This window comes from Apus apus, chromosome 4 (assembly GCF_020740795.1).
Source record: "Apus apus isolate bApuApu2 chromosome 4, bApuApu2.pri.cur, whole genome shotgun sequence".
Lineage (NCBI taxonomy): Eukaryota > Metazoa > Chordata > Aves > Apodiformes > Apodidae > Apus > Apus apus.
Window position 1 is genome coordinate 46,508,238 of NC_067285.1, and position 224,392 is coordinate 46,732,629.

At 38.0% G+C, this 224,392-nt stretch overlaps 4 protein-coding genes across 9 annotated transcripts; 3 read left to right on the forward strand and 1 right to left on the reverse strand.

Annotated features, from left to right (window-relative positions):
* The first annotated feature begins 7,603 nt into the window (after positions 1-7,603).
* Positions 7,604-30,390, forward strand: METTL14 (methyltransferase 14, N6-adenosine-methyltransferase subunit). 2 transcript variants are annotated; one of them, XM_051619432.1, is made up of 11 exons: positions 7,604-7,759; positions 8,299-8,387; positions 9,091-9,178; positions 16,403-16,483; positions 16,887-16,974; positions 19,289-19,379; positions 20,924-21,065; positions 23,400-23,492; positions 24,889-25,005; positions 27,635-27,845; positions 28,864-30,390. In XM_051619432.1, exons 1-11 carry the CDS (start codon positions 7,739-7,741, stop codon positions 29,175-29,177), a joined length of 1,335 nt encoding a protein of 444 aa, XP_051475392.1. In that variant the 5' UTR covers positions 7,604-7,738; the 3' UTR covers positions 29,178-30,390. The 2 variants fall into 2 exon arrangements, with proteins under 2 accessions (XP_051475392.1, XP_051475391.1); XM_051619431.1 differs by lacking the exon at positions 7,604-7,759 and adding an exon at positions 7,967-8,074.
* Positions 30,391-32,643: 2,253 nt separating this feature from the next.
* On the reverse strand, positions 32,644-152,458 carry SEC24D (SEC24 homolog D, COPII coat complex component). 5 transcript variants are annotated; one of them, XM_051619424.1, is made up of 26 exons: positions 152,076-152,458; positions 150,126-150,175; positions 98,177-98,361; positions 86,289-86,464; positions 81,527-81,720; positions 79,450-79,573; positions 77,236-77,384; positions 74,977-75,237; positions 74,062-74,183; positions 69,920-70,031; positions 68,489-68,616; positions 53,066-53,204; positions 51,246-51,361; positions 47,431-47,555; positions 43,487-43,678; positions 42,779-42,872; positions 40,255-40,371; positions 39,700-39,870; positions 38,884-38,980; positions 38,139-38,284; positions 37,369-37,507; positions 36,844-36,962; positions 35,999-36,178; positions 35,283-35,474; positions 34,690-34,779; positions 32,644-34,339 (listed from the first exon to the last, which is right to left on the reverse strand). In XM_051619424.1, exons 5-26 carry the CDS (start codon positions 81,675-81,677, stop codon positions 34,199-34,201), a joined length of 3,105 nt encoding a protein of 1,034 aa, XP_051475384.1. In that variant the 5' UTR covers positions 81,678-81,720; positions 86,289-86,464; positions 98,177-98,361; positions 150,126-150,175; positions 152,076-152,458; the 3' UTR covers positions 32,644-34,198. The 5 variants fall into 5 exon arrangements, with proteins under 5 accessions (XP_051475384.1, XP_051475387.1, XP_051475386.1 ...); XM_051619427.1 differs by lacking the exon at positions 98,177-98,361; XM_051619426.1 differs by lacking the exon at positions 98,177-98,361 and having other exon boundaries at positions 86,289-86,526.
* On the forward strand, positions 98,398-183,828 carry SYNPO2 (synaptopodin 2). The gene is made up of 5 exons (XM_051619435.1): positions 98,398-98,526; positions 156,083-156,234; positions 160,538-161,313; positions 164,670-166,852; positions 182,995-183,828. Exons 1-5 carry the CDS (start codon positions 98,398-98,400, stop codon positions 183,553-183,555), a joined length of 3,801 nt encoding a protein of 1,266 aa, XP_051475395.1. The 3' UTR covers positions 183,556-183,828.
* Positions 183,829-206,980: 23,152 nt separating this feature from the next.
* MYOZ2 (myozenin 2) lies at positions 206,981-224,028 on the forward strand. The gene is made up of 6 exons (XM_051619433.1): positions 206,981-207,142; positions 207,697-207,800; positions 213,091-213,260; positions 216,229-216,358; positions 218,036-218,219; positions 223,600-224,028. The coding sequence occupies exons 2-6, from the start codon at positions 207,725-207,727 to the stop codon at positions 223,829-223,831; spliced, it is 792 nt and encodes a 263-aa protein (XP_051475393.1). The 5' UTR covers positions 206,981-207,142; positions 207,697-207,724; the 3' UTR covers positions 223,832-224,028.
* Positions 224,029-224,392: the final 364 nt, after the last annotated feature.

A 224,392-nucleotide genomic window follows, 5' to 3' on the forward strand; every position in this document is an offset into this window, starting at 1 on the left:
ATACACATTTTCTCAAAGAAGAATCAAATGTATTTCTCTTGTCACTTACTATTATTTACATTTGGTCTTTGTCCATTTCCAAATGCTGGACTAATTGACCATGTAAAGAATTTCATATATTTCCAAAAGTCTGGTTTACATCTGCTATTTTAAATTGGCTCAGAGATAGATTTCTTAAAAGATTTCACCCTTGTATAGAACTTAAGAAGTTTATTGTAGATTAACTTTAAAAAAAAAAAGAGCAGGATTTTGACACTTCTTATTTTCAGTCACAATTCTCTATCCAGATTACAAAGAGAGATACTCATATGCCCCTTCTTCTAGGTGTTGCATACTCTCAACTCCCCACTGAAATAGGTGTTAGGTCAACATGAATATCTTGAATTTGCCAGATAATACAAGTAAAATTTCAAATACTATTGTTTGTTTGGGTGTTTTTGAGAAAGAAATACCGAAATCTGCAATCTCGTGATTAGTAATAACTTTGGATAAGAATATCATTATTGTTTCAAAGCAACACATATTCTTATACTTAATTAAGGGAAAGCTAAAAACCCCATCTTATACTTATTTGCCTTAAGGAGGCAGGGATTTGGAACTTGGAGGAACTCAATGCTGTTTTACCAAGAAGAGATTTAAGAAATGTTAATTTTCATAAGAGTAGTGAAAGATCTTTTGGAAGTTATCAGCACATCTTCATAACATAGTCTTTATATGTTTTCTTTGGGGTTTGTATTGGAAACACTGGGACTAATTTTTAAATATGGTTTGTTTTACTTGCAATTTCATTTAGTTAAAAAGTTTAGCTGTTAAGACCGAGTATAGTGTTTAGTGTTTATAAACCATGTCTTGTTGGCTGTATTATTTAATAATTCCATCAAAATCAGTGAGTCTTCTCATGTGAGTGAATAGATTTTTTGCATTACGGACACAAGCATTTGTTTGCCTATATTGTTGCAATTTAAGAAAATATAAATCTCAGTAGTTCCTAGCTTGCTTTTACAAATATATACAGAGCTGAAGCAACCATTTCACATTGATAAAGCAATGCACAAGATGTGCCTCCTTTCAACATTTTACTTGAAATTTTAATAAAATGCAGCTACATAGGTTTTAAACAAGGTGAGGATTCCATCTAGAATTGAGAGGAAGTTCTGTACAAGATGGGACCAGAGTTGACTTTGCACTGTTGGGCTGTGACTTGTAGTTAGAACAACACCGGCATTGTGCAGACCTGTGGCAGACATTGGCACTTAGATCGCCGTCATCACCACAGAATGTAGAAAATGTCTGTCAGGAGCTGTGGGAAGGGAAGGAAGAAGGGCAAAGGATAAAGAAAGGGGGCAAAGAAGGCGAGTAACTATTGGCAAAACAAACTGCTTTCTTTTAACCTTCATTGATGGCTTATCATCCCTTATTCATTCTTGACTTCTGACCCATTCTTAGATCTTCTGATCCCTCTTGTCCCATCATTATAATTTCCCCATTTCTATTTTTTAAATAATCTAATGGTGATGTGGAATTACACATTCCAGTTTTCTATTTTCATATTTAGTCAACTTGTCTGGGAGAATTATTTATCAACTAACAAGCAAAAATGAAAATTAAACCCATTGTATTATGAAAAGTCACAGATTTTTTCTATGAATATAGCTATTAAAATAACATTATATATATATATATATAGTGGCTTGTCATGTTTTTATATTGATGTGCTTAGCACACAATTTATTTTTTTAAATAAACATTACGTTACAGTACACACTACTTATTATATTTCAGACTTCTAAAATATAGTTATTTTACCCAATACATTCTAATGGTGTGTAAATCCTGCTAGACCAAGTGCCTAGGTTACATTAACTAACAGTACTGTTATATTTATTAATCATAAAATCTCAAAACCTCTCATTTTAAAAAATTATTATTATTATCCTCTTTTGGAAACAGGTGTCAAAAGTTTTGCTATTGGTTTCAGCAGAACCTGCATTTGGCCCTTAGAATGCAAAATAATAACTTCTGCTCAGAGCTGTAAGAGATGGACTTGCACTAAATCCACCTTATTTTCTGTATACATAGGCTTTTCTTCCTGAAGCTCCTTTCTGAATTTCCTGGAATAAGTAAAAAGTAGCACAATAACTTCTTTATCTAGGATTTAACTACAAGCTATCTTCCAGAATAACATTGTTCATGTTTCTTTACTGCCTTCTGCCAGTACTTCTGGTACTTCTGAAGCTGTGGTTGCACATTTGCTGCAAAATAACCCAAACTGAGTTAAAAGATCAGCCAGATCTTTTCCCTGATCTGGTTTGTTCCATAGCCACACAGAAAACACAGTGAACAGGCATGAGTAGAAATAAGGGGCAGATCTGGAAGCTGTTTATCTTAGTATGCTATAAACTCTAACAAGAAAGCATTAAGATGTAGATATTGAAAAAGTCAGTATTCATAGAAGCCACAGTTAATTGGTAACACTGTCATTGCTCTGGAAAACATGTAAGTAAATGGGAGACTCAGAAAAGAAGATAAACATTCTATTGAGGGATACATTTCTAAATATGCTGTGCAAATAACATGCTGATGCATGATACTCCATCTAATTATCTATGGAGGTATCCAGGAAAACATTAAATAATATTGAAAACAAATTTAAAATTAAAAAGTACTGAGTATATGAAGTAATACATAAAGATGAGTTTTCTGGAATGCAAAGACTTTATACATATGAGGTTTTCAGTATCTAAAGCTACCATATATTGTAATACTCTGTATAGTATCATTATCTAGTCACCTTTATTGCTATTTAGTACAAACAAAACAGTCTGAGACAAAGTAAGGTACTATAATCACATAAAATATGCACAAGTACTGTTTATAAACATAAAAACATATGGGATTTTTTTGCAAGCATGATAAGACACAATTTCTGACTGGAAAATAAAACTGGCAGTATAATTTCAAGATCTTAAGTGAGAAACAATGGGAAAGCAGGAAAGGGATACATATTTTCTAATCTTGGTGCTTATGTAGTTAAGGCTGGAAGCCAATGAACACTGAGGTGTATGGAAGTATGTTTCTTTGTTATTCAAAACATAACATATTCACACTTCCTTAACACTTTGATTTATAATAATAAAGCCAGCAGATGTCATGTCATCAAGATGAAGGGAGTGGGTCAAATTCAGCTCAGTGATAGAACAGATAATATAATTGAAGTTCATATAGTCACTAGAGACTTGCTCCTGCCTGCCTAAGGGAACAGTGTTAGAATGAGAGAAGGGGCCAATTTGGGGGCAGTGTTAAAATGAGGAGGAGTAAATGCAGGGCTAGAGGCAATACAACGTAAAGCTGTACTCCATCCCCTCTTCACATTCTATTTTTTGAGGCATGTGCAAAGATGTTTCAGTTAAAAAGCCAATTGTATTATAACACTTCCTCTGAACATGGTGGGAAACCAGAAATGCTTGATCTGCAAGTGAATTAGGACTTGAGGTTTCAGGGGTCTGTTTTGACTATTTTTTTTACTAATTTAGAAGGAGGATTGTCAATTAATTGCCATGACTGACTGAATCTGGCAAAAGAAATAATGTGTTAATCTCTGTTAAAATATGGATGTCACTGTTGGCAAGCTATGTGAGTGACTATATCATGCAAGGACGCATCCCTGAAATCACATATGCCTGACATCTAAATGTTGGTTGTGAGAGATACCAAAACAAGTCATGATAGGTCCAGAAAAAAACCCCAATATACAGAGTAGTGAAAATGAGTTAGGGTCATACTGTGCCACCTTTGTTAACATTTAATACTACTGTATTGTCTGTTCTGTGTGAATAGCCCCAGTGACTTCAGGGGAACTGTGAATAGCACTTAAGCTCTTGTGAGCTGGGATGGTGCAGTATGACCATCTGTGTCTTTGTGAGAATTAAAATGCCCAGATTGTCTGAGAACCGTGGGGCAAATTCTCAGTTCCAAGTTCCACTGTGTTTTGTTTACTTTAGAGTATATGGATAAGTGTCTAGTAAGTTTCTGCAATGGGTAAAAGAAAAAACGTAGAATGGCTTGTTCTTTCTCCCAGCCAAATAAAAAGGCTAAATCTTACCTTTTGCTGTAGAAATGAACACAACAAATCTATAGACTAGACTAGACTATTTCTGTCAGAAGGGACCTACAATGATCAACTGGTCCAACTCTCTGACCACTAGGGGGCTGACCAGAAGTTCAAACACGTTGTTAAGTCCAAATTATTAAGACAAAAATTGTCCAAATGCCTCTTAAACACTGCCAGGCTTGGGGCACTGTCCACCTCTCCAGGAATCCTGTTAGACCACCCTCTTAGTAAAGAAATGCTTCCTAATGTCCAGTCTAGATGGCTGTAAATAGGATGTCCTGAATTAAGACTGTATTCTATGTTTTTGATAGTTTGTGACATTTCTGGAACAAAACATGTTAATGAGAGGAACTTTTAAAACTGGCAATAATTTTCACTCCCAGCAATTTAACAAATTCAATGCAAGTTCTTAAAATGCTCTCATGACCCATGCACGTGTTTCAGCAAAACAAAGTTTGGTTAAAAAAGCATCTCTAGTTCTAATCCATTACTGCAGCTCTTCTGGCAATGTTGCTTGAAGAAGCCAGAACAGTGTTTTGCTTGAAACATTTGAGAAACTAAATGAGTTTACTCCATAAAGGGGAATAAGAACTATTTTTATACTTTTTTAAACACTTGTGTCCAAGTTGCTTGTTCTTGCTAACAAAGTAGAATGAAATACAATGCTATGCAAAAGCAAATAACTGATCTTTTTCAAAATTCCTTTCAATAGGAACCCCCAGGTTAGTAAGGAGGCTCTGATCAGTTGGCAAGAGGCAGCAGGTCTCATGCTGTGAGCAACATGCACATCAGGTCTTCATGTGCATTACAAAAGACATGAACAATGCTGGGCAATGAAATTTTACCTAGATTAAGTGTGAAATCATAGCACCTGTCTGTCAAATTATCCAGTGTGTGATGGTGTGTTTATGAAGGCTTTTTAAGGACAAGCAGCACTATCCTAATAAAAAAAACTCTGCTGCTACTATCTTACTTCTAGGAGATTGTTAAATTTGAACTGCTACTGTGAGTTTGCAAAGATTGGCTGTAATGTTTATGTAATGTGCTCATGAAGTCAGATTTGCCATCTTACAGGGACACATCCTAAGGCAGAGGTGGAAAAGCGTGCACTGCCACAACTACAGGGTGTTGTGGATACTGTCACCTATTCAAAGCAGACCCCACAGTTGAGATTACCAACTTTTAAAGATATTTTTAGAGGCAGATCAAGGTAGTTCACTGAAGCATGGAGAAGAAGGACATGAAATAGAGAGCGTGATGTTAGTCCATGCTGTTTTCTATTAAACTGTTTTGAGGTAAGAGATAAAGTTCTCTTGTTTAATCTATTTGGTCCATTTGGTGCTTTTAATTTACAAAATTTTTAAGCATCTAATTGGGCCTAATTTGAAGTTTATGATGTGAAAAGGTGATAAATTAAGCAGCTTGGGCAGTCATTTCTACTGACACAAAATACGTGAGCAGTTTTTTTGCTAAGTGGAGTAGACTAGGCTTGAATATATGTCATTATAACACAAGTCCCAAATGGATGTGTAATTCTACCATTATTTTTGTTTCATAAATATTTTAGAATGCTATAGAGAGTTAAACAAAGGAGCAGAGAATGCCTGCATATTCCATTGGGTGACAACTATTTGAGGTTTGAAGTACATACAAGTATGCTGGGGGACAGGATTTAAATTAAGAATTATCACAGCAATAGAAATAATTAAAAAGATTGAATGCAGGTCAATAAAGGGAAGTGAAAAGTAGTGTACTCAGGAATAATCAGTCAAATAAAAACAGGATTAGAAAACAATTGGCTTCCTAAATCTAAAGGAGAAAATCTGGATAATGGATCAGAGTTGAATGCTGTTCAACCAAGTCATTAGATGAAAAAAAGAAAAAGGGAAACTGTACTAAGATCCCTGAACAGGGCAGTAGCCTACATGCCGTTTGTATTTCACACAACTTTGCAAAGGCTCCATCTGCAGCTGAAAGCCTTGTTTGGGGAACAGCCATTCACAAAGGAGTCTGCTGGACTACATGCCTTTTCAGCACTGCATGTTGGTAGGTTTGCCATCACAGCAGTGATGACATCAGGTTATGAGGTTGGATTAGAGGATTCCATTCTTTTTTTATTATTCCATTGTAAAGTTCGAGGCCACAGAAAATCATGATGTAATTAAAACACTAATACCAGTGATCAAACCCAAACTTGTAGATTGAATTATGGTACACTATATGTGCTTGTGTAGCTCTTGACTCCAGATCGGCAGAATTTGGCCTGATACTTAACAGAAAACACCTGACCACAGTCTGCACACAGGGCTCGGAGAGCCAAAACCACAGCATACACAGGGCAGGAGAAGGACAAGGAGCATTCTGCAAAAGTACAACGTTTTTATTTGGAAACAGCATATGTATATAGTGTAACATCTTTCATAGTCTCTAGTGTTTGTGAAGATTAGCTCGCCCTAGCAACCAGTTCTAAAAACAGACTGACACAAACTTCATCATATCACATCCAGGAGGAAGTGGTTCTGTTACTGTGCAGGGACTTCTGCTGTATTCGTTACAACCAACAGCATCAAAGAAGTGTGCATAGTTTGAGATAACATTTCTTTTTCCATAACATTTTCCTAGATAGGTCAGTATAATAATGTATTCCCTAAGGAGATAAAACACCTCGTATTATTTTATGGCTTTAAGATTTAAAAGCTTCAGCATTTTTCTAGGATGTTCCATCACTGAGTGTGTGAATAGTTGCACATAGCTTCTTTCTACATTAGTCTGCACTGCTCTAATTTCCTGCACAAATCTTTCTGTTTTAAGTTTGACCAGCATAATGGCTCTGACACATATACCATTTATACCACATTTTTTTTTTAAAAGAGAATAACAGCTTTTGTCACGAGTGTATGATGGTATCTGCACTAAGATACCAGCAGAACATGTAACAGAGAGGAGCTGAACATTCCTTTTCAGCTCTTGCTGTCCTTTGGGTCTGGCAATTACAGGAAAAATTGTTCTGTTCCAGGAGAACAAACATTAGCATGAATTATACAACTGCTGAGATAATTTGTAACATTTTTATTCTTTTGTTAGGTTTCCTTTTTTGAGATGCTAGGAAATGAGGTTTATTGCACAACTTTTGAATCCAGGCTGAAGGCCTTTATTTCAGTCTTCATTGTTGTAGTAGTATGAATAGCTCTCAGAATGGAAATCAGCGTGCAAGATAAATTACATGTGTTCAGAGACAGGCAATAAAATAGAAAAGGGGGGAAAGAAAGGAGGAAGCAGGCAAGAGACCAGAAATCAGATTAAAATGCATTAAAGATTTTGCATAACTCCTTCAAACTGGAACTTTTTAAAGAATCAGAAAGATGTAGGCAAAACATAAAGGTTAAGGTAGTGACACCGGAGATCCAAACTTGGGTATAAAGGATGTACTCAGGGGGGAGATGTGCAGTAGCATTCTGGCCTCAAGAGCACACGACAAAGAGAAGCTGTTGAAGGTGAAATGAAGATATGGGCCCCCAAACTGCAACAAATGGCAGTAAGCTGGCACAGCTGTGCTATACCCTGGAGAACAAAGCCTGCTGAAGAGCTCGCTATAGGTTGTGCGCAGCTGCTTGCCTGGAGCGAGTGATGAGGCTTGTACTGCAGTGGGTGAGTGAAAATGGATTTAGCATCGGCACCTTAAACACGCTTAGATCCCGGGCAGGCAGGCAGGCAAGGAAGGAGGCTGCCCGGTGACTCCTGGGGAGCCTAGGAGCCGGATTTCCATCACTGGTACGTGCCCTGCAGAGCCGCTTGCTGCCGAGGCCCGCACGCCATGGCCGGCGCGTCACGCGGCCGCCGCCCCGGCGGAGGGGACGGAAGTGACGGCGCGGCGGGCGCGCGGCGGGCGGCGGGGCGATGAACAGCCGCCTGCAGGAGATCCGGGAGCGGCAGAAGCTCCGCCGGCAGCTCCTGGCCCAGCAGGTAGCGGCGGTGCCCTGGGGAGCCGCTCGGGTGGCCTCCGGGGAGGGGGGGGGTCGCTGCCGGGGGCCTGCAGGCGAGCCTGGCTGGTGAGGGGGCTGTCGGGTCTGGAGGGCGGCCCTTTGTCTTGCTGAGTGTTCCTGTTTGGGTTTCTTTTGCTTGATGGTTCGGGTTTTTTTTTAATTCGGTAGTAACTGCGGCTTGAATTTATCTTGCCCTTTGTTCAGTTGGGAGCTGAAAACGCAGACAGTATCGGAGCCGTGCTGAACAGTAAAGATGACCAGCGGGAGATCGCTGAAGCCAGAGAAACGTGTCGGTTAGTGTGCGGTTTCTGTTAGAAATTAAGGGGTTTTAATGGTAATGGGTGAGGTTGTGCTCAAGAGAGCAAAATTAAATCTTACCAGTTACTTAAAAACATGCAACTCAGTGAAAATAAAATGCTTTAATTACTCAAATGTGACCTTTGAATAAGGTGAGTATAGAGCTGAGTCATTCACTTTTAATAGTAATTTGGAAGACAGGGCAAACTTTTGTTTCTCGTGTTAAGAAGCTACTGTGGAGCAAAACTGAGGTGTGAATTTGAAATATGCCTTCTGCATTGTCCTATAACCATTATGCTTTCTCTCAGGAGCAGTTACAGGGCAATTTGGTTTGAAAGTTCTTATGGAACAATAAACATCTCTAGGACAGAGTATCTAGTGTGTATTAATTCTCATATGTAACAGTATGTTTCTTGTGTGAGCACGCTTAATTTTGTAGATGCATGGTTAAAATAGGATGCATCTTCTGGAACAGAAAAATGAAGAAGCGAGATACCTGTTTTCAGGACTTCCGTCCTTAAGAAGTTGTGCTAGTCTCAAATACCCAGAGAGAGGAACAACTTCGCATAGATGAAGTTTCAGAATAATTTCAAATTTGTAACAGTAACATATAGTAAAGACAGATTATTGGAGATTTCTGAAATGCTTGGTCTGGAGAGAGAAACTGTTTATATGATAATTCTTTTTGCATGTTTGTAGGGCTGCTTATGATACTTCTGCACCAAATGCAAAACGCAAATACCCAGATGAGGGAGAGGCTGATGAGGAAGAGATTGAAGAATATAAGGTAATAGCAAAAGGAAAAAGTTGCGTTTTCTGTGGTGTTCATGTGTCTCTCAGGGATATATAAAATGTGTGTGCATATAAATAAAAATGCCATACTTTAAATATGTCCCTCAGTGTCAGGTCCCTCGATGTTTTCCACTGCAGAGATCTAAGAGGGGGAGGATAGATGCAAAGTGGCTGTCTTCAGATGTGACTTAGGTGCATTGAGCTGTACATGTGCCAGACCCAGTGGTTGGAGGTTCAATTTAGTTTAGAGGATTCTGGGAGGAAGGAGGCTTAGGTGATAGTGCCCACAGGCAAAGGCAGTGTGCTGTGGCTGGCTGTCCTACATGGGAAGATGTGGTAAATTCTCTGTGCTCTTGGGTACCCAAAGAACATAAATCTTGACTAGAATTTCTTTCTGTGATAAGAAAAGCACGCATCTAGCAATTGGATGAGATACAGGGAGACTGAGGGTGTCTGCCAGCCTGCCTGTTAAATGCAAAGTAATGCAGTTCTGGATGAATGGAACAAGTAAGAAATTCAAAGGGAATGGAAGTAAGAGGCTTGGTTTCGGTTGTGCTGTAAGTATACAAAATATCGAGGAGAAGTTCAGTTCAAAAATCAAACAAAAACACTTCCATGGTCACTGAAGTATGAGTGGTTGCCAGACCGTTGTGCCTTTCATTTTTCAAATGCTCATCTAAGAACCAGCAGTCCTTGCTAACAGGTTATTTTTTGATGATGAATTACTAAAGTCTTTGTAAGTGGACAGACATGCTAAGTGTAGTTTGTGTATCTCGTCTAGCAAATCAGTTAAGTTACTATTTGAAAGAAGGGATTTACTGAGTATGTGCACTGACTGTGCACATTGTGATTGGGAGTTTTATGCTTGCATTAGTGGTTGGCCCGTATCAGTTTATTTTACTGCTTCACCAAGTATGTGGTTAAACAACTGATTTTTTTTTTCTTCTGTGGAATATATGGATAAGTCACTTCAATTGGCAGAAGACTTACCCTGAAATGGGCTGTAGTAACCACTTGCAAGTGGCCAGACGTGTGCTGTATTTTAGAAAATGTTAATATGTGGCTCAGATTAGTAGATTTAAGAAACCTGAAGCCCCCAAGCAGAATATCTATAGTGGAGTCATCAGCTGTTTTCTGCAGGCATTGTTAATTCCCTGTTGGCAAGGAGATAAGAACTTAGTAAAATCCTGTTATGTAACTTCTTCATTAGTACTTTGAGCCTGTTCAAATTTAGTTTTGTAATATGAACTGGTGGAAAATTCTAGATCCTTATGGTATCAAGCCCTATTGGATTGTGTTTGATAGACAAAAGTAGTAACAGACTTAACTATTAGTGTTGCAGACAAATATTGCAAGTTTGTTGGCTTTGTTAGGAAAATTAAGTTTAAGTATTTCCAACCTAAAGTGACTCGTATGTCTCTCAAGCCTTGACTTGCAGTGTTGGGTTCTGCATGATGGTAGCAGTTAATCCTTTCAAAGTGTTTTAGAATTTTTGTGCCCTGACTTCAGATTTGGTGGCAATGAATATGTCCTCAAACCTCTACTGCTCTAGCTGGAGCCTGAGCATCCAGCTGCAATTGCTGGTGAAAGTGGGTTGCTGTGAAGATAAGACATTATTGTTACTGTGATGCGGCCTGATGGTGCAGGGTCTGCAGGGTAGAGTGTGCATATGTGGGCATGAAGCCTTGAAACAAATGTAGGTGGGTGCTTTACAGGATTTCTGTCAGTTTGTAGTGTTCCAAATGGAAAGTGAATTGAGTAGATGACACCTAAAAACCTTACACTGATGTTTTGAGAGAAGGCTGAACAGTGACATTAACTTCTCTGTATGAGGGAAGAGAGAGAGCAGTTTTTCTGAGATTAAAGATGAAATATGTTAATCTCAGCCACTCAGCAACATCTGATACAGAAAAAGGCCTTTTTATGTGTGTTTGATTTTTTTTCTTAGAGTAAATGTAAATTTATAGTGATGGTTCATAATAAGTGTCAGGCAGATCTAGAAATAAAAGGCGGCAAGGCAGCTCGTTAAGCTTACTGCTGGCAGCTTGACTTCTGTCTTGGAGCCTGACCCTGCATTGCAAACCATAGGAACGGGGACATGGGAAGAAAACACATTTTTAGCAAAAAACAAATATGGGTATTTTAAGGTCAGAAAGTTGAATTGTGGTTCTAAAGAAATTCTGCAATAATCTTTGTTTTGTGGTACTGTAGCAGTTGTACCAGGGTTAGTTGAGCTACCTTGGAAGTTACAGACAATGGGACAAAACTGCTGCAACTCCCAGGCTTTTCTTAGCCTTCTGAGTGCTGTGATTGTTGCTCCACCTCTCCCCTTCCCCAGGTGAATTTATGCAATTGTTTGCACCTGTATGAGCATCTGGTATCAAAAGTGTTTTGTGGCAAAGAGTTTGCAGAGTTTTAACTTTGTACCAAGTAAAAAGAAACACCTGTGGTTCCTATTTGCTGTCTGCCAGCCTAATTTGATCTGGGCTGGTTTTACTTTGTTTCTGCAAGCAGTGGCCTGTGAGCTTGGAATGCTTCTGTGCCATACTGTTCTGGAGGCTGAAAACATCTTACTACTTTGAACCATGATAATTACTTGGTGTATCTCTTAGTCATTTGAAAAAACTTTATGCTTGAATATTGTGGGCAGTTTTTGTTTCCCTTACTCAGCAACAATATGCTAGATTTGAAAAACAAGGATCATTACCATAACCTAATATATCGTATTAGTAATTACATTCTGTCTCTGCTTTGACTGTGTTCTTGTCCCTTTGAAGGCTGGTGGTGTGGGCTTTATTTTCTGTGGGCACAACTTTTTTTTAAAATCACTTATGAAGGCATGAAGATAACTGAGATGATTCAGAAGTAGGTGCCTAATGTGTGCTTATCATCAAAAGGCTAAGATTTAGAGGAAGAGGGGAAATGGGTGTAAGCTTATGATGGCATAAGCAGTTTGTCAAGAAATTCAAGTTTTCAGCTTTTTTTTGCTTGGATAACAGTTGCTGCTGCTTGTTTGGTGTTCATTCTTTGTGAACACTGTTGCTGTTTCTGATAGTAGTGTTTCTCTTTTTGGTCTGGTTAAAAAAACCAAAACCATTGTCTTTGTACGTCCTTCACCTGAGTAATGGGGAGTGGGAGTCTGTGACCTGTTAAACACCAGGTATTTCAGAACTTGGTTCAAAGCTCAGATTTGGAAAGAAAACAGAACTTATTTTAAAATTTCAACAGCTAAATGCATCAAAATAGGGAGAACACTTAATTTCTGCTTCTGCATTCAGACAGCTTATGTAGCATAGGGTAAATGTAGCAGTAGTAGAAGCCCCTTTTCCACATATTTTGACTTAAAATGAGTGTTGGGGGAGAAGCTGAATTCTTTTCTGTGAGAAATCTAGTTCTTCATCTTCTATTTCAGTGTGTTTAAAATGCCTTTTTAAAAAATATTTCAGCCTTGCAGCTGCTTTTCTCCTCACATGAAGCACTATATTAACTGATCAAGATTTCTGTTGTAATCAATAACATATGAAAGAGCATATGTATCCTAGTAAAATACAGTAGATCACAGGATTGTCATGTGTCATGGTTTGAGCGCAACACAACAACAAAGGAGCCCCATGGCTGCTCACTCAACACTCACTCTGGGATGAGGAGGACAAAGCTCATGGGTTGAGACAAAGGACAGGAGAGTTCTTGACCAGTTAAGGTCCTGGGCAAAACAGACTCAACTTGGGGGAAAAAAATTAATTCAGTTTCACACTAATCAAACACAGGACACAGACAATGCAAACAGCAGGACTTGCCTGTGTTACCTCACCCCTCCCTTCTTCCTGGGCCCAAATTACTTTGTTCCCGATTTCTCTCCTTCCTTCCCCTCAGTGGCACAGGGGGACAGGGGATGGGGTTTAGGGTTTAGAGTTAGTTCACAGACTGGTGGTTCTTGCCATGCCATCCTCAGGAAGAAGGATTCTTTACAGTCCTTCCCTGCTTCTCCACAGGGTCCCTCCCATGGGGAGACTTCTCCACAAACCTCTCCTTCATGAGTCCTTCCCACAAGGTCTGGAACATTATGGTTGAAAAAGACCTGTAAGATCACCAAGTCTGACCATTCACCCAGGGGAAAGAAAAAAAGCCAAACCACCAACAAAACAAACCACAACCACACACCCCACAAAACCAAAAACACACAACCCACAAAAAATGCACTGTGTCCCCAAGAGCATGCACTGAAGTGCCACATCTACATCTTTCTTGAATACCTCCAGGGATGGTGACACTACCACCCTGGGTAGCTTGTTCAGTGCCTGACAACTCTTGTGGTAAATAAATTTTTCTTAATATCTAGTCTAAACCTTTCCTGCTGCAACTTCAGGCCTTTTTCCGCTAGTCTTGTCATTAGTCACTCAGGAGAAGAGGCCAGCTCACTAGAGCCTCCTTTCAGATAACTATAGAGAGCAATGAGGTTCTCCCCTCAGCCTCTTCTTCTCCAAACTAAACAATCCCAGTTCCCTTAGCCACTCCTTGTATGACTTTTTCTCTGGACCCTTCACCAGCTTGGTTGCTCTTCTCTGGACATGCTCCAGCAACTTTATTGGAGAACTGCAAAGCAAAAGCTAGATGAGCCAAATACCTTCAAACCTTAGGAAAGATTCTTATTCAAATGTGAATCTGAAGGTATGGCTTCTTTTTCTCTGTGCTTGCAGTGTTTTGTGTGTGGGTCTCTGAGCTGCAACTGCAAAAGTCACAGAATCACACAATTGTCATGATTAAGATCACTAAGTTCAACTGTCCATCCAGGAAAAAGAAATAAAAACCACAACCACACCCCACAAAACCAACAACAGACAACCTTGAAAACCCACCATGCCCACTAGAGCACGCCTTGAAGTGCCACATCTACGTGCTTCTTGAATACCTCCAGGGATGGTGACTCCACCAGCTACTTGGGCAGCCTGTTCCAGTGCCTGACTACTCTTGGTAAATAAATTCTTCCTAGTCTAAACCTCCCCTGGCAGAACTTCAGGCCGTTTCCTCTAGTCTTATTGTTATTTACTTGGGAGAACAGGCTAGAGCCCACCTCAGGTAGTTGTAGAGAGTGATGAGGTCTCCCCTCAGCCTTGTGTTCTCCAAACTAAATCCCAGTTCTCTTATCCTCTCATCATGGGACTTATTCTCTACTCTCAACATGCTCCAGTACCTCAATGTCTTTCTTGTAGTGAGGGGCCCAGAACTGAGCACAGTACTCAACATACAGCCTCACCAGTGTCCAGTACAGCGGAGCAGTTACTTCTCTGGTCACTATTCCTGGTTCAGGCCAGGATGCTATTGACCTTGGCCACCTGGCAACACTGCTGGCTCATGTTCATCTGGCTGTCAACTGGCACCCCCAGGTCCTTTTCTGTTGGGTGGCTTTCCAGCCACTCTGCCCCAGGCCTGTAGCATTGCCTGAGGTGGTTGTGACCAAAATGCAGGACCCAACACTTGGCCTTGTTGAACCTTGGCCCATTGATCCAGCCTGTCCAGGTCCTTCTTCAGAGCCTTCCTACCCTCAAGCAGATCAGCACTCCCACCCGACTTGGTGTCATTCATGAACTGACTGAGGAAGTACTCGATCTCCTAATTTAGAACATTAATAAAGATATTCAACATGACTGTTCCCAAAACAGCCCAGGGGGACACCACTGGTGACTGGCTGCCAGTTGGGTCCAGCTCCATTCACTACAACTCTCTGGGCTTGGCAATCCAGCCAGTTTTTTACCCAGAGTGCACTTGTCTGTGCTATGTGCTGCCAACTTCTCCAGGAGTATGCTGTGGGGGACAGTGTCAAAGGGTTAACTGAAGTTCAGGTAGATGACATCCACTGCCTTTCCCTCATTCACTAGATGGGTCAACTAGTCATCAAAGAAGATCAGGTTGGTCAAGCAGGGCTTGCCTTTCCTGAACCTGGGTTCTGATCTGGGTCTGACCTGCCTATCCTGCACTTGATATGTGAGTGCACTCAAGATTAACCTCTCAATGATTTTCCGTGGTATAGAGGTCAGGCTGACAGGCCTGTAGTTCCCTGCATCCTCTTTTGGGTCCTTCTTGTAGATGAGCATCACATTAGCCAGCCTCCAGTCATCTGGGACCTCCCCTGTTAACCAAAACTGTTGATAAATGATGGAAGGAGGCTTGGCAAGCTTCTCTGCCAGCTCCCTCAGTACTCTTGGGTGGATCTCATCTGGCTCCATAGACTTGTGAGTGTCTAGATGCTGTAGCAAATCCTTAGCAGTTTCCTCCTGGATTATGGGGGAGGTTGTTCTGCTCTCCATCCTTATCTTCTAGCTCAGGAGGCTGAACACCCTGGGGGTAGCTGATCTGACCATTTAAGACAGAGGTGAAGAAGAGATTAAGTATCTCAGCCTTTTCCTCATCCTTAGTTGCAATGTTCCCCCCCGGCATCCAGTAAGGGATGGAGATTGTCCCGGGCTCTCTTATGTCAGTGGCCAGCCTGAGCTCCAGCTGGGCTTTTGCCTTTCTAATTTTCTCTCTGTATGACCTCATAAAAGATCTCTGTACTCATCTTGAGTTGCCTGCCCTTTCTTCCAAGGGTGGTAAACTCTCTGATGAGCAAACAGTTTGTGACACTCATTGGGGAAGATAATTGCAGTATATTTCCTGTTTTCTGTAAATTTTGAGGCTACAAAATGAGAATTTTAGACTTAAGGACAGTCCAAATGAAATAATGGTTGGTACCATGTGTTCTTTCTGTAAAGTGTGGACTTTAACAGGCTTATATAGAGGAGATGGTTTCAGGTGCTAAGCTCGGAACATACGAGGTGACTGAGTGGATATAAAAGTTCAAAAGTTCTGCTACAGAAGAACATCAAGAAAATATGTAATTGGCTTTAGTCCAAGAAGTGAAATTTTTTGGGAACAAAAATAAACATTTCTGCACCTTGTACAGCACTGCCTACACTGTCAGCCTTTAGAAATGAAGGGATTCTTCTTTCATTCTTCTTTCAGAGGCCTTTCCCAGTAACACTCTCCTGGTTTATGAGAGAGGCACATCTTTTGGGGAACAGGTAATCTTTTTCTCTTCCAAAACTGGAGTTGGAACCATTTAGGATCTGCTGTTTGAGGAGACTTCTGTTTGTAGACAGCACACTTCTTTCCTTAAGAAGAAGAATCATAATGAGGAAACAGCATGATCTTGCATTATTTTAACATCTGCTTTATTTCCAAGGATGAACTAGAGCTGCAGCAAGATGAAGAGAACCTGCCCTATGAAGAAGAGATTTACAAGGATTCCAGTACCTTCCTTAAGGTGAGGTGCTTTTGCAATTAGAAGGCTGGCCAAAGCTGGCATAGTTGTGTTAAACACTTTCTGCAATGGATGGTATTTGAAATAGATCTTTAAAGGCTGAAGTAAATGACAAGCATTCACATCTACAGAAAAGTTGCTTTTGAAAGATATGACAAACTAGTGTTTGTATTGACTTGTCTAAAGATCTGAGTCAGCTTGCAATGATCTGTAGTAATGGTGGCCTTGATTTGGAACTAAACCCACAGTGATAGTCTTGACTAGAATAGCTCACAAGGGCACGTTGAAAAAAAAAAACCCAAACCCCGCTATTACTTTCTTATTTATGAGACTAACACATGTAATATGTGTGTGTGTGTCCAGTTATCTCCCCATTGCTCTCACTGAACTCCCTTTTGTTCTCCAGGGTACTCAAAGCCTAAATCCACACAATGACTACTGCCAGCACTTTGTGGACACAGGACACAGACCCCAGAACTTCATCAGAGATGTTGGTATGTCATAGACTAGGAAATGTAGCTGCGCTGTACTTGATAGTTTAGTCTCTCTGTGTGCATGCGTATAAATATATAAATTTAAAATAATTATTTTATTTTTAATCAGTTAGGAGGTGATTATTACCAAGCCTCTTCTTACTCTTGGCTTTATTCCAAGTATTTAACCAGGAAGATTTTTAAAAAACTAATCTCTCTTGGTTCCAGAAAGTAGATGAGTCTGTTGAGCAAATCTTGAAACCTTTGAAAGCTTGAATAACTGACTCATGAGTTCAGCTGTTTCCTGGACCATATTGCCCCCAAGAATGCATGTAGCATGTTAAGTATGGAAAATACTGAAGTCAGTAAGCGTTGTGGATAATATTTACCAGCTAAATTATGTAGCTGCTGACAACTTATTAGAAGGCTCAACATATTATTGAGTTTATAGGTTGTTGTTCTTTAAGTTTGTGTTCATTCAGCCACCACTGAACTTACTACTGACATGTTACTTTGTTAGACCTGAATTTTATCTTTCTAAAACTAACGTGTGGTTTGGTCCTGATTGCCAGAATAGGTGCCTGGTAGTTACTTGTTTTTTTAAAAAACCAGGACACCACCCTCTGCAGTTTTCTGCAACAGATCTGTATTTAATGGAGTTAAAGATTGTTAGAGAAAGTGTGTTGTATTTATAGATGCCAGCCTAGAGAGGTTTTGTTAGCCTATTAGGGCAGTTAGTTTGTTTCTTTGTATTTTGTGAATGCTTCTGTGAAACACATCTGGAAAAGCACACTCTTTTGACTCAGGTCTGTGTCTTTATCTGAAAAGCATCTGGGCTTCACAGTTATGCACTTGAAATAGTTACACACAGTTCGTTGAAATGAGTCCTAAGAAGTAGCACCCCATGTTACTTCCTCTGACTTGTTTGCTGCTCAGAGAATTGGAAGGGACCAGATAAGTTGGTTAATGAGTGTTAATATGGAACTGCAGGTGTCAGCAGCAGCAGGTGGTCTAGAACCTTTGTGAGGCATGAGGTATGTCAAGTTGCATATTGGTTAGCATACATTTTCTACATGACATCAAAAGACTGCTTAGGTGCTACTTAGTAATTGGACATGACCCTACAAAAAGTTGGAGGGAAGCTGGTGTTCCAAAACACCTAGTTACATCTTTTTGATGTTGCTGTTGAAAGACAGGGAGAGAGACCCGTGAGGTTTGTTTTGGCTTGTTTGGTTTTTTTGTTGGTTATTTAAAAAAACAACTGGAGTCACGTTGATTGAAAATTCTCTTGTATCTGTTGCATGGCTGCTGATAACTGGCTGCTGTTTCTGCTGGTCAGGAGTATTTGACTTGCACTGGCTGGAAACAAGACAGCAGTGCAAACCAGAGCACTGATGTTTTTAAGATGTTACGTATTTTAGGATAATAATAATTGTCAGATATTTTATGTACATGTAATAAGAGCCAATAAGGTTAGATACCAAGAACTTTGCTTTTACTTTGTTTTAAAATTATGAGCATTTAAAGTTGTAAATTTAAATCAGTGTGAAGCTTTGTAAGTAACTCCTATAAAGTTGAACTGGTACTTTGGAGGCAGAAACGGTACCTTTCTGATTTGTGCTAAGCCTACTGCTTGCAGTAATAAACCCACACTGTCTCTACTTACTTTTTTGGTGGGGGAATGTAATATACTGAAAAAATTTGCTTACTTGTTTTCTTTTTTAAAAATTTTGCTGCAGAAAAACTAATTAGGGTTCTCACTTTTGCATTCTGTACATATGGAAGGTTTGAAAATTTAAGATCATAAAGCTAAGTACAGGAACCCAACAAATAAATACACATTTGTTCAAATCTTCATGACTTACAAGGTGTCAATATAAGGGTTGCCTAAAAAAACCAGCCACATTCCAGTTGCTGCTTTAGAAATAGTTTTCAAAGAGTATTGTGTAAATGATTGTTACTTAGATCTTAATAGAAACTTATGGATGGGAGGCATAACAAAATAACTTTCTCTCATACTTCTGGATCTTTTAATTTAAATGAAAGGTTGTTTCCTTCTTAAAAGGAGTTACGAACTCCTGATGGCTGTAGTGCTCTAGAGAAGGTAAGAGCATAGCCACTGCATTCAGTAAGAACCATCATTAACTGGGTGAAGGCAGGAGGCTTTTGTGAAGTACTAAACAAAAAACTGCTTTGAAGGATTTGGTTTGTTCAAACAAAAATTCAAATGATGCTAAGTATTAATATTTGGACCTATTCAGTATACTGGACAATGCTTAACTGATACAGATTTACTCTCTAAGTGGTTGTTAACTTCATGTTTTCTTCTTCTTAGGCTTAGCAGATAGGTTTGAAGAATATCCAAAACTTAGAGAGCTCATCAGATTGAAGGATGAGCTGATATCTAAATCTAACACTCCTCCCATGTAAGTGTTCTCGTGGAAAATGCCTTTCTTCTTCAGACCTGTTTGAAGTTAGCTGTCTGCTTTGCAAATCTCTATCTTTAGCACCTGCTCAGAATTTGCATTTTCTATTTCTGTTTGTATACACAGAGTAATAAACTGAAGCTTCAGAAGATAAATTCAGGGGTTTTTTGTTAGTTTAATCAAGATGTTTAATATAGTATAGAAACCAGATTTTCTTTCCAGTGTGTGATTATAGTATCTTAAGCTTTGGTTTTCATGACAGAACTGTCAACTGATTGAGCTGCAGGCTTTAATTTGGGAACTAAAGGAACATCATATGATGGCAAATCTCATTATACCGTGCAGTTTACAATAACAAGAAAAGCTTTAAAAATTGGCCTCTTAATATAACCTTAGTTATTCTTGTAGCAGCTTTTTTGTATAACGTTCAGCTGTTATCTTAGTATCCATGTTAATTTGTAGTTTAAGAACAAAAAAAAAAAGTTTAGGCTAGCTGGCAGTGATTTGTCCTGTCAACTTTGAATTACCTCTGAGTTTTTGCTGAACATTAGACACAGTATAAGCATGCAGCATGTTATTCCCAGGAATTTGAATGTGATTGTGAACCTAATGCCTTTAATGTACTGTAGTCCTAATCTCTACGAAGTAAAATAGCATTTTTTTTCATGATAGTCACATAAACAAACCTCTGAAATAGTTTTCTGAACAACAGAGATACAAACTGCAAAGCTCATCTTGCTATTTGAATGTTAGATATGTTTCCACATTCTTAGCCTTGAAGCACGAAAGGGGAAAAATAGTAATCAAATGTTGCTTTCTGGTATATTATATTATTATTATATTATGGAATAATAATCTTTTCCAGACACTTTCTTAGGAAGGGGGAAGTGATGTTCTGCTAAGCAGCTTTTGTAAGGTTAGAGGTATGAAGGGGAGGGGAGTGTGATTTTTTTTTTTTTGACAGTGATGCAGCAGTGTCTGCCAGGCAGATGTGAAGGCCAAATCAGTATTTGAGGGAATTATGCTTTTGTTATAGGGATAGAGAAATACATTTCTGTTATATGAAAACTAGCCACATTTCCAGTATTCAGTATCTTCTGAACGTAACATATAATAAATGACAGTTCTTAAAAAATGCCACTTTCCCAAAATGAAGCAAAATAGAAGTCTGTTAGGCAGGCAGTGACTGTTTGCTTCTTAAATGTGGATGTTTTCTCCTGTATAGTCCATGGATGTAGAAGTTCAGTGATTCTGTACTAGATATTGTTGTACAGTCTGTGTGGGCATCTGTTTTCCTGCTTGCTGAATTAGAATCCTAACAACTGTATAGAGAGATTACTTTTAAAAATATCTAATGCAACAGCATCCAGCCTAGGTTAAGTGGGAACACATTATGCATCTTCTCTGGATTTAGTGCATTTGAGCTGTATGAACTCCACAGGAGACCCTGCTCTTAACTGGCTACACACAAATGCTGTGGGGGGTTTAGTTTTCAAACCACTGTTGTAAGTAGTGCAAGCATCTGTCATCTTTTGTTTAAACAGGTATTTACAAGCAGACTTGGAAGCTTTTGATATTAGGGAACTGAAGTCCAAATTTGATGTGATTCTCCTGGAACCCCCACTGGAAGAATACTACCGAGAGACTGGCATTACTGCCAATGAAAAATGCTGGACCTGGGATGATGTAAGTACTTTTCTTGCTGTGCAAAGGATTTCATACATGTATTTAAGAAAATAGTTTAAGGGTTTAGTTTTATATAAAAATGTTTTATATTGTATGAATGCCTAGACTATTTATGTTAAAAGACTTTTTGGCTTTGGAGGAGTTTAATTAATTAAATATACCTTTTTTTCTCCATCAGCCTGGTTGAAAACTTAAATGTGGGTTTTCTCCCATGAGTTTTCTGTTTGGTTTTCGCTGTTGAACTTCAGAATATCCATTGTAAAGGTTTCCTTGTCTCTTGAAATTCCGAAAGATATTTTAAGGTATACTTTTTAATACCCTGTTTAAGAGTAGATAAGTATGCTTCACTGTCAAGCCTCATTTCTCCAAATTACTGGTTCATGAGGAAATTTTAACAAACTAATTGTAATCCCGAGAAGCCTACCAAAATAGACCTTACTTGTGGTGTTTTTTTAATTTATGCATTCCCTTACTGTTTTGTCACATCAGAGGTGTTTCTTTGGAGCCATGTTGATTTCAGACCTCTTTTTGGAAACAAGGAGAAATCTTAATGTGCATGATGTTATCTTTTGAGATCGCTGTTGGTGCTCCTGTTCTGTTCTCTTGTAAACCTTTAGAGGATTGAGTTAGAGAAAAGATTTTAAAGTTCTTTCTGTAGTAATGCATGTAGATGCTTGTAAAGAAGGAAACACTCAAGATGTATTGATAAGCAACTCCATTTTGTGTCCTTCCCTGTTCAATAAAGTCGGTTCTGGTAAAGCAAGGTGAGGGCTGGAGGCTATGAAGTGCTGGATGTCATAAAGCATAACAACTTGAAGACAAAGCCTGCTGCCAGGTTGCCCTGTCCTTAAGGTTGACCTGGAGAATTCCTTCAGTTGGGCATTCAATAAAGAACTTGTAATGCTAATGTTAAATAACGATAAATTGGCTCTACCCTATGTATCTATACTGTACTCATTAAAAAAGTCAAACAAACTCACAAAAAAGAACACAAACAAAAAAAGCCACTAAATGTCTCCACCCTTACAGCAAAACAGACAATCTGTAGTAGAAAGGAACAGCTGATGAAAAAATAAAAAATGTTTGCATAACCATGTCAGGAATTTTTAGTTCAGACATTTGGATGGGAGTATGCAACTAATAAATACCTACTATTTAGAGACCCTATTTAAAAGGTATGCAGGACTGTGTCTGCCTTAGCACTGTGTCTGCATTAGCAGCCTATTTGTCATCAGTGAATTGGTAGATTGAAGCAGTTGTTGCTGTGATTTTCATATTGGTGTTTTATGCAGTTTGAGGGGAGGGGATGATGGTGTTACTTTAAAACTGGATTTAGTTTGTCCTTGGGCTGAAACCTGCACATGCATCACTTGTGAATCAAACTAAAGGATCATGAGAACAAAATAAAATTCAAGGTGATTTGTACCTTTAAGGTACAAATTTGAAAATGCGGGCATCCATGCCAGTGGTAAGAGACTTGGTAACTATGTGTTAAGGAATAGATAGCTTCTGTGTCAGCCATTCTGTTAAATCAGGCAAAAAGGGTGCCAGGCAGTGTTACCCAGCAAAAAAAAATCACAGTCTGTCCTAACACTAAAATCGGAAGTGTTGGAGGCAGGAGTAATCATCCTGTGAGTTGGGAGTTACATCCTCTTAGGATGGTTTCTACTACGTTTTCTTCACAATGAATGAAGCTTGATTTGATGTGTTAGCAAGTTACACAAGAATCCTTTCAACTTGTTATGAGTAACAGATGCTTTGCATCTGAAGTTATTTCATCCTGAATGTCACTTGTTTGTCATTGTTGAACCACTGTCCTGATAAATTCTTGCTGTTGTTTTTTTTCCTAAAAGAGAAAATGGGAGTGAATGTCTTTCCTACATAGTAATAGGAAATAAGCTGTTTTTTAGCAGTGTCTCTTCACAAGCATCATATAAGTAGCTCCAGGGCTGAAATGCAGCACTATTGCTCTCTTACTAAATCTTTTTGCTACCAATGGAATGATAAAATGAAGCAGAATTTTGGGGGTGAAGGGGGGAAATCATGTGGGTTGTATTATTTTCTGTACAGATAATTATTCTTTTTAACAGAAATTCCAAGTGGTCATCAACTATGTTGAAAACTTGAACTTTGGTACTGATAACTTTTACAATATACTTTCTGGAAAACAGTTTTAAGAGGATGGCTGTGAATGCTATACAGACTAACATCTTTAATAAAAGTGCTTCATGATGGTTTCTGTGATAATACTTCATGACTTATTTATTATTCTTCCTGGTATAACTGGTGATTTATATTTAACTTGAACACTTTTATCAATGTTATAATTACTAGATTATGAAATTGGAAATTGAAGAAATTGCTGCCCCAAGGTCATTTGTGTTTCTGTGGTGTGGTTCAGGAGAGGGTCTGGATCTTGGCCGAGTGGTAAGATGATATTTTAATTCAGTTTATCTGCGACAGGCTTAAGAGTTTATTTTTATCATTGGCTTTTTCTGTATTCTCAACTGTAACTGCTGAGAGATGTTTTGTTACTGTGGTAGAGGAGATTTTAAGTTCATTAAAAAAAAAAAACTAATTGCATCTGACATTAACTGTTTAGATACTGTTATTTTCCCAGTGAGTCGCTGTGACTATGTGAGGAAGCATAATTCTGTAGGCTCTAGAAAGCTGTACTGCTGTCTTGGTTTTGGTGTATGCATGTTGCCATAGGAGTAGGTTGCCATGTTGAGTGCATTTACAACGTGGTTTTTTTTTTAACTGAGGTCTTAATAGTTTTCTACTACAAATATTCATGCTAGTGTAAAGGTGCTGATGTATATCTCACAGAAAGTGAGATACAGTTGTGTACATAGCACTGCTTATTCTCAGAAAACTCTGAAAATACTCATCATGAGCTCTATAAACTTGTATTTCCCTATCAGATCTTGGAGTTTTAGAGTAATCTTTCTGTATGCCAGAGTAATGCTGCTTGTGCTTTGGGAAGGTGAAATTAGAATTTCCAGTTGACTTGCTGTGCTGAAATATCCTTTGCTTAGTTTGAGCTGTGCTTTCTATTAAAACAATGTGGTGTTTGCTAAAAGACAATGTGTGGTTACTAATTTGTTTGCTTTATCTGCTTTTTGTTCTGAGGTTTGTTAAAGTAGTTATTTTGGATAGATAGATTGATTTTGGTCATGGACATATTAGTAGAAGCTGGGCAGTTCTTGAACACAGCAATAATCTAATGAGCTTGAGTCCTTGAGTCCCAGTTTACTCCCTTTCCAAGACAATGCTTACAGGAGTTAAAGATTAATAAATCATGTCAGATTTTGGGGGGGGTTTGTTTGTTTGTGTTTTTTTTTCTTTTTAGATATAGGGAAAAAACACAAAATGGTAGCAAAGATTTTTGACTATTTTTCTTCATGTTTATAGAATTTTACATGGATGTGAAAAATGCCAGAGTGCAGGTATTAGTGGAGACAGGGCGAAGGCAGCTGATCACTATGTTGCTTGGGCTGATTTTGATGAAATTCAAGTGTCAGTAGGTAAACATGAGTGCAGAGCTCCTGGGGAGAATCTGTGCTGGAGTTAGATATTAAAAAATTAAAAAGTGAGCTGTAGACAAGTCAATGTACACATGAGTTGCTTTTTTTGTTTGCGAGGAGGGGGCTTCACAAAACATAGTACAGTCATGCCAGTAAACTCAGTGTTTCATTCAACTGTGATAAATTTGTCTTCTAGCTGTGCTTTAGGAAGCATCAAGCACCTATATGAGCGTTCAGTTTAGGTTACTCCAGTTTTTGGTGTAGTATGACCTGTTTTATTTGTCTGTAATACTTAGTGTCTGCGCAAATGGGGTTACAGAAGATGTGAGGACATTTGTTGGATTAAAACGAATAAGAACAATCCTGGAAAGACCAAGACTCTAGACCCTAAGGCTGTGTTCCAAAGAACCAAGGTAAAGGTTTGGCTTAATTTCTCCTCTGTTCCCATCCTGTCTCTTCATGCTAGTGAAACACATGGTGCTCCACGGCAGTAGGTGACACACTTTCAGGAAAGCAGACATGAGGACATCACAGTTCCGTTCTAGAGAGTATGCTGTTTGGAAATAAATGTATTCACAGGATGAATGATGGAGTTCTGTCCCCTTCTTGATTTTAGTCAGTGTGAGGTAAAGTTTCACTTTTATTTAACACCACTTGGTAACTTTCTGCTATATTCCTCTAAATATGATACTCATTTGAGCCTTGTTGGAATGCAGGTAGCTGAGGAGGGTTCATAGATTGATGGAACAAGAATGAAATCCTAAGAGGAAGGTGGAAAATGAATAGAAAATGTTGATGTATCCCCCAGTGTTTTTAACTTCTGGATTGTTTTGGTAAATAAGCAGTTAGTCTATTAGCAATACATTCTGTGTGGAATGCAAGCTGCTTTCCAGATTAGAGCAGAAAACTTGCTGGTGGAGGAACACCTGTTGAATGGAAGTACAATTAGCAGTAAAATTTTACTAAATTTTATGTCAGAAGTAGTCTTTAAAACTGTAAATTATAAATGGATGTAGTCATAAAAGAAAAACTGGAAGACTGGATAATGGTTCAAAAAACACACATGCAGCCATGTGCCCAGAGCTTGAAGCAGGCAGAAGGCTGTTAGGGACTGTGGCTCAGTCAGCATCTCCTGGCCTTCTGAGGATGACTGTAATGTGCAAGTGACAGAACTGCTCAGCTTGGTTTAAATGAAACAGTGTCTTAGAGGTGTGTTACAGAGGACGTGTGTTGAAGAACATGCAGAGAAAAAAAGTATTCTGATTTAAGAGACTGAAATGTAACTTATTCAATATCTTAGACAAATGTAGATAGGATTAATAATTGCTTTGGGTATGTGTAGGTGAAACTGGCAGTTTTACTGAACACAGTGAGTTGGATGACAGTAATTTCAAGTGTCAGTAACCTGACATCCATTAATCATTTGTTAGCATGAAACATCCTCAACTGTGTATCAGATTTACCATTTTTTAGGAGTATAAATTTTCCTTTAATGTATCTGGAATTTTTCTTTCACTTGCATTTACATTAATCTGAAGTTTGTTTGAAAGTGTGTTGTAGTGTTGTAAATATTTATAACTATAAATAGTGTATGTTTATTGCATATAGTAAGGCAAATATGTGCAGCTCACTTGTGAGGGAGAAGTTAAAACTAACACAGGAGGATTTCGGGCAGACTTTGTTTAACAGAGGAGAATAGTGTCTGACATTAGAGAATTTCTTTGTTTATTGAGCAAGGGTTGGGGTTGAGGTCACCATTTATACTAAACATTGAAAATGAAGCTAGTTATTCTGACAAAATAAATAGTCTGTTGTGCAAGATTTGTTTACCCGTGATTATAGCAGCAAATGCTATCCTGTTATGGTTAGCTTAAGCATCTCTATAGATGGACGCTTCATGCTGTGCCACTTGCTGTAGAACTTAAGGTACAAATGAATGACATTCCACGTGTTAGAAGAAGAAATATTTGGGATAGTTCCCCTAACAACTAGATTTACAAGGCTTTGCTTGATGGGTAATTTGCTTAGAAGAATTCTGCCACTTAAATTTAAGGTTCAAAAGCCATGTAGCTTGAGTGCAGTTGACCAGCTGCATAGATTTGACAGGCCACCTATTCTGCTCTTCAAATTCAGTCACAAACTCTTAAAAATCTTGCCAAAAATCTGGAAATCATTACATAGTTTTGTCTGCAATTTTTTTAGAGCCATCTGGTGGCACTTAGTGAATCAGTGTTCTATGATACTGGGGAAAATCACTCATCTGAGTTCAGTATTCCCAGAAACAGAGCTTCAAATTTAATATGTAGAACTCTCTTTTCATCCTGTGCTAATTATGGTGATTCCTCATTCATAGATTCTGCATACTAGTTACTTACTTAGTGATCAATAATCTCTTAGAGGAAAGGAAAACAATGCATATTTCTGTTAAAGAACATTTTTAATGCTGTTGGAGTTGACTGAGAGTGCATTGACAGATGGTGTTTTTACTTTTTTGATGCAGTTACAGGTTCTAAGAAATGAATCTGAGGGTTAAGGCTACTTTTGTAACAAGTGCAATATGAAAAAGTACATTTCATTTTCACCGTTTTATGACTAAGAACTTTGAAAATTATTCATATGGATAAAGATAGGATCAGAATGCTGATACAAGAATTAATTGGAATAGTAACCATTCCCTTACTCTTGCCATCTACTCTCTTCCCTTGTGGTGATTCCTCAGCCTTTCCAACTTGAAGCTTTAACTTTTTTATGTAACTGAAGAAGTTCAAGTATCTTATCTCATCCTCTGAGTTTTACCACTTGGTAGTGTAGTTCATCAAGCCAGAAAGCTTAAACTACTCTGTGCTTTGTTTTCAAAAGGCTCTTTTTGTAGCTGCAGCTTGTTCTCGTCTAGTTGGTGCTTCAGAGTTTTCTCTGTATAAGAGTAGGATCTACTCTGCCCCGAATTTCCTTTTCTCTCCATTGTGCTCAGAGCAGGGATGTCTGTGCCACAGCAGGATGTGCAGCATCTGACAGCTCCTCTGCTGTGTTGTGTGTGCACAGGAGCACTGCCTCATGGGCATTAAGGGGACTGTGCGTCGCAGCACAGATGGTGACTTCATCCATGCTAACGTTGACATTGACCTCATCATCACAGAAGAACCTGAAATTGGCAACATAGAAAAACCTGTAGAGATTTTTCACATCATTGAGCATTTCTGCCTCGGACGACGACGTCTTCATCTTTTTGGAAGGGACAGTACGATTCGACCAGGTAACTGTCATGTTTATGTCTGGTGTTAAACTAAAATTTAACTTTTTAACCTTCTTAAATCATCTGACGCCACAAGATGGGTTATGATGAAAGCTGAGACGGTAATTAATCCTAATGCATAATTCTCAAGGAGATACATTTTTGGGTTGTGAAAATCTGTTGGTCACAAACCAGTGTCATTTGGAAAGTCTGTGACAACTACCAGTTCTATCAATTTTTTCAGAAGAAAGTTTTTTGTTAACCAATATTTTTGCTTGTTCACATGTTTATGCTTCTTAGAAGTTTGACTTCTTTCTCTAAACTGATTTTAAATCCCTGTGAACTTAGTGCCTGGTGAAGTGCTTTTTGTTTCAATGATCAGGCCTTTCAGTTTATCATTTATAAGTGATGAAGTGCAGGAGAATACAGACTAGAAGAAAAAAGTCTATTTTGACACCTTTTGAGGCTTTTCTATCAGTTGTCAATGACAATGTTTGTGCATAAACAGGTTAATTTACTCTTTAAGCTCTATTTTTGTATCATGGGCTGTTACTTTATTGTGTTTTCAAATGTGTGCTTCCAGCATGCTGTGCTCTTGGCTGCACTGTCAGAATTGGTTTCTGGAGACAAAATTACCTAATTCAAGTTTAAATGCCTTTTAAAAAGAGGAGGAGGATGACATTCTTTTTAAATGAGATTAATTTACTGATCTGATTTAGTTTGGTTCCAGAGGGGCTGGAAAACATTGTTGTGGTGTAAGAACAAGTAGGAATGACAGGGAAGGAGTCCTGTGAAACCACAGGGTGAATGTAATTAAAAAAATAAAGGAAAATGAAGCCCTTAGAAATATCAGACTAAAATCGTATCTTTTCAACAACTCTGCCTTTCCTAAAAGTGACCTTTTCCTTCTGTTCAGTATTCGTGATGTGTAAATCATTGTCCCCATCACTTGAGTGTTTATTTCCTGGGAAAAAGGCAATACTGGCCTTGAAGCATGCAGGTTGTTCTTACTTCTGCTGACTCTGGTTTTGTTCCCCAGGTTGGCTGACTGTAGGACCCACCCTCACAAACAGCAATTTCAATGCAGAAACATATTCTTCGTACTTCACAGCTCCAAACTCCCATCTGACCGGCTGTACTGAGGAGATTGAGAGACTTCGGCCCAAGTCACCACCGCCCAAGTCCAAGTCTGACCGGGGAGGTGGTGCTCCAAGGGGAGGAGGAAGAGGAGGGACTTCAGCAGGCCGAGGAGAAAGAGGCAGAGAGAGGAACAGAACTAACTTCCGGGGCGAGAGGGGTGGCTTCAGAGGGGGGCGTGGGGGTACTCATAGAGGAGGCTTCCCCACTCGCTGATGACTGTTGTTAGGTACTTGATTCTTCCCTCAGTCCTGTGCCTCATCTCTGAATCTTTCTCTTAGTCTCATTTTTGCTGAAGTGAATTACACTGGGGACTCAAGCTAGATGACTTTTAAAATGTGTTTTGGTGCAGTTACAGCTGTTCTGCCTTCCCATGATGGGCTGGCACATGCCTCACCTGGCAGGCAGGGTCCTGCCCCAGCAGCACCAGAACTTGGCCTCCCAACAGCTTCTAAACCAGGGAGCACCATCTCTTCAGGCCTCGGACAGGACTGAAGATACTTCTCTTCCCTTATGAACTTTGCAAGGTGTGGACTTTGTTAACTGTCATTTTCTCCAAAAGCTGGATTCCTCTTCCTTCTCTGGAGGCTCAGGTTTGGATTGACTTGGATGAATGTGGTGAAGTGGGCATGAAATGCAGTTCTGAATTGCATGGCTGTAGCAGACTTACTCATGGAAGAGAAAGGCTGTGTCTGTATGGACACCTGTTTTAACTTCTCTGAGACCAAGGAGCAAATGGAATAAATAGAATTCTATTTTTTCTTACTTGGTTTAAATTTTCCTAATTATTCCTGGAAATAGGGAACAAGTTTATTTTTCATGTGTGGAGTATATATATGCAGTCATTTTTCATGTCTGCAGTGGGGAGAGTAGTAGTTCTGTGCAGTTGTGTGTTGTGCTTCATGGAAAGCAGAAGTTGTATGTTTATATGCAGTCCAGAACTCTGCATAGGTCAGGATTGCTTCTCAAGTAGTTCATAAAGGCCTTGTTCTTTGGCAGGGAAAGCTACTTTTGTTGCAGAGCTGGTGCACTGTAAGAAGTTGAAAGACCTCATTGGAGGTTCTGCTGGAAAGGTGAGGTGTTTCTTGAAAGCTGTCACCTGGGTAGTGAGGGTGCAATGATCAAAAGCAGAATTTTGCTTTGTCTGTGGAAGTTACATGCATTGGAAATGGATGGTTGGTGACCAGCTCCAGAGCACCGCGTGACAAGAAAGGTGTTCACTTTGGTTATGTCCAAGATCTGTTTTTAGCAAACCATGCCTCTGAACTTCTTGGTCAATACTTGACAGGCTCACCAAACCGGTCTGTTGGCGTATCACAGTCTTAGTGTTGGAAAATTGGCTTTTAAGTCTCTTAATGTTTCTCTTTTGAAGTCTAGCTTTTAAATAACTGTCCTGTAAAGTAATGGATTATTAAACTTGTTTATCAAAGCTAATGTTTAAATATTTTTCTTAATATTTTGTGGGTTTGTTCTCCTTGAGGTTTTGGAATCAGTGTTTTATTGTGTTTTCCTCCCTACTGTTGTGTAAGAGCAGGCAGTAACTGTTCTTTTGGTGGATGAAACCTGAGCACAGCTCATGGCCATGGTAATGATTGCTGAGGGGCAGCGGGAGTGAAAAGGCAATTCCCTCATGGTTTACATTTGTCTCTTTCTGTGGTACATTCACACCTCTGAAGGGTGACTGGATTTGGGGCAGGGGGTGATTTAAGGGCTGTACTCACCTGACTGTGGTGAAACTGGCAGCATCTGAGGGAAGACTGGAACAGCATCTGATGAAGTTACCTGCCACAGGTAATCTTATTTTGAATCATATTCTTTCTTAATCAGAAAGTAAATAGGGGAGACTCTTCACCTTAGGAAGGTTACTTCTATCCCAGTGACAAATCGTTTTCTTTTTTTCTCAAATAGCAGAAAATGTTAATTCCCATTTTTCCGTTTAAATTTTATGTCCATAGCTGATAGTTCAGTGCATGGGCTACTCTGGACATAACAGAAGACTCAAAAGTAACCGTTTGAGAGGTTGCACCTCTATCAGTTTGCAGAAGTTGGGGTGCTGCTCAAGACTTCAGTGACTTGGGAAATTACTTGCACAAGGTCTTGTGAAAATAGTCTATCAAATAAATCCCTTTTTTTCCCCTCAGGTGAAAAGCACCATCCCTGAAAGTATTTTAAGAGTCATATAGACATACTACCTAGGGATATGATGTAGTTAAGGACTTGTGCTAGGTAAACAGTTGGACTCAATGATCTGAATGTCTTTTCCAACCAGAATGATTCTGTGATTCTGTGAAATAGCTGAAGTAGTGTAAGGAAAAGAGAACACTCCTCAAGAATGTAAGATTAGATCTATCTGTATGGACCAATTTCACCAGGGAAGTGTCATTTACATGTTGCCGAGCAACTGACCTTTTTTTTTTTTTTTTAATTGAGGCTGAATGACAAGGAAAATAAGAACATTCTACATGGCTCTATGAAGAAAGGTCCCTGCAGGCCACCAGCTGAAGGGGCTATTTCAGCAAGGATGGAGCTGACTGTACAGGTAAGGCCTCAGCAGAGGGGGGGGCGTGTGCCCTATGGCCTCATGTCACACTGGTGGTTGTGGAGATGACACTTAGAACATACTGTACTGAGGCACTAATCCTCAGCCTCCCTGATTACAAAGTAAAAACATCTGGTCAGTTTTTAATCACTTGATTTGGACCATACCTCAATTTTGCTCTGACAATGGAAGTTAAATAGCATTAAGTCCGTGGATTAATTTTAGAATACTCAGCTGGTTTAAAATCCTTGGCAGGGGAGAGGAATATCCAGAATGCACTCTGGAAAAGAGTAAATGAGCACTTCAAGCTTATTACATGGAAAACAGCTTCAAGTTTTGTTTCTTGAACATGGCTTTTTAAGGATACATTGAGTAACTGAAAGTGATAGATAATGAGTCCTGCTGTTTCTATATATAGTAGAAAAATTATTTCTCCTTCCAAAAGTGGTAAACGCGGTGGCAGCTTTACTGTTGTACTAGAAATCAACCAGTGTAATGGTATGATGGTCAATTCAGTAAGATGGAGGAAAGCTTAGTAATCCATTTCATAATAGGGTCCTTCTCATGGGTGAAAAAGCATGCAGTAGGTAAGTTCTGTGGTAAAATGAAGTAATTTTGAGGACAATGATTGCAGCAGTTAAAAAAGGAAAAAAAAGGCCTAATGACTAAATCTATGTTGAGTATTAGGCCTGCTGTTCATGATGGAGACAAGAATTGCACTTATGTCTTTGTGGTAACTCATGATTGCTGTGCAAACTGGTGTATCAATCTGTGTCTTTATCTTCAGTGCTAGTTTAGCCATTTCTGATGCCTTAATGTAGGTAAAATTAACTGTACATGAGCAGCTGGAGCGCCAATGAATTAGCTATGAGAATCCAAATAGCTTTGTCTTGCTACAGCTGTGTTCTGAATAGCACCTCCTGGCTCACTCTAGGCTTGGGCAGTGCACAGGTAAGTGGCGCTTTGCTCCAGAATTCCAGGTGTAAACCAGGGCGGACTGAACGGACCAAGTAGAGAATGCACCTCTGTCGTGACCTGGGGTACTCGTTTAGGTGCTACAGTTTGCAAGGTGTGGGACAGCTCTGTAGACACTGATAGCATAAAAAACTTTGACAACTTAGTATATGAAAGAATAAACAAACACACGTTATGATTACATTTAATAATTGCTTATTTCTTTACACATAGTTGCTGGTGTCATTTTACAAAGTAAACTGATTAGGAATGGCAACAAATTCTTTTTACAGGGTAACATCTTCAGCTAAAAAGTGCTTGTCGTGGCAGCTGAATTGAGTCTGAGGATCTTTTTGTAATAGAGCCACTTATTTAGCCACTTTATTTTAAGAGCTCTCAGTCAATGCCAAAGGATAGAACTGTTTTGGTAAGCTGTGAAATTAAAAAATATGCATCCAGATTGCTTATTTTGATTATTAAAATTTAATTAAAAACACTAAGTAGCGATACTAACATTATTAAAGGCACTTTTACTTTTTTATGAGGCCCAACTCTTATATTTACTTTTGAGGGTTTTTGGTCTCTTTGAAACACTGATTTCTGAAACAATAACTTTTCAGGTTTGCCAAAGTTCGAATGTGCAGAGGCATCGTTCCTACAGATACCCACTGATGTAATCTGAGGTAAACAGCTCTTCAAAGACTCTGGCTTTCTAAATTCTAATTAAACATTCATATTTATTAGCAGAGGCTTATTTTTTCAAAGCAGTGACTGTTGAATAAATCAGCCATGTGAGAGGAGTCACTGTCACATTTTATAGCACTACAAGTAATCTTTGGTTGGTATGTCAGCTGGCACACAGCTGACCTGCCACTGAAATTTTGGGGGATAGATGTTTTATCTAAGTTGTATTGAGAATATTCCAGTTAGCAAATGTACTAAATAAGACCTAATGTTCAATTCTGAAAATGTAATTAAATTGTAAGCTAAATTAATTCCTGCCTTTAAGACTATTGTAGCATAATCGCGTGGCATTATCAGCCAAATTTAGCAAAATGATTGGTTGATTACTCTTCTTCCTGTGGTCCATTCTTCTTGAACTTCTAATTAAGTCCAGTTATAAAAATGAGGCATTTGTGTGTCCTGGATAAGCCTGCATGTGGAAGGTTACCCAGAGCTCTGTTTCTGTAGAGAGTAATGCTTGTCCCTTCCAGGAAAAAAGGGATTATTTTTTTAGAGATTAGCTTTACGTCAAGGACTTGGAAGTACTCAGATTGAACAACATGATTTCTGCATTACTGATTCAGCTGGATGTCCTCACTTAGAAAAAGCAATGGTCTGAATTTTTTTCTTCTTCTGTATAGCATCTTTCCTGGCTGTTGTACAGCTTGTGAGTAGCAAAAGGAATAATTATTAGAGTTTTCCAAATTATTTTTAATAAATGCATACCATATGCTTTAAGCATTGACAGTTTGGAATGTGGCAGTTCAACTCAGAGAAAGGGTCAGCACTCTCCCAGAAGATTCAATACCTGAACGCAGAACATCCTATTCTAAAGCTTTGTAAGGAAACTAAATACTCTGAGAGAGGCTGTGAGAAATGAAACTGTACAAGGAGAGCACAGAAGAGGTTCCCTAAAGCACAGAAGAATGCCCAGGCAGGGTGGAGCTATGGGCCAGCCTTCAGGCACAATGACCATCCCTCTTGCAAAATCAAAACAATAGACAAATTACACTGCGTTTTCTTAACTGAGCAGCTGGCAGATCTCTTTGTGAACACAGCATAAGAAATCCACATAGGAAGCTCCTCCATAAATATTCTTGTCTTCTACTAGGAACTGTCGGAAAAGCATCTCTGGCTGCTCCCGTTGTTTCACAATCATCAACTGAAAAGATGAAATGTATTTTTAGGATACAGTCATATCAAATTGGCAGTATGGGTTTCCTTTATCTGTTGCTGTAGTACTGTCTTACTGTATTTCTGAACATGGGAGGGAGAACTGCTATGAATTGAGGTTTGCAGAATACAATGGTAACCTTTAGACTCGACTACTTCTGAAATCTGTCTTGATTAAGCATTTAGCACATTTGAGATGCTTGTGGCTACATTGCATGCTGGAACTCACTGATATGCAGGAGAATTCCCAATACATAGAAGTCTTTACAGCTACTGGTAAATTATGCCAAAGCCAGCTGTGTTGTTTGGAACACATCTGAGAAACAAGTTGAGACTTACCTTCATAGTGTAGGGCTTTTGGCTCTGGATATGCTCCAGTATTGACTTGAGTTTCTTAGAAAATGGATTGTCCAGGTCAGGCAGTGATGTCTGTTAGGATGAAAGCAGGGCAGGTTGCTATCAGCCAGTCACAGCTCTTACCAGCAGCTTGTGTTGTAGCAGTTCACAGTTATGATTCCAGTTACTGGGAAATGCCATCCACTGTGCAAAAATGTCTCTGTCTCATCTTAAAGACTCATCTATCTATGCCACTTTTCAGTTTAAAATAATCACTTTATGAAGATCACTATCAGGAAAATCTTTTAACTATTGCAAAGTGTTTTGTTCCAATTTTAGCAATAGACATTCAATATGACTTTAATACCTGCCACAGTGAAATGAAGCTGCAGAAGGTTTAAAAATGTTATGCTTCTTGCCCATGAGTGTTCAGAGTGTAAGTAGCATATTAAAATTTTATGTATTATCACCTTCTGCTGGTCACCTCTTTCTGCTTTTAGCCGAGCAAAGAAAATCCGCCTCATTTGTGTCTCTGATCAGCACTCTGGTCTTTTTAAATCAAATTCTGGAAAAAGAACTAGTGTCCATCTACTCACGGCCTCCGTGCTGATGTGTGCAAAGGATGGCACGTTGAAGAGCCCCTGGATGAGCTCGGGGGGCGCGCTGACCCCCAGCCACAGGAACATGCTCAGCCCATTGGCCAGCAGGAAGGCCCCTCCTTCCAACAGCCGTTCCTCAGAGCAGCGGACAGCAGCTGGGACACCTTCACTCTTCAAGTCCAGGCTGTGCTGTGGGGCAAAAATACACAAGAATTGTAGACTTAATGCCTTCAAGGTGATTAAGCTCTAATTAGATACTGAAAAGAAAGGTTGAGTACATCTTAGTGGTTCCTTTCCAAGTTTGAGTAATTAGAAATCAGTCCTCTCCTTTTTAAGTTAGCGCACTGTGTGCAAAGGAAGACTTGACATAAGGAGGGAGATAATTGCATACCACTGTTGATTCTTAGTAAAACCGGTATCTCTTCATTTGCCCAGGCAAAAACCTTGCTAAAAGCACAGTGAGTCTCCTACGGAATGCTGATGTCAGTGACTGATAACATTATGTCCCCCTTTTCCAATAAACTAGGAGTTCTACCCTCCCTCCTCAATTTAGTTCCATTAGGAACTGCATCACAATTAAAAAATGTCCTCCAGCGTGGTAGTATGCACATGCCCAGCAGACAGCAGCTTTCAGCGTCTGCACAGTTATAGCATCACAGGAAGCTGAAAACAGTTTCACTGAAAATGAGAAGATGCACACACAACAGACTCACAATTGGCAGAAGCTGGGGATAGAACAGCAGCTGCGTGTCAGCAACGCCCATGGCCATGACCAGCTGCCGCTGGTAGGTGCGCTCGTCCGTTGGGATCTCTGGTCTGCCAGCCAGCACGCAGCTCTTCAGCAGGGAGTTCATGTACACTGGCAGCACCTTCATAGCGTCTGGAAGGATGAGCTGGGAGGCAGGGAAAGCTCATTATTTAATGTATCCACTGTGCTGGGGAATGAGAGCTGGACTGCCAAATGTTTAGATGAACCACTGTTTGTTTGCTTGGATTAAAGAGGGGAAAAAAAACCAACAACAAAGAACCTAGAAAAAAAACATTGCTGTTTCAAGTCAGATGTGACAACTCTGAATGGTTAATACATTTAATAAGTATCCAACAGAAATTATTTGCCCTGTAGGACTGTAGTTCTCTTCTTGGATGCTGTCATCTCTCTGTACCCCATGCTCACTTCTAGGTACTAAATCAAAAGGGAGTCACAGAGGAAATGTCTTGGTTTTTTCTCTGAACAATTTAGAAGGCAAATGAAGGTCCACTTTAAGTGTCTCTGGTGTTGTTTCTAACATACAACATTTAATAGCCCAGACTTTGATTATGGACATCATTGCATGGTATGTGAAAGCCTTTAGTCGTTAAGTTGAATTGCCAGACTATAAGGCTGGATAATTTAAAAGGAAACAACTGCTGCTTTTACTGGAGCACTGAATTTCAAGTCACATAATTAGGATGTGCTAATAATTCTAATCTATAGGTTACATTAAAGAAGAAAGACTTAGAAAAATGCAGTTTAAAGAAGATCAAAACAACTAATCTAAACTAGTGGGCTGGGTTTTACCTGGCTGACGGCTGAGGGGCTGGCACAGTTCTTCCTGTAACATGCCAGCATGTGAGCTGTCTGATTCACCAGGATCTCTCTGACCGTCTTCAGAGGTTGGCTTAGAATGGCTTTAAAAGCTACAAACACAGAAGAATAAAAGAGTGTGTTAAAGATGGGGACATCCACTAACTTTGAGGTCTAGGGCTGCTACATTTACAGACAGCACCTTGGAGGATGTTTCTTCATCTTGGCCCAAAAAAACCTCCACCAGCCCTCCAGCACAATGGCAAGATGGCCATTTCCAGTACTGTGCTGATACAGTTTTGTGCCTTATATGTTTCTAGCTACCTTCATAAGCATTATTTTTATGGAATTATCTCTAAAATATATAAAATATTTGTCTTAGCAATTTTATAACATTTCAAGAGTTGCTCAGCCTTTGAGCAGCAAGTTCCAAAAGATGATTTCCCACCACGTAATCACTTCTCCCTTTCTCCTTCCCCTTCCTCCATCCTACAGTAAGAAAGGAAACAAAAACTTTACCTGACTTGGCAAAGAAGTTGATAAGTGCATCAGTTTCACAAGTCTTGTAGACATCAGGTAACTGGGAGCTACAATTCAAACCAATATTGTGTATGCGAAGTCTTCTTTGCCCACTTACTGATGTGTACAGGACAGCACACTGCAGAGGAGCAAAGCACTCTTAAACAAAAAGCTTCCATCATGCAAGAGCCACCTACTTAGTGCATAAAACGCATATAGTAACTTCTGAAGACAGCCTAGCCTTGCAGTGCTGCTGTCATCTACAGGACCTACATACCTGTATTTTTACAGAAGTGTATTAGACATTATAAAAGCTACTAAACTTAAAATCGTAAAATACAATGATTGATAGAAATTATTCCTTTCATTTGCTATACACACTGATGGTTTCGTTTGAAAATGAGACCACCAGCTGTCCACTGGTAAAGAGCACTTTGTGTGATATCTGAACAGTTCAAATAAATGTATCTGAGAAGATTCCGTACAGGACAGAAGCTTGCTGAGTAGTCTGCCCATCACATTATTTTTTGGCAAAACCAAAACAGAAAAAATTCCTCATCTTGAAAAGTTGAGTGGTTCTTTTTACATGAGTAAGTTGCTTATGAAGTGAAACACCAGGTGCTGCTAACCCCTGTATCCTGCATCTACCATTGGCTTACGGACTAGAAAAAGGGTGTAGAACCATCCTACACACAACTTTTTGCCTGTTACGCCTGCAGAAGTTCTTGCTCATGATTTTGTGGCATTACACGTAATTTAAGGTTTTTTACCTGAATTAAGGCTCCACTGTCTTCATTCAGTTTGTCATCATGTTTGAACTCTACGGTCACTGCCTTGTCACAGTCAACTGCTGCCATCTCTACATCTGTGGTGTTGTTCATGTAAATAGCACCAAAAAAGTCTGTAGCTCTGAAGCCTATGGCAGAAGAAAACAAAACAAACTTAGCCTTTTATTTTAAAATTGCAAATAAGATTGACTTGGTTTTCTGACTTTCTTTTTATGGTCAGTCAGTTTTGCTGACTGAAACAGGAACCATTTTCCCTCAGGGATGTGCAGCCTCAGGGGTTCCACCAACTGTCCTTGCCAATAGCATTTTTTGACAGTTGGATGACAGGGAAAAGCTGATGAGCCATGAAGCTACGCTGTGACTGAGACCAGCTGTTGACACGGCCACTTTGTGTGTTTGTTTCTCAAATCTTTGCATTTTAGGTGACAATAAATGCTAGCAAAGTCGTGGCATTCAAAGAATGAAAATGAAGGAACATCTAAGTGTCCAGCAGCAAGGCTTTTTTATACAACTTACTTGCAATCCAAGACGCATAGTGACCAGAAGCCTGTCTCGTATTTGAACATTAATTCTTGTGGAGGCATAGAAGGAAGGACATATCCATGCATTATCAGTCTATCCAGTTACTTTTCCAGAGGTACATCATGCTGTACAGCACTGTATTATTTAAAATTATATATTTTCACATGCGTTCATGTTTATGTTCATTCCCAACGGGTACCATTACCTGTACTTGTCCGCACTCTCATGATTGCATCAAATCCAGTCTTCTTTCCAATGTCCTTCCTGAGGTCACTTAAGAACCGCGGGCTGTCAGCATCGAGCTAGAAACGCAAAGCAAAAGCAACCGTTGCCGTTCACCACGGGGCGGCAGCACCGCAGCAACAACCCGACCCTCTCCGCCCCTGGTAATTCCCCCGACAGCAAATCTGTTCACATTTAACATTCTATTTCCCTGTAAAAAGAGATACAACACATTGATTGCTGTATTGTTAACAGCAACATATAGATGGAAGTGTCCACCAATTCATCAGTAGGCCTGGAGATCCAGAATTTCTATTCCATCCAATTATCTCCAGTAACATCCCTCCTCACACTCTACCTCGGGGCCTAGAGAGGAGTTTGTGGCACAGCCTGAAGAATTCCTGAGTAACCCTGCTGACTCTGCTTAACAGGCTTTTCCGGACACAGAGGAAGTCCCCCACTGTCCAGAGAGCATCTCACGAAATCTTAAGCCTTTTTTGGGGGAGTTTATCATAAGTATTCGTATATACAGGAGTAAGACTTCCCTGTTCAGACCCCAGCATATTTAAGTGGATCTAATCTTTAAGATACCAACCAGGTTGCTACTGTTTCAAGATAAATATTTCAGCAATCTGATCTGTCATTTTCAAGTTTGAACTAATTTTCTCCCCTGGAGTTCATAAGTCAGTTTTCTCGAGTCACTCTACTTTTACATTAAACATCAAAGCACACATGGAAATGAAAACCAACAAATGCCCAAGTGTTACTATCTGAAAGGCAGGAACCTTGCATCGCTTACCTGGAAATTGTTGTACTTGTACAACGTTCCTCCAGTGTACATTGTGACAAGACCCATGGAAGCTACATCCACATACTGATTTGGGAAGAGGAACAAATTCACACAGCAGCCATTAGCCACACAATCCCTGGCTAAGGCCTCATAAAAATTCACCTGGGGCTGGAAGAGTGTCTGCACAGAATTAAAAAATACAAGTGTCAAAACGTTAGACATGTTAGATACCATTGTTAGCCAATCAAAAAGGAAATGTCCACTTGAAGGAAAAAAGAGGAAGTGAAACTTTAAGTGAGGCATGGATCCAATAAAAAACATGTTGCCCCTGCCCATGAACATGTATGCAGGGAACCAAATCTGTACATTCTTAGAGAACGAAATCAGTGAACAGGCAGGTGGCAAAGGCTGCTGTACCTAAATAACCAAGGCATGTGAGAATGGGAATATTATATAATTAAATGGCACATCTTTGTAAAAGAAAATAAATGGTAAAAAGATCAAGAGTCTATTAGAGAAATTCAGCATAATAGCAGTCCCTTGTTAACTCGGGGTAGAAGATACCTTTTCTTTATCTGTATTGAGTAGTTTTTTGTCATCCCTGTTTCTCAGCTTCCCTGGTGCTTCACCAGTTGGCAATGAAGAATGGAAGATAAACAGTTTTCCAGCACATTCTGCAGCCTGTTTCAAAGACACCATATTTATTAAATACAGCATATTTATTAATGTTAAGATAAATTAGCTTAATTTTCATTCATTGTGGTTATCTTGGAGAACAGCGTAAACTTTCTGCAAGTTCCCCAGAGGTAAATAATTCATTTAGAGACTCAAAATTTGATGGAAGTAAGTCCTGAAACCACCTGGGAATTTTATGAGTAAATAACTTAGTCTAGCACACAGATGTGTTGGCTGATGCATTGCTATAGTCATTTCTACATAGGAATTTAAAATCTTGATGAGCAAAACTAAGAGAACTTCTCTTGAAGACTTTCCATTTGGATACAGGCATTAGGCAACAAGCAACATGTATCAAAAAACTCTAACACTAATTGGATAAAATTAAGAGGAAATGTAATTTAACAAAAAAAACACTCTTTCAGTTGAGGCACACTAGTGTTCACTCTATTTTTACAGATGAGCAATGTACTAGATTCCATATTCAAATCTACACCAAAATGCAGGAGTATCAAAACTTGTGATGAGCATTTCCTCCTGTCCTCCTAAGAAATGAAGTGAATGCCAGTTTTATTCAAGTTTGCTATTCTTGTTTAGAACTCTGATGAGAATATGGTATTTACTGAGATGACAAACTACAGTAGCAGTACCACAAGCTTTTCATCCAAATTTAGAAAATCCAGTTCATTGCTTACTCTTACTACTGAGACAGCTAAGAGGATGAGCAGAAGAGAACACTTATTTCAGTTGGAAGGGCTGACCAAAAGTTAAAGGGAAATGAAAACTGATGAGCAGTTCTGAGGTCTTCAAGTATTCAAGCATTTGGGTGAAGGGAAGGAAACAGGGATTTGTCCTTTTCCTGCTCCAGACTTAACCACACATCCAGGTTAAAACTGCAGTACCTGTGACTACAGATGCAAATCGGCTTTGGTACTCTTTCTCCTCCATATCTTAAGGTGTTTGCAAGGTAGAGATATTCCACATTTCAAAACAAGCTACAGCATTCTTCAGGGAAAAATAGAAATCTCTTTGCTATGGCAGAAATGCAACTGAAAACAGTATCTAACTTATATTACAGCTGAAATTTCATCCCTAGTATTTCAAGCATAGTTATCTTTAATTGCAAATGCAAATTTCTTTAATTCCATTTCAGAAGCATTTCTGCTGAGGAAAGACCAAATACCTGTTTGCCATGATACACATCAGGAATTGCTGATGTTGCTTTTGACAAGTTATCTAAAATGTATACATACTATATCTAAAAGGGTATGAAAAATAATCTCCAATAGGAACACAATACATTTTATTCTTTTTAGACAAAAATTGTTTTCTTGAGCGGAGGTATATATATATTAATAACTCACAGTGAAAATCCTTACAAATTACACATTTTAAATACTGCTAAATAAAAAGCTTAATTAAAAGCTGCTTCCTTCCAAAGCCAACATCAAAGGAATTTTACAACTACAGCCCCTAAGTTTGCTTTGTAGAAATATTAAGGACCAGCATTCTGATGGAAACAACTGTATTTTGGCACACATATCCCCGGCAGTATGCATAAATAGCAAGAAAAAAGGAATTCATTAAATATTTAAGAAACACATTTGAGAAATGTGTATTTTTGGTCTAAAATTTTATCTACTCCAAGTTCATGCTTCACTTATACGCAGCTTGCAGATAAATCAACTACTGGCTGTTTTCTGCCCCTACAAATCTCGTGGTGAACCACGGTGGCATTCTTTTAACTGGCAACATTCCATGGAAATGTCAGCACCTCAGAGGATGTCCTGGACATGCAGAAAGCAACTAGGGATGCATCTTGACCTGTGGATTCATTTTCAGCTGATTTCAAGCTATGATAGCTTGTCAGTTAAGGGGAAACCCTCCAAGCTCCTACCTAACTCAGTCATAAATAGTAATAAATACCTCATTTTGAACAAGAAGTCAGCAGAAGCAGAACAGGCAGGGCAAATTCATAGCTTATACTGACTCTTTTCCTGCCCTTCAAACATGCAAGGACTGGATATCTGTACCCAGAGGATCTATTTGTTCTGTTGCAGCAACTAAACACTTCCTGTTTCTCTCAAATGCTGAACAAGAAACCGGCTCCTGCTCCTCATCTTCTCTTTACCATCCATTCTATGTAAAACAGACTCCAGGGGCCAGTTTCCCACAATAAGCTACATCTGGAAACAGATGTACACTTGCAGTGTTCTCCTTTTGACTGCAGCAGTTCAAAGGTACCGTTAGAACAACAGAATGTTGGTGCTGGAAACCATCAGAGACTTTTTTTCTCTAATTCCCTATTGTGATTTAGAGGAGGACCTGGGACTGGCTTTTAGCAAATGGAAATTCAACAGCTTATCAAGTCTTATTAAAGAGCTCGTTCCCTTACAGCAAGGAACATTCTAACCTTTAGCGCTTCCATGCCAGCCTGGATAACAGGAGCGAAGATGGTCTCACTCTCATTAGTGTCAGCAAACATCTCTGGAATCTGGTCCAACAAGCTATGAAAGACAAAGTATCAGTGTCTCAGCTGGTTAGTGTATTTGGGATAAACCCCAAACATACCTTGTAACATACCAAGTCTTCACACATTTGAACACATGAATCTGGATTGCTCAATTTCTTAGGGTTCCAGCCAGAATGAAACAAAATATGACTTTTAAAATTCTATGAGGTCCATTACTTTAAAGCTGGCAACATAAAGGAACATACAATAAAGAAAAAATACCCAAAACCTTAAGGAGTTCTAGTGTGCTGCGAGGACTTAACAGTCCTTAGATCATATCCAGGTGTGCATTATATACATCGTAAGAGGAAAAACATGCAACATGGCACACAGCTGCAATACCCCTCCCATTTCTGAAGACACACAGCTGAAGATACATGGCTTACACCTGGCCTAAATATGCTTTCTAACTCAGCACTGGGGGGTTGTTGATAACACATTTTCTTTGCCTCAGAGGTGGAAATACATGACTTGGAGCATCTGCTGGCCTCTAAAGTACTTCAATAAATACAAGTACCCCCCAACACCCAGGAACACAACTGACTAAAAGGCATAATGCATATCATAAACATTCAGCTCCTATTCACATATGGAATAATTATACTTTACTTGATAACAACAGATTGTGATTCCTGGAAGTTAACAAGGAAACCATCCAGCAGAGGAACAAAAACTTCGCCAACATCTGAGACCACCATCATCTGAGGCTGAGCTAAGCTGCTTTTTACATTAAAGAAGTGGAGGACCTTGTTGTAAGTGACAAAACCAACTCGAATTGCTGAGGATTCTTCTTCTTCTTCTCTGTAAGAAAACCAAAAACAACTGGGTGTAATTCTGAAACTCTGCCCTTGCAATAAAAGCATCCATCTGCAATGCAAGGCAGCTTTTAGATCTGCCCTGGGAGCAACAAAGCAAACAACAACCAAGCAGATGTAACGGCCTCAAGCTTTGCCTTAGGTCAAATTAAAACACCCTGATAAAATCAACTGCTGTACTATTTAAGTTTTTAAAAAATACTTATTTACATCTACCCTATCAACTGTACATCCCATCCAAGAAGTCCAAAGCCTCTAAAATAAAAGAATAAACCATTTTATCCTCAAAACATTACCTCTGTTTTTGTGGAGGCAGCAGCCCACTCTGCCACTAGGAGCAGCATTACCATTAGTACTAGTTAGACCCTTTCCAGGTTTGCAGTCCAAGGTTTAGTGAGCTCTTCCCTAAAAGGCAATCCTATTCAAAAATTTGGTCTTAATTACTAATAAAATAGCACCTTCTTCTAACATAGGTCTGTTCCTCTTGTAAATGACAACCAAGCCTTTAGCACAAAAAATGCCAGATGGGAAGCCTGTGGTACTTGTAATTACTACAGGTCAGCCCATATGTTCTGTACAGCAACATTAAATAATTTAAGCAGCCTATTTAACTTCTGGTGAGATGTCACAAAACCGGCGAACCTCTGGTCAGATGTCCACTGCAACCAACAGATTGCATTTTCATGACTTCACAAATACTTGCAGAATCAAAAGTCTAACTCAAGTGGATAAACAACAAAAATACACTTTCACTGCAATTCTTGGGGTTTTTTTACAGCAAATAGAAAAACTGTAAACCTTCTGGGAATCAAATCTGTCTTCAGAGAAAAAAACAAACTGTCTTCAGCAGTTTCACAAACTTCATCTAAAATCTTGAGCTTGGAAGAGAAGTAATTTTTCTCATCTACAGTCTTTAACTCTCACGTCAGTCTAAAATGTTAACCTACCATTCATGTTTTATGGGAACACAGCTGGATGAGAAAGGCTACTCTGATCCAATACAAATCAAATCAATATTCTATGTTGAACCCACTCTATAAAGAAGGATTTTAAACAATTCCTCTAGGATATGGTAACTCAAACAGATGCGTCATTTCTGTATGTAAATTTCTGATCACTCCCAGCACTCATGCACTATTTTCTTAGCAAGATGATTAACAGGGAGCATTCAGGTGCTTAATAAGGACAAGGTATTATTAATTTTCAGCACATACAGCACTTTTCTACTTCGAAGAGAAGTAGCCCCATCAGCCTAGTAGTCCCAAAGTTGTTACACAGCAGGTATTTGGGACAATTTTTTCACATACTAATCTTACCTGTACTGCAGCCAAGAAGGCCAATGGTATTTTGGAGTGCATTAAGAGAAGTGTCTCTAGCAGATGAAGGGAGGTTCTCCTGCCCCTCTACTCGGCCCTGGTGAGACCTCACTTGGAATATTGTGTCTAGTTCTGGGCTCCCCAATTCAAGAGGGACAGAGATCTACTTGAGGGAGTCCAACAGAGGGCTACGAGGATGATTAAGGGACTGAAACACCTGCCTTATGAGGAGAGGCTGAGAGACCTGGGGCTTTTCAGTCTAGAGAGAAGACTAAGGGGGGACCTAATTAATGTCTAGAAATACATGAGGACTGGGCATCAAGAAGGCAGGGACAACCTCTTTTCACTTGTGCTCTGTGATAGGATGAGGGGAAATGGATTCAAACTCAAGCACAGGAACAGGCTCCCCAGAGAGGTGGTAGAGTCTCCTCTGAAGACTTCTAAGACCTGTCTGGATGCCTTTCTGAGTGATCTGACCTAGTTTTTTTGGTCCTGCTCTGGCAAGGGGCCTGGACTTGATGATATTCTTCAGAGGTCCCTTCCAACCCTAATATTCTGTGATCCCATTTCTGCTATCACAGTTTTAATGATTAGCTGCAAATATAGTGACCTGTTGCTTATGTAGCTCACACACTACTTAGTTCTTTTTAAAGTCTCATAATGAGCTGTCTGGATCATCTGTAGAGAAATGCATGCAAATGTTGGGGTTTTTAATCATGCATCTAAAAATCCTATTTGCATGACCAGTCAGCCTCATTTTCTAAGCTCATAAGCATAATTTTCTTAACTTCTTTCTCTGTATTTCTCTTAATTCCTTTCTCTGTACAAAACCAGGCATTGCTGGTTTGGAACACCTAAGTTTGAAAATGTCTGCTCTAAAATTTCCAGCAAGCAAATAATACATATTCTGCTATGCTGCAAGTCTATAAAAACACAAAGTTCTTAGTAAGTCTTGAGCCACCTACCTCCATCCTTTCTTTGCTAAGAAAGGCCTTTGTACTACTGGCCTTCTTGTGACACAGATGGCTTTCCTAACACAAAAACCTAGGAGCACAGGGTGAATTCCCAGCACAGGGCTTTCACCTCATGTGGAACAGCAAAATATTTTTGCAGGTGTATTTGCCTAGCAACAGAAAATGAACATGTAGTGACCTTTGTGTCTCAGCACCAAAATAAAAGTTTCACTACAATTTTTAATGGAATGTCTTATGGTTATTTTTTAAATTAATATTATAGTTTAAAGACAACAGACAAGTCTGAACAGTCTGAACAGCCTGCTCTTTCTTTACTTCTTTTACAGCTTTTTTCAGTGGAAATGAAAACTTTGGCCTGGCAAACAATTTACTTAGCATATCTCTGCAGAGTTCTGATAAGGAGAAGAATTCATCTCTATTTTGTTATGTAGATACACTTCATTTTGTTTTTTCTCAATTTTTGCTATCCCAGCCTAGGTGTTTCTAATTGTCAACTACTTTTAATTACTACACTCATGCCTTTTAGTATCTTCAGAATCATGCCAAATCCTGAGGGAAAGCTCTGAACTATGTTCAGGATAACACTGAACACTTGTGCCTCCAGTGTAATCTTCAATGACAAAGTTCTTGAGAGATGGCCTTAAATGGGAATCTGACAAACTAACCATCCAGCCTTGGACTGGCATTTCCTTCATGCACAGAGATCCCAGAAGGACACATGATAAAAGATTTTAAACATATCCCAGATAATCTCAAGGATCTTGTCTCCCACCCTTTCTCACTTTGCTCTCTCTTCTTAAGTCTGTTCTTACTCTGCAGGTACTGTTATTTTGGATACATTTGCTTCCTGTATGTTCTGCAATGTTCTCCTGTCTACTTAATTTCTCAGACTTTCACTGCTCTCATTTAACTATGTGTTTAATGCTTACAAAGCAAATGTGTTATATTTCCTAAAATATTTGTTGCCTACAATATTAGTTGCCTACAATATTAGTTTTCCTCTCAGATACATACCAGGACAGAAAAGTCTCACAGCAAATTAGCAATAAAGCTAAGGATACAAGTCACCAACACTACGGCTTTAAAGAGACGTGCTGTTCTTGAGTATTCTGCTTTTGGTATTTTCCTGTTTAATTTAAATGAGGAGTCAAAACTAGAAGCTGGAACTTAGCTGATAATACTACTAGAGTTCACTACAAGAAAGGAAAAGAATGCAAGCTGCATTTGCAATTAGGATGACAGACTCTTTTCCCTTCATATAGGAAGCCCAGACATCAAAGTTTGAGAACTACCAGCAGTGTTAAAATTAACATTGGGTCACTATCACTGCAAAAATACCTGTACTGTACATTATCACATTTTCTGTAGCTTGTTCTTACCTCTCAACATGCAAAGCTGGATGGAAACTGCAGTGCAGTAAGTTAAGCAATGCACATATGTTTTCTTACCTTGGAAGTTTATCTAGTAGAGTCTTCAGTTCATCACATATGAGTTTAACAAGGCCACTCTTTATGTTTCTGTACGATACATCAATCATGAAGATATATGCCGGTGCCTTTGGAGGCTTGTTGTTCTACAGAAAAAATGACCATTCACAGGAAAAATTAGACCATGTCTTGTTATGTCAAAAAAATGTACAGGTGGTACCATGAGGCAATCTAAATACAGTGTTCAGTTGTTTGAAAATGCTATGGATCAAACATAGTAACTATTGCAGAAAGCTGACACCTACTGGGTAAAGCCCACCCCTGGAATAGGATGAAACACGAACATTTTCTGCTGGAATTCGAGTGTTTAAACAAACTTGCCTTTTGGCTTTTATTCTTTACCCATCCTGGTTTTGCATTCCCTGTCTCAAAATGCAATAACATTTTGTTAATGTGAATGCTTAAATTCAGTTTTTGTTAGCAATCGTTACATGATTTCTAACCAATCTGGAAACAGAAAACACAACTTAGGTACTGAAGCATAATTCAAATCTCAGTTCTTAGCAGTAATAAGTCGTAATCATCTGCATCCTGTCCATTTTGCTGTCTCATGCTCCAGTGCATTCTGGACAACTCAACTCTACTTTTAGGAATAAGCTGACTTTCTGCAAGATCATCAAAGCATGAGAGTGAAATGCTCAATGTATGTAACTGCTGCATACACAGCAGTGACTTGGGTTGGTATGGATTCCTTTGGGAATTCCTCTTATTTGTAATGTAAGCGGCAGACAAACCATGACATACACTACTGACACAAGTTTCTGTAAGTAGGAAAAAGAGGAAGATTTTTTTTTTCCAAATAAGCAATGTAATGCTTAGAGATGTAGCCAGGAAGATCAAATAAAGTGAATGTAGCAACACTAAATACCATACTACCTGAGATCAGTTTTCCTAATTCCCATTAAGAGAAGTAGTGGTCATTACTTGGTGACAGTTCAGGACAGCTTTTCCATTATACTGTTTCACTCACTGCCTTCACATACTGAGTTGTGACCACTTAATGAAATTATACTTGTTAAACGAAACCTCAGAAAACTCCACTCAGAAAAAAAATAATCTAAACCTTGAATTATGATTTATCCATAATCCCTGGCACACTTTAAACTGAACATTATATCCTTGATCTCACTTAATTTGATTCATGTATATCAGGATTAATTCCTATGAACTCAAGTCAGGCAGTATTTTTAAAAGCTGTTCTGTTTACTGTACTTAGATTCTAGCTTTAAAACCATATCAAACACTACTTTTAAACTTTTGTATCACATCACCATTTATTAAGAATCCCTGCATAATTTCTGACAAATACATGGTAGAAATGAGGACTTGTGCTCTTGCTACATCTGCTTAGTGTGAGCACAATAATGCAAAACAGCTGTTATTTGTTAACATTTTTGTAGCTGTTCATCCTTGTCATTTGATAAGCACAAAAGGAAATGATTTTTCAGTTCTAGTCTTACACTGGATTTACAAAAGAATTAAACCTTTAGTAACTTGGAGCAAAATGAAGAATGAATTATAAAATAATGTTAACATCTGTAAAATTTAACAACTCAGCATTTCCAGCATGAGTGTTTATTTTTATAGAGATTTATGATTTTTTTTTTAATATTCTAGTATATCTATGGACAGGTCTTTCCAACCAGACAGATCATACTGGATGAATTACCAAGAAAGCTCCCTGATTTAAGCTATAGGGCAAAAGCCACTGCACTGAAAACGATGCATTGTAACAACTGCATCACACAGAGTTACAAGGAAAAGAACTGTGAAAATGGCACAGAGCCATGCAGTACACACAACTTTTCAAAAATGTAGCTGTCAAAAATCAGCAAGGCTTAACCAGAGTCAATAGAGCTACACTGGATGTACATTTAGGATCCCACACAGTATCTCTGTAATGCTTCACTACAATTCTCCTCTGTTCTAGGGTTAACCCACATTTCACTAAAATATATACAGGTTGTTTCAGGGATTTCACTCAATTTTGGAGTAGTACCCTAATGAGAAAGCAGAATTAAACCTGTTTATTTTCTTCATACCAGCAATAATTTAATGGCACGAGGAAGTTACTGGTATCTACTTCAAGACTTTGTAGGATCCAGTTGTCTTTCCTAACCTTACCATGACCTCTGTTCCACTGACAGGAAGACAATTCTGCCTGATTTCAGCGAGAACAAAAAAACAAGTCCATAATTTCAACAGATGAAGTCACACTTGCAGTTTTGTAAAATGAGCCAGGAGTTTGAAAAGTTTAAGTAATTTATGCTTTCAGAAGTATCAAACACAGTTCTCTAATAAAATCAAAGCCAAACATTTACAGTGACTTGAGTGGGCTTTTGAGTTCTTCATTGAGTTAGTACTAGGAGAGAAAACCCATTCTGTTTTAACTTACTTGTCAGAATACTAAAACTACTCTTGCCAGCAAAAGATTACAGTTCCCTCACTATGGTTTTCAATATTGGGAAGGCCATTTAGGCACATGTCTATGTTCCAAATCAGAAGTGTTCTGGTTTGGTGGGATTTTTGGTAGCGGGGGAAGGGCCCCAGGAGCGGCTCCTGTAAGAAGCTGAGAAGCTTCCCCTGCTCCAAACCCAGCCAAGGAGCCATTAGAGGGACAATAGATGCGCCTCTGCCATTAATATAGGAAAGAACTGAAATGAGACCTGAGCAGAACGAGCACTAATAAAAAAAGAAGAGCTGTGCTGGAGCAGGAGACCAGTGCTGGTGGTTGGTGAGGAAGAAGGGGAAGAAGGTGCCCAAGCAGAAGCTTCCCTCCAACCCATGGCGAGATGACAGTCTGTCCCCCTGCACTCATGGAGGAATGTGGTAGAACATTCCCTGAAGGCATCAGGAGGGCTGAGCTTGGCCACTGGACTTGGATTTTGTGGCCACAGGATTTGCTGCCAGTGGACTCTGATTGCGCAGCCTTGGAAGACCCTGGCGCCAGGGGATTTTGTTCCCGAAGCAGCCCGTGACTTTCTGGGAATCCTGCACTGGAGCAGCTCTGGACCTCATGGGAAGGAGAGGTTTGTGGATGACTCTCTCCCATGGGAGGGACCCCATGGGGAAGCAGGGAAGGACTGTAAGGAATCCTTTCTGAGAAGGGAGGAGCAGCAGGAACCACCAGCCTGTGAACTGACTCTAAACCCCCTCCCTTGTCTCCCTGTGCTGCTGGGGGGAAGAAGAGAAACCGAGAACAAAGTCATTTGAGCCCGGGAAGAAGGGAGGGGTGGGGTAACATATGCAAGCCCTGCTCTTTGTGTTGTTTGTGTCCTGTGTGTTTGATTAGTGTGAAATTAAATTATTATTAATTTAATAATTTAAATAATTAATTTATAAATCTTAATTTTAATTTAAGGGGGGGTGGGGGGGGTGGGAGTTGAGTGAGTGGCCACGTGGCTGGTTCTATTTGTGTTGGGACCAAACCATGACAAGAAGACATGCATCTAAAATGCAACACGGCATCAGAACCTCAGCTATACCCTCTGAACAGTGCAACATGCTCGCTAGGACCAAGCACATGCCCCAGAGTTAGACTGGTGATCTATGACTTTCCTGTGCTATTTTTTTGTTCTTACTTGCTAGTTTCATACTCTGCAGCACAAAATCAGAAACATTATTTTGTAAGCTTGAATTTTTCACACCTATCTGCATTTCCTAAAATGTTCCTGGTCTCTAATATTCAGCTTACATTTACTCTACTGCAGGTACTTAAAGAATTTTGTTTGTTTTGACATAAAATTGTAATTGGTTTGCATACTGGAAATACTCACTCGGCAATAATCCAAAGTAGCAACATATTCGTAAGATCCCAGGGACAGCTCAGGCCTTTCATAGTGGTCTACCCGTCGGCCTATGTGGTCCAGATGTTGAAAGAAGAATGGAGGGACTAAAAGACAACACAAGAGCAGGAAAAAATGTTTGTATTTTGCAGAAGAGGGAACAACCCAACAACTTATTTCAACAGATGCAATGTACTAATGTAGGCTCTTCTGTTACTGGTCAAGGCAAGCATTCAAACACTTATCCAAGTTGCAATGTTTTTTTCTTCCTCCATTGGCTTAAAAAAAACCTAACCAACCAAAAAATCACAAAAGTGTAGTAATGCAGCTTCTTTTGTATTTAGAGGAAAGATCATATTACCCTATAATGTCCATTTTCTCCCACCTGTACACTGTTAGGCTTGAGTAGGTGAAACTGACCCAGGTAATTTCCACAAGCAGGAGCCTGTTACTCTCAGAATACAGAATTAAGAGTGACTACTTTTTTAGTGCATACTCACATCTTAATTCAAATCACTAGGGCCAAAGCTCTGCAGGGGGATAGCAGTAAAAATAGCACTTTTCTTAGAGCCTGTAGTTCTTCACCGAGAAATATCAGGTCACTGGAAATGGTTCTACAAGGTTCACAACCCTGGCACAGCAAAGTGCACTGGGTCCAGTATACTTGGAACCTTCTGCAGCTACAGAAAAAAATTTAGAAGCATTAAGAGATCAAGTGGGTTTGCCACCAATAATTTATACACAGCTAGTGTAAGGGTTAGAGTCACATTGGGGAAGAGTCACCTCTGGAACCGACCTTCTCTTTCCTCAATCACTATTTTTTAGACTGCTTATTTTTCCCATTTCTGCCTCTAAAAAGTGTGTGTGTGGGGAATATCTACCTAGTTTGTTGGCCATCACTAGTTCTCATTAAAATCTGTTTGGTTTTTTTAAGTGCTTTTTGATTTGGATAAAAGACCCTGTAGTAATACAAAGCATGATTCAAAAGGATACTGCAACTTAAATGTTTTTTAATGTTCACAAAGCATTTACATTTTTCTTCATGAGAGTTTAAATTGCTAACAAACTATGAAATTTGTTATCTGCTATGCTTGCACAAACATTTGAGCGTCAGGCAGAAAAGAAGCTGGAACGAGTCTGTCAAGGTTCACGTTTCAGAGTTGAAAAGATTACTGTATTAGGGAAAGCACTATAGCGCTGTGATCCAGCTGAGGAAATCCAATTTGCTACAAATGTCTAGAAAGGCTAGTTCTGGCAAAGACTTGGGATTTAGCCAAGAGCACAAGAGCAGTTATGAGTCACATGCAGCACACTTGAACAAATATGGCATGGTATCTTCTGTGAAAACCAACACTTGTCACAGTAAGATTAATAGGTTATTTAACCATCGCATCCGCAGTCATGGACAGGACCAGGCTAACATGGTTCTAAACATTTTCATCTGGCTGGACATTTAGACTTTTGGAAGAAATTAACTTTCCACACAAAAGTTGCTTTCAGTTAGCAATACAAGCAACTTTGTATAATTTATTAACATTATAGTTTTAAATTTAAGTCTTTATTGTATCAGACTGGACTTCATAAGTCAGCATTATTTTTCATATATTTATTTTTTTAAACTGTATTGAACAAATGCTTCTACATATTTCTCTTGGGTAGTATTTTTTCATTTGTGAAGTAGACCTAGTAGCTGCATCTCACTAAACAATTTTCTCGTGAGTCAGCAAATCAAGAAAATAATTTTAGGAATATGGTTTCTTTTTAGTTGTATGGAATTTGTATGAATCACAGATCAGAGAAATATCACTTACCATCATTTATACAACTGCAAAATCCACACTGGTATCTTCTTCCCCCTTCAATGAACTGCATGAAGGGACACATATAAGCTTTGCACCGGTTGCATCGGATTGGTCCAGTCTCACCATGGTTTACAACATAAAGAGGGGTCTAGGTGAAGAGATACATGAAGTTATAAAAAGCAATGCAAACTTGAAACCACAGAAAGTGAGCTAGAAGGCTGCTGCTCAGCCTTCCATCTTCTTAGAGATCACCTGATCGAGAGATCACTTGCTGTTCAGCATTCACCCCAGATCTGCAGGACTGTTGGCTCAACCCCATAGATTCCCTGAGGGGCTGAAGTTAGAAGTTCACGGGCCGTATTATGACATCTATCAGAAAGAGAGTGAAGAGCCACACCAAAAGTCTACTGATTCTGAAAAGCCCTGGAAGTTCAGGGCTCCAGGCTGGCTTTTTCCAGTAAAAGGTTTTTATAGCTGACTAGGAACAATCTGCTGCAGTCAAGCATTTTGCCTTCTCTGTTAGACTGAGCTTTTCCTGCTGCTCATCTAGTGCTAACGGTCCCTCAAACTGATATTTGCTAAGAAAGCTTCTAATATTTTATCCTAAATGCTGCCCTCCCCAATGCTGCCATGATACATGCTATACTCATGTTTAAATGTCTTTAGAGTCACCAGCTAGAGTAGGAGATTTAGGAGAAATACTAATATTTATTGAAGGAAAGTACATACAGCAAACAAATACAGTATCTCAAGCACTTCTCAGTGTAATTACACTGACCATGCTTGCTCACAGCCCCTGCCAAAAACCACAGCTAATGGAAGACATTTTCCAGATTACTCTTCCAGTAATAACTGTGCAGCAGTTGAAAGATTTCTGTGATTATACTTCATGTTTAAAAAGTCATACTTGAAACCACTATAAAAATGGAAGTTTGCTCAATTATTTTTGAAACTCTAGGGAACATAAACATGTTTTGTATTTTATTTTTTTTTCTTACTCCCTTCAATCCCAACTAAAAAACTCTGAACATAAGAAATCCACAGTTTGGACACATAACAGCTCTCTGTAACAGGAAAAATGCTGATGGCTTTTGAATGCTAAAACATTAACACTACCATACCCACTTAAAAATAAATAAATAACTCTGTCGCTTTTTACAGAATGGACATATTTCATCTATTATACACTTTATCTTTTATTGCAGCATAAGAGTCTTTGAATACTTAGAAAGTCATTCACATAATTCTAACATTTACTACGGATATATTTTATTGTTTGTTTATATTTTACAGAGAATAATTTATTCATTTATTTCTCCAAAGGGTTTAGTGGTTTTTTGCCAAGGATTTTATACATAAAAGTAGATGTTTTCCTCCTGCTCCATGGAGTATTTTTATACTTTGTGCTCTTTCTTCTACTAAAATTGAGTTAAAATTAACCAATAATGTCAGCTTGCAAGCTGTCAGGGTCATTTCTCAGACATGAAAGCCTTGGCTATAAAACCTGCTAATCAGCCACAATGACTTAATTAGTTATAAAACCTCTAAGTTTTGTTCATTACTTGGCAATTTTCTATTATCATTCTGCTGTATTAGTTTAATGAGGCCTGGATCTGGTTTGTGGTCAATATTATTATAGTTTCTGACCTGACAGGGGAAAAAAACAAGACTAAACGAACTTCTGATTCTTTTATACATGTTATTTGAGTAATTTTAAAACTTGTTTTGATACATTTAATGCTATCCAAGAGCAAAGAAAAATTAACCCCAAATGATCATATTTTGAAATACCAAAATTAAGACCTTCATATAAAAAGCATGAGCAAGAACAATTATAAGTAAATGCCACAAAGTTCAGAGCCTAGGTGTCTATACTCTTACACAAAATTAATAAATCACCTTTTTAAACACAGCAAAAATGTTAAAAATCAGGTTTTTTTCTTGGGTTTTTTCTTAACTGTAGTGGAAAATTTACTTTTCTCCTCCCCTTAAGCTTCTTGGAAAAGAAAATAAATTGCTTGTTACAAAGTCCTTTTTAAAGTACAGGGTTAGAGCCTCAGTATCCCAAGGGTTATGACTGCAAACATATACCTGCACGTTTAACTGTATGGATTAAATGGTCATTTTGAAGTTACTGAGACTACAGGCAGTGCATGAGGTTAAAACGTGCTCAAGTCTTACAATAGTATTGAAAGGCAATGTTTTGTAAATGTATAGTTTGGATTCTGTTTTGTCTTGCCCAGAGAAATAAAAGATGAAACATCAATAAAATTATACTGCAGAAGTTAGCTCTTTTTTCTTTCTAATAAGCTTGCAGAAAAAAGAATCAATCAAGCAAAATCAACCAAAAATGCACACAACAGAACTAAGGACTTTGTCTAACAAACAAAAATGTTCAAAAAAGCCCTATGTGTACCTCTACTGATTCATTTATTTAGTAGTTTTTGAAATTAAATGGAATTTACATTTTAGTATTTTCTTGAAACAATTTAAAACATTACATTAATAATGAACACATCTAATGAAAAAGCTATTTGTATGATAATTTCAGAATAAGAACTCAGACTGAAAGCATCAAAAAAACACTTCTTAAAGTGAACAGCAGTTTTGAAAGAAACTTTTCCTCATAAAAGCTGGAACATTCCAAGGCATTATACCATAAGACTAGACATTTTACCCATCAAGAAAAAGTGATTTCTATTTGGGTGTATAATCTGCAATTCCAACTGTCAAAATAACTCCTCTCAAGGTAAAGTAACTTTTTTTTAAAAAAAAAAAAAAAAAGGTAGATGTCCATGGGAATGTACAGAGATAAATAATACTTTACATGCATTAAAATGCACAAAGTAATAAGGTTAAACTAATGAATATATACAAAAGAAAAACAGTAATAAAGACATGCTATTAAATGGGAAAGTCTTATCTGATGTGCTCCACTCTCTGTAGATGTCACTGTACACCAGAAAATAAAGCAAGTAAGTTTATGGTCCCATGAAAGTCAGTGGCAAACTCTCACAGAAGCAGAGGAATAAGGTAACATTTTAAATTTTTTGTGTGTGTGTTTTTTAACAAATACCATACACCTTTTTATTTTGCCTTTCCAGCTATAAAGTATCAGCATTTTCTTTCTTTCTTTTCTCTCTTTAACTCTGTACCAAGTGAATCAAGTTGGATATCTACCATAACTATATGGACATTTGCTAGACTTGTTACAGCCTTATTCCTCTCTTCCCCCTCATATCTTCACAAACCTTTGTCCAACTTGTGTATCTAGACCAACTTATCTAGTACAGAGACTAACCTGACAAAAGGGAACACTTCAGTATTGATTGTTGGCATTCCAGTACTATCAAAAAAGGAATATATCTGAAAACCAACAACTAAACTAATATTTGGTAGCCTAAATCTGAACAGGACACATAAAAGGGATTCCTTTTCTGTTAAGCTGAAAGAGTAGAGAGGTAGAAAGATCGATTGTGCTGGGAGACAAAACATTTTAAATTTTAGGTTACAGCAAAGAAGAACTGAGCAGAAGAGATGGGAAATGCTCTAAGAGACCTGCATAAACCTTCCCTTCTCCTGAACCTCAGGGTCCCGCTGGAGTGCAAGTCCTGCAAGCTGATCTGATAAATAGTAATTTATCCCACTATTAGTCCAAACATAGCTCGGAAAGCAAAAGTTTTATTTTGGAAGTATTTCAGCAAGAACATCTCTCAGGAGTTAGAACAGTATCACAAAGCAATAGATAGACATTAGTGGCACACTTCCAAGATTAAATACATTCATAAAAAATTCCACAGAGACTGTAACCTGTGCTTTAAAGACTGAGAAAGCTGAATTACTGTTGCTTGCTATAAAAATGAAGTCCTGACCCACTCCTGAGGGTTTCCTGTGATGCCTGCAAAGTATCACTGTATTCATATTGCAGGATTAGGGCCACAGCTGGAAATTATAAGTGTAGGAGTAAGAACTGTGAGGAAGCTCAAGATCTTCACAGCACATCTCTAGAAAGGCGTTCTAAAGAGAAAAATCATATGAGAGAAAGTGTCTCTGAAGAACAAGAGGCATATGCCAACACTGAGGAAAACTAACCATTTATCAAACAACAAAATATATGCATCATCTGTTTTCACTGCCAGCTGGCATGCAGACCAAGAAAACACTTTGTAACTGTGCTGTAACACAAATCTCCATGATACAACACCACACCTTGTCTTTGCCTTTTCCTACCTACCACAGCCAAGACAGATTCCTATCCACTCCTTCACAGAGTCCCTGTCAGCACAGTCGCAAGTCTACCTTAGGAGCTGCATTTTTGCCCTTAGTTTGACTCCACCATCATTTAGGTGCATTTAACACCCCAGCACTAAGACAACAGGAATGCTATCAGATTGGAAAGAGGCCCACACAGCTTTCCAAGTCTGGCTATGTCCATGAGGAGCAAAAAAACTCCTTCCATGAGTGCAGTTTTCATTTAGATCTTTGTCTACCACACCCTTACTCATACCCACAAGACAAGCTTGGCACCCATTCTTCTATATACTTTTGAAGAACATTATGGCTGGAAGACAGTGTCACTCTACACAATGTAACACTGTATACTAGATAGGACAGTTGCCTTTTCAACTGCTAATGATCTCAGGGTGAAATGAACCTGAAAGCATGCCCCATGAAAACCCCAGATATAGGTGATCTAGGATTTCAGGAAATGTTTAGATGAGGGCTATTTGTTTCAAAAGGAAGCGTATTTGACAGGTTTGAATAGGTATGTCAGTCCTGATGACTTCTAGTATGACAGTTCACTTAAAGTTATACTCCATGATTGGCAGTACAACTGCAGATGAAATATACTTCTGATGTACAGTGAACACTAAACACTGTATTTGCATGGCTGATTAACAGAAAAAATGTCACAAAACTGCCAACTATTCAACCCAGATACTTCATTAAACAGACAAGCTGTGCAGTTTGCCAGGGCAAGAAATTCAGAAGGCAGTGTTTCTAGAGTTATTTCCACTAACTTTGATGCAAATGTAATTATTAAAATATTCATGCAAGAATTTGAAGATATACTATACAATGTAATGTTTTAATGAACTGAGGAAAAGGCTGTTGGCCAAGTGTGGTACCATTGTCCCAAGTATATCTTACATTTAATTAATCAAGGAGAATTTTGAAATGTAACACTGATGTTTTTGGAAAAAAAAATAGGTCATGAACCAAACTGTCTCTGTTTCCTAAGACTGTTGAAGGGATTTTTATTTTGTTTTGGTTTTATTATACCATCATAGATTGCTTTTGTAAAAGATTAACCCGTCTACAAATAATCCCTTGGCTTTGAGTTAAGTGACTTGCATTAAAACATCATGAAAGCATTTTCCATTGTGAGGTTCCTACTGTCTTTTATTAAAAGTTATTCCCTCTAAAGATAGAGATAATTTTGCCTAGTTTTGGTTTTTAGATGTTGAATACTATCAGCGTCCTCAGCTGATCACTCAAGACAATCAGGACTATCTCCCATGCAGGGTTCACAGCAGGTTCAAGTACTGTCTGTAGCAGAATGCTTTTTTCATTTATTTCCTTGATTGTCTGCATAACTGCAGCACAGCTAAAGCATCAATCATATGATGGCATCTCTTGGCTTTATCCCAATTTTTACAGACCACATAAAAACCCAAGAAGAATGTTCAATCATGCTTGCTTAAAAACCCTCCTAACCCAGGCTGAACACTGACATGCACACATGCAGTGTAAAAAATACCGTGGCATGGTAGCTGAATTTCATGATGACACTGCACATGGGACATGGCCCAGTGTTTACTAAAATAAACAGAAAACTAGTTACTGATTGAACTAGATCATACCTCAGTCTATCCTTATTCAGTGTTCCCTTTTTAAGGGGAGTATTGCAACTAACTGAATAGAGCTGGCAGCATGAAGAATGTAAATACAGGCTATTCTGTTCACCACAACAAGAAGGATCTTTAAAAGGTTGGCTTCTTTAGAACTTCCGTATCATACAGGTTACAGAAGGGGGAAAAAAAAAAAAAAAAGACAAAAAAGGGGAAAAGTTTACTATCCATGCTTATGAGAACTACCACAAGTTCTCTGGCTCATGATCCCAGCTCAGGGATACTAAGCGTTAACAAGTCAGTGCTCTCCAGCACTTCTCAGCTTTGAAGTGCTGTTACTTGGATGTAGGGACATGCTGTATCTCAAGTGAAGGTTAGAAGCCAGGATTAACTGATGATTTAAGCAGGAGCATGAAATTGGATAATCAAGAAACTCTGCTGAACAACAGACTTTCAAAATCTTAGCACTTTAAACAACTGGATCTCAAGCAAGACCTGCTTCAGTCCAGTCTATGCTCATCCTAGCAAGAGTGTGACGTGGTGGTGCAGAGGTACACACACAGGAGAACGAGGGAAGGTGCAAGAGACAGAAAACTACCCTAGGCCAGTGCTGTTACGTCAGGCCCCCTTCCTGTTAGCACCCCTTCACAATAAAATTAGACATTTGTTTTTCAGTGATTTATTCTCTGGCTTTAAATTAATTCAGCGCAGAACAAAAAATATATTTAGCAATACATTTTACAGAATAAACAGACACATCATTCAGTCATAATTTTTTTTTGCAGATGGCTGCAGATGACCTAAAGGATCTTCAAAATAGCAGACAGAATTTGGGCTCCAAATCTTATTAGTACTGACTTCTTAACAGGCCCAGTTTTACATGTGCTGTATGGTCTTATCTATGTTAGTTTACCCTCACATAAATTTCACAAGATTGCTAAATAAATGAGAAATTTAACACCACAGTTTAAAATACAGACACAGCCTCCAATACAAGATAATGGGCAAACTGGCATATCAATTCTGTCTTAAAAGGTCCAAGATGATTTGATGGAAACACAGTTGTGACCATTTCTAACATGCTCTAGAATACCCTTAAGATAGATATATTGAGCAACACTCCAAATGGTTCTCATGGAACACACAGCTCTAGGTTTTGGGAAAAATATTGAAGTTTGAAAATAAATCTGAATGTAGCTCTGAAGCAACACTTCCTAGAAGAAATTCTGCATCAGAAGAACATTATCAGTGTTATTAATGCCTTTGTCACAAGAACAAAGGCAAAACTTAACTTCTGATTTCAGGACCATTCTGGACTGCTGGGGCTACCATCAACTTCAGAGACCAAGTATGTGTGGGGGGTTTCTTTTTATACATAGCCACACATATTTTAGGTGGATAGACAGATGTGTGTACATGCACAAACATATATATATATATATATATTTTACAGAATATGAGAAAAAAGCAATTACTAACTTAAGATAATGCAAGAAAGTACAACGAATGAAGGGCTTCTTCACTTCTCAAAAACCCAGAGTTGTTTCTCTTTTGTTAGAAGGTGTTACTGTGACTTTTTTAACCGACTACTACTCATGTTTCCATTCCTGAGGATTTTCTACAAGAGGAACTCTCTTGCTCCTAGTTTTGCACAGTCAAACATACCAAAGAAAGAAACTTTCAATAGGAAAAAAAAAAAAAAGCAGCATAGACAAGTTTAAGAGTGCTGCAACTGAAGGTGGATACAATAGTTCTGCTTACCTGCAGGCTGCCTTGAACAATGCTAATGGCAAACATGCCTCTATGGTTAATTAATTTATTTCAATTGAAATTAGAAGGAACTGGGAGTACTTAGTGTCATGTTGCATTTAGAAGTAAAACCATGCTGACTACTCCTGATAACCTCCTTCTCTTCCCTGTGCTTAGAGATGACCCCAGTTTCACTACTACGATAGCTGGGATGCTTCAAGCAGACTCCAGAACCTGCAAACATTAGTAAAGGTTCATATGCAACTGCTCTCCTCTCTTTTATTGACACTGAGCTATAGCTGAACTTGACAAGTAAGGGGGTGTGCAGAACCAAGTTATGAGCAAAGCATACTGCTGTTCTATTGCTACTCTAGTCTAGGGCTGAGGGAGTCATCTATACCTCTATTTACCAAGCATGGGTTACCTATTTCTCTTAAAAACCGTATGAAAAAACACTCTCCTCCATCTGTCACCTGTCCTACTAAAAAAGGAGCTTTCCTGCCCTCAGAATGAATGGAGGGACATTCTGTAAAAGAAAGCTTCATCTTTCCAAATTTTTATATGACAGCATTAGAGGCTGCTCTGACTAGGCACTGGACATAACCTGGTGCAACATTTGTTTGATACCAAACCAAACCAAACAAAACCACCCAACATCAGCTTCCTATTCAACATTTACATTTTTTTTCTATGTAATTGCATGCACACTTTACACAGTTGCATCCAAAATATAAAATTGCACTAACACGTACAGATATGTAAACCACATATTAACTCAAAATGTACAAGTTCAGTTTAAAGGCAAAACACAAAACGTTCTTCCTGAACTTACTAAATACCAGCATGTTCTGATGCTGCAAAGTTTCCAAGGTAACTGAGTAACATGTCTGATTGCTTAAACGTAGAGCCTACACCGTTTTATAATGTTTAATTAACTGTTGTTACTATGATCAACTTTGGCCAGTGTATAAGATGGAACAAACACCATTTCAGGAGACCAGCATGGAGAATGACACGTTCTACCACATGTAGGATGACAGATGCAAATCAATCTGCTATTTTGAGTTAGACATATCTAGTGATAGCCAAAGTAATTTCTTACTTAGGTGTCATTTTTGTTGGCAAAACAAGATATCAATATTGTTGGCGAGCTAATTAAGTGGATATGACTGTTACTTTTTATTTCCTTTCTATGGTTAGTGTTGCTTAGTCAAGTTTTTCTTCTGCCATTACCACTACAAAGAACAGGTAGTCTCCAAATTATCAGAAACTAATTACAACATCTTTAGAAAGGCATTTTCCCAGTCTAAATTTCAAATTTGAAACAAATTAATCAGGAACTCTAATTACAAGATGAATAAAGTTTATATAAATGTCAAATTTAAAGTTATTGTCCTCCTCTTTCAGAATTACCTCATTACCATAATAAGAATGGTGCATGGAACAACATACTATAGAAATATTTTATAAATTACACTTTAAGAGTATTTTAAAATGCACCCTCAAAACAGAAAGGCAAAAAAATTAATTGAATCAGGGAATTTACTTGAATTAGGAAAAGCTTTGCTGCCAAAGCCTTTGCTAAATTTGGCTCTGAAAGTTCACTGTAGTTACAGAGCATAGTTATAGCCTAATAGGCGAACAAAAAACTCTCTACTAGATGATGAAGTCTTGGGAAGCAATCCAGTTCCAAATGCTTTACTACCAAATGCAGAGTACCAAAGGGCATACTCCATAAAGAAAGCCTCATTTAATACAGGATATATGCAACTCTAAATTAGGCATTGCGAAACCTAGCTTACAGGCACTGGCCTCCAGAGTGATAAAAAAATTTTTGGGTGAGGCACCCAGAGATGCGTGAGAGTTCTGTGCTCTCCATACCATGAATGGGAGAGTCAGGCACCCTGGAGGAGCTATGCAAATCCCCCAGACATTAACCTAGTGCTAACTAGTTGTGAAAACTAATTAGCATTGGCAGAGCAACAAATACTGTCAGATACCTATCCTGCATAACCCCGGCAGACTCAGAACTATGAGGCCAAATTTTCCCAAATGAAGGCATCAACAAGGATGTATCCTTTGGAACTTGTTTTATTTTAGTATCTGGAAAATGGAAGAAATACTAGTGCTTAGTCTCATGCCTAACAGCGTGGTATACAGCAATGAGTTCAGGATATAACTTTATGCTACCTGGACAGTCTCTATATGAATTGATCATTCCAAGTAGCTTGACAACGGATTGGTTGTCAAATTCCAAGGCAGCCCTGAGAACAAGGATGAATGTCTGCTATCATGACCCTATCCTGAAACTATGGCCTAGTTTTAATCTACATTGTAGTACTCGTGCATGTGCACTCTTTCTGGTCCACTGACATCCATTTGTGGAAGTTTACATGGAAGCAACGAACTCTTCTGTACAAACTGGCAAATAGCTTCATGGTCAGCCCCCATTTCCTGGATTATGAAAAAGCATTTCAACATTGTCAGACAGACTAACTGTCCTGTTTTGTTGTGGAGTGCTCACTTGAAGGGAGGAAGCTTTTGTTACCTTGTCTGGAGGGAAGTACAGCATTGCCAACAGACATGAAGCAATTTTGAGTAATCAGGCTATAAAGGGTCATATGAAGCCTACACAAAGGAAAAACGTCACTAAACATTCAAAATTCATTTTCAGTAGCTATCAATATGAAAACGAATCTCACAAACATATGGGGATTATTACAAAGTTACAAGCCAACATTGAGAAGGGTGAGACATTTAAAAAAAACCAAAAACCAGCAGAGCAAAACTGCCACCAATCTCTTTCAAAACCTTTTCTTCAGAAAGTTTTCTTAAAACTACAATCTCTTGATTGTTTAAAAAAGCTTACTGGTACTGTGGATGATTTTACTGCCTAATGATGTGATTCCCATGTAAAAACACAGTGTGAAATTACTGAACTGTACATAAAAGCAATTGCTGATATAAGCTTCAGTGCCCAAAAGGAAAGAAGGCAGCAATAAAAAAAAACAATAAACTTTACAAGGAACTTCTGGGTGACCCCAGAGCTATGGGCCAGCAAGTGCTACTTCCACAGAAAGCACATTGGTAGATACTACAATGAAGAACATAAAAAGACACACAGATATATAGGATATACAAAGGAAAAGTTGATGCGGGTCTTGAGGACGGATGTCTTGAGGAGAGAAATATACTGAATTTTGTCAAAAGTCAGTCACCATGCAAATAAACATGACCTCATTAATATAATGTAGTCCTTTGAAAAAAGTCTTTTGATATAATCCCTCATAAAAAGCTCTTAAATTAGCTAAGCTCTCATGCAATATGGGGGAAGGGCCTCCTGTGAATAAGTAACTCAATAGAAGACAGAAATCAGGGAGTAAAATAAAAATTATGGATTTTTCCAGTAGATATGTTATCCATGAGCACCTCAAGGCTCTATTTTACAGTCTTTTGACTGCTTTTAACAAAACAATGAATATTTCTTTTAAAAAATTCAAATAAATAGCAAAGAACATGGTAGAGAAAGACAGCACAAAACCACTAAGGAGCACAGAAGAAGGTACTTTAGATAATGAAATTAAAACTACAGATAATTATTTGGGATTGTTTATATTTGCTCTTACAAAATGAAATACTCTTAACTACCTTTTATTAGCAAGTAGTATTAAATGTTGAGATCACATGGTTTATTCAGACTCTGGAAACATTCATACATCTCCAAAACAAATGCATGTAGGGCTTGGTCTATGGTGATAACTGTGAGAGCTAGTTTATTTTTATAGACTGTTGCTAAAGCACTGGTGAACTAAAAATAAATTCTGTCAAACAATGATACTGTATTCTTAATCTATAACAAACACTTGCCATAGATCATCCAAATCAGGAGAGTGAAAATGAACTGTTATTTTTGAGCAATAAATAAGGACTCTGTAAAGATAAGATTCAGAAATGTCTAGAGTTGTTAAGACACTGGGCAAGTAAGGCACAATTGTTTTAGCAGCCTTTGTTTCAAATTATATATAGCATACATGTAACATTCACTAGTTCATAATTTTCTGTATTGGCTGTACGTTTTTTTTGTAGTCCTCTTTGAGAGAATGTGTGCCCTCCCTGGATTTTGGCTCTCTAACCTTCAACTTGAGGGCTTTTCTGAATAAATCCATTTCACATGCTCTGCTCTTCTCAAGTGCACTATTGATTCTTCAGAATAAAATCTGACAGGAGAAACAAATGAAAAATATCTAATTGGCAGAACAAAATGCTGCTAACATGCAGAAGCTACAGTAAACTCCAAACAATTTCGCATAGGTTCTCCTTGTCAGGGTGAAATGGGAACAGAACAGATCTGACAGCAAAGTGATGCCTATCATGTCCAGTACACGTCTCTACCAACTCCAGTACCCCAATTAACTTTTCCTGCTCCCTCCTGTCCAGTTGCTTTAGATGAAGAATCATTCAGACCCCACTTCCCACTGCCTGCACAGCCAAGAATAAATCAACACTTAGCTCTGCATAAACTCGCAAAAGATACCAATCAGAGTTCACAATCCTCCAACTGGTACCAACAAGTAACACCATTTACAAGTCATCTATCAAAACAGTGAATGTGTTCAATTAAGAAAGAAAATCAGGTCTGTACAATCGTGCTCTGCCTCTTGAACACGTATCTATCAGTGTCTGCAGACTTAGCTGTTTCATTACTTTCTTACTACATTTTTGCTGCAGTTCAGATTACACAATGCCAAACAGAGCATGGATAGGGGAAAATACAATCTGCAGTACTCGATATCATTAAGGTCACCTCAACAGAACATAACGCTTCATCAATGTAAAAACAATCTTCTCAGTAAATCACAAGTCCACACTCAGGACTGGTTTTCAGAAAGGAAGAACAAGCTATCTGAAGACTGCACTGAATCCTTACATTATTTGGAAATGAAAGCAAGGTAAGGGTTTTCCTGTTTCTGTCTTAGTACTGTAATGACATAGAGAAAAAAACCACACAAAACCAGACAGACATGAATTCTGTGGCAACAGACCACTGAAAACGCAAATATATTTTATATGCTATTTTAAATTCATGCTCAACTATGAAAGTAAGATCAAATAAAATACCAATTAAGAATTGTATTTATGGAACACTCGTAAGTTGGTTAGTCACCTGAATTACCCTGATAGCACACTGTTTTTTTTAATAGGGCTTTACTAACATAGAAAGGCATGGTCTAGGTAATATGCATCATAATGGATTATGTATACTGTATAGATCTGCTGAGGTCCTTACTGTTCAAGTGAGATAGGTCAGTTTCTCAGCTGTTCCTAACCATATTACCAGCTGCACAAACCATTTGTGGCCATTTCACACCCATAGTCTACTAAAACTTTGTAGCCATTGCTTTTTTTTTGCTCCTCCTTTAAAAAGAACTGAAATTGGTTGCTAATACTGAGTATATTAGAAACTGCAGAAACTGAGACATATCTGCAGCAGAAGCTGCAACAAAGATGAATTAGAAGGCTAAAAGAAAAAAAAATACAAACATTTGAAACTGCTACTATGTACAACATTCTGTTTATCAAGAGATAAGACAAATTCCCACTTTGTACTGAACCTTCTAACATGATGAGCATCACCTGTAGGCACTGTTAAAAGGCACTGTCCTTACAAAAGGCTAGATATTCTGAAATGAAGAACATTCTGTGCCTCGCAGTAACTAGTTCCAGGCAGAATGCACCATACTAGGAAATTCAGAAACGCAAATAAGCCATTGAATGTATTCTACCTCTATAAAAAGAGCCCAGTTCTTTCAAATTAAGTGGCTTTTCAGAATTAAAGTGGTTATAAATTCCATATAGCAGACCATTTTTATTAGAAGATATTAAGAGCAAGATACTATTTTGGCAGCAGCACTGAAGACAAAGGGCACTGGCAAGCCTTGGAAAAGCTGCCTCAGCTAAGACTACCCATCGCTTCCTCCTGAAATACCATTTCTTTAGTTCTTACAACTTTACCTAGCTATCATTCTTCAGACTAAAATTTTCCATGCTGGAGTTTTGCCAGTTTCAAGAGACATTTTCTGAGATTTTTTTTGCCTCTTCCAAGAATGGAGCTAGAGAAAAATACACTACACTTCACAGATTAATGAATTTCACTGACACTTCCAACAGCTTGAGAGCACTCACACTTCAGAACAGGTCTGTCACTAAGCACATCTTTTTGCCAGCTCTGGGATAAACCCTCCTGACCTTGGCCAAGAACAAGCGTATGCAGAAAATATTTAGATTTTAGCAACTCATTGATCACCCTATCCAAACACTATGCAGGAGACAGGGAAGCCATGCATGGGGAACACAAATGACTAGAGGCAAACTGAACGACATACAAATGAACAGCCAACATGCAAGCAGAACCAGTGTCACCTGAGCACAAAAACTGAGATAAAGGGTAGTAAAGAGGAAAGGCTGGCTGGTAAAGTGAAGGGGTGGAGAAGCAAGAGCAGGAGTTTCACCTAGGAGAAAATGAAGGAAGGCAATAAGCCAAATCTACACATTCTCCTCAAGAACTGGAATGAAACCCAAAATTGCTGTCTAGCAGACAAATAGTGAGACTTAGTATCTGCAGAACCATAAGTAAAACATCCTATTTCCCTGTGGAACACAGAGAAGATAACTCAAAACTATCCTGCTAAAATAACACTCTTTATCCAAACTACAGAGTTCTGTTGGATTGGAAGTTATCCATCCTGATAAAGAACATCTGTTTTTTTCCAACATATTTTTCAAAGCCCCCCTAAGGTTTTACAGTAAGTTAGAGAAAAAAAATCAAAGACTGCAAAACCAAGCACTGAAAGTCTTGGCAATTTTAATTAGGCTTTTTTGTGTATGCATTTTTTGAGTTTTTTTAAGACAAAATCACATATTACAACTTTCATGAAATCCCTGTTTTTTTCTCAGCTGCTGCACTTGAAAACTAGCTTTATCCCTGTTGCTGATACAATCCTTTGGGGGTGCCAGGAAACCTGGGTAACTGTCTTAGGCTGACAGGATACTGTCAGCCTGCAGAAATACTGTGCAGTTGAACTAGGGCTATGTCTGGAATATGAAGGGCTATTAGAAATAGGAATGTGAGAAAAGGAATTGATTAGGCTAGTTCTTCCATACAAGTACGAAAAAAGAAAGGTCTTCTTTCTATGACTCGGCTCTTCCAAGTAGAAAATACCATTATCTTCTCAGTCTGTTGTGAGATTAAATTATTTTGTAAAGAACTAAATGAAAAAATGCCAGGTTTTGAATGTAACTGCATGTGTTTTAAAACTACCTGTACACAGTTAATTCCAGGCTGTCCAAGGAGGTGGTTTAGCCATGATCCCTGGAGACATCTAGAAAGACAGATGTGGCGCCAGAGGACAGGGTTTAGTGGTGGATGTGACAGTTAGGGTAGTGGTTGGACTTGATGATCTTGAAGGTCTTTTCCAACCAGAATGATACTGTGATACAGTTTGTGGTCACCCACTTTTAATGTCTTTGCCTATACGTGCTGAGTTCCAGCAGAGCAAACAAGTGACAAAACTAGCATTAACTAGAAGCAGTTGGGAAAATACCAGGCACCTAGTGGTACAGATCACAGAGCCATCATTCATAGACCTTTTCAAAATGCATTTTTATCCCTTTAAGTTGCATCATGGCACAAGCACATTTCATAGTCTTCTACATCTCTCAGTCCTCACAGTCAGAGCTAACACCCCCTCAACCCCAATCCAATCAGAGAAGAACAAGTTTGAAATATTTAGGGGACAAAACCTTGTGCGATTAACATGCAGTTAGTCCTTACCTCATTTGGTGGAACAACAGCAAAAGGCTGGATGACAGCTGCCAGCGGAATACGAGCCTGTTTGGCCATCTCTGAAGATGATGGGAAGCAGTAGGTAGTACATCGGATATAACGAGGGCTGGCGTGACCTAGAACAACCAAGATAGGAGGCAGAATGAAAAGCTGTTACAAAGAACCCACCTGTCCCAAACAGAAACCAGAAAAGTCAAAATAACAACATGAAGCATCAAGTGCATATGCTAGGTTACATACATGATTTTTTTTTCCTCCCATGTAAACTTCTGCCCATCTCTCCACTTTATATGTCAGCCCATTGCCCCTCCCTGTGCATGAGTATTTTCTTGCTCTATGAGTTTAAAAGCAGAGACTTTAACATACCAGTAAAAACTCCATAGCTACTTGCAATAAGAAGCTCAACAGAGATTAGTTTTAAACATATTGTATCTAAAATCTTAAAATAATAGGGATGAAACACCATATATATATGTTGCAGACTGATACCTACTGTGAAGACTGCTGTAACGAGCCAGCCCGGATTCAGAAAACAGTATACTTTTGTTAACATAATCACACCCATTAATCCTGCAAAATATAGTATGCTAAAATCACCACACCACTTTTTGTAGCATATTTTGCTGAGTTCTCTCAATGAGAAACTGTGCTGTGCACTGCAGACAAGAGCACTGAAAGGCTATGGGAGCTCAGAGATCATCTTCTTTATGCTCCTTTATTAACCATCAAACTGCAGCTCTGCTCAGATTCTTGAAAGGAATTTCTTTGTTCGTCAGAACTGCATTACCCCATTCTCAGATAAACCAAAAAAATCTTGATGTGTCTGCGTGTTTTACACAGTTTATCCAAGCACTGATAAATTAATGCTGGACTAAACTATACCATCAGTTTAATCTATATTAAAATATCAAGTCTGCTGTCAAGAGCAGCACATGGAATACCACATTGAGGCTCTAGGTAGAGGCAGATACACTGGCCAATGGAAAAAGTAAGTCAACTAGACAGCCTGTACATTGCCCCTATTGCTTGAATAGAATTTTCCAGAATTTGTATCTTAAAACGTAACAGTACTTCTACTAGTGTTCATCTTTAAAAATTTCAGAAGAATCCAAAAAGGTTGTAACCTGAAATTTAAAACCTTGAAAAAAATTAAGTTAAAAAGAAAAGTGTCAGCTATTCCTATTTTAAAGGTCAGGAAGAGTAGAGGTGGTGTTAACTCAAGGTATAAGAATTCAACTCCCACTTCCCCTCCCTTTCCCCTCTTTTTTTTCTTTAAACGGAGTTTCCCATTTCATGTCCAATTTAGAGTAAGGAGCAACATTTTCAGATAAGAAACTTGAGAATTTAGTCTTTTTTTTTTTTTCAATTATATTTTATTTCTCTTAGAAAGACTCCCAAATCAGTAACAAGGACAGTTACCTTGGTCTTGGATTACGCAGTCTGTGGTGACCAGAGGAGGAACTTGTCCTCTTGTGTTCGTGGCATAGATCTGCCCTCCCCTAGAAGCCTTATCGCTTTCAATTACTTGAATCTGATGAACAAGAAGCAAGAACAGTCTGAAGAAGGTAAGCCATGCATTCAGTTACATTCACAAAAGGTTATACTGACTTCTACACAAAGTAACACTATTCACATTGTCTTATGCTATAAACCCATCACAATACAGGCTTCTTGACAATCACTAGAAAGCTACGGTGACAGCTGACCGGTATAACTCATTTACAACTCCAGCTGCCTGTTGGAACTCAGAGGTAACACTGCACATGAGAGTGGGTAAGACCTATGTACAGTGAACAAGTGAGTTGTTTGAAGTACATTGAGTGCTACGAGGACAGACCTCTTCAAGAGAGGCTGGCCAGCAAACTGAGGAGAGGGATGATTAAGTCCTTGTGAATCTGGCCTTCTGTTCTCCCAGATCAAACTCAAGTGCAAGCTTGCACCACCTTACTCAGATGTCACGTACACCAGGTTATCTTTTGTTTGACCATAGTTGTGCCAGCTACTGTTCTTCATAAATTAACATATAGGTAACTGATCAGATTATAACAGTGGAAGGGGTTAGCCCTCATTCCTCCTACTAGGGTTCATGCACAGAGTGGTTAAGAAATAAAAAATAATCTACATAGTAGACTACCTGCCTAGCTGAGCTATATTTCAGCACTGCCATTTAGAAAGCAGCAATTTAAAATCCTGAGAAAAGCCTTGTTGGCCATTAGTAGTATTTCAACACTGGAGCTCAGGGTTTTCATTCGCTAGGTCAGACTACCATGTTGTGAGCTTCCTCCTAGAAAAAAAAAGTAAAGGACAGCAAACATAGAAGTTTTTATTAAAATGAGGCAGCTCTGATCATGTACAGATTTATTCTGGTTGAAGCCTAGTTTATAGCAATTTACAATGTAATGTCATGAAATGCTCATAAAGCTGGCTTTATTGAACGAAGTCCTTTCCCATACACTTCCTCCCCTGCCACTTCTGCACGTTTTACCCGTTTAAATTTGATATTTTTCGGGATACAACTGAAGTTATATAAAGCTGTATTTTGTTCCACACCATAAAGCAGGTCACTGAGATGATACCATTATTCCTCCTCTTCCCTCAAGGAAGCTATCTGTTCAGCAATCTTGTTTAGGGTGCAGCCAAAAGGCAGTGAGAGGCAAGAGGAATGTTACAGGGAATTTCTAAAACTGACTCTGGTATCCCATGGAATTGTATCTTTACAGTATCCGTGAATTTTTAATAATAGCTAGGGAGGCTCAGAAGCCTCTGTTGGAAAGCAGACAGAGAGGAAAAACAAAATTATCATTGTCCAAGTGATATTTCCTAACACACTGGAAATAATCTAGGGCCTGTAACTTTTTTTTTTAATAAAGGTTTTTTTATTGCAACTTAAACATACCTTCCCAGAGAGCTTGTTATATCTTCTGCTTGATAACTTTTCCCTGCCTCCTTGGCTTGTGTACTTAATGCTAACTCTTGTATTAGAAGTAAAAAGATTTCCCTCTAAAAAGGCCCACTGCCTGAAGAAAGCAAACCACTTTCAGACTTAGCTCTGAGAAGGATCCATGTACCATGGCATTCTGCACTTAACTGACCTAAATACATCATTGTTCTTGGAATTAATTGTTGGCAAAACCCAATGCTAGTTTTCAGAGATGTTGTCAGAGCACATATCAACCTCTAACATACATAAGAAAAATATAAATCAACAATGGCCACAGATAAGAAGTGAACTTATCTGGCAACACTACTGTAATTATATAAGGTAAATATAACATACTTATACTTGGTCATACTTATTCCTCATTCTGAATTAGCTTTTTGCCCTTCACAGACATTGACCCAGAACATGTTTCTTTTAAACATGTCATTTTGATCCTCTCTGTGCTGCTTAAACAATCCTTTTAACCTATTTTAACATTGCTGTCATAGTCAAAGCTGTTTATTCTACATGTGTAATTGAAACAGTCCATGCTTTCATGCCAGACCTCCTTCTCCCTTCTTGCTGTTTTTTTTTTTCAGTTAGACAAGACCGTTTTATCCTTGTTATGTAAAAAGCACCTATGCTGAAACACTAGGAATGACTGACCTATTAAGGACATTTGTTAATTCCAGACATTCACTTTAGCTTTTTTACACAATGGTTTTCAATTACATTTAACTTGAAAACTGCCTTTAAAGGAAGCAATTGTAGTTATTACGTGTCCTGGTTTTAGCCAGGATTAAGCCAATTTTTCTTTTCACTGATTTTTTTTTCCTTCAGTAAGCTTTCTTGTAACTAGCAACTGTGTGTTCTGCTAGGCTGATAAGACAGTGGAATGTTTTTCTAACTACTGAGGCTTCAAGGTTACACCTTCACTCCGCCGGCTCAGACACTATGGGGAGATCTCTGACCCCCCCGTGGGAGGCTGAGTTAGACAGACAGCAAAATTGGCCAAAGATATTCCATTCCATATATCTACGTAAGCTCAGAGGAAGGACAGAGATCTTAGAAGACAGCTTCCTCCTTCTTCTCGCCGCTCTCTTCCGTCCATGGCCGGCGTCCGGGGAGGACTCTGCTCATCCATCACCGCCGACCCTTAGGCTCGAGCTCTCCTGACCCTCATAATTCTCCACTTTCTCCAGCAGCGGCTCCGGGATTTCTCGGGACTCTTCCCAGTTCAGGGGAGTGCTGTGGGAGTTGCTGGGGGTGGGGGGAGGTGAGAGGCTTTTGCCCATATCTGAATATATCTGTATATAATTGTATATATTTTCTTGTGTGATTCATTAGTGTTTTAATTAAAGCTGTGTAGTTTAGTTTTCAATCCAGCCAAGTCTCTCCTTTTCTCTCTCTCCTTCCCTGACTGGGTGGGGGGGGGAGGGGATCGAGAGCATTGTTGTCGGACCTGAGTCAAACGGTGACATTACGTTAACCTCTTACTGATGATCAACAGGAGTTCTTAAAAAATTCTAGGGATTTTTACATAAATAAAAAAAATTATGTTTTCTAGAGGTCCAAAATAATATCCAAATTCAAGGAAGCACAATTCTTCCCTTTACAGCCATACTGACTGAGCAGAGAAGTGGAAGATTCCTTCACCCATACTAGCTTATAGTGTGGTGATTAATACATTTTCTAAGTCAAAACTGCAGGACACAGCCTAATTCAAGAACCCAAATTCTCCAGGGATCTTCTGCCCTCTCCAGATGATTACCAGAACTAATACATGTGTCGTATCAGAAGATGTTTTCCCCATGAGTGCAGCAAATTTTCTCCCTCTATTTCAATCAGCTCTTCTCAAGAGAGAAGTTAAATGCAGCCTGCATCTGAGTAGCTGTTCCTTTGGGTAACAATTAGACTATTTAAGAAAGGTGGACACAACCATAACCTTGTTTTCTCTTTCTCTAAGAAGTGATCTTGTCCCACCAGTGCAAGTTCAGGCATGCTTTAACAGCTGAGCCTCTTCAACCTGTATGAATCTTACACATGAACTGTATTCCAAGTTACTGAAATCTTTACATGGCTGCAGCAACTGGAGGGATGCTCAGGCAAGTAATTGTAGTTGCTTAGGAAACTCCTGAAATCAAACCATGGGGGTACATGGGACAACTTAGCATTTTCAGGATTGCAGTTCCAAAGTTCACACACTTCTATTATGCACAAATCTAGGTGTCTGTTACCAAGTTGAAGCCTTCAAACTTTTCAGAGTGACAAGGAAAGGTGAGTAGCTGCAGTGAATGCAAGTAATCCTTCAGTGCTGCTCACCGTCATACTAAGAATTGTTGAGAATTTCTATAAAAGTATTTGGAGTCATGGGCGTGTCCCATGTTAGATAAAGTTATAAAGCCTCTTCAGTACTAAAACTAATATTTTGCATTAATTTATCCAAAACTGACAGCACAGAATATAAAATTGCATCTAATTAAGAAACCGTAAAAAATGGAACGTACATTGTGAACCAAGCCATGCAAGTGCAATTTTATGTTACAAAAACCAAAATCAATCCAAAAGTAACACTGTCATTCCTTTATCTTAAATGCAGCAGAAATTTTCTTTTACACAAAATTAGTGCCACATTACTTACTGGGCTTGGAATAGAGTCAGGATCAAGCTTCTTCTGCTGTGGACCTGGGAGCTGTGCCGGACCCCCAGGAAAAGCACCAGGATAAGACAGTTGAGATCCTGCCATCTGAGGACCATAGTTTGCTGCAGAGTTACAAATGACAATTCACTTAAAGTATTTAAGTTGTAACATCAACTGTTGTGATACAAGTAATTCTTACTCAGCTAACTGCAACTTTTTCTTCCCTTCTGTTTTCAGCAAGAAAAAAAAAAAGGGTTACTGTGGCTTATGCAGTCTGTGTTTCAAAGCTAAGCGTAAGTCTTAAGCTTAAGTGACAACTTTGCCTCCAAAGTTTTCAGGTATGTATCTAGTAAGATGGTTAGTAGAGATTACCACAGCTATTCAAACCGGGCCATAAAAGTAGTGGGAATCCCTCCCCCAATATCAGTCGATGCAAACTTGTCTAATTGGGTGGCTTTTTAGCTGTCAAAATAACTGTTATACTCACCTATGTCAGGTGAAATAATTGTGTTCAGTTACAAATCTTTACTGCAATACTAAAACATTTTTGAAAGTTGCTTATGAAAGACAGTACTGTAAGACAAGGAGCAACCTATACCTTTACAGAGTATAAGAAAAACTCCTCTCTGTATTATGTTGTGCCTTTACCCATTACTAACTAGATTATTCTGCTCCTGATCCAAATTAATCTCCTTTTTCTTCTTATAGCCTCAACAGAATGCTAACATTTTGAGCAAAAGCACAGCTTGACTTGAATGTACAGACTGACAATTTAAATGTTTCCATTCTGCAAAAAAAGGATTAGATTTCCATTTTTCCAAGTCAGCAGAACATCATCCATGAATGGTTTCAGTGCCACCAGTAATTCTCCATGCATGCTGTATTTTCAATTACAGAAGAAACATCTTTCCTTACCTTGCTGAGGATGATATCCAGGCCCTGGAGGTTGTCCTGAAAGCTGTTGCAAGCTAGGATTTGGGGGAACAGGTCCAGTGATTCCATCTTGTCTGGGCACAGGGGGCAATGATGGTTGAGCACAAAGGCCATTAACATTATTTGCTGGTGGAGCAACCTGTGATCCAGGTGGTAAAGTCATTTGCTGCTGCGCTGGTTGCGGACCCTGAAAAGACGTTGGATGCCCAGTAGACATGCGAGAGCTCGGAGTAGTTCCAGGACCTGAGCAAGAAACTATGTCAGCTGAGTAAAAAATGATGCTCTGCTGACCTGTGTGGAAGGTGGTCTATCTTTGCACAATAAATTTAGAACATATAGGCAATAATGTATCCCATACTAACAATGCTGCATTATGAGGATTCTGAATGCCTGATAACATAACAAATCTGACCTCTTAGTTTAAGTCTGAACTGATTCAGACATTCAATTTTATTTCTTTTGGCTCTGTTTTCAATAAAATCCTGCAGCTGGGGTGAATGGGAAAGAAAGAGGAAAGCCAGCCTTGGATAGCTCTTGATTAGAATACAAATAAATCACCATTTGCTTTTGAATAACATTTAATTTTGTAATATTAAGCAACATTCTTTTTGGTTAATAACCAATTTCTCTTATGCGTCTTGTTTTTGTTAGTCTGCTATTGGCATTTCACCATGACAGGTTCAACTGAAGATAAAACTACTCAATTTTTCTGGCTTACAACCATCTTCTGGTTTTGATGCTGAAAGACGAAATGTGGGAATTATTCTGTACATTGGTGAGGAATAGTTTGTTCTTCGTAAGATCCAGATTCCAATTGGAGTTAAGAGGACTCTGGAAATGGCAGGTTTTTTGAGACTTAAAATATGTGAATATTTATTACTTTACAAAACCTACATTTTTAGTCAGATTTTTCCCCAAAAACCTACAGTAAAATAATCTTCAAGAAAGCTAGAAAAATAACAAAAATTATGTTCTATCAGAGAAAAAAAAAAAGTCACATGTAAAACACAAGCTCGGGTTCACAGCTGGTACAAACAGCTTTTTCAAGCTGTGAATTTCAGCACCCTGACAAGTTACACCAACAGAGTGACAGCTAAGGAAAAATCAGACAAAACCCCACAGAGGTAGAGCTGTAAAGAATCTGTGTCTTCAGTGGTCTGAAGGGTAACGCAACCTTCCAGTGTGTAACAATAAGCCAGAACATTTTATTTTACATAATGATTGCTGGAGGTAATATGATGAAGGCAGGAAGCAAAAATAGTTTTGCTCTAAATAATACAAGTTACTGTACAGGAAGTGCTCTCGAGATGCTGGGCCACAATTTATTCTGTATAAAAAGGTCTAAGTCAATTGTGCACATGGAGTTCAGTACCTCAAGGTTGAATTTGAGTTTAAATTAATTTTTCTAGGGAGAAGAAGGTATAAGTTTTCACGAGCAATTGTACAAGCAGAGTGTCAGGCTCACAGTAGTTATGCAATTTTCATTCAAGTCAAATCAGCAACTTGCAAAGCCAGGGTAGGAACAGTAATACAGTATCAATGCAGCCAGAACTGAAAAGTTCACCTTTACACGTATCTTAAAAAGATACCAACCACCAAAATGATCCTCATTTAAAAAAATACATTCTCTTACAGACACCACGCTCAGCAAACCAAGATGCTAACTAAATTCCACTCCTTTTAAATTAAATTCTAAATTTCACCAGGAAACACACAGTAAAAGCAGATATAACCAAACACAAAATTAGTGGTGGGAAGTAATTTACAGTATAGAATCACATGATCACACCTTTACCTCACTGCATAGGTTTGAGAAGTTTTAACATCAAAATTAAAGCACATAAATTCAGACTAAAAACTGAACTACAAGATTTAGACAAAAAAAGAGTAACACTGTTTCAAAACATATAGGAACTCAAAGAAGCTGAGAAAAATTAAACCCTACCTGCACTATTACTGCTTATGCCTTGGCTGTAACTGACAGGATCACCAAGTAATTTGAGAAATGACTGATAACTGACTTCTACAGAAGGCTCCGCAGACATCAATTCAGAATAAACCCAAGAATATTGGTTTAAGGAATAGGATGAGATTAACAAAAAAATAATAATTTAAGAACTTGAGCAAATGGTAGTGGTCAAAGACTTCATTTTCTGTTTATATAGAAGTTCAGTAAGTTTCTAATTATAATAGTTTAAATAGCTTTAACTGAGAAGAAGACAATCAGGTTAAACTGATTACCATAGCTAGTTATCTGCATGCTGTTCAGCTGGTTAGCAAGTTGTGCAGTAGCTGAAGTGGATGCAGTATTTGGGTAGGCTGGTTGTGACTGCTGATTGTAGGAAGGATAAGAAGATCCCGCATTGCTTGGAGGTGGAGGGCCTTGAAACCTAAAGAGAAAAATTAGTGCAGTTATGCAAAAAATACATCAAACAATAATAATTCTAGAAGGTATTATACTTTCTCAAGTATGGTGCCGCAACAATTAATTAGGACAGACAAACGCTTAAGAGAGTTTGTTCCTGTTTCGCTCAGAAAACGTATACTTGTATTAAAGTAGTCATGAAGCACAGAGAGAACACATACTTGCTTAAAAAAAAACCCAAACAGTACATGCTTGTTTGCATATTTGCTAGAAACAAAGAAGAGCGAGTATGACAAAGTGAGAGTGAGAATAACTGTATCAAAGCTTTAAGATTAAGAAAAACAAACTTCTGAACATATCACATCACTCCATTCCCTTTCCATGCTAATAAAGAAGGATTCCTTACTGGGGATGAGTGAAGAAGATTAGGAGAAAAATCTGTGAAGACAGGAAAATCAAATGAGAAAATTTTAAGGTGTGCCCTGTAGTAGAGGAAAAAAGAAGATGCAGGTAGGGAAAAACTCATTCAGAATTATCAGATACGGAAAAACACTAATGCAAGAAAAACAACTAAAGAAAACAAGAGGCAATGTACATGTGGCTTATAAAGATATTTTCTACCAGATTCTCTCACTCTGGAACCAGAAGATCTCAGGCTACTTCCCAAACAAGGTCTACATGGATTCTTCTATGACTGCTTCTAAAACTGAGGATGGGTCTAGCTATATCAACAGAAGTAGAATCCACTTTCCTTGAAATGTTGATTTGGAAATTTCCTAGCTAGAACAGCAGCTGTCAGCAACTTGGGAATAAAACAAGATCAGGCAAAACCAGCAGATGTGCAGATGTCATGACAACGACTGGAAGCTGGGTTGGGAATTTTGCTTGGTTGCTCGTGTCAACTTGACTCTGTTGACCTTGTTTTTACACCATCAGGACAACAACCACTTCTCCGTATGCATTAGTACGTTGCCTTCTGTAATTGATCACCAGTGTCTGGGGCCTCCTTTACACAGTGGTAATTCACAGACAGCAAACATGCTTCCCTGTTTTGATGGCTAAGAAAACACATACATGGCTTCATCTGAACACAAATAACTATATAACTAAAGAGCACTGAAGCATATTAAGACTTCAACAAACTAAAACAATAATGTTGTTAAAAGGTGTCAAGTTCACTACAACTAAAATAGCTATAGGTACACAAACTAACTGCACCGCTCCTTGGAGGTGAGCAAAACAATTAACATTTGACTGAATTAAATAACAGAGCTAAGCATGTTTACCCACTTATAACTACCGGAAACAGAACCACTGTGTCATAAAGCTTGGCTATTCCCTCATATGATCATTTTTCCAATATTTCTTTTTACAGCTTCTACCTGTTCCTATTTTTTTCCTTCCCAACTCCAGTCTCCTTCACTTCTTCCTGTGAGCTCTGGAGGCAGAACACCACCACTTCAAAAACTCTTCACTGTCAATCTCAGACCTAAGCAAAAGATTAAGTCATTCATCTGAGAGGGTATAATAAAACTGCATCATAAAATGTCTTTAAATTACCCTATGGAGCCTTAGCTGTGATCCCACAACAATGAAGCAAAGACATCCAAACAAGCTAGAGGGGGAAACTACAATAGAGAGATATGCACCAGCTTCTAGTCAAAACTTGCTGGCAATGATTAATTTCTAAATAAGAACTTTGTGATACCTCACAAAAAAGGAGAATTAAGACATCAGAAAATGCACAACAACAAAGCAACTTCTATATCAAACAGCACTTATAACACATTACTTCTTCTTTGAAGCAATGGGTCTAAGATAAAGAAGAAAGAATATTAAAAAAAACCAATCAACACATGATAATGACCTGACTTTCTGTAAAATGGTACTTATTGAGATCCCAGATCCCACTCTATGATCTGCCCTGTGCTATCACAGGAAAGCAAAATTGAAGATCCAGTGGAGAACTGAAATAAGTCAGAACTACTGAAGATAAAAGGGATGCCATACTTCAATGTCAGAGAAGCAGCTGAAGAGAGGTCATAGAGGTCAAATAGCTTAGATCTCATGCATTAATGCTTGAAAGTCACCTATGTGGCTGTTGAACTGGTGCGCTGGGCCCATTTTGGAAGTTGGTCTGGCTGAACTGATGTGTACGCAGTGGCGGAGGCCCAACAAGAGCAGATCCAAAAGGCACATTTGATTTTGACACACCTGCAAAAGAAGTACTTTTATGTAAGAACTCTGTGAGAAAAAAATACAAGATTACCATGAGACACAAGTGCAGATCCCTGCTCCAGCAATAAGAATATAGGCTCTAAGTGGCCCTGCTTGAGTAGGGGGTTGGACCAGATGACGTTCTGAGGTCCTTTCCCAGTCATCCTGTGATTCCGTAAGAAAGGACAGATTTCCATTTAGCTAGAGAAGTAGATATGAAAGAGAACAGATTGTAAAAAGGAAGCAAATAGTAGTTGGTAACCTTCCAGCAAAAGAACCCAAGAAGGACAGTAGGAAAGAAGAAAGAATGAAGAGATCCTGCAATTCCATTTCAGATACTGGTAACTCCCTCTCACAGAGTTATCTTTATAGGTAGAAGCAAGAGGTCCCTTTGATTTCAAACACTACAGTCAGAAAGGGAACAAACAAAACAACCAAAGGCTTCATATGTAGAACCTGTAAACCTGCAGTAAAAGTGATTCTTCATTCAGATGTAGAACAGTGAATCTGGGAAGTGACTATAATTTATGTAAACAGCAGTGCCAAAAAACCACCTCTTCAACCTGTATTTCTTAAATTACCTTTAACTTAGTCTAATGTAAAAAAAATTGCTTGGTACCAAAACTGGTACTCTCCCCAAGTATTCTAACAAGCCAATTAGCAGAAGTAGGTCTATCTTTTGACTATATTCAGCACTGGATTAAGGTAACACAACTGCTGTCTTTAGTAAGAAGTCTTAGAGAAACTAGGTAAAACTTACTTCTTTTTTTCTGTTTTCATGATAAATCAAGGACAAAGCAGAACATTTAAAAAGACCTCAACATACTTGGATATTTACTTCTGTCATTATCCTACTCCACCATCTCAAAGACTCACTTTAATGTAACTTATCATAATCTAAATGTTATTTAAAAATTTAACAAATGCCTTTAAAAAAGATACTTCAGGGAATACTTCAGACACCTTTACAGTTTTAACTAATTTCCCTCTACGACATCAGGCACAATATTGAGATGGTCCCTCTTCCTACCACCCTATCTTGGCTATGTATAGCAAACTTACAGAGGGAAGAGGAAACCTTACTCTTCGGGTATTTTCCACAAACCAAATTTACTGGTCTAGCATACCCATTTTGCCTCTTCTGAAATTAGACCAGCATGACTTATATACAGCCAAACAGGCTTAAACTCCATGCTCTCAAATTATTTTTTTTTAAACTTCAGCTATTATATACTTATAACACACTTCTTCAAAGATCAACATACCAGTAAGTTAAAATTAACGAAAAGCACAGGAGAGACAGTCATGTTTATCTGCTGGATGTCAATTACATTATCTGTAGCAGGATTATGCTGGTAAAAATTGAGTAAATATCCCCTTTGCTTATAATTTTCTTGTACCCAACGTGTTGTTCCTCATAGAAAATAACTGTTTCCTGAGTGGTGAGAAAGCAGATGGGCTCTACTTGCCATGTATTACCTAAACAATTACCCAGTACACAAGCTTGAGTATAACACCAACTCACTCTCAAAGGCAAGTTTGTGCTCAATAATTCAGTAGGACACGTGAAGAATACACCTACTGTATTTGTAAAGGATACAACCTATTTCTGAGGGCTTGCTTGCCAGTAACAAGTTAGAGTTGAGAAACATTGCTCTATTCCCAAAAATCATACCTTCTTTATTTGTCTGTGTTAAATACTAGCCTTAATACAGCATTAAACACAGATGCTTACTGATTCCTGGACATTGGAACATCAGATACTCACCACCATGGATCCTACATGAACATCTGAGCATCAACAGTAACACACACAAAACTGGTGAAGGATCCTGTTACAGTAGCAGTGTAAAATTGAGCATTTTGTGCTGACACAAGTAAGAAAAAGAGATGCAAAATGCCTTTATAAGAAAGTACACTCTGAAAACACATTTTAAGCTAATTTCATACCTGGTTGAGGTGCCGAGTATGAGGAGTTAGGGTCCCCATAATGCCCATAATGAAGCGATGAATTAGGTGCTCCAAAACCTGCAGAAAAGCCTCCTATTCCTGGCTGGGATTGGGAATATGGAGGAGCTGCAACATAGCCTTGTTGGCTCATGATGGCAATATTCTCATTCCAAGTGAGAATCCTCTTTAAGAATCTGCAGAAGAGAAAGTGACACCTGCTACAACTCTTCACTCTGTGCATTTTAAAAGGCAAAAAAATAAATAAATCTGAGGGGAAAAAGGAAACCTTCTTGTCCTTGCTATTACCAGGCATCTCTTCCTTAAGCTTTCACATCTTGATTCTGTTGCTGTTAAATAAAGGAGAAAAACAAACAAACAACTAAAATCCCAAAAATGTTATTAAATATAAACTAGAAAAAGTTTGCTAATTATGATAGGATTTGCAAGACATTTAATTTCTTACCTGCAGACAGATTTTCTTAAGCAAGATAAAAGAAACTTTCAGGAAAGAGTATCCTGACAATTTCAGTCTTTTAAGATTAGAATTAGCAAATATGAAGAATTCTGCATTACTAAACCAGACTAGTGTATTTCTTAAGACTAGTTTTCAGATACAGTGCCCCTGCCATCAAGGGATTTGAAAAGTTATTGAAGTTATACACTTTGCAGCCTTGATAGCTAACTTCTTCATTTCCATGTAAGAGAGAATTTTTCATTTTGTCTTCATATTGAATTCATATTGAAAAAAACCAGAACTACACTAAGTTTATTGATGCCCAAATTAAAACTGTTTGGAGAAATGCTGAGGATCCAAACCCTAAATAAGCACTTACTACCTTCTGCAGAGTCCTGAATGCATAGGTTGGGCAAAGAACTAAAGATAAATTATTTAAACTAGCATTTTAGATGTTAAATGTTCCTTTGAAATTGCTTTCCTAAGCACCTATACTTCCCATTCTTAGGATTGAGCTATGGAGTGATCTTTGCACATGCAAACCGGATGAAAGTAAATCAGGAATTGTGCTCAAGAAGCATGCACAAACACACCTCAGAATTACACGCAGCTTCAAGATCACAACAGACAAATTCATGCTGAACTGGCATGTGTGGTTAGTGAAAAGTTATTCCTATAAAAAAACCCATCTCTAGGCTTCTCATATTAAATGCACACTTCTGGGAGAAAAAAAAGCAAGCGTTTTAGTAATCTTCTGTATCAGACAAAAAATCACTTTCATCTGCGCACAGGACCCAGACCTCCTCATATACTGCCCGTGCAACCCTCTAAACCCAACTTCTCAATGTAGCATAAGATTTCTCAGCTGCAGTACTAAACTGTTTCAAATACATAATCTTAGGGAGTTGCCTTCCATGTCTTAGTGAAAAAGTTAAGCACAGGGAAAAAGAAAGATGTTTAAACAGAGGCTTCTTGCTGCCAGCTGAACTTTCTTCTCTCCCCCACCCACACCAGAAAAGACGTGGCAGTGTGAGCTTTTGCTTCTCCAAAGTCAGCACTAAATTACCTACACACTGGCACAGATATGCATATATATATATATTTAATATCTAGAAAAAGAAAGAGATTTTTACTTTGAGGCAGCTACAACAGCCAACACCTTTAGCTGCAACAGCATCCAGGGGAAGCCACTTCCTTCACAGCTTACTCACACACACAAGAAAAATCTTGCCACGTCAAACTTCCCATAGACAGTATAAACACACATGAGGTTGTGCTGAAGAGAGACAGGAACTCTAACCATAAGCAAAATAATATAAGGTTACCAAACACTGTTCCAGGTTTTATTTAACATTGAGCATATTTTATCCTGTTTTAAGATATGTAATTATACCAACACAGGATTCAAGTAGCTTGGAGGCAACACCTAAAATATCACCAGAAACTGATCACCTAAGGTTTTAGCAATCAGGTTCTAACAAGAGACGTACAGATTCACTCTGGAAACTGCATGAAAAAGATGAGAGGTTCTGCCAAACCCAGCTCTTTCTTTACAAGTGTCACTATGCAGATGGACAGGAAAACTTTTTTCTGTCTCAACACTAGTTTACCTTACACTCCAAACAACAGCAACACAAGCTTTCTTCTCCATTTTTTAATTTACTGCTAGTACAGAATGGTTCTCAACCTTTTTTTTTTTTTCCAGAGAACTGTTGTACCTATGTAATGCTCTATTGCACTATCTCTGTGAAGATGTAAAACTCCACTATGTGCATAAAGAAGTAGGACAATAGACACAAAAACAGAAGATAAGGTTTCCAGCTAACTGAAGGAGAACTATTAACTTCACATTTCCTTAGAGACACTGTGCTTGGTAACCTATCTAGGAAGTGCTGCTGTCCCTCCTCGAGGCATGCTGCCATCTCAATCTGGCAAATAACCATTGGGGTGCGCGCATCTACTTAAACACACACGTATATACAGAACGGGATAAAACTACACACATCGCAATTTGTAGGGCTCTTTTAAGGACACATTCGGTAATAAGCTATCAAAGCATGCTTAAATTTACTTCAATTCAGTGCAAAACCCGCACACAGTTAACACTCCTATCCCCGTTAACCAAGAATTTAAAGTCCCTGTGGCACGGCAACAGGTCTCACAGCTCGCTCAGTGCCACCACCGCGCCCCGCCAGGACACGTCCCTGTCGGGGCAGCGAGCGGCTCTCCCCGCGGCCCGCGGAGGGTGCAGCCCCCCCAGCCTCACAGCCCGGGCAGGGTGCAGCCCCCCCAGCCCCCCGGCCCGGGCAGGGTGCAGCCCCCCAGCCCCTCTTCACCACCCCTCCGGCTGCCTCTGAGCGCGACCCCGCCGAGGCCGCTCCCCCGCTGCCGGGGCCCGACCCCCGCCGCTACCCGCTGAGGAGACCTTCCCCCCACACCCCTCCCCCCGGCCGTGGCGGCTGACCCAGAGCCCAGGCTGACCGTTAAAAACCGTTAAAGCCGTTACCTGGGGGGCCGCGCGCCGCCCCCGCGCGCCGCCGCTCGGGGACACTCCCGCACCCGACTGCCACGTCTGAGCCCGCTCGCGCACCGCCTCCCCCCCCCCCACCCCCCCCGCCGCGCGCCGCCGCGCCTGCGCACTGGTGGCACGAGGCCGCGGGGCCGGCTCCGGGCCTGGCGCGGAAGCGGCTCCGTCCCAGCCCGCGGCGGCGGGAAGGGCTGCGGGATTGAGAGACAGCCGGGTCTGCGGGAGCGGAGGGGGGTCCCGAAGAGAAAGATCGACTGGGAACCGGCTGCGTGCTGCTTGTTGCTGTTAGAATCATTTTTCCTTCGAGATCAGGCGGGAAATTCCTCTTTGCACATAGAAATCTCTTTAAAATATTATCCTTTTTCTCCTATGTGCTTTAAAAACACTTTTTTTTTTTTTTTTTCCTGTGGCAATATACATTATGTAAAATAATGCCACCTGAATATACAATACTGGTACTTCACCTGTTTGCATACTCTGGTTTTAGTTACTGTTCCGAGTATATTTAGAAATACTGCCCTGGTTACAGGATAGAGTAAATGTTTTTCTAATTAATGAAGTAGAAACATAGGAATAACATGAGAAAAACGTATTGGTAAAGTGACTGTTCCTCCCAGTCAAAAAAACCGGCATTGATTGTGGTGTTAAAGTGGAAAAAAAAAAGTGGCAGATGATTAGAAAAAATAAAAAATCATCACTCAAGGACAGCTTCATAATTCATACACATCTGGAATTCAGGCTTCATGGGCTTTCTTATCCTTTGAGTGTTCTACAAGATTAATAAAGGTTTTGCAAGTAGTGAACAGTTTTACATGGTTCTAAGTCTCAGTAATGGCTACCTCAAGATTGTCAAAAGCATTAGTTACAAAATAATTCTGGAAAAAAATCCCCATGCCTTTGAAACAGGTGTCAAAATGAAGGCACACGGGGGCACCCTGCGTGAAGGATTAAAGACTCGCAAGAAGCCTCAGCATGAAACACAAACTGGGCAAAAGCCAATCTTGACCTGTCTTCATTCTTGCTCTCCAGAGCTGGATTCACCAATGAATAATAACAAGCTGATTTTCTACATGTTATCAGAGCCAATACTCTTAGGTATGTCAGTGAAAATCTAAAACCTTTCAAATCTCTCACAACTGTCTAAGCAGAATGGAAAATTTAGCCCGCAAGGTGACAAGCATTAGTTAAAATGGATGTGGTCTTGGCTGCAGAGTATCAGTGACTCTTTCATAAGCAGGATGTGAATCAATGCCTTTCGTCATTGCTCTGCTGCAGCTTCACCTGTTGTCCCCATCTCTTTTGCTGGTTATATGGACACATACAATGACAGAATCATAGAATCACAGACTGGTTTGGGTTGGAAGGGACCTTAAAGATCACCTGGTTCCAACCCCCTGCTATGGGCAGGGACACCTCCCACTAAATGAAACTGCTCCAAGCCCCATCCAACCCGGCCTTGAACACTTCCAGGGGTGGGGCTTCCACTACTTCCCTGGGCAATGTGTGCCGGAGTCTCACCACCCTCACAGTAAAGAATTTCGTCCTAACGTCTAACCTACATCTACCCTCTTCCAGTTTAAAGCCATGAATTCTTTTGAAATACCATGCCACTGAGGAAAATAACAGCTTTAAGTTTGGACATTCCCTGTTTTGCTGTGGAGACAGGCGGGTCGCTGTCCCACCAGTCCTGTTGTGTCTAGCTCCTAGCTATTAACAGTAAGCAGCTGTGGGTAATTCAGCACTGAAGAGCTGTGCACTTAACTGGGCCACTGAATACTTACTATCAGATTTCTTCTCCCTGAAATCAGCTCTAGTGAAACTGAGAGATGAGATCAGCAAAAGACAGCAAGGAGAAGCTTGTCCGTCCTTCCCGTTTCAGGTCTGCTCTGGAAATGGATGAAGACACCTGTATTTTCGAGGATGCAGCTTCACTTCCATTGTCTTCCAGCCTGGATCACTGAGACAAAAGGCAGCCAGCATGTCAGGGTTCAGATGTTTTGAAGCTGCAACAGTTTCCACCTATAACATTAAAAGTAATTTAAGGTTTTTCATTTCAGAAATGTGGAAACATCATTAAAGATTTAAGTGCATTAATGGTCTGGAAAGCAATTTCATAAAAGTGAGATTTCAGGATTGCTAAACCATTGTAACTTCATTTTAATTAAATCTTTTAAACAAACTGTGTAATAAAATCTGGGAATCAGAATGGTTTCTTCTCTGTCATCATCAATAATGAAGATCTTGCAGGTTAAATCACCCTTCTTAATGATCAGTTTATCCTGAAGTTGTACCTATGCAGTGCTAATGAAAACTAATGTGATTTCATATATTACAGACCTAATTTGGAGTCAGTACTGATGAAGGAATCAGAAGAATTTGTCTAAATCTATATGCTTTTTAAATCTGTATTTAAAATAGCAATTTTTCTGCCTCTAAAATCTTAACTGTTAAAGTTCTCACTAGAATTTTTTTCTATTTGTTCTGAAACAAAGAAATCACATAGTCATCCATCAGCTTGGGAGATTACTGCATACAGAACCAATACAGGATCTGTAGAAGGCTAATTCAAATCTTGCAGAGACCAATATTAAATTTTTATTACTTTTCAATTATTATTTTAATCATTTGGGATTTATCTGTTCCCTGAAATTACTACTGGAGGTCTACCAAGGCCCCTTACAGGCAAACCATGAAGAATTCCATTTCTCTATCTCCGAGCACATCACATTAGGACAATGTGGGATTCCAGAATTCTAACCTAACCTTTTTATGCAGAGGATGTCCTTAAAGTTCAGCCTTGGCACAAGATGCCAGGAAGAATCAGAACATCCCCAAGATTAATTTGAGTTATGGGTATATACTTCTCACAACAATAGCTACAGTACAGTTTGTGTAGCAGTTAACATTGCTTGTATTAACAACGTAACTGTGACAAGACAAGTGTCTGCCTTTCAGTGCTATTTTTATTATTTTTTTTAATCGAAATACATTCTAAGCCATTCTCCAGGGGAAGGATGTGGGCAATATTGGGTATGTTCTTTAAAGAAAAGTCTATTTCATCACAAGGAATAGTTTATAAAATTCCAAAGATCCTACATTCTAAAAGGCTTTTTTTGTTGAAACTGTTTTTCTTTTTAACTTCATTTGCATGTCCTGCAGACAAAGCAACAGGTTTGCTTTTGCACAACATCAGAAGGGTTCTAAAAGCTGTTTACAGAAAAATATTACTTTCTTTTCCTGTCTTGTTTACATATAATCACTAAAACCTTATTTAATGTTTTGTCTACTGTATAATTAAGATCTATGGCAGTTTACTGTTTAAAGCACTGTACAAGCAAAATGGAAATTAATATTTACAAAGGTGTATTTCTTTAAAATTAAATGAAAGGCTTTGGAAAACAAGAATCAATGAAATTTCTAAGGTACTATGTTTTTATTTAAAAAATAGCTAGATGAAGAAAGAGGAAAGATGTAATATTTCAGGGAACTGAAGACTACTGTAAGGAGAAATAATCAGTGCTGTGACTCAGTTATACTTCTAACATAAAAACTTAAGCACAATAGAAACATAAATAAGGGTACCACAGAAACAATCTCAATAGCAATTAGAAAATGCTGTTGGAGTACACCCTTTAAACACTGTCCTATATAAAATGAAAACACAGAGAGCAAAGGGTTTTCATAATATTGGACTGATGTAGGTGCTCTTACTCAGGGAAAATAATTCTGGGCATGCATTCATTGCTATATGTACTTTCTACCCACTGTCACCTAGTCCTGTTTCAGCTCAGGCATAGAGCCACAATAAAGGAAGAATTAATTCCTTACAATTTTATTTTTTTTCCCTCAAGATCAGACATTGATTGAGCAGGTGGCGAGTCAGAGTACCCAGAACCAAAATCAGGCCTGGCCAGTCAGAGAGGCCACTGGATTGCTGGGCACATGGGTTGTGCAAGTGATTCCCTTCCTTCTTGGTAAGTACTGACCTCCTGCTCCACAGCAATGGCAAAGCTGTTCTGCCTCTCAGGCTGCTTTCAGTGTGCCATCCACAAAGAGGGTCTGACATCTTGTGCTCATTAGAGTTTCCAAAATATATTTAGAAAAGCAGGAGTGTAAATCCAATTCCAATTCATAAACTTTTAGTCTTGTCTCTATGAATTCAATGGCAGATTCATCTAGACTGATTATTACTTGCTATTCCCTGCTGTGCACTGGGCAATTTTGTTGCACCTGCACAGTTGCTGGTAGCATTTGAACAGCTGTGTTATTCCACCCTAGAAATGGCTGTGTTTTGTTACACACACAGAGGAGAGGAAGGACTGTGAGTGTGTCACTCCTTCCCTGTCCCAACCCTTTTAAACATTACTAGGAAGTCCACAATGACAGACCCTTTTGTCTTCACGGCCCCTAACTCCCTCAAAAAGAGCACAAAAATCAGCCACCACAGAGAACATTCATTGCCTACCTTGGAGAATGCTGGTAAAGTTTACTGGCAGTTTTGCAAAGCAAAATAATATATATTTAGGGAAGAAAAATTATACTCAAGTGAAAGAGTATTTAATGCCATTATTTGCCTAGAAAAGACTCTGGGTCTTGTGAAAAGGGCAGTTGCCTTAAAGCTGAGGTCCTGATTTCCTGTTAGATTGGTCCCTATTAGCCAAAACCACTTCCATTCCTTGAAACTCAGTAAAAGAGAAATTATTGTAAAATGCTCTATGGTCCATGTGTGGTTAGTTCTATGCAAGTCACACTTAACAAAAGTGAATGTGCTTTAGACTGTGGCTGTTTGGTTTGTTTTTTTAAAAAAAGACTTTCTGGCTAGTTCAAGCCTCTGGATTTTTCAGTATGTGCTAACTGTGAGGCTTCTCTGCCTGCTCTCACTGATGGTTGCTATTTTGGTTTTCTAATGAAATCAACATTCTGGCAACTCGATCTGGAACATTTACAGGAGATAGATGCAGTGTTCTGAGAATACTGCTGTGATGTTTCAGCAGGGGAATTTCAATTACCTTTTTAAATTAATTTAGTACTAAGATGCATGGAAGTGGAAGATTGCACTATCTGTTCTTAAATAAAAGAACCCAAGACTTGATTGCCCTGCTGTAATTGCTACATAACAAATTGTACCCGAAAAACAAAGATGAGAACTTATTATAATCTGATTAATAATGTATCCTATATAAAGCTCTGTGAATAAACATGAAGCCATCAGTCTGAGAAAGGACAGCAGAAAGTTATGCCATCCTTCCCATGTTCTCTTGCTGAATGCACAGAATTTCTCAAACTTAGATATATTTCACTTTTACATTCAAAAGCATCTGAAGTAGTTTTACTTTCATTGGCTTTCATTTCATGTTATTCAATTGAGTTACTCGGTTTTCTCTTTGGAAAACATGGGATGAATTTACAGTTTGTTTGTTTTTTCCATTTGTCCATTTAGTAACACATTTGTATTTTAGCCAGGACTGATGATCATTCAATACCCTGGGAGTATAGTCCTATTGTTAGTAAGTCATATTTCTTCGATATAACTGATTACCTACTGCAACTCATATGCAATTATCTCCTTTCTCTGATCATCTGACATCACAAGCAGGGTAAGTTGGTTTCTATTCGTTAGTACTGACAAATAACTGTTCATTGCATCTGTTACGTAAGAAAAAAAGCCCTTCTAAATCACTTTGAAATTATTAAAGATGAAAAACTTATATGTTTATTCACACTCATGTTCACTATGCTTCTGCTTTATGTCATAATTAATGAACTAAGATTTTTAAAATCCATCACACTATTTGCATATGATAAATGCAACAAAGGTACACGAGATGCAGCTGGCATGCAAATAACAAAGGCTAGGAGCAAAATTCTACATCTACACTTGCTGTCACAGCACACATACTAGTTTTGCTCTGTGGAGGCACAAAAGGCACTTGTTCAAGATTTGCAGACATTGGCAGTTGTCTGGAAATCTGGCAGAACCACGGCAACACCAGCTAAGCAGCAGATTATCACCAAAAGCATAGGCCTGTACCAAAGACAGAAGCAGCTGAAATGGCTGGAAATTGGTTCCTGGCAAGAAGATGCAGAAAACAGGCAAGGATGTAGGAGCAGCAGGGTGTTTTTGGAGGGCAGACTTCCCTAATATAAACTGCTCCATTTGGAAAGGAATTAGTTACCAAAGCAGAGTCGGAATTCTTGTTCCTACAGCCAGGAATGATGGTATCAGGCATGCTTTTTAATCTATTGCAGTTATTTGGCAGAAGGGGCGGGGGGTGAGATTCCATGCAGGGAGGTCCTTTGTTGTATCATCTTTGTTGTTACTGTTTCTCTGGTAAAAATCTAAACAGAACGATCCAGCTGCAAAGATGGAGCAAGGCTGTCAGCCTTAGGTAGACCTAAAACTTGATACCAAAGAAACTTTTTCTGCACTGTCCTTTTGCTAGATGCTGCAGTTCAACCTACCAACATCAGACTCACTCGGGAAGACAATGAACAAAACACTTCACTGTGTTTGTGAAGTAAGTGTTAGAATCTGCTTTAGAAATCTTATGGCTTATTTTGTAGTACAGAGGAAAGAGGGAAAAATGGGGTACTATAGGAAGATTCAAACTATCAAACTACAAATGGAAATTTTCAGAAGTTCAAGCCAATTTCTCAAGGTTACACTGTGTAGTGGCTATTTTTCCCATTTTACAGGCCCAGACCAAAAACTCAATGTGAATTTGCAAGTGTAAAAATGGAACCCAAGATTCCCAAGACCCATGTGGTAATATAATTCAATAGTCCCTCTGCTTTTCCCATTCTTGTTTTCAGTACTGATAAATACCCTTCTATTAGCAGCATAACAAACTACACATTTTCAGCTGACTTATTTGTCTTGTTAGGGAAACACATGAAATTCTGGGAGTGTGATCTAAGTAACACACCTGTCAAATACTAATGTCTATTATTAACTGCATATGCCATCAGCTCAGGACTCACAGAGATAGATGTTAATTTATTAACAAAAAATGCATGGTTCTGACTGTTGCTAGGTATAGCATTAATAGGAACAGAGTTCTTTTTCCTCTGCATGGGCTACCTGCGTTAATAAACTTTTGATTGTGGCAAGAGTTAGTATTACTCATCCTACAAAGAACACAAGAGGGAACAAAGAGATAGGGACAAGATAAACTGGCAGAAGTTTAACTCTTTCTCAGTGTCAAAAACGTTGTTAACCTTAGCTGAGCTGGCATGGAGGTGAGGTAATTTGTTTCCAGCAGAGAACAACAGCAAGTTACTTCTCCTCTCCAACCTGCATTACCCCTTAGACTTGGCAGATTGCAGACTTACAGCCTTTCACATGACAGTGCAACCCTTCAGATTTCCACTTAGAAGAAGAATTATCTCAGTTTCTAAAGCATGATTGGATTTATTTGTTTCTGGGAAAGTGGTGTCTTACACCAGAGTCAAATTCAGTCAGATTACTTTATCTGCTTCTTCCACTACATTCCATGTGCCAGTCTTGAAGAGGAAAAAAAAAAAAAAAAGAAAAAAAAAGAAAAAAAGGCAGGACTAGTTCTAAAAGCCAAACCCATCACACCATAGCTAGCCTAATAATATACACCAGGGATTAACATTTAAAGCTTTTACCTTTACTGGTGAAGAACTGCTCAGACCTCTTAGGAATGTGGGCAGAGCTTTCCTGTCCAGCCTTAGACACAGCTAATAATTACCTATGACTTGCATTTTTTAATTTCTTTTCACTAAGAATGTGGCATTACTGTTTTTCAGTACCTTTACCACTCCATGCCTGTACTCAGTCAGCAAACCCTTAGCTGGCAGTGCACTGCAAAGCTCCTCATGCAATCAAAACATCTGGATTCTATTAATTACTCTTGTAGAACAAGAGAAATTTGTAGGGGAAAAATGAAGAGCAATCAGCTTTCATGAATGTTAGCTGGAGCCAAGCATTTGAACCTTCCATCAATATATTTAATTCACTTTGTAATTTTTTTTTTTTAAGATTATAACCCTTCCCTGCATCTCTGTTCCTTGTTGCTTCTAAAGTCAGGAGAACAAAACTCAGGAGTAGGAATTAAGCAGAAATATATTTTTCCACTTCTGTAAGGTTTGGGAATAATTATGTTTAGCTTTGCCTTCAAAATTTGCTTTTACCTTATGCAACTACTGTGTTGTACTACTACAAAACATGGAGTGGTATCAAGCAATGACTGGGGACAGTATCATAGGCTACTGTGCCTTGCATTACCCAACTTGCAGAAGCCACTTTTATATAAAATCTAATTTGCAGGGATATATTAGAAGAGAACTTTTCCACTTCATTTGGAAGAAACTGTATGTCATGTTTTCTTAAGTGGCACGGCTGTGATTTTATCATTGGTTCCATTAAAGTAGCTATATATTTACAAGTGGGTTTTTTCCATGTAATTAACAAACAAACAGTTGAATTTTTTTTTCCCCTGCTCATTTTCCCATTTGGCTAAAATTCCATCCTACAATACATTGATAGTTTATTAAATTGTTTACAGATGACACAGTTAGAACCTACTAAAAAGAAGTTAAAATAGACATTTTTAGGGACCTAGCTGATGTTGATTTTATGTGGAAAAAATCAGATATGAAAATAAATGCTTAAAAAGGAGGAAATCAGACCATCTGGGTACATACAGCAGTAAAATGCTGCCCATAAATTAGAGATCACGATATCCACTTTCCCTCTCTCTCTTCCTCATTACTAAGGAATGGGTGGAAAAGTTTGCATTTTTAAAGAATCCACAGACCTAGGATACTTCTGTAGGAAACTGTAGGTGAAATGACACCTTTTCTTTTATTGCTGAATGAAAGACACATTTCTTCTCACATGTAGAGTGTCTTCTGTATTCAGCTACAGAACTACTTGATTTAAATTCGATTTTAGATAAAGCCACTTACAGTAAAGCTGTTGAGAATCATAAATTTTTATTACAGTAAGAAAAGAAAATATGTGGACCAGTGACAGCAGATAAAAGTAAGAAGTAGTCACCAACACCACAGAGAGCTTTAAAGGAATTCAAGGCTGAAATAGCTGATTTACTTAAAACGGTCACCTGAGATTAGAGAGTACCATTTTTAAACAAACGTGTTCCAAGAGAGGTTCAGAAAACAACATCTGGGTAAATATGACTTGTCTGGGAAGAGTTAAAAAGGTTTTCATAAAAGGAAGTCTTGCCTCACAAACATAAGGCAGTCCTTTGAGGGGATCAAAAAACACTTGGATAAGGGTGATCTGATTGATCTTGGATTTACAAAAGGCTTTCAACAAATTCCTTCACCAAAGGCTTTAAAGACAACTAAGCAGCCATACCATAACATGGCTTAGAAGTATAAGGTGATACACATTGGGGAAAACCCAGTAATTCACATATAAAACATTGAGCTTTGAACTGACTATCCTCAGACAAGATTTTAAGATTTTAAAAGTTAGTTCCATGAAAATATCAATTCGGCCGTGCCTGAAAAAACAAATCAGGTGTTAGCAACATTGGGGTTAGCACCTAGAGAACAAAACAGATTATAACATCCTGTTATTCTGTAAATCCCAATTTCGTCTGCTGTCTGAAGACTGTGGGGTATTCCAAGCCCCCATCTCAAAAAGGTTGTAGAACTATAGAGGACACAGAGAGAGGCAATGAGGATAATGAAAGGTATGAGACAGCTTCGTATAAAGCTGTTACTATTCTATTCTTCTTCCCTGGGAAAAAAAAAAAAAAAAGTGAATGAGATGAATATGCAGGAGCTGTATAGAATAAGTGCCTGGAAAGTGTGGCTGGGGATTGCTCACTCACAGTTTCCTCTGATCCAAGAAGCAGGGGACACCAGATGAACCTGTAGGATTCAGAGTCAAAGACTCACAGTGTAGATAGGGATGACTTCCTACAGTAAGCTATAGATGCTAAAAGTTACGTGGGCTCAAGAGAAACCCACATGGAAAGGTTAATGGAAAAGAAATTCTTAACTGTTTATTAAGTACAGAGGAACTGCATCCAGCTGTGAAAGCTTTTTGGAGGCTGCCTAATCAAAGTAGTGTGCATTTTCCATGTTCTTCTTTTTTCATAAGGAACCCAAAGACAGCATTTTAAGGTAGATGGCATCAGTTTGGTCTAAGTGTGGCTATTCTTAGTTTATCACAGTTCATCAAGACTAATGTGCTAGATTTTTTGACTGGCGGTTCTCACAAGCAGATGAGCAGGTGGGGACCTGGAAATCTTTCCATACAGATCTCATCATAGAAGATCAGATTCAAGCCAAAGCTTTACCTGTATTTTGGGCAGAGGTAAACATTAGGTGAATTCTGCCATTTGTCATTTGTCAAGTTCATAAAGTTATTTTTTGTGACATAAAATTTTTAATCAATTGTTGCCTATAATCAGTTTTAATGACATGATGAGATAGTGGTAGTGATTAAGTGTCTGTTGTTGACATTAGCTTTAGAGTTTTCAGTGGATTTAAAAAATTATCTCAGCGTTTATGCAATTTATTTATGCTATAGAGACCATAGAGACCAAAAGGTCAAACTCAATGTATGACTCCACTTTTATCATGATGTCCAGTTTCTGACCAGCATTTAGAAATCCCAAAGGGAATGTACAACAAGATAAGACTAGCACTAAAAAGCAAGATATGCTGTGGCATAAGCATTTAGGAAAGTCATATAAGGCAAAGGAGAGTTGTTAATGCCTATGGAGTATTAGTTGTTAGATTAGGACATAGGAAACTTTGGGTCTCCCCATCATGGGAATAGTTCGGTTAGAGACTTCAAAGGTTTCTCTTACTGCAAAGCAAGGAACAATTTCTCTCTCAGAAGAAAAAAAGCAGCAATTTACTTGGAATTGTTTTCATAAAACCCCTTCGACATCCTGACTAGAAAAGATATTTTGTTCTCCTGTCAGAATCACATTTTTTGCCAGATCAAGCAGAGTCCTGTATCAGTTTAGAAGTCCCTAAAGCTTTGTCATTATATTGGGTTACTCTTAAAGATTTTGGGATTTGAGTTTAAAAAATATATCATTACATTTTTTTCAGAACTTGTTCTGGAGTAATTAGTGCTACACAATATATATACAAATTCAGCAGAAAAGCAATACTTTTTCTTTGGAGAGAAGAGATCTTACAGATGTTATGGTGTTATCTATTGTTGCCATTACTTCTGCAAGATTATTTAACTTCTAGCACGCCATGTAGATTTCACCAATTAGAAGCCAGTAGGACATTAAACACTACAGTATTCAACTTTAAGGATCTAAAAAACTAGCTCACAATGTTGTAGACAACTGTTCATTTCACTTTTAAGATAAATTTCTCTATGGTTTCACATGGTGTTTTTAGCCAGAACTATTGGCACAATTTTGCTATGTCTTTTGCAATGGCACAATCAAATTTAAAGTGCTTCACTCTGCTCTTTTGCTTTAGAGACACCAAAGAAATGATGGGGATTAACTTCAAGGAACACCAGCTAATGATACTTCAGCAGCTGTATGAAGACATTTCATCTATGTCATACAAGAAAATAAAACATTTCCTGGTGTTCTGACTGAGCAATGACTAATCAATGACTGTTCAGTTTTACAATTTTACACATTCTGTTCTATGGTCAAAGGAGGCACAAGCATCTATATCAAGTACAAATTCCCACCAAATGTATGACCATCCAAATAAAGAGGTTTTTCTTCTTGTTTTCTACAGTAAGTATATGAAGAAGTGCAGAAACAGAGATCAGATTTGATTACTCCCTTTTATCAAAATTATAAAGAAGAGCCTAACACAAGCTCAAAACATCCTAACAGTAATTAAACATATAAATTTAATGATAAATTTGTAACTTTTGAAGGGCTGATTATTATGTGAATAATTTTCCTTAAAATAGGAGTTTATTTTTGCATTTACTAGAGTGTCATTGGGCAGTTTTTTCAGCTATAAGAATCTTATTGTCATAAGAGAATCTATAAAAATATGCACCATTTGGCAAAAGGGAGGAGATTTTATCTGAAGTAGGATTCTGTCATGGGAAAGACTATTTGCTGTAGTAGCAAACCAACATTGCATAAGATAACAAGAAGCAGACAGCCACCTTGAAAGGAGTTATTTTAAATGAGGCGTCTTCACTCAGAGGATGTCTGGCAAAGCTTCTTTAAAGACTATTTCCTTTCTGAGTATGATTTCTCTGCTAGTATTTAATAATATGGCAAGCTGTGCTTGGTTTGCTTCCCCAGAGCCTTTGACTTGTAGTCAATAAGGAAAGCACTTTTCTTCTCATTAAATCCTGATATTTAAAGAGTGACACGTTCCTCTGTTTGATTAGGGAGCTTGTTTTCATCCAGTCTTTGGGTTACCTTACTGCCTTCAGAGGATCAAGTGCCTAAAAGCCTGTTTATTTTTCCAGCCATAATATTTCAGTTTAACAGAAATATTGCCTCTACCTTGACATTTTGCCTAATGGCCTTTAAAGAACATTGCTGTAGTGTAAGGAAACATGACTCCAAGGGACACTGAATTGACAGACACACCAGCTTAGGTTTAAAAGCTCAATGATTACCAGCTACTTACATGCAAACTTGAGTGTTTCCTGAAGACCTAGAACCAGCCAACTGAAAACATCTTGTACAGAAACTTTAGCAGAATTTAGGCTCTGGGAATCTGACATCAACCCCCACCAACCTGGGTCTGAAAGTAAGAAGTGTTTATTTCAGAAACTAACCTAGCTGTTAAAGATGTTTCTGCCCACCTGCTGAACACACTCCTTTAGAACCAGGTTAGTTCAAAATGCAACGTGATGTATGCCAAGCTAACTGACTTTGGGCTGAGGTGAGCAGAAATGCTATCAGTTGTTAACACTCAGCTAGGGGAATACTCATCCCCTGCTGAAGAACAGTCACCTCTTACACCACTCCTAGACCTAGAGAAGCTCAGCTATTTACAGTCTGCATTACCCCAAGTCATCAATGAGGAACAGAACTGAACTCAAGTCTTTTAAGGCACCAGCATATTAACTTCCCACTTAATCTATTTTTTTTAATGCTTATAGTAAGGTCCCCTTTAACAACACAATGCAAATCATTCACTGATAGCATCAGTAGAGATATCTGATACTTCATTCCACTGATCCTCTTCCCCTCTCTGATATGAAAGGGAACAGGCTGCATAAGAACAGGTATTATTAGGGTCCAAAAATAATTCAAGTCCTTGCTAAACAGCAGTGCATATTAAACTATACTAAGGTTTGAGAGAACCAGCAAAAGAAGCAATTCCAAGATAAGGAAGTATTAAAGCTTTTCTTATTTGGGGCTTTTTTTGCATACCTGCAGTGCTGCAGAAAGTGCATGTGGGGTAGAAATTAGTATATCAAGCCTAGTTCAATCTAAGTGTATCAAATATTCAGAGGATGTACATGCTATTTCACTTGAGATTCTGCTTTCTTCTTTGTTTGGAGTATGAATGCAAGAAAAGGGTAAATAGAGTTTAAAAGGTCTAGCACCATTTACTAAAGTAAACTTACATCCTAAATTGTCACTGGGAAATGTACACTTTTTGCTGTTGTTTTGATTTAGCTGTCAGAAGAATCACGTTTAAATACAGCCTTTTCTGCCTCATGGCTGAGTCTCTTTGTGTGCATTTCCTCAACTTTACTTACTTGACTTTGAAGGTGGGCCGAGCATAGAAATCTGACGAAAGAGTGGGCTGTGCCCTTGATCCGAGGGAGCTCTTGCACTCTTCTCAATGACTGCATTTGCTAGTGCAGTACATAGCAGCAGCAACAGTGTGGTGCTCTGGGTCTCCAGCTCTGCCTGGCAGACTAATCTCCAGCTCGCTGAACATCTGCAAGACAAATTTTTCATGTTCTCCTGTAAATGAATGCTGCCTAACTGCACAAGGAAAATGGGCACAGGGGATTATCTCTGCATTGCTATGAGTGGAGGGGCGCCTTGGGGCTTTAGACTGCAAGGTGGCAAGGAGCAAAAGCAGCCTTTGCAAATCGCCAAGGTAGGATCATGAGAGAAAGATCTTATCGGTGTTGCTGTGAACACAAGGGAAGAAAAGAGTTTGTTTAAATAGATACTGCTTCCAGTGAAATGATTAGCGTGGATCTTATTGTGATGCTTGTTTGAATTTACTAAGATGTTTTGCAGAGATTCTACAGGTGCTGATTACGTTTGTTTCAATGAAAAGGAATTACTGCTTTTTCATAGCTTGCAAGTATTGCAAACTTTCTTAAATGTTAAAGGTTTAAAATTGTGAAATGAGGTATGCCTTTCAGCTCCTGTTTTATTTGCTGAATGTTTTTGAATGTACTCAGCATATCGCAAGACTGAATCTCGTACTAGAAAATGCTGTTTCAGTCTTCTATTTATGAGACTTTTTCTACTCTAGGCATAGAATAAATACAGCTTTATCATGAGAAAATGTTCTTACTATTTTAGGAGCGTGGAAAGCATTACACTGAGTTATCTCTAGTTTTGGAAAGTTATTCAGTCTTAGAAGCAGCTTTAAGAGATGCCAAACATTCCCACTTATATTTCATGAGCAACAATGAAAATTACTGAATGCTTTATAAATTATCTTCATGTATAAAATGAGTGCAAAACAGACAGTAGAAATTCAGCATAAATAAAACATAAGAAGTGGTAAGCCCAAGTTGCAAAAACAATAGTTGAAGAGTAGTTTTGTTAAAAATAATCTCTGCTCACTCCATTGCAACAGCTTCTCCACTGGTGCAACAATGAAGATTTGTCACGGTTATTGAGGCTTATGTAACTGTATGAAGCTGTATTTTATTCTCCTAGACAAGAGGGACAAATTTTGTCCAGAGCTTTGAGATCAGCAAAACATTGCTGGCAGAAACTATACTGGGACTGATCATCATACAATGAATTCTGCCTCATTAAACTCAGGAAGAGAGATTAAAATGTATCTTATCACCTTTTAGTACATTGAGTGTGAAGGTTTTGTACATTGATATAGCATTTTACATCAGCGGTTTGGCTATTTAAATTCTCACTTTCTCAGACTGTCAATATATTTATTAATGAGGTACATTTTATTTACTGGAGCAGTTAACTTTTTCACCAATAGCAGAAACAGTATACTGAGCGTATGCATAATTTTTTCTCATTACTGTTAAGTTTTTTGTTTGCTTTTATATTTTGCAAAACTTTAACATGTCGAAATTTTTTTCCTACCGATGGGCAACTGTTGCTTTATAAGTCACTGATAATAGATGACAGTGGAATCCTGCCATCTAGTGAAAACTTGTAGCTAAAACTTCAAAAATTATAAGTAACGGTAAAAGGCAAAGGGCCTTGATTACATAAGATAAAAGTTAAAAGCACAGTAGTTTGAACACAAGATTCTGATTAAGCTTTACTTTTCCTGATAAAAACGAGCTACATATTTTTTGTTTGTTTCATAATCACATCCCAGACTGTGGCATTTAAGTCTGGATTCTGTTTTACTACTAAAATTTGGGACTTGAGAACTAGATGCATGGTAACAGTCATAACTAATAATGGGAAAATCCACCAGTAAAGTATATTTAGACTTATGAAAAAAAAGAGTATTTTTAGAAGAAAAACCAAAGAAGCACGACTTTGTTTTCTTGCAACTGAACCAAATCAAAAGGCCACATAATACAACACTACAGAACACCCTTTGTCGGCGTACATGTGTATCAGCAGACGTGTTGCAGGCATGGTGGGTTGGATGCTTTTTGAGTTCCAGATCAATCATTTCTCCATGCTTAAACGTTGGTCAGGATCAGTGAGATTTGAAAATTGACAACAGTACCTGGCTGAAAACCTGAAACTTAGTTGACAGGCAACAGCTTTCTCTGGGACTCACTCTGTCAGCAAGGTTTGTTGCCCTTCCTGGGGAGCCAGGGCTCTATCAGAGGGGCGCAAGACCTGGGTTTCCAGGTCAGAACCACCACCAGGGCGAGGCAGAGTGAGGTGGGGGGGTTGGCAGCTACCCTGTGTATGACCGTTTTGGGGGAGAGGCAGTATTTTCAGCTTTCATTCTCTTATCCATGAAAACTGAACCTAATAACTCATGGAAGAGTCAGAAATTATTCAGTTAGTGCATACTAATTTTTCTACTGGCTAAAAAACCCAAATGCTGTGTTTTCTAAACACAATAAAAATTTGTGGCTTTTTTGTTTTGGTTTTTTTTTCAGTTCGAGGTTCAGTTCAAGATTTCCAGTTCCAGGTACTGCACTGTAGGATAACTTTCCCAAAGCCAGAGACGGTCGGGGAATCTCAGTACAATAGTGACCCTAGATGGCTAAGAATTCGAGATATATAAGAGCGAAGTGACACATGATGTCCTTTCTGTTTCCATTGGGAAATACATGAAAGCAGGCTTTTTAAAATATAACGAGGGGTTTTTTTCTTGCAAATTTCTTTGCAGTTTTTAATTTGAGATATGTAAAAACTGTATGTACAAAATAATGAATTACTTTCTGGACCAGCATTTGAAAGAAATTCCTATGAGTTCTTCTACTAAGACTTAACAATACCAACTATGCCTTTAAGAAACATCTCATTTGCAACTGGTAATTTAATGGAGTTGTCCTATAGATGATTTAGACTTATAATTGAACCATGATGTAAGTCCATTAATTTATCTGGTTGCAGTAAAGGCAAATTATTCCCAGCATATTTGTTACCTACACCAATCAGCAATTTGATGAACTCATTGTTTGTATCTGTCAGAGTCTTGCTAATTTAAGTTTGGGAACTCAACTGAATAGTTCTAGTATTCAAGGACAGTAAGTTCCATGACTCAGACCTCTAAGCACTTCAAAGGAAATTCAGTCCTCTTTTTCCCATTGGTATCCTAAAAGTAAAAATCATCAGATGCCGAAAATTCTGTATGATCAGTCGTGTTGTAGGTTTTCCTGCTTGAGACATCGGGGAAACTAATGTTATTGAGACAAGGTGCCTCACTTATTATTGAATTCAGATCATCTTGGTTCTGGAAGTACTCCAGTCCATATGTAGTATATGCGGATAGATTTCTACATACAAACACTCAGCAAGAACACTATCTTCATGTTGTCCTATTTTAGACCTATGAGAGCATTCATCCTGATCTCTCCTTGATTCATCATCAGTATAACAATAGGAAGTTACATAAGGGCAAACACACAGCTATATTTTTTTAAGTGCTGACAGATTTTCTGTACTTTTTCAGGAACTTTTTTCAACTAAATTTTTAGAAAAATAAAATAATATTTTCCTTCCTTTTACTTCTATCATGCCAGTTTGCCAGTGTATAACTATAATTATAATGCCTATCCTCTAAAATGTTATTTGAAATAACTTAATGGATATTTTGAAACTCTTACCAATGTGATTTTGCACCCTGAAAATATTTGCTCTTCTATGGACATTTTCTTAAGTCCAAACATGACAAATATCACACAGTGTTCCATTGTCTTGCAAACATTAATTATAGTCCTAACGAATCCTACAAAATACTTTGATAATTCAGGGTTCAAATCCAACAGCCTCAACTAGGCTTCATGCAAAATTTACACAGTTTGTGACTATTTTGCTAGTTTCTGAAACAGGCTTTTTCTGCTGCACAAATACTAGCTTTCCCTTTGGCTCAGCAATGATGTTAAAACTGGCCTTGGTCATTTTAGACTTGTGCACTTGTCCATCAAAACACTCAGATTTCAATTCAAGTCTCAGTTTCATCATTTTGGATTCATTGGAACCTGAAACTGAAAGTGAAACTCAAAGACTTGAGAACAAGCTGAACCCACAGTGTGAAAAGTTGATGTCTGAATATGCTTGCTTTATGCTGGATGTATAGGGAGGTGGGCTCTGTTGTGGTAGTTTGACTTTCTCCCTGCATTTTTCTGAAATAATTGACACATGCAGAACAACCCCAAGTGGCTTTCATAAAGCTGACTTTTATACTGTTCTGTGTTTCAGATCATCTCCATATGACATGAAGTCATCTTGGAGTTGGTGCTTTCGTTCTGTCTGCTTCTGAAAATATACTTGTTAAGACATAGTCAAGTATTGACATATAGTCAATATCATATTATATGCAATTCTGTTTGAAATGAAGGTGCTCAGCATGCTGTGTAACAGCTCGGTGCTCAGATAACATGACCCTGCTGATATTTCCTTATTTGTATACATTTTTAACAGAATTTAAATGCAACTTTATGCACTAGCAGTAGGACAGAGCAAGCCATGTTTAAAACATGCTAGTTCAACTTTGGCAGCAAAGAAGGGGAGGTTAGAGTTAACCTACATGATTTTAAACACAACTTGCCTTACTTGGACTGTATTTAAAACAGTTTGTTTAAATTTGCTAGCTAATGCATTTCCAAACATAGTTTGTTTTTGCAGCCTGGACAAACTCTTATTCTCAAATTCATTCTTTAGGCCATCTGACACAACCAGTATTTGCTGATATACAGAAAACCCTGTAAGACATATTTACATATTCTTTCACATATAGAATTATGTGGAAAATTGTGGGTTTATTTATATTTTCTGGAGGAGATTTTTACTCTGTTATGAGCCTTGACCCAATTTAATAACCAGTAAATTTTTACACCGGTTTGGATGACACAGTTCAGCTTCTACTAAGTAAATGACAAAACTTTCATTGACAACTAGGAAGAATCTGGGCTTTAAAGGGGCCAGGTTAATTTATTTTGCAAAACAAAGGAACAAATTTAAGTAATCAAATCTAACTAAAATAGACCACTGCCAAATAACTCTGTTCCTGAAAATCTGTCATCACTAGTTAGAAAAATAGTGAGGAAAAAAATATTATACACCTTTACCAGCAAAGGTTCATATGTATTTCCAAAGGCTACAGGTCTGCATTTCCTAGTTTCAAACCTTTGCATTCCAGCTATTGTGCCAATGGAAATGTTTAGTACTGAAGTCCCATCTAGTTGTTTAAAAACTGCAGGCTGAACTACCACATGATTGTGTACAGGTTTTGGATATGCTGAACTACATACCAAGCTGGTTTTGGCATGCTTTCCACAGTATTTAGGCAAATACAAGCATGCTTCAGATACATGGTAGTATTCATTTGTGCTTGTTTCCAATAGTTGTTTTTCCAACTCCCTTGCTAGGAGATTATTCAATGGACTAGAGTGAATGACATAATTCACACTGATTTAAACTAAGCAAACTAAAAGAAGCCAAGCATTGTACTCCTACTAAATTAGATTAGCTGCTTTGTATAGACCTTTGCTTCATTTTTTAGTTTCTTAGCTGCAAACATTTAAAATACACTGCATGACATAATTATATTTCATTGTTCTGTATTTTCTGCCAGTGCATTCTTATTGTGAATTTGAATGTAATAGTAAGACTTCTGGACAAGTTCACATTAAAATATCATAACAGGAAATGTTGTTTACAAAGGCCTTTAGGATTGTGTCAGATTGTTTGAGAGGATACAGATAGAAATTTATGCATATCACAGAAGGGCTTTCTTCCAAATAGAGAACTCAGTGTTCTTCGTATTTACAGCAGAAATATTTGGAGTCGAAAACATTCTGAGGGACCATATTTCATAGGGTAAATGCTTAACACTCTATAAAATAAGACTGATTTGCAAAGATAGCTTCAACTTTAAGAGGAACAATTCCGTGCATGGAATTAACTGTGGACAAAAATGATAACATTTAGATTGCAACCAGTACTTACAAGCACTATTCATTGGCTGGAATGAAACTGGCAGTAAACCCCCCTCCCCAGATATCAGCTTGAAGGTTTTAAATTTCAGATCTAATGTGCACAAGTTACACAGTGGATTTCTTTTTCCTTTTCTGTAATTTTTCCCATCTGTCCTATTTCATTAGAATCTGTAGTCCATAGTAAGTGTGGATGTTAGGATGGGACTAATGCACATTTAGACTGAAACACTTCAGCATGCACCAAAAAAAAATCAAAGTGCTATTTTTTGGTTACCTGCCAGTACAACATGTTGAGCATGAAAGCCAAAAATCTTCAAAAAACCTCAGCACCTTGCTCTCAGTGGGGTGCTAAGAAGAGGGAAGAAGTGGCTGCTTTATTTGTTGCTTATGTGGAAGATAAATTATAACGAAAAACTAGCTCTAAGCTTCCCTGAGCCAATGGGATTATACCTGAGCTCTCCACAATGTGCTACAGTCCTGGGCATAGCACAGAATCTTTTCTTTTTTCACAGGGAAACACTGTCTACATGTCACCTTTCTGTTTCCACAAATGTATTTTGAATTCTTTAAACTTCCTTGTTTGATAACTCTTTCCTGCATCTAGGATGGGGTACGAAATGCACAGGTAACCTTTTGCTTAGTAAGTTTTATGTCACCCTGGGCCGCAGAGCTGTAGAATCATTATTTTATAAACTTGCCTTTTTCTACGTATATTTGATAAATATGGTGACACTTAGAAGGCTGGATGCTTTGTTGTTGGTGGCTTTTTAAAGTACGTTTTTATATTACAAGTAATTAGGAGATGAACTGGTGATGGGTCAAAGCTATGATGAAAGTATGTAAGCTATGGTTTCTATACTGCTGGCTTCATTTGATATGTTCTCTATAACATAAACATGCCATGTATGGCATACATTGCTGCAATAATGAATTTCAAGAAACTTCTAAAATGAAGATAATGCAAGACAATCAGAATTCCATTGTGGCACTTTACTGTAGCAGAGGGAAAAGTAAAGCAATGAGAGGGGAACATAATTTAATAAAATCAAATTTCCACTTCCTAGTACTCTGTCTAATACAAGGACTATCAGGAATTGCTTATTGTCTGTAGGCAAACGTAGTAAAGCGAAATCTTTTTAAAAAAACAACAGTTGAAATTGCTATAAAGGAAGGAGTTACATTTTTTCCCATTAACTCAATGGGAGTTTTGTCATTGACTTCACAGGACAAGGGACTGCGCCTCAGTATGTATAATATGGTGCAATTATTTAATTAGAAGCAGATATCATGAATAAAAATTCTCATTGGAAAGGGTGTAGCAGTTTTTGCTAGGAATCTACTTACTACAGTTTTCTGTGTCTACCAGAAGTCATTCCCTTCAAAGGAACAAAAAACTTTGGGGTATTCAGACAACACTTAAAAAATGTAACATTTTTCAAGTTATTTGGTAATTGTACATTTCATTTCTAAGCTGTCCTGGAAGTCTTCATCAGGACAAAACTTGAGCTGAAGACATTTAGTTTGCTTATCTAAAGAAACTGAAATGATTGCTAATAATAGGTACTAGACTGACATTACTAGAAACTAGAAGACATTTATTACAAGACTGATAATGTACCAGTGTAAGCTAAGGAGAAAATTTAGACTGTGGACATACCTCTCAGTAGCAATTGTTTACTCGTTGAAGAGACTACTTTTAACTGCCCTCTTGCTTTCTTAAATTCTGCAAATAGACAGGCTTGTATTGATTGAAATGAGCAGGTATTTCTTAAGCGAGTTAGACATCAGGGCTTTCCAAACTCACCTCATTTTTCTTGAGAGCTCAGGGAACATAGAACCACAAAACGGTTTGGGTCAGAAAGACCTTAAAGATCACCTAGTTCCAACCCTCTCACTAGACTAGGCTGTTCCAAGCCTCATCCAACCTGGCCTTGAACACTTCTAGGGATGGGGCATCCACAACTCCTTCAGGCAACCTGCGCCAGTGTTTCACCATCCTCTCCCATAGAAGCAGTTCATCTAGAAGACTTGAGGTGTAGAAACCTCCAGGTTAGGATAGGAGGAGGACAGTGAGAGGAGTGCCAAGCAACTGTGGGTGGCAACCTTTTCAGCAGGCACAGCTGCAGCTGGACAAGTCAGACAGTAACTCCTCATGCTGGCACACCCATCTTGTACATGCATCTTCAACAGTTTAACAAACTTCATTTTGGAAAGGCTTTAAGGGTCCTGCAAAAAATCCTGCTTTTCTTCCAGAATAAAAGGATCTATATGAAGAATTGTGCAACAGTGATTATAATGGTTGTTTATAACTGTACAATATCAGGTGTTTCCAAGATGTACTGCAATCAAGGGGAATCACATAATGAGTTTTATTAGTTTTACTAGACCACCACCACTGGTGCTCCTGAAGAGATCATCTCTCCATTTAACCCTCTAAATCATCCTCTTCTCTGCCATAAATTCTTGCTCTGCTTTCTCTTATTCTTTTGGTACTACTTTGATTTAAATACAAAAGTACAGCTACCTACTGAAGCATCACTTTCAGTGAATTCACTGAAAATTGTGGGCGAACAATGCCTCAGATTCAAACTGTGTTACTTGGTTAGAAAAGTGCCCATCAGCTTCCTTTGGACTAGAAGAAGTAACAGGAAACTTTCTGCTTTGAATAAGCTTTCTCATCGCAGAAATCTCTGAACTACTAGAGCTTAACAGATGTAGCTGAAATAGACTGATCAGCATTTTGTTCCACAAATTGCATTATCCTATTTTACAGAGATCACTGCAAGGACTAGCTGCCATAAGCCACTGATTTAATTACAGAGGATGCATATGGAAATAATCTGAAAGGGATAAATAGCTTTATAAATTATCACATATTCAGAATGATCTTCCCACACACTGAAGTAATACTTGCAGAACAGTTAACATAAGACTCGTTTACAACATTATTCAAATTAGAAATAGCCTATTATTAAGCACAGAATGTTTTAAGCAAATTCTAACATATAATACTATTTAATACCTAAGAGCCTTACAGAGGAGCAGCTGTTTGACATCCTTCACTGAAAAAAGCCTGGAGTTTCAGAATTGTTTGCTTTCCGAAAAACTTGATACTTAGGAAATTAGAATGGTTTCACCTAAATCTCAGTCAGTGCAATAAATATGTTATGCTGAACAATGCAAAATGAGCCATTCCCAACCTTGGAGGGGTTTGTTACCATAGTACATCATAAAAAGTGTTCTCTCATCGTATCCACACTGCCAGCCAAAGTTAGTCTTTAGAGGTGCTGTGTGTGTGTGTTCACAAGTATCTAGGGGAAGATACTAGTCACTGGAGTGAACTGGAAATCAGAACTACAACACTGTTTCCTTTCAAGCCCCCAAATCCCTTAACTAATTGAATTAGCAGTGTGCCTTTATGTCCTGATTGAATCATTACCTCTTCATGATACCGACTTCTTATTGATTATCACTAGATGGTGCTCTTATTCACAATGCCCAAAAATCATCGGTAAGTGAATGTAAAGACAGTTACACCTTGGAGAAATTTTGGCTCCTAGCTTTAATGTTTTCTTACTGAAGCTTTTAGGTATTGTTCGGCTCAGTACCTCCCAGATCAAAAAATTTCAAAGCATAGAGCTAATGTCTTCAAGATAAATACATAAAACAAGCCAGGAATCACATAGTACCAAATTAATCAAAATAATAATACCAAATTAACCATTCCAAAACATCCTTTCACTTTACTTCTTATTCCCTGTGTACAATAGAATGTAATCCCCTTAAGGAGGGGCTCCATAAATTTTTACTAGGGTTTGATATGTGGTTTCATAACACTATAATTAGGACACTATTTGATGTTTTTTAAAAACAAACAAACAAACAACTAAAAAGGAATATTTCCAAAAGCTCTCAGAAAAGGCAGTCATTAAGAAAAAAACAGAAAAAATATTTCTGCACCTATTTTACACCATTTTATGAACATTCAGTAGTAATACTATGCATGATTATTGAATACATGAAATAATAATTTTCAAAAGAGTATAAAAAAAACGTTATATCAAACCTCAGTTTCTTCCAGACCAATGTGACAACAGCCAGAGCAGACAGGGAGCATGGAGATCTAAGAAGTCAACCAGGTCTTGTATCCAATTTAAATGGCATTTTCAGCTATATTAAAATGATGTTTTTTTCTAAATTCCTTTTTATCCTGCTTTCCTTTTTTCTACCCTCACTTTTAGTCATGACTTCAGTCTGTAACATTAGCTCTTCTAGAACCAGATTATTTTACTAATCTGATGGAGAACAGACTCCAATGGAGTGCACCAAAACCAAATCCAAGAAATCTGAGTTTTGCAGCTTGAGCCCATTTTTACTCAAATAGTTTTAAATTAACAGATCAGTATGGGTGTAATCCCAACTAATTTTTTCATAACTGAATCTTTATGTGAAAGGCCCTGATTCAGCACCTATACATGCTACATTTTAAAGTAATTTTCCATATCACCAGGTTAATGTTACCAGAAGATTTATGATTTCATGGCACAATTTGTGACTACAAAAAGAATTTTACACTAAAACCTCTTGTCATTCTACAGAAGCAAAAATTTTCTAAAATCCCAGAATTACAGTTTTATTCCTGTATGTTTATAGAAACAGTGAAAAACAACCCAGTGAATCTAAACACAGTGAGAGAACTGTGAATGCCTCTTTTTCTACACTGGCAAGAGCAGTACAAAGGGTACAATAATTAAGCCTGGGGAGATAGTTATCTTTGTGGCCTGTCATTTTTTAATGTTACTAGATGCACAAACAGAGCACTGAAATACCCAGCCTGAGAACAATGGTGCCCAGCCCCGTACCAGCTTTCTGGGTCATTTACTTGCTGTTTGCTTCCAGGCCTGATTTGCATAAGAGGCCTAGAAAAATTGCTGAGGCTGGGAGTCAGCACAATTGATGCTGGATGCTAACTGACTCAAGCAAAAACTAAAGATGCACTGGCCTGTTCAAATCAGGCTTGAATTCAGGCCTTCTGGATTCCTGCGTCATCCAGCTCCAAAGACTTAAATCCTGGCATGGTTCATCAGCTGCTGGGTCCTGGGATAAAAATAGAGAGGTAGCAATGGGATCCTGTTTTGGCACAATCTTAGCTGAAACTGAAAAGTGTGGGAAGAAACCCTGCCTCTTGTTAGAAGTATTTTCACGTGTTCTAGGCAACAGCACGGCAACCCAGCCCACCTAAAATGAGAGCCAAACCAAATGTTTCCCCAGAACCTTTTACTACTCTAGAACTAAACATTTTTTTTTAAAGGCTGGAAAATATTTATTGTTCTGTGTTTACATGCAGGTGTGTTCTGTCAGGAACAAGGAACACAATTTAATTCAGTGACTGGATCAGTCATGTTGGATGTATACATGGTAACAGCCAGAGCTGTAGGAGTCACCTATAGCCTCAGTCCTATGAAGTGCCTCTTGCTTGCTTGTTACCCAACTGAAGCATTTCTTCTCATAGGTTTCCACCAGATCGTTATGAGTAAAGTAAGCCTTCAAATGAGACTTGTGCTGTCTGGCATCAACAGTTTCCATAGAGCATAATATTTTTAGTAATCCAGAGACTGGCCAAAATACTGTAGGAATAGGTTCCTTTGTGACTGCAAGTCCCCTTTATGTTGCAGGACCGTCTGTTCACTGGGAGAGGAAATGATATGCTACAAAGTCCTCTCTTCTTTGTACAGTTTCCTTGCATTACAGAAAGCAGTGATGTCCCTTAGGGATTCACATAATCTCATGTTATACCTGTATGTCACTTAGAGCACAACTTATATAATAGCCCCAATGAGTTTAGTTTCATTTAAAAGCTTCCTTGAACTTTTTTGATTTCTCTAGTTTTACACTTGTAAAGATACTCTCAGGCTAGATGATATTTTTGTGTGCTCAGGCTTCATTTTGGCTGTTTCACATGGCTCCCTTAGGTCTTGTGGACCTCTAGTTTCTCCATCATTTTAACACAATTAGTCAGTCACAATCTAACCAGCATCTTAAACACAAATCCTGCCACAACTGCACTTGACTGGTCAGAATGACCGGTATGACTGTTTTGCTTGGACTGAGCACACCTCTAAGGAGTGTTTGAGGCACAATCCTCCCAGCAGCAGACCCTAACCCCATTCTGCAGCTAATACTGCTTATTGTGAAGCACTTGTGAGTCTGTCAGATCTGCTGAGCTCGTCCTTATTCAAACAGCCCTTCCACCTCTGGATCATCCTCCTTTTTAATGCAGAAAGCTTTACTGCACTCCTGTGGCATCAGCCACAGATAAATGCTTTCGCAGAGTAAAATACCTATGCAAAGTATGTGGAATATGGGGTCGGGGACTTGGAGGAAGAGGTTGGACTTGGTCTTTTTCTTCTCACAAATTACAGTCATCAAGGCTTCTTCCTTTAGGTACAGAGGATAAGATGAATTTTACTTCAATGTGCAGATTTCTATTTTCTTCCATGCAAAAAGAAAAGAAATGGAAAGCAATCCCCTCTGTTACAGTGACATTAAAAATAGTCTTTTTGTGTGTTTTCTTTAAATTAAGTATCAGGTTTAATTTAATAAGAAAAAGGTAAGTTTCAGGGCAAAATAATAAAGAGAAAAGGAAACTGGACACTGATTCTGACACTGAATTTAATTTATGAAGGCATTGACCTGTGACACTGTTTAAAGTCTATGCAACCCTTAAAAACTGTTCTTCCCAGAGAAACTTGAGAAGATACTAGCAGTTTGCCTAACAGAACCTTTCCTTCAAAATTGTATTATCAGTCTTCTGAGGCAATCTGAGTCAGATCATCTCCTTTTAGGTGAAAAAGAGTACTGTACACTTCTACATTCTCATTCAAGTGTTTAAAATGCCACTCTTAATCTTCAGTTGATTTTTAAATTACTTTTTACATCACCAATATTCTGAAATTTGTCTGACTGCAAAGATTTCTTAAACAGACAGCTATAAACAGTGCCATGAGATAAGCTGCACTGCCCGTCCATTTCCAGTCTACACAGCAATGCCAATCATAGGGAAGCACTTGCTTGGGAAACATATAAAATTGCAGAACTGAGCCACATAAATGTCTTCTCAGTTTCTAGCTGTGACTTCACAAGTTCTTCCTAGCTTCTACTCCCTTTATTTGGTGTTTGTAATTTGGAAGAGCACCACAAATCAGGGCCGATTCTGCCATTATCTTGGGTTTCCTGACATTCCTTTGAGCAATTGCTCACGAATACCCTGCTGTCCTACTGTCAGATGTTCCTTCAGATTGTTTCTTCTTTCACAAAAAAGCTCTGAAAGCAGCACAATGCATACGAGAGGAGAAGACGTAGTCATTGCCATTTCCTCTTCTGCTTGTGTCTCAGATTTTTAAGCTAGTAGTTGACCTTGGTGGGAGTTGAAGACCTTTCCATAGATCTAAAGGGAAATACTACATGGAGGATTTTGGTTTTGTAGCTGCAAATGCCTTAATTACAGAAGTACTTACAAAAAGTGCCTCTTGGCTAAGATACAGTTGCTAGTTGCTCTCTTGTGTAGCACAGGCACTGCTCACTCTAAAAATCAAGTAATGAAAATCTGGCACAGTTTCGGATTTATATATACTGAAGTTACTTGGAGAGTCCTTATTGCCATAACAATGCAAATCAAGTTAGACCCATCATTCAATAGTTGAAAAATAAGCAGGGTATCTTGTAGCAAACCTGGAGCGACAGCAGCCACACAAAATAAAAAGGAATGCTGTTGTCCTAAAGCCAATATAACAAGGGCTGTCAAAAAACTTTCTACGACTATGTTGGGTGAAATATTCTGAATGGCAAGGAGGTATTTTATAGCCACATGTTAATCTTAAACAGGATGAGTTATTAAATTAAGTCCCTCAAATGAGTAGCTCTTTTATGTGTGCTTATATTTTCCAGATGTTTGATACAGTCAAGATTATCCTGTTCATTTGCATGTGCTTGTTTCTTTTGTTGTTATTTTTAGAAAATTCTTTAAAACTTACTATTATTCTAACATCTGAGTAAGATATGAAGATCTTTTTTAGTTTAGTCCCATAGAATTTTCCAGTTATTTTTCTTAATCCTTATTGCTATTGTTTATAGTTTTGGAAGAAGAGACAAAAGAACAGAAACCTATTATGACTTAATGTTCTAATATTTATTTCAATAATACTGTGTAGAATAAGCCATACCTCTGTGGCATAACTCTCCAGAAGCTTAGGGAGCTATGCTAGAAGAACTGTAGGGCCTTTTCAACAAAGGCCAGGGGAAATAAAAAAAGGTTACATGGGAGAATATGACTGTGATTTGGGGTATACAGTATTCTTCAGAGCTATCATACTGTTATAGCAGGTTTCACACCTTTTAAGTTTTCAAAATAAGAATGTTTGGTAGCAGCAAAATTCAGAACTTAAACTAATTAAGCAAGTAGCATTTTGTCCAGGTTTTCTTCCCACTAACTGACTTTAATGTTTGCATGGAAATTTAATGGAATTACAATGCACGGAAACTATGATGTCTTTAAAAAAAACACAAAGGTTTTACATGTGCCCTTCCATTATAAAAATATCTAAGGTACAGGACACTTTCACACTTCAGTTCTTTGTCTTCAGGAAATGGAAAGGTACTCATCCATCTACTGTGTGACTAGCTCAGTGGTAGACCACAACTGACTGATGTGCTGCATTTGTGAGCTACACATCATTTAATGGAATAAAATACAGGAATAGATATAAAATAGACATACAGATAGATATAAGATGTAGAAAATGTAGATATAAAACCATATCTATGCTAAAACTAAAAACTGTGCATCAAACTTAAATATTAGCAGTTCAAATTGTGATTTTGTTTTTCAGGGTCCTTCCTTCTTGACAAAATCAGAGGGCTGCAGAAAGTTAATGCTGTGCACTCAGTACAATGTCCCTGCTGAGTCAGCCCCTGAGTATACCAGCAAGAAAAGTGCACCTGAAGTTCTGCCCACCTGCAGTAATTTCACTTTTTTAAAAAATCCATTTGCAGGAGAGGGATGACTTAGTGTCCCAACCAAATTCTGACTTGTGCCTATGATCTGATTCCATCAGTTACCCTGTAGCCCTTCCCTCTTTCAAAGTTTTGTTAGGAAAATATTACTTTTCTTCCTAGAAGGCACACACAGAGGTGCTCTTGCTATAGGATTGCTGCATTTCATGAATGTGTGGGCTGCAGTCTTCTGTGATTACAACTGCCTCCTTGACTGGCCAACACATCTTAAAGCTGGCACAGATTTTGGCCAAAGGTCACTTAAGTATTTCAGAATCTATCTGGGCTGAGAGATACCATATTATGCTTGAGTTAGTATATAATAATTCAGTGGAAGATAATTAAATAAAATAATACAAAATGTATGCCAAAGAGCTGCTTGAAACAATACTCCAGTTTGTTATATTAAGAATTGTTAAAACTGGCAGCATTAAAAAAAAAAAACTGGCTCTTTCCCAAGCTACATACCATTTGGATTTCCTTAAAAATGCAATCTTTACAGTTTCTGAATAATGCAACCATTGTAATTCTAGGACGCTCCCCTGCTGGTTTTGATTAATTTATTTTAACAACACAGCAGAAGTCTGCTGTAGCTCCTCTGGTCATATAAATCCATGTTACAAAGAATTCTGTTGTCTCCACCTCTCTAATAAACCATCATGTCAAGGGTTCAGAGCTAAATGGATGGCAATGTAACTTAAACAATTCATCTCTGCTTTTGAGTCTAAAGTTAGTATCAGGGTTTTTTCCCCTTCAACCCTTAGCTAGTTTATAACTCCTTTCTTATTTCCCATCTAAGTACCACATCAAATGAAATATTTGAATTTGTATGCAATAACACCCATTTTACATATGTAAAATAAACAACTTTAAAAAAAATTACCTATAATCAGGTATCTTGAAACAAATTTAAAAATAGCCATGCCTATCTGGACAATTTTTTAAAATTTATTGTGAGTCTCATAACATATGCTGTTTTCCTCACAGTACCAGATACTGAAATTTGGTTCTTACCTTAGTTACAGCTTTCACTAAAATACATTCCTGGATTTGCTAGATTGCAAAGTGATCCGACCCACAAGAGGATAAAATCAAGTAATCTTATGTTTTTAATGTTTAAATATTTTTTTCATGTGGTACTGGAGAAATTGTAATTTAATAACTGCAGGGCTAATGGCAGAAGCTTAGAAGGACCAGTCTGAGAATGAAACGCACACTGAGGGCACCTAAACTCCTATTACAGCTGCTGTGAACAGAAATTGAGTAGATGTGCAAGATAGCTCCTATTAAAATAAGTGTTTTTCAGAAGTTACAGAAATTGTCACAACGATACATGACACTGATATTTTCTCAAATTCTAAGACCCTGTGAATAATCCAACGTTCAAGCAGACTGGTGAGTTTTGGGGCTTATACAGCACTTTAAGAGAAATTGCTGTGTTAGCTTACTTATACAACTACCTACTCTTGAACTGTTTTCATTCCATATAAATATTAAATACTTCTTTGTTTAAGCTCATTTATTTAAAATATTAAGTAAAATGAAATGAAACCATTTCCAAGTTGTTCCTTACAGATTTCTGGTGAACTAGTTGCTTGTTTGACATGTGGCATGTGTAATTTCAACAGTACCCCTATGTATCAGTGTATATACAGATTCTTTAGGCTAACATTAAACAATGTTCTATAGCTAGAGTGTTTTTGTAATCCAAATAGAGTAGGTAGTGGTTTTATAACTATCAATTCTTGGGTTATGGAGAATGTCTTCAAATAGAAATGGAAAGAGGTTTATCATTACAAACAGGTCTCATTCCCTTAAAAGGAAGTTGTTTCTTTTTTCTGCTGCTTCTTTGGAGAACTGGCTATAAACTGGGAATGGTTATTGTATGACTCATTTGAGAAGAATAGCTACAGTGTAAAAAGTTCAGAAAGGATTTTAATGAAACCAAACCACATTATCTTCTGTTTTGGGCACATAAAGGAGAGTTTTAAAGAGAGAAATACATATTTTTTTTCAGAATGTAGCAAATCAACATAATACTGTAGTGTTTAAAAGGGGGAAAACATCAAGATAGAATAAAACATTACCCCCAGCTTCAGTTCTATAGCTAAGACAGAAACCTCCTTTCATAAGCAAAATTTACATTTACTTGGCCTGGAAGCAAGCTCCTGCAGCCACCAGTGCAAACCACTGACTGATAAAAACAAACAACAAACATGGGAATCAGCACACACTTAACTATGCACAGATAACATGATCCTTCTACTGCACCCCATTGCAGCTACTTGGAAATTCCTGAAAACCTTGATGCTGTAAGTCAGACTGTTTGCAAAAATAAAATTATTTCCAATAAAACAACATCAATGACATAAGCAGCTATACAGGGGACATTAGAGACTGCAAATGCTACAAGTAAATATTATTGCCTATTCCCTGCATTACTTTTCCCCCCAGTGGCTTAAAGAATACAATAGTAAAGTTAGGATAGAAAAAGACACTTTCCATTTTAAACTTCTATTATTGTTCATGATTTACTGCATTTGAAACTTCTGGCATAACACAAGGACCTGAAAGAGCTAGTCTTGTACCTGTCAGCTTTTGCTCACTGTGTCATTGAAAGGGGAGGCTGATCAGAAAGCAGGAAGAAGTATCCCTGTCATCACTCTACCCTTTGTTACAACCCCTTAATTTTTATAATTTTATGTATGAAATCAGGTCTCCAATATGCCACTTAAAATTCTGCTTTTCTGTGTGCTGCAATGCTCAAGTACTCTGCCTGTCACTTACAAAAGTGAGAGAAACTGGTGTGATGTCTCACAAAGCTCACGTTTTAACAGGATCTGTGATTGTTAATTTAGGAATACGCACAGAAAAAGTGGATGCTAGCTGGTGTTTGTATTTTCAGGATACAGTGGGTGAGGGTTGCTAACTGTTTAGCAAGAGTTCCATGCAAGACATGGAGAAATGTGGGGTTTTTAAAAAAAAAAAAAGTGTAGCACTAGCTGTTTCACATATTGCTGCTCTAGAAAGAGAAGTTTATACACAGAACTATGAACTACAAGAGTCTGCTATACAATTCTCTCTTTAAATAGCTAAGCACTTAGATGTTTTTACCTAAACCCCAAGCAATATAGTCAGGATATTCTGTTTATTGTGATAATCACAGTTTGATAGTTAAAGATCTGCTGAACAGTCTGTAACAGTTTTTGTAAGAACATGGTTTGTCTGTTTAAAGTGTGTGAGATTAGAAGGGTAAGAACGTTAATTGTCGCATGTGGCTGCCAAAATCCTGCAGAAACCATCTGGAGGGAAATACAGTATACTGAAAAACATTATTTTCCCTTAAAGTTATAGGCCATCCTAAAGGAATAAAAACTTAGAAAGTTAGTAGCTTGAGATCAAGACACTTCTTATGGTGCAGTCCAAAGAATATTATGCATCAATAATTTACAATTATTCCGCTTTAAACAAAGACAGTAATTTGTCAGTCACACCAAAAAGGTGTTAATATTTTTTAAGTTTTTTATTTTCTTTGTGCACCTACGTTGTAAAGGAATTTGCTGCACACATCACTGGTAGGCAAGGCATATTATGTGTCCCCTTGAATATCAAACAACAATTAAGTGGCTCCATTTTGATGTCAAAGTGTGTGTCCAGTATTGGCCATTTATATAGATTAAAGCATTTCCAAAATGCTACTAGGATCTAATTTTTTTTATTTTTTTTTTTTTTAATTCTCACGCTTGTACCGCTATGCAACCTTTCCCTGAGTTTTCTCCCAAGATTGCTCCAATTAAGGCTGAAGTTATTAAAAAGTGACCAAGTGATTTCAAAAGGAAATTCACATTTTGAAAACAAAACAGGACAGTATTTTGGCAAGGCTGTCCATGTATCTAAATTCCTTTTCCTAGGAAGTTTACAAGAAAATGCTGAAGAGTTCAAATTGTTATGAGACTGCATTTGAATCTTCTTCTGGATACATGTGGAACATCCTGTAGTCTTCAAAGATAAATTTTAAAAGAGAAAAATGCTTCAAAGACATTGCCACAACCCTCCCATCTTGCTAATGTTTGACCAGTTGAGAATGTCCCAGCCAAACAAGGTTCATGGTTGTGCCACAAGCACTCAGGTTTTTTGCAAACCAATGAATCTTGCATAACTTCAGATGACTCTGTTTTCAGGGTATAGCTCAGGCTTTACAGAAGGGCTCACAATAAAGTAAAGGAGGACATGCACTGCCTTAGGAGGTACCTTTGGTGACAAGAGATCTACAGCAGCAGCCACAATTTACCATTGCAGTAGGCTGTGGATAGACAGAATTTTAGAATTTGGATATTTTTAATGGCTTTTTAAAAAATACATATTTTGTAGATCTCACATTTTGAAAAAAAATGTGTGGGTGAAACTGTTGTTGCTGCTACTATCGTCCCGTAGTGCAGCTCAGTATGAGCACCTGCAAGGTCAGTGCTGGGGAGGGAAGGGCAAGGGGTCCTGCTGCTGGGAATGGGAGGCCAGGTGGGACAGGAGGCTCCTGCTTGCCTTCCTAGTGCTTTGCCTGATAGCAAGGGGAGTGATACTGCAAAAGACTGCAGAAGAGAGACTGTGCTTCTTTAAAGACCTTTCCTGGACCTGGTTGCCAGGGAGCTGTAGAAAGGAGAAGCCTGGCAGCAGACAGAGAAATAATCCAGTTTAATTCAATTAGAGTGCATCAGTAGAACTAAGTGAACTTTTAAGATAAACAGACACCCTAAATCAGAAATTAGTATGATTATAGAAATCAGAGTTTTCAAAGATTTGCTGTATAGTACATGGAGTTACTGTTGCTGTCTAACATGTGCCACTGCATTGCACAGATGCAAACATACTCAAGACAGGATGATGTTCAGGGTTCACATGTGGCAGGGGCCCACCTTGGCCTCTCTGACACTGGTCATTTTTCAGGATCCTTAGCAGGCAGTAATGCAGCAATTTCCTATCGAGAGTAAGGAGCTGCTGCCTTAGTTTGCAGATGAAAGGAAAACAAAAGCAACAGCATGAGAGAATAGGACTGTAAGCAAAGCCTTCCTTCTCTCTTCTGCTGAGGACTGTTGAAACTGAACACCTGCAGAGAGGGCAATAGTTGCTCTAGAAAAACAACTCCAGATTTTTAAAACATCCTGACCAAATCACTGGCCAGGACATAAACCTAATTGAGTAGAAATATCCCAATACTAATACCTTCAGATACCTTGGAAATTTTTTCCTCTAAATTATAACTAATTAATTTAGTGAGAGAGATTTTCTTATTTAAAAGAAAGCAGCCCAAGCATTTCCTGAAACCTGTAGATTTAATTTGTTCCACAGTGGGTATAGGTATTCATCAGCAAGCAAATGCCTGATTTTAATTTATACCAGACTTTGCACCTCATACTAAAGCCAGAAGTTGGGGAAGAAACTGGGTGTAAGGGACAAAATACTGCTTGTAACTGAGATAAATGAGTTTTCTGAACAACACGGAAGTTTGTTTTCCTACTGCTTAGACTTTTCTTTGACAGCAAATTTTGTAGATAGTTATTTTGACTGAAAGATAACAGTGAAAAAAATTTGCTGATACATGAAAATAGTTATGAGAAGATGACACATTGCAAGAGACTGTTGGGTCATATATTGAGGTGAATAATACAGTGTTCTACAGAGGCAAGATAGATAATTTTTAGTGTTGAATAAAAGTACTTTGGTTTTTGGGTAGTATTTTGGAATTATTTCCTGCTTAAAAAAAAATAATGAAAATAACTCAAGTTAAAGAAGAAAACTGAAGGAAACAAGCTTCTCAAAAAGTTTTGTGCAGCAAGCAGTATACATTTTCTATCTTGGGAGAACACTCAAAAGAAAGTGTAGGGCAAGTCTATAAAAAAATGTAACCTCAAACTATTCTGGAATTTGCAGTTGAGTTCCCCTGTCCTTCAAAGGCTCAAAATGACCAGAGTTCTCAAGGGTTGTATTTTTCCCAGTGCAAAGCAAATGACTGACAGAGGTCAAACACAATTTGACTGTGAAGACCTATTCCCTAGTCCCTCCCCTGTTGCTCCTCCTTTCTACAGGTTTCCAAGTTCTCCTCTACATCATTTAGCAACCTCAAGCTTGTAGCAACACAAAATTACACAGCAAACCAGCAGAACTCCAACTTGGTGTATTTTGGATGCCTAAAAACTTCAATTTAAATAAGCAATAAAACTGATCCAAGGCTTTCCATATGTATTTCAGCATGCATGAGAACAAAATACAGGTGAGAATACTCCTGTTAATTCAAATGAATAAATGTAAACATGCTCTCAAACAGGTTCCATTCTAAAATGTGAATTCCTGTACCAGTTAACATACTGAGAACTGGGATTTAAATCAACCATTATGGAAGAAAACCTAACAGCTAATTCTCCTGGATGAGAATTTCCATGCTTACAAGCAGAAACTGAAAATGTTTGAAAGCTGTTTTTTTCCAAGTAATACCTTAGTAGTGCTGACAAATACCTAATTCTTGCCAGGAGCTGAAAACTAAATGGTAATCTAGTCCATTTTTTACAGTACACATGCAAGATATGGCCACATCCGAAAACCACTATTTTTTAGCATGCTCCATAGAATATCTAAGATTAAAATTGGAAGAGAAATGATGGCTAGTTTCAAAACTCGTTGTATGACTGTAATAATTCTGAAAGAAAAAAAAAGTGGCCTGAACAAGAGTAACAATAAGTACAGTTGTGTACTCCCAAAGAGCTAAAGATGGAGTCTAAATGAAAATATTCAGGAAATAATATTGAAGCTTCCTATCTTGACCCATTTCAGATTTGTACAATATAGGTGAGATGGCTGCAAAATTTTGCACTTAGATTTTGAGGTATTTGGATACCAGGACCAAATTCTTAGCCTGGGCCTAGGAAGTTGCCCAGGGAATTTGTGGAAGCTCTATCCCTGGAAGGTTGGATGGGGCTCTGAGCAACCTGATCTAGCGGGATGTGTCCCTGTCCATTCAGAGGGTTTGGAACTAGATGATCTTTAGGGTCCCTTCTAACAAACCATTTGATGATGATGATGACTATTGCAGCAAACTCTTTTCTAAAATGTACTTAGCTTTTGTGTTTATGTAATCAGCAGAACTGATTAATAGCAATGGGATTATGCTGAAGAGTTCCAGTAAAAGAGCTGATTCCACTGATTCTTGCAGCAGATAGAAGGAGCTGATGAGGGACAGGGACGATTAAAGAGTCCACACAGAGTAGTCCCATTCAGCATTACAGGCCAGAATCTAAACATATGATTCAGATACAGCTTTTTATTTTAAATACTCATGATCTTAGGTTTCCAACTACCACTCTTTATCTGCAGACCTGCCTTTCATCACATCTGAGATACTAAGTGGATCAGTTCTGATCACATTTTGCAGTCAGAGCCTCATCTCACCTGCAGTATGATGCTCCAGTTTCCTTTTGCATACATACATCAGTGTACGTCTGTCCTAGAATTATCCATTTCTAAATAATCTGCATCTAAAAATCTGTCTTCAAACATCCTGCATTGCTTAGGCTAAGCTACCTCCTAAACTGCTGACATGAAGATATGAAAGATAATGACAGCAGATTAAAACTTGGTTCACGAGCCCTTCAAACATACTCAGTGTGACATTCTTTTTCATTTAAGCAGCTGAGCAAGTTTACTTCAGCCAGCGGGTGGGGGGGCTCAGAAAACTATTTGGACTGCAGAACAAGAACACATCTGTACAGCTGAGATAGCTTTGAAGATATGCCAGATTTGTTTGGGGATTTTTATTTTTTTTTTAAAGCTTAAGGCCATTCTAAAAGAATCCTAGTATCACTTCTACCCCTCACACCAAAAATAACCCCAAACAAAAAGAGCACTAGAAACAGTCATGTAAGCATTTTCATGGCCTAATACATGAACTGCTTCTCTACCCAAGTCACAAAATAGTACAATATATGTATGAAAAGTTACTTAATATATTATGCATTCAAACAAACATCACCCAAACACATCTTTGAAAGTGTTGACATGAAATACTAAAGCAAAGTTGCCAGTTCCCAGCAAAAATCACCTATAGCTGTTTGCAAATAGCAATACCCAATTACGGTATGCTTCAATATTTAACTAGGCTTGGCAGGGAGAAGTAAAAACAAAAATATACTCATACCCTGGCAATCTACAGCACATTGAACTCTACAGCATGTAACCATCTTGTCCTATTTAGGAAATTTTTTTTTGCCTGGATTTCTTTGGGTTCAATAATGTAACTGAAAGCTGATCCAGAATGAGAATAAGCTTTATTCCAAGTACAGTATGAGAATTCAGTCACAGATGCTACTACACTGTTTGTTCATAAGGAGGATGGTAAAGGGTCTGTTAGATTCTTAAAGAAAGTAGTCTATTTGCAGCTACCTTTCAGACAGAATTTGCTAGTATTATTACTGCTTTACTACATTTGTAGACAAAATAGTAATGCACATAAATTTCAAGGGAGTCTACCAAATTCTCATGCAACATAAATGCTCTAAGCATGCAGTTTGGAAGGGCTGAATTGTATTCAATGCTTTGGGGAAGAAAAAAAAAGTTACAATTCCTACTGTGAAGTTAAATTTAGAAAGCAAGAGCCCTCAGATGTGCTCTCCATTGTTTTATGTGCTTGCATCAGAAACATCAAGCTACTCAGTACAAGTCAGGCCTCTATCACCCCATAACACAGGCCACTGGCTTTTATATGCCCAGAGCATCCCTGGTGGGATGCTTGTTAGCTCTCTTAGTTAAAAAAGAAAGAGAGGTCTAACTTAGTTAAGAGTTCAGGCTCACAGTTCACTGTACAACTTGCATTTGAATCTCACAAGGATGCAGTGGGTAAAGCATAGAGAATCTTTACAAAGACCTACTGGTAGCTGTGCTGTTAGTTCTCCTGTTAGGACTCCATGCCGCTATCATGACAGAACAATCCAACAATCCTCTTTCACAAGTAAGTGGACACAACAGAGCTTGGTGGAAGCATTACAAGGAGGGCTGTCATATGTTACTGCAGTCTGAGCTTTTTTTCTCAATCCTAAGACAATCTTGATACAATTTTTGGCCAAAAACCAAGGCTAGTTTTATGCCAGAACAGCCCAGTATAATGTGTCAGAACCTATTTTCATCTGCTTATTTAAGTCTTCCAGAAGAACACTTTAGCCCTTCCCACCATAAAGAGCCATGCCTACCTTGAATGGTTTGTTTATTTGTAGTCAGGATAGCTAAGCAACAAGTGGGCAACAAGCACCCATGACCTGGTAAAACTACATTGTATTAAGCAGTACATGTCCAACTTTTTTTTTCTTTTTTTTCAGAAAATGAAAACTAATGTAAAAATCACAGAATCACAGAATGGTTTGGGTTGCAAGGGATCTTAAAGATCACCTAGTTCCAACACCCTGACATGGGCAGAATCTAGATCAAAAACATTAATTTGGGGATTCTAGTGTTATCTTTGTATTGTTTCTCAAGAACTTAATACCGCTAACACCCAGCATCACTGACAGAAACAATGGTAGCTTTAACTTCTTATCCAAATCCTGCAGGCCCTTGGCATGCCTAACTCATATATGCCTCTTGTACCAAAGAGTCAGTTTTGATTAATCTTTACCTACTCTCCATTAGAATACATTGAGAGCAGTGCAAAATGGCCTATTAGCCACCCCAAGTGAGCTCTTGCCAGAGGAAGTCTGTGGTACCTGGTGAGCTGTGGCTCTTTGTAGGGGGTGTAGCACATTACAAAGCCAGGCATGGGGTTGTAGACCCACAGTATGAAGTCTTGTCAGGCCACGCAGTTCAGTGTCAGGTTGGTTCATGTGCCCCTGTATCACAGTCCTGGAAAGCACAATGGAGGGTTACAGGAGCCACTTGGGCACATTCAGTTGGGTGGACCTAGATTGATTAGCCCAGGCTTGGTGCTATTGCTGCAGTCAGCAGAGGCAAGGAGATTGCTCCAGCTGAATTCAGGAGCAGGGTGAAGTGGATATAATAGAGATGAAATCTTGCCAGTTTTTTCAAGCATGGCTTGGCTACAGAACAGTTGGGAATCATTTCAGTATAACGTATTAGATGTGCTTGAACAAGTTAAATTTCTTGTTTTCTTGGTCAATGAAATGATCTTCCTTCTCTAATGTATGATAAATTACTGTAAAATACAAATTGAGATATTCTGTTGATATGTGGGTTTTCTTTCTGGTTTTGTCTGGTTTGGTTGTTATGCCTGGTTTCTAACAAAGCGTAACTTCCAGTCCACATTCATGTCAGCAATGGCCTTATTTGAAACAGCATTTCTTCTCAAGGTGCCTCGCAGGGTGATGACCCTTAATTCCAGACATCCCAGATTTGATTAAAGCCACATGAAACAAGTTCATCTTTGTAACTCTGCGCTAGTATATTGCCTGCTTTCCTTAAACACACAAAAAACCTTTACTGAGACTACAGTAACTCATCTTTATGTTGGTAACATTTTCTTAAACTTTGTCACGGTTCAAGGTCCAAGCCAGGTAAAGAACTGTGAAGTACCCTAGCAGCTAGATCAAAAACAAGACCAAGAATGAAGTACGGAGTGCCACATTTATTCCTTTAAGAAAGAGCCCTTTTGTGAGGCACTTGTTTTATCTATATATGTATTCTATCTTGATATTTTTTAAAGTAAAACAGAAAAATCCTAACATTTATAAATAAAGTGAATCTCTCAGGAGCAATGAGTGTCCACTTTGCTCTTTCCTGGTTTACTTTATACACAAGACCATCATACAGAGGAGACAGCATGGAGCCTGTGTAAAGCTTTATCTGACTAGTGACTTGTACGTTAGGCAAGAAGGAACCTTTCATTGTTGTCTCTGTAAAAGCAGAAATCTTCCTCTGTGCTCTCCCACAACATCAAAAATATCTGCTGCCAACAAGGACAACTGTTACAATCCTGAACAAGGAGCAGAGTCCTTTTCCTTATAAATCCAAGAACAAAACCATCTTTTCCAGTAAGACGAGATCTCCTGCTCTCTTCTTCAGAAGTCAGCTGGGGTTATAAGAAGATGAACTAATATACTTCAAGTCAGTGGCTATTCTCATCCCTCCCAAAAGTAGCTGGCTAAAAGGAAGAGGAGGGGGGAAAAAAAGAAGGAAGAGAGAATGCAAAAACAAAACCACAAAGCTCTTTAGGGAATTGGACAAGTCAAAAAAAATGCAACCAAACAAACAAATAAAACCAACATACAACCACCACTAACTGTACAATCATTAAAGAGGAACTACTCCAGATGTATTACCCATTCTAAGGCAAGATCAACAACTGTGATGCAGTTTCTTACGTTCAACATAAGAAAGACTGTGGCCCTAACCACATTACCAGGGTGATAGGGAGCACCTAAACCCAAACTAAAGACCATCTTTTGTGAATTCTCTTGCCCTGTGGGTGATCACTACCTTCATTGCTGCTCTTCTCCTTTTGCTTAGAGATCAAAAGAAACATTGTTGGTTTGACCTCTGTCTTGCTCTCTCAGGCTTCACATACAGTTTATTCAAGTTGTCAAGTTTTTAATGATCATAGTTTCACAATTCCCATTTAAATTCCCAACCCCATTTCCCTCCTTCCAAAGCAGCTGTTCTGATCAAATGCAACAGGCCTTGTATTGATTCAAGTTTTTGAAATCTCACTGGAAATGACTCAATCAATTAATAATACTATCTTTACATTTCGTATACACATTAGCCTCTTTTTATGCATCTATCCTTCTTGGGGGGAAAGCCCCACCGAGCATTTAACTTTCTAACATATATAGAAATCAAACATTTATCAAGTTTAAAGTATCAGCAGATCCCCAAGTCCATCATAGAATCATCACTGTTCACTACTTTCAAGAAGAATCCATGGTGAGTATGAAACACATGGAATAATGTGCAAGTGTTCCTCCAGTATGATAATACCTAATTTATCATAGTTGTGATTTTGGGTTCCTAGTTATCAAATGAATACTGAATGCTATTTTCTTACTTGAGAGTGACACATACTGTTATGTGCTTTTCTGACATTCACAGTAGATATCCATCAGTGATTACTTGCAATAATAATCCACTTCCAAACCAGTGTAGATAAATTACAGCATGTAGAGTAAAATCCCAGGGTCTGAATATATTAAGAACAGCCCCAGAAATTATCTTAAACTCCCTTTCATTAAAGTTGTCAGACACAGAGGTCTTTAACAAAGATGATGCAGACAGAAGATTTAATTGATAAAAGACTAACCAAAACACAGATTTTCTGATTTACCTTCTATCCATAAGTGCCCATATATGTTTTCTCAAGGTTGTGAAGTGCAAATCATGCCCAAAATCAGAAGTAAATTCCTCATACAAAAAAAATCCTAAGCATAATGCAGCTACAACAGTCCAATACAGTGTATAAAATTATTTGATCCTCCAATAGTGCAAAAATATTTATCTTCATTGAATTATGAGACAGGAACCCATTATGAGCCCTGGAAAGCAATGTAATCTCACTAATTTTCCATCAGTGTAAAGAGCTTGTAACCTTGCCTGGACATTAAATTCTAGATTAAAAAAAGATATATATAAAAAACCACTTTAAAAACAGAAAAGTAATTTAATAACATTTGGGGGGGAGGGGGGGCTGCTGGGTTTTGTTTGTTTTAATTGGTGTTTCACTTTCTGTAGGAAGCAAATGTTTCTGTGGGGGTCCCCTGAAGGAATGCCAAATATCTGTAGTAGACTTTAGCACTGCATTTCCTATAGTAATCGATCTTCACAAATCATAGAATCATAGGGGTTGGAAGTGACCTCAAAAGATCATCTAGTCCAATCCCCCTGCCAGAGCAGGGTCATCTAGAGCACATCACACAGGAACACATCCAGGTGGGTTTTGAATGTCTCCAGAGAAGGAGACTCCACAACCTCCCTGGGCAGCCTGTTCCAGTGCTCTGTCACTCTCACAGTAAAAAAGTTTTTTCGAATATTCACCTTGAACCTCCTATGCTCCAATTTGATCCCATTACCCCTTGTCCTATCACTGGTCAACACTGAGAAAAGCCTAACTCCATCTCCCTGACACTCACCCCTTACATATTTGTAAACATTGATGAGGTCACCCCTCAGTCTCCTTTTCTCCAAGCTAAAGAGACCCAGCTCCCTCAGCCTTTCCTCATAAGGGAGATGTTCCACTCCCTTAATCATCCTTGTGGCTCTGCGCTGGACTCTTTCAAGCACTTCCCTGTCCTTCTTGAACTGAGGGGCCCAGAACTGGACACAATACTCCAGATGCGGCCTCACCAATGCACAATAGAGGGGGAGGAGAACCTCTCTTGACCTACTAACCACACCCTTTCTAATGCACCCAAATAAGCAAGCTTGGAGAACTTTAGCTCAGCTTCAAATAAGCCTGACATGGCATTGTTGTTTCTTCAGTTTTCATGTGGAACCAAGTGAAACAAAGCAATTTAAATTGAGTTTTGCAAGGAGATTTGCTTTAGTTCAAATTCTGTGTGAATTTGCATGCATGTAAGCCTTTTACACAGACATATATACACAAGACAAAACTTTCACAGCCATGCCTGTGACTTCGAAATAGGAAGCTTTAAAAGAGTTCATAGTTAAATTAAGGACAAGTATCATATCTACCTTCTTCTTCTAAACATTTGTAAAAAATAAAGCTAGTAGTATTAATTTATCATATTTCATTTCTTAAACATTAGCCTTACTTATGTTTATAGAACAAACATCTCAGGCTATACAACAGCGATTGTGGAATACACATACCACAATATATGTGCATGTACTGTGGAAATATAAATAAGAAACCAACAAATAGTGTTATGCTGTGCATATGTACACAAGAGACTAGTTTTCAAAAAAATTTTTGGAAATTTTGTTTTTCAAATCTTTTGGGGCTGAATCTACAACTCATAAATACCAATTGCTACCCTCTCAGCCAGCAGCAGCATATAACATGCACTAACAATAGCCACAACCCAGCAGACTGCTCAAGCACATAATTTGTCTAAATATACAAGCATTAATTAACTTAAAGGCTAGCTGCTTAGAATTAGATTCACGCTGATATAGTTAGCTGAACTACAGCATATAGAACTGTCAGCCAGTACACAACTGCATTCCTGTAAACTTAGTGATACATAAAATGGAGTCTACAAAAATAAAGATTTCTTTATATGGATTCTATTGCCACAAAACTGAACAATTTCACATGACCATACAAGACCCTACAGCTTGATGCTGGTGGCATTTGTAATACCAGTCCAAAGAGCACATCCTCTCAGCATCTAAAATACATGGCTCCTTTTTTCCCTTTTGCAAGATAATCATAACTTGCGTTCTAAAATTAATCTTCTGAAGTGATTTAATGTGTTAAACTTCTGTATATACTAGGGAAAGAACAGGGCAGAATAAAACGTACACAATAGCCTCACACAGAGCACTGTGGAAATGCTAAGTCCCAGGGACAACAACAGAGAAGGTAGGTTTCTGCAGTTAAATTGTGGAGCCAGTCAGGTACAGATGCTTTGTTACCTTTCACAGGATTTAGAAATGGGAATGTGAAAAAAATAAACTGTAAAGAATCACAATGGTTATTTCACATAGACTGCAAATCAGAACAGTACCAGGAAGGCTGTATCACCTCTCTTTAATGTTCAGAAATGGATTCATGTACTTTGCTCCGTGGCATAAACGATACAGTTCTTTAGCAGAATGTGCAACTTAATCTCAGCTTCTCTTCTATCTCACTTTCAGTTTACAGTTTCTTGAGGAAATTATAAGCTTAAATTTGCTTTCTCTTGCCCATCTGGACCCATTCCTGAAGTCTAAGTTGATCAGCTTAATGTGGCAATTTTTTGTTTTACATGTCCCACAGAACTTGCTCTTTCTGGCTTGCAACCTCAAAGCAAGCCCAGCTTTTACCAGGACTAGGAGACAGTAAAGAGCTTCTAAATGTAGGGTCTGTCTACAGCAGAAGAGCTTGGCCCCCACAGCTATTTCAGCCTAACTGTGCCAGTGGCCATCTCCAAGTTTCTCTATAGCACAGTGGCACCTTCAGTGGGGTGCTCAAACTATGTTACTGAAAGAAATTTTAGGACAATATAGTGATATCTACATTGGGGTTTCCTAGTGTGCTTGCCTCATGGAGGAAACTTGTTGGTTGTTTTTTGTTTTTGTTTTTGTTTTTTTTTTTTAATATTCTTATCCAATATAGTGATGCCAGCAACATTTTTCTGTGCAAACTTAGTCCAAGCTAGGTTATTCAACTACCTAAAGACTCTGTACCCAGAGATCTGAGAGTCATTTTCTCCTGTCTTCCAGACCACATGCATATATGATTATTTTCTTTTTTTTTGTTTCTAGAAGACGTTGGTTAAAATAATAAAAAAAGATATCATGCTGAATATGCAAATAGGTAACAAGATATCTTGGGAATTAATGTACCCACATAAAAGACAAACATGGAAAAAGAGGAAAATAGAGCTGAGTTAAGGACTTTCTAGCACCCAGATACTCTAGTGAGGAGGTAAAAATTATATACTAAAATTGTCAGAGTTAATAATGTTAGCCTTGCACAGGGAACTGTGGCTCATCAGAGAGAAAGAGAGATAAAAAAACTGAGTCTTGTTAAACTTTAAAAGAGTAATGTAGACATAAAAACATTAAAAATTATTGCCTTAACCTTCTACACGTATCACTTTCTTCAGAGTTCAGCTGGTGATTTCACATCAAAGAGAACCAGAATGAGGCCTGCTGTCTGGCAGCCTGCTGTCTGGCAGAGTCTCAGTTTCTTGTGGATTTACACAAGTGCTACATCCCAGATCTGGGCTGACATGGTCTGGTTGCCAATCATAAATTTATCTTTTACAGTAGTGATGATGGAAACCCAGAGGCCTGGAGCTTGAGCTGAAGCTCAGAAGTCCCTTGTGTCAAAGTGTCAAGCGCTGCTGAGGACAGAAATTAGGACAATCCCTTCAGAGGATCTCAAAGCACTGAAAAATTACAGCACATAGAAAATTATCAGAATGGAATCTTATAGGAAAGTTTGGAAAGAAACTGAAATGAAACTGCTGTATACAGGGTGGATTCTGTTCCCTTTGTAGCCATTGCAAGCTTTTCCTCATATTGCATGTCTGTTTATATCTGACTTATCTGGAAAGAAAAAAAAAACAAAACCTCAAAAAGCCACTAGTGAGCCAATGAGGACGTTAGTACACAATGACTTTAAAGTTTTCCAAATTGCTTTACTCCTCGACATGATTTACTGATTCACCTCCTGCTGTTTAGCTTTAGTGCATCTCTAGGAACAAGGCTTCCAAACAAACTTAATTCCACTTGTTTGTGACATATTTAGACAACAGTTTCCTAGGGATCTTCTTTCTCTTGTTTGATTTTCCATTTCACTAAACTGTCGAAGTACTGCTGAAATGTATTCAGTACACTTTTCTTACTGAAGGAATATATTTCCATTATCAGTTAGCAGAGCTATTTTGAGCTTTTTGTGGAGAATGTTATGGATAGCAAATGTTTAGTCCCACTCTCTCAGCAGAATATGAGCAATTCTGATTGGAATTAGTATCTATTTTTATGGCAAACTTCACAAGAAACAGCAATGATTCAGATCCAATTTTAAGCAGATTTGCTGGAAGCATTTTCTTTTCAGCAACAACCAGAGTAATCTGAATGTGTGTGTGGGTATCCATGCACTTATATTTTTCTGTACTTTCTTCAGAAAGGAATTCTCCCTGATAGCTTTTAGCAGTGAGAAGCAGGCAGAAAAGTCAATAAATATCGTCATCATCAGATTGTTACCTATTTGAGACTAGGGAGATCATAGTGTGTTCCCTGATAATAGAACTACATAGGACAGGTAGTGCTGCTAAGACCATCCACTTCAATTATAGAATATTGAAGTATATATTCAATATCTAGGCTGCTTATCTTAAGAACACATCACAAAATAAGGTATTTGAGGGCAAAATAGTGTGAGAAAAAAAAAAAACAACTAACTTCACCGTTAAATAAAAATAACAATCCATTCTGTTTAAAACATCCAGTGTAGGTTTAGCTAAAAGCTGGTCTCTCACTCTTTGTGGAACAAGAATGATGGGAAAAAATTATCTCTTAAACCTGTTTAATTCAGAGATCCCAGGATATAAAGAAATTCATATTTATAACATCCTTTGTGAAAAATTAAAAAAAAAAAATTACAGACCATGAGGCACATGGGATTCACGCGACTCTAAGTTGATATTTTAGGGTAATGCTCTCAGAAGACTTTTTGAACATTTCCTTGCTTGGCCTTTGTACAGTAAGTATGCTGTGAGATTTCAGGCTGACCTTTAGCTTTTGGAAATGCTGAAGTCTGTGCTTGCAGAACAAGCCTGCACATTTCAGCTAAACAGAAGAAGGAAAAGCAGCGAGGAATGTTTTGTTCTGGGGTTGACTAATTTCTTTTAAACAAAATAAATATTGCTGATGCAACAAAATATAGCCAGAAATGCCTTAAGTGGAAAGTAAGGGAAATGTTTGATCTGGCAAGGAAAATTAAAGGGATATTTTTCTTTCTGGTTGACAATGGTTGCCATTACATAGATAGTAAGTGAAAAGGTATTTCTTTTGCCCTGCCCTTTCTTGGGTTTCTGCATTTCATACAGCTTCCACAGCCAATGCCTTTTCCAGTTGTATGTCAAATCCAACTTATTATCTAGCTTATTCTAACACTCTGACATAAATTCCTGATGAGGGAATGGGGTAGGACGTCTCATTTACTAACTGGGTGCAATCTGCTGTGAAAGAACACAGAACTGTCCATAGGATCATCATGATAGCTTCCAAGCTCCTGCTGGAACTGCACTTGCAACTCATGTCCCTCAGGCTGTACTGAGAGATAGAAAGGGACAATCCCTGCCTTTTGCCCTTCTCTGATCATCTCCTTAGCCGCAGAAGAGATGGTGGGACATATGCCAATATCCTAATCAATATTAATCTAATCTAAGGAATAAACCCCAAAACTAACAGTCATTTCTATATAAATAAGCAAGCTCAATCCTTTTTTGAATTCTCCCAAGTCTACTTAAAACTTCACTAAAATTAGAATGTTAATTCATGACAACCCCGATAACTTAGGCTGAGACAATGCCAGTGGTTTTTAAACCCTCTTTTCCCAGTGGACCACTCTTAGGGACTTTCATACTGGGAAACATAACTGATATCTTGTTTGTTCACATATCTGGCTTGGGATAGCAGAGTTCCAAAAGAAATACAAGAGTTATTTGTTTATGTTAAGATATAGCCCTGCTCTTAGATGTCATCTCGTTTCTGATTTCTCCCATAAGTTTTGTTCACTCAGAACCAGATGCTTCTCATTTAGTGATTAATTTTAAGAAAACTTCTTCATATCTGTGTTTAAGGTTTCTCACTTCATCTCATTTGATTGTGAGAACAAACAAGAATGAGGTGCAGAGAGCAAATGTTGTTCCATAAGAAAACCATAATTTTGAGTTCACAACCTTCAAGTGTCAGTAGTTTCAGTTTTTATGTATCAGGTTTGAAATTGTTGCAGTCTTTGTAATGACATAATTAAGCCAACTTCATCTAAGTATGGTGCCTTACAAAAATGTATGGTGTATACATCAAATTCTTCCACTCATTGTTCTAATTTATGCTTCTAAATACATAGATTTCATTACCTTTCCCTAGTAGGAATTAAAGGAAAAGATGGAGAACAGCACCAGATGAAGCATAAATCTCTGCATTACTCATAATTAATTGCAGGGAAGAATTCAGTCTTTCATAGTCCATATGTATCTGTATATACTTGAGAGGCAGTACATGATGTTCCTGAACTTCATCCTCAAGAGTTGAATCTATAGTTTACACAAATGCAATGACTACCTACAAGTGTAATTAGCCTTTTAGAAAATCTCATGCCATTTCAGTACTAGAGAGTCTAAAGAGGAAGCCAATGCTGCTGTTGTGACACAAAGGTTCTCAGAGTAATGCTGGATGCAGTAAATGATCAAGTGAATAGACAGCAGCTCTAAATTAAATAACTGATGACCTTGTGTTACCTGTTCCAGAAAGTGTTTTGGTTTCTTCTTACATCTCACTGCATAAATACAGTAACAAGAAGAGACTTCCCAAAAGTTTTTTTGGTGTGTCATTGCTTTCAATATTTCAGTGTTGATCTCTTTTAGTGTGTAGGGCCTCTTCAACAGAGATGACTCATAATGCTGAAGTAGTCTCCAGTGCTAGTTGAACAAGCGTCTGCAGGGGATTAGGCTGACGTCAAAATCACTCCAGATTCTCTATATTAGATATGAACTTGGCTCAGGAAAGAAATGAAGCACTTGTTCATTGAATCATTCAACCACTTAATTCAGCTTACTTTAGAAGGTAATTACATTCCTAATAGCAAAAGTGATCTGAAATCAGTTTTGCCAGATGAGTCTAGATGAAAGGTATTGATAAAGGCACTGGGAGCCATATGACTCTTATTTTTCATAACCAGACCTTATTACAGTCACCGACAGGCTTGCTAATGCAAATGGAATAATCTGTTCAAGATGATTGCAGAATCATACACTCTCCTCTGTGGCTGCTGCCCTCTGTTGTAAAGTCAGTCTGGACCTTATGGAGTGTAAGCAGCTCTGTGCTAAGTTATTCTAAAAAGGAATGCAATTCTCTTCTATTATGCTGTTTTTTCAGACACAGAGGTAAAAGTTGTCCTGTTTTGGCTGTCATTTTCAAGGATTCATGTTTAGGCACTCTTTCTCTCAAAAATATGCCTAAGATGAAACAAGGCTGCGTTTAGAGTACAATTTAAGACATGTTTGTATGGGCCTTTTCAGTTACTGTGGCAACTACAGATCCAGTAAGGTCCTGTAGCCTCCTGTTTGTTTATTCCTCTTTCCCCATAAGGTTATTTAGATGGATGCTAGCAGTGATCATAGACATGTGAGGCTGCTTGCAGCTCAAGAGAGTACATACGCCACTGACTTGAGCTCAAACCACCCTCTATCTACCAACTACTCTTAGGACCTCTTGCAATCAGACTTTGTCAAAAACTCAGTCATCATAAATTAGGACTTGTAGCCAGACTAAAAACCTCACTCAAGAAGCACTGAAAAACAGCTTCCAGCCCAGAGCATAAAATAAGCCTAGAAAATTTCTGACAGAATTTTGCTTTACCCCTTCTAAAATCCTCCAGTGAAGGAGTTTCCAGGACCCTTTATTTGACAAAGTCTTTCATTATCTGCAGGAATACCGAATACATAAGCTTACATTTTCTTTGCTGTAAAGTTGATTCCTTGTTGGTTTTAGCTACAAACAAGAACAACTGTGCTCCCTTCTTTATAGCAGTTTCCTGCCAGGAAGAAGTCCTCCCTCCCACCTCTGTAGCTGGGGGGTTTTTTGCGGGTTTTTTTCCAAGAGAGAAAGACTGAATACACTAAATTCCTCCACAGCTTCCTCATAGGTCATGCTCTCTAACTCTTAGTATATTGCTGATCTACTTTGGACACTTTCCAACTTGCCCACATCTTTTTGAACTTGACAGAGTACTCACAGCACCAAATAAAGATGAATAATTACCTCCCATGTTCTCCAGATTGAGTTATCCTATTAATATGGCCCAGGATCATGTTTCCCTCTTTCCTTAAGGAAAAAAGAAGCTATCAAACAACAAGAAACCCTACCACCTACCCCCTGCTCCAGTCTTCTCCTATTTAGTTTAGAAACACATTCAATGTCCTCCAGAACCTTTGCAGCTGAACTGCTGTCAGCAAGACATTGCTTGTTTTTATAAATTCCATTTCTCTTTCCCAAGTGGAGCTACTCTAATGAATTGTATCATTTCACTTTGTCTTCCATTATCCACATCATTTTGAATGTGGCTTTTTTATAATGCCAACAATCGCACCCAGTGGGATCTCATTAGCCAATCTTATGTATATAGTCTTGCTTCACTGACTGATTACTGAAAAAAAGTCACAGAAGGGGATCCATGGCATAAGCTTATAACACTGTTTGAATGTAGAATGTTAGAGGTTTTTTTTAAAACCCATACAATTTTCTAAAGGTTCTAAGCCTGCAAAGTGCAACCAGAGAATAATTGAAAGTTTTGCAAGAGAAACCCTTCCTTGGTGTCTTTGAGCACAACATTAATAGTTTTCTAATCAAAGATGAAATCTTGTTGCAATAAAGTGTGGCATGCTTTGTGTAAGGAAATACAGAAAGGCTCAGGAGATCTGTCATTAATGATAATAGCCAATTTTTTAATCTCATGGGGATTTTTTCCTGCCTAGAGAGATTTGTGAAAATCCTTATACCCCTACATCAAACATGTGAGAAGACAGAAGCAAAAAAAATCTGGTATCACAATGGATTTAGGGGCATTTTCTCTCTTTTTTTAGTTTTTGTTTGTTTGTTTGTTTTGTTTTTTATTCTAACTAGCTCAGCTAGATCAAACTTCTGATTCCTACTGTTAGTCTAAAGAGATTGTAAAAAGCACATTAAAAATTTGAAAATGGTACAGACTGTGTAAGTAGCAATGATTTTAATGTGCAATATGAATGTTCTATACCTCTACCAGAAGTTATTTTAGGATGGCTTTTAATACAGCTACTTGAGTATTTCATATCAAAATATTCCTCTTTGGAAATGAGTTTTATACGCAGTAGTTTTGGGGAGAATGCTTATCTTTTCATGAGGAAAAGTCCCAAGCCTTGAGGTTTTTTTGTTTTGTTTTTGACTGCTTTTTGGATTTTTAAACACCCCCACACCTCCCAACCCCTGCACCCTAACTGCAGCTTTTAGTTTCATATTCATATTTCACTTCTCTAAAAAAATATTCAGATATGGAAAATTACAAAAAAGCCAACCAGAACTGTAGCTGCAGATAATATATATATATACACACTTTTGTCCTCAGAACTACTTTCCCCACGATTAAATTTTGACCTTATCTCCATTTCTTTTACTCTCTGCCTTGTTTCTGTGTTCCTTTTTGCAGCATATCAAGGTAACAACTAAAAAATTAATGGATAGCTTTAAACTCCATATGCAGAGTAGCAATCAGTACTCTGGTCTGCAATTAACAGTTACTTAGAAAATAGTAATAGTTTAGCTAATTGTGCCTGGATTAGATCTGTTACATTAAAAGTCATCATGATACCTACACAGATTTGTAATGTACTTTGTGTGTGCCTTACAGTGGCCATTTCTGACAGGGAATGACTAGAAGGTGTGATTGTATCATATGTTTTTGTCTGTGTAGTGGATTCACTGCCCTCTACTGCTTGATATGAGAGCAAAGCCATTAGAGAACAACTTTCAGTAAGCAAACTGCAATATAAACTGACTTGGAAAACCTGTAATAAGAAAATAGTAGCCTCATCTGCTTTTTAAGGAAAATTAAACTTTGTACTAGTAGTAAAGCTTTCAGTCAAAATAAAATGCAATTAGAGTTAAGGTCTCTTTACTTTAGTGAGATAATAATAATGTTTGAACTACATTATAAGCTAGCTACACTACTAAACTAGCTTGTTCAAAGAGATTTTGGGGCATTCTGGTGGTGATCAACATGATCCAAATTTTAAAAGTGCAAGTAGCTTTTGAACTGTGTTTAGTATAAAGGAAGGTTTCAGAAAAGCATAGACAGTACTGAAAAAAGTGACTTGTATATAAACATTTGATGTATTTAAGATGTTGTTTCATAATGTAATGGTACTTAGGTCACTGAGCTCACAAGTACAACAATAGCAACAAGAGAAGTAACAAGGTGAAAATGACAAGTATATTTTTACCTCAAGGTAGCAGCTGGTGACAATATCATCATGGCTATTCCAATAGCATAATTTCATATTGTAAATATGGAAATCCCAATTCAACAGCTTGCTAAGCACTTCCACTCTGTTAAAAATACACAAGTACTGTCACACTGCAGCTTAAGATGTTCCAGGGATCACAGTAACTTTCTAAGAGAAACTGATGAGGAAGAGAGGCACTAACACCAGCTGGTTACTAATCCTCAGGAAGAACTCAGCACTGAGGGTTGGTTTTGTGATTTTTTTTCATAAAAATCTATTTAATTTTAAGCAACTATCATACTCTGTATTCTATGAGAGTCCTCACTGATGCTGCTTTTTAGGCAGCCATGTCTAAATTTGTCACTCTGCATTTGGAAAACTGTCTTTACTCACTTGTATTGAACACTGCCCGTGCTCTGCTAGGTAGTCAGTCTTTCCTCCACATACTGTTTTTCCTGCTTTAGTAAAATTCACAGCCTCTCCCCTAGACATTATTCTGTGTCTTAGCTGTACACATAGTTGGTGAATGACACTTTCAGCTATTTCCATCATCACTGTCAGCTACTTCAACTGCTTTCTATTTTGATACAAGACCTTCTGAAGAGCCCAGTCGAGATCAGTTACTGTCCTCCTGTCAGTTACAGTATACCCGTGGTTCGCATCCAGATCTCTAACGTGGAAAGCTACATGCTGACACTTTAAAAAGTGGCCAAAGCCACCATGGCCATGGTCACTTACACACAACCATTATTACCATTATTATCTTGGCTGCTCTAAAGGACACAGAGGAAATTGCCCACCCTGAGGATTGTGCCACACAGACAGTAGCCAGCTATTTCTGCTGACACACTACTGAAGGGTTTCTAACACAGTTCTCACAATTAAAAATATTTACCTCCATTTAAGGAAAGCATGATGCCCTGTCCAAACATTTTGTATTTGCACAGCTGAGCATCAAAACTGAACTCTTCAGTAAAATCTCAGAACAACATAGCCTATGTGTGTAAAGCTCTGATGTACAGTTTCTCTCTAAAGGACTATGAGCAAAGAATTGTTACTGTACTAAAAAAAAAAATGCATAACAACTTTATAAAGCTAGAGATAGAAGTTAAACTCAAGTACAATACTAAGTGTCAGCTAAATTTTTATATTTATGCTTTATGATAATCCCATATAATTTTTATCATTTTTTTCTCATATCACAGAAAAGCAAGAATAGTGGGCTGAAAGACCAACAAATTCCACATTCACCTCATGTTCATTATTTGTGATGTTTACTTATTTAGTTTTAATGGCAAACACATATGATCACATACAAACACAGATTCCCAAAAGGAAGTCATAAAAGATCATATTGAAGTCAGATGCCAGGGGAAATAGGGATGGGGAAATAAATAAACCTGGATTAAAAAAAGACTCTTTTGTGTTTCTTGAAAGAAATTATCAGAAATCTTCTAGTCTGAGACAAGGATTTTGAAAGGATGTGTAATTGAGAAGTGAAAGGAAGCTGTTACAGACTGGTTGCAGCAAGACAACCAAGGATAAGACACTAAAGTAATACACTTATAAGACTGGCCTGATAAAAACTGGGCAGTTTTCCTTGATACTGGGGCTAGCTAAGTCAGAGCAATTGTGGAAAGTTTTGAGCCTTGCCTTTGGGTGACAGGATTAACACAACTCCTACTGGGGACTGTATATTGACCACCAAGCTTGGGGCTTGGTTTTTTATTTTGTGTTTGTTGTTTGTTTTTTTCAGGGGGTTTTGCATTTTGTTTTGGTTTTTTTATGCTTACTTGCCCACATTACATTGTTCCCACCCACTCTAGTATCTTAAGTATTATAATATTGAATAAAAAATAAAAGTTACAAGTATTGCTGTGGGAAACTAGACAGTTGTTTTTTCTAATCTTCCAAGTACTCTAATAGAAAAATAAGTATTTAGCATTTCCCCTCAGTCTCATTTCTTTTACCTAGTTTACTTCACTTCTTGTTTTGGACACTCAGAACAAGTACTGTGACAAATGCTTCTAAAACCATTACACAAAAGAACTCTGGGATTAGTAGTGTGTTTATAAATATTTTGAAAATTAGTGGCTTTTCAAACAAATCTTTATCCTTAACTAAATTCAGGCTTGCATAAACACATACACAATACAGCTGTTTCCTGCAACATCATGCATTTTGTGCTGCTGAGTTAACCCTCAGCTATTCAGAGGAGGCCTGATGAAATAATTGTTTGATCACAAGTTAGACTGATGGTGTTTGTTCACAGCATAATGGTGTTGCTCAATCTTGTCTCCTACAGCAGCATTTCACAAAGAAGATGCTGCTTTTCTTCAGAGTTCTAAAGGGAACAGCTTGGGCTTTCCACATCCCTCACTGTATACTCTGAAGACTTTTTTCCTTTGAACTTGCAGAATATTGTTTGACATGACTGTAGAATACTGTGCACTGAAAATACAAGCATGCTTATCTAGAGGTGCATGAAGGACAGACATTAGGATAAAGATAATATAAAAAAATTACAGTCCATTCCTAGTGGTATTCAATAAAAAATTTGAAGCTAATATCAGAGCTTGTAAAGAAAACAAAAATAAGCCATTTTGAATTATTAAATATGGATATCCTTGTATTCACCATTTTAGATGATCAATGATGACTAAAATTTCAGGTCTGAAGTCACACCTCCTTAGTTTTCAGCTCTTTCAACTTTTTTCTTCAACATACCCAGCTGATGTAAGGGAAAAAGCCCAAGTGAGGTAAGATGCTATACCTTGCTGTCAAAAACAAGATGAGAGCTTACCTCAGTTAAGACTTCCCATTCCCTGGTCCAAAAGTTAACCTTGGAGCTTACAGTACTTTATTATTCTTTGGACTAGACATCTGCATATTAATGTACTTGTATTTCCATTTTACAAATGGAAGTACTGTATGCAATAGATTTGTCATTATTGAAGTGTCAGTCAAATGAAAGATTTTATTTATTTAGCAACTACCAGTTCTGATCTCCCTTCAAACAGCAGCTAACAAAATGAAAACAAATTCAAGTGCAGAACAGTATCTTACAAGTAGAGCACGAAAATTTCAGTGGAAATCACAGAGAAAGTTAATTGAGAATACGATAAGACAACTGACTGACCCGATGTATAACATTTGAACCAATGTCATGTCAATATATAAAACTGATAGGTTTTTACTAATAAAAATGACACAGATAAAGTTCACTGCCACCTGAATGAACAGCCAACAAAACTCAGAATTTCTCTCTAAACCTCAACCAGTTACTTGTGTAGGGATTTGTTTAATCCCACAAGGAAACTGTTCAGGAACTGGGGAGAGGCTGCCTGGGATTCCTGCCTGAGACAGCTGCGAAGTGGATCAAATTAGGAACATGTCTTCATTGCAGTGAAAGCCAGTAGTACTAATGACATTAAGAAAGGAAGAGGGGACTGCCATGGGAAGATTTCTTGGTTGCTTTCTCAGTCAGGCAAGGGAAGGTACAGAGGCACTTCATAGGAGAGGGGGAAAATAAAGTTTCAGATCAGTCACTTGCCTCAACACAGACTGGGAGGGACAAGGAGATGTTTATTGTGGTGCTGCTCCAGAAATGACTATGATATTGCAAAAGGCCTTTAGTAGAACCATATTGTAGACTTATGACCAACTTCCCAAAGTTTATCATGCTTAATCTTTACAGTTCCTGCAATTACCTTAAAATTTTTATAGCTTGCATCCGGCTGCTAGATGTTGCAATATCAAATCAGCAGTTCACTGTCCTGTCAGCAGCCAAGTCCATATGCCACTATGGGGCAGTATTGCTCTGTGGATAGCTCAGGGAGCCAGTACAGCTCCCTTCAGCTGACAGATTTCTTTCTCATTTGTTTCACAGAATCACTGAATGGTTTGAGTTGGAAGGGACCTTAGAGATCATCTAGTTCCAATCCCCCTTCTTGGGCAGGGACACCTCCCACTACACCAGGTTGCTCCAAGCCTCATCCAACCTGGCCTTGAACACTTCCAGGGATGGGGCTTACACAACTTCCCTGGGCTATCTGTGCCAGTGTCTCACCACCCTCACAGTGAATAATTTCTTCATAATGTCTAACCTAAATCTCCTCTCTTCCAGTTTTAATCCCTTACCCCATCCTCTCACTAGTTCCTGTACTTACAACAGAACAAAAGCCCACCATGCCAGTAGTGTCATCCAATTGTTCTGTTCCTGCCCTATATTCAAAACCAGTATAGTCAGTATATAAAGATGATTTCACCAATACAACTGCAAAGGTACCCGTGTGCACAGCTTGCCTGGAGTGGTAGTTGCCCAGAATATTGGACTGCTTCTCGTACTTTTAATAAGAAGCCACTACGTCAGTGTATTCAAAAGCATTTTAAATGCACATTTCAATGTAAATGTTATTCCAAAGAAATAAAACAAAAGGTCAAAATATAGAGTTTTATTCCTCCTGCTATTCCTGGTTCAGTGCATTGGGTGCATGAAGGAATTTCCCTAGTTCAGACTATTTGGCAATTGCTGCCTGTGTTTCTGCTTTGCCACCAACTAGTCTGCCCTGCCTTATCTTCTGCATAACACAAGACTGCTGTCTTCCCTTCTGTTAGTGGAAAGCAGACATGACTTTCAGTTGCTGTGCTTTTTTCACCCCTAATTCTGATATTCACCTGAAGCCAAAAAGGTTATGTCACAGCTAGTATAAAAACAGAAGTAGAAATCAAATACAAGTCAAGACCAGCATCATTACAGCCCTGCCTCCAATTTAGAATTCAACACAGGAGCTGTGTCAGACTACAGCAGAAATGGATCCAGTGTCCTTAATTTACATCTCTTACCTTACCTAGTCTTTACTCCAGCTAAACCATATTTGCCCCAACTGCTGTGCCAACACTGGCAAGAGCTGCTAAAACCAGTGTTACCTGGGCTGCCTTCGAAATTTTGACCAGACCAGAGAGTCTCCCGTGCTTCATAGACAAATTATTCCCCGGAGGCCAAACAGTTCCTCTTAAAATGGCAGTAAAAATGACATTGAGAGAGTTTATTGAGAACACAGGTTTAAACAATTCTGTTCAGACCTTTTTCCTATCTATTAATAAAATAATAGGGACTAAGGGTAACAAAGTTGTGTCTGCTGAATAATTCCATATGAGGAGAAAAAAAAGCTTCAGAAGAAGGATCCTCAGCAAGCCAGCCTTTCAGACACTACTCTGTTCTCTGTCATTAAACATGACCACTATTCTTAGCTCACCTGACTACTCTGGTTTTCTGCAGCACCCACATTGGTTTAGGTGCACTTTGTACTCAGGATAACAAAGAAAAGTGTAGTTGGAAACACTCATTCTTTAACATCAAGTTTTACCTAGTTTCTCATCAAGGATATAACAGTAATTTGCTGGGCTTTACCCAATGTTGTCACCTCTTAGAATAGTAAGTTTTCTTTTGGCACCAAACTGTGCTTAGAACCCTCTCTCCCTTCTTGCACCATTACTTGTGATAAAGTGCATTCTCTGACATTTCTAACGGCTAAAGCAATTGTTCCAAGGATTTGAGAGAAATCAGATTATTAAAATCTAATACTGGCTCTCTCAGTGCCCTCTCCACGCCAGAAGATATCTAGGTCAGAGTATCTTTGCATTTTCCAGTTTTACACAGAATTTTTTTCCCCCTTACTGAGTGACGAGTATTCTCACATATTACAAAGAAGTAATGGTCTCCCCAGCACTGCCTTATATAGCTCTTTGAGTAGAATCTCTCTCTAAAAATAGAAACCTCTTTGACACTGAAGCTCCAGGCAGCATGGAAACGGTTGCATTTCAAGCCGAAGCTTTTGGAAAGCGCGCCCTGTATTTCCTTTGCATGTGCCCCACAAATGTGCAAAATGCACAACCTGTCCTGTCATGAACTTTGAGCAAATGAGATTTTGTGTTCACAGCCAGTGCTGTTGCAGCTATAGCTTCTTAGAAACGAGCAGTAAAAAAAGAGAACGCAGCACTGGCAAAAGGTGCTGGATTTACAGCTCTGCAAAACAATACTATTTCTTTTACCCCCCTCCCTGCCCTCATACACAACTGCCAGCCTTTCCCAGACTGCCTGACTGGGCTAGATACCCTGAGTTAAGCCCAATGCTTGCAGTGAGGACAGAAGGACAGATGAAAACAAGCAAACAGAAATCTCACATGTCAGTATAGCAGTTTTTCCATTCTCAGGCAGGTATCCCTCTTGGGCACACACAAAGGAAAGGACAGGTGGAACACGAATCCTCTCAGTCCACTTTTTGAAGATGCTGACAGTTAGTTCTTACTAAAGTCAGGGACAGCAAAAGCCAACTCTGCCAGAATGCCTGAATTGGAGACTGTAAGAATAGGAGGTCTAATTCTTCAGAGCACTAAGTCCAGGGGTATTAAATAGAGCTCAGCACCTCTGTGTCAGACTTGTTCAGACACGACTCTGCAAGGGCAACAGCCAGAGATGGACTATTCATGTGGGAGCCAGAAACCCAGCTCAGCTTCCACATTTACAGTCTGAGGAAATGCTGTTTTACTCAATGTTCTGACTAAAACCATCCATTTGCCATACCAAAAAAATTATTCCTTCATCACTGTAATATTCCCCTGGCAGCATGTTTACCATTCAAAGTGCTGTTATTTCCAAATTAACAAATACAACTGAGTATTAATCTTTAAATATTAATTAGGAGATGGGTATATGATGTCAGCCTACAGCTCAAAGTGGATCTTTCAACCTTCAGTCTCATGCTCTACTCACATGATAGTTCATTTTTACTCTGGTTGGTCCCACACTGCAATTCCGATATATAGCCTCACACAGTATTTTATTTAAGAGCTGAAAGGCAGCTAGTGAATGTTAATCTCTGTGTTAATTTTATGAAACACGCACAAATTGACAAAAAGGTTCAAGGATTGCCTACACAAGAAAGGACTAAGTGGGTGACAAAGTAAATCTTAGCAATAGACATGCTTATTCCTATTAATTTTATAATTATTTGGGGTTAAAGCCACTGAAGAAGGAAGACTTTTATGTGACATTTGCATCAATTCAACTATGACCATTTTAAATTGATCAAATTAGAGTAAATTCTGAATATATTGTAAGCCTTAAAAAATTAAGGCTCAGATAAGGAAATCTTCATGGCAGATTATGAGCCTTAATTGTTTGATTAAAAGCACAGGCCTAAATAAACAGTCTAAATTGCTCAGTGTTATCAGGGAGTGACAAAGCCCACAGTGGGAAAACTTTTGTCTCCTAGCTGCCTGCAGAAACATCTCTCCAGCCACCATTTTTCCCCTCATTAGGGCCTCCAGCACAAGCACAGAGACTTTTTCTGCTCTGCTGGGAGCACAAAGTAGAAGCAGAGCACTGACCTCTCCTGGTAAGGATGAATATATTTGGTGCACATCCATGCTCTGAGCCACCACTGGTGCTCTCCTGCCAGACAGAAGGAAGAGGTAAGGCTGCTGAACATCCCAATTCCCTGATGAGTCATAAAAAAGGAAGTGTCCAGGACAGCGGCCAGGCGACACTGGAAGGCCTCCATGTGAACCTATGTATTGGCATTTACAAAACATTCACCCAGTTTGGCAGAGCTTTGCTTTCTAAGCAACAAGATGTGTTGGCCTGATACTGCATTGAGTTTTAAAAGGTTGTTTCAAAACTTCACACCCTAAGCATGAGGAATGCTAAGTAAATAAGAAGACTGAAAACTGAGTTGGCGTGGTTTTTTTGTTTAAATAGGAAGTCCTGGGATATTTGTCTGAAACTCTGCTTCAGGGCTACAGTCCTTAGCCAATATAAATTTGTCCATAAACTGTAAGATATGAGGAATTGGGCCAGTAGAGAAATGTCAGATAAGAGTGAAATTTGGGTGAAACAGTGCAATAGATTAGTAAAGAACTTTCCAGGGAAGTAAGGAAGCCTGAGACTAGCCAAATTTTTCTGGGAAGTGAAAGAAATAGATACAGTTCAAGAGAGAACTTGGTGGAGTTTAATGTGAAATCCTGGTAAACAAAGCTACCAGCTTTTACAGAGGACCATTTTCTTCAGTCTAACTCTTAAGTTTTACTTAGTTGAACAGTCCAGCTAAAGATGGCCACAAGTAATGGGAGCTGGAACTCAGTCCCTGTATGGAGCTCTCAGCTGAGTGTGGGCCACTGTGTGATTCACACTTCTCCAATGACTTGGAGCTTTGTGCTTTCCTTTGAAGATTAGGCACTGGCCACTTTATTTGTGCACAACACACTAACTGCTTAATGTACATTACCTAGATGCTGCATTTACCAGATGCTTGTGTTATTTGGTTTCTTTGAATAACCTGACTTATTAGTGCTAGTGCAGTCCCAAAAGCCCCCCTACCCTGTAATTTGAGACCTGGCTCAGTTGTGCTGAGCATTGTACACACAGAAAGCTCTAATTTCTCCATTGGAAGTCAGATAAAGCTTCTAGTTGCCTCTTCATCATCATCCTGATGTTGCCTAAATTGCTGTCTCAGCAGTGGGGCAAGCTGCAAGAAATACATCACTGGGCAGACATTTCAGTATAACCTTGACATCATTGACAGTGATAGCTACAGCCCTCACTGAAACAGAAACCTGCAAGATGGCATTTGTTTCTTCTTGCTGCCTTTGCTATTCCTTTTGGGAGGATGATCCTATGCCATGCTTGTATATTTGTAAACTCATGACGTAATGTTTAAGGATTGTCATAAACAATACCATTTCAGGGAAAGGACTAAGAAGACTCAGTAACTATTTCATTTTAACTGTCACTGGAGCAGTTTTGCTCTAAGGATTAAATCTGTCGTCTCATAACCAGATTTGTAATGAGAACCCTCCCTCCTTTCCCTCTCTGCCTGTTCCCCATCCCCCACTTGAAGAGAATTTAGGCAGATTACCAATGGAGTGAAAATGAGCCAGGGGAGTCACAAAGGACAGAGTAATTGATACAGGATATGAAGCTAGGAATAAGTGGGTTTGACAAAGTGCATACTAGTAGCCGAGTGGCTTATTTGCCTGCTAGTAGGATGGATTTATGGCCTGCATGTCACTAATTAAGAAGCCAGTTGTCCCTGCACCCTGCCACCACAATAAAAAACACCCACCCCTCATGTCCCGTCCCCCCCGCAAGACGCTTGGTCTGAAAGGCAGGTCACAGGACAAACTATCAAGTAACACAAACATGCTTGGGACTAAACTGAGGAAAGCATAAGGATCTCCAGCAAACTCTTTACCTTCAAACTCACCATTCTTCCACCAAGTCAGGAAGATTTTCACATCCTAGCACCATTCTTATCACAGCTTTGGGTAACCTTCCAGCTGGTAAAATAATCTGTTTTCTTGTTCAAACAAACTGTCTTCTATTTCTTGCTACCTCTGACCCACAGCAAGGAAAATGCTAAAAGTGGTCTGAAACTCTCAATGATGCACCCTCTACTATTGCTCAGGTCTGTGACAGAGGGCAGTCAAAAGTTTTTCTAAAGGAAAACAGCAAATTATCACACTCTGCAATCAGTCATAGCTGGGACTTGCAAATCTGCCTCAAACCTCCTTCATAAACTTCTCAGAAGTTAATTACTCCTAGATGATGTAGTTTACCTTACAGATCTGAGGATACAGGAAAACTAGCTGCAGCTGAAACATACAAGCCCACCTCAGCTTTCCTGAGACAAACCTGAGGACAACCCCAAACTTAACAGGAGGTCAGAGCAGTCCAGGCAAAGAAAGGAACCATCTATTAAACATGGGACCCATTAATGATGGCTGAATATAAACTTGGCCAGTGCAAGCACTGCTCTGTTCTCCTGTACCTTCGCCTGGAATCACAGGAACAATTAGAAGCAATGAGTATCACTGAATATACCTTATTACTATGTTACAAAAGATAAGTACTTTCAGATAGCAGTCTTTGCTTTTTATCTTTCACTTAACTTGTTCATTGACTGTAATTTCAGTATAAGACCTGTGTCACTTTTTCCACTGAAAGCGCCTAGTGCATGGTCTTAGGACCATAATAATAGTCTGAGTATATAGCCGTTCCACTGCAGTATCAGTGATGAGAGTTCAGCCCAAGATTAGGCAGTGGATATGCTTACCAGAAGGACTGACTATTGTAGTTCTTCCAATGTTGCCTCAAATTGTTCAGAAGCAGATACTATAGGCATTATTATTCTCTATTCTCCCTTAAAATTATCTTCACAAAAAAATATTTGATGCTACTTATATATTAAGGTCCTCAGTGAAGATGCGTTATATTCTCAATCCCAAACCAGCACTGAGAATTCAGTTATCTCTCTGGACAAGGGGTGGTGGGAAAGAAGAAATGAAAACATAGCTACAGTGCTCATGGAGAGATCAAAGTTGGTTAGGATTTTTAAACTAAGCCAAGAAGCTTAAAGGCAGTCAGTATTCAAGCAGGGTAAGAAGGGGGACAGAAATAGAGCAGACAGTGTACAGCCATACTATTGAAAGGCAACAGCATCATTCTTCTCCTTGTCACATGGTCACCAATTCACCAGCAGCACCAGTAAAAGAAGAAAATCAGCACAGCGTTTTAGTTTTGACACATCAACTGCAAACATGCAGTAGTATACCCCAAGGGATAGTCCATAGCCAGGTTACACTCTAAATGTGTTGTACAAACTGAAAAACAGACTTTAAATGCTGCACCCAAGCTCACTATTGGGAAATGTGCTGCGTTGCCAGCATGCCAGATCAATATTTCAGAGGTCATTATCTCATCCCTTCTTCAGCTGCTAACTTCTGATTTCTGCCAGAGAAAGGCAACCACTAGCAAGATGATACACTAGTACATTAGGCAACACTTTTGGGAATCTGAGCAGGGTTTTCTTTTCACTGAGATCAGTCTGCTCTCTGGTTCCAAATGGCACAAGTGCTCCATCAATATATAAATGGTAGAGCATGTTCCTTAACCCCCCCACACAGTATGTACAAGAAATTGTACCAAACTGCATTTATCAAATACACCATGAAGACAACTGAATCTTGATACAAGTTCTTCTCACATTATGGGAAGGAGGAGACCACAGTTACCAAACTGAACCAGTGCTGAATTCTTTCTCAATTCTGGTAAATGGTGAGTCACTTCACATGTACAGAGCAATAGGGGACTGACTGGATATAGGCAGGTAACAACAGATAAACCAAAAACTAAATGGTGCCATCTACCCTCTGCAAGAAAGTCCCACGAATTTTTATATGAATGAACCATGACTAAAGGTTTGCTTTAGCTGTGAGTTGGTAAGTAAAGCCAGAACCTTTTGGGCAACTAGATCAGTGGATTTTAAGGTTAAAAAGTATCTTTCCTGTATGTAGCTTACCATCCTACATCACATAATTTGCCATAAACTCCCATGATATTATAGTATTGTTCAATTTTTCCAATTATGATTATGGTCATAATCAATGGCAGCACTCTCATGAACTCAAAGAGTAACAATTCTATGTCATCTTCTGGAAAGGCTTTTTAGATTTAATCCAACAGTTCAAGAACTACATCAAACACTAAAGAAAATTAAGTAGCAAAAATAAGTCTGAACATATTAATTAATTTATTCTTCGATGTCTCTAATACTGTATTTTCTCATTTTAAAGCCCATTTAGAAATATAATTAGCTTTACAGTCATGAAAACCATTTCTACAACAGTGGATGAATGTGTCTAGAAGCCTTCCCAGAAGCAGAAAAGAGTGTGTTGAACTGCCAAATTCCCCAAATCATCACCTTGCTTCTGGGAAGACAGGAAGTATTTCTGTGCTTACCTTGCAAGCCAAAGATACTTCATTATTCAAAGCTTCCTCTCAGGAAAAGCACTCAGGAGATGGCTTAGAAGTATCTTTGTTCAATCCAATCAATTAACAGATATTTGCACGGTCTCTCCAGTCATACGGTGCAAATTCTACATTCACTCCCCAAACAATGGGACACAGTGACTTCAAAGGTAAAAAACAGACAACCGTATTTTACTATACTTACACTATCCATATCTATAATAGCTAAAGTCAGAGCACTCCAGCTTTGGCATACAACATGCCCTAGGGACAAGGCTCATTATTGCATGCCCACTCATTAAGAGGAGCTAGGGAGGGGCTGGATCTCACACTCAGGATGAATTTGCCCTGTCTGAAGTTTTTACATTGTGGCTTTTACAGTGACTGACTCTGGGAGGAAACTAGCTCGTCTGGTGAAGAAATTCAGTATAGAGAGGATGGGAACTGGTATCACTTTACATGAACTCACCTCCAGACAGCAGAGATGGCAAATAGCTTGAGCCACATCATGCAGCAGACTCTTACTCAAATATAGGCAAGGCTAATGACAACAGACTAGAATTTGGTATACCAGCTCTAAACAGGCCATTTATAAGAGTAAAATGTATACAGCCATTACGGATTTTGAGAGTCTGTATACAGAATACTCCTACACTAAGTCATCTCACTCAAACTCCAGTCCATGACATTGTGTTATCTCAACAGCATATAACCCAGCTTGATTAAAATGTAATGCCTAAGCTTGAGCTCTGGCCTGCCAAAAATGCTGGGCCTTCAGTTTAGACCAGAACCTTGTATTTCCAGTGAATTTTTACAGACACAAAGCCTAGACTGGAGTTCTAGGCAAGAACATGTCCTAAGGATATGGTTTTGAAAGCCTCTCAAGGAACTCTTAAAATATGCTACCATTACTCAGTTAAATCTGCAAGTGGCTCAAATCCTGAAGATCTGAAAACTTTTTCCTATCTGCTCATGTCTACCTTTCTATCTAATGACAACCACTTTCTCTATATTACATGTTCAAAGAAGAAAATAAGAACAAAAAAGTCAGTCACTTTTCCTCATGAACAGGCACAAGGTCTGACAAACAACTGCAGCTTGCCCTGTTTTGTTACCCTGACATGTTGGCCAGGAAAATGAAATACTTTCTGACCTTGCATTTTCCCAGCTAGCTGAAGCACGTAATGATCTTCAATATGTGTGCCACCAACGACCTTCACAAACACTATACTGAAGAGATTAATTTTTGACAAATTTAGTTATAGTAGACATCAACAGTACACAGGTAGATGCTAACTTCAGAAAGCTTAGATTTGTCCACCAGTAAAACAAGTGCTTCAAGTTTATTATGGTTTTATGCTGGCCTTAAACATATTTAAGATAAACATGTTAGCTAGCTAAATTTATTCCACCAAGCAGCAAGCAGGTCTTTAATTGTGTACTTAAGCAGCAAAGCTAAGTTACACACTCACATTGTATACTTCCACATGCAGTACTATTTTGCTGTTTGTCAGCAAGCAGAATACAACTTTAATTGCTTAAAATTCTGGATCACTAATCACCCCTCGTGTCTTTGGAATCACCACTTCTTCTACTACCAAGACTAGGTCATATTCAAGTCAGTTGACTTCCTTGTTATTTCTGGAACATAGTCCATTGAACCTGGATTTTTAATGTAATTTTACCTTCTGTTAAAGTTAAGATATCTGCCCGTATCCAAAAAGCTTTAGATCCAGAAACATCAAATTTGTATTCAGGGTGTTAAATGTTAGAATGGTAAGTGGTTTCTTTTAGGAAAACTATTACAAAAAGAGTACATCAACACTTGTTTTAATATTGGTATGAACAAAGAAAAAAGAGGCAGTGTCTCCACACTCCTAGCCCTACTCCATATATGGACACCCATTATCTCTGCTTCTTTCCCCTTTTGATCACTCTGACACTGCAGTAAAATAGTTCTATCTAAGAAACCAGGCATCCTCTTCTATGCTTAGACTCGTGTTTCTTCCAACAGTAAGGGAATCAGTATCTCTGGAAAACTAAACCCCACCTTTTAACAGTCATTTCATTCACAGGATACTTCTATATCCAGAAACAGTTCTCAATACAAATAAACAAAACTGATCCTTGTGCTTACAAATGTGAAATAATGTACTAAGAACAAATGAGAAGTTTTAACTGTGCTTACCTCCAAGTTAGGGATTCCTGCTTCAAAGTGTAAGGATCACATGCCATAGCCTGGGGAACGAATTAAAAAAAGCCTTTAGATACCTCTGCATACTAAAAACCCACTAATTTAATCAGTTACCTGTCATACAATCCCAAAAGAGAGATACAAAAATCTTAATGTTACATGCAGGAAGTCACATATGGTGGCAGCTAGACAGGACCTGCTTATGAAATAAAAATTTACCACACAATTGCTATATAACAGGAAGGCCTAGACTGATTGCTTTTTTCTAAACAGACTGTAATTCACTGCAAGACATCTAAGGGCACAGTTTGCCACTGTAGTAAGATAACCTGTTGTTCTGTCTGAGAAGGTAACCTTAAATTGGAAATGGTTATTCAACAGGAGCATAAGAGTAGTCAAAGAACATATCCTTGTTAAGCACCCTTCATCCTTTCTTACCATGTTTAGTCATCCAGCTAAAAGAAAACACAAAGTCACTGATCATAAAGTTTGCAGTTGACATAACTAAAGTAGTAAACAATAACAAAGACAGACAACTGATCTACAGAAGTCCCATTTGCCCAGTAAGCCCTGCTATTCTGGACAATGTTTCATCACAACAAAACACAAGGCCAGTCACCAAAGACTTAACACTAAGGATTTAGAAGTGTAAATAAGGTTCAATGAAACAGGCTGCAAGCCTTGAGGGCCATACAACAGTTCAGAACAGGCCTCAGGAATCAGATAGGATATTCAACTGAATAGGCTCTTCTAGAGAAGATCACTCAAGTGAACTACTTGACCTGTATGAGCACAAGGCCTGAAATAGCAGGGAAGTACATTTCCACCATATCCAGTGGCCATATTTTCTGTTGGCTGCTGGCAAACTGAAAACAACAACAACAACAACAAAATTAAAAAAAAAATAAATCACTAAATAGCTCCGAGAATAACTCATGGTTTAGAATGCTTGCTTTGAATTGAGAACATAGCTGTGAAAACATATGTATAATTTAAAGCCACAGAAGTCTTACTTTAATAGATATAGGTTTAGGCTAAATAGGTTCTGCATTTGCTCAGAGTGCTCATTTTCTCAGATTGGTTGCTCAGTCAGGTTGAGCAATCACTGACCCTGATTGCTCAGTCAGGCTACAGCTGAAGCACATCACTTAGACACATCCCAGATACAGGTGTGTACTCCTAGCAGCACACCAGAATAAGATGTACCTCACACTTCCCAAAAGTCACTAGAAAAAGTAAGAATACAAATTACCTTAACAAGTTCTTAGTTGCACAGTTGGAGAACCAGGACTGCAGTGTCCTTAAGTCCATTTGCCTCACTTTAAACTACAACTCTTTGACCTTGTTATCAGGTTCAACATACCTCAGCTCTCTGATCTGTTTATTATAGGGCTCAGACACACAACCAAGATCAGCTGGTAAGCTGAGCCCCAGTTGCTGTCTGTGCATTCACTTGCAGCCACAACAAGTAACAGGTGCATCTACTTCAGCTTTTTAGCTTCATCAGGATTAAACTTTTTGAAGCAAGTTTCTCAGTTATTCTGCTTTACCTTATGTTATTTCATAGCATGGAACAATTTGGGGTTGTACATACTAAACTGCTTTCAGGTGAAATCAAAAGAGCAGGTGCAATACCAGCTACATGGCAAAGAGTCTCCAGAAGACAGAAGGAGAATAGAGCCAGTTGATAGTAAATATGACAGCATACACAGCACGAAGGCTGAGCACTCAGGATTAGCTTTCTCCACGCAACCCCTTCTGTACCTCATGCTTGCATGAGCACAGCCACTGTGTATCCCTCAGTTTATCATCTTTCACTGACCACAAAATTGGCTGAAACTGCCATGTGCTGTGGGCACACATAACTGCTCCAACCCCAGCAGCATCTCACAGCCAATACCAACCCCCAGTAAGTTACTACCCCACATTTTTCCCCCCACGTACCTGTGCCTTGGGAATGCAATCTCTCACCACTGCAGCACCACATTCAGACTTTAGTCTCTCTGTTTCCAACCCCAGTCCTTATGGACCCTGCTGAAGAGCCTCTGAACCACCCCCAGTCCCTCGCTGCAGCAGCTAATTGTGAATAGGTGCCAGGTGTGGGGTTGAAGAGCCTTCCACCAGCCCCCATAGCCTTTGGTCCCAGGGAGCAGTGCTACTGCTGCTGCTAGGCTGCTCACAAATTGGTCCTGATCCCTCCACGGTTTTCAGATAACAGCAAGCATCCAGGCTAAGTTTAACATCTCTGTGGATATGAGGAATTGCTCAGCACTTGACATTTAAGCAGCAAGTGGCACTCCTTGGGAAATTCTGGATACAGGAGTAATCTAGGAACAAAAAAGATATTACATACTTCAGGTAAATTCTCCAAGTAATCCAGCACTGTTCTTCACACCCTCTAGTAACAGCAATCTAAGCACCTTATATTAGCGAATATTGTAACAAATTATTCAGAATGACCTGAACTCGTTATGCACAACTATTTATATACAACACTTCAATACTATTAAAAATTCAGAAACCTAAAATACCTTATGAGCAGAGCATGCATAGCATTGACTAAGGTCAGTACTGCTGCAATGTCAATACACCTTGTACAATGATTTCCTTAAAACTGTTGGAATTTTGAGTTAATATTTCTATTGCCATTGCATTGGAAATGTTGAGACTGGAAGAAAACAGAAGCATTTTAATGACATGTAATTTGAATAATAAAAAGGAAGAGTCCTGATGGAGGGGGAGCAGAAAAAAATACAGGCAGTATGGGGGGGAAATGGGCTAAACCACTTCAGTATGCCCCAGCAGCTGCTGGTGTCTTTGACAGGTTCAGCACCCATGGTACAGCTTCAGCTTTGTTGTGTTACACCAGTATTGCAAACATTGAAAACTAAGAAAATCTTTACAAACATCTTTTTCTAGTAGTGATATCCAATTCACAAGTTTTACAGAAAAAAAATGCTTTGCCTACCTAAAGAAAACTTCAGCCCAAAGCAAACAGGAGAAACAAGTAACTGAGGAAGCCTGGGCTGCCATATAGGGCAAGAGCAATCACTGCTTTTTGGAAGAATCTCCTCTGCTTCACAATTATGCTTTGCTTTAAGTTCCCAAGAACTGGATAAAGTTTCTTACTGTCCCCTGTGTGACCAAATTGTATTTCTGCTAACCAAGGCAGCTTTTGTTTCCCAGTGGGATTGTCAAAGGCCTTGTGTCAAAATTACTTCCCTTGAAAGAAAACTGTCCAAAATTTCCATCCACTAACCACATACTTTACTCAGAAGGTCCACAAATCTTTTTGTTGAGTTTTTTTGGGATTTGTTGCTGTTGTTATTTTTACACGCCCAGAAATTTGAAAAGTTTTGGTTTACATGAGTAAATTCTTTGTTCGTTTTGGTGTTTTTTCCAAAAAGACAAATAAAATCAGAAACAATTACAGCTTGCCTGGCAAGGTAGTCCACATATTGCTCAGTAACCTGGTGATATCCTGAAGCTAAAGTAATGCAAATTATGATGACATATTTCCACCCTAGCAGCAACCTGTTATAATTTACACTGTAAACTGCCTTTGCCAGTACAACCTGGCCTTACTCATTTTCTGTCAGTGCTTTCTCCTCTCTTTTATTCTTCCATCAGAAACATCAAAAAAAAAAGGATAATTGTACGGATCTAGGAGGCACAGGTGCCTCTGTAGAGAGGCTGGGAAAAGGCTGACATACAGTCAGGACAACCATTAATTAAGTACAGCATGTGCAGTGTGATCCTGAAATGGCAAAATCACATTTAAGGTTTGATTTATGTAAATAAACATGGAAATACAATGCTGACAGGAAATTTTCTCTAATGTGCATATGAACTGAAATGCTACTAGAGTGAGCAGTAATTTCTTTCCTGTGTGACCAAAGAAGGGGTTGAGTTTTTGTATGAGGGTCCAAATATCTCACAATGGTGATCTTTCAACAATTCACAAGACATAAAAATGGACTGAGAGGCTCTCTTAAGAACTTCAAAAGGAAATTCAGTCCTTGCCTGTTTTCTTTGAATGTTACCAAGAAGTCTGTTTAAAAAATTCTGAAACTGGTTGAGCTGTCTACAATTCCTGTAGACCTATTAACATGGCACATTTGCACTATTGCTTTTTGACATAAATCACTGATGGTAAGGAATGGGTAACAGCTTCTCTCCTGAAACAGCTATAATGGTAATCTATGACAGAAATTACTCCAAATTCTCAGACTCTCAATAAAGAAATAGAAACATATTTTCTTTTCACAATCGAGGTATCCCATTATGCTAGTTCAGAGTTCACACGTTGCTATAATTGCTGTTGACATGTTTTTACAAAAGGGTCACTCTAAACACTTCCTAGCATCCACTTTAAATATTTATACATTCAGACCTAAGATGTCTTGTAAAATTTTAATAGCATACCCTCCTACTTAAAAAAAAACACAACACAACAAAACCAATTAAAAAACCTCAACCCAAATCCTAGTACACATATGAAGCAAAATATTCTAAACACTGTTTAAACTGTCATTTCTTCCCAAAGCACAAGAATGTTTATGCTCTTGCCTAAGGGGAGATAAACAGAGCAGCATACCACTCCATATTTGTAAATGTTAACTCTGAAAGGTAGAACCAGGCTTCTGTTTCTTCACTGCTCTAAAAGCCATAATATGACATACGGGTATGTATAAATTGAAGCAACAAAGATATACGGCCTCACCACAGAAAATGCACTCTCACTCTTTATTCCACATACCATCCTGACTCCAAGAAATTTTTCAAAATTACCTCCAAAAATGCATCTTAGATACCAGCCCAGTGGCCTAATAGTATATTTGGGATAATTCCATGGGTCTGTGGGACAGCTGCATCTTCAAATTTGGTGTATATCATAACTTTCCTGCAGTCACTGAGGACTGACTCTGCTGCTGTGAGTGTGGTAGAGCTACACTACTTCTTTAAAAATGTTCAAGGAAATTCTATAAGAATTAAAAAGAATAATGTATCAACCCTACAACTGAATATTGTATGAGGCCAAAGTACTCACACCAACAGGCAGAAGATTTACAGCAAAGAACCCAAGGACAGCCCTTTTATGTGTATGTGTCATTCTAAAATAGACTCCTGCAAGCATCCTGGTTAATATAACATACCATTTGCCAAATATGTACTTTAAAAATAGCAGTCAACTGTACGGCATACCTTGAGTGGTGTTAAAGCTCTCTAGGTTTTGTTATACAAAGACTATGATAAGTTACAACATGCTGCCAGTGGAAAAAGAATTGAAACAGCAAAGACAGAGCTGCATAAGATCCTTGAATGAGTACTTAACAGGGAAAGTTAAACCATAACAGGCATCTCTTAACTTCAATAAATCAGAGCACTTACTCAGATGACTAAACATGGATTTAGGATTTCCAGCAATTCAGATGTTTGTAGTTTGGCAACTAAACCTACAGCTGGGCATCTAAGGAAAAGTGTCCAGCATTACCAGAAGGCTGTATACCTGCAGATCTAAGAGTATGTAGATATGGACATTCTGCCAAGAGGAGCTGAAAGTTATAAATCTTATTTTAAAATCTTTGTGTAGATTTCAGTTCTAGCAGTCTTTCATTTTGGTAGAAACTAATGAGATTTTTTGCATTTCTGCAAAACTGATCAAGTAATTGTTGTCCCAAAATTCTATGTCTCCATGTTTTTAAAACAAATTCCAGCCTGTTGACATCTAGCTCACAAACTTGGTAAAGCAGAAGTTTTTCTATTTTTTAATAGTGGGCAGAAAAGCATTAACATCAACTGGGACAAGTTATTAATTTGTGTTACTAGAAATTGATGATCAATAATACTGATCATTTTTCTTCTATACAGATGGAAGTTGAGGACGTTTGCTGCTGTTTTCAAATGAACATTAATGGTGCAATCTGGATTTTGCTTTTGACTCATTGTAGGTTCGCAGCAAGAGCAAAGCAGCTAAGGCTGGACTGTGTGAGGGAGATGAGGTGGTGTCTATCAATGGCAAGCCTTGTGGAGACTTAACCTATGCTGAAGTTATTGTTCTGATGGAAAGCCTGACTGATGTCCTGCAGATGCTTATCAAAAGGTACAGGAATGTTCAAAATGCTTTGGGGCAGTTCTGTTCAGTGAACCACATGGAAAATACTGGTTTTGAATGCACTCATTTTGCAGACTTAAACTGTGAACTTGTGATAGTCTTATAAATGTCTGCAACTCTGCTTGTCTCTATGGCAAAAGGAGGGAAGTCAGAGTATTTGATGGAAGGAATTAATGTATATAATTTTAACAGCACCATTTAGACACAGTATAAAAAGTGCAGTCTCAAAATGTAACAATTTTATTTCTTATTAAGTATTCTTAATATGTACAAGGTGTCCACGACCATATCTGCATACTGCAGAGTCTTCAGTTCAAGTATTTCTTCCACCCCTTTGAAGTAGCGAAGTGTTGTTATTCCCCATAGATAGGGAAGTGAGGCTTACACAAAGCAAAGGCTGTATAGATGGAGAAAGTGTGTTACACAGATATGCTTGATGATGACATGGCAAATGGTCTTCTTGGGTGGCAAAACGTGTTAGTAGTCTGGAGGGGGAGAGGGTCTGGAAATAACGAATTCTATTTCTGTAGCTGTTAACACTTCACTAGATGAGGTGGGGCAAGTCACTTACAGCTCTCTGCATCTCAGCGTCTCCATTTACAACACAGTGATAGTGAATTTCAGTTTTCTTTGAAAATGTTTTTTGAGTTTCTTAGACAAGAGAACCTTCATGTAAATTTGCAAGCAAGCCAGCACTACTGCTCACTGCACATCAGTCTATTCCGATGACTGTTCTGTAATTGTCATCAAGTGTAATATTTGCCATCATGAGTTCAGAACCACCTACAGTAAGCACTTTCTCCCCAGAGTTTTTGAATTCAGACAAGATGAACTCTGAATTGCCTTAAGTGTGGATAGGAAGAGGAATAAAAGACCTGAGACTTCTACACTCCTTGTAAGAATTTTGACTCCCCCCTGAGCTACTGCAGTTCCTTGTGTCTGCTCTCCCACAGGCAGGACCAGGAAGACAGGAGGGGCCAGGATTCACCAAAACAGTTAACAGAGCAGTGCCACTGCAAAGTCTGAAAGGACTCTGATGCAAAAAAGGCACCTGTCTCATCACCAGGAATCTTTAAACAGCATGTGAAATCCCTCTGTGATTTTTGCAAACTGTGCAAAGAAACCTTCCTGAAGTGTGTAGTGGTTCAAAGTTACAGTGTGTCTTCAAAACAAGACAATCTCAAGGAGTATTAATTTTATTTGTAACAGACATTTTGAATGGCCTGTCTGGGCTGAGGAATGGATCAATGTAGTGAGATGAGGGGAACTTTGATAGCTGAAAATTACCTTCTCTTTAGTGCATAGCACTTGTTTCTGGTTCAGCAGTGTACCATTTGAATGCTCTCACGTGATACCAGCATCCGTATGTTTTTAGTTCATAACATGGACTGGAACTGCCCTTGCAAAAACTGTATTTGTGGCTAACCAGCTGCCTTCTTTGCAGCCACAGAAATAGCTTCGTATTCTTTGACTCCTGCCTGTTGCTGCTCTATAGCTGGTATTTCAGTTGGCCTGAAGGCCACAGTATGCTCTAGCTGAAAGTGACAGCACTTCCTTCCATTCACTCCATTGCCCCTGCTTGAATGTATGGTGAACAAGACATGTCCTGAGACTCAGAAGCAAAGCAGAGCACTTAGACCACATAATTCAGTGTTTCATGGAACGAGACTGTGTCTGTCAGAAATTTTAAGAAAATTGCAGTTGCTCAACACTCTGGAAGTGACTAAAATGTTCTAAAGGAATTCACTGTGAGAATATCTACATTTCTTTTCATCAGCTCATCTCTCCCAACTCCCAGCCCCTACTGTCAGTAGCTTCCAGAGCATGGGAGAATGAACTGAAACCCTTCTCTTCCCCTGCCACCTCTTCTGTGGATAGTACCCCTCTCAGAGCTTCTACCAGAATGATTGTTCAGGAAGTGTCTTATCATCCTCTGAGAGCAATGAGAAGCAAATCCTTCCTTTCCTGAGTACCCACTGGTTAGCAGCTGTCTCAAGAAAACACTGGAAATCATAAGGAAAGAATAATGCCAAATTTAAGCTGCATTCTAACGGTGATCTTTACATCCAAGCATCTTTTGCTGGCAGGGAAGAATATTTCTCCTTGTTCCCAAATTATTTGCATGAAAGATGAGATTTTCATAGGCATTAACTGTTGGCCTAATCCTGCTCTTACTAAGCTTACTTGGAGGAAAATTAGGCTTTTAAAGTAGTTTTTAAAATGCTACTTGGCCTTTGATGTCTACAGAAGGTTTTCCCATTCCCCTGTAAACCACAGCCAGTTACAGACCAGCAGTGCCCACAAAATCTTTGGTTTACAGGATCAGAGGAAAGAGATGCCCTGCAGGGCAGGCACTCTCCAGATGCCATGTGGGGGAGCATCTTACTGACCTTCCCAACAAATGCTGAACAGATGTATCCAGGAAACAAGAGTGGGGACAGAAATAGAAATGCTACCCTGCCCTTCTCACATCAGTGTTAGCAGCTCTTGGGCTACTGCTGAGCCCAGAAAGACAATTTCTAGGGGAAGCAGGGAGCGCGCTCAGTGCATACCAGAGTGAAATGCACCATGTAGGGAGTAAAACATGACTCGGAGACAAACCCTGCCGTGCTGACTCCATGAGTTCTGCTTCCTTCCTGGAATTACACCAGGGGTGTTGTTCCTGCAGTGAGCTGGAAAGACCTGAAACAAAAGTAATAATTTGACAAAACAGAATCTCAAATGACAAAAAAAGAGATCAGAACCACTATTCTGCGTCTTGACACATGGATACACACTTAGGTCTATATAGAGTAGAAGTATATCCGTAAGTATTAAGGGCCTTTTAAGGTGGAAATCTTTTTCTCTCACACATACACACACGATCATTCAGCTACCAATAAAGGTTAACATTTAGCTGGCCCAGTCCCCAGTCTCTTATTTTACAAGGAAATGTTTACAGATTTCTGCAATATATCTGTACTTATGAGCAGTACAACTGATCATTCAAATAGCACATTACGATGGAGTCCAGCAGCACTCATAAGGAGCTCCCTAAATTAAGATCTGTCTGACCTTTATGTAGCTCCATATGTGATTTAATGGATGTTATACATTATGTGCTATTTGAGGCAGATGCAGACTGCTACAAACAGTATGCTGCATGGCTAGAAAAGCAAGTGATATTGAAGTTTCTTCAGCGCACTGACAGATTTATTTCTACTGTCGATTCTTCCAGCCTTTCTGTGTAGGGGGTTCCAAAGTTCCAGAACACATTGGATCCAGTTTTGACTTCAGAAATCTCCATGATACTTTATATTAATACTTTACTGAGGGTACCTACCGCACCCCTCATTTGAAAAAGTGCTTTGTTACCTTCTATTCAACAGAAAGCCTTAATTAACATGCTGTACTTGCTGTAGAGAAGAGGTTTCTTCTCAAGTAGTAGTCAGTATGGCCCAGAGTACCAAAAGAAGCTAGAGAGTACAGCAGGACTCCTAACACCAGGAAAACAGCCTAACTGGACCAGAGGAATGAATAGTTTATGAAAGGGAGCTACACTGAGGTATAGAAGCTTCAAGAGGTCAAAATAGCATTTGCCAGTTAGAAATACATATTTTTTAATAACTAGGAAATATTGTATGGGTTCATTACAACTTTTCACTGGATCACTAGAACAGGCCCAGAATGTTTTAATTACTCCATGATATATAAGGATTATGATCCTCATGGGAATTCTTTGAATATGTATGTTAAGTATTCATTTCCCTCCCTCTGATTCTCATCCAGTACTCATCTATTCCTTAGAGAGTAAACTATTTGGGACAGGAACTATACGTGAAGATAGTGCCTAAAACAGTTGCAGTAGTAGCCACAGAGCCAAAGATTAAACACTTTTTTGGTGTCATGCAAAGTTAATTTTCTCATGCACATATGGAATATGAAGAAATACTGTCCAAGAATTCTCAGAAGCATTTTTCTGGAAACATTGTAACAGGAATGTGTCTGTGAAAGCATACTGATGCTAGGAATGATATAATTCAACACTGAAAAAGGATGGTAGTAAGATCATAGTTCTACAGCAGTAGTGGAACTTCCCTCTTAATGAAGTGTTTAGTTGAAGAATTTTGGAAGATACAAAGATGCTTCAGTTTAAGATCTGTACATTCTAGGAAAATTCTTCTACTTAAGTGGACCTGCTAGCAGGTACCACAATTAATATAGGGGAAAAAATACTGTACAGAAATAGTAACTTTTGTAACTGTACTTAAAGCAGCTTAATTTCTTGAATTACTTGTTTATGTATGTGCAGATCCTCCATCGGAATAAATGAAACTTTGAGTGCTGGAAGAGAAAATGGCAAACATGATAACAGAAAAAATGAGGACTACAGAGAGAGCACCACACTGCAAATTAACACAGCGAAAGAGATACCCCATGGAGATTTATGCATCACAGAGATATACAGTGAGACTCACCAGAGAGCAGGAGAAAGCAACATACACTTTTCTGAAACGAAACAACAGACCACACAAAGCCACAGAATTATTCCTAAAGTGCTCGTGACAGATGATGCAGCTTTCAGAGGGAAGACAGAAGAAAGAAAGCCAGGTACTATGGTTGAGCTGCAGTTGTCCCTCTCAAATGATGTGCACAAGGGCACTCATGCTCCTGCTGTGACTCTCTTAGGGGAAGAAAAATGCTCCCCATCAGGAAGAGGACCCAGTGTACAACAAGACGGGACTAGCCCTGTAATTGCACTTCCCTTGGGCATGAAAGAGGGCAACATCCAGTGGTCAAGCAAAGTCGTCCAGTTTTCTAGTGGCAAAGAAGTCAAGACAATCCAAGGTGCAGCTCCATCTCTCCCCAGGGTGGAAGTGATCCTAGACTGTTCCGACAGAGAGAAGCAAGCACCCAGGTCTCTAGCTGAAAGGGGGTGTGTTGATTCTCAAGTGGAAGGAGGGCAGTCAGAAGCACCTCCTTCCCTCCTCTCCTTTGCAATCTCATCAGAAGGCACAGAGCAGGGAGAAGACAACCAGCACTCGGAAAGGGATCACAAACCTCTCAAGCACAGGGCAAGGCACGCAAGTAAGTATGTCCCATCTAGTCATTTGCACTGCCTGAGGGTACCTTTGAAACTTTAAACATAATTTCAGAATACAGATTGCATTAGGAAAAAATGTTTATAGAGGTTTTTTTCTGCAGCTTTCTGACTTCCCCTCTGTCATTTTCTTTTAAATAATGTTTCTGTTCTTGCTTTATATATTTTTTCAGGGTAATAAAAATGCTCCTGGTGATGAGCCAAGAGTATACCCATGCCTTAACTGTGCTGAATAGCTTTGCCTAGCAGACTTCCACTTTGAAACTAACTCAAGACTTTGTCCAACTAAAAATACATCTACAAAAAGGGCTGAATTCCGCTTGTCTTGTAATGCATCTTCAGAGGCAATCTGTAGAATATTAACAAAAAAAGCAAGTTGCTTGCACATGTCTCAGGGACTCCTGTGGATTTCTCCTTTTATAGCAAAAACTTTGTGTTGTCATTTGCATCATCTAAAATCAAAGCCATGCTGCTGCTCTTAAAAGTTAATAAAAAAGGCTAGTAGAAAAGCTTGATGTTGCCTGCAGAAGAGAATTTGACAGACACTAGCATGTGTATAACTGTTACATGATCCTTTCAGTTTTGTCTGACTTCTCTAGACTGTAAAGTGAACATGCTATTTCTTCTGACTCCCATGCACAGAGGTCAGCTTCAAAATGTGTCCAGGAAAGTAAACTCACTACTGGATCCAATATTAATTAAGTGTAGATACATATTGTTTACTTGTTTATCTATTTATTTGTTTATCATTTTATTTATCTGGGACCTTTCTATCTGTTGCTTGCTCTTTCCCAACAATGTTAAGAATCCTGTCTGGGGATCTAGTAGCAGTATGTCAAAGGTGCTTGAATGTGTGCAGTGATATACTGTAACAACAAGCTATTTCATATGCAGTGTTGGAATTAGTCTGCTAACCCACTGCTAATTCCTCTGTAAGCATATTTTTAGCATGATATAACTATTTGTATCTTATTGGCAAGTGGATTAAGCAGTTACTTATGCCTAAGTGTCTGTATGCAATCCACATACTCTTGGCATATTAAATGAAGCATAAAAGAAAAGTGCACATGCTTTACATTTTGGCTGTAAAGTTAGAACCAACTGTAGGACTGTGCCTCCTTTTCTTAGAGAATTACTTGCAGTGCCTCTCTAATAAGGCAAAAGTACAAAGAATGAAATACAGATTACATTATAAACTCTGCTTCCAAGTCAGACACAGATTCTGTCCTTTTCCCATCTCAACTATGACAACCTTAATTCCTTCTAATCTAGTGGCAGGTGATTATCCTCAGGAACCACTGATTTAATCTATAAAATTGTATGCTTTTATTATTATTTTTTTTCTACAATCCTATCTACACAGTAGAACAAACAAATTGCCAAGCACAGGAGAATAATCTGTGTGCAGCAAATATCACGCATGGTTTTTGTAACATTAGAAGTTATAATGCAGCATTTAAGTCTGAAGTAGAGAGAAACATTTATTATAGAGGTTTGACCTCTTTAGTAGAAATTTCCTCTGCAAATAGTAAAGATTATATTTACCTGAGCAGGTTACATTTCTTCTGCCATCTTTTGAAAGTATTGATTAAGTAACTATTCAGATGAATTAAGAAAAAATATGCTAGCAAAATGAAATTTTTCAGGTTTTTTCTTTCCAGAGAAGAGCAGAGGTACCTGCTGAATCCCCTTCCTAGAAAAGCACTCATTGCTGATGCAAGTAGCTTATTTGAAAGTGTAGAACTTACATGCTGAAGGGTGACCATTTCTGTCTGAACAATAAAGCCCATACTTTTTGAAAATGTCTTCAGTGACTATTGTAAGCATTAGGGCTGTCAAAGGACTGAGCCAAGGATGTGATTTGGCCCTCTCAAAATAAAATATGACAAGTTGCTGATTCAAGTGCTATGCTCTTTTCTCTTCTGTAGGTCCTCATAAGAACCATTGGTCCAGTCATGCTGTCATCTAGCATAATGGCAAATCTCCAATTGTCTTTAATAGGAGAAGTATCAGACTCCATCTACTGAACTGACTAAAAGGATCACTACTAGAAAAAAAAAATCACATAGCTTTCTTCAATGAGTTTCCTTTATTTACACCAGCAAAAGACACTAAATAATATACTGTTGTATTTTTGTATATCAGAGGCACGCTTTTTCCTTTTGAAGTTAAGCTGAAATGGACTATTCATTTAGGCAGGAACAGCTTTAAATTCTAGCTTTTTTAAAGGGAGGAGCTATCAAGGCTGTCATTCATGAGATGCGGTGGTAGAACATAAGGGTGGGAAACAAACAGGAACGCCACCTGACTAGCCTTGCCCCAGGAGGCACGTGCTCCATGTCACATAAGAAGGACACAGTCCTTGTGTACAGTGTATCTATTGGCTTTACAGCTGCATCTATTCCTGTTCCACATGACTTGATGAAAACTAATACTTTATGCTTTAAGAAATATATATTATTGATATATGCTAATTAATACTCTCGAGAAGTTAGTTGAGCCTCCTCCATTAACTTCTTAAATGTGTATTCATTCTTGCTGCATTAAAAAAATAAATATTCTGGGCCTGTAATATCCCGTATAATATTGAATTAAGTTTCAGGCAAGTAACACTTGTTAAAATACTGAAACCTGCTTTCACTGAGTACCATGGCCAAACTCATATGTCTTCCAAGGGGCTGAAACCTAATGCTACTGGCTTCTGTCTATGCCTTTTTGGACATATAGTTGCTTTTAAATGGCTAATACATAGAAGCATACTGACTTGTTTCAACTATACGCATTTTATAATGCATATGAGTAAAATGAACACATAAGTGGCAATTCTGTCTGCATTGCCAGACAGAATACACTCAGCTTCATTTGGTCTCAGATATGAAGCAATTATGGGCCTGGCTGGCTTGGGAATGTCTGCTGCAACCCTAGGAACTGTGGTCAAACACTTGGTAAATATCAGACCATAGAAATTTAAAAAATTAGAAAATACCATCTGCCTGTTGCTGCTGAGACTTCCTATGGGAATAAAAATAAAAATTGCTGAAAATAAAGACACATGTAACGTTTCTGTAGAACTAAGAAAGTCCTAAAGAAGGTGATGTAGCCTTTGCATTTCAATGGGTGTGACTATGAGCAATGCTGGGCATGGAATTTACAACACAGTTCATGTTGTGGGGAAATGTTTCAGAATAATGACCTCTCCATACAAAAGAAAATAAATGTTTTAATATGGGGGGAGAGGACAGCAGGTAAACTTCCATATAGATAAAGGCAGAACTATTTGTTGTTAGTCTTGTACTTTCGCGGGCTGCAAGCAATTAAATGTGCACTTCAACTTTTTCCACAGGGCTCCGGCGAAGTGAGAGCCTGTCAGAGAAGCAGGTGAAAGAAGCCAAATCTAAATGTAAAAGTATTGCATTGCTGCTGACAGCAGCCCCCAACCCCAACTCCAAGGGGGTGTTGATGTTCAAGAAGCGCCGTCAAAGGGCAAGGAAATATACTTTAGTTAGCTACGGTACTGGGGAGTTAGAACGTGACGAAGACGAGGGTGAAGAAGGTGAAGGCGAAGAAGGGGACAAAGAAAACACTTTTGAAGTGAGTTTGCTGGCAACGAGCGAGTCAGAAATAGATGAAGATTTCTTCTCTGACATTGACAAAGACGGTAATATTGTGACGTTTGACTGGGACAGTGGTATACTTGAGGTTGAAAAGAAGACAAAAAGTGGAGACGAGATGCAGACGCTTCCCGAGAGCACAGGTAAAGGCGCCCTCATGTTTGCCAAGAGGCGGCAGAGGATGGATCAGATCACGGCTGAGCAAGAGGAGATGAAGGCACGCACGGTGCATACAGAGGAACACACAGAAGCCACTGTGTCAGAGAACTTCCAGAAAGTAAGCTCTTCAGTCTATCAAACAAAAGAGGAAGAAATGTCAAGACAGCAGACCTGTGTGAGCAAAAGCTACGCAGAAGTCAGCCAGAATCATAGCAAAATGGTACAACAAAATGGCTTTGGCTTAGCACCAGACACAAACCTCTCTTTTCATCCCTCTGATGCTCAAAAAGCAGCATCTTTGAATAAAACAGCTAAACCTTTCTCTCCTGGGGTTCAAAACCGAGCAGCTGCACCATTTTCACCCACCAGAAATGTCACTAGTCCTCTTTCAGATATACCAGCACCACCTCCTTACTGCTCTATTAGCCCACCACCTGAGGCCTTCTACAGACCCGTTTCAGCTCCTGTCACCAACAGAGCTGCCCCAGCTGTGTGGTCACCCACTGAGCCAACAGAACACATAGCATCCAGAGATGAAAGGATTGCAGTGCCAGCCAAAAGAACTGGGATACTGCAGGAGGCAAAGAGAAGAAGCACTTCAAAACCTATGTTCACTTTCAAAGAAGCACCCAAAGTAAGTCCTAATCCTGCCCTGTTGTCCCTTGTACACAACGCAGAGGGCAAAAAAGGTACTGGAGCTGGTTTTGAGTCAGGACCTGAAGAAGACTACCTCAGTTTGGGAGCAGAAGCATGCAATTTCATGCAGAGTCAAGCATCTAAACAAAAGGCCCCTCCTCCAGTTGCTCCAAAACCTTCACTCAAGGTCTCTCCTACTGCTGGTACTCCAGTTTCACCAGTTTGGTCACCTTCAGCTGTGGCTCCGAATAAAGCTCCTTCTTTCCCCGCACCAGCTTCCCCTCAGGCAGCGTATCCTGCACCACTCAAATCTCCACACTATCCTCATTCTCCTGCCCATCCCCCAACTACTCTCAACCTAGCTGGTCCTTTCAAAGGGCCTCAGGCAACCCTAGCAAGTCCAAACCACACACCCAAGACAACACCAGTCTCACCAAGTGCTGGAGAAACAAAAACACCCTTTGAGATGCCACCAGCTATGAGCGGAAAAGGAGCACAGTTATTTGCCAGAAGGCACTCTCGAATGGAGAAGTATGTGGTAGATTCAGAGACTGTGCAGGCAAACATGGCACGAGCCTCATCTCCAACTCCATCTTTACCAGCTTCTTGGAAATACTCATCTAATGTCCGAGCACCTCCACCTGTTGCTTACAATCCCATCCTCTGCCCATCTTATCCTCCTGCTGCTACCAAGCCCTCTGCTAAGTCCACTGCTGCTACCAAAAATACAAAAAGAAAACCTAAGAAAGGTCTCAATGCTTTGGATATTATGAAACATCAACCGTATCAACTCGATGCATCTTTATTTACTTTTCAGCCTTCTAATACTAAGGAAAGCCTTGCTAATAAGCAGACATCAAAGCTGTCCACTTCAAAGCAAGCTCTACCTTTAAGGCCACCTAGTGCTGGCTCTCCTACTAACACCCGGCCATCTTCAGTGTACTCTGTGCCAGCCTACAGTACACAACCTTCGTTCCAGTCAAACGCCTCTGTCCCAGTAAATGAATCATATTCACCTACAGGCTACTCTGCATTTTCTAAGCCAGAAACCACCACATCCTCTTTGTTTACTGCTCCGAGGCCAAAATTTTCAGCAAAGAAAGCCGGCGTCATTGCACAGGTGTGGAAGCCATCAACTATTGCAGAGTAAACTTTACAGCTGAAACTTAGTGTCCATTTTGCTTGCAGTCAATGGTTTGCAGTGGTAACCTGGCACACAAGCAGTGCCAATTGTGTTTCTTAGCTTACTTAATTATGTCAGATGTATCACCTCAGATCTGGGTCCAAAATATTTGAATATATTTAAGGAATGAAAATAGATACAAATTGTAGCACATTTAGGCCTATCATCAGATGCTTTATTCATGTAACACCCTGAAATTACTAGATATGATTGTATTAAGCAAGCTGGACACTAGGTTTTTGCTTTAGGATGACTACAGCAGAAACAACAGTAAGCAATATTCCTGGTATGTCAAATTAATAGAGAAGAGCTTGCTTTCTGCCTCCCTCCCAAACTATGTTCTAATGACTAGGGATTTGAGGACTTTTTTTTTTCTTTTTTCTTTTTTTTTTTTAAAAGAAGTGCCTTATTGAATGATATGAATAGGAATATATAATACTAGCATAGCACAAAATAGATGCAGTATCAGACTCTGACTGATCACAAGCAGAGCACAACTGGATAGACCTTTGGCCTGCATGGAGCCCCACTGAATTTAGCCAGAATCTGTCTGACCTGGCTCAAAGGTCCTTCCACAGGAATCTGATTGATCAGCCAGGGCCTTAGTTTGCAAGCTTTGTGGATCAGCTGTGATCCAAAATCATTAATTGCCTCTGTGATTTCACAGAGAATGTGTTATAAGAGATGTGGGAGTGCTCTGAAGACTAAAAGAGGTGGAAAGGCAGCTGGAAAAATTCTTAAAGATTTCCTATTTCGGGGAAATTTGGCATCCCAAGTGCAGATATATTTTTAGCCAAAGTTTGCCTTGAATCCAGCAATTAAAACAGAGGGCAGTAAATCAAAATTATGGAACCACCAGGGAGGTGAGTTAGGTTTTGCAGCTGCAATGGAGTGCAATAATTTCTTGTGAAAGCACAGTGACTGAGAACTGAAGGAATACGTATAATTCTGAGTACTGATTCTTGCAACCAGAGTAGTATATGCTGCAGAAATTAGCACTTAACAGTAAATCATAAATATGACCATATCTTCCTACTGGTCTCTCCTACACATTTTATTATTTTCACTTGGGGCTTTATGGTGCTTCTTCCCTTTACAAGTCTTTTTACTCTGGTCTTATACTTTCATCTTTTACTTGTTGTATTGGGGACTAAGGATTAAAATACTGCTACTGGAGAAAAGTCTTGAGAGTCTGTGGTCTGGAAACCTACTGTATAACTGTGCAGTGAATACACAGTCTTGCTGAAATCAAGGAACTATATTTGAATGGTTTAGCATGTTTTTCAATAAGCAGTCCTGCTAACATCAGTGGTGCTAGGTCTGAAACAAGGCGTTGCTTCACATTACTAAGGGTAACAAAATTCACCCCAAGTGTGAAGCTAAAGATTAAAGTATCACTCCATGAATAAAGGTGAGAGAATCTGTTGTTATATTTCTTTAAATCACCATCCAGCTAGCTACAGACCAGATTATGGATATTTTATATCATAGGGGTTTTAGTAGAACTGTCTACCTTGATGAAGAAAACATTCCCCAGTACGAACAAAATCTCCTTAGTTTGGCCCCATGATGGTAACTCCATCTGCACCCAAAGTTACAGAAGAATGCAGTTGGTTGTACATGCAGAAAGCAGACTGGACTCAAAGTCTAATCAAGGCAATAAAAAATTACTCCTTTGAATTTTGGGCCTCCAAAATCCTACTCTTGCCTTTAAATTCTGGATCGGGATACTAACTGCATTAGAAAAAAACAACCAAGGGATCCACCTCCCTCTTAAAATTTAGCATGATATTGAAAAAAAAAAGTAAAAAAAAAAAAGAGTGAGGAAACCTCTCAAATTAGTTACAATGCATTTATCTAGAAATAGAAAGTAGCAGTATTGTAATCCTTTGAAGATCTCCTTTCTATCTATTTTCCACTGTCAATATCTGTATTTTTCTTCTATTATTAAACTTGTCCCTTTCCTCTCTGCCTGTTTGGGTTTTTTTTTTCTTTGTTTAGTTGCTATTTTTTTTCTTCACTTAAATGTACAGACTGACAGTATATTTTAGGGGAAATCTATTTTCTATGCTATACTGCTACTATGAAATCTCCTCCCTCTCCTGTCCCCTTTCCTCCGCTTCCCTTTCCCCTTCTCTTTGCCTTCCCTTTCCTCCTTCCTTCCTTCCTTCCTTCCTTCCTTCCTTCCTTCCTTCCTTCCTTCCTTCCTTCCTTCCTTCCTTCCTTCCTTCCTTCCTTCCTTCCTTCCTTCCTTCCTTCCTTCCTTCCTTCCTTCCTTCCTTCCTTCCTTCCTTCCTTCCTTCCTTCCTTCCTTCCTTCCTTCCTTCCTTCCTTCCTTCCTTCCTTCCTTCCCTCCCCTCTAGTAAGCTTTATCTGAAGTTACATACACTATTTTAGGTAGAAGTTTAAGACATTAGTATCTACTTGGGATAGATACCCTACCAAAGATAAGCAGTGCTGCTAGAGAGACATACCAAAATCCAATCAGCCTCATATTGTCTTACACAGTTGTACTTCCAGTCTCCTCCCGTAAAATACATCGGTAAATTATAATCACACTTCTGTAATTGTTCACCCTACCACCCCAAGAATATTTCCTTAAAGATGAGATTTTGAGCAGTTTTTTAATTCTACCACAAGTGTAGCTGTTGATGCATATGGCTACTAAGATACAGCAGCTTTCACAGCATGGCCGCCATTATCTTCCAGGCTCAGGTCAGTGCCTTTTGGAAGTCATCACCAGCTACTGAGTATCCTATGTGAAATATGGGGATTACTGAAATCTAACTTCTAGAATATATATGCCTATATGGCATACCTCTTGCCAAGTAAGAAATAATAAGCATTATTATTCTATTTATCAGCGGAAGAATTCAGAGGTAAAACTGGGATATATTCTCATGCAAAGGAATCAGCTCTCCGGACAGACACAAACCAAGTTAACAGGAGCTAGAGGAGAGCTGTGGATTGAAAAAGAACATTTCAGTTTCCTGAGTTATCTGTCTAGAACTAATGTCACCTGAAAGACAGAAATCCATTATTGTAATCTTTAAAAATAATCTTCTATTTCTTTCATTTTCAGCACAACACTAAAGCTCACTTAGGAAGTCAGCTAAATCATAGGCATATTTACAGCAAGAAGCAAAAAGTCAGCTTCTGCAATGGCAATATAAAACACAGCTATTAGCTGATCTTTTCTTTACTTTGTCCAAAAGAAAAGGAAGTGCATCTATGCTGAAAATTTGGATTTAGACCACATTTGGATTTTTTGCTGTTATTCAAATACAAATATTTCATGTGGCCCATAGCAATGACAGAAAGATTTTTTTAAAGCACCTGTAAGAGTTAAAAGCAAAACCCCAAAAGTCCCAGTGACACTAGTCCTCTTAGATCAGCTAAGATCTTCTGAAAATCCCATCCAAAGTCCAACTCTGAATTCAGTTTCACATATACACATCATTCTACATGCATAGTGCTTGGATCCAACTTGGCTTCAAGACTCTTTTGACTAATCAGGTAAGTCAGTAATTCTTATTAATATGTCAGAAGACTAGCCTACTTAAAGTAACGGTTTTATCCAAATTGTAATCTCTTGTGAAGCACGTATTTAGAGGAAAGTTCAGCTATTCATTGTCATGGGTCCAAATTGAAAGCTAATAATGATGTCAAATACACTTAAAATATCAAGAAAATTAATGGTTTGTGTGGAGAGGAGCCATCTGAAATTTCCCACTGAAAGGGCAGTCAGCTTTTGTAAATGGTTTTCTGAAAAAGCTGTTAAGAATTATTTTATAATATGACATGGCTACCAAGATGCAATTGTTATATTTACTATGTAAGTATATTTAACAGTGTATTTTAGGCCACCCGTAATAATACTACTTCCATAATTAAGCACACTTAATTATAGCACATACTGGAGGTATTCTACTGCACTGGTTTGGATGTCACATTCTAGACAGCCTTTCCATGGAGACAGCTACCTCAATCAAGGGTTTATTACTTTCAGTTTCTCATTCAGCTACAAACCTCTTATTACAAAACCTGAATTGAAAAGTTTTGTTTTGTAGACCAATAGCTTTTAGGCAAAAAGTTGAAATTCTGTTGCAAAAATAAAAGACAAAATGTAGGTTTTGAGCAAAGAGCTGCTTAACTTCTTCCCCCTTCTCTATGGGAACCATTTTCACAATGTTCCTGCTCAGCAAAAGATAATACATTATGAAACAAACAGAAAGACATTTTGATGAAATTTTTTCGGTAGGAACATTTACAGAGTAAACATTACAAGTAAGTAAACTCTTACAAGCCTCACGCTTTTGCTTTATTCTCTCTTATGGAAGAAATAATTTTGCCATTGTCCCATGATCTGTGACAATATCCAGTGACAATAAGCTGCTTGGTTCCAAAAGCACCTGGCCAATGACATGGGACTCTACAGTATACTCGTATCAAGACTTGCAGTAGGGAATGCCCACCTCTCTTCTAGACACAATGACAACTCACCTTGAGATTAAGCCAACACCATTTGGAGATCAGCCACCAAAAGGAGGTTTCAGTTACATTTTGTCTGAAGTCTTCTTCCACTGACCCCAATTTTATATACCTAGTTTGCTTTAATTTATTTTGCATAAGTAATTTTATTTTAGATGAGACATTCAAGAGTCAAGACACAAAATCAATCCTAAAACTGTAGTGACCTGTTTTACTCGCACCACAGCAACCATGTGGCAATGAGTTTACTTTCTTTTTGGCAGGGTGCTGTTATTATTCACACTAAAACAAATTGAGAGAATTTCACTCTAAGGTGAATAAAGACAGGACAAAAGGAAATGGCCTGAAGTTGCACCAGGGGAGGTTTAGACTAGATATTAAAAAGAATTTCTTTACCAAAAGAGTGGTTGGACACTGGAACAGGCTGCCCACGGAGGTGGTGGAGTCACCATCCTGGAATTGTTTAAAAGAAATATAGATATGGTGCTTAGGGACATGATTTAAGCTTTGAACAGGTAGATTAGGTTCTGGTTGGTGGATTTAGGTTATGGTTGGACTTCATGATCTTCAAGGTCTTTTCCAACTAGGATGATTCTGTGATGCTGTGATGCTGTAATCCACATACATTTGTATCTGAAGTAAAGACATACTAAGAGTTTGAGGTATCAGTACATTGCAAAAATTAGGAAGTGAGGGTTTATGTGTGGTTCAGATAGAAAAATGAGTGCTAAGTGGCAGAGCAGCAATTTTGAGAAAAAAAAACCACTAGGATTAGAGGCACCAAAAAAGTGGGGAGAAATCTCCTGAAAAAAAGAAAGAAGAGACTGCGCAGGACAAAATACCTATCAGATGATAATGAAATAATGAAAGTACAAGAGAAGAACATTATTAGCAAGAAGGGTTTAATTACTCTCCACAGAGATGGCTGACTATTTCTAGCCTTTTGTTGACATTTCCTAGATCATTCTTGGATGTCAGAGTGCTCACATCACTGGGCATTATTTTTTTTTCCTCTGATATTTACAAAAAAGATATTGTGAAAGAACCAAAATGCTAATACCCAGCAAAAAGAAAAAAGTGAGCTTTAAAAAAAAGCAGGCCCTATCAATAGACTCTGCTCTGAGAGACAACATATCTACAGACATATTAACCTAGATAGTTCCTATACACAAGAGTTTCCCAAAGTGCTAAGGTGAACTCTGATAAAACATTATTTGCAACTATAAAAAGAACTTGACACCAGATGATGTGATCTGGGAGGAACACTGTTTATCAAGTATCCAAGATGACACCTCAACAAAGAACCAGCCATGACATCATGCTCTGTTGCTCCAGCATCTCTGTGGGGAAATTTCCATAAACTCTGAGGTAGGGAAATAACTTTAAAACAACAACACTCTTTGCAACTAACAATTTGCAAAACCTTTCCCCTCTCTTTTTCCAGGATCCTTTTCCAGATTTTGTAGCTTTAAGATATAAAAACTATTGGTTCTAGAAAGATCCACTCTACCAATCTTGCCTTTTTTAACAAAACATGATACAACTTTCTTTGCCTGAAGTCAAACACCCAGGATTCCACTGATTGCTTTGGCAGCTCGGCATGGCAAGTGCAAATCTTAATTACACAGCTTGGGATGATGTTATTTTATAAAGAGCCTACTCAGCTTGAAAGAAATGCTATACAAAGAAGAAACTTCACAAGATCATCAAAAAATCTGTGGATTCAGAAGCTCTGAATGAACTTCACAGCACATTTGGTGCCACCATCACAACTTTGTAGTACCCATGACAACAACTGTTCTTATTTACTTACAGTAAATATTACCTTTGCATCTGATTACATGAGGAAGGAGTTGGAATTACTCAAGAGTTATATTTGACAAGTGCTTTTCAGTGCCTACAGGCATTTTAGGTTTCTTATCAAATGACTTTGAAAGTAGGAAAAATCCTGAGGCTCAGTGAAATACTATGTCAGAAGGATCTCTACAGAAGCAGACTAGAACTCTTCCTTTACCAGCTAAGATAACCAAATGATGGTATTTCCCTGGTTTTAACATTTCCTTCCTTGATTAAGGCAGGCAAAGACTTTTTCTTTCTATAGCATGCAAATCCTGTTCTCTGCAGTTTTCAGAGGAAAAAAATCTATTTCTGTTTGTAATTATTTTGACCAACTGTTTTTAATTTCAGTGCATGTGAAACCTGCACAAACTTATGTGGTGGTATCTTCTAATAACTGCACATTCCCTTAGGCTGAGGAAAGTCAGCTATGAGAAAAATAGCTTATTGAACCACACTTACAGATTGACTATCTGGATGAAGGCTTCCTGTGTGAGGTAATCAGTATAACAGTAATTTTTTTTCAAACAAGAATCCTTAATCTTTTGTATGTCTTTAAGACAGGCATCTTAAAACAGAGAGTCCTCTCAAAATTCCAGGCAATCAAAAGATAAGCTGCTATGAAAGTAACCGGGTCATTATTTCTAATTAGGTGTAAAGACTAAATTGTTAAACAGATCAAGTGTTCCTCAAAATGTTTCCATCTATATCTGAAACAACAGATTTTAACTGATTTAAAAAAGAACAGAAGAAAAGGAAGAACATTACAGAAATAAAATACACTCCCAATAACTATATGGTGGATTATGAAGGGTGATATGTAGCATAACAGTAATTTATTTCAGTGTGAGCTTTAACTGATTGCAAAGCAAAGAATTCAGTACATTTATATTAGAAGCAAACATTTCTATACAGTAACAATCTATGGACAAATACTTTCAATTTTTAAAAGAAAGCTTTTACAAAAAACCTCTTAAAAAAAATAACATCAATAACTGCTAGTGATGTTTTCTTTGATCTGAGAATGCTACTTCTTACAGTCTCACTGTGAAGGCTGTTGTTGGTACATGGCTTTATTACTGTGAACAGAAGCAAGGCAGGTGCATCTCGGCACACTGAGCTTTCTTCCTAGTGTCAGGCCTATAACTTAAAAGTGGAATGTAAGCAGGTGATAAGAAAACCCCAAAATCTGCCTGCAGTTTAATTTTCTTTGGTTAAGTAAATATTTTTAGATATGTACATGCCAGTCCTACCATGCTACCTGAATAAGGAATTCTTTTATGAAATAAACTGGGCTGTAAGTTTCTTCAGAAAACTTACAGAAAAAGTTTTCCACATACTTCCTTGCTTCTTGTTTGGCTGATGTCGGAAAGTGCAGAGGGCTGTCAAATGAGAAGAAAAATGTCATGATGGCATTTAATTTAAAATTCCAAAAGTTACACAAAATGAAAGGCAGCAACATCACTTTTTATGGTGATGCAAATCTGCACCTGCACTGTACTGTGTTGCACAGCTGTGAGCATTTCAGATGTACAAAATGATAAACTTTTCCCATCCTAAGGTTGCTTTCAGAGAGGTTTTTTGGAAGAAGAACTTGACAGACTTGGTACTGTTACAGGACCTGTACTGAAGCAAGCACGTGACCCTACATATATGCAATTACAAAAAAAACAATGTTAAACACTACTGTTTGGATTTCCAAATAAGGCACGTGAAATGAATGTTAATCTAACCGTCCTGGGCATGTGTGACAAAACCCTCTGTAATCATGTCATCATCTGCTATTTTTTTCTGTAGGACTCCAGATTCAATTTAGGGCACAGAATGGCATTGCTCATTTGGCAAATAGCTCTTCACTGTTTTGTTTTGTCATTGTTTCATGCTTAGCATCATTCCTTACTTAATGTACACTCTTCAAAGTGTGTTCTTCCTGCCAAATTATTTCCTCGTAGATTTTTTTGTTAGTATCCAGGTCAGTTAGAAACGACAGTTCAATTTTACACTCTTGCAGTAAGTAAGTATGTGAGTAAATAAGACACTAGAAGTGCAACACTGATGCTAGTGCACTCATGCCTTGGTGTCCAGTTGAAGACACCTGGCATCTTCAGAGTCCAGTAGAACTAATTACTGTATGTGATCCTTCACATCAGTCTGTGAGTGTTAATAAGTCACAGGTCTCCAGCTGGAAGCCCAGAAAGTGACCAGTTATGAAATCCAACCAGTGAAAGCACCTTTTTCACAATATACTCCTTTGCCATATAATCCTAGTATTTCCTAAATAAAGCCCTGAAATAGCACTGGCTCGGGCAGAAGTCTTGAAATTAAACAAAAATGTTTAAGACCCAAGGGTTTTCTAAGAATAAGAAAACAAAACCAGGAACACTATCCTGTAGCATACTGGAACCAGCAGGTTCCTCCAGCATGACTTGAACCACCACAGACAACAGTCATTGTGCTGCTACAGTAAGTGGCAGCAGAGGCATGTCTGGAGAAAAGGAGGCTGAGGGGAGACCTTCTTGCTCTCTACTTGAGAGGAGGCTGCAGCAAGGTGGGGGTTGGTCTCTTCTCCCTAGTAACAAATGACAGACAACAGGAAATGGACTCAAGTTTTGTCAGGGGAGACTTAGATTGGATATTAGAAGAAAATTCTTCACTGAAAGGGTAATTAAAACACTGCAACAGGTTGCCCAGAGTGATGGTTGAATCACCATCCCCAGAGGTGTCCAAAAGACGTGTAGATGTGGTGCTTAGGAACATGGTTTAGCACCAGATGCAGTAGAGTTAGCCTAATGGTTGGACTTTATGATCTTGAAAGTCTCTTCAACCAAAACAACCCTATGATTCTGTGATTCTATCCTGCCTATGAATCAGCACTGGCAGGATGACACACATTTCCAGTGGGGCTTCACAGCCTTTTCTGACAGCAGAGAGACTGTGGAAGAACAAACTCCATCCCCCTGAGAAAGAAATTTCCCTGGAACTCTGGACTAAAATACACCATAGTGGGCATGGGTTTTTTCCCAAAATGTACCTCCCTTGCCCCTTTCTTCATCCTTTTCTTTTCCTGGTCTCCCCATCGTAGCCTCATTACAAGATACAGAGGTGATTTTTCCATTTCTTTAGCTCTCATCTAAGCTCAGGAACGCTGGTCATCAGGTCCAAGACTCACCACTCTTCAAGCCATGCTGAATACAAATTTTCCTTCTGTACATATCAAGTAGTACCAGCTCCTGGGTTTCCTTTGCCCAGTCTCTGTCCTTCCCTCTTCTGTTTCTTCTGTCCTGTTTCTTGCCCCCCCTGTATTCAAATCAGAGGTTCTCCCCTGTGAGGCTGCTTAGACCAAGACAGGAGGTCTTAGGCTCTGCCAAGGGGCAGCTGTGCCCTGCAGTGTGTGCATCCTCAGGCCCAGACCTGATGGTGGGAAGAGATATGGGAATGTAACATTCCACTGCATGCCCTACTTTTTTGTCCATGAAAACCGAGCGCAGGAGCTGCGGAACACCCCAGTGACCTCTCCAGCCTGGGGGCATAAACACAGCCTGCAGTTTAGACAGGCAGAGAAAGCACAAGGACAGCCTCCTCATTTTCCTGTGTGGTGTTCAAAGGCGTCACAGCCTACAGCAGCTTAGACCTGTCATAATGAATAAAATCCTCCATCCTAATACGACATTATTGCTGCCATCACAGTTCTCAGAAACTAGCTGTAAAAAGCAAGGTGCTCCTATTGAGCCTACAAAAGGCTCTCAGCTTGAATATACATAGGGAAGTTTGCATGGAAAGATTAAACACTTTAGGTAGAAAGTTCTAAAGCGTATAGTGATACCATTTTTCAAGGAAAAGGATGCTAGAATTTTCTGTCATTGACATGTGTTTTTCCCTACCCTTACTCTCTGAAATGGTTGAACTATATAGGTTCATTTGGTTGAAAGGCATCTGAAATGGTTGGATCCTTTTGGATGAAGTAAATAAGAAAAAGCCCCAAACAACTAAAACTTAAAATTTCAGTTTGAAAGATTTTATGAGAAAACTGGAAGGGACTGGATAAATTCAGCAACAATAGTGGCACCACCTTCAATTGTTATATAATTAGTATTTATTTTCTTTTATTTTAGAAAAAAAAAACAACATCATTTTTTACTTTATATCAATATAAAGCCCTTTCATTGTTCGTACAAAATAGCAAGGTCTGAAACTAGGACAAACTTTGCACTTGTATTTCCTATGTTCATTCGCAACGCTGCATCTTCTAAGACCTTCCTCTAAGCTGTGTAATATAAAAGTCCAGAAGGTGGCAGCAAATACTCTTCCTGACAAGTAACTGACTATTCCAAAAGAAGCTATGGGTCTATGGGCCAAAAAAAGTTTCAGCCATTTGCTTTTTATAGGCATACCTGTATTGTATCTTCATAATTGCATACGGATAAAGGTCAAGTGATAATGGAAAGTTTCATTTACAAAGGTGCAAACTGAGCTAACTGAATAACTAACCAACTTAGCAGCACTCATACATTTCTTTTCCACTTAATCATTTTGTAACGACTAAGTAGAGAAAAGTAGAGAAAATTAGAGAAAAGTAGAGAAAGCTTCATTCTATCTTACTTTTTTCTTCCATCATTACTTGACAACAATAAAGGTCTTTATTGTCAAAAGCAGAATTTGTCACAAATTCTATGTAAGATGGTTGACAGTAAGTGCTTCATTAGTTTGTATATGAATGATGAAACAAAGATCAGTCCCACCTGAAATGATACCATAGCTATAAACAATCTAAGCTTACAATAAATTAGATCCCAGTTCTAAAATTCCCTAAAAATTTCTGAAAGCAAGCCCTGAGAAGACAGTTTTGAGGAAGCTAGGATCAGACTTGAGCTATGTGATTCTAACCTATTATTACTAGTCTTAGAAGTAGTCTCAGTAGAGCCATGGACAAGGCTTCAACTGTTACAGGGAAGATTCTCTCTCCAGCCACTAGTACCTGCATTCACCAAAAGTCTGCACTCCAATTTTAGCCTCCTATAAATTATTTTTAGAGTTGCAAAGATTATTTTTCCATTTTATTTCAACATTTTTTGTATTAATTTTGTAAAACAGCTGTAGTATCTACTCCACAGCTGTCAGCATTTCAGAGAGAAATTATTTTTTCACTATATAAATTTTAAATTGTAAATGGTTTGGGATGAAATAAGCTAAAATAAGACCAACAATATGTCCCCCTTCTATAAGCAGTTCAGATTAAAAATCTAAGTGCTTGTTTTATGTTTTAAAAAAGGGAAAGAAGGCATAAAAACCAGGTACTACTTATTTTTGACCTATCATTTTCTCAGTAGTTTAGTTTCTAACTACAGTAGCCATTTCAAGCCCACAGAAAGCAAAATAAGAAATGCATCACTCTGGGCTTTTTATAAAAACGAAGTCATTTTTTGAGATAGGACAACTGGTATATTTACTTCTTCCTCGTCTGTCCCCTTTTTGCATAAACATTAGCCAAGTGCTACTGTTTTGAACTCAGATTTGAAAATGCCTTGATATGGGATTAAGGACCAGGACTATACTGAACAGATAAAAATAAAAGTGTCTTAGTGACTTATGATTTGGTGACTTAGGTAATTTTTAAGATTTAATCAAGGAGGAGTCTACACTGCAGAGAGTTTCACTGGACTATTAAGAGTCCAACCTGCTTTTGAAAACAGAACTCTTGACTTTTTTGAAAGATTTCATATATGCCTCTTCAACTGGTGAAAAGGCAGTTTCAGCATATAAACATATGAACAGTTTTCATTATTAAGGAGTCTTACGACCTGAAGAAACAGTAACTGTGAAATCATTTCACTAAGTAGTATTTCGCATACCCATTGGGCCTGTAAAATGAAAAATATTTTTCTGACCCATGCCTTTAAAATTTGCACTACTTTATTGCTCTTTTTGTCTTTCAGCTTTTCATAACTATAAAGAAATTTGAAGTAGCAGTAAGTTCCAAATAACATGTTTTTCTGGATTATTGATTTAGGTATTATTGAATCAAAGGTGGACATCAATACTCCTTCAACTTACATTGAACAGATATATACATGCACACACCTTTCATAAGTAATTTGTTTACATTCATTTACTTATATACTGAAATAGCTTCTTTTGGAAGCAATATTACATTCATTTTAGTTTATATTAATACACAGTTTGTAAATATCAAAGATGCTTGTGGTATAATAAATGTTTGATTCATTGACCAGTTTATAAATAGTATGCATTTTTTAAATCATTGTTAACCTAAGATTTAATCTGCTGCAAAGTCACCCAAGCAGTCAGGAGTTGTTAGGATTCTGTGATTGCAACAGACAGCTCTGAACTGCCTTTCCTCTTCTTGACATCTAAGAATCACTTTCCTTTTAATAACTATTGTAGAAAAGATCTTTCCTTCTGAAAACATTCACTGAGGCAATGAAAAAGAAAAAATTTATCACTGTATTGGGTTCTGGTTTGTTTTGCAGCATAATACTTTGAATGCTGATATGATATTAAAGTAAATGTTTTACAACAAGATTACAATAATATAATAGGTGATAATGTAATAGTTCTGGTAGCATATCACTCTTCTTTCCCTTTTCCCTTGATTTCTGGGAAGAAGAATGAAAAATCTCTACCCTTCTTTTTAAGATCTTCTTGTAGCTTAAGGGAGACAGAGTGTAGAAAAATTTATTCTCTCTTTGCACTTCATATTTCCCACTGTCTCACTTATGATCTAGGGTTTATGCATTCTTTTCAGTACATGCCTACCAAAAGATGTATCACCAAGAATTAGATATGAAGGGAAAATAATTGAAAGTATCACTATGTCTGGCTGCCGCTGTCCAGGAAATTAATTCCAAAATTTGTGTTTATTATTTGAACGGGCTGAATGCCATCGTAGTGATGAAAATCAGTATATGAATATGAAATACAGATGTGCTAGTTCCTGTGTACTGTATTGTTTGATTCATACAGAGGTTGTTTTCTATGAGGTCATTTTTGCTCTCTCTGCCACTTCCCTTGCCTTGCCTTATATGATATGAAGCTATCTGTAGAACAGTTTCCATTGTCATAAAATAGTATCTTATTTTCCATTAAAGATCTTGATTTTCTGCTGAATCTGATTTAGCACCCATACTAAAAACATGTAGAAGTCACTGAAGTGTGAACATTTAATTTTGTCTACAGTATTTCTGCTTTTACAAGTTAAACTTCTACCTTTATAACGGCAGAATGGCCCATTTTGTTAAGACAGATAAGGAAATACACTTAATAACTCATCTTCCTCTGCTTAAACTCCATTAAAGAAAATTAGCTCCTTATTTTCTAATTTATCACTGGTTAGGCTGAAAAGAAACTTCTGTGACTTGATGAACTATGGAGCTTTTCTCTAAACATAACAGACTACAGTAACTTTATCTCAGTGTCTTGAAACATCAGGTATTTTATGCAACATTTCTTTGAACAGTATCATTTCCCTCTGCAACTCTGGAATCCTACAAAGTAATCAAACTAGAGTCTCCATTAACTAAAGTGGAAATGTTCTGTCTACTCAGCACAGACAATATTCTAGAACCTTCCTGAGAGCAGTTAACGCAGGTAGACTAAACAGGTAGATCTGTTTGATCAACTTTTTCATCCTTCTGTACAACCTTAACCTCTTAGTTCCATGGTTCAGGTCATCAGATCCATTTCTAATAGAAAATGTATCTCATTCTGCATACCTATTTTGATTTTGCAATTTAAAAAACTTATTCTTGCCAATATTTTAAACAAAATGCACTAACCAGGCTTGCTGAGTAAACTCTTTCCTATGCATTCAGTGAAGAAAGAAACTGCAATATATTAGAGAAATGACAATTATTTTGACTGGCCTATCTGGATTTGCCACTCATTGGCCCCAACCATGATTGATTACCTGGATTCTTATTTTCCAGGTAAGAAAAAGAAATTCCTCTCATTAGATGACAATATGGAGACACTTTAATCCATTTTGACAGTATATAATTTTACCTGTGGGGAAAAAACAAATTGATACTTTCTTTTATTCACTTATCTTCCAAATAGAAAATTCTTGCTTTGTGTATGCTACCATGATAGTGTACTCAGTTGAGATCTGTCTATATGTGATCATCTGACCAGCCACATTTTAACATTTTATTATCTCAAGGTTTCAGTGAGGGTTCTTAAAAATTAACTGAGCTAAGTTGGCCAAAATTAAGTTGTTTTTTTTCTGCATAGAAGTAGAACCTCATGAAAATTTGTATTAAGTATGTGGGGGTAGAATTAATAATGTTGGAGAGTTTCGTCTCTGAAACTGCAAACTGGGAATAGCTGGTCACAGCTAAGAGGTTAAAGGATAGTCCTCTTATAAAGCATTAGCTGTGAAACTTGTAAAAGACTCACTATGTAACCTCTGTGTGTCACTACACTTTTTCAAGAAATCTAGAGCAAGCATCATCAAACTGGTAAAAAAAAGTACTGAAATCAGAAGTCTCAGTTTCCATCTCTCATAAACAAGAATGATATTAAAACATAACTTAAAAGCCTGTGTGTAGCAGAAGCCTGTTAAGTTACTTAAATACATCAAGATCCTGTAACAGAAAAGCCTACAAACTATGACATTTTTATGTGAATCTTTGCTAGATAAGCTATAATTTGTCTAATCAGATACCTATTGCTGGCATCTAGATCATGCTCACAGTATATTTTAAGTTTTGGAAGCTATTAAGGAAAAGTAAGACAGGTCAATGTTGTTTGAATTAAATTCTAGCAAAGCTTCTAGCAAAAGAGCCTGGAATTTCACACCGGATTTTAGAGTTAAAGGTGTTTAAATCTCAGGATATGAATCACTGGATGCAAATCAATGAGTTTAGGAACCACATGTCTAGAGCCTGCTTGGTAAGAACAATGTAATTTTTCTGTGTAACGCAAATAACATGTCGGGCTTGAGGAAAGGGCTGTGCCTACTTCATACACTGCCAAATGACTGTTGCAGCAGAACCTTCTCATAGACACAGTTTCTGTTTTAAAGTGCTGCATTACTAAGAAGATTAGGATTTGTTAAATATGAATGGATTGCTCCTATAAATGGGTCGGAATGTACTGAAATTTTGAGGGCATTGCCTTTTAAAGAAGCCAGGTTAAGTAGCGACCTGTAGGGGTATTAAGTGAATTATTTCATTAATGTCTTGAATTTTTTGTGTTCACTTTTATGCTCTGAAAAAGAGTTAAGTCTAACAATTTTAGAGTAAGAAATGCTTTTTTTGAAAGGAGATTGCTAAATATATGTTGTCAGCTAGATGTCCTAGACAGAACTGTTATCAGATAAATTAGGCTGTGCCTACATGTTATAATGAAACTTGTAGACACATACAGAACTGTCACAACATGACTTCCTTTATCATTAGTAAGAATGGTCTTTTCATAACAAGGCACAGTAGCTAAGTAGCAGAAAAGCTGCCCAGTTACTAACATAATTGTACCTTTTCAGTAAAAGCTTGTCTCTGGTCTATCTACTTTCAAAAATTCAGTTTGCTCTGTCTTTATTCCTGTTTCTTTCTCTGCCTCCCTTTTTAATACCTCCTCTCTTTCCACTAAATAAAGTATTGAAAAGTACATCAAAAGGGATTGCCAGGATGCCATGTGCTTCCAGGGTCTGCTGTTCCAGTTTAGAAGTGAAGAGAAGGCACGTCCCTTTCTGTTGCTTAATAACTGTAATTATATTTGGTATTCTGTTTTCCTAGGAAAGAAGCAGTGGACGCTCATTATCACTTCCTGGGAGACCTTCTTCATTCATTTCTGGAGCCATGTCTCCTACTTCTCCTCTTATATTTCAGCCTTCCCCTGATTACTTCAGCAAGCCAGACACAGCAGCTGACAAGCCTGGCAAGAGACCTACTCCCTGGGAAGCAGCAGCAAGATCCCCTCTTGGTCTCGTGGATGAAGCTTTTAGGCCTCAAAGTATGCAGGAATCCATTGCTGCTAATGTAGTGTCAGCTGCTCGCAGGAAAACACTGCCTGAGCCACCAGATGAATGGAAACAAAAAGTTTCTTATGAGCCTCCAGCCCCAAGTGGTAGTGTAGCCTTACTAGGAGGGAAGCAATTTTTACCACCCCCAAAAAGCTCCCTGTCTGCCCCAAGTGCCACCACACAGGCTGGCTCTCAGCAGCAGTATGCTTACTGCAGTCAACGGTCCAGAACAGATCCTGATATAATGTCCATGGATTCCAGGTCTGACTATTGCTTCTCAACAGCTGATTCAAACTATAATCCACAGCCAAGGGGATGGAGGCGTCCAACATGAGCAGCTAGCAGAAGGGCCTGGCATATTTTCCCTTCTTTCAGCTTTTCAAGCCTTAGATTTGAGTTGGAGAAGGAAAGTTTCTTGCTGGCCTGATGATCTCTGAACTAAAGAAATGAGGAGGAAAAATTGTACGGAGCACAGTTTTCACATGACTACAGGGCTAGCAGCCTCTAGAATAGACTCAGTTTTACACCTAACCTAAGATTCTTCTGTTCCTTAAAAATCAAACCCACACATTTCTTGGGGTAAGGGGGGGATGAAACCGGTGCAATCAGCGTGCTTGATAAAAACATCTAGAAAGGATGCAGATGGAGACAGTACAAGTGTTTGCAGTTAAGTTAGCGTGAAGGAAAAAAAGAGTAAAACAGGGGCATTTTAAAGGCAAGAAGTATTTTACAGGGTCTTGTAGGTTTTTTGGTGTGTTTGACATCTGAGTTACAAGGTGCTAGATACAACCAGACTTGGAAACTTCCAGTGGAAGTGGAATACTTGGAATTACTGGTTTATTTGCCGTATGTTTTCTTTACTGCATTTCTAGAATTATCTCAGAAAGGAAATAAATTTATATTTTTACCATGGCATTAGTTAAAATACATTTGTGGTCATGGTACCTGAGTCCTAGGACATGTAGACAGGCACAATCTTATGCAGACATCCATTTGAGATGGCTCTCAAGACAGTTTCTGTCTGTTACACAGTGTGATAATCAAATAAGCTGAACACAACAGGAAGAAAGGTGTTATTAATAGAGATCAGTACCATGATACTTGAACAAGAAGGATGAGGAAAGTATTTAGAGTGTATTTAAACTGGATCGAAAGTTAATTTTGTAATAAACTAGCAAGCACGTCAGAGGCCGAACTGCCTTTATTTCTCTGTGAAATGCACTACTTGCTGAAGATTTACTGCTACAGTGTCTGGTAATCTGACTAGCTGGGCAGTTGCTCTTAGTATCTATGTAGCTCAATGTTTAGAAAGCTTTCTGTCTGTATTCTCAGTTTGGAAGCCATAGATGAGTTGCTTATCAAGAACAATACCTGTTCTACACAGAGACTGGTATGTGAAAGAGGGCTTATGCCATGTGTTACACAGTAGGAGACTAGTACATGTAGCATATATTTGGACAGTTGGTTACAACTAAACAATCTTGATGGATCTGAAGAGATGGTAAATAATTTTTGCTGGTGATACACATCTTGCATTTACAGCTTTTTTAAACAATAGAAATATGTGGCTAAAATATATGTATTCCAAGCTTATTGGGTAGTTTAGATGTTGCTAAAGCTTTAAATGAATACACCAAGTTTTAAAAAGTGCTCTACATCCTCCTCATTTTGTAGGGCATTCTTCTAGGATCTGTCAGGCACAGCCAACTAAAATTACTACAGAAGTACTGTTAACCATCCTTAGCTCCAATAAGGTCATCAATTGTGAGTATAATGGTTAGATTAGAAAGGACTAAAGTATATACGCAGTAGGAAAGACTGTATGACAAAGTATTCCCTTCTGCAAAGAATTTCCCATTATATCAAATACAAAGTACAAGTGCTATAAAGGGAAGAGTAAAATTAAACCCAGGCTCTGTTAAGCTGGAATTTCCCATAAAAGAAAATAATTACATGAAAAATATACCCCTAATGAGTTTAAGTTGGCAGTAATTCTCTAGTCAAACAGAAGTCTGCCTGAAATCAACTGATCCTTTTGATCAAGCAGGAAATGAGGACATGGGAGTTGTAAGCCTTTATACTAGGATTATATTGCTATATGATCTTAAAAGTTTATTTCTCAAATTATGAATTTGCAAAGAAAGGATTATCTGGAAAAACTACATGAACAAGGCTGCCAAGATATGCCTGAAAATGAGCTTTGCACCTCAGAGTCATACACATACATAATTAAGAGTATATTTTCCTGCCACAAAGACAAAACCACATTTTTCTCTTCAGAGTCCCATATTGTCCTGTTTTATCATGACTGGGAATATTCCCACAGAAACCAATGGGATAAACCTTAAGGGTGTGTCTTTGGATCCTGTTCTATCTCCCTGGAAGTACATGTCAAGTTTGCACTTCATTTCAGTGAAATTATAATTCAAAGTGAAAATCAGTGTAATTTAAAATTCAGTGATCAAGGCCTTAACTACTCAATAAAGACTAGTGCACGTTTATTTCACAAAAGTCCTACATTCTGAACATTATATAACGCTTACATATTTTGCTGAACTGTGGCTCATATTACATAATAAAATTATTCCCTGTGTCCAAGTCAAGTTCAGGTTTCTGTTCTGAACTGTATCCTTTACATTGTTAAACTGGAAACCAGATTACTGAGTTTGCAGTAAGGCGTATTTTTACCCAATACAATTATTTTAATGTTCTAATTATTAATTATTTTAACATAATCAGATGCCTAACTTTTGAATTCTCATTGAAACTAATGTTGTGAATGCTAAGGTCATACACCTACAAGAAGGAAATGTGTGCTTAATTACAAAAAATTTATGAGGTAAAGTGATATTAAAAAGGATTTAATGCTGTGATCACATTGCAATAAAGAAAACATAGACTAGAATAAACATAAACTCTCCTCCCCCCCAGTATGCAACCAATGTGTAAGAATGGCAGAATCAAAGAGTTTCAGACAGAACCACTGACTTTCTGTCAGTTTCCCAAGAAAAGCAGCCATATAATTTTCTTCTATTCACAAGAAGGAATCCATCATTAATTACTTCTGTGAACATGAGAATTACTGACCTTGTGTTTCATGTGGCTTCGTACCTTATCACAGATTAACATAGGTGTTTAACACAATCTACTGCAGATTTAATTTTCCTCCTGCTGAGGATTTACTAGCTCTCTTGCCCATATGGAATTGCTCATATCTAATAAGGAATGAGTTCACACTGCAGCATTTCCCTCAATAGCCACACTGGGAAGTGTACCCATCCTTCACCCCACTGTTTATTTTTACAAAGGCTGTGTGTGGGCAATGGATTGTCTTTGAGATCTACTCCACTGCCACATAGAAATGGAACAAATAAACATTTTCCAAGTTATTCATGGGAGAACAGACATACACAGCCATGCAGACAGATCACAGCCTTGTTTACAAAGGAAATCAGGCTAAAACCAGATTGAGACAATGCACTGATTTCAATAAAAGCAGCAGGCCCAGATGACTAAACGAAATATTAATGCATACAGAGCTTTATGAAGAACCACACAGCATTTTTCACTTTCTGTTGGCCACCCCATTCCTCCACTAGCAAAGCATCTGTCTGTCAAATAGTTGTGACTGTTGTGCATGAGTTCTGAGTATTTCTTACATTTGTTTTTTGAATGCACAGATCTGATCAGTAAATGTGAGAAAAAAAATTCTCTTGACATTTTAAATAACATTGGTTTTGTGTTCACCCTCAGAGTTGCTTCTGTCAATATGCAGGGTATTTCAATACACAATCTAAGTGAAAATTTCGTTTCTTTAGTTATGTTAGATGATGATGTTCACAACTCTTGTTCATAGTTTGTTTTCATTTTGGTTTGCTTTACACAACCAAATATTTTTTCACATTGCTTTCCTGTCTAATAGAAAAGACTGTATTATCTTTATAAAAGGCTTTTCACTTCTAAAGACTTTTTGCTCACTGCAAAAGACACTTCATTTGAGAGTGCATGCCAGAGATGTAAATTGTGTCATTTTAATAAAGTGATTTGACCAATCAGATGAGAAACACAGTTTTGTTTTCCCTAAATTCTTGTCTGTTTGTTTAAATAATCTGAACTCAAGTAAAGACTAATCTCTTTTTTGTGCACCGTTTTTAGATTCACTGACTTTGCCTGTCAGTGACCTCGTGCTAATATGAGCTTCTAGAAGCTTAAATCAACATCAGGTCAAATGGCAACTCATCAAATTCAGTAGAATTTCCTTTTCATACTGACTAAGCAGAGGAATAAAATCCAGTGAAGTGCAATCTACCCAGGTAAAATACGGTCAGAGCAGTTTTTAACTGTTTGAACATTTTCATCCCCACTGTAAAAACCTGCAATTAACATCTACTTACTATAATTACTTTTCTACCTTACATGCGTCTAAACCATCTCTTGCTGTTTATTCTTAGTTGAAACCTACTAGTTTAATAAATAAATATTGAGAATAAATTGTGAACCCAGTCTGAACACTATTTAGTTAAATAGCTCTTAAGGAAGTAAGGACAGCGTGTACTATCAATCCATCTGTGAAAAGCCAGATCAAATTTCACTATTTACATGAAATTAATCACAAAGCAGTTTTTGCATTTCTAAAGCAAGTAGAATTTTGCCCAGAATACAAGAAAAATTACTGATGTCTGTAAACTGCTAAAGCCTGACAATAGCAATTTAACAGCTTTGCTCTACAGAGGGTTTACAAGGTTATAAGAGGCTCAGTATGATTCCTTTTCATAGTTACATTTTCATTCTTCTTTGGTGAGTTCTTAAACATTGGAAAGAAAGAAAACATAAGCCAGATTCACAGTTCAATGTAACTCCCTTGACTTCAGTAATTTGTAACAGATTAGGAGTCTCACTACACAGGCACACAATTGGTTTTGCCTGTTTTACCCTCCAGAAAATGTACTTCAGTTTCTTGAAATGCCCTAGATTTTCTGGTGCATTCATCAGCATTTATGAGTGTTTAAAATTACAATAGTGGCAGACTGCTCCACTACTGACTGTGAGTCTGGTGGAATGAATATTTGGTGTACAGAGTAGTTTTAAATCCAGAAAGAAAGGCAGATGTTTCCAGGCCAGTATCCAGTTTTCCTCCAGTTGAACACTAGTGCTTTTACGGTGTTCACTGCATGTATTATTGGATTTTAAAAAGAAGTCTTGTGTTGCTGCTGAGTCAGAAACAGTTCTCAATGTGCTACAAAATGTTTGGTGTTTATTTACATATTTTCAAGGCTAAAAAGAGGACTCAAAATATTTTTATATTCAAAATAAAATGACCTCAGGAGTTTTTGTGCACATGCACACCTAGTTTGCTTTTTTCTGGAGAAAGAAAAGTAATGGTTAATTAATAGATGTTAATGGAGAACTAGGAGAACATCCTGTGCTGCATTAAAGTCCAAATGCAACTGGAAGGTTACAATACAAGTGACACACATAAAGAAAAGAAGGTGTTAACAAACTCCTAGCTATTAATAATACCTAGATCTACTTTTATCTTTAAAATAAAACAAAATGTGAAGACAGTTTTGTCTAAATAGGTGCAGAGGTTCAGGACTTACATTTTCCCTATAAAGAAACCTAAGAAAAGAGATGCTAATTGCTGGGAAAATAATTTTGTTGTAATATGTTGTAAAGAAGAACTTTCAGCAGCCTGTAGTCAAGCAGACCTTGCTCAAAGCAAGAAAGGAAAATAAGAAGCTTTATGTCATTCAGAATCAGAATAATGGATGCATTGGTATATTTTCCCAGCATGGACAACCTCACAGGACTATAGCAGTTATGAAACAATTGCCACTTCTTAGTTTTTAAATTAACAATTTGCCAAGATATCTCAGTTTTAATCATTTAGTTCTTGTTATTAATGAATGCATTTGAATTTAATCTCAGAAAGTCAGTAATTTCTGGAAAAAAAGGAATCAACATAAAGTCAGTGTATGGTCAACTCCAGAGTGTTTCTGATTATTTTTTCTAGCAAAAAAGTTTATAAGCATAAACAGCACTTAGCATTTTTCATCAGGTGCTCATCAGCCACTTTGATTTTCAGGTTTAAGACAGCTAATACTTATAGTGAAATGCAAATCTCTTGCTTATTAAATAGTTTTCACATTGGAACACAGAGTTTAAATTGAAGGTCTCTGGTGAACTACTTGCATGCACAGAACAATAGTCTCAGATGCCATTTATTTTTAAAGATGAGAAACAATTAGATAACTTTTCTGGTCTCCAAGAAATTCCCCACTATGGATCCACATAATTTCATGTTTAATGTGAAAGTTGAAAATTATTTTCTCCACCATTCCTGTGGAGTTCTCCACCATTCTTTACTCCCTCTGGCAGTAGAATAAAAGAAAAAGATCAATGTAGAAATTAATAAATCTCCCTACTGAATCAGTAAACCCTGAGAAAAAATGCAGTTCAAAGAAATACCAAGAAGAAAACAACAAGGCAACAAAAATCCTTTGACCACATGGAGCAAAGCCCTGATCCCACCTAAGTCATCAGGAGCTTTACTAATTTACCACTTATGCCAGCAGGGCAAGGATTTCAACTCACAGAGAAATATGCAGAAACCCCAAATGCAACTGGTCATGAATTCACAAGCACTGAACTGCTGTCAGCAGTTCTGTAGAATTTTGAAGCCTGTAATTTAAAAAACTGTAATTGACAAAACAATAAGGCATTAATCAGATTTCCTAACGTCCTCTTCTGCGAGGAACTTGCTCTTTTCATTGTGTAGAAGCATGGATAGTTATCTCAGTGGGACTCTGTTGAGGTTCAAGCTACTGTGTCTTGGCCTCCCGCACAACCAATATGGAGAGGCATCCTTAAAAAGAAATTAACTCCATCCCCAAAGGAATGCCTAGAATAGGTGGACTGGATTCTACTTCTACAGTTATTTGGACAGATGAGAAACAAAGAGTTTTTGACTGTGGAGAGTGCTGGAAGGTAGGTAATTATATATCTCCTCTCTCTCTTTCTCCGTATACAGGTATCTCTTCAGTGTTGCAAAATCACATTTTTACATTGCCACATAAATTATTTTTTAAAAAGGCTGAAACTGTTGTGTGAAGTGAAATTTTAATTCTGGTCACATTAGGGTAAGTACACAGTTAAGTTACAAGCAACTCTTCACTAAGCTAGATAGTAAAATAAAAAGACAACTTAGCAAACAAATATAATATGTGTCTCTGTTTCTGGACCATGAGGTGCTCTGTATGTTATAGTATATTCTGAGATAGATTCTGAATGAATCCTGAGAGGACTTAATGTCTCTGAAAACATGCTGCCCGAGTATGCAATGCCAGCTCAGCCTCAGAAGCTACATAACCATATTAGCACAGTGCTGCAACTACATTTGCTCTCCATCTAGCCCGACTTGATCTGGTATGAGAAATGAAGTCCCAAGATTCCAGACATACACTCATGCCACTCTAAACTCATCTAGTTTTGCAGAGATCAGACTGGGTAGTTCTGTACTTGTGACATGGACAATCAACAAAGCAGATAATCCATGGATAGTGATGGATAGTGATGAGATGATCATTTTTAATTTGGTAGTCATAAAGTTCAAGAACTTTAGACAGATACTTTTTCAAAATCCACGAGGAAGTTTCTCAAAGGAACAGACCATTAGTCATCTCTTCCTGTGTTTTAATAAGCTGCTCTTTACCCTTGCAGAATTACACATCACTGTGTTTTGGATGTGTATTAGTGAAGTTAGATGTGGTTCCTCTGTATTTAATTTCAAATTAATTGCAGTATAAATACAGGTTTGGATGGCAGCTGATGGTTGCTTGGGTAGGTAACATTCAGACAGTAGCAAGAGTAGCTTTATTTTTCCTTGTGGCCTTTTTAATAGTATCTACTCGGTTGAACACTGCCATAAACTGTGTACCAGAGAGCAGAGAACATGAAAGTGCTTCAGGACTAAATTCATAACTAAAAAGAGGATTAAGAGCATTTCCAAAGCACACTACCTTTTTTTCCAGATATTAATTTTACTGTTTGTGTCTTCCCTGGTATTTATTGCTTTTCTGTGTTTTAAATGTTTGCCATTATTCATGATCCCCCTTTGAGACACTATAGCATACATGAGATGTATTTTATTTTTTGGCAAAGCGTATGTACCTCCTGAAAAAGCAGGGTTAAGCCAAACAGGCAGTACACGATAATGAACACTCAGTGAGACACACACAGAATGCTCAGAGACCAAAGAAGATGTGAGATAGGCAGAGAGCAAGAGGGGAAAAAACCCCCACGAAATCACATGTTAATAGTGAAGCAGAAAGCTACTGTTACATTAGAGTGTAGGACATGGTGGGTTTCCATGTTTCTATTTCTCCTCTGCATTTGAAGGACTGGAGTAATCTCTAGAACCTCATTCTGGTCCCTGTCAACCAATGTCTAGCACAGACAGAAAGACAGCTGGGGCAGTAGAAGAAAAAAAGAGCTAAGACAAGTTAGTAGGCAATAGGCCAAGCAGTATTCCAAATGGACTTCGTATTCCATGACGTCTTCCTGCTGCCGGAGACTTCATGCCCTGATCAAGTCATTGTGGCATATCATGCCAGTAAAAATAAAACAAACCAAAGAGACTAAACTTATTTTTTATCCTCTTTTATGAAAGAGATAAGCAGACTAGTGTGTTATGGACCCTCAGCAACATGAACACCTTATGCAATCCTGCACTTAACTACAATAACTGAATTGGGTAGTGAATTTCTTTTAATTTCTGCTAAAAGACAGTCAATTTGTCACTAAACACTGCAAAATTTGTTGAAGAATATTATAATGTTTCTTCTCTCTGTTGTTTGACTGCACTAGGGTATAGTTGTTACATGCTTCTGTTGCCTTAGTTGAAAAAAATAACAAAATTCAGGCTGGCTGAATTGATAAGTCATATATACAGTTATTTGAAAAATCTTCATTATCAGTACAAGCTAACCTTTGTTAATGGCCAAGAAAGGGGAAGATCCTGAAGTGCACAACTACTGCCAAAGCAATTGCCTTTTTCAAAACTCAAATTACTGAAGAAACATTTGGTGTATTCTTTCAGTATTCTTTCAAGCCCAAAACAAGATTAGCTCTTTCAATAAGTCTAGTGCTGCCCAATAGAGGGCAATGGTACACAAACCACAAAATCGAATATACTATATTCTGTCCCTGACAAGGTCTCTATTTCAACAGACAAGACATAGTACAGCTAAAGGTGACCAGTCTGGAAACCAGATGCCAAACAATGTAATTATCAGCTGGCCCACATATCTGCTGCAGCAGAGGTGAAACTCAAATAGCATAAAACTTCACAGTTTCAGCTGAGTAAGATAATATAGGAGGTATTCATACAGCACTACTTAATGACTACCACATAGATCCTAGATAATTATTCCTGACCTCAGCACCATGGGATGGACAGATGCCATTATCTCATTGTACAACTGGAAGAAAATATGTCATTGAAAGAGCATGTGAATTGCCCAAGGCTGTTGAAACAATGGGAACAATGGACTTCAACACAGGTGTTCCTGTCTCTTACCTTCACCTATCATCCACTAACTATTTATAGTACTAGTGCTTACTCAACAACCAGCAGAATTACATTCTTACAACCCAGAAAAGAAACAGCAAGGAATCTCCAAATCCTTTGAAGAAACAATCCAGTAATTCAAGAGACTGATGAAGATATGGCCTAGTTTGACAGACAAAATTCACCATATTCTGTGATAGAGAGCATAAGGCTTTGGAACTGTTTACAGATGGTAATCATAGCTGGGTGAACAGGGATTAAACTCAAAGGGCAGTAGAAGGATTGTTTAAAAAATCAGAAGAAATAAAAGAGGAGTCTGCATTTGTCTTACCATAATGGAAACACATGTCCTCTCCCATGTCACCACTCCAGTCTCACTTAAAGCCTATAATAAAGCCAACAAAGGCCATCCACATTAAACAGAATCCTTGCATTTCCCCAGGAGCCAGTTCATCACTGGCCATGTCTACAGTCTTGAATAATTAAGACTTAGATTGTCTTGATGATGTCTGTTACTAAGGAGCACATCTTTTTTGCATTTAATGCAACAGTAACATAAAAGATACACTCAGCTGCTACCAAGGTGGTCAACTGTGCCACTAAAAGGAAGATGCTAACACAGCCACATTCAAAGGCACCAAATGAAGTCAGCTCATCAACACTCATCAATGTTTATGTCAGGAGCCCCTTCCATTACCTGCAGAGAACGTGACATAATGAAAAATCATGTCACTGCAGATGGTTTAAGAGTTTCTTTTGTGACTCCTCAAAAACTATTTTAATAAGAAGTCATATAATTAATTTTAAAATGAGTGAGTAAAACTTGTCAAACTTGCCACTTCTTTCACAACAAAGTTAACAGTTAAATTCTGCTTCTGAACAGGTGGCATAATAATAAATGTAGATCAAATCAGTTTCCTGGCAGAGTACTTTTATGAACAGAGAGCTTAAAGAAAAAACATGTTCCAATGAATTAGCCATACTAATTCCTGGAAACTGGATTCTTTTGGAAAAAAGAGATAGAAAGGACACTAATGGGAAACAGTACACCTGTTGCTAATGAGTCTTCCTTAAAATCAGAGAAGTAAGGAACAGCCTTGGGATAACTAACAAGCATATAGTAAGTTTACAGGAGTACATGCCTGCAGACTCCTGCCACTGCAGACACAATATACAATAAAAGACATTTCCATTCAAGATAGTAAGACTAAGTGGTACAACATAGACTGGAGAAAGAGAAGGATGTTGGCATGATTAAAATTCATTATGTGGACTGTCAAAATTCACACAGACTTTGGTGTTTCCAGCTTCCTTGCCATGCATGTCCAAGTTACCTTCCACTTCCAGATAGAATAATGACAGTATTATACAGCCATTTATTTTAATTTCATTTCTAACAGTAAATACAATACAAGGGAAAAAGCAAAAATATTGTATCTCTCCTATCTAAGATATCATTAATCCATATCTCTTCTTTCCTAGGGCTACAGATCACATCTGTTTGTTCTAAATAAAATATCATGGCATCAAGATAAATATTTCCTTACGAATAAAAATTTCAGCCTTTGTATTTATGTGTGTACTCTCTATAGTATTTTTTTTTTCCTGGTGAAATACATTGAAGCATACCATATGCCAGAGTTCAGATGAATGGGAGTCCATATTTCTAGGCAAATAACCTCTATACTCCTAGCTCTCCATTCAAAATATCCCTAAGTCCTGCACCAGTGTCTTTTATTCTTGCAGTGTATTTTTCGAGAGGGGTGGAACTATAAAGACAATTTGAAGTTCCAGACCTCTTCATTCAATAGTTTCTTGTTCCTTTTAGTTCTGTTCATTATACTGAGCAAAATAGGAATTTGGAAAAGTAAATTATCTGCAAATGCTGGCAGGTGAGCTTTTTCTCAATTAAGGTGTATAAAAGTCTTGGTACAGCAAGTGTTAATCCACTGGGAACAACACCCACATTCAGTGGAGCTAAAGTAATGGAGAAATTACTCAATAAAGTAAAACACACATGTACAATTCCACAATGCATTCCCATGTAGTGCAAAGAGTTTTAATTCTACATCTGTAGGACATCAAGACTGAGAATGGAAAATATCTAAGGCATGACTGGTCTCTTGTAAAGTGGAAAATATGAGATGGTAGGACTTTTGCTTTCTGTTAACCATCTAACAAGTGGAATGGTACTAAACTAAGTGAATCTGTAATTAAAGAAATAAAAGCAACAACTTTAAGAGGGAAAAAAACATGCTTCAAGAGAGAAATATTCCTTTTCATATTTTAAAATATTTCTTCTTGAAGCCATCTATGTAAAGATGAAAATATATATAAACATTTGGGCTTTGATTCTCCATGTTTAAGACTTACATACTGAATTCACCATTACTTGGATGCAGTAAATTACTCTTTATAAGACAAATCAAAGGGTCAGACTGAACATGGTGAAATCTGGATACAGTAATCCAGCAAATATTATCTCCCATGTTGTTGCTCATACTTGGTAAAGAATTGTATCCACCCTACTGTTCACCTTCCAAAAAATACTGTAAAACACATACTTCCTATGGCAATCTGGTCCTAGGTGATCTTTTGTGCATTATTCTTATAACAGCTAAAGTAAAGATGGGAAAGAATGCCAAGAATTAACCACAAACTTAGAAATCATCCCCAAAACAACTGCACAGTAATGTAAGTCGATGTGCTCTACATAATAAAAACTACTGCAATATTTTGCACCTCATAAGGATCAAACTGAAAGGTATTTTTTTGGGGGTATAATACAGTAACAATTCTTCAGTTGTGATGTGTTACAGTTTAACAGTTATAGTAAAGGTGGTTGCTAATGATTTTCACCACTGAGAGCAGAAACTGGTTCCCTACAGGTGAGATAAGGAAAAATTGTAAAAAAAAATGGGGTCAACATCTTATTTCTGATTCTGGAAAAAACCTTGTTCCTTCTCTGCCAATGCTGAGTCTGCCTATACAAAAATACCTTGGGAAGAACCTTCACAAATGCCAGAGGTAGACTTAGAGCTGTAAAAGTGTTACCTCACTACTAAAATAGTAATTCTAGTACTTTACTAAACAAATAGCCTCTGAAAGCTTTTCAAACACATCAAAACACATCCAGGTGTCCTTGTTTCACAAGTCTGGATGTTAACTGACACTTAATACCTATAACATTGGCAAATATTGCATGGCTGCAAAAGGAATATCACTTACTTTGGTCACATGACTGTCAGCTGCAGATGACCAGAAAAGTTTATTTAGATGACTTCTTAATTTCTCCTATCTCCACTACATAAGGATTTAGTTTCTCACCACAAAATTTGAACAGGTCAGCAGAAAACCTGGATTTTTAAGTACTTCTTTGTCTGAATGAAATTAACCTATTTTGCCCTAAAATTTCTAGTCTTTTTTGCATTGTGTATTTATTAGTCTTCTACAAGACTAATGTAAATGCATCTCTCTTCAGAGGAAAAATGAGAAAAAAAAATTCCATGTACAACGCATCTTGAATTTATTTCTTATATGTACCTCAAAAGAAAATTCAGTCTGTCCTGAGGGTGAATCTTCCTCCAATCTCTTCACTGGAGAAAACCGACCTCTAGATACAGGATCTGTTCCCTGGGGATCATCTGCAACCTGTCTTGAAATTGCTATCTCAGTCTTCCAATTAATGTCCTGAATAAAAAGAAACAGAAGGTTACTGAGAAATGTTGGTCTAAACTTGTGGTTTTGTAGAGGTTTCAAAAGTCTTTTTGCCCAGTATCACAGTGTGAAGTCTAAAAATAACCTTGCCTCTATATCTACCATTGGTTAAATCCTTAAATCTATGTTCAAAGCATGTAAATAAAAATTATTTACTTTTCAGAAGAGCTGAGACCTGAAAACAGTAAAATGCATAAAGCCCATCACATCTTAAAATGAACCCACTGTTTCATAGCCCAAATATGGTGCTGCATATGTAATTTTAGACATCTAGATTTTAAATGCTTTCTAAAAGCAGTCTCAGTAAAGTGGGTGACAATCTTAAGCAGGAACTGAGAGGCCTGCTGTTTTTTCCCAGGGGTATAGATGCTTTCTAGAAAGTACTGCTTTTCCAGCCAAACTGCTTTGAGATGTAGACATGACACAATAGGTGTAGGATTCAGTATTAAAGACTCCACTGCAGTTCTCCCTGCAATGAATGCACGTAGTTTCCACTGACATTCAAACAAGCTATGCATGTGCTAAAGGGGAAATCTTATTTGGCAAGTGACACTACCACACAGCATTGCAATCCACTGAGTACATAGACAAATCCTGGTTTCGTACTTTTGCAGTAGCCAAGCTCCCATTAGCTGACACTCCCTTCCCTGAACCAATCATGTACATATATTTGTTTTAATTTAAATACATTCCTGTGCAGGAAGGGCAGCAGAGGGCAATTTTTTTTCACAGAAAAAGATGAGCTGCTATAATGATTAATGGGAACATAATTTTCATAACACTGGGATACTAAAAAGAGAAAGAAATGTGGGACAAGTTATGTAATGTGTACTTACTGAAATATGCTGCATGTCTCTGAAGTGAACAGGAGCTTTGCCACTGAGGGAGACCTCAGTTGCTTTAAATCACAAATCAATTTCCCCTAATTTATTCTAATTTACAGTAAAATATTCTTGTGAGTATAGCACCAGAGATATGTTAAGGAAGAACATTCCCACCTCATCAAAAATAGTAACATCCCTGTGACACTTAGGCCTAAAACTCAGTGATACCAATGGGTACAAGAGCTGCCTTGCCCAAAACAACCCAGGATAAAGCAAGGTTAACACAGTTGATCTGAGTCAGAACTGAAGGTTACTCCAGACTTTGAGACATTAGTCTGAATCACTTACAAATAGCAACTGTACTCAGACAACCAGTGTTTTGGAAAGAAACCACTGTCACTAGTTCTCTTGGAACTGTACTGAAGTTTCCAGGATAGAAGCACTTCAATTCAAGGAATTACAACACATGTTCATTATGTTTTTCCTCAGAGCAACAGGAGTACCACACCATTTCTCATTTCTCTTGTAAAATAAGATCAGGTGCCTGGTCACAACCACTCATGACACTGTGGTCATCTTTCAACCCTGTATTACAGCCTGCACAATGACTTAAGAAAGGGATACCAAATTATCTGAGTGTTTTCTACTGCAGGCTGCAACTCAGCAAGGAGAACAGCCTCTTGGAGGGGTTATGTTCTTCATCCTTCCTCTGCCACAGAGCATGGAAAGAGAAGCTTCAATGCTGTGACTCCAGTGAGGGGCTGATAAGAAGAAGGCTCATCTCTGTGACACAGCAGTTGCAGATTGTTTCACTGCTGTGTGAAGGAAGGAATCTGAGACACTGCGCTTGGGTGTAATATAGCTCTTGTTTGTCCCCAAAGCCTGTAGCAAAGCTGCAGTCTAAATCCCATTTAGCGGCTGCAGACAGTGGTAAGTGCTTGGAGACAAGCTGTGTATCCCCAGTGAAATCAGTGGTAGAAGTACTGGATGCCCCATTTCCTCACCACACACAAGTCTCAGGCCAGAGAAGGCAGAACTTGAACCTACAGCTAAACCTTCTGCTTCTCACAAGTGTAGCCCCTACATGACTGACAGTAAGTATCAACAGAAGGACAAATGTTTGTTTTACTGACCAAGAAAGAAATTTAAATTATGTGGCCCAGCCCAAAATTCTGCAAGTAAATCCACTATTATTTTTATGTCAGGTACTTCCATTATAGCAAACATAACAAGCAACTCTCACAACTCAAAAAGCCCATAAACCCTACAGATCTACAGTGCTTACAACATGATGTATCCCCTTAGTAAGATAATTAGCTGACCCTCAACCAGTATAACAATAGAAAAGACTCAGAAAATATTCTTAGAAACTACATTTGGAAAATACGTCAGCTACAAAATTAATTTTACCCACTTTGCTCTGCTATGCTTGGACATGTTTTAAGGGAAAATAAAAAAATATCTGATGAAAAAATAACAAGAACTCCCAGTACATGCTACATTAGTTATCATCACTTCTTCTGGTATGATGTTTTCCAATATAAATCACATTTATATTTAAGCTGTCTACTTGTGATATGGCATACCAGGTGATGAAGCTGCAAGACTGTACTACGATCAGTTTTCTGTATTTCTACTGCTGGGAAGAATTGAGTCAAGGCTTGATGATACAAGAGATGGAAGAAACATTTTTTATTAGCAAAAAAAGAACTTGTTACTTTCTTCCAGGGTTATAAAAAATTGTTATAAATGGTAATGATTATAAAAAATCATTGCCAATACTGTCTATGGCTTTGTGGAAGTAACAATTAGAATTTATGTTAGATTATATCCTTCATGTAGGCAAAAGAAACTATCTAGAAGACAAACAAAAAAAAAGAATATTCTGCTTCAGAAGATGATGACATCTGGATGGAGTTAACAATTATTGAAGAAGGCATGTTCTCCTTTATGGGAGAAAAAAATGCCTTAAAAACCTGTATGACTAAAAAATATACCCAAGTAAGTTTACACCCCAGTAAGTTCATTAGCTGAAGGAAAGAATGAGAGCAAGTGATAAATGAAACCTGAGATTCTACAGGGATATTGACTTTGGTTGTAAAACCAGAAGCCAACTAAGTACTGCACAGAGGTCCCAGACAAGATGATAAACTGTACAAAGTACCAAACAATGGAGGAACAATCCAAAATAATACTGACCACCTGGGTTTAGCAAAATAATAAACAAAAATAGAGACATATAGATGTAATACTGACAACATTTTTGTTATAATAAACTACTTTTCCCAAAAAAGTTATACATTCTTTTTTTTTATTTATTGATAGGCTGGAGGAGATGGCTTTGCAATATGCCTTTCTTTCATTTTTATCATCTCTACCCATCTGTTTATTTTATATCTTATAGAAAAAGTGCTTGCTTTATATATTTGTTTCAGGAAAAAGTGTTAAAAATGATTTAAACACAACAGCAATAAAACAGTTACTGCGTCAACCTTCTGTAAAGTGCTTCTTGCTGCATGGCAATGGTTACCACGAAGTATTAACAAGAGCCACAGAAATGTTTTCACAGCAGGGCTACCTATGGCTGCCAGCCAGGCTGCCTGTTTTGAAGCAAGTCAAAATGTTGATAACTGTTCTCTTTCTCAAGGGTAGAAAAAAAGGAAGCATTAAAGTAAGCTTTTCCACCTTATTTGTACTGTTTTTTTATACAACAGTGTTTTCCTGCCAGCTTTTTCCTAAGAAAACACTTGGCCACCTGATTCCTTTTTTTTATTTATCTTTTATTGACTGTTTCCTGCCAACACAGTTCCTGTGAATGCATGCCACAGTTTTCCTACTTAACTGTGACTCCATCTCCACTCTTCTGCCTTCACACTCCAGTGATACCCTCAGATCACCAGTTTTCATGTTTAGTTTAAAATTATTTCAGCATAAGAAGCCGTACGTAATAAACAAAGGTTTGATATTATTCATGCTTGGATGTAAGAAAAATAGCTCAAATATTCTTCATTCTGTTCAGAAGCTCTAGATGCTTTTATTTTGTCCTGCAGACCCCTTTCCACTGAAACTTTCCCAAACTTGTGCTTCAACTAGTCCAGATTTGCTTTGGAAATGTAGCCCCCTGGCAATCAGTAGACAAGGCACATATAAAATTAAACAGGTGTTTAATGGTAGGATCAGGAGTTTATTTTTCTTTAAGCCACAAATTATTTTCCCTACAGATTATTCTCATTTACCAGTGTTTATAATTTTCAGGCTGATTTTTAAGTGGTGGGATTTTGTTCTCTCCTTTGTTTATTTTTTAGAGTTCACACTGTCCTGACTTCAAAACAAACATATGAACTGTAAACCACATATAAAACACTTGCCCTGTTCATAACGCAAGTCTTCTTGTCTTCTCTGAGTTAGTTTCAAACCACAAAATTTATAGAAGTTGGAGCAACATTTTAAGCCTGGTAACTGAGTTCAGAGTTGGTTGTGGAGAGAAGCTTTTAAAATACTTTTCCAATAAATGTTATCAGACACAGGTTGAGGAACCCACAGAAGGTGCAGAACAGCTTAATTGGTGGATCCACTTCAAAGTCAGACTGTGAAACTGGAGACAATATTTGGCCTGAACACCTCTGGCTGAGTCAGCACCAGTGTTGCTGGTGGTGGTGGCACAGCTAGAATGCATGCAGTAGCCATGCCCAACCTTCTAAATTCTATTCCTAAACTCACAAATAGGAGCTGTGCTCCAGTAACATTTCTGGACCCTCCTCTGATTCTCAGTAGCTTAAGGGAGAAAGAAGCTACATGCAAAGTTTTTGTCACCTGACAGTGTTTCAGTGATTGCCTCCCAACTTCTGCTGAAATGGTGGTTGCATAGTGTGTACCACCAGCATCACTGGGCATAAATTACCAGGCTTGCAGCCACCTTCAAAGATAGAAAATAATTATAGAATCATAGGGGCTGGAAGGGATCTCTGAAGATCATCAAGGCCAACCTCCCTGCTGCAGCAGGAACACCCAGGGCAGGTCACACAGGAATGTGTCCAGATGGGTCTCAAAAGTCTCCAGAGAAGGAGACTCCACAGTCTCTCTGGGCAGCCTGTCCCAGGGCTCTGTCACCCTCACAGTAAAGTTTTGCCTCATGTTGAGGGGGAACTTCCTGTGTTGTAAAACTTGGTGCCGTTTCCCCTCATTCTATCACAGAGCACCACTGAAAAGAGACTGGCCCATTTTTGACATCCACCCTTCAGATATTTGTAGATACTAATAAGGTCTTCTCTTAGTCTCCTCTTCTCAAGACTAAACAGCCCCAGGTCTCTCAGCCTTTCCTAGTATGACAGATGTTCCAGCCCCTTAATCATCCTCATAGCTCTCTGTTGGACTCTTTCCAGTATCCCTTTTGAACTGGGGAGCCCAGAACTGGACACAATGTGGTCTTACAAGGGAACCTCCCTTGACCTACTGGACACACTGTTCTTAATACATCCCAAGATACTATTGGCTCTCTTGGCCACAAAGGTGAATGTTGTTTTCTTTCTCTGAGCCAGGACTGACAAAGAACAGCAAAGCAGAGCCAGGACAGCAATGCTGTTAAGATTTCAGAATGTCTATGTCAAAATGTAATGTAGGTAAAAATATTAAGAAGACTTACAACCTTCTATTGAAATAAAAATGACTTTTCAACTAACGATCATCAGAAAACAAACACACTAAATTAAAGCTTCCAGGCCAGCTGCTGGCTTTGATTAATGCTTTGACAGTACAGGCCTGTGTTTATGGCCTTAGCCCTTGGAATTCAATCAGGCACTCAGTTTTGTGTCTTCTTAAAATGACAGTCTTTCAACTCTCAAAGACTGGAAAAAAAGCATGAAAGTGTGACAAATCTTGAGAAGCCAGCCCTGATCTGTTGCTTTTGTAGCCCAAACTACACCCATCCCTGCAGTCCTACAGCATCCCCAGGGCTGCTGAGGCAGTTCTACCATCCTCAGTGAGAAGCAGAAGTGATACTGTGCCTCCAGTAATGAAATTAAGCTCTATCCATCACCATCTCCACACAGAAAATGTATTCTTATTATGTCTGTCCTAAATGCTGAGGAGGCCCACAGCATGGAAACAAATGCTGTTGAAGAAAGGTTCTTTGCTTCTTGGACCTATTATTTTGGATTATTTAACTCAGCCAAACACAGACCACAGTCTCCAATGAGTTACAACTATCAAAACATACATTTCAATCGGGAAGTATTATTTAATACAAATAGGGCACATTATTATAGGCAATCTAGGATGATTAAGCCAGCTTGTGAATGAGGTCAAAATTTACCGTCTTCCTTTAGGTCATTTTATGTAACAGACATGGCAGTGAAAACAGGTCTTTTTTATAGGTAGTTTTTGTGGGTTTTTTTGCAAGCTTCTGATGTAAATTGGTATTAGCTGTGATGTGGCAAAGGTAAATCCTACAAAATAAACTATCTCATTTTCTTAAAAAAACCCTGAAGATAATGAGAATACTAAATCATAAAACTTATTACTATCGATTCCAGAAAAACAGAGTCTTTGGATCCTGAACAGAAAGGCAACAACAACATTTTGAAAAGTCTATCCCATATATTATACAATACTGAATACATTATATCAATACCTCAAATGTATTGATCTCCTGCTACTCTCTCCAACACAGCTACAGAGAAACTACCAACGCAGCATGTAATTGAAATGAAAATACTTCATTTTTCAGCTGTAAAAATATTTTTTTCCCCTAAGCAAAACTTAAAAGTGGTCATCTTTGTGAAACCATTTTTTTTCCACACTTTTCATAGGCAGGGAAGCATATTCCAGATAGCTCAACAATATCTTTTAAAATTAAAAAAAAATTTATTTTACAAGTGACAATCAGGAACCTGTACTGCGTCGGTCAGAATGTATTTCTTTAAAAGTTTGCAACAATAATAGGATTTGCAACACATGTGGGACGTTTAGGTTAGCTCAACTTCAGAATTGAAATAAAAAGCAGGAATATAGGTCTATCTTTTTCAGGATTTAACTTTTACAATGACATAAAACTCCTTACTATTGTCAAGAAGAACATTAATTCAGTTAGATCATGCTAAATTTGTGAGAAACATGTCTGCAGATTTTCCTGAAGAGAAATGACAAAGAAAATTACTCAATGAATTAGAGGCAAAAATACAGCTTGGAAAGACCTGTGACAGAAAATGTGACAGGTTCTTTTAAGGTGTTCTTTTAGCAAATATTAAAATAACAGGCTTTCTTTAGCAACTCGTTGCTTGGCAAATGGAAAAAGCTTCTTCCTAATGCCAGCCTTTACTTAAATTAATTCCTTTGTTAAATATGCATAATTTGACTTTAGCACAAACCAAACATGTCCTATACATCCACGGAAATCTAATGTGAGTTAAATCTGGCTACAACATTTTCTGCTTGACTGTGTTTACAAAATTTAACAAGTTTATTGTGACTACTGCTGAAATTAATCACTGCGAAAGAAGTGAGTGGAACTTTTCTTCAGATGGGAAACTCCTGTACCCCTTATTTTTGCAATGTTTTCTTGACCTCCACATCTATAAAGACCAGTTTCATCTAAAAAAACAACTGTTGACAGTTTATCTCTATTCTTGGGCTTCAGTCAGGTATTTTGCAGTAGCAGTTATATCTGTAAATAACTGTCTGAAGCTAAGATGGGTAGAGAATACAGAAAAGTCAGTTAAGTCATTAATTGAGCAGAGACTTTGTTATTGTGCGGTAACCAAAACCCCCTTTTTCACAACGGATATCTAATCCCTGAACTTCCCGGCTTTGTTCGTATTGTGAATAACTACATATATATCCACTTTAATACCCTGAATAGTTAATTGATTTAAGCTAATGGCATAAAATTAAGCACATATGGCAGTCACAGTCTCAGGATGCCCTTGCCTGCTAAGAGCTGAGACATTTTTCAGCACTTAAATTGCCTCTAGTTTAAGTCTTGTTTGAGAGAAAACAACAGTAACTCACTCTCTTCCATGTTTATGGGAAGACAACTGAAAAGAGAGAGAGGAGAGGAGAGAAAAGGAGGGAGAAAGGAATTACACAAGTGGATGAATGTGTGTAGTTTGGGCTTTTTCCACTTGCAAGCTTGTACCTCCTTTCTGGTCAATTATGCAATTCTGAGGAAGCACTGTGGTAGAAAAGATCCCACAAGGTGCTGGAAAAGACAACAGCAAAAGGTAAAGTCTTTCTTGGTTAAACAAAAATTACCTAAAGGAGGAAGACAGGTAAATGTTGTCCTTGTTCCCAGGCTGACTTAGTCATCCTGGTTTGCCACTTGCCAAATAATAATTCTCATTGAAATACAAGGTTTGACTTCGTTGTGATGTCACACAATACTTCTTTAAACTTTAGTCATAATTATGGACGTTCCATTAGTCATGCATATATATGACTGATGTTTTAGTAATTTGCTATGTTTTATGGGGTCTTGAGCTTCTTTGAGCACTAAAGAAGACAGTAGCACTCAAAAGGATCAGTTCTAGTTTTGCAGCTATGACAGTTAAAAATTCTTTACTCCAACTGCAATGACATATGCTTATTTCTATTTCAGTTAATGGCAAAAATCTTTACAGATTAGTAAGTAGCAAATTAAATTCTGAGATAATCATAATACCAAGTTTTTAAAGTTCAACCTCTAAATGATAAAATTTACAGATAAAAATATCTGTAAGTAAGCTTTCAGGTTTTGTAATCTCTAAGTTACTATCATTGCTTTTTCTTTGGAGTAAATATACTTGTGACGTTCAACAATGCAGTAAGTAACAACACAAACAACAGAAAATTTATTAAAAACATTCTTAAAAGTCTGATCAGAAGCACTTTGTTGAATCATGGATATTCCCATAAACATTTGAAGCTGTACACAAAAATGACAAATAAGTATGTTGAACTTGCAAAACTTGTAAATATTTCAGTGCTTGTATTCATATTTTTTCATTAGGGCCACCAAAGGCAACATCTGATATTCTGATGGTATTTCCATTATTCAGATGTTAAAATTAGTTAATAGAAATTGGAATAGATTAAACATGAGACTATCCCATTTGGGATGCCTCTTGGTATTTCCTCCTGGATCAAAAGTTCAACATTAAAGACAAGTTCAGTGTCAAATCAGTGAAATGCCCACTTCATAATTTCGTTTGGACGTGTGTTTAATGAATTGCATTTTATTTTTTATTTCTTGCAGTTCATCAAGTCAATTTAACATTTACATTCTTTCCTACAGATGATCTGCAGTTTTCCTAGGTTGGCATTTAATTGACATTCTCCACTTTTCCACTGAAGTTATTTGAGAAAATACTGAGTAGCAGGAACCCTTGACAGACTCTCTGGCAATCCCACATGATAGCTTAGTGGTGAACCACTGAGAACAATCTTTGCCTCTTGTTGAATAGGTAAGACTCAACCAAGACTTTGACCACATTTGCAAGTACTGTGAAAAGTGGCCGATCAAAGCAGAAATCTAGAAGATAATTACCAATGAGTAACAACAGCAGGTAAATTCTGATAGTGAGAATTAAAACGAACACCTCTGAGCAAAGACGTGTAGGATCTCAGAAAACGGTTTTGCAAAGCTTAGCCTAGGAATAGAAGTTTGAGGGGAAAAAAAGCTATTTCTTGATTGGACAGGCAGACTTTTAGGACATTGCATCATATATACATTTTATCTTTCTCAGAGTGCTTCTTGAAAAGCTATGCACATCATGTTGGTGTATATTATTACTCTCCAGATTCTGTTTACAGTCAGAATTCCCTTCTCTTGTTATATTAGGATCTAAGTAATTTTCTGATTAATCCTCCAAGCCAAACAAGACCATAATTTTCCATAAGAAAAAGAAACTTCTGTAACAAACCCAAATCTGAAGCAAAAATACAAAAACTCCATCTTGTTTTTACTGCCCCATGATTCAGCTAGCCACATTCAGACAGGTGGGTTGGGGGAATCTTTCCTTCTGCCACTGTTTCTTTCTGTCCAAAGTTGCCTGCTGTCATGAACTATCTGTGCTCTACATATCATACATTTATTTGATAAACTGATCCAACAGTATCCTGAAATACTGAACATTAGTAAGTTTCAAATTACTGCAAATTTCTTTTCCTAATGCACAAAGAAAATTAAGAGATTCTGAGTAACAGTTTGCAAGGCATGTGGTTTTTCAATAATTACTCCCTAGCATGTATAACACTGAAAAATTCCTCATTTCTTTTCCAGAACAGACTTTGTATACCAGCCATCTGCCACTGACTTTAGCCATTAGCTACTGTTGAAGCATGGTTTCATCTTTCACTAAAGGATTAGCCCGTGCCATTCTTATCTGATATAGTCTTGCTCATCCATATATTTAACACCTTATTTTTAAATGTCTCTTTCCTGGTTATAACACAGAGATTATTATTCTCAGAGGTGATGAGGAGATGATCTGAACAAATATGAAGGGAGCATTCCATTAAGTCTTCCAATAAGCTCTGAAAGGGATATAAACTCTCTTTGTCATGGGTGCACTTGAATCCTTTCTGTTCTCTTCTTTCGCCAGGAAGATATGAGTGGCTGGAGTGTTTGATTCTATATATAACTAGTTGATGTCAGCTGGATGCCAATCCCTTTGAAGAGGATCTGCCCCCAGTTTGTCTCGGTACTAGGTACCATGCAGATCCAAGTACAAGGCTAGAAACCATCCTGGACCAGGCAGGTCATCCCCATGCGTAACTAACTCCTGAAGCTTCAACTGAAGGGCTGAGATCGCTTTTTTTCTGCATAACAAAACAGTAGGGTAAGTGTATTGTTTTCTGAAATATTTTGACATTGTGTGTCCTACAAGCTGTCATATAAAGACATTTGTGTAACCTCTTGACTCTGCAATTAAAACGATGTTTATTTTTTTACTTAGTCAGAAATGCACTTATTTACAGATGCCAAGCATCTCATTTAGTTACTCTGATTCTTTATTAGATTAAGAAATGCCAAAATGTAACATTTCTGAAATCCTAAACCAAGATATAATTTAAATTCCAGTTATGAAATTACATAATGTAACATAATATTTAGATGTGAGAAGGCCTAGACCACTGATGCAGATTTTGCTACAGAATTTATGTAGCCAACTTAAAGTCCTTCCTTCAAATCTTCTAACCATCAGAATCCATCCTAGCATCTGTCTGCAAGCAAGAACTGCCAGTGCATTTTGCACAAATAAAAGTGCAGCGTTTCTAAATCAGAAATAATTAACTTCACTATTCAGCCATTCTAAGCAGGCTAATAGACATTGCAGTGGGCTGAATTGTGCAAGCTGGCTCAACAATGTAAAAATGTGTTGTTTTTTTGCAGCAAGGAAAAATCGTATCAGAAAATCACAATGTTATCACATTCTGCCATGGTCAAAGAGAGGAAACAACAAGCATCAGACATTATGGATGAAATACACAGAAATGGTATAGCGCTGAACCCAGCTTAATGTATATGCAATGTCCTCTAGCCCTCCCTAATATATATATATATATATTTTTTTTTTTTAATCATAGAGTTTAACTCTCTTACAGCTTTGTCTCTGGGTGTTTTGCCATAAATAATCTTGTGGGAGTATCATGATGCCTATGGTAACTAATCCTTTTGTAGTTGCCTCTTTTCATTTGAAAGCTATTTTCAGATGAACAACTGCTGTGGAGGAATGAAGTCATCTAACAGCTGATGTACATTCTGCTAGGATAGCCTTTCAGAATATTATTTGGGGTTAATAACATGACTTCATTCCAATTTAAAAGGCTATCACCTAAGAAACACGCTCATCTGGATCCTCTTTTTTTGCTCTGTTTCACTCTGCTTTATTATACGAATGATAAAAAGTTTTGAAACAAATGTTTGCATCTCTGTTCCTTCCTCTCAAACTTTATATTTGCAACTAACAAATTTTACTAGCATTTGGCAATTCTTTCTAATGCACAGCCACCAATTAATCTCATATGAAGAAATTTTAGTTTTCTGTTGTTGCACTGATGAAAATGAAAACACTTATGAGAAGCAAGTTTGGTTTTCTAAAACAGGTTATTAAAATTTTGTTTCTAGTGTGACACTTTAAGAAGCCATTAGCTCAGCTGGGAATACAAATCTGCTTGGCTTTCATTGGTATGTGATGGATGCTGTTGGAGGTCCTTTTCAATCCTTCCCATGAAGGCTCTTGTTACTATCTACATAAAGATCAAGGTTTTGGAAGTGATAAGCACCCTACAAGCCTCACTGAAAAAACAGGGAGTTCCATTAGTATTTAGATCTTATGAAAATCGTATCATTCACCAAGGTTAAAACACTGATCAATAAATTCCAATATTCAAAACCTTTCTTGTTGGTTTTTGCTCCAAAGAATTTGGGAGTGGTTTCTGTACTCCCTCACTTACCATTGTGATTGCAGGAGGAGTAGGACAAGGGAAGAAGTTTTTACAAAAGAAACTATGAGTTTAATTGCCTGGTCCTATTCCTTCTGGTATTTCTATAGATTTGGGGGGTTTTGTTTTAGTTTGGTTTGGTTTCTGTGTGTGTTGTAAACCCAAGTAATATATGTGCGTGAAATAGCCTATGAGCTCTTCAGGGCAAAAAAAAATGTCTTCCATAAGTTTGTTTGAAATCAGGCATTTCACATTGTAAATGTTGCTATTCATAGCAATACTAACAAATCTACCATACAGTCCTGGAAATTATTTGAGTTACTGGATAATCAGTGCTTACTCTTGGCATTTGCCTCATATAATCTGCCCTTTTTATTATTTCTGCATTATCAGAAGTCAAGTTTAGATTCATACACTTAGACATGACATCTTAACCTACCAGATACACTGTGATATGAGGCTACTGAAGGCAATACTCCTTAAGTGTACATTCTACTTTTGCATCTTCTTTGGATGCCTGGGACATTTAAATAAGATATGAAATTTCATTAAATGGGTGTGATGAGTCTGAAATTTATAACTGTACAAGCTCAATGGAACCAGTTAGAAAACAGAAGGATAATCAAAGCTCTAATCGAAGTATATGCTAGTTCTTTGGGACCAAATCTGAACAATTACGGAAAAATCAAGGAGAAACCTGATTTTTCAATTACTAAATTCAGGTCTATTAATTTTTTATTTTCCTCCTAGTTGTCAATTCAACAAGCACAACCTGAGAGCTGGAGGGTGAACTGCTGTCTTTCTGGGTTTTGCATTGCTATCAGTAATGAAGGTTCTGCACCTGGTAATTAGTAAAAATTAAATGTAGCATTTCAGCCAGTCTGACAGACCTATGGAATTCCCCAGTGTTAACAGAGGGAAAAGGCATCAGAAGATTCTGTAACACAAGCTCCAGTAGCTTGGAATGACACAGAAAACAAACTGGCTGCACTTTTGTTTCAGCCTCGTTATTATCATGCTTTCAGGCAAACAGTGCATCTCAAATTCCTTGTTAAAAGGTATTAATAACAGGGACAGTTCTTGATAAGATCCAAGATCAGCAAAGTTTTTATCAGCTTCTCAAAGATTACCTGGGCAAGACTGGTCATGACTGAAAGTCCACAACTCCTGTTGACTTGTGGGACATGACTTTCTGTCCTAGAGAAGTTTGACATGTCATAAAATGCTGCAGGAATAGACACTGACTGTAAACCTTCTTATGGTCTCATAAGAGAGACTGTAGTAGCAAATCTGCGTGTGTATTTAGTGACCTTCCCAACCTTTTGTTTTTTCACTGGCAGACTTGGACTAATTGTAACATTTCTAAGGCTACTTGGTAATAGTAAACACGTATGTAAATGCATATGATTCAAGAAGTCCTTGGAGCTCACCAGGTTACCCTTCAGTCACACTTACTTCTTATTCTTAAATGTATTCTTCAGTAGCTACATGATTGACTATCTTTCACGATGCAGTTAAAAAATCTTATTTCTGACGCTACAACAAACATACTATCTGATATTAATTATTAAAATTTATAATCCAGATTAAAGTATTTAGAAGATTGTAAACTGAAGGATTTAAGGGGATTTAGGAAGTGAATGCAGGAGGAACTATTAAGTCATATTTAAATACAGTCTGTTATGATTTTAAGCACAGGACAGGAAGGACTTGGCAGGAACTAATTAAGAAATGAAGCTAAAAGATTAAGACTAGGATTTAGGATTAAACTATGAATTAAACTTCCAGCATTAATTTACAATGCCCATTTATGACACTGATGTTTTTTTATCATCCTCTAAATGTCCTCCTTTTCTCATTCTCCATCACCTTTCCTGCACTGACACTGAAACAATCCATAGACACATAATAAAACTAGACAGATGATTAGATTTTACTTGGCAAGAGATTCAAATGAACTTAACACTTAGGTTTTTGGGATGCTGCCTGGATACACAATAGGACACAACTCTGGGTTACAAAGTAATTTGGAGCCTTCCATTAACAAGAATAGTAAGCATGTAAGGGAACAGCAAGGCCCAAAATAGTTAACATCCAGCATGTTCCAGAAGAATACTGAGTGGTTTGGACAGAGATCTGCAATCACCTTCGCACCCCAGACTCTAAGTATGTACATACTACCTACTCTGTGTACCATGAAGAAAAGCTCTTTCTACCTTAAAACCTGGCTGATTTGAGGGGTGAACTTCTTATTCTTTACTAACATAAAACCATCCAACAGCCCATATCCCTGGAATAATCATAAGAAATGACAAAATCAAAATATGACTTGCGGGTCTAAATTTCAGGCTACAGGCCAATGACTAGTGCACTTATCTCAACCACAGAGCCAAAAGCTCACCACTATCTGTCACTGATATGGCTAGATTGGGCACGCTGAGTCATTTTCCTCCACGTTAAGAACTCTCTGTTTTCTAGTTACCTCTTAAATAACAGGAGGGTGTTAGGATTCTTTGCACATGCTATTTTTAAAGCAGAAGTGCAGGCACTGGCTCTCGATGCAGTCAGCTTGCTCTCTCTCCAGTTAAATCTACTGCAAACATTCAGTTGAAATTATTATGAACAGAAGGGGATCAACAGTGATGCACTCCAGGGCACACAGACTTGTTTGATTTACTCCATGGAAAACTCTTGTTTATATAGCTTCAGCTAAATATTTAACACACCTGTCTCAATTAAGTTTTCCTAAACATCAGCAAATCACACTGTTTTTCCAACATAAAGTTACTAAGAGACGTTTGCCACACTGAACATGCCATTTATCTAAAATGAAACTCTGCACATGCAATATTAGCTCCAACATTAGGTACCTTTTGCAGTCAATTAATTTGCAATGTTCATTTTAAACTGGGCTTCCTCTGTGCTCAGTCCAGAAGCAAGGTTTGCTTTGATTTCATTTTAATGCATTAAAATGTATGTCTAAGTTCAGAATTTTAAGTCCTGTAGACAATAGGAATATGTGAAGAATAGAATGTATTAAAGAAAAAACAAAATGTGACTGCGAATAAGTGGATCAAAGAAACATATCAGACCATTGATATAATCCTCAAAGCACACTGTGCCTTCTTATTTTTTTTCCTAAAGTTTAGGAACAACTGAGGAGAATAATTTCAATTAATAAAATTATAATTATTAAAGTAAGTAGCAGTAAGAAATGTTTTCTTTAAAATTCTGTTTTTACTATGCAATCCAATTATGGTTGTATTTTTCAAGTTCTACAACCCTCTAAACAGAAAAAATGTAATAGAAAATAGCTTGCTCAGTGTTGAAGTTACTGTATTCTACAGGTTGGTTTTTTTAAACTTTTTTAATTAAGCTGTATCTGTGGGTTAAGAACACATATGGAGAGAGTTCAGTCACTAAGCAACAGCTTGCCCATTGCCACCAGTATCTCAGTTTCCAGAACATTGCCATGAAGATGACCAATACAGTTTCTGGTATTCAAAGTTCTCCATTTACAGTCCCAATTGATCTCCCCTTCCCCTTTCATTTTCAATTCACCCAGCAGGTCACTAAAAAAAAGAAGGCATTTTTCCCAAGCAGTGAAAAAAGTAATATTGCATCTAATAATTCAGCTTCCTCTTCTAGAGAATTAAAAAGAAAATGTTCTAATACCTCAGTTCCTAGAACTATGTTTTAATTTTTTCAACACTTGGAGCTTTATTTTGAAAGCATCTTTAAAAATAGTTTAAAAATACTATTTAATACTTTCTAATAGAGAGACTTTCTAATGCAGAGACTTTAAATAGAGACTTTTTAAGTCTCTACTTAAGACTTTCTAATGAAAACTTTTCTTAAAGTACAAATCATGTCCTGGATTTCAAAAGCAAGCAGAAAACTAAAGAGCAATTTAAAATAAAATGGTTATAAGCAGTAAGAAACTGGTGAGTATGTTTAAAAGGGGTTACCTGCCCATCTATTCAATGCAGGACTCACAAAGCCAACTGAAAGTTTAATGTGGGAACACTGGGGTGAGATGGAATCTTCTTCCTGGTTTCAGCAGAAGTCAGTTTTTACCAATCTGCTATTAAGATTGAGTGTAGGACATTATAAACCTGATTTTGCCATTAAATTGAATTGAATTTAATTTGTAGCTTAAGGTGCTTAGTACAGGTTTGTGGTGTTCAGTACTCTGCTCCGAAGTTTTGCAAGAATTATTAATTTCACTAACACCGTATGAAGATAAGTTTGCCTTTAATATGTTGTTGGATTTCAGGTGTGTGGTATGTAATCTCAGGCATTTAAGAAAAACAGAGGTATGTATTTATCCATTGTATTGCAGTCTCACCCAGCTTAGACCTTGGGAAAAAGGTCAGCACACCCAGAGATATCATGGTTGAGGAACTATCAACACTCAGCAACAGAGGTGCAAGACTCTTCAAGAGACGTCAGCGGAGATCTGACAAATACACATATGAAAATTATCATTATGTAGCCAACAAGCCAAGAAATGTAAGTAATTTGTAATAACTGATTACAGTGAGATTAGCTTCAGCTTCCTTTGATGCTCATGATAAATACTGTGCATGATTTATCTGTAGTCTCAGAAAGCATAAAAGCAAAATCCTGTACAAGAATCAGGCTAACATAAAGTAAGCCATTTATATTTTAGTGAGCTTCTATAGATAAATAAAAAATCTGAAAGGCTTAAAGACATCAGTCTCAACATGGTTCCCCGGCAGCAAAATTACTCTCACAACTGGCACTAACAGAGGTCTGGCCTGCCTGTCTCAACAGGGAGAAAAAGGATGGAGCTTGCTGCTGACAGGCAAGGCAGACCTGGGTTAAAGTATTAGTGACACCCTGCAACATCCTGCCTCATGGCAGGAACTAAAAGTACCTGGCGTTTGTCTCACCTGTGGTCTTTGCAAAATATCTACGCCTTTTGCTTAACCTTTGAAAATAAGGAAAACAACACTGACAATTTTTACCTATGAACATGATACTCTGTGCTCAGTCTAGTATAACACATAAGCAGCCCCTCTGATTCTAGTACTGTATTAAATTCTGCTTCTCAGTTACTCGTATGCAACCCTACCAACTCCTGACACAAAGGTACGTGACTGAAGAGGCAGTATTTGTCCTCATAGTTTTAAGCTGCTTTGATAATGTAAAGAAATACGTGCTACAAAAGTTAATTGTTACTCATTAACCTGCGAAATATTTCTTGTAGAGCAGCAATTCTCTTTTCCCTGAAGCTTTTACAACTAATCATTGCATAGGTGGTGCTATGATTGTGTTAACATCTACCCCCTACACAATCCATACAATGATTTTGACTCCAGTCTTTAATCTTCACTTGGGATAAGAAAAATAGTTACTATATGTTCTGTATTAATGTGATAAAATCTAAACTTTGCCTTGGTACAAACAGGAAACCAATAATTTATTAATCAGAAGGCCATACTTATGTTAAATTTTATCAAAGAAAAAACACACACGCTTGTAAATTATTGAGAAACAATAAAATGAATGCAACTTGTTGCCTTTAAGGAAGATTTCTGATTAGTCACATCTCATAAGGAGGCTTTGGCAGCAGACAATAAGAGGAATTTGCAATTTACCATTTTCCATGCTAACCAAAATGTTGAGGGATCTCACAACAGTCAGAGAGGCTATTAATGGGGCTGAGTTCAATATTTCCAGTATCACAGATGAAACCTCTACAATTTTTTGTTTCCTTTTTGAAGAAGGAATTATCCATGCTTTGCTGACTGTAAAGATAAATATATTTGTAATTATGTGGCCTTCACATTTCCCATAAAAAAATTCATTTTATTTGGGAAGAAAAGTATCTCTTAATATCCAGTGTCATAAAAGAAAAAAGTTTATTTCTTTTTTTATGGTGCAGATATTTCAAACTTCTTTGCTCACTCACTCAACAGAAATTAAATTCCACAGGGATCAAATAGGATCATGTTTGAGTTTTGATAGATCTGCCTTAGTAAAATAAAGAAATCCCACATAAAATATCTGAATAAATCTATTGAACGCCCAAAACTATTACTAGAACAGTATTATTTAGAAGCCCATCTACTAATAACTGTCCCCCTAATTTCTCCCTCTATAGAGTATTAGAAGCTACACAGATACATTCTAAGCATGACACCATTAATGTTGTCAGAATTTCTGTATCCAGTTCCATGCTTTTGCTACAAAATCTGATTGATCAGTTCCCTTCTAGTCTACTCCTTTCCACAAAAACAGATACCATACACATGCTCTACAATCAGCATAACATTCTGACATGTGAAAAAATGATGCCTCTCTAGTTTCTGCTCCCTTCCCTTAAAAGCCTGTTTAGGCACCACTGGTGTTTTCTTCATCATCTTTATGATCCTGCCTGCCAAAATTAATCTTTCCAACATACTTCAGGATGGCTAGAAAACATACTGCCTTGATCTTTTTTTTTGTTTCAAGTTTAAACAAGTATTATTTGTTTGATTTCCCACTTTAAGAAACTCTTACTATAAAACAGTCTATATTTAAATTGCTTTTAGCCTGTATGTCCTAGCTAAAATATGATACTGACTTCTTAGAAGACTCTGATTCTGTATTTTTGCAACAATGATTAAGCCTTTGGATGTTTCTTTAAAACCAATGACCTGATAGGAGGGTGGAAAATAACAGCATATCATGAACCTCCAGAAAGTGACCTGCACTGAAGTTATTTCTATTACAAATAAAGGAAAAGAAAATCCCAAACAAAAGTTTCAACTGATATGGGAAGAGACACTTTGAAGTATCAGTGCTTTGAAACTCAAATGGCTCAAGCTTGCCAGATTTCTTGAATCCTTGGATAGCAAAGGTGCTCAACCTGCCACATAACAGCTCCTAGGGTCTAGTGATCCAAGGGAAACAATCTATGGGTCCCCCTGCCAAAGTCACCGGTTCTCCTCTTTGTGTGATGTGAATCACACAGCCCACATGCACAGGTGGATTTTGGGGTGATTGGTGTAAGCAGCAGACAGGATGAACTTTCTTCATAGACTGCGTATCAATATTTAAATATCCCAAATTTAGGAAAACGTCAGACAACTCAGCTGGATGGTTATAAGGAGTCCTGCTGACCTAGCTCACAACCCTCCGAGCCACCAATACTTTCAACAAAGCATTCAGACACCTGTAATACAGATATCTAAAACTGTGCTGGGGTATAATTCTTAACACTAAAAAATTATTACATATTTCTTACAAAGCCAATGTAAGAGAGTTGTTTCATTTTGTGGCTAATAGCTAGAAAATCCTGGGGAGTGCTATCTAGCAAACAGGGTACCAAACGGCAGGGCAGGATGTCTTCAGATAGTATACCTTCAGTCTCAGATCTTGGCTGTAAATCAGTATCACTCTAACTCTCCATCAGGAATCACAGAGTTTTTTGCCTGTGCTGCCAATTATATTTATTTTTATTTTAATGCAGCGTGGAGAGCCCATACAGAGCGTTAAAATGGATGGCCTCAGTGTTGAAGGAATTTCCCAGCATGCCCCAATGACACCTCCTAATACACCCGATCCCCGGAGTCCACCACATCCTGACAACATTGCCCCAGGTAATATATGACTTTACAGACATTGAATATACTTAGTTCTCATTTCACAGCAGAGGAAGGGCCTCCATAAAACAGTATCTTCAACAAGTGGACTTACTACTATAGAGCAATACATTTGAGTTGGATAACTAATCAGAATCTCCCACAGAAATGTAAAGTGGTGCTCTTCAGTTGCTTCTGTTCATTTTTAAGGGTTTGATACGCCCTTTGTACCGCTTCACCCTAAACTGCAAACATACATTAACAACAAGGGAAACTGCCTCTATATTTACTGGTCTTAAGAAACACTGAGAAACAGATTCCCAGATTTACACCCAGATTAATATGCTTATTTTTCTTGACAAAACTTTGTTTCTAACATGCAACACACTGCTTAACAGTCTGATAGTAATCCATTGTAGTTTAATTATCCATAAATGTAAGTCCAAATTCACTGCAAGTTTTGCTAGAAACCTTTAAAGAGGAGTAACTTAAAAAGAAATTTGCCTCTGGCTGTATAAACTGCTCTTTTTTAAGTCCTTAACTGTGAGGGTACTGTTGCCTTTATTTAAAGCTGTGAACTACAAGAAGGCCTTATTTTGTATTCTTCAAAAACTAGAGAAAACTAATTTGTTTTAATTAATTTATTCAGTGATATAGCCCTTCTTCCTGTTTATGAATTATCCATGAGCAGACTGTGGTTCTTACAAATTCATTCTTTGTTCAGAATTACTCAATGCATGTTTTGTACAGACCTTTTCCAGTCTATGTAAACTAGGTCAATGCTACTCTTGTTAGTGACCGCTAAGACTCTGCATCCATTGGTCAAATACAGCGTGAACAGTGGCAATTTCCATTGCTAAGTCATGATAGAAATTTTCTAGCTTTTCTTCTAGGGGAATAAATAAATAAATAAATAAATAAAACAAACCACAGTAAAGGAGTAATTTCCCTTGTCTTTCAAATAAATAGCATATTTATATAAATATAAAAGGATAATCCCTTGCTGGTTTTAATTCTTCAAATAATACACTAAGGTCAGGCTTCCCTCCCGTCCCCTATTTATTCCTGCCATATTGTGCTTGGCTTTAGAATAAACCACACTGAATATGGAAATCATTTATTTAGTAAAAATCCTATCAGATCCTGATCCCCAGATCATCACACAGACAAAACAATGGACTCTTCAATTTTTCAGATGATAAATAGGACCAGAGAACCAACTAGACAGGACATTTTTAAATATCTAAGGCAGAGACAAAAACTCCACTACAGTGCCTCTGATCCTAACTCCTTTTCATAAGATTTTTTGAAAATGTCACCCAAAGAATACAGATTTACTCTAGTTTTAACCAAAAGGCTGTTTTTAAAATATTTTTGTTAATTCTTTCCCAGGGCTGTGTAGCTATAGTATGGTTTCAAAAAAATGCTTATAATTATAGAAAAAAAATTATATAAAACTAATATAATCTTAGCCTCAAAAGAGGGTTGAATATTTGGGAGCAGTTATCTATAAGGCTGCCAACTCCCTTCAGCTTCCCTTTTTCTGTGCCGCTTTGGCCAGGTGCCTTGATCCAATTTTTTATTTTACCTAGCAGTGAAATTATTATTTGTTACTTCCTAGTTACATAGGATGGTGGTAAGGAAGCAGAAACTGCAAAGTATTATTATAATGCTTTTGCTTTAATTGCCTTGCAGGGTATTCTGGACCACTGAAAGAAATTCCTCCTGAAAAGTTCAACACGACTTCTGTGCCTAAGTATTATCAGTCTCCCTGGATAGAAGCCATTAGGGATGACCCAGAGCTGCTGGAAACTTTATATCCTAAACTTTTTAAACCTGAAGCAAAGCCAGAACTGCCTGACTACAGGAGCTTTAACAGGTAATTCTGAATGTCACAGTGCAGAGAAAAATTGCTATGAAATGAAATGTTCCCACCAGCTGTAAAAAACCCAACCACTTGTATTTGCAAAGATGTGCATAAACACAAACACATATACAGATTACAAGTGGCAAAGGAGCACTAAGGAGGTAACTAGTCTCTTGCTAAAGTATGGACCCAAAAATAAATTGTAAAATCACAAACGTAGCATGAATTGTTGAAAATATATATATAAAATGTATAACGCAAATAACTTTTTCTTTTTTTTAAATACAACCTGCATAGTTTGGCATGGTTCGCTTTTGTTAGGCAATACAGTACAATGAACTTTATCCCTTAACCAATCCCTCATACAAAATTGTTAGCAAATCACTTATTTTATTGCATTTAATATTTTTTATATCTTCAATAACCTTTCGTAAGACATTAACAGACAAAACATAGCAAGCATACTTAAAAAACATTTAAAGTAGAACTGGATCAAGAGTGAAGTTTTTTACATAGTAACTAGTATACTGAGGCTTTCAGCAGAACTTCTAAATATATGGACAGTACTGAGCTGGGAACTATATTGAAAGTTTTAAAACACAACCTTACTTCAGTATATTCACACTCTTGTTATTTATTGTTATGAACAATTTTTACCTAAATAAGTTCCAGAGTTCCAGAGAGCTAAGCCAAACCAAAACCCTTCCTCAAAATGCCAGACAGAAATCTATTGAAAAAGGCTCATGGCAATACTGACTTAGAGAAAAATACCAAAACATCACTTGTATTCCTGTTGCTGAGGTGGGCCTCAACTATGAGTGCACAGACTGAAGAATTACACAATGCAACATGAAAACTGACACTGCAGAAACAACACTAATTCTGATTTCCTAACAGCAGTATATATCCTCATGTCAAAATTTAAGTCTGCATGGCACACTCTTCTCAACAAAGTAGCAAATGCAAGTCACAGAGGTTACTGCAACAGTAACAGCACAGATTATGTACTATAAATATTGTAACTGAATCAAAAATTAGAAAAAAAAAAAAGCAGCCAAAGATATATATACATAGAAAAGGGACAGAATCAGGTCTCTCTCTTACTAGAGAGATTCTGTGTCCAGCATGCAAGTCTCTACTGTCAAAGACAGGATCAGACAGTGGACAGAGGCCCCATTAATAGGGATATGTGTATTGAGATGGTATCTTACTAGCTTCTTTGTGGATTTTTAGCTGCTCTGTGGTCCCATGTTCTGTTAGTTATCCTCTTCAGAACACTAACAGTTCAGATTTCTTTCTATGAGGGTTTTCTCTATGTACAACATGGCAGAACTATGGCCAAATTTCTTGGATGGATGTGCATTCATATCAGTGAAGGCCAATATTCTCCCTTGTAACTGCCATAAAAACCTAAAACCTGGCACATAAATTCAGATCCAGACTGCAAAATTGGTAATTTCAAACCATAAGGCATAAAAATATAATCCACCACAACTCTCTTCTGCCATTCTGTGCATCTAGGCCACCATATTCTTGACTTCTTTAATTGCAGTCTCTTGGAGAGAAAGCAAATGACACTGTATTAAACAATTAAAGTGCAATATAATGTCACCATTTTTTTTATCAGCAAGGGCTATCAACCAAGGCTTTTTAGCTTGCTTCATCATTTAATAAAGTGCCATTATGTTTGTTCTCCTGCAAAACACTGGTACAGTCATCGTTAGTCAGGATGGGGTGTGGCTACCAGTAAGCATGACGCTCAGGATTCCCAAAGGAAACAAGTCAAGCTTCTTTCCAGTGCATTCAGTGGTAACTGTTGAAATAGCACTTACAACTTAACAGGCTATATTCAGGTTCCTTACACAAAAAACTGTAAAAGCAATACAATTTTAGCAGCTAGGAACCTCTGATGTGTTGAACAGACACACACATGCATGGTTTTAAATGTATATTCAGCCCTAAACAGCACTCAGACTTTTTCCACCCCACCACTGGCAGCAGTGAAGAGGTGACTGGACCCAATAGCAAAGCAATTTTTATAATACTAGCAAATCAGAACTAAGGAATTACAGGTATTAGTTGGAGTCTAGTATACACTTCATGCTGCAGGATCTTGCAGTGCTGGCAGACTAATGAAGCAAGAAGCAGTGGCAGAAAATGTCAAGCACATTTGCCTTCTGAGGCAGGGCTTTCCAGGAGACAGCCAGTAATGATTTAACAGCACGTAGCACTAGACAGAGTGCGTGAGCAGACAAATTTGGTTCTGAGTATCTCTGAATAGACTGTTCAGAAACCCTTCTCCTGGATGAAAATGAATCTGTGCTACAGATTCATGTAGATACAGATACAAAAAAATGCTACAGAACAGAACCACATGTGATTTCTCTTGGAAATAAATTCTTATTCAGCCTTCTCAATTCCTAAAGACTACTGTTTCAAAAACACTACAGGAATACAGTTAATCTGGATTGGGCTCTGCTTTTATTGACTAATGGATTCTGAACTCTATTATAAAAATGCTGAGATCCAAACCCTCAAAGGAATTTCAGGGGCTAACTTGAAGTGATGTGAGACTAGTGGAAGCCAGGTGCTTTGCCAATTCCTTAACACCTAAATACCTCTGTGACATTGGCAGTAGCTCTTGCATTAAGCTACCATGAAGCTCTGAGCATTTTGCAGAGTCAAGTTCTTTGCTCTTACGGCTCCTTTTTGCACAGAATTAACAGTAAGTAGAAAGTTCTAAGAATGACAGTCCCATTTTGATATTTTTTGTAATTATGTAATTGAAGGCACTTATCCAAAACAGTAAAAGGATTTCTTCAGACTTTACCAGATAATCACAAGTAGTCTTCTATGTTGAGACAATATAATGTTCAATAAGAAAGACTGCAGGGAAAACCAAAACCAAAACAAAACACGAAGCCCTGCTAAAACACCAGCTAAAAATAAACATGTTTGTGCCTGCTATTGTTAAATCATGCACCTACTTTTTAGGAATATGCAAAGTGAATACTAAACAACCTTGTACACTTCCTGGTGCCACTTCCTATGGCTCTGAACCAGCATTTCCACCCTTATTATGTGCAATGACTACTGGAATTTTTTACATGAGTCTTAGGCTTCTATACAATGAATCAGAGCTCAAGTGATGCAGTTGATGTGCACACAAGACATTACAACACCATGTTGTCAGACAAGTTATTGCTCACAAAAATATACTGCTGTTGTAAAGGAAAATAACATCTATTAGCCAATTACTGTACTCTCCTTTATGTTGATCATCATGTGCTTCTGCCTAGCATGCAGGAATGTAGGCTTCTCTGAGGCCAGACTGTGTAGGAACTACATGGGTTTTTTTCCCCACAAAAGGTATTTTCACAGAATGCCCTCCTGTTTCTGTTACCTACAGAAACATGATTTATTTAAAACCAAAAAATACTACAAAGAGGAATTCTTACACTACAGAATTGTTTTGCATTTTATGCAGCTATTATTGTTGTGTTTAATTTACATATTGATGAGAATTAAATATTATAACAATGTGAGACTATCTTAATTAGAGCAGCAATTAAAACAATCTTTATTATCCTGTTAGATGTAGATCACTACATTCACTCTGTGCCAATTACTAAGCAATTATTTTTAATCAGTAGCATTCCGTATCCAATTTGACACTGTGACCTAGAAGACAGCTTCCCAAGAAAGATACCACAGGCACTTTGTACAAAGAATTTCCTTTGACCTCAAGAGAGTTTAATGCCTGGACCGGCTGCTGCTGAAAATCTAATCTTCATTTGAGAAACAGTTTTAGAGCTTAATCCAAAGCAGTGCTCTTCCCTCAGCAAGTGTGCGTGCACAGAACTTTCAGAAATTTTTTTATATTACAGGACTGACCCTTTGGAATTAACACTACACCCTTTGAGAAATGCTGCTCATACCAAAATACCATGAATTATTTGTGTAAAAACACAGTGGTACAATTTATTTTAGGTCATGCATTCAGTTTTTCTGAATTAATTTTATTTGGTTCTTTTGCATGTGTACTTAATTTTCCCTAGGTTTTTTTATCTACAGTTATCTTGCTGAAAATCCTAGTCAGATCTTCAAATTATCTCTTTACATTTCTATTGGTATTAACTTCTCTGGGCTTCTGTTATAATACCCAGAGCTACCGAAAATATGTACCAGTAGATCTGTTGTTTTGTATCAAACACACAAAAACTAACAAGGCTAGTGAAATTCCATTTCAACAAAAATTCATTTTTGTATGCCACTGTGTATGTAGCTTGGCAGAAATCAGGTGCTCCTGTGGAGCTGAAAAATCTAACACTCTAAACTGGCCAGAATATATCCCAGCGAAGTTATGCACCTCATTAAAACGCAGAGCACATGTAATAGTCTGTTTGGGCACGTTTGCTTATACAAAGGAGTCTGGAAAAAGTGACAGGGCTTCTTTTTTTCAGCCCAGAGACCTACAAATATAGAAGAACCATGGGAGATATTTGGAAATACTGTTGTTTTAAAATATTTTCAAATGTATGTAACAGTCAGGTCCTGTTTGGTATCTCTTACCTTTTAGTTTCTCAGGCTTATCACCTGAGGGAACATTTACATTTAAATAACATGAAAAACACTGGCTGAAAACGAGAGGCCCACTTCAGCCAGTGTTTCAAGGTTTAGTTACATAAACATTTTCTTCAGGAACAAAGCTGGTGTAAGAAGTCCTCATCCACTCCTCTCCTTTCTACAGCCTGTTGTCTTTGGCTGTTCCTTTCTTCTTCACATGATGCCTTACTGCCTCCTCAATTGTATTGTTACACTTGTGTGAGCATAATGATATAAACCAGATTGCTGAAATAGTTTGGATTTTAAAATGCTCCATTGTTTTGAAGGGTCTTTGTTTAACAGAAATGTCCCCAGTTTATAGCACAACCCATATGCATTCTAACTGGTACAACAATATAGTGCTGAAACATCGTGTAGTGGGAGGAACATGAAACTGGAAACAGGAGAAAAAGGGGTGAGAACATCCTCAATTAATTACTTGCTAGAGACAAAGTGTTGAACTACATTTTCAGATTTATCAGCTTAGCCAACAAAGTAAGTTTAGTAACTGTGACTCACCAGTGACAAGGTTTTCTTGCAACATCTTTTTTGCTCAGCTTTTCTGTCCATTTGAAATTTGAAGAAGGCTGAAGGTTTTGTCTAAGGGAAAAGAAATTGGATCTTAAAGAGAACTTGCCAGATAAACAATACTTTCCCAAAAGCTTGAAAATGTAAACAAGAAATTGTACTGAATCTGTATAATTAAAATAGCTTCTCTTTTTTGAAGCCCTGGGATAAAAACTGTTCTTAAAATAACATTTTACTTTTATTTCTCTAAAATTTACAGAGTTGCCACTCCCTTTGGTGGTTTTGAGAAAGCATCAAAGCTGGTGAAATTCAAGGTACCAGATTTTAATCTGCTGATGCTAAACGATCCCAGATTCATGATCCTTGCAAACCCTCTTGCTACCAGAAGATCCTTCAATAGGACTCCTAAAGGATGGACATCAGAGAATATTCCAGTAGTGTTCATTCAGCCTTCGGAATCCAACACTGTTCCAGAAACAGAGGACCTGTGAGAGAAGCTGCACTCTACATCATACAAAAGCTGCACATCCATGTATTTTTGGTCCAAATATTACTATAGGCTACTGACTAATTTTTCCAGGGCAGCTGGAGTGTAAGTAATAATGTCTGATGCAATGCCTCTTTTCTGGCACCTAGTTTCACCTGTAGACATAATATAAATAAACTCATTTGGCAAATGTGATCCAGATATTATCTATTTGTGTTTATACATTCTTTTTCTAATGCAGCAAAAACTACAATATTTCTAAAATATTTTCTTGTCTTTTAAGAATAAGTGTATTAAGAAAAAAAAAAAAAAGCTAATCTCCTAACAAGGGTTTTGATAGGTATGCTGATGCCAATAAAACAGCCTAGCAGTACCACAACAGTGCACACAGTGAGCTCTGACAAATCAACCTTTTTTCCCAACCTTACTTTCAAAGTTAAGAATTTTGTCATTACTTCAGTGACAGCAAGATTAGGCCATTTTCCCTCTTTCTGACTCTTAGATTTAATTATGGATGTCAATATCCACATCACCTGGATTTGTCTACAGAAAATGCAGTAAATTT

What these genes read in the sequence shown, in the direction of transcription:
- SYNPO2 (XM_051619435.1), top strand. Translation starts at nt 98,398, where the DNA reads ATGCTGCCTAACTGCACAAGGAAAATGGGCACAGGGGATTATCTCTGC. An exon ending in AGCCTTTGCAAATCGCCAAG is followed by an intron (nt 98,527 to 156,082) that starts GTAGGATCATGA and finishes GACTCATTGTAG; the next exon opens with GTTCGCAGCAAGAGCAAAGC. An exon ending in CTGCAGATGCTTATCAAAAG is followed by an intron (nt 156,235 to 160,537) that starts GTACAGGAATGT and finishes ATGTATGTGCAG; the next exon opens with ATCCTCCATCGGAATAAATG.
- MYOZ2 (XM_051619433.1), top strand. Translation starts at nt 207,725, where the DNA reads ATGTTATCACATTCTGCCATGGTCAAAGAGAGGAAACAACAAGCATCA. An exon ending in TCCTGACAACATTGCCCCAG is followed by an intron (nt 216,359 to 218,035) that starts GTAATATATGAC and finishes ATTGCCTTGCAG; the next exon opens with GGTATTCTGGACCACTGAAA. An exon ending in GACTACAGGAGCTTTAACAG is followed by an intron (nt 218,220 to 223,599) that starts GTAATTCTGAAT and finishes TAAAATTTACAG; the next exon opens with AGTTGCCACTCCCTTTGGTG.
- METTL14 (XM_051619431.1), top strand. Translation starts at nt 8,009, where the DNA reads ATGAACAGCCGCCTGCAGGAGATCCGGGAGCGGCAGAAGCTCCGCCGG. An exon ending in GAAGCCAGAGAAACGTGTCG is followed by an intron (nt 8,388 to 9,090) that starts GTTAGTGTGCGG and finishes GCATGTTTGTAG; the next exon opens with GGCTGCTTATGATACTTCTG. An exon ending in CTGTGTTCCAAAGAACCAAG is followed by an intron (nt 25,006 to 27,634) that starts GTAAAGGTTTGG and finishes GTGTGTGCACAG; the next exon opens with GAGCACTGCCTCATGGGCAT.
- SEC24D (XM_051619427.1), bottom strand. Translation starts at nt 81,677, where the DNA reads ATGAGCCAACAAGGCTATGTTGCAGCTCCTCCATATTCCCAATCCCAG. An exon ending in TTGCAGTTGTATAAATGATG is followed by an intron (nt 51,362 to 53,065) that starts GTAAGTGATATT and finishes GTTGTCTTTTAG; the next exon opens with TCCCTCCATTCTTCTTTCAA. An exon ending in GAGAGTGCGGACAAGTACAG is followed by an intron (nt 38,285 to 38,883) that starts GTAATGGTACCC and finishes CTTCTGCCATAG; the next exon opens with GCTTCAGAGCTACAGACTTT.